This window comes from Trichoplusia ni, chromosome 9 (assembly GCF_003590095.1).
Source record: "Trichoplusia ni isolate ovarian cell line Hi5 chromosome 9, tn1, whole genome shotgun sequence".
NCBI classification, from domain to species: Eukaryota; Metazoa; Arthropoda; class Insecta; order Lepidoptera; family Noctuidae; genus Trichoplusia; species Trichoplusia ni.
Genome location: NC_039486.1, coordinates 7,124,088 through 7,412,445, shown reverse-complemented (window position 1 = coordinate 7,412,445; position 288,358 = coordinate 7,124,088). Strand labels below are relative to the sequence as shown.

Genomic DNA, 288,358 nt, shown 5'->3' with positions numbered 1-288,358 from the left:
TATTTGATACGTTGGAGTTGCCAGCTAGTAGCCATAGATGATTCAGAAAATAAACAATCATGAATATTCTACAGTGTTTGCCTTCTATTCTAGTTGGCTCGGGAGTGCGAACAGAAAACATGCATAAAATATTGTAATAAAACACGAAGATACCGAGTGTTATTCTCTAAGAAGTTTGGTCTTGTACACCTTTGTTTGTCTATAGAGTATTATAACTTTTTTCAACCAACTCTCTTTATGGAAAAAATACGCACGTTATCAATGCTTAAGAGGTAATATTATAGATCGCCTGTGACTCTACGCTAAATGTGACGTTACGATGTTTTTCATGAAAGTCAACGTCAATGTGTCGAAGAAATGTTACATGAATAAAGCAAGATAGGTACGTCTTAACACTATAGTTTACAACAGTCTAAGAGTATTACAATATAACACAGTCTTAACAGACAGGCAAAAGGCTATAGCAATTAACAGGCTAGTATATAGTAAAAAAAATAATGGACCTACATCTGGTACCATCCACAAAAACCGCTGTTGGCAATGTCGACATTGCACAAAAATTGCTACGTGATGACACCAGTTTTGTAACGATGGCAACGTTGACGCTACACAATACGATAATACAGTATAATGAGAAAACACACGACTACTAAAATTATGTGAGACTTGAAGCGATTCCTAGAAAAAACAATTAGAGGAAAGAAAAAAATTGTAGAAATTAAATAACACAAATGCCCGCCAATAAATATCCTATCCTGGGTTGAACCCAGTTCGCATATAAGGAAGGATTGATAGTATAATTAAATGATCGCCACACTTTCTCGCTACTGATTGGATCCATATTCCAATATTTGGATTCCACACTTTTCCCTAGTTGTGTCTGTTCGAGGTAATGCTGTTCGTAATCATATAACACACTCAAAGAGAAGCTAATATAAAAGATAAAAAGCGGGTATTAACAATCAATAATAGTAGGAAAATAATAATATATTAATAGAAAAAGGCACTGTAAAGTTATGAGCAAGATACGTATCACAAGTGACCCAATTATTTCCTATAAAGCTTAAATCAATGACGTATGTTACGGTCACTCAGCTTTGTAAATATAGAATCCAATGAATATTTTAAAAGAGTCATCAACCACATTTGAGTATTCATCATTCCATAAAGTACAAAAAATGTTTTTGTGTACAATAGTTATTTTAAAACATTGACGAAACCGAACAACCTGGTTGTTAATCTCTGTTGTTGAACGAGCGCGTGCAATATTATCTAACGAAGTGACCACACATATCGTTGATTTCGGCGCAAACCAAAACACATGCCAAACTAATTTATGAGTGTGCAAGAACATTCATCGGTTTGGTTCGGGCGGCAGCGCGGCAGTCCGCCGATTTACCAAATTGCTTTGGGAACGGATTGGTACTCGATGGAATTAACCATTAATTCAATTATCAATCACGCGCCCAACAAAAGCGCCGTGTTTGATTTAATTTCTCTTCAGAGGTTACCTCCCCGTCACGAGGACTCGCCGTAAACCGGCCAACAGAAAGTGTAGATTAATTTCTGCAAATTACACTTTGAAGTGGGTACTTACCTAAAAACTTCGTACTTTTATTTGAGACGACATTTCAACAGCTTCGCGTTCTTAATCAAGAGGAGAAAAGAAACTAACATTATATGTATACATTCGTTGAGTCGTTTATGGTAGAAAACCGCATTTAGCTTGCTCGCTTTATTCCAAGGCTGGATGTTGAAAACTACTTTCCTATTTTTCGTTCTGTTCTGATTAAGTTTGTTGCGGATTGTTCAGTACTTCCTAGTTTCCTCTGTGTGTCCTGGTTTCGTGTATCTTATGTAACTCCTTCACTAACTACGTACGAGTACATTTTATTTAACGCTGAACGACAAATTAAGCAACAATAGCTCTACATTTTCGTTTCCGTCCAAGTATAAGGTTGTATACAAGCTTAATACACAAATAAATTTCGTTTTGTCAAAACTTATTTCGAGTTATAATAGACCAGCCTCGGGGCCGATTATATTTTCGAGGAACAGTGCCATCTTATTTTTATTTAGATTAGATAACTGTTAAGTCATTTAACTCATTCAGTATTATATCCTTATTTTTTGCAAAGCACTTATTTTGTGCGTCAAATAAATCAAACCCATCGATAAAAGCTTCGGTGGCAGATTTAAATTGATTTTTATATGTTTTCATTGGTTTATTTTTATTTACAGTTCTATAAAAAAAACAATTTTAATATACTCACTATTGTTTACTTAAATTTCGCAGAGCTATCGCGCCACTAGCGGGATGAGCACTTTTAATTATACCAGAACGCGTCAATAACGTGGAATAAAATCAATTTTTTTGGCGTCGGCATCGTCATGAGTGTGAGCAGCGCCGCAGCGCCGCCGGTCAGTTCCTCTACAATATACATTTTTTTATTACGTATTCCAATGTTCACACCGATATTAATCGATCACGATTCAATCAAAATTTATTGTCAAGCCACTCGGTCGCAACAGTTGTCGTAACTAATAACATCAACTGCGAAATATTGCGATTAATTAGTACAGTATGAAACGGGTTTTTGGGCAGTTTATCAAAATCTAACGGTTTCTGAAGAGTTGGGCTTACAGATAGGTTAATTACTGTTTGAGGAATACTTCTACGCAAGATCAAATAGGCCAAATTAGAAAGCGAGTTTGATTGTACTTCTTCCAACATTCCAAAAGGTCAACAAGAACCTGAAAAAAAGTATCACAATTAAAGAAAATTGGAAATCTTTCGTACATTTCTCAGCATTTTTAAGTCTCACCTTTGACTTTTACTAAATGCCACTTCATCTGTGTGAGCTTATTATAGCGTGCATTCTAATAGTGCAGTTTACATAAACTGCCAATAAATTAATTATATTATTACAAATAGATATAAAGACCATAACATTAAAACAATAAGTTATTCGAGCAGAAAAACATGTTGCATAAAAAATAATTGCACAATCCATCATTAATCGACACCGCAAAATGTTCATTTTAATAAAACTACTCAGTAACATCTCATGTTATTTTTCCATTTGCTGAATAAACGCTCTCGATACCAATAAAGTAAATTTAGAAATCATATTGAGTATTATTAGTTAAAGTTAAACAATTTAACTCGTGTAACTTCAATATTAAGTTTTCTGATTTATAGTCTTAAGTTGTTGACTTTGTATTAATAAAAATCGGTGGAACTGTAACAAAATTCGTTGTATGAAATTATCTGTGGATAATTTGTTTTTACATAAAAAATACCGAATATAAGAACCGCCGTGTTTTTGAAAATGAACAAAAAAGTTTATTTGAATCTATTCTTACATGTATTAAAATATCATACAAACAAACCAAACGGAATAACTAAGTCTAACAAACGAGACACTCGAACGTAAAAACCACTAAGACGGCGAAAGCTAACAAACGATAAAGTAACAAACGTTACACGACAAAATATGATAGCAATGAATATACAAAGAGCAAACCTTGGAAGCAGTGCACAATTGAAATATTCAGGGAACAATCAAGATCGCTCTGCCTGAGTTCCCATTGTTGCGAGGCCCGAAACATCATTATTGTCAGCGAAAGTCTCCGCTTTTACGAGAAGAAAGCGCTAAGCCATTGACGGTAGGTAAATAACGTTGTCGTTCTACAAAATTTTACTTATTTCAATACTATTGTTTCTCTTATCAAACTTCCGAACTACCTATCTTATAGTATTTGAAATGTTAATAGACAAGAAACTTTGGATACTTGTCGACTCGCGAAATTAATTGTTGCGGATTGGTGGTTTCTCGGCTGTAGTTAATTCTAATTCAATGTTTCTTTAACTTTGTGAGATGGAAGTGACTAGTTAATTTCAATACCGTAAACATTTTGTTCTCGTTATTAGACGGGACGCTTTGTATCTGGAAGCGCTTTCATTGAATAAATAGGAATTTGTAAGAAATTTCTATGAAGCAAGTAGTAAACAATTCATTTCCCTGGATGTTTCAAGACGGCGAGTTCAAGCTCAATCCACGTCCATAACTTTATGGACTTCAAGAAGACTGTTCGTGTATAAAATAATTAGAAATGAAGTCTGACCTCTTTTAAAGAATAATTAAACATTTTTATTAACCTTTTATTTTCATTATTATGAGAACTCTTCGCAGTCGAGAACAATAGGAAGTTAGTGGGAAAAACGCTCTTTTATTTTATACGGTCCCTGGTTCATGAAATAAAACAAATGAAGTAATAATAACAGCAACGTTCCATGAACACGAATAGAAGACAATAACAATACTCAGAGACAGAAATCCATTATATAGCTAAACGCTTAAACGTCCAGCATATCCAATAATTAATTTCACCAAAACACCAAAAACCAATCAATAAATCTTCAATCCGCAGTTATACCACAATTTCCACCACTAAATTGTCGCCAATTAACAAAAATGTCGGCTAAACTTTAAAAGAAATAAAGGACGAGATAAAATAAACCCTATTATAATAAAAAGGCATTCGAAAAGGAAGTGACCATCCCCAAGAGCGTCATTCAACCACACCTACGATAAAAGCCTACAAAAGGCACTCTCGCAACACAATCATCCCGAACGCAGCCCAAGATACAAGAAAAAAAACTATTTTATATTCTCCGACTTATTTGTGGTCGTGTACCTTTAGCGGACGATTTATTCAACTATATTATGCCTACATACACTTATTTATAAATCTATCACCATTGATATTTTAAAATGTATCGAACTAAAATAATCACGACGCTAAATTTAAGGATTTAATTTAATCATTTTCACGGAAAATTGGTTAGTGCTTTAGTGTCTGTTAAATTATAAGTTATTTATTAGACAAACCGTTCAAATAAAGTTAGACGAACTTATACTAACAGGAAAGTTAAAGGTTTTTTACTTAACGATTGTTTCTAAGCGCGCTCATTATGAACGTCTCAGTAACTTTTTGTGTGTTTACCACTGAAACCTTATATATAAAATTATCGTGTTACAATGTAAGTAATCATACTCCTCCGAAACGGATTGAAAGATTTATAAAATTTTATATACATATTCAAAGGGTGTGATTATCGGCTACTATATTTTTTCATACCCCTAAGTGATAAGGGTCCATCTCAATATTTTTTTATTCGTATATAATATTTTTTCTACGCCAAAAAATATTTCCTAGAAATAATTTATATCGCTAAACAACGTTTTGCGGGGCCTCTAGTAATATATAAAATAGACGGCGGAAATAATAATAATTGAAACCCATAGTGTAGTAATGTAATCTTATATCATGCTGAGTTACATAAAAAGAAAACTTAGCCTGTTAACCTTAAGTGATTTTATGTGTAGATCTTGGGCGAAGTTAGGAGATAATATCTCGGATCGGTCGGAAGCACCGGCGCCTTAGCACAGAGCGACACAGATTAAATTATAACACCTCTACAGAATTGTACTAAAATAAAGCTTATATTATTCAACACCGTTTTTTTAATTTAGTATCCTTTAATCAATCTAGCTAATTGGACTGTAAACCAATGTTGGGACTACTACTATCAAAAAATAATTTCGCATAATTTACGTCTGGAAGCAACAAAAAACTGCCTGAATTTGTAGTACTAAAGAAACAAGCTAAACCAAAGAAAGACAACATGAAAAACATTAGATCACGCTTAAAATACCAGATATTATCTGACAGTCAAAATAATCTGCCCTATTTATGTTAATAAGAATTTCGCTGTAATACAATACTTTGCCTTAAAAATCTTGATTCGAAATTCTCACCTCCATTGAACCCGTTTAGAGTTCGGTTCTAATAAAAACTGAATCGAACGGAAATGAAATAACGTTAACCGGTTTTTCTCCGGTGGGTTGGAAGGTGCGCTTGAAACTTTTTTACCTTTTTTGTCGACATGACACTGGCTCTCCATAGAAAATATTTTAAGTCGATTTCATTCTTGTATCGACATTCAATGGTATATAATATTGTTTCTTGTAAATCGTTTGTTCAAAAAGTTATTCCTCTCGATATTGTGAATGAACAAGTTAACTCGAACCGGTTTGTCCGGATACGATGGCTATAAAATGTAACCTTGTCTGCATGAAGGAAATTAGCCATCTGTTTGCAAAATTCAACAAAAGTAGCAGTTCAAATAAAATACTGAGTTTCATGAAATGGTGAGGCAATTAAAAATTATAGGGTTCATTGCATACTAAGGTAAATCGTGTTTTATAGGTATGATAATTTTGCTGCATATATATAATAAAAAACCTTACGACACTCCGAAAAGTGAAATGCTTTGTTCAATTAGGGCTCCATTAGCATGGCCATGGTAAAATTCTATTGCAAGTTTACCACGAACACCGCCCACGCCATCCTGTCTAGCTAGCGAAGAGTACTTTATCAGACAAACATATACTATTACCGTTTTTTCAGCATATGAATGAAATGGAGGCATCGGCATAAATATTCATGCAAATGTAGCAGCTAAGGGGATTGACGGCGACATCCTTCTAAGGGCTAATAACAACAGAGTATCATCAATCCGTTTGGCCGGACGCGAGGGCGGCGTTGATTCCGGCAATATTCTCTCGCGGTATAATGAGGCTCATGTTCAGCATTTGACGTTTGCGAACTGATATGAATATAAATAGGACTCGCCGCCACTTCAAATGCCACCGTGACACTAAACAGACACTTTCATAGGCGGCGGTGACATATCATTGATTCATTGCGTTAGTGTTAGAGTTAATAAGGTGGAACCAATTCAAACAAAAAAAATCATTTTTCAATCGCCTGGTTTATTTTTTTCCCATTTTACTGCTAAATCTCTTATTCTTTTTCAACATAAAATTTACACATTCATAATCGTACATTGATTAACATTCATCTTGAGTTACAATAATAGTAATATTTGATTTATATTACTTTCTGGGGGAGTTCAATATCTTTGGATAGGTTGTGTATATCTTACACAGAATAGTTATTATTAATATTCATTTAACATCTTACTTGAGTTTCAACAATCAAGATATATTTATATTCAGTATTTTAATTATTTGGCGATCATAGACGATACCATTCCATATCACGTTATAATTTACACTTACATTCTTCAACTAATCAGTCGTGGACCCTTCGCATCTGGATCCAATGTAACTTTCCATTAATTATCTAAATAAATTATATGATACAAAAAATATTACACTAACAACCTGTTTAAGTATAAATTACACATACCTTACGTATTAGATGATTTCTAGCTTAGGATACAAATTTACAATTCTGACATGTCATCTAGATATGCAAACAATGCGTTCTTTTATCAGATTAAACATCAGTAGCACAGCCATCCTGAAAGTGATCGTCGGCCGAGGGCCTGGTGATGGTGAGCACCCGCTTGAGCGCGGCCACGGGCGGGAGCACCGGCGGCGCCCGCTGCCATACTCGCAGCGTGCGCGCGCCGCCCACCGGCAGCCCGTAGTCCGGCGGGTACGGCGCGGCCGCCGCTGGCGCGGGGCTCGGCGCCGCCACCGCGTGCGACCGCGGGAACGTGCGGCTCATGTAGCCCAGCTCCTCCTGCGACCCATCCACGCTGCAGTTTTCTATTATTGGCGTTCGGTCATTGTAGTACGTAGGGATTGCAGTACTGACCGCTCTTGCCAAATTACTGGCTTGATTCATTTTCATTTGATCCCAAAGACCAGATGGGTATAAGGATTCTGATGTCTCCCGAGCATACTCGCCACTTCCTGGACGTGCGGCGCTATCTGGCCTCGTATCATTTATAAGATCTGGGTCTATATTCCCAGAAACTGTAGGGGACACTACAATGGGCCCCCCAGCAGTCACGACGCTTCCTCTTCCTTCATAATGATTTGTAGTATACGGTATGTCGTTAGATCTTGGGGGTTTTAGGACAGGATTGCATTTTGGATCATTGTAATTCGGTGAATCTTGTCTATTAGCCAAAACAGCGACATGAGGTCTATCCGTCGACGTAGGATGTACTTCATTTCCTGACACGACTCTGTCTATCGTGTTTGGTGTTTTGCTCTCACAGGCTGGTGTTGGCCGAAAGCGTACAAACGTAATCAGGAGAGCTAGTGAAATTACGACTACAACCAAGAATAAGGCTGCTCCTAAACTCGCAATCTGCGCGCTTCCTAAAGAGGCCATTCCTGCTGCGAGTTGTGTCACGTGCACCGTGAAATTGGCTTCAGCATTCCCGCCTTTATTTTCAGCGACACAATAAAACTCACTAGAATCAGATTCCTGTGTGTTAGTGAGTATTAGCGATGACTTTTTTTTCGAATCCCCTTCTTCGAAGATATAAATTTTTTGATGTGAATTGAAGTGTGTTCCATTTTGAAGCAATCTTCCGTTCCAATACCAGTGGATGGTTGCGCTTGGCATGGCCTCAGTCCGACAGGTAATGGTGGCATTTGCACCCACAGCTGCTTCGACATGCCGACTGGCTGGTAGTATCTCGGGCTTGCAAGCAAACTCTTCAATAGGTAGCTCAGAAAATGGTCTATTAGCAAGGCGTGTGGGTGCATAACAGCTGGGAGTGGAAAGCAATTTATGTTTTGCCAACCACAACTTGAGGTCTCGCAGTCGGCAGTCACAAGTCCAAGGGTTGTCGGACAAGTCAATAGCTCTCAGTTTATCAATTTTCTCTAATGAACTTAATGGAATATCGCGTAACTTATTATGGTTTAGCTTCAAAGATTCAAGTGAGCGCAAAGTTCTAAACGCATCAGGCGCTATTTCTCTAATGTCGCATTTAGATAAATCCAGTTTGACAACGCTGCCCAAATTATTGAGAGCGTCTGAATGTACTTTCAACACAGGGTTTTGAGACAGCGTAAGATCCCTAAGGAACGGCACATCCTTGAAGCTATCTGAAGGAATCTCTGTGAGTAAGTTATATGACAGATCTAATTCTACTAAATTAGTTAAGCCTTTAAAAGCTCTATCATGTATTTGGCCAATATTACAATTGCGTAAATAAACTCTTTGTAGGTTGAGCAGCCCTGTTTTGGCAAAAGCTTCTTGCGGAAGAATTTGAAGATTGTTCCCCGACAGATCCAATACTTGCGTAGCAGGATCTACTGGTTCGGGCACTGTGATAAGAGCTCTGTCCACACACTCAACAGTCTGCTTGCCTCCTTTCCACTTACACGCACACACCGCAGGGCACGAGCCTGGGGGTGCGATACCGGCTAAAATTGTTTCCCACACCATCACGCTCATTGTCACTATAAACCACCTCATTTTGTTTTTAAATCCAATTATTTTCAGTCACTGTAACATTTCCTTCACTAAACTCCACTCTTTGACACTTGTGTCAAAATAAACATATAGTTAATATTTATTATAATAACATCTAATGATGAGTCGCGTTTGCACGTCGGTATCGTATCACATCACTACTCGAGAAAGTTGGCGAACGGTACATGACGGCACGGTATGCTCGCGCGACGACTCTATATCAACTGAGAGGGAGGGATCGTCTGATCGTCTCGGTAAAAGAGCCCAACGCATGCGCGTTGAAGGCGCCCCGCGCCCCGCTCTGCGGCTCTCCTCGACCACCGAGTGGAGTAGTCCTACTCGACGCGAACTGTTCAAAGTATTCCAAAAGTATAATTTTCTACCTGGCTGTGACCGCGGCCGATCATCCCACTCACTAGCTCGTCACGTTCATTCATAAATACCTGAGTCACTAGCGGCAGCGGGGCGCGCGGCTCATTGCCGATGCCGGCCCGAGATGCAACAAACAATACCGGGCTCGCTCAACTGCGCCACGCAAACCGCTCCGATTGTTATACAATACGCATCCTTTTGTTAAGACCACGTCGGGTTGGGCATCAGGTAGACGACTATTATAAATAGCAGTTAGAAGGGATGGCAGGTATACAACAACATTAACACAGGATGTGTCGTACAATGAACGCGACAGTTTCATTCACTATTTCGTTGAACGAGCTTAAGTCTCGTTTCACTAATTTTGTGGCGATATTACCAGAAAAAAAAACTTTTTGTACCATTGGAACCTTGCATTACATTTTGTAGATGAACTACAATACTCATGTACCCATATATTTCCATTATGATTATTTAAGATTATCAGCTCCTAAATAATAAAGACTAAGAAAACTTATTTATGCGAAATACTACAGAGTTTAGACCGGAAATACGAGAATAAACCTTTATAATCCGCTTGACTCGCCACAAAACGAATGAACTAAGCCTTTCTGCGAGTAGACTTAAAATGCTCCGAATTCTATTTTTCTGTAAATTCCCATTCTAACGCTAAATGCAAATAAAAAATAATTTTACACACTCTTTGCATCAATCTTTGTCTATGAGATTAATTTTCCAGCGTATTGATATACCAACATCGAAAACTCACAGCGGCAATTAAAAGGCTTGTTAATTTATTTTACCTGCGACACTAACGGACGCCGCGGCTGCCAAAAAGGGTCTATTCAACTTTTTTTTATATTTCTCCTCACCTCACTTCATAAAAAAAACGGTAAGAAGATGACTCGTAAACATATGAATGAATTTTGCAAGTAGAGTCAATTTCGAATATTTATTTTTGCTCCTAATAGTTTCGACATCACGTTAGCGACTGAAGATTTTGCTGCCGTCTAGGACTTATGAGAGCAATTAAGCTTAATCTCAAGTATTTTTTCTATACTTTAACTTCTTTGTAATAATGTAACTTCTTCCAGGGGTTTAATTCACAATAAACCATTACCGCTATCTCTATTCACTTTCAAGTTTACGAAATAAAATGTTATGATTTGAGTGATTTTGCAGTAAAAGCTCAATGCACATAGTAACGTATGCTGTAAAACTTACATATTCCTCGAAGCTATTGAAGAAGCAAACGTAATACAGTACGGAGTGCTCTCCTCTATTTTAACAATCAATAAACCAAGCGATGGAACTGCTAAAATAAAACTTACAGCAAGTAATGCGGCTCTGAACCATTATCTATAAGTGGAGTGTAAAGCTGCTATAAGTAAGAGCAACTGCTCACATGTTAGGGGTAGGTATGCACGACGAACGATCAAAGGAAGCTAATAAAATGAAATTAGTGAGTTGGCACGCGGCTGGCACGCTTCGCCATGTGCGCGGGCGCGGCGTCACCGGCGGCGCCGGCGTCAGCTGTGCCCGCACCTGGCGCGCCCCGCAGCATGCAGTACCACACGTGCCCCGCCGCGCCCCTGCTAAGGCTTCTCACAGCTTTTTAATAAAATTACAAAAGCCACTTAAGGTGTAATGGGCCTTCAATATCTATTCATACAATGTAATATAGCCGTCCTTAATTAACATCGAAGACATTTCCACGACGTAGAGACAAGAAATATGGCTGTTTCCATTATTACTTAAGAAGGTTCCGTTACATTTTGTGAATTAAATTTTAAAATATTTGAACTTGCACTAAGGTGTCATTAATTCGTTTCAAGTGCTTAAATACCAGCTAAATGTTAAAAAGCATATTACCATATAAGTAGCGCTTATCGCTCTTATTAGTGACTTCCACATTACTTGACTTGAGTCATTAGTTTTAATGTATCCATATCATCCGGTTCATTATCTGGTCTGGTGACTGGTTATGTGAATGTTGTAGGAGATAAAAAATGTGGCATTGTCTTCAGTGAAGTCAAACAATAGATGAACCTTATACATATACATTGGAATGGTACTGACGTAATTTGTATGATGCAATTAATGTAAACCTTTTTTACTGATTATTCTCTTACCAAACAAAGAATTACTACTTATTTTATTATTACCGTTTAAGATCTTCTTCTGAATATTGTTATTGTAATAAATATTTCATACGATTGAATAAATATTTATGACATAAAGTACAGTATTGTGCTAATGTACACGAAGATAGCTGGTTCAATCAATGCAGGTCTCGGTAACAATGCACCGACCGACTGAAAAATATAACATATGGCCATTCATCTTGAACTGTAACATAAACAGTCTCCGAACGATGTCAAACAATCTCAACTGAAGAATGAATCAGAAAATCATAATAAAGGTTCCGTTAACACTATAAACAAAAAATATTGAATGATCCCATATTGAATGTATATTTTATAAGCAATATCTTCCTAAAAACTGGAGCCGTTACGTAGCGCGTGTCTCAAAAAAAGTTCCCATTCAACAAACAGAAACCACTTGAAACAATAATTTCACATTCAACAGTCGGATGATCTCAAAACAGTTTCGAAAGTTATTATCATAATATCTGTATAGAAAGTAAACGGAAGCTGGGAATTATGTTAACGTTAATTTCTGTTATTAATCATTCCCCCTTAAAGTAGGTGCGTCCGAACACTTGCAGTCCTGTTTGGTTACTATCACGAAAGTATTTTCGTTCCGATAAAAGAAGGTCGTCAAATCCAAGATTCATTGCAAAAGTTATTTATAGCAAGTTTCCAAAACACATCAGTTCGGGCTTAGAGCGGTCTTCTGCGATTTTTACATATTTTACGAAAGCTATTTAATAACAGACTTGCCAACACCTGTAGTAGCGTGGTAAAAAGGCGTAGTGAATACAAATTGAGCTATCCAGATTTTTGTTGGGAACTCATTTGTATATTATTACAGAAGTCAGACGCTTTCGTTTTGAATAATGTAGAATACATTCATGTATATGCAGAGTATGTAACAGTCATATTATATTTTGTTAGCCACTAAAGCTCCTCTTATTAGCCAATAAGTCAGGATTACGTGGGTACGTAGTAAATAGTTTGAAATATGAAAATCATCGTTATGAGTAGGTTAAAATTTCAAATCCATGAAACTATACTATCTGAATTCAAGTTTGTTGTGACTCAGGTCCAAGAAAAACGAATACAAGAAAATTTGTCTAAGTATGGTGGGCGATGGAATTACGTCACCAGCTCAGTTTAACAGCAAACACCAACTTTTAACTGTTGGTCATATCTCTTTGTTTCACAAGTAAGGACCTTTGTGACCAAATTACGTTTTATTACTTAGTCACCTTTGTACACATTACCTGGTATGACTAAGTTAACATTCCCTATAAGGTAACGTATTATATGACCTAAAAGTATAACAAATGCAAGCTGTCCCAGCAAACGTTGTTTCGCCAAAAATCTAGTTCTAGAGAATAAAAAAGAAGAAAACTTTACATACATGTTGTCCTATTCATAAACCCACCCGAAATGCTCACAAAATTTCATGAGAACCGGTCAAGCCGTTTCGGAGGAGTTCAATTTCGTATACCGTGACACGAGAATTTTATACACTAGATAAATTCCTAAAACAAAATTTCAATTTATTGACTTTAAAAGAAATTTTGATAAAGTTCTATTATTCTAAAAGAGTTCTTAATCTCAATGTAGTATCCTAAGTTGATCCTTAATAAATAACAATCGGATTGGAGCTCACCATAAGATTTAAAACGGGTCTCGTCGAAAACAAAATGAACGTTCAATAGTACATCTGTGTCTACCCCTGTGGGAAATAAACGCGTGATGGTATATGCTAAGTTCAAAATGCGTATTCCCCTTACCGTATTTAATCGAAGAAAATGGGGCATCGGGTCCTATCAAATCCGCGCTCTTTTGTTCCATCGTAAAATGCCACGGAAACCCTATTTAGTTTTATTTACTGCCTACTTTACAAATAAATCTTAAAGAATTTGTAAAATGCAAATAAAAGTATTTTTAACACTGCTTTGTCAACTATAACAGTTATAATTACAAAAATACATAACTGCTTAGGACATTTTGTGTTCAAATTATGAATTTTCTTCAGAATTGAAATTTTTAAATAACAAGATAATTTTAATAGTCAATGTATATATTTTACGTTTTCAAATACATCAGTCAGTCAATGTAATTCAGTACACTGAAATTACGAAATACAAAGAAGCTGATAGCATTGTTTTTACAAAAGATTAGTTCAACGATTACAATCTAGTTTAGGGTCCAGTTGAATGTATTGTTTACAAAGGCAACAATTCAGTCCGTTCCTATTCGCAAGAACTCTCCCCATTAGGGCATGTGTGCTTGTTCAACTAGTGATTTACTACGGTGGGTCGGACTTCAACTAAGGATTTTAACTTGAAGTTCGAGAGACGATTTAACCTCCGATATTTGGTGGCTTAGGTACTCGTAGTTAGTAGGAAAGGCACTCTGAATTGCTAAATGGCTTCAGCTCGGATTGCTCTCTCGAATACTTGGAAATCAAAGGAGAAAGAGCAACTAAGAAAGGTATTAATGCCCTCATTTTAATACTGTCCAGTATAAATTATTTATATCCTCAGGCATCATTCGGTTAATAACTTGCTTAATTGTCTAGAGTTCTAGAAAAACTCTCATAAAAGACTCGTTTTGTCGGATATTGAAATGAGTTGTCGCTAATGCAAAATTAAAGTAATTAACTGAAATAGCTTTAGTATCTTATTTAAAAGGAACTCTACAGTAATTACCCATTAAACAGGTTATATAAACAAGCACCTTAATTGCCTTTAAATTATAAAAATATATTATTTCTAGTGTCACATGTTAACGTCCTAATACGTTTTATGACCAATATTCCTTCATAAGAAACAAAAATTCTTGCTTTATAAATTCTAATGAAATCGCTACTTCCACTACCATTTCTTACAAACATTCCATAGGTCAAGAAAATCCAATTAAAAAAGCAATTAGAAGTATTCTATCATAATATGAAATACTTGCTGTGCATCCCTGTGAGAAATTCCATAATAATGATAGTCGTTACTTGCTGACCTGAAAACTACAATTCCATACCATCTTTAACATCTTACAACAATGAATCTGGGGGCAGGGCAGTGCCCCCGCCAAGACGGTAAGTCTTTTCTAAATTATAATTATTCCTAAAGAATACCGGGAGATGGATTCATGTGGAGAACTTCTAAAATAGATACGAGGTTGTTAAGTAAGTACGTATCTATTCTTATATCATTGTTACTTTTGTAAGCAATTATTTTAATAATGTATGCGGCTACGAAAATAGACAATGAAAATTATACAGATGCTAGTTAACATTCCTTAACCATCTACAGATTTAAATTAAGAAATAATTAATACATAAAGCACTTAAGTACGAAGTATACACTAACATATTAAAACTAAAAACGGCTGAGAAAAACGCGGTAATTAAAAATAATTAAAATCTAAACTGGTTTCGGATTTGCTTTAACTCGTCTACCTAAATACCTAATTGCATTTAAAATGTCGCCCGGACTTACATCTGTAGGTTTACGAAAACTGAAGCTTCTTAATGAACACAATGTTGGTAATAATGAACAGTTAAACGAGCGTCCTAATTTAATGATTATGAGCTAGTTCCGGTGGTTAATGGCCGTCGAAACACTTGACTGTGCGAATGTTACTAAGGCGGCCTCTAGTACAATATCAGTTCTAATGTTTTATTGTGCAACATTGTGATTGAATGTGTAAATATTGTGCAATACATGGTATTACGCAATTTTATATGGTTACCAATTGTGACTGTCCCGTCAAAACAATAGGAGATACTATAAAGTATTCGCATACTGATCCAACACCACGCAATAAAAATATGAAGAGTCCATCAAATTCAGAGCATTTTTCAATATCATTGGTATTGCACAATTCGTAAAACAGCGTTTTATATAGGGCTGTCTAAAAGCCGCCTAACACCACTAACCTATAATTTCGGTCTTTGAAGGATAAAATATTTAACACAGTACTGGCAGATACTCTTTTAAATTAGTCAATTCGCAAGTGTGACTCATATGTGCCCACGAAACGGTATCGTTTGGCTGGCTTAAAATAACGAAACGCGTTCTCAGGACAATTAAATTTGTCACAAATGTTACATAGCTTTTAGTGTCTATAGATACAAAAAATATTTTAACTGCCCAAAGACAGGAGTATAATACATATTGCCACCGTTATGTTATGTGAGTTTCTATCATCATTTTTGAATGAGTATACCAATTTTATGTCATTAAAATAAACACTGTGAGTGACACTTTTGTTTTGATGGGGCGGAGAATCCTCGTGAACACCCACACATCCCCCGGGGGAGGAAATGGGTACTGTCAGACTCTTACTGACTAATCCTACACCGTACTACGTCATCCGCGTTTTGGTGTCGGTTCGTGGCAATACTTTTCAATTCCTCGTACACATTAAGTGACACTTTGGATATTAGCCAAAAAAAAACGAATGTCAAAAGGTTTCAGACAAATGCTTTATAGGTAGTCTAGCTACTGCCTATACTTCGGTAAGACATAGTTCCATATAATTAAGACTCATTTGATTAATTAAGGTATTAATTACTAATACCTATTATTAATCATTAGTTCCTACCTAGTAATTTACAAAGCGCAAGCAAACCTACGTTTACTGAAGCAATGATTTGGTGTAATTACTTAAACATGCTAAATGTTAAATTTTAATTTATATACTTAACTGTCAACAATCCGAAGGGCACTGCACCATTATTTAAAAAAATACGCTCAGCCTTCTTAATTCATTTATTTTATTATATTTTTTATACTACTTGTTGCTACCTTCTAGCTACCACGGTATATAAGATACAGCCTGGCAGAACTGGCAGACGAACAGACAGCAGAGTTTTTGATTTGATCTAAAATTAATATTTTTACATCACAGTCCTAAACAAGAATATATAATTTTATAGATAAGCCTGACTGCAGCTGTAAGCTGTACCCGGAATAAAATATGTTTCCCGAAGACGACCTAATTATTATTACAAAATTCATCGAAAAGTAATCCATAACTCCTTTCAATGAAGTACCTAAAAAAACTATTATTTTCATTCCTATGACCGAGTTCATCGAATCATTTAATTATAGTTCGAAACGTTTAGCTCACCCAATCATATTATTTTCCCAGAATTCGTGTAACATTGACTATACTACCCACGTACTACTTTTAAAACAGATTAGTGTGAGCTCGGTGTAGCATATGTTTCAGTGGTACAAGTACATATCTATTTTCCCTGAAGGGCTGCCAGAATTACCAGGTAGCAGGTATTTTACATTAAGTTCATTATAATAGTGATGATACGTTTTCAATCAAATGAAAATGAATGTTTTTTGAAAAGCACGATTACCTTACTTACCATTGTAAGTGCCGATGCAATTTAAATGTAAACACCAATCTAATTTTGATTCAAAATCAGTCCATTCGCATGCCGCACAGCCTTAATTATAATACTACATACGTAAATATTGAACCACCGGAGGGCCCGCCAGGATTTGTTTTATCGATAATTACAATAAAGCTATGTACAAGTTCTAATGGTCCTATTTCATTCCAGTAATGACGTACCGGAATTCATTTCATTGTTTTTAACGACACGGACGAGAGCAAATAACGCTAGATAGAGCATCCCGAGCCCATTAAGGCTCAATAACTGCCGTTCAACGCACAACATTCTAAATTTCAACATCGGCGCATGCTGAGGATAATCTGAATAAGAAGGCAATTTTAGAGCACCCTATTTCAGATCTGGGGGCAACTGGCACGATAAGGCCGGTAATGGCGGCACTCGGTAAATTAAAAAGCATGGTCTAACTTTGGCCTCGCCTGTCAAGGAATTGTGCCGGATATTTGCATTTTACTCTACAAGACTTGCTATTATAGACGGACGGATTACTAACAATAGTGGCCGCATAACGTTATACGATGCGGAAACCGCTAAGTGTTTGTTAAGATATGCTCGCTGAGCTATGCTAATGAGTGTGTGAATTACTTTATGCCCCATCTGGGACGCGGGACAGGTTGCGTACAAATGCGTGGATCTACATGAATACGCCTCACGCCTGTTCTCATACTCGAACCAAGAAAAAGCGATCCTAATGCAAAACTTTAAGACAATATGTATGGATTAGATCAACCATTAAGCAATTTCTAGGATATCACACGTGTAAAATGCCCAACGAATTATTTCACTTGAGGAACCTTTTCAAGATAAAACAACCTACCTGAGCTACCTAGAAACTTTTAGTCGGACCTTTTTCAGGGTCTGTGCGTGCGTAACGCAATCTCGGAGGTATTTTTAATTTGTAGCTATGTGTGCCGACTGTATTATTGTTACGTAACAACATCAACGTGACGGTGACGCCTCACTGACAATATTTGTTTGGGGACATCAATTTTTTTGACTTCATTTTAGTCTACGTTTGGAAAAATGTTTGATAGCATGATGATAGCGCGTAATGAACAAAAATAACAATCGACTACCTTTTTTATCATTACATCAGCCCGTAAACGTCAACTGCTAAACATGGCCCTCCCCAATAGACCGCTTTACATTTGTCCTTTCATACAATTGTATAGCAAAAGTATACGACATACTGAGAAATAAAATGTTATTACACAAGCTAAAAAGCACCGCATATAATAAGGTGTTCTATATTTTTCTTAATGGACCACACGTTGGCGTTTCGCTCAACTCATAAGGTGTAAAAGAAATAAACAAAGAAAAAGAAAAGCAATATGCGTAAAACAACTCAAAGTCTAAGTCGAAAATATTTATATTTTACTCCGTCGTAAAACAGTCAGAAACAGTCACGACCTATTAAGCTTTTTATTCCAATATTCAATACTGTTCCGCTTCGGAATCATTATTAGCTCCCGAGCGATTCCTTAGTGTAAATAAAAGAGACTTTATTACTCTATGCCGTCTATGCTATTAAAGACGAAGCTTTATGAGTACGCTTGTTGGCTTTCGCTTAGTTCCGCTCCTGATGTAATACCTACAGCAGGCTCTATTGACCTTGACGTATGCATGTACTTCTATGCCGCATATTACATCCCTTATGATATACATTTGACAATCTACAAATGCTAGCGGTACATAGGGATAAAGTGTCATCTTTACGTTGTAAAAAGAAATAAAAATATTTATTTCTTTTCATTTTGTTTGACGTTATCTCGACTCGGGAGAGACAAGTTTATCGTTGGTACTTAATAATTTTATTTTATGATACCTACATGGACGCGTTGGAAAATACTTTGGAAGACAACCGCGTTTTGTGAGTTGTTCTTAAACATATTGGTTTAAATCTCGTCATAGTTAATGACTGTATTTAATATTATGTAGAGCACTACATGTAAAAGGTTTCCCACATGACGTCATACGTGCAAAAACTTTTGGATACGAAAAAAACCTTGTTGATCCGACATATATTTTGTTAATACCTTTCGTGAAGCAAATTCATAATATTTTTATAACGGTTTATACACATGTAATCGACCCCAGAGATGCATCAGCTCATGACTAAGGACTCCGGTTGGGTCCAAAACTACTCCGGTACACCTATCCCGATAAATACGCGTGAATATATGCTTTATGAAATAAATCAGTAGCTAAGATATATTCGTTCCCAGTCGGAATCTAACTTCTACACACGTATTGTCAAGACTAAACAAATCATAAGAAAATAATCGGCGAATCTATGAATAATTGTGGAGTCAATATTTTATCCTAGTACTTACCTCAACGCATTTATCCTGTTGAGTTACTAGGATGTATAATATTTTCAGCCTAAAACACATACTGCTACGATGATGGGTAAACTCTAAAACGTCACGTAAATGAATATCAATCATCGCTATTTGTGCGGTTAAATAAAATTTTCCTAAAGCTAAATTTGTTCATAAAAAGGGACTTAGAGACAAAAGAGGCTCAAAAATAAAAAATAGCGCTCTGTTGAGTTGTTGCGATAATTGAACGAGATGCCTGTCTCTGACAGATTTGACAACCGTTTTACGCCTTATTTTTATTTCCCTTTTTCCCCGTTTTCGATTCCAATGACGGTTGGAGTAACTCCTTGTTTTAATTTTACCGAGCATCCCGACCGAGTATCCGTTTTATCTGACCTTAGTCAGCGTTTACTACCACATAAATATAATATGGATAGGAAAAAGGTAAACAATGCGTTTCTCGGCAATCTTGGACCTTTGGGGAATCGTATAGTGTGTAACTTATACGAATCCTTGCCCACATATTGACGTTTAAAATATTGTGTTATGAAAAGGGTATTTCAGAAGTAATGTTGCACACGCTACGAGAAAGCTTAAACAAAAATCTGTTGGTATACAAAGAAACGGAACGATAACTGTATTACGTCTCATTAAATTGTAGAGAACCCAACATACAGTTACGTTTATATAGGTTAGCCAATATACAAAGATATCATTTATTGTAGCTCTCTCTATTACCTTCTCTATGGGCCTCCGCAGTTTGCCGACCATTGTTATCAAGCACCCAGCTCCAATCTCTCACCCCAATTACCCAGCTCCTTTTGTACCCAATTCACCCATTCCTATCCCATTAACTTGGGTCATCCCCTCACCTTTTTCTATCTGATTATGCTAGAGTATTATGTACATTTTATTTTTGCGCTTACTGGATTCTCATTTAAATATCAATCCGGTCTGTTACACATCTGTTAGTTATTACTTCATTATTCTAGTTTTTCATTTTTAGTCTAAAATTAAACACTGGAACACGCTACAGTTGGTATTAACACGAGTACTGCTTGTTAATTGTTATGCACTATGCCCTTTTAAGTGAGTTTAAAGCCACTTGAAATAAGGTTTAAATTAAATTGAATCATCCCCTTTGAAATGCCGTTTCAAATTGCATTTTTCTGTAAAATGTTTTCGACACCAGCTCCCACAATACTACTTAACATTACTGAAACGTAAAAAGCTCGATTTGCCGCTTTGACTAAGTTATCAGGCTACAGCGGAGTGTAAACAAAATAATGTGATGTATTTATGAAATGTTGAGGTGAAGGTGAAGCTCGATAGCGGCATTTCTATGCTTTGCCAGTCACCAAATACGTCACGACTGTTTGCCATTCTCATTGTGAACAAAAGCGCCGCGCACAGTCGCACACCAGCCGGGGGGACAAAACCAACATCCTTCACATCACGTCACGTATTTATAATCCCATATTCGCTTCCTGCTTTTTGTTCAATGTTATTCTAAGGAATTTAAAATTTGCAAAGGAGTCGTTTCGACGAGCAGTGTATAATTCAAAATTACCTGCTTGCTTTTTGAGGATTCTTCATAATACAACACAATTATATAATTTACATTGCTAACTAGGTGGTGTGTGGGCCTATTGCAATGTTTACATTATGTGGAAGTTAGCAGTTATGATTACTTAGGTAATGTACCTACTCGTAATTAATTAGTCCTTTCTGAGCGTAGTTAAATGGATACCTACTAGCAATTATTTGTAAATGTTTTACTGTTTCTAAGCAAATATATTTACCTGAATAAATAACTAAAGTATAATTTAAAACAGCATTTGGCTCGCATCCGAAACCAAAATTTGTTGATTGCGACACCCGCAAACGTTGTGCTCTACGTAACCCGCTAGACACATGCTTACAATGTACATATTTAACAAATACTTCACGCGTGGCCAGCGTCGGATAGTTCACAAATTTAACGTAAGTGAACTTCCAGGCGGGCCGCAACTGTCCCGAGCCCCGTCTCCCAGCTCACCGCCAGCAAAACAATGTGCCGCCGCCTGCCGCCGCGCGCCGCCGGGAAATGTCTAGCATTCCTTCCCTGTAATGTAACAGCCTTTTTATATGAAGTTATAAAAACTTCATATCATATTCCAACACTGCTTTCATAGACGTCAAGGTATCTGCATGCGCTGAGCGTTACTGCATATTATGCGCCCTTTATACGTTTAAATCGAAATTGAGCAGGTGGATACGATAACTCTTAGCGCACAAATGGCGAATAATAGCTTTGCTTTGTAAAAAAAGTAGTTTTTACTCGATCGGTCCAGGGATATAATCAAAAGGCAAAAAAATATACATCGCCTGAAGATAAATCTTAAGGCTCGTTATGATCTTATAAAATGCTTTTAATTGTTTTGTTTAAAACGACGTAATGCGAAAGAAAAAGCTCTTCTCAGCAGGAGCACAGGTTATGAGCAAGGAAATAAATTTCGTTGTGTACTCGCAGTGATTTACCTAATCCTAAAAATATTAGTTTATCGAATAAATTGTTCAATCAGATTAGTAAAACAATAGCAGCCGAGTACTTAGGGATAAGACTGCGTAAAATCAACTTCGCAAACTCTTGTTTCAGCAATAAGTCAATCAAATTAAATCATAATTTGTATTCGTTACGAGTCAGCAAGTTTACACGGGGCCGGGAGCGGGCCACTAGCTCTCTCGCAAATTGCCTTGCGGCACAAGTTTCAGAGCGTAAATGATACCTCTATATGATAGCAGAGGAGTCCTTAGTCAGGTGCTTTCAGTGTTCAAAATGCAGTTACGTTTCGATAGTCGCAGCATTTAACTGGGGAGTTCCCTACAAATTGGCTTAGTCGCGGAAAAACTGTTCGCTTTTTATTTATCTGGATGAGCGCTTTTATTCGTTATAATGACATACTTTAATTAAGAGGTTTGACGTCACCGAAGATTTATATTATCGCTTAAATATTGGTAGGTACTGATATATTTATGAGACTGAGATGCTGTAGAAATAAATTAGTGATTTAAATGGATTTGAACCACATGCGAGGTTGCAAGTTTCAACTTAATGGCATGTACAAAAGTGATTTGTTCAAAGTCGTATACAATTTCTTATTTAAAGAAATTAAAGGAAATCATGGTTACGAAATTTCAATTGGAATATGTATCTCTCTACGAAAACCCGCTAGAGAACGAGCAATGATCAATGCTCATACGTTCTTCATATGAAAAGGAGCCTTGTCCCATAGTCGGACATTTATAAGCTGATACGTTATGAAATACCCTTTGTTTTGATAAAAGTCCTGTACGGACTTGTTTGTGATAAGTAAAGAGACCATCAGATAATTGTGAAGCATTTCACGTTACACAACTTTAAGGACTCAGTAACTGATAGTGGCAATCAGTTTAGTTACACATCTCTATCTAAACCAAACAAGAACACTTCCGCTATATCGCTAGTGAATGTAGTTTCTTATACGTTCTAGCACATCGTGTTTACGAATACTATGAGTCAGTGATATCGCCACAAAAGCTCGTTTGCATAACGATAAACCAAGGCGACAAAGGAACAAGGTTGAATCGACAGGTTAATACAAGTCTCGCATTAAGGCTGTGTGGGTGACGTCGTGTGACTCACACATGCGGAGGGCGTACAGACAGTATGTGTTGCACACAATGAGGCCCCATACAACACGGTGAGACACAATTGTGTTCTCGTTCGTAAAGCGTACGACTGAGCTTGCCTTCGCCGAATCTAAGAACACCTTCAGTAATTGGTTAACATGATTTGACTTGAAATACTCATAATTGGTATTCAAAAGATTATAAAATAAAAAGGTTTTTATGAAAGGTAATTAACTATAGGTATTATTATTAAATAACAGGTGAATAGGCGCAGGATCTATATTATCTTAATGTAGAGTCAATGTTTTCAGGAACTTCATTCATTGAATATTGGATGAAGCTTACAAAGCTTGTCCAGATGAAGACCAAATACCCTATGTGGCAATATATAGTTTCGAGGAATAGGACGAAGACTAGTCTCTATGGATATCAAAGCTCTTTGATATATTTCTTAGAACTTAGTCATTTGGTGTGCAGTTGCTTGCAATATGTGAAACATATAGCATTCAGCATGGATTGATGTACAATGCTAAGAAGAGCGAGTACATGGTTTTCAAGGCCCCCGGTAAATGTACATTGAATGTGCCCGCAATAAAGCTAAATGGCATTGAACTAAAGCGGGTAGAAAAGTTTAAATATCTTGGACATTACGTTACAGAGGACCTTGAGGACCAGGTTGACATAGAACGGGAACGTAGGGCATTGGCGGTTAGAAGTAATATGCTGGCCCGCAGGTTTGTGCGTTGTAGTAAACAAGTTAAAGTCACTCTATTTAAAGCCTACTGTCAGACTTTCTACACGTGCAGCCTGTGGTTCAGATATACGCAGAGGACGCTCAATGCCTTACGTGTCCAATATAACAACGGGTTTAGGATGTTGTTGGGGTTGCCCCGTTTTTGCAGTGCCTCCGGTATGTTTGCGGAAGCCAGGGTAGACGGCTTCCACGCGGTAATACGCAAGCGGCTCGTATCACTTGGCATGCTCTGCTGGACAGAAGACTGAGTCCAATCCAGTGACGGGTAGGAGCTATGCTAAATATGATGCAATAGTACAATTATTACAATAGTTCTATGAAATTCTCATTGCACTTTATATAAACTATTATAATAAAATAGAACCTACGTAGTAGGTACATATATTATATTATACTATGTTATTTTATTTATTAGGGACAAAAAAACAGTTAGATGTTTGAATTAGATTTATATATGTTAACCTATATATTATGATTTACTAAATAACATAATGAAACAGACTAAACTATGTACTTATAATGAATCTATGAATTTACAAATGTATTCATAATAACACATGTAAGTATACAGGCAATACATCCACGTATCACAGAAGTCATTTTAATTAAACAAACCCTAATCAAGACCAAGCTTTCAAGTCTACTTACCGAGAATTAAAATACCTAATTAATTACAAGGTCAGATATTCCTAATTAATTTTGTTAAAATTAAACCTTTTAAGTTGTTTTGAACTGTGCAGACCTAATTACTTTATTCTCATTTACACTTACAGTTAATTGGCCCTCGGTTACCGCTACACGCAAGCCAGGTGAGCTGACCACGGTTTAATAAACTTGGCTAAATTCCTTGTTTACATGTTTTGTTTAAGATTCAAGCGGGGGTACGGGAGGGCAGGGCGGTAACTCGCTCACCGATTAAAATTCCAATCTATCCCCGCACTAGAACGATAGCATTTTTTACTCTGGAATACCTTACCTCTTTTTATTTTAAACTCGACTAACTCTATTCAGCTATTACGTTAGTAAGCTTCAGAAAATCAATTACCTTTAGAAAACTTTATGAGTAAACACAATCAACTTAAGAATTAAGTAAGTGTATTCTAAAACACTTAACAAAAAACATTTGATATCCTCCAAAGTCTAAAATAAAATCGAGTTCGACTTAATGATACAAATAAAGTAAGTGCACAGCTGACGGGTTACGGTGCGGGTTACCTGTCGAATGAATATGCTAAATAAATAAACTACTTGTGTGAGCCCGGACCGTGAGATCATTCCATTGATAAATACTGGCCGCAGAGTCCGAGTTAAAAGGGAAATTGTGTTGGAATGTCTGTTGCGGTTAGGGCTGCTTGCTGCCCGTCCTCTATTCCCCCGCCGACTACTCGGGAACGGCATGCTTTTACGAAATGTATTAAATACGAGCGCAGAGGGTTTCTTTTATAACAGTAATTATTATCTTAACAGAGCGGCCGTTATCAAGCTTATTGTAGCGGCCGCGCACTTCGGATTCAAGCCACGTGTTACTATCGACCAATGTTCCGCAGTTTGACGGGCAACGTGCCGCGGGATGAAATGCTCAACCTAAACAATGTTACCAGGGAAAAATGTTTCTTGTGACCCACATACCGTACACTTACATATCTTAGCTGGCCTTGTATTGTGGACTCCGCTTATCTAAGAGTGGGTTATTAGATGAACTGGCTACACGATTATGTGTATATTGACCTTCTTTTGTTGGGTAGTGACAGTTTAATAACGAAATTCATATACGGGTAAAAAAAGTTCGATAAATCATTCAATTAAAAAGCAGGACATGATAAGAATTACAAAATCTAACAATGAAATACTAATACAATACCAGCTCCTTTAAATTATGGAATACACAATTACACATATAGTTTCCCGGTTTGTGTGACAGCCCTAGTCGGCGGTGTGAATGTGAACTCCCACTCCCTGCCGCGTGTCGTCGCTACACTCGCTACACTACCAGACTACCTCCATAATAATGCCAGACTCACCAATGGACCCATTAGGTGACAATAAACATTGAAGAAGTGTTACTCACTCTACATGAAACTCAAAACTGGTTCCTCTTACTCGGCCATCGCTTTGTGTGTGGCTTCAAGTTATTGAGCCTTTCTATTGTTATACGCATATAGTTATTTGTCACAGTCATATAGATAACAATTTTATTAGATTAGACAGCATTATATCCAAAATCATAAATACTGGAACCGGTCAAATATTAAACCATAACATTTATGACTCTCAAAACACCACACCCACTTACTATTCCAACTCAAGATTGTTTGGTTTTAAGAGTCAGTGTAAGTTCATTCAAACAAAGTTCATTAAGGAAAAAACCTGTGTTTAGTTACCCAAGTCATATGCATGCCGCATTACAAATAAAAATCATGCATCCGGCATGACTTGTCGTCCCAGAGTAACGGAAATAACTTATCAGATACGGTGCCGCGCTCAGTCTTGGCTGCATTTATATTCACCGCCGCCGCTGCTGCCTGCTGCAATAAAAAATACTTAGGTACAGGCGTACGTAAAGCCATGGGCCCATGGCACAGCTGATTCGCTCGACCGTACCAAAGACGTTGTACAAGCTATGAGGCTTTCTGTCGTCCGTGCAACATACAATGACGACCGACCCGGATTATTCTTTAAGCTAGGAACAGGTAATATTGATAGTGTTGTGGTTGAAGCCTTCACAAAGCTATCGATATACGATTCGCTTGAACAACTTTATTCAATTTGGGATTGAACGTGTTTGTCGAAAGAAATGGTGTTCTGAGATTCAGGTTAGATTTTATATTATATGGATTTTGATCTTTGGAAAAACATAAGACGTAAGTTTGTGTAGTTAGTTGGATATTTTTTAGATTAGTCTGGTAGTAACAGTCAAAAAGTTTTTATAATGTTTGAAAAGTTCATGGGATCACACTCTTCAATTTATCTGGCTAGGTTTAATTATTTCAAAAGTGTGTTTCAAAGTAAAGCAGTTTTAAATGCACATCGAAATATACTAACAGATAGCCATAGATCACTATCATTATTACAAACAGACACATAAAAGTTCGCATAAACACAATCTAAGATGTTCGCCGTAATATTTATGCACGAAACCCGAGATACAATTATACATGCGAACCAAGGAACTAAACATCCGAGATTCCAAGTAATCGACAAACATCGTTGAAATCCCTAGCGAGACGGCAATATCGCTGCGATGCTATGTGATTGGCGCGCGGCGTGGGCGGCTGCATAATGAACCGTCGGAGCTGGTGGGTGGGGCGGGGTAGCGCGGGGAGGGGGCGCCGGCGTGCCGCGTCTCGTCCCGTTTGACGCTAGATTGGAATCCGCACAAGCCAGCGCCTTCTGCCGTCAAATCCGTCAACATCTCTATCCCGGTTAGCCGATCCCTGATCTGTTATACGAACTCGTTCAGTAAGGCACGCTAATCAAATGACCTAATTTAGAAGAAATGCGGAATTTAATTACAGGATAAGTTGAGTTCAATAAAGTTGCTCGTCGGCAGGAAATGAGGCGAAGATAAAAGTTGGAAACAATCTATTCCCAAGCATTCTACAAATCATACTTATAACAATTTCGAGTGTGAAAAGTTTTCATTGATTTGTATAGTGTCGATTCAAATAACTCAAGGTTGATTTTTCTTTAATAATTGTACTCTTTACTTGCATTTACATAAAATCATTAAACAAATTACATACTTACTTGGTAACTTACCAATAAAAACTCTCTTTAGACCACATGTAACGAAAGTTGCAATTTATTTTTCCATGGCAGTAATAGTTCATACAATAAATTTGACAACTCGACTGTACAAGAAATGTTTACGAGCGAAAAAAACTTTTCAGAGAGCAAATCTCTGAAAAGCAGTAGTACGAATGACCGGTCAAAGCGTCCCGAAGCGAGCTACTTTTCCCCTCGATTGCGGCAACCGCTTCCGGTAGCCTTCCGGTAAAATTCCACACTCGCTTCGAATTTTCTTCGAGTTACTTCTCTTTTTAATTCGAAGGCTGATTGCGAGGTTTAAGGATTCAACCGCTAAGCTCTTTAAAATGTATTACCAGTAGCTCTTAATTAAATCAGCAACATTTCTTCAAACATATCAGCAGCAGTAAAAAAAAAAGAGGTAAAAAAGGCATGTAGCTAAAAAAGTCCTCAAACATTCGCTACTTAAAGCACCAAATTATAATGAAGGTATTTGAGCTCATATTTTTAATTAGCCAACCGCTATAAAATTAGCGGAATAATTTTAAAGGAGCTGAAGTACAACATTACTGTAAAGCCACCATAATACGTATTCTGGTTACCTACATACCGTACCTGGTGTATACCTCTTTTAATTTGGTGGTCGAAAGAGGTTTGCCAACATTGCAGCTTGGGGAATCTCCCAGTACATTAGGTATTCTGTAAACCTACCCACCGAGAGACAGGCGTGAATTTACTATACAAGTTGCCCTCGTACGCGTTTACGTAGTTAATGTGTTTATACGTTCTCATGGGGAGAAGCTAAACAGGAACAAAGTTGAATATCGATTTTCATAATTATAATTTCTAAAACAACATTTGAGATGTCCAAAATAAATTTTTGGTTCACCGTTTACGATGTTTTTGAAAGGCGAATTCATCATTAGAATGAATCCATTACATATTTCATCATTTGACAATCTACAACTTGATTTTTTCTTGAACTTGAAAATACTTTCTTATGACAATTTGTTCTAGAATACTAAAAACTACATTTAATTCTCATTTCGTAAGCAATCGTGACAATGTGCAGCATAGTAAGGAAACTAGTCTAGCCTAGTCGAGTCGTCATTCATATTCCTTGAATTGTAGAGCGACATGCTGTCTAAGCGAGCTGCACGCTCACCAAGACGACGCGACGTAACTCATGCCACAGTGTCACCGCTACACCACGAACTATGCAACTGAACGAAACTCTTGACAGCCATATAGAGCCAATTCTACTTAAATTTTGCGTTAAAGAAAATCTCATTTGAACTTTAAGCGAACGCAACAATCGTTAAAATCAACGCAGTTGACGAAGAAACAGTCCGTTGATGACCTCTCAAAAAAGCTACACAGACCGCAAATACTGAGTAAGGGTTTCATGAAACAGTCACATCAGCCATACTGTAATTCAATTTCTGCTGTCCTTGACGCATTAAACACACGTTTAAGCTTTACAAAAAGTTAATATGCAATATTGACACTGTGTAAGGGTACCGACGGGATTGCAATATCAGCACGATGCTTCGCTCGCTCCGGACAAACAAACCGTGTTCCCTTATTCATATAGATATATTTTTCTCGTCACAAAACTTAATAAAATAAGATTTGAATGAAAAATTCAGAGAGCATTATAGTATAAATAATTTATGACTGGGCGTAAAATGTTCAACAGAATTTGTAAATAAGGAGGAAAGTCATGTGAAAAAAGAAACGCTTTTGTGTTTAAGCTTATAAACTAATTTCCAATTATAAGAGCAGATTCATATAAAATATTTATCTACAATAGTAACCCTGCCTAAACCTCTGTAGATTACATTGCCGCCATGGCTCTACCGCCGAATCTGGAAAATCCGTATAAGGAAAAATGGATAAAACGGCAAAAGTCCTCCATTGACAAAGGCCGATTTCATCAGCATTAAGAATCTCGATATAATTAAAGATAAGTCAATTTTCCATAATTTCTACACTCGATTTAACAAAAGACAGAAACACGTAAAAAGTAAAATGGACACGACTTTTAAAGGAAAATATAACAAAAAAGTGTGAAGCTCAGCGAGAAAAGATTTACACAGCAATTATGTTCATTTTGCTTAATGAAAAGGAAAATATTTTTGTAGAGTCAACGTTTTACATTAAATTTAATCACAAATAATTCTCATTTCAATGACGGTTTTTTTAATAAAAATACTCGTGAAAGTAATCCTAAAACAATGCTTGACTTAAAAGTAAATGCCACTTCATGTTATATTAAAGGAAAATTTTTGAAAATTACTTACGAAAGTGTATTGGTATAATCATGGTTCTGAATTGGTTTATAATATTCACTCGCATCCTCTATACCACCAATTACATTACACCATAAAATTACTTAATATGCAAACGAAAACACATAGCGCCCCACTTTAACCCATTTATGAAATAAATGGCATTTATAATGTAAATTTATAAGTGGAGCGAACATAATGCTACATCATTATATTTTCTCCAGCCATTGAAATAAAAAATGTGGTCGCGTCGCGTGTCTTCTAAAACTTTTTCTGCGTTATAATGTGATGCACAGTTGTTCGTATGCAACAAAAGTGGATCAAATATTACGCTGGCTGGACACAAAGTGGATTCGTAATGAAAGTCGTGACAATTTCTTTGTCAGCCGTAGAGGTTAAAAGCCTTAAGAAAAATCTCAGTGATGAATGTATATGTATTACGATCACACAACATTTCACGTGGGAACCAAGCCAAAACTGACGACACTGCACTCCGTTAGACTTTTTCTTCCGCCTTAGCTAATGTATGCTCAATTTAGACTTGCTGCGTTTACCGTGTATACAATAATGTATCTGTTAAACTTACGTTGCTACATATTCTAACATATGTTAGACAAGTCACAACTGTTGTTAGCCCTAGGTTGCTGCTCAGGTAATCGGAAATAAAGTACTTTATAAGTTTTGCCTGGTTTCCACCAATTCTTACCGACGCAACATCAATATATATTATAACTAGCTGTTGCCCGCGACTTCGTCCACGTGATCGATTGTATCTTCGCTCCTATTAGTCGCAGCGTGATGTTATATAGCCTATAGCCTTCCTTGATAAATGGTCTATACAACACAAAAAGAATTTTTCAATTCGAACCAGTAGTTCCTGAGATTAGCGCGTTCAAACAAACAAACAAACAAACTCTTCAGCTTTATATATTAGTATAGATTATCAACGAACAATGGCTGCTTACGTCACACTTTATAGTAAATGGAACTAAATGTATAGTGAAAGTGTTGTAAAGTACTTAATTATATGTAAACCAACTAACCTCAAACCATATATTGATAAAAACGAAAATATATTTTCATTTCTGCTTTGCCACAAAAGTATTTACACAATGAACGACATAATTCTTTTAAAAAAGCGTTAAGCATTCACAAGTCCTTACACCTACTCTCTAAGTAAACTAGTTCACAAAATTTGTTTTCGTTAAAAATATATTCAGTTATAACGACGATGTAGTTAGGAAGACTTTCATAAAAATTAGGTCAAAGTTGATACCTACTCAGGGCCGGTTGCTTTTAATCCTTTAAAAACCTCTAGGAACTGTAAGCGTTGCCGTCTCTGCGGGCCGTAATAACACTAACTCTTATAAACTGGGATTATACCATTCTCCGTAACACGACTTAAATTCAAATATGCACTTGCTTAAAAATGCTGCATATTTTGAGAACATTCCAAGCATGGCCCTCATACTGTTATTGTACGTATCACAGTACGTTTGCGAAAAAATATTGCCACGAGCTCGCGTGTAACGAAATATGATTCTTGATAAGACCTACCTTGATAAAAGTTACGTCAGTTGTTGTTTCAAAGTATCGACCACTCCGTGTATTGGAGGAATCTTATTGTTCCAAAGTATTTCTTAACTGATGAAATATTTACAAAATACTTTAATCTGAGTGATTTACATAGCTCAACTTACGACGCTATTCTCTAAAAACAATGAGAAAACATGAAAATTTTGTCGCCCTTCGTATTTCTGAAATTGCTTTTCTTATTGGAAGCTTATGTCTTGAGCCCAGTACAGTTGCGAATTTAAAGTTCGGTCTTACTTTTTAGGCGAAAATCCAGTTTTACTTTGTTATTAAATATCTTTAACTAGTATTTGGAATTCTAAAATGTAATTTGTAAATTCTTGCCCCTTAAATGTGTATTATAAATAAACATAGGTATGTACAAGCTAAATAATATTTACGGTCTACCAACTAACACATAAAGGTTGTAATCTAATTTTAGCGTTAGAGGTTTTGAGTTAAGGAATAAAAATATGAATTATGGTGAGACGTGTAAGGAATTAAGTATACAGCAGTGAATATATGAGTTAGCACGAACGCTCGGCATTATTCCTAACGTTGCGTCCTTGTATACTTCAACAAAAATGCTTGGAATGCAATATTAAACAGATAGTAAAGTCGGGAACACGAATTTGCATAAACATGCAATTAGAGCTAGGAAAGGGCCGTCCTCGCTGTGATAATATTGAAGAAGAAACTCCGGTCATTCATAACATTAACATATACATTAGTCATACATTTACGCAAAGCTTGACATGTATTTCTGCAGGCTTGAATTGCTAATCAACCCGTTACTAATGAGTTATGCGTACGCTTTATTAATAAGAATATATTCAGATATGATCGCGGCAGAATATATAAGTTTCTACTTTAACAAATTGACTTCCGAACAAGCGCTTCCTTCCTTTTAACTCTTAGAACACTGTTGTGAATTTTACTCCTTTTTCGCTAGAAATTATGTCTGTAAAAGCAACAAAAAGAAGTAAAAGAAGTAACTTATTCATAACAGTAAATTAACAACGACGTGTTCTCTTCAAGTGCACGGGGACTACATATCTTATCACATTCATTGCGTATTTGTACATAACTAGATCGATTCCAATACATTTTTTTCTTTTTTACAGGTCGTTTCATCCAACGAATAATAGACGTGCCAGTATTTTATGATAGAGCAGTTTATTGGCAACATCAACAGAACTTTTAGCTTTATTTATATCGGTAGTAATATAATTGAATAACTACAAATCACATATCAGCGGTCTATGTTTGACAGCTGCGATTTATTACGCCACCACAGAGAACCGAGTTTACTCTACAAGTGTTCAATATTCTGATGTCTAAATATTGTGTGTAAGTTCGCGGCTTTGAACTGAAAATGAAAATAAGAGTCAACCTATTTAAGCTTGCCTTTATTATACGTTCATTATAATTACGTAATATCAAGATAATCATGTTACACATACCAAATATAATTCGTATATTAAAATATTCTCGGGCCGATAAAGTTCAAGGGCTCATTGGGTTAGCAACCGCTAAGCACCTCTTTGTACGTATTTCCCTTTACCTATACCAAAATTTGAAGGCAAAGGCATGTTTACGAATACACACGTATAATTGTACTTGTGTAACGATCACGTACGTACCTAACTCTGGGGAAATATTCAGTGGAAGAGTGTGACTTTCGAATTCATGTAATTACGTGGATGAGGGAAATTGATCTTTGAAAACTTATCGTGACCGCTCAGGTTAGATAGGCAATCGCTTAATGTAAAATACCGTGTTCAGTTGTCCGGGGAGACTGAAAGTTAATCGAAACATAGTTTTGGAACGGACGAAGCTGAAGGAGACCGTTAGTTAAACTGAACTAAAAGTACAAAGTACAGTGCACAGACTTCTGAAATAAATAAAATATCCAGAGTAGAGACAGTTTTTCCTACTCAGCTTACTTTTGACGGCTAACTAATTACTTTTTAAACTTCAAAACTAACTTGCATATTCTTTTTATCAACTTCGTGAGATTAAACAGATGCAGTGTGGATCTCATGTTAGCATAGTGTGGGTCGATTCCACTTCCAACGATTTGCTAAGAGTGGGCGGCAGAGATTGCATGCTTAAACCTGGGAATCGGGCTCCTGGGCACATTCTGACCCACCGCCATATCGCTGAATACACATTGACTAACACAGATACCTACTTATGCTTCCTAGCTATATAAAGTTTCTACAACAAGGTAATATAAATATTTAAAAATGTTTGGAATAATTAAGTTTTAAACTATTTTGATTACAAGCAAAAGGTTAAAGGTGAAAACTAAACGAAAGTTTTTACTTCTCATATAATTGAGTACCAGTTTAATTACCTCTAAATGTTACTTGTGGTAAATGTGTAAACGTACATATATATACTTACATCTATAGAATCTAATGCTAAAGGTAAAAACTATGTATGGTAATGTGTAGATATACTTCCAAATACGCTGAGAATTTATAAATTGATTTTAGGAACAAAAGAACATCAGACTTAAAACTCTTCTTAAGTGAAAATCAAACATTAAACACATCATAATTTAATAAATAAAAATTCTATTCACAGAAACTTCAGAAAAGTAGGTAAAGACATCTGAATACTAAGCTTTTCTAGAGTGTAACACTTTTAAAATCGAAACTACGGAATATCGAGCGTTAGTACGACCCCAAGCCAACCCGAGGGACTTATTTGCAACAATCCGTGTTTCACAAATAATATTACTGGAATTACTTCGGCGTGTATTAACTTTAGATTTACGCAGATTGAAATGTCTCACAATAGAACTGTTTTCTTTAATATAACTTACTTCTCGTGTAAAGGGTGTTTTAAGTTGTAGCCAGTGGTTGTGTGTATTGAATTATTTCATTTTGAAATACTAATAATGTATTTTTATAATTTTTAAGTGTGCTTATATATTTACCTACTATGACACAATATAATAAAGTTATCTTTTTAAAGACAAGTCACAGTATTTCTGAATTGCATGAAAGTAGGAAGCTGCTTAATGCATTGTTTGTTTGAAACATGTTAATTACACACTATACCCACTAGACTTAAATCGCAATATAAAATATACTTTTTAAACGCTCCCAATAATAATAAATACTTATTGAAAAAGTTCTCGTTACGACAAATACTTTCTCACCTTTACTCTTAAGACAATGTAAACAAAGTAATTCGAACCTTACTCTGGCCATACTTTAATAATAGTTTAGTAAAAGATACGCAGAAGCTCGCACGTCCGGATAACTTTTGCGATAGAAACTCGCTTAACGCGAAAGGATAAAAGCCAGTTCAGTTTTATCCGGTTCATATCTTTCATAATTCATGTAACCACATGAAACTGCCACCGACATAATCCGTGTATCGAACATGTGACGGTTCCGAAGCGGCCAGCCACTCATCCACGACGGTAAGAGACGATCAGCCGCCACAAAATAGACCAATAGACTCCATTCCGGTAATGTAAAAGGGCAATGAACGTAACAATATCGTAAAAGCGATGTAGTCAGGTCACAAACGGTGGGGACACGTGAACGCAAGAATTTTCGTCATAATTCCGAGGAGTTAACGGGCTCCCGGGAATCACTTTCATTTTCACTTAGAGCCACCGACTGCTCCATAACCATTAAATCCTCTTGTTTACTACTGCTCTTCGTCGGTTCAAAGGCACTGCCCCTCTCCCCGCTTATCTAACTTATTCACAGAGCAAACTAAACAGTAAACAGAAACGAACCCATTTTAGTACAGTCATCCTCAGACAAGATACAATTTTAAATCGCCGCCTGCTCGAATTTTAAGCTCGGTATAAATTAAATATTCAAATTCAAAAGTACGAGACTCAAATTCCTTTTGTTATCGTTCCTCGTGCGCCTGTTTATTTATATTCGGAGATGAAAAAAAAATGCAGCATTTATTAAGTTTGTGTGATAAGCCCTCTCCTTACTGCCGGACTTAAGCATTAATTGTATAACAGACAATGCAACCTAGAAATTCTTGTTCCAATGAAGTAAACCCTGGAATCTTGGTCACCACGTGCAGTGGTGTATGTGTAAAGGAAATTTCATATAAAACTTAATTTTGTTTAAATTTTAACTCACCTATTAAATATAAATCCGTAAAACGTAACGAGTAGTAGTAACGTTTTGTAGTTAAATATAAATAAAACTAGACTGAGAAACTTTTTCCCATTTCGAACCTCATAGAAAAGTTTTATTAAAAACTGAAAATGTTCATTCTATTTTTAAACTTTCCTTTTAGTTTACTAGGCGCTTCAAAGACCCATCATTGTTTGCTTACTAATTTACACTATCAATCAATTTTATGCCCCAAAAACCGCATTCATTCATTTTCGAACGTCGATTTATTCATTTTCGAAGACCGATGTCGATTACGTGTTTATTATGCTGTAATATCGATACCACTCTCTCATAGATTCGCCGTTTCATCCAGCATATTTTGCTAAACCACAGAACGTAAAGTTTTCCGTATTTCGTAATGTACTAAAGTGTAGAAGTACACACAAACTGCAAGACATCCAGTCTGGATTGGCCTCGTGCATATCTTATACTAAAGATTTGATCTTTCATTTCAGATTTCAGACCGTAAAGCTCTACACAAGCCAGGAAAATGTTACTGCTGCTAAAAGTGCATTCGGACTTATTTTCCATAACTCTTTGCAAGCATCAAACGAAATAATTCTAAAGAGAATCCTAACTCTTTTTTACAAAATACGACATACGATCGTATCTAATTATGATTACCACAAAGATTAGAACAAGGAAAACGAGTAAAGCTATCAATATTTTTGAAACGTTCCAATCATTTAATCCCTTAACATCGCTAATTGGTCCCAATCGCGTCGTTTACTGTCCTAAAACACGTCAATAATACTGTCTCATCAAAAGTGTTAGTTTCCTGAAGGGGAAGATAAATAAGTACCTTGTCGACTGGACACTTCCCCAGAGGTTTGAACTTTAGAGGGTTAAGTTAGTTAACTCATTAAAAACTGGTTAACTGCGAGGTCGTGGATGAAAGTGCTGTTCCGCGCTAGCCGTACGATACTACGGATTATTTTACTGGACATAAATAGTATCCAGTGTTCCGTAATAGAATCTAATAGTTTACAGTTATCCGCGGAAACTTATTCACAATAACAATATTTGAATCCAATGGGCTATTGTTGCAACCAGATCTCCGGCTGGTATTAGAAAAACAATGTGTTGCGTTACGAAGAAAGCAGAACCTAACACAATGTCGCTTTGTCTAGGTCATCGACCATAATACTATGGTAAGTTATACGACAACAGTAATGACATCAAACATGTCATCGACGTACCCAGTTGTTGGCTGTAGTATTTATTATCGTTTGTGTATAAAATAAATCAAGTCATGTTTTTTATGTAGCGGAAACTATTGAAACACACATTTCTAGCAACCATCAATCACTACGAAGCCATTATTAATGGTGCAATGTCATGTTGTATCAACATAATTTCCTTTATTCATTCAGGGGTATTTTTAAAACGTGGCTGGAGCACTAATTAAGTATTTAGATTGTGAAAGTTGAGCGCGCAAATTGTTTGAAGTAGTTTGTGTTTTTATTGCACACGTTTAGGCAAAGTTTGTCGTTCAGTGGGATACTATAAACTACATTATTCACAGTAATTTGGTCTGCTGTGACACGAATACACATAAAACGGTATTCTTATCTCATCCCAAATATCGGGCACGTAGTAAAGTCATAATTCCACGATGTAGTACCGCATGGGCAGGGCGCTCGCCCTTTGCAGCGGCGAGAGTGGTGATTCACTGTTACGATTACCCGCATGTACCGGAAACTCTGGGCCGTTTTTTCTTTAGGAAACAATGTAACAGCTCCACCTGAGAACCGAAACGAAAGAAAACAAAAAAGCCCATTACGCACAACGTACCTGTAGGTGCGCGATTACAACTCCCCTTATGAGGAAAACGTGGATTGATATTACAGAAAATATTTATGTAACATAGTTTTCTTTAGCAGCTGGCCTACCAGGTATACAGTTACCGTATGAGAATCAATAGATTTTTTCATTGTTGCTTTTGATTTATGTAATAAATATTTCCTCGTGGATTTAGGACTAAACGAAACCAACTAATCTTGACTTTTCTTCTATTTTTTGGTTTGTACCAATACATACGTTATTTTATTTCTATGTCGGCAGATTTTTGTTTAAGGATACAGTTTAACTTGAAAACAACCCAGTTCATAGACAAGCGGGATTCTTTCACGTTAAACTGTACGTGTACAACATCATAAATGCGGACAACATCACATACATTGTTCTGAACCCAAAGTAAGTTGCTGAAGCACTTGTGTTATGGAATTCAGATACAACGAAGGTACCACATGCACAGCATGTAGTGTAAAGCACTTGAAAGCGCCAAAACCTTAAAAATGCTAATTGCCTTTCAGGTATACGTCACCTAAAAGGAAATTGTTGACATTTTTACCAAAATAAAAACAACTTTCTGCTAAATGTTCAATACTTAGTTTAGGTATCTGTATAAAGAAAAGACACACATCTACCAAGCAGTAAGAGGCATAAACAGGTTGGTTTGATTATTGGCAGACTAATAACAATCTTAAAAAGTTAGAAAACTAAGTCATTATGATAGACAAGTTTAGCATAAAGCGGGCTGCGATCTCGATTACGTAGTTTCCTCTAAAACGTTTATAACGACGTACATAGTTTGTCGTCAAAGTTCGATCGAGACGGGGAGTGAGCATCACCTTTGGAGCTTTGACGGCCCTCTTGATAATCTCACCTTCATCGCAATGTCGATGCATACCAATGGAAAATCGCAATCTCACTATATTGAGTACTCAAAGATGTGTTGAACTTTTCAACGCTCTACGGATTCAATACCTTTCGATATTGCATTAAGCTCTTTGACAATGTTAAACTGTGAATTGAATTACTTGCTCGGAGTTTCTATTTGTGAGCGAAAAAATAAAATAGGAAACTGTCTCGAATCAAACAGAGGTAAACTGATTAGATTCGTTCGAATTAGTGTGTCGCAGGCTTTCTATTTACTTCCACAATATAGACGGGTTTTTTTATGAATGAAAGTAGAGTTGGGTATGGTCACGTAAGTAGATCAAGTAGTATTTATATCGAAATTGCTCTGAATAAAAACGATGTCTCAAAAGTTTTCAGAATTACGTAGCATACATAAGTACCTACGTTTTGCTGTAGTAAGTATCTATAAGAAGTGTAAAACGTTGTCTGAGACTTAAAGTGTCCATAAATTAGAGTGTTCTCGGTACGCGGGCCTCAGTTTTCTGTCACGATATAAATAATTGGAGACCGATGAAATTTATTACGGAGACAAATTTTGACAAATCTTTTTCGTAGCCCCGAGAATAAAAAGGTAATTCGAATACTAACGTTTTATTTTTTCCGATACCTTCTATGTTATGACCGGGGTTTATAACCGCGACATCGGTGTAATGGACCAAAATACGATTATTGAGCGTGACGATTAGTGTTTTTTTCTGTTAAATATTTTTGGTCATTGCGTCCTGTCATTAAGGAAAATCGCTTTTGGTATCGGTAATAATATTTTGGAACAAAACACATGGACTGACCTTAAGATTTAAGATAGACACTCACTTACGAAGGTTTTTTTTTTTTTTTTTGCTTTAAAAATAATAAAATCATTACAAAAATATGTATATTGACATAAAAGTTTTAAAGAGATTACTTTTTATAAACCAATAGTATTTTGCAAGACATTTAAAGTTTCTCATTTCTCAGATTTTCAAAATATCTTACATTTTCAACTCAAGACATTTGAGACTAATGATTAAGAAGAACTATGGTTAACATATTAGTAATTAATAATATGATTTAAAATAGGTAGAATCGTTTTGGTAATTATACGACTATGACGACTTCATAATTTCATATAATTAAATTTGTAACATGAAAAGAATACTTCGTTTAATAGTCTCCTTTTTGTCGGTTTAGATAACTAGAGTTATTTTTCAATCCCAATTAATTTGCATATAAAAGCAGTTATTAATTGATGTTTATAAATCGGATAAGGTCAAAACATCGCATCGGCACAAAACAAGCAAAGCATCTATATTCAAAGACTGATTGCGGTATTCGAGCCCTTAATGAAAACCGGCACGTATTTTGTTTATTTTGTCATTCTATTAATTAGGGACCTTGTTTACTGTTTCAATACGACAAGTCTTAAATAAGCTGCGCACGGATGAACTTTTATCAGTTCAATTTATTTATGCCTCCGTGTAGAAAGTAAATTGCTTTGCTAACAAATTTTCTACGTACACGCACAAAAGTTTAATTTTTGAGATGTCAATTTATCTGTACTAAAATGGAATCACTTATCTTAAACAGAAATTGCCGAAGCAAATTAATTTTGGTGAAACGCTTGTTCCATGTAATATGAAAAATGTGAAAGACTGCTGAAAGAAATAATTTACTTGGGAGTATCAATTAAATCGAGTACCTCAACGGTGAAGAACGAAGCAATTGCCATGGCATTGCTCGGTAACGATTTTTTTTTATTTTACCAAAATTTTCTTTTCTTTCTACATGCTCTTCAAAATTTCTACAGCCAATTCGAATTTTCAATAAATCATGAATGCACAAACACCGCGTCACGAAAAATATTGGTGGTCTAACAAAATGTGTCCAGAGAAACTGCGACAATTCTTCAAATATTATAAATGTGAAGTTAGAGGCAAATATCTTGTGTCCGAGTTCATAATTCGGATATTCGTATGAAAACGTGACGTGAAGTATAAAATTATCTATTCGAGCATCATTCTTATTATATATCCACTACTTATTTAGTATGGAAAAATAAAAGAGAACTTCATACACACTCGTGAAACATACGTGTCACAAATCTAATGGTACAATTGTCTTTATATCTAACGCTTAATTGCTTTTATGAAAGACGCAATGTTTTTCGATGTATAAATTAGAGAATAGTTCAAGAGAAGGGCTCTAGCCAATGATTGATAATAAGAGTTTTATCTTGACACAAATAAATCATTTTAGGCTCAATTAATGTCGCAGCGGGTTCCATTAATGTGATTGGCGTTTTCCTTCTGATTGATAACGCGCCAAAATATGACGTCAGTGCTACTTTGCGTGGTAATACCAACATACTTAACGATACTTTATTTGAACCAAATTGTGCAAAAAATGGCAAAGACGTTTCGCTCGTTACATTATTTAGCTTCAAGGAGGTTTCAGTGCTCCCAGTATTCCTATAAAAATTCAGGCTTTCACAACCAGTAATGTCAGCCATAGAAAAAAATTGAGTCTGGACTCTGGGCGCAGCAGTTGCGGTTTGGCCTTTCCAACTACTAAATCTTGGGGAAGGCGATTTAGTATCACATTGTAACTGAGTGTTATTAGTGCCCAGATAAAAGCTTTTTCCTCTCATTATTTTTAAGTTCCCTATTACGAGGTAGCTGTTTAATAATATATTTTTATTTAAGACATCGGATCCTTATCCCTTTATAGCTTATTTTTTGCACAAACAGTTCTTCTTCCAATGAACAAGTCGTTACTATGACGACTGAAAAGGGACAAATCAGTGTTTCCAAAGCTAACACAACTTTCATTTCACGCTGGGGTGTTTGGGGAAATGATTAATGAGTGTAATTGCATTCATTAGTCAAATTACACTCATAACTTCACACTAGTATTCCTTGCGGAATGTTTAACCATTCAACGCACCAGTAACCAGCAAAACAGAGCTAGCTACGGTATGAGTGAAACAATAACTGAACATAGCAAACAAACATACGCTACAATATATGTATATTATTTTCGTTTAAAGAGGATTCATTTCTGGGAAAGTTATTTATGTTATATACCATTCATAGGTCAAAGGGAAAATGGTGCAAGAGTTACGCAACCAAACATCCTCGTACGACACAAATGTGAACACACTAATGATGAAAATGAATCACTGCCCTAGTTACTCAGTAGCGGGTACTAAATGTACTCTAAGGTATCACTTTTTAGCAAGAGGAGAAATGTCTTGACAGAATCGGATGTGAACCAAAATTGTAGGATAACGTCTTCGTTGTCAGATTGATGCATGAGTTCGTGTTTTTCTTTGTGCTCACACCATCAATCTTACAGATCTATTAACGTCGTCTTTAGCGCTCCTTCTAATTATCCGAGCAAGCTCTCTAAAACCCCCGGAGCTTATATGGAGTAAGAATACAGAGCGTCATATTAAATTGTTTTCTTAATTACTCTGGTAGCAACACCAAGAATTACGAAATAATAAGTTTTACATTTAAAAAGGAAAATTAAAACAAGACCACGTATTAACTACTTACCAACCTAATGCAAGTCCATAAGATTCATTGTTTAGATAATACTTTTTATAGAGTCACAATTGACGTTTGTTTCGTGTGATATTTTTCATTATTTATTTATTTAATATTGGATCTCCAACAAAGAATACACAAAACCACATTTGCAAATAAAAAATAGTGTACATTTGAGTTGTGCTCAAATCATATTTTAGACATCTAGGTGAACAATCTTAACTTATAATTATAAAAATATTAGATATTAATGTGAGTATCAATAAAAACAATGAACTATACCTAATTTGAGGTTAAACATTACAATAAAAACTAAAACAACAAAAACTGAAACCAATTCGAAATGATTCAAAATTGTTATGAATGAATGAGGAATTCTTACGCGAAGTTTATTTAAAATATCACAGTCGCGTTATTTTTCCGTCTGGCTCAAGATAATACTGTCTATAAGTGAGCATTTTGGTAGATGATAAAATATATCGTGTGTTATGTGAGTTACGTTTGTCATAACCGTTTTTCTCTCCAAGCGCATAACATTCAGGAGAGATTTATATACATTTTGTATCGGTGTTTACGCAGCATTATATATTCTCTCTGTTTGTACGGGAGCTGTAATGTAACATTGGTAGGATAAGAAGAATCCATTCCGTGAAACCCTAAAATCTTCGTTGCAATTGCGGGGGTTTGTCGCGCAAACAGGCAATAAATGCTGGCAGAATAAGCCAAAGCTGGGATCGTTGTGGTACCGACCGTCGATATTGTTGTGTGGGCTTTAAACAATGTGTTTTTTCTTTAAATACAAACATTCATTTGAATGTATATTATACATTTTACATCTTGTTAATGGTCTTAGAAAGTGTAAAAGAAAAAGCCTCACGCCGTTTCGGGGAATTATCTTCAAGAGCTTTTCCGTAATTTGAAAATGTAAGACAATTACAGATTCAGGGAGATGTGAATAGCATTAAGTTACAAATACTCAGCCCACGTACTCGTAAAGTACAGAAAGTAAACATTACGTTGTCCTTTGAGTTTCCTCAAGAATGAGTGGCATCTTTGTATACAATGCTATCATCAATGAGCTTTATTGAAATTCCAAGCGGAAATATTAAAAAGATACTACAGAAGTTGTATAAGACACTTTTTTCATTGATCAATATGTGCTACAATAACAGTAGGTATACAATACATCACTACTAACTATGTTCTTTAAGATATTTATACCTTTTTCCTCATTGGGATTCTCGAGGCTCAAATAAATTAAATTAAACAATTCAGTGTTCTTATCTGCGAGAGAAATAGTGCCTGTAATATTCCAACTTAATGTCACTCTTAAGATTATATCACAGCTTAAACCCCTTTGTGCTGGCTACTTTAGCAACCGCGTAACTTTAATCACTACAATTAGGTTGCAAAACAAATCTGAGACCAACTCGACTTGGCGGGAACGGAGCAGCCGAAATGAGTTTAAGAAAAAGGAAGTCGTTAATAAAATATAATTAATATCCTCGTCCCCTAAGCATTTTCCGGCCTATTGTTGGTAATTGTGGCTTAGTGAACTAGTCGAGGCGTTGCAAGAACAAGAAACCTTCTTCGTAAAAGCTGTTTATAAGCATATTCCAAGTAATATCTAAACATTCCGGTATTATTTTAAATCATTTTTAATTAACCCCATTTCTGAGGAAAGTCGAATCTTCTCTAAAAGACAAAAATAACCCTTCATAAAAGTTCAGCATTTTATTATTATTTTAATGTGTTTAATACTATTGAAACATTTTTTGTAAGCATAACTTTTAACAATGGACAAAAAGCTCATAAACGTTCAATGAAAAGTATTAACAATTGGCCGTCTGCCAATATTTGCGAGGAAATTCATTTGTTTCCATCGAAGTATGCTCGTTTTGAACATAACAGGGTAATCGAGCTTCTAAAGAGAACCATTTAGTTTCCGAAGCTAATCGAGCATCTACAATTTATTATGCTAAATTCTATTTTGAAAACCAAGGACGCAGATAACACTAAATCATCTCCGCTGTAGAGAAGTTCGCAACATTTGAAATAAAAAGCGGATCTACATAAATGCGCCAGATATTTCATTTCGAAATTATGTGTTTGTAACTGCTCTTTTACTACTTTGAATAATAGATAACATTTGAGAAAAACTCACTTATAAGGCTTTCTCAGAAGTGGTCTTTGGGCAAAATTAAAAAAGAACCAATTTAATCGAATGTAAGTATTTATTGCAATTTAGTGCAAATTCTGATCGTTAGTACCGCATTAGTAAACAACGCTTCGTCTTTACTAGCCAAAAAACAACGTAGGTACATAAAGGAAAGTGCGAACAAAAAGCAAAAAAAGTAAAGGGATTATAAAAGAGCCTTTCTAATTATAATTCGCCTTTAGGGAAAAATTCGTAGTATCTACTAAAGGAATTTCCCATCGCCTGATTCAAAGTAGCTTTACAGTGGCGCGGTCCAACAGCACATAATTCATGCCGCTCAGTGAAATATAATGCGGATGTTCTCATAATGTACGACGCGCAACTTAATCCGGCCGCGACTTTTTCCGCCACAGATATTTATACAAATGGCCGCCAGCGTAATGATCTCACTAGAATGCTCGTTGCGGACCGTTTTCGCCACTTTACTCTGTACTTAGTCTAGTAATAGTAGAGTTTTTATAACACCACAAGTAAACTGTGACCTATTTGTCTTTGAGAAATAAGGAAGCAAGAATGTAGAAGGAAGATACTGCCATCCTTCTATTTATAAACGTATTTTTAATTGGTGAATCTAAAATTAAGCATATCATTAGACTTGGTTTATTTGTACAAAAACAGAATGAAAATAGTTTGCGGTCATGCTCGTTATAAATTAGAGTAATGCAATGCAATTCGATTAATATAATCAAACCAATATCCGAGATTACCATGTTTGCTACACAACTGCAATCATACAATCATATGCATAGAATGAATAAACAGGACATCCACACCGTTACACTGATCTGCTATTATATTGTGTTATGTTTTTGTTAATTTGATCCCACTTTTTAAACTAAAATAGTGTGGAACTATTCACGTGGGTAGGAACCAGACATATTTTTAGTACATTACACTAAACGTGAAGAACACAAGATTTATTTAACTCTTTTCTCAAGTACATGAAATTAGTACTTTTAGAAAATCTCAAACACTTAAAACTTACACGCTCCGCAACTTTTAATAATAAATAATTGGCTGGATTTTTATCACACATGACTAAGAACACTCACACTGAACCCACCTTTGATATAAAACAAATTAAATTGAAATACAAACAAAGACAGACGGATACGACAAACTTATAACAACCCTCTTTTTGCGTTTGGGAATAAAACGCAAAACGATTATGTATTAAATAATAGTTGGTAGAAGTAAATGGCCAAATATTTGGTTTTAGTACATCATCAAACTAAATTTTTATAATTTATGTATTTCAATTAAGGAAGTCCTATGTAAATGTTGTAAGGATTACACCCTTGTTGGTCTTTCGCCCCATACTTTTTAATTTATTTTACTCTTAAATTACTTATATAAATTCTGTTTGTGTTTAAATTGAAGCCGTTGTATCCCACTGTTTATTTCAAATTTATATAATAACGTTTGTATAAGTATTTTTAATAACATATTAGATACTTAGATATTAGTTACAGTTTTTTGATGCAGGGTTTCTAAGCACTATGTTGAAGGGTATGACGTATTTGTATAAAATGTAACTAGCATCTCTATCATGATATATTCAACAATCGTCTACAAGAAAAAGGAGAATTCATGTCTTACGCTATCTTCATTCCTTCCAAATGGAATGTAGAGACACATCAAAGCCCGTCAGAATACCCAAGTGTCGTTCCTAAGTAAGTAAGTCAATAAACATCTTATAAAAAATTCTTTCCTATAAAACATTTGACCCATTTCGTCTATTGAAACTTTGTCCACCGCGAAATACCTTCATGTATGTTAAATAATAAAAGGCTGGGGTCTCCGGATACGGCGGCCTCGGTAACTCATACACAGTTCCGGCGTAAAAACGACACCGCCGGACAGCGCGGGCGACGATAGCACAGTTATATGTGTGTACGCTGCTTTATTTACAACTACTCCGTTTCCGAGGTTTCACTCTAAGCCCGTGCTATAAGCTATCAAGACAAGGAAACTTAAATATCTGACTTAGTTTAGTCAGGTCTAAGAGCGTTTCTTTTTAAGGATTTACGATTCTCAGTTCAACGGAAAATTAGACTATAATGTAGTAGAAAAAAAGAACTTTTACATAAAACTATGAAAACGACTATTTCTGTAAGTTGCTACTCAGTTTTGTGTCGAATTAAAATCGCGTAATAATCTCGAAACGACCACAAAAACACCATGTGCCACATTAATCTGTGCATATAACCTAGTTTACCATAAGCGATGATCCCGCTAGTACAGTGGCCACATAAGATTCCGTAGAGCCGCTCATTATACAGATGGCTGCTCATCACTAATAACACTCTGACATTACTAAACCCTTTATTACAATAACATAAGGCTGATTTTCCCTAATCAGTTATTACAAAACCTCTGTATCCGATTGTACCAGTCGTCGAGGACGCGCACTTACTTTCAGATGTTTAAAGCTTTTCGTTTCATACTCGAGTCGATTTTACTACAGCCTACATTAATACGAGTGATAACGAGTGTTTTTCAACTTGTACAAAACCGTATGTTGCCAAGCTCTTGGTATATCTGCAAAAAGAAGCTCAGGAAAGTATTTTTAGTGCTAGTTTTTTGTTGCAGTTTACCACTACATACAGTGTATAAAAGAAAACATTTCTACGTTATTTCATTATAACCAGCTAACATTACTTGACACAAAAGCTCACTTCTATTCAACGTGCTATTCAAAGCTCTGACATAACAGGTCACGAGAAAAAACAACAATTTCGGTTTACTGTTGCATAATGCGCATAAAACAAAATGTAGGTAGAGTGGCAGTTTCTGTTGGTGTCAGCAGAACACGTGCGGGTCATCACACGGTCGGCGGCGCTCATTGCAGGAGCACGCCCCGACACGACATGCGTGACCCCGCATCAACATTTTCTCAAGTGCGCCTGAAAATCTCGAGAAATAGTCGTAAGTATACACGGCTGGGCAATCACTTACAAGGTTATATCGCCGAACACTCGTGCATGCGGTACAAACTGGTCCCCTGAAGCAACCCTCGCTAAACGTGGAATAGCATGCATTTCGTTTGTACAAATATATCTTAAAAACAAACATTTATTTTTTCGTTTGATTTGAGAAATATCTCGTCACTATTTGATAGAATCGTTTAAAATAACTGACTTTTATCTAAGCTTATCAATGCGGGTACTTTGTGCGTAGTTAAATACGTGATTTAAATATTTTTATTTTAATACGTTCCTTCTTGAAAACCAAAAATAAAACTTCCAATTACATTTTCACCCGGGGTATTAACACACCTCCTGCTTCTAATAAAAACATGTGTTAAGAACCACTCGAAGCATAAATTCTGCTTAATTATGATGACACCTAGAGCCCGTGTCTCCCTACCAAGTTGAATAGGGTAGATCATGTAATCTAAATGTATAAAGGTGGTGTAGACGGTTCGTGGAGTACCAACAGCACCTTCATAACTAACCTATCAGTTTAAGTGTGTTTTCGGCTTAAAATTACAATGCTCGCTGTATTATATACATTTTGAAAATGATAGTAAGTAAGAAGGTAAAGCTTCTACAGTATGGGTATATGATATTTAATAGAATAATTGGCTCTTTGAGCGTGTGATGATAAATATTTTTTCTATTGAAATGACAACAACCTCTAACTAGTTACACAATGTTAGCGTACACTGCTAAAGAATACGGAATTAAATATTTGCTTACAAAAATTAAAACTATTTAATTAGCTCATGTCACACCCATTAAATGTTTACAATATTACATAATTTCGATTTTTCCATCTAGTTTCAAGCAGTTTATTTACTACTTCAGAATTTCAATGAATTTTTCCCAAGAGGCCATAAAAACGTAAAAGAGTAAAAACACTCGTTCTTGAGCACTGCAGCGTACACTGTAAATTACAGCACGTTAAGAACGTACGTAACACTATTGAATGTTCTAAACTAGAAAACTTAAACCCGCTACGTAATATATTTATCCTCGCATATCGTGCAGTGACGCGACGACGTCTGCGTCGGCGGCAATCTCTCAGCAATAATGTGTACCTACTACGATTGTTGATTAAGGTTTATAGTTACGTATAGGCACAGCACACTCATATGTCAAAACACGACGTGAGACGAATTTATTACGAGAATTAAACGGTGAAATTCTCCACACAGATCCGTTGGAATTTAATGTTTTCAAAGCAACAAGAGCGTACTAACAAGCTGCGGAAGCTGGTAGATTCGTGACGTTTTCAACGAATTATTTTAATTAATTTGAGGCAAGGTGAGGGTGGTTCCGCCTCCGCTGCGACTCCCGAGCCTCCCCGCAGTCGAATCGTCCACGTCGCGTCCCGCACAGCATCCTCTACAAAAACTAATTCAACTTGTGCACCATGTGGCCCGGCGTGCCTACCAATTACCACTTTGTAACCTCACTGTTCGCTCGGTACTGGAAAAACATTCATGACGACTGAGTAAGTTAAGTGAGCCAGCAAATTATACAGGTATATTTAACGAATATGAGCTCAAGCAGTATTAAATGAGGGATAGTAATTGTAGGGCTGATTTGAAACGAAAACAATAAACACAGGCTTCCTAAATCGAGGGTTATTTACGGCTCAGAGGTAATACCTGGCAGTCACGATACTTAAAAGTAGGCAAGTGCATCTATATGTATAATGTAAGGAGTAGAATTAAGCGGTTTTGAAATCTATTGAACGATTAAAATTCTCCGCATAAAATCGACTTTTGCTGAATGTTTTCTCTATTTATATTATCCATGGACAAAAAAAAACTGATTGTCAAAAACTATTTTACACCCAATTTCAGTTGGCGTTGCTTTACATACAATGTTTTTCAAACTACGCACGGAATTCCTGACTAACGCCCAGTTAGCCAGGTATACTCAATACCAATGGAGTTTTTTTTTTTTAACTATAGTGTAACAGTGAATAGTTACAGAATTTACACTTTTATTTTGAGAAAAAATAAAAATTTTACGAATTAAAAAGACAGTTATAAACGGCAACTAAGGAATCACATCGTAAGTCGATGCGTCGCTGTACTGTTAATTACAAGGAATTGCAATGTTCACCCGTCTGGAAAGCCATTAGTCCTTTGCAGAAGTCATTGAAGATCTTACTTTAGAAGAAGACTATTAGGGTAAGGATTTATAAATCTTTTATTAAGTACCTATATAGTAAAAGACATGAAAAATACCTATTTTATTAGGTGTTTTATTAAAATTTACAAAAAATACAGATCAGTTCATTAATGAAAATAAAACCAATAGAGGTAGAAACAGTAAACCAAATTTTTGTGTATTTTGTAATTTCATTAGCCTGTACATGTTACACAGACGACCTTAAAATTACAGCTTTCTCAGAAATATAAAATCCTAATACATAATTTCTGGGTGCCGAATAGTAATTTAATAACCTCCGGGGATCCGCAACGAATTGTAGAAGAATAGGTACCTACGGCATAAGTTAATTACACTAATGAACAAGGGAAGGTACGCTCAAAAAATCCACCCCAAGATCACTCCAAAGTCTTTAGTACGATGTTCTTCGCGCGGTTCATTAGCGCCTTGACTTACCGGCGGGCTTACATGTCTACTACAGCCCGACTAGACAAGTACTTTTTCTAGATTCTTTAACCACTATAGCAGACGCTCAAATGTATTCAAATGACATTTCGTTCAAAGTCACGAGACTTCCCCTGTTATCATCATACATTTCATCGTTCTCTGTCAGTGCTTGTAAAATTGCCACTTAGCTGGAGAGCCTGTTCTACTTTTACGACTCAAACTCTTTAGGCATACGAGACTTTAAAACTGGATTGTAATTAAGCTTCACGACCTTTTTAATTATTCTTAAACATGAACCTGCTTAACAGAACCTACGATTCTTAAGATGAGGTGTTTTCTTTTACGTTTATTTGCAACTTTTAAAGTTTGCATTCGTTCATTTGACCTATTTTTGTATCAGTAGCATAGACCTGTTATGACTTAACATTTTTGCTATAGACGTGATGAATGTGTATGTTATGTTTAGTGTCATTTACAAATATTTTAACAAAGCTATAAAAGGTATTCTCTACCAATAAAAAATATATAGTTTTGATATTCCGTGTTTCAGGAGGCATGTAAAAATATATATCATGCGACACTAAGTCGCCAAGGCCGAAATCCTGAGTCAGAGTATCAGGAAATGGTTGTTAATAGTGTATGCTTCAAATGTAATCATTGTAAAATACTATAAATACACATTTTGAAATCGTCAATTGTGTAGAGTGTCTCACCCAATCCAACTTCTCCCGAGTTCAGCCTGTAGAACCTATTAAACACATTTGGGTTACTCTTGGGCCCAGAATAGACAGACTCTTTGGCATTCCGTCTATTTCAGGCGCGTTTGTGACGATGCATCGGAGCTTCCCGACATTGTAGGTACATTAATATATTTCACTTAGCCAATTGCGAAAGCTAGACAAAATGTTATTAAATATTTACGTTTAGAAGCTCAATCAATATTTTACGTTATCATATTTCATGCATAGCACATGCATCACATTTACTTTATACCTACCTACAAATGCAAAATTTTACATTTCAAATTAGCTTCCACTTTTCGTTGATTAATCAACGTGCCAATGTTTCACTGCACTTTATTTTAATAAATTTCCCAATGTAACAGACATTGGGAAATTTATTAATACGCATATTTTCAGACAGGTTTATCTGAAATTTCCGCAGCAAATAGAGTTAATGTTTAATGAAAGAACGCGGCATGTAACTCGAGACTGGCGAACAGAGTAGCTCCTTCATTAGTGGACCGATGCGGGGCGGCGGGGTCCCGAGTATAGACCACATTTTTTGTCCCGCTACCAGAGAATTTCCTTATAAATTATCACCGTGGATACCGTAATTTAGTACAATGCTGGAAAAAGGCTTCACGATCTCTCTTAGCATCGTTTTATATTCTTTCTACGTTATATAATTAAAATTAGAAATTATTCTTTTGACGTTTTGGTACCGGTGCGGTATATTTAACGATTTCGAAAATAAGCTTATTATTAGCTGAGCAATTATTGAATTATTGAAGGTTTTTGATATTTTTGTCATTCATACCTTGTTATAGGTACACAAACCCAATAAAGTTGGAAAGTTTTCAAACCTTACGTAAAATGAATGTGATCCTTAATGGAATTGAATACTTAACACTTACCGGAAAACCTCTATGGCTTCACCATAGACGAACAATGTGGTATCATTTCCTGTTATTCCCCTAATCTATGGTATGTATAGAGTTTATACAAAGGAGATCACATGGTTTATGATCATTTAAGTCTAAAAAGTCCGTTCGGCAGACGAAAAGTGTAGACATATTAAAAAGACATGAGTACTTATTACTTAATTATAGCAATTACCTACATTAACTGCACTCAGACGGCTACAGTTCTAGGGTGAACTGAAATTAGGTTATATTCAAGTCAAGGCCCGTGAAAGTGCTTTTCTAAAGGCATTACTTATACTAAGTTTAGTCAAAGACAGATAAATAATTTTAAAGTAGTGCGAACTTTGAGTTTGCATATTACTTGTTATTTACATTTAGAGCTATGCAGTATTTGCTTTAATAAGGTTATTCCAAAAAAATATTGTGGGCGTTTTTTCGATGGATGTGAGAAATTCGTTTCTTAATATGCTACACAAAGAGTGGCTAACTAAAGCATCCTAACAACCAGCGCGTTCAAATGTAAAAATGCAAAGACGGTATAAAAAATAAGTGGATAACTACTTACAAAATTGTAAATTGTTATAGTAATATAAGAGCGCTCTTTATCCGCGGCCGTTTGTCCCGGCAAAGGGTCGAGTACTCGCACCGTGTAATCCGTCCGTCATACCATGCAAATTGAATCACGTCTCTCATCTGCTCACATAAGTGTCTTTCTCTGGGAAAACCTCGTGTACACCAACGTAAAAGAGTATTCACCTAAATATTTACGAAATTGTGGTTATTCTTACAACAAATGGTGTATATCTGTTTAAGTCATCAAGTGAATTACAAACGGTATGTTAGAAGACATGTTTTTCTTTTTTTTATTCAAATGTAATGTAGATTTTCTTTCTAATTTTACTAACATAAAAAACGAGTTAAATAAATAATGGTTTTCATCTCAAATGAAAAAAAAACATGCTTTTAAATCAATAAATATTATAAGTCTCAGTATATAAAAATAGCTCACCTACGCTTCAAATATAATAATTCGATTAGGCGATTCGACTTTTTAGATAAATATAAAATAAGTCAAATGTATTTTTTTAACATAACTTTTACATTTTTCAATCAACTTAACATATTTTCACTGTCATTTTAAGAGTAAGTTTATCCGTTAAAAAAGAGAGCAAAAACTTAACATTGATTGGGTAGAAATAGTTTTACGAGAAACTGTATTTTGTTTGGAAATACAATTTAATGGTCATTTTCTTTAAAACTATTTTAACACATCTCTCTAGAAGCATAATAGTAACACTGCTACATTTGCTACATAAGGTCGAAGTAAAAACTGTACTGCTAATTTATTTGCTCCACCCATCACATTCACACTGATGCAGCTAACAAATAGGATAACATTATTTAACTGCAGTGCAGTTAGAAACACTGCGCGCTTAGCACTAAACACTAGTAAATACATATATTCGGAACTTTTTAAATATATAGTACTTTTTAAGACTATACACCAGTATAAAAAAAGAAGAAATAAAACAACGAAAGTCTCAACCTTACACTGTTAAGGTTATTAACTTTATTCATATGGGAGGCATAAATAATTACTTCCTAACTGAAATCCAATTATCCTCCTTGTTAAATAATAGAATTTCCCGGCGTATTTTTTACATTTCGCCCTTTTAGCCTGACTAATGAGGTCGAACCCTGATATTAATAACAATGTCTTGTATTTAATTTACGCGTTGTACCTAAATGCTAACATATATATTCGTCAAATCGAAACAAGAGATTACAGTAAACACGAAACGAGGCCAGATACTTACTACAGGAACTATGTAGCTGTCGTGTCGTCGCCGGTGCAAAGACGCCTAACACCAACTCGTACCTGCAAGACGGCCGGACGGCGGAGTTTCATCAAGCATCAATAGTTGGCGGAACAAAGACGGATAAGTTGGAGGCGAATGGCGGACTCGATCCGCGCTCGTATCGGAAACTGAACGAGATCTCGCTTTGTTCGTAAACAATGTGCAACGGACAAGGCTTCCCATAAAACTTTGAAACTCAAAAATGGACTCCGACGGGGCTGCGCGAACTTTACCAACAATCTTAAATTTATTAGTTATACCTATAACCTTATTAACTAAAGTTTTGAGTGGATTTTCACGTTCGCTGCCAGCACCAAGGATTGAGATCAACAATAACAGTGGATGGTAGAACGTTTAATTATGAGAAGAAAATGTAGGTACACTTAGTCGTGTAGGTTTTTTTAACTATTCGGAATACTGTAACGTAGTATCTTGATGTTTTATGATTTTAAAGATCCATCTTTCGCTAAGTCCTAACATTGACAAACAGCAAATTCTTTAACTAAAATCTTCATTAAGACAAAAATCTGTTATCTTGAACAAAGTTTCCGTTCCAAAACCTAAATGGAAGAACATCAATAATACAATGTCAGAACGACACATAGTTCTAACGATAAAATAAACGGAGACCAAAACAAATTCTAACTTTCTTGGGTCCTAGAGTCATAATCGTGCCAAAAGTTTTTCCGCCATCCATGTGTGTCACTGCAGGGCAAACAGAGAGGGGAGGCTGTAAGGGAATCTGTGTAGATGTGTGTGTGTGTAATAGAAGGAAGAGAAAGGCAGTTACCTTGTATCTTTGAGTTTGGTGTTAGTGCGGGCTACGCTGCCATCCATGACTTTTGTGATCACGTCAGAATATCTATAAAGGTACATATATGAGTTGTGGATAAGTATATTAGAAGAAATGAATGAAACTTGTTATCAAGCTGTGTTAAATTGTGTAGTAAAAATTGATTGTGAGATTTAAAGGACGGCGAAAAACAATGTTAAGGTCCAATATAACGCTAAAATAAGCCCGAATTTCATTCTTAAGATCAAATTAAACCAAAAATAGAACAGGAAAACAAAGGACAAAAACTAACACTGAACATCGAGAGTCGAGCGAGCTATAAAAGCAATACAAAAGTTCTTAGGCAAATAAAATCAAGAAGTGAGAACAAATGGTCGCGGTTAAGTGAAATTAACGGCGCGAAATCGGCTTAAGAAGCGACAGAGCCCTGGCCAGGCTATCAATTTCCCAGCCCCACTAATATTCGATTCCACTGTAGACTCATGTGTCCTACTGGCTTCACGTACTGCTGGTGTTACCGGCTCTTGTAATTCACTTACCTATCAGCTAATTTACAGAAGCTACTGTGAAAAATTCTTGTCGTCAGTTCCTAATTCTTTTTTTATAGTAAATCTCGTGAGAATGATTCATTAATAAATGATACAACGGTTTACTGACACTCGGTAATCATGAGCAGACGCGACGGAGTCGCAAGTCGAGCAGTTCGTCTGTTCGGACTCCAGTTGGGTCCGAAATTAGTCGGACAATCCCGATAAATACGCGTAAGTAAACCCTTACATCATTTTATAATGAATTATCTTCAAGTCTACGACATGACTCATTACACTTAAACTCCCAAGTCAAGACTTCTGTTCTTGGGCAATAGTGTACAATCTTTAATTTACTATTTTTAGGCCTAAATGACCTACACAGGGTAGGTCACACAGGGTAGGTCATTTAGTCATTTACAAAAATTTAAGCCACTAGGCTTACCTCTACGCTTACCAGATAAAAATATGAAGTTCCTAATAGCAATACGACAGTTGACGTCTCTTTGTCTTATCAATTCAAAACATTTGAACGAATCGTTAGCATTAATCGGAAAAATATAATTAGGCGACACGTTTAGATGGAAGTCAAGTTGTCTCCATCTTCTCGATGTGTGGTTGCGATTGTGACATCTGGCGGACCTTCTTACAAACACGAAATGTCTTCTTAAACTTTAATACACTAACTGAAATTAAAAGACGTAACTTACCCACTTATCTACGACCTTTGCCCTGGTGACTTTTAATGATTCTGTAGGTGTGATCTCTATAAAAGTTGTCTGTGATAAAACATAATTTATTTAATGTAACCTTTACCAAACTGAAATAGTTGCAAAAACGTAATATAGCTGCCATAAAATCTTCGGATATACCTTCCTGCCCTAAAAGATACCCAAAACGATATCGACAGAAGTAAAACTTGAACTTTTCTTATCTTTTTATCTATTTTCATGAGTGTGGATTTATGTCTAGTGAAAATACTTACACTTACAAACCGGATTAAGTCAACCTCATTGAATAAAAACTTTTGCTGAGTTTGTAAACGCAGGCGCTTCCTCGTTTAATTTAGTTCAGTAACGTTGGAATAAAATCAGTGCGTCTTAGTAGGTACCTTCTCTAACTCTCGATTAAAGCTTTTATCGGAGGACTGATTAAGTGTCGAGACCAGGATGGATTTATTGTAAAAGTTGGCCGTTCGCTGAGGTTAGTGATTCAAGCCCGCACACTTTAGTCGAATAATTGTCTACGTGATCGGAATGGAGGCTTCCTGCCGCCTTTAATAAGATCAGATAAAGAGCTCACGCTGCTGCAGGTGTGTGCGCAGATCTATTCAACTGTGGCTCAATATCCCTCCGAGCTTATTATACTTAAACACGAATTCTCCTCGGTGAAATTATATTACTCGGCGACACTGACGATGCCGTTCGCTCGGACGCCTGGACGCGCTTCGACATTGACTACTAAAAGAAATCAAATCAACGAATTTACTGACACCTTCATCATCAATTCCATAACATCTTAGGTTGGGTTTCGGTGTTAGTCTATGTCTTTCATTAATATTCAAATAAAAGATAGATCAATTTTCAGAACTAGATCTGACGCAATTTAGACTTTCCAGCTTATGCTAATTCTGTTACGTTCGGGATCTTCGTTAGTTTAAGCACTAATCTGGAACCGAACGCATGCGACTGTCAGAAGGAAGCTTCGAATTAGTAGGATGAGGCATTTAATTCCCAAGCTCAATAAAAGATTCCTTAAAACAAAACTATTTAATTAATGTTACCTGTCGCCTATCGCACTTACCCGGAAAATTATTTGCCAACCCCTATCTCCGTTGTGATGTCGAACAAGACAACTTAGTAATTATGTCAAGATAATAGGCAGGAGCTCCCTGTACGCGCTTATATTAATTCCTAGCAATCCTAGCCTATAATGAAATATATAGTAGTACGGGCAACCAGAATATATAACTAAAAATGTATCTGTGAAAATAATATTATAATGTTAGAAAAATTATCTGCTTTATCGTAATTATCATTCCAACCTCATTTATGAACTTCCAAAAACTATTTTCTTCAAGCTAAAAATAGAAATTGATGCCTAATATAGATATATAGATATTACTTATAGTACCTAATAGATATAAATAACCATTTGATTCCAATAGAAAAGCTAAAAGTCAATAGAAAAAAGATCGTCTATAAATAAATCTGGTTTAGTTGAAAGTGAAAAATATACAAACATTTGTGCCATCGATTTGTTGGTATACTTACCCTTGTTGGGTGTAAGTATCAATAGGTCTTAAATAAATAATCAGAAACAAGGGCGGAAGGGCCTAAGTACGGGACATTAACAAGGGTCCAGTCCAATTTTCGTCCTGTCCACGTTGATATATTGAGGGCCGATGTGAAGCCGCTGCCCAACGCGCCACCCGACGACACAACTCATTTACTTTTTTCACCAGATACCGAACACAATAATTTCATTTCGATACCAAAGTCAAACTACGTATTTCATTATCGAGGTTTTTTCTTATTTGTCTTGTTATCCGCAGAATTAAATCGGAATGATACTTACTTACGTTGGAACCCATCTATGTATAAACCTAGATACAACTTACATCTAACAACTTGTAAACATAAAATAACTGTAAACACAGAATCTACGAAAGAAAACCTTCGTCAAAAGTTATTATCGTTCAGTTTCTACAAATACACTGTTTCGCAAAATAAACCTGAAAGAGAACTAGCAAAACTGTGATTTCATAAAGCATTTACAAGTCTGTCAGCTACAGCCATTGCAGAGTCTATGACTGTTCTACCTAAACATTTCGACGACTAAGAAACTGCCATAAGTGCTGGCAAAAGAAAAAGCAAAGCGACGAACGCAAATTTTCAGTCTCAGCCAACAAGTTACGAACGTTGCCGGTGCTTTAAAAATTCAGTGGATATGTACCCCGTCCGCCACGCTTGCATTTTTCGAGAGTACTAAAGTCTGCTTCGTTTATATTAAAGACCTCTATCTATTCGTTTTATCCACCCCGAATATGCTTTCACTCTCGCTGGCTTTTTATTCCGTAAAAGAAGCTTCAAGCCGCTACGTTGCTCGCTTTACAAGAACATGTTACTTACAAGCCCCGCTGAGCTCGTCTTAGTTATGAGAAGAAATTAAACTACCGACTAATTTACAACACCAAGATAAAATTCAATTAATAATTAATAATTATCAAATAACATAGGCATCTATCCCAGACATCCGATTACGGTGTCATCTGCCGGCCACAAACAGTACTTACCTACTACATAAACCGCTAAATTATCTACAAAGCAAATTTTTTGTTTTCTACTTTTTAGCGTTTCATACCGAACGATTAAGTGTCCAAGACATTATAAGTGCTGCTTCGTGTATGTGCATGTGCAGAAAGAACTCGATGAAAGGTCGGTGACGAAACTATTTGTTGAACAATGCCTAACGTTTTATTGTATAAAAAACTAGCTGATGCCCGCGACTTCGTCCGCGTGGTTAGAAGATATAAGTTATGATATATATCTGCCCTGTTTTTTCCATATTTTCCATTGTACCTTCGCTCCTATTAGTCGCAGCGTGATGGTTTATAGCCTAAATTTTAGGATATAAGGTGAAGGTGTTCTAAAATTCAGGAAGGTTTTAAAACCTTCCTCAATTAGTGGTCTATTCAACACAAAAATAATTATTCAATTTGAACCAGTAGTTCCAGAGATTAGCGCGTTCAAACAAACAAACAAACTCTTCAGCTTTATATATAAGTATAGATTACAAAGTAGTAACTAAAAGAACGATTCTTTGTGGATACAATTAACCACGACTTAAAATATCTGGGTATCAGTTTTCCGATAAATAGATTGATTACAATATTTTTCTGACAAATCTTACGACCCGGCACCTATCCTATTACCAGATATCGGCTTGACGTTGATTTCTGGGATCCCCCTTACTGCCCTTTAGACAGGGTTAATGGTAACTCAACGACTTTCCGCCAGCGTACAGCGCCAGGACTGCACGTAGAGGTTCAAATACAACTTTTATTTCAATTTCACCCCTTTATGAGTAGGTATGTATATGTATGCAAACTCCCACTCAGGCATCATTAAACCTCTATTAAAATAATTTTACTTCTTCTATCTACATTTTTGAAACTCACTCAAGTAGGTAGTAGTTATTTAATAATACACTTTTTTTTAATATCTATAAAATAAATACTGGATACATATATTCTGATTTATTGATCTGATTAATTTTCTTTCAGCAACTGATAAGATCCCTTTTCATCATCGTACAGAATTGCCGGATTGTTTTCATATTTTTGCATCAAGTATTGTTTGGTATCGAAATTATCCATGATAATTTTTAACTTCCTTAATTACATTTTAGCAAGTAAAAAAAAATAATTATGTTCAGTATATAACTGAAACTACTATAGTAAACAAAGAGGACAGCAAAATAATGATTTCATCATAAGCGCGCAAAGTGGTGGCGTTCGAATTGCTCGAATTTAATCAATGGTTTTTATTTCACTTTATAAAATAACTTGACTAAATTTTCAAGCCTGTTTATATATATTTCTATTTTAAAAATAAAAAATGATCTTAAATGAAAATTAATTTAAGACCTAGAAACCCAAAGATGTTATATAGTAGAGTATATTATAATGTCTTTTTAGAAACCATGAAACCATGCATGTTCCCTTTTGTCCATGGTTTGCTCTACAGCTACAGATTAAATTATTTTACTTACTTGGAGTGATCTGCTCTATGGGCGCTCGTTGTGTTGATCTGGTTGATCACAAACACACAAACAACGCTCGATTGGATGTTACTATCGTGTATTTTCGTTCGTAAGTTGTAAAAGAACATAATATTGTTAAGTATTTTCGATGACAGGATATTTTTCATAATTTTGTTAAGATGGAAAATAATCCAGGCTTTCCAGTGCTACGATCCGTCAAGGTATTGAAACCTGAGTTCCAAGATTTGAAGAAGATTCCAATAACGTCAGACACTGTAAGTTAAATCATATTTGTTTATATAAAAGACTACCTATAATCAATTCATTGTTACCTTTTGTTAAATTTATATATTTCAGTTTTCGCTTGGTCGTGGTTTAAAGAACTCTGTAGTTATTCCATTCATATCAATATCCAGAAGCCATTGTATTTTTCAAAAAGTCAACGATAAAGAGTGGGCTGTTCAAGATAATAGCACATTTGGTATTCAAATCAATGGACAAACACTGGGCAAGGGGCAGGAGAGAAAACTGGGCAATGGAGACCTTATTACCTTAGAGCAGACAGGAGAATTTATCTATACTTTTTTGTATGAACCTGAAGACTTCGAACTACCACGTAAACGACAAAAGATGGAGAGAGATGAAATACTTGATGATGTCAAAATGAAGTTTAGAGAGTCTCAAAACTCTCAAAGAAAATATGTTGAGGAGAAGCTACAAAATGCTAAACAGATACACACTAAATCTGTAGTACTGAAACACCAACTACAAACAGACATGAACAGAAAAATAAATCACCTTCAAAGCGAGTTTGCATTACAAATAGAAAATCTCAAGGGAGAGAAGTTGGAAGTCGAGCGACAGAAATTAATTCTTGAAGAAGAGAGAGATTTACAATTAGCAAGTGTTAAACAAGAAATGGAACAACAGATTTGTGAACTGATGGTATGAATTGATTGATTGTCTATATTTAATTTTTATCACTTGTTGGGTCAGTGGGCTGCTACACTGTTGCAGAGTCTAATGTAGTGAAGACACAGACCTATATCCCATGTTTCATTTGAACTCTTACTTTATTTCAGGACCAAATTCAAAAACAAAAAACAACTGAGGATGAGCTTATTAAAGAGAACAACTTGCTTTTGAAGAAACTTGACAAAGAAAGGGAAGAGTTCTTAGAGGAGCTTAATCGTGAAAACACTTCTAAACAAGGCATGTTAGATAAGTTGGAAGAAAAACTACGGGAGCAAGAGGAAGCCCGAGTGAAAGAGAAGGAAGAGTTTTTAGCTTTGGTGAAACAGCAAACTGATGCTATTAGATTGCTCAAAGAACAGGTAAATACATTATATCACAACTCTGTTGATATTGTCCTAGTAAATGTGAACAATAAGGTAGTTGGACAAGCTTTGATGCGCCAGTGTGCTGAAAATGTTTTTAAATTTTACAGGAATTAAAAGACTTGGAAGAAAAAAAGAGAATAAGAGAACAAGAAATGCTAGAAGAATTGAATGCCACCAAAAAGAATCTTGAAAATAAAATTCATCAAACTGAACAGGAGAAACAGAAGGCAGAACAATTGTTACAAGAGCAAATGGAACACATGAAAATGATAAGCAATCAAGATAAAAACAAAATGGAGGAATTGGTAAAATTATTCAGTCTCTGTAAACAACTTACTGTTTAACAATTAGTGCATTTCATCAATTCTTATCATCCAACATGCAAAAATCAAAATTGCTTGGTATAGCAGCTTTAACAAAATATAAATAGCAAGTGTCCCAAGTGATATGAGTATTCCAACAGTACTCAATATATACAGGTGTCCCAGATGTCGAATTTCAAGTTTTTAAATGTCTCTTATCGCTGAAATGAGTAATATGGATTTTTTTTTCCTTGATCTGTTTTCACTTGGCCTTTCATCCGGTCTCAGATTATTGTTGAGTTTTGGGACACTCTGTATAAAGAAATTAATTTACTTATTCAGAAATAATAGTTCAAAAAAAAGTTCACATTAACAATTCCATGCACATGTATGCATAGAATTGTGTATGCTGGTAAACAAAATCCTATTTTCAAAATGTTATGTTACTCATCTGTGTTGGGTGTCTAAGCCAACAATAGAACTTACATATATTTTAAAGTAGATATCAATAATGTACAGTCCGGTACGGTGTTCGGATTTACATTTGATTAAATAACATATGAAATTTCCAGATGAAGGAAAGAGAAGAGATCCAAAATAAATTGAATGAAGCACAATCCAATGCTGAGAAGTCCCTTGTGGAACTGCAGGTAGATATTTTAATACAAAAAGCTACATTTTGCCCAAAAGTATTCTATTATTGTGTAATTGCTTTTCCCATGATTTCATGTATCAATAAGATATGCTTTAAACTGTAAAGAAATCGTTATATATTTGCAGTGTTTAATTTTTGGGCATAACAATCTAAATATGTATTTTTATTTTTAAATTGTATGTTACTTTTGATCAATAGATACGAGTAAGAGACAGAGAAACTGAGTTAGCAACACTAGCTGCAGAAAGGATTCATAAACAAGCGGAACATTCAAGTGCAGTCATCAGTACTTTACAACAACAACTTGAAACGGTAACTGAATATTATAAAACATCTTTGTAGAAGTGCAAGTAATAAGTCCCTAGAGTTTTAAATAGTCCAAAACCAACTCCAGTGTTCTCGAATAAGATATCGGTGATCTTAATCTAGATATTCACATAGTGGCTTTGACACACCTTTTAAAGCTATTACTCAATAAGAAAATTGTTAAAAAAAATTGCAGGTTCAAAATCGACTACATAAAGTTGAGTCAGAGAAGAACACAATTTTGGAGAATCTGTGTGCACCCGAGCAGGCTGGCGAGGGATCTTCAAAAGAAATGGTTATAACACAAGTGGGAGACCTCATGGAAAGTGAACTGCAGTGTGTCATATGTGCAGAACTGTTTATCACAGCCACCACACTCGGGTGCTCACACACATTTTGCAAGTATTGCATCACTAAGTGGAAGAGAAAGAAGAGGGATTGCCCAATATGCAGGCAAGACTTAAGCACTTTTTTGCATACAAATAAATATCCTAATGAATAAAGAGAACCCTGGGCTGAAAGCCTACTGTACCTTAGCCAGGCTACATTAGGATTGTCTACCACTTGACTAAGGTTCAGCTAATTTAAAGACTTTTGAGAAAAATGTAAGGAGTTTCTTGCCGGTTCTTCTCCATAAGAATGACACTTTGGAACCATGCAACTAGAATCAGTTATGTAACATGTTAAAAGTGCCTAGAAAATGGCCTATTTGAAATAAAAACTTTTGATTTTCAGTCTGTAAATTCTATAAGGATTTACATATTCTTTTAATACCTCATTTCTCCATTCCAGAGCACCAATTAGTTCACAATGCAGAAGTTTAGTACTAGACTCGTTTATCGAGAAGATGGTACAAAATCTAAGTGAGGCTACGAAAATAAGAAGAAAAGAAATATTACAGAGTAGACAAGGTATGTGGTGCTAGTTTCTCTTTCTTTGAAGGTTTGTTACTACGATGATTTCAACCAACATAAGATTTAATCATTCATTAAGGATGTGTAAGCAATTCGGTTTCAACACGCGTCATACAATTGCATAACTTCGTTATTCAAAGTACAATAGTCCGAGTCTGATTTGATTGGTACATTTACTAATTGTTTTTAGTTTTGTTTCCTTTGGGTTAATGTTCATTTAAGTAAGTCGTAATTACTTTGAATAGTTTATTTCAGTTATAGGTTCTTGGTCCTTTTTTGTATGAACCCTCATGGGGAACCCTCATGGACTGGAAGGGGTAGTGTCCGACTTTGACTGACTAAACCTAACCGCCGGGTGACGTCACCCGCGTTTAATACCGACACGTGGTGCTCATAATTTTTGTAGTAAAATTGAATTAATGTCTAGCCTGTGCAAATTTTCACAGTTTACAACTATTATTTTTTTAAACAATAATATTCTTCATATGAATTGCAAACACTAAACACAGATTCTGAAGGTAATCAAAGCTTTGAAGCAAATTAAAATAATACTATTCAACATTGTTCCAAGAGTCCTTAGCCAAATAACGTTTTTGTTTGCTTTAATTCAAGTCTTGTATTTTAATATAAAAGTAAAAATACTGATAAATAAACGAATGTCTAATTTGTAGAAAACATAATGTAAATTACTGAAAATACTACATATTGAGCCATATACTGAGTTAATTTCAAAGTAATTAACTCAGTTCTTAAGAATGAGAAAATTATTAGTTCAATAATGACTTGATCTCGGGACCTATAGCCATGTTTTATATTATAAGCTATATTGCAAATGTAGAGATATGCTGCTCTACGCAATAATAATATTACTTTGGTGGTAAACCCTCAGGCAGTCAAGCCTGTTTCTTATATAACTTACTTACAAAAAGTAGCGAGTGTAAACATACTCGCTACATAAATAATGACAGCTACAACGGGCTATTCAATATTCCTTTATTATTTTCTATTATTTAGAATACATATAAAGTAAGTGGTACTGATTAACTCTCACCTTGTCCTATAGTACAGCATGTCCTGCTTTCCTAGCTGAGTTTTTAATTTAGTTCGTATTAGTCGCAATCGAAATTTATTTCGCGAAATCACTCTAATAGTTTGATGAGGCTGTGTTGGTTGCAGAACTCGTGGCTGAACTGGCCCAGAAGACCAACGCTCGTGCCAACTGGTATGCTAATCTATAACATCAATAATAATTAGCTGTAAATATTAATTAAAATGGAGATACTCGCCGGTTTTTCTCCATACGGCTTTTAAGAACGCGCAACTGGAAGCATTTATTTATTTCGAATGTGCCAGAGTAATGCCTAGTTAAAATAAGTAATAAGTAAATATAACATATCAACATGTAACCGAATTAAAATTAATTTAAGTTTCTCTCATGCATCTGCATGAAAGGTGAGGGTTAACAACACACATACAACTAAGTGGCTTGTAACAGGGTTTAGTAGTAGCACTAGCAGCAATGAGGCACTTGTATCACGAGGCTAATTTCTCCATTCTTTCCAGCCGAAGAATCAGCGCCATCAGTAGGTCCGCCTTGCACCAAGCGGCGCAGGAACAGGGGTTCGCGACATTGTAAGTTTAATTTTTATTATTTACGCCGCGCGCCGTCCCGGTTTACTAACAATTGATTATAATAATGCAGACAAAAACACGAAAATTAAGTACTTAAGTGAATTGCCTCCGAAAGAAACCTTACAGCGTACATTTAAAATCATGTCACTTAAAAAGTAATGTTGTGACAAAAGGATGTTGCCTGAATTGACCATCTTGTTTGCCGACAGCAACTCTGGTAAAAGCAGTAAACATTTGCCTTTGCCAGACTCAACTAACTGAATAATTCTATTTGCAGCGAGGAATATTTCGCATACCAATACGGCGGCGACTTCCCCGGCTTTGATAGTGGATTTGACGTGGTTACCGACGCAGAACTCGACGATATCATCGCCGGCGGTATGTATTTACTTTAACTTTCTTCAAAGCTTAGTTAAATGGTTATGCGAACGTCTTGTGGCACCTCCCTATCACTTTCCACAATATTGCGTTTGTGTTTGCTTCCTCCTTTATGACGACAATTAAATCTCATGTGAAATTAATAAATAAAGCAAAGTAGTTACAAAGATATATATGCATAGTGATTAAGCATCGTTTAATATTAATTTAGGAGAGGGATATAATATTGGTGGTGGAAGAAGACGAGACCTCCCGGTCCCGGGACTGCCAGACTCTTACTACGGAGGCTACGGGCGCTGCTTCCGCTGCGGCGCGCGCGGACACTGGGCCCCCGGCTGCCCCGCACTGTAGCTCCTAGCGCTAACAACCGCCAAATCAAATCACCCTTGAACACTAAACCTATTTACCGGCTTTAAAACATAGATCTACGTACATATGATTATCAGAAGATAAACAGCTTCGAGTATGTCAACAAGATCCGGATAATTTATTGATTTGCAATTTGTTTTACATATATTGTATTATTTTATTAGAATTTGTCAATTTTGTTTAACCCTACGAGGTCAACGTGTAGAAGAGAGAAAATGCTAATTGAATTATACTACAAACACTATGTAATTAGTATGCACGTCTGTTGCACTTAAGTTACTTACGTAGCATTTAAATTTGTTAATCAGTCAAGCTGGTAACAAGATTGCGCTTTTGGAGGAAAAATATGTCATGTCTATTATTCTGTGTTTTATACTGCATTGTACGTATCAATATTTATTAGTTTCAACCAAAGAGGCTGCCCTAGACTAAAGCTAACCGATATTGACATAGTGAATCTGATTTACATGAGATATATTATGCCAAATCACGCCATTTAAATTTAAATATGAATGTAAAAAAGTAGCCATCATAATGTAAAACTATAAATAAAAAAAATCTAGTAATGATAATTACAATTTTAAGAATTATTTTAAATTGATGGAACATGACTTTACCAAAACTATTGCTAATTATATTTTTATTGAATGTAATTTTACTCTAAAATTGTATCAACAATAACTATTTTCATTTACAGGCTGATTCTACCTCGTAGTACGATGCTGTTGAAAACCGCCTCTTCTCGTTATCGTGTGACGAATTTGAATTTCCAACAGGTGGCTTAAAGGAAATATTGAGCATTAGATACTTGCTCTAAATCATTTGTGATATAAGTAACGGAGTTACAGAATATTGCTGTTGTGTTGTTCTGTTAGTTTGTTGTTCAAAGTTACTTTAGCGGTGCAGCCTACGACTTTTATTAAATGTATAATTTATCATCATCATTGGCCTAGCCTTTTCCCAACTATATTGGGGTCGGCTTCCAGTCTAACCGGATTCATTTTAGTACCAGTGTTTTACAAGGAGCGACTGCCTATCTGGCCTCCTCAATCCACTTACCTAGGCAACACCCTTGGTTAGACTGGTTGCTAGACTTTCAAGCTTCTGATCCAAGTACCTGTAACGACTGTCAAAGATGTAGAAATAACAGCCAGGACCGGGACCCACAATTTAACCTTTTTTTTTTTTTTTTTGTTTAGGCGGGGGAAAAACCCACAATTTAACCTGCCTTCCGACACAAGAAAAAATAAATGTATAATTTATGTTAAATAATAATATCTATTGAGTAGAGATACATGAAGCATATTTGGAATAATTAGAATATTTACTTTTTTCTCCATTCTTTATGCTCCAATCAGATTATCTGTAATTCTCAAGAAATAAAAAACGTACCTATTCAGATTTCGATTATAGGTACGTTCCGCAGTTATGCCTCCATACACCCATTGTTGCATATTTTCCGTCATCTTAAATGTATTTTCTGGCAACATTTCACGTAGTAGTTATAATTTTTAAGGTGAAAATTACGATCATTGCGAAATGAAAATTAATGTCAACATAATGTAATGCTTTAAAATGATGATTAAATCGAACTATTGTATTGTCTGGTTTTTTTTGTTTCTTTCTTATGATGAGATTTCAACAATTAGTACCTACGAAAACAAAGCAAGATCATAGGTCTCTATGATCAAGATGATTGCACGGATAACCGAGTGGTTGAGGTCACCACGCCAAACCCACTGAGCAGTACGTTTCGCGGGTTCGATCCCTGCGTAGGACAAGCAATAGTGGGTCCCACAATTGCTTGTCCTGAGGGTGTGGGTATCTTTGTGCACGTGATTTGTATGTTTGTAAAACCCCCCGCGACACAAGGAATTAATTCCTTACTGCGGGAGTCGTTAAAAAAACCTAGTCTTACGCCATCTCATTGCCGTTTAGTAATTTGAGATTAGTCGGATATTATATTTTTTTAACTGAGTCTTAGGGAATTCCCGACCGTAACTATTCACTTTCTTGGCACCATTATCATACACTGGACTCCAAATCCGCCATTTACAATAATAGCCGATGAATAAATCAATAGGATTAAAATTACAATTCATTAATCGGCCATTTCCAGCTTAAGCCAAGTTTGGTCTTGATATATGTACGAGAAAGTATCCACAAAACGTACTTCCTTAAAAAACCACCAGAAAATATATTAATACAATCGAAATCACTGATCAAAACAATTTTTATCATTTTGTTGCTGTGAACTAAATTCTCTAAAACTTTTTGCCGTAGTCTTAAATAAAAAAGTAATTCAAAGCTAAGTTTGTTTAAAGAAAGTTTTAAATAACCCCCCATTACCCTCCCCATAACCCGTTTCCCTGTTAAAGTAGCATATCGTTTTTTGGGCTCTATAATATCTGTGTACGCATTAAATTTCCCCGGTTTAGTAGTTTTGGCGTGAAAGCGAGGCAGACTCACAGCTTTCGCATTTATAATCTCAATTAATAATAAGTTACCATTTTTTTCTCATAGCTTTTTTCTTTCCACATGTATCCGAAAAATAATATTAAAAGAAAAGAGTTTGAAACAACGAATTTATTTATAATTAAAACTAGATTACAATGTGTAATAATTATGCAAAAATAACGAAATTCAATTGTGCTAAAAGTATAACGAATTTGTAAGAGAAAAAGTTAAAAACGCCAGCAAAGCAAACATACAAATTCAATACTGGTATTGATTATATAGCTGCATATATACCTAATTATGCGCGATCGTAATAAAGTTGTATCTATGTCAAAATTGAAAAGACAATGAAATATAAATAAGTAGAATTAGAATTTAGGTCAGCATTGTAAGTAAAAATCTTTCATATGATTTACCTATGTAGAATTTACTTCCTTCAAGATAGTATGCATTATTATCAGAGCATGATAACTCTACTGTCAACATACGTGTTCATTCTAGATCACGTAGCAAGCCCTCCAAGTTTGTTTTACTCTAATAACAATTAAATCAGAATGTACAATTCATTCATAATGACATTTTAACTGCGAATCTCACGGTATATCCTTGTTGATAGATTATTACTTACAAGAGTTGTATTATCAGATATTATCCTAATACAATAAAATTATACGTTGATATTAACAATAATAAAGAAGACACAGAAACTAAGAAATCGAGAAAAGTATCATGCAAATATCACACAATAATACACTATCAAATGTTATTTAAATAAATAGGTACTTATTAAATTCTCTATTTGAAATGTCTTTTTAATTTATATATTTATTTCTTATTTATTTAGTCAACTAAATTTTGTACATCCTAGTGTCAGAGTGGTATAACATCAGACTATAATTTGTAGGTAATTATTTACATGGTCTACGCCAATAACTTTTAGTTCGTTTCACAATTGTTTAGAAAGTAATAATTGTTTGGATGCTCGCAGTTAACTAGACCAAGGTTATATAGATTTAAATTGACAAAATCCGAGGACAAACATATAACTGATATAACAGAAGCAACTAGACTAGTAACTCTTAACAAAAAGATAAAACATATTGCGGTCTCTGTCTCACTATATAATCCTGGCGTCACATCAGGCTCACACTCACAAGGATTTATTGAATCGAGTTGGCAATCTGGAACTCAACGCTAGCTCTTATTCGTATAATGGCACGAGTTGTACCTACGCTTGCCCGGCAGCTAACGAGGCTAGTAGTATCATTATACTACCGAAATTTAGTAACGCAAGAGATTCGGCCTTGTAATGTCAAGACCGAATCTCATGTTTCATTGTCCACATCCTTGGTCTTAGCTTGACATACATATATACAAGTGATACACAGGTAAAGACACGAATTACCCAAAAAATTTTGTTTATTTATTTTCACATTAAGGTCACCTACCAATTTAGTGATTAAGTGGTCAAACATGAATATCGAAGCATGACATTGGTATTTTCTCATAGTCCAACATAGTCTGTTTAATCACTAATGACACAACTAAGAATATAATATGTATTACAATATTGAATAAATGTCAAAAGCTTTCGGCTTATACATACACATTTAGGTTGCCAATTATTTAGGTATACAATAACTTTGATATCTGAACTTTATTTATTTTATTTGCACAAGTACATAAATAATTACTAGAAAATCATGCCTTTCACTTGTGAAATGCATGGCTACCTCAAAAAATCATGAGATTGTTAACATGTTTCCCTGTGTTAATGGACGGGGACATACAGGATTTAAATCCCACTTAGGAGATGTTACGATCTAGAAGGGTTCATGTGATTTTTATTTTGTTGCCAGACATGAAAACAGCTCATGCATTCTTTTTTTTATATCTTAGCAATGAACTTGGGTTATATAAGGATTATGGGGGCATTGTTCTCATTGAATAAAACCTATAAAACTCAAAATATATGTCTGTGTCTCTGTCTGAGGTAGACTTTACCTAAAATATATTACAAAATAAATATCTTAATCATTCTTTTTATCACCAGGTTGTTCTGATTCCGTAATGGCTGGTGTTCCACCATTCTTGACTTGTCTTTGTTGTTCCTCCATCTCTCCAGAAAAGCCAAATTCATTGACACGCTTGTGGTCAACCTTGTAAATCCAGCGCTGGTATAAGAAGATGAAGAACACTATGTCTGTAACAAGTTAAGGTAATTATTATTATGCTGGCCTGTCAGAAGCAAAATTAAAATTAATGTAAAGTGTAAATATTACATGTTAAATTAGTACAGTAAACACTCACCATCTCTGAAGCAGCCCAAACGGTACATAGTTGGCATTTTAATAACAAATGCAAAGATATCATCTATGAAAGTATTAAGGAACTTGTAAGTCATCATCCTCCATGGAAGATGTGCTACAGATTTCAATTTGTAGTTGATGAACAATTGTGGAGTCATCATGATAAATCCAAAGGTTAATAAATAACCATACATCATGTTCAAAACAAAGGAATACCATCCCTTGTGTTCCTGGTAGAGTAATGAATACACTCCATACCCTATCAGAAGAGGGAAACAAGCCCAGCTGAGGTAGCGGAAAGCTAACATGTCATACTGCTTGGTACTTGACTCAACATAGGATCCCTTGTCTGTGAAAGTAAGTTTTGGTATTCCCAAGATTCTTTCCTCTCTATTTATCTTAACATCCATCACTTTGTTTATCTTCCATATTTCTATCAGCAATCCAATAAAGCATGAAATTCTAACCATGACATTAGTTTCATTGTCAAGAACGTAAAGCAACACCACGGTTGACTGGAAAACATTGAAAAACACAGATCTCACAGAGAGACCTTCTAGAGATTGCCTGTTGTTCCAGAATTGAATGTCATTTTTGAAAGCCAGCAATTCAAATATTGAGTGTAACACTGAAACACTGATAGTGAGGGCTAGCAAGTAGGGAGATGTATCCAGAAGTAACTCCTTGACTGTGTCCTGTTCCTCATCCTGCTCTTCAGCTCCTAGTGCCGAGAACATGCTCAACTTGTCTCTCATTGCCTGTGCTGTGTAGAGCTGCCACTTAAACAGACTTAGTGGTTGAAATGTCAGTTCAAGTTTCAGGGAATCAGATGTCTTATTGATTGGTACATAGTCACGCATCATATTCCAATAATCATTTAAGAATACTGCAGGTTTGTACTGTTTGCCATCCGCTAAGAAGAAAATAAACTCATCTAATGGAGGTGGTACACTGCCTTGCATCCAATTTGTTTGGTCAGTTACCAAATTAATAGTCAAGTTGGGATGCCAATGTGATACTATTTCTTCTTTAAGTGTTTCAGCTTTTATAATCTCTTCAGCTGATTTCTCAGTTTGTCCAGTTAATAAATTGTGTGTTTTCATATATTTTAATTTTTTGTATTTATTAAGCATCTTTTTACCATATGTCACATAAGGACCACCATAATTTTGTTTGTTATTAGGATCAGGTGATTTTCCATTTTGTACTATAAATACATGCAAATAAATTGAACCATTGTTCTTTAATGAGTCAGATGGTGTAATACTAGTGGAATGTGTAAATGTCCCATCATTTTGAGGTCCTCCAAGCCAGTCGCCATAAATAAGTCCAGTTTGCTTCCAAATTAAATCAGAGTCATCCAAATTGGAGTAAAACTCTTTTTCTGATACATAGCAATACATATCCAAGACTGTTCCATTAGCAAACATATTAATAGCAGGAACACGAGGTGCTCCGGTAGGATTACTTATATCTGTCTTGGGAGCAGCAGGTTGGCGGAACATTGAAGTGATAAAGTAAACCACTAATGCCCTTATAATCAACGATTTTGTTATGGCAAAGAATGATTCCATTTTTGATGGTTGCATTCTACGACGTTCCTCATCAATCTGGGCATTGATCTAAAAAGAAGTACTATTAGAATAAATGAAAGAATAGTTATTTTATTTGACCTGGTTTAGGAACCAGGTTATTTTTAAAAATGAGGTAATTTTTTTCGAACCATTTGACCGGAACGATTCTGCCGCTTTTTAAAATAAAACCACATTTATTTTTCTACTTACATCGACCGCATCATCAGAAGACCCAGTTGCCTCAACAATACTATTTTCGACGGAGGCATTATCTGTAGGGTTAGTAGAATTGTTACCGTCGCTATCTGCCATATTTAAAGTGGAGAGTATTGCTGCGTTATTGCTTCAAATTTTCAACAACACTTAACATTTGCAAGGTTCTAATTCGTATTCCATAAAACGAAATTAATTTTATAGAACCACTGTCAACCAATAAGCCTATCATCTATCATTGACAAGATGAAGGTATAAATTATTTTTTATTGTTTTCTCATGGATTACAATTTGACTAGTAGCCTTTTAAGCCACAAAACGGCTGATGCAATCCAATGATTGTATTAGTTTAATTTTTTAAGCATTTTGCGACTTCTCTTGCAGCGTATTATGAATTAAAGAAGTATTTATGAAGGACATGAAGCAGGATGTAATAACGCCGAAACACGAATTTAATAAGATTAGGGGCTACTGTCCAACGATTTTTCAACGTACGCCTCGAATTGGGTAGATTAAGAAAAGCCTAAGTTAATCAAACCTTTAGGAGGGCCTCAAAATATGTAAGGCTCTATTTTAAATCGGGTACATAACATTTACTGCTACGATCATGAGGTGACTTGTGTTAATTTATACAATTATGAGTTGTAGGATTCTGGCACAATTCCAACAAGATTTTTATTCGAAAATCTATCTCAAACCAGCAGACGGAGAATTTTACTTTTGGATAGGTATAGGAAAACACACCAGTTAACAATTATCAACTTTATTAAATGCCTATGTTTTGAAAGTGATTAAGGGTTGTACAATTTGGACCCTGTAGGAACTACTGGAGTACGTACTAAAAAGTCATTATTGCACGATTTATTTCAAGTTTTAACGCTCTACATAATTACAAATATTTAAAAAAGTCAATATAATGCTAAAGAAACAATATTTGCTTATAAAGATATCTATCATCATCATATTATTTTTCCTGAGAAGCAACATCAAATTAATACCTTCTTAAAATTAGTTAATAGTTTCATGAAGTTTTCTTCGATTGTATCTATTTAATAAAAACTACGTGTATAAGTAATGTTTTCGTGGTGATAAATTGCTGGATTCACATCTTATTTTTTATTCTTGTAAAAAATGTCGTGGACGGTATTTTTAAACGCGTATGATTAGAAAGGTTTGCAACATAAAAAGCAAGATACTAAACTGCTTTCGATAGAATTATCTCTGCCACGCAGTACTATATTACATTTACTCTTACCAAAAAATACCGCGTTACAAACGCAGTCGAAATAGAAACGCTTCATTTTGTACTTGGTTAACAAAGTCAATCAACGTTTTAAATTTCAATAGCAATTTTTCAAATTTTTGGTGGTTCTAGAAAGTAAAACAATTATATCATATTTAATGGTTTATTTAAAACACAAAATTGAAAGACTGACAGTTAATCGGACCCAAAATGCATTCGGAAACCTTACCTTGTATGTTTAGATTCCCAAACCATTACGAAATTAGTTTCGACAACATTAAACAAAACATAAAAATATTACTAACAGCAAGTCACTTTATAAAGTTCTCCTAGAATCTACTCAGTAATACTCAGATTCTGCAGTGCAAATGTTGAAATTCCGACACTGGTTTCCATCACAGAGATTTCATTACCTACATTTTGAAGATTACTTAAAAACATAGAAATATCCTAATTCCTCACTAGCAATGTAAATGGATGCATGATTTCCTGCCTATAATTATAAAAGGCCCACGTCAACCTTGTACTTGCAAAAAATATCTTCATAGAAAAGGTGGTTTTCCTTTTCACTTGCATTCATCACCTCGCATTGTTCCACGCGGTCCTCTGTACAAACTGTCATAATAAGATATTTTTTACGTGCACATGATTTAGACCAGTATAAATGGCAACAGTCCACAAAATATAGCTAGCTTAACAAACTTGTATAGTTCACATTTAGGATTCAAATATGTATTATGAAAACTAGCAAAACAACTATCGGAATAAAAAATGTTGATATTTTATAAATGAAAAAGTTTTGGATAACCAAGATTTCGTCGCGAAGGTAAAACTTAAAAATTAAGTACCTATTTAACCTATAAGTGTTACATTACGACAAGTTTGTGTTTGTCGTAGCCAAGACAGAAACTTGACTTCTAAAGAAATTCTACTAAATTAATTACGCTTAAAAAGACTTTAATGAAAACTGTGAGAGTATTTAGAAAGACAGTGAAATTATAACAAAAAATATATTATACAATTTCACGATTGTATAACTCTAGTTGTCTAGCATTGATTGAAACCATTGTGATGAGAATCTAATAACCCTCAACATTCAAATACAAATATAGACTTTATCCATACTAAATTGTGAACTGCCACCATTTCTAAGCTTTTTTACTACAATTAATCTTGCATTTCCTCAGGCAACTCGTGAGGGTTGAGAATGCCTGGCACCGATAACTGAACTCTTCGTTTTTCATCTTGTGCTTGACGAAGGGCAAGTAAACGTTCCTCCAAATATAAATCACTGTCATCTTCACCTGTGTACTCCTGGAAACAAAACAGGATCATACATTACTTATCTTCTTTTCAAAGCATGGTTTTGCATGGTTTTTCTTAGCAGGACGTTATTCATCAATCATATGTTGAGTAAATGTGGTAGAGTTTTATGTATGAATTTGTAGTCACAAGTCTTCAAGTTAAAATAAATTAAATATATTGTCTGCCAATCAAATAAATTAGCAGGCTTGAACATTAATATATATAAGATAATAGTTTAAAGTTTTATGTAACTTAATAACACTTACCCTTATTTGAACTAAGAAGTCTCTTAGGTGATCCTTGAATGCAGGTATAGCTTGATTCAAATTGAATAATCCTTGAACAGTTATTTTTATTTGATTGTCAGTCAAATGAGGGAACGCTCGCTTTAGTAGATTAGCTACATATTCCTGAAATAATAAATAAATAAAAATATATTTGCAAGTAAAATAAAAATTAGATCAAATTGCTATAATTGTGTCAAATATTTACATTATCGATAATTTAATTACATTCACAATGTATCGTAATTACCTGGATGTAGAGAACATTATCTGGTGTGGGCCCAAGTGGCACAGTTACTCTGCCAGACTCCACCAAAGAGAATATATGTGCTAATATAGTAGCATGCATAGTGAGGCCGGCGCCATGAGACGTGTCAGTGACCACACTGAATATATGCTCCAATATATCACACAGATAAGTCTGGTAGAAGCTCTGAGCCGCCTGTGGGTGCAACTCTACATTGTGTAGCAATTTGTATAGAATCTGAAGACCAGTGTCTGCAACATTCCTCATTGTATGCTTAAATGCCCAGATAATGGAATCCAGTACCAATTTAAATTGTGCTGGAGGTATACTTAGGAATGCTTTAAAACAATGTGTATTTACTGCTTGTAATAACAAGAAAAATTCAGTCCTGTGTTCAGGATACTCTTCAAAGTCTTTGTTTATCATTTCTAGGGTACATTCAAAAACTGCATCGAATATCTTGGGTACCTCTGAGGTTATGTGACCACCAAGTTTATAAACAATAGCAGCCATACATGATAAAACTTCAGGCTCTCGTGCATCTGGTACTGCTGTTCTTTGATAGTCCAAGAGAACTGCATCTAAAAGTGGTGGAATGAAATTTTCCAGAACCATACTATTATCTGTAGAGCGCGAAACCCAATTGGCGATCAACTTAAGGGTCTCCTTCTTTATAATTCGCATATTTTTTATTAAAGGTTGCTTAGTTACGACTACGCCATTCAAGGCTATAGCTTGGCTAATGTTTTCTGACATAACTTTGTAAACATTGAGCATGTCCAAATATATTCTACCCAGCTGTACAACATATGGATGTCCAAGGGCACGGCAAGCTCGAACATTAGTTTTAAGAATACTCACAAGCTGTTTAACAGCTTCTGGGTCCTTAAGAATATCCACGTTGTGCGAGGCTTGAGATATAATATCGTCCCAGACCTGGTTGGGCAGTAGCATGTACTTTTCAATGAGCTGTTCTTGAGCTACTTGATCCACTTGTGCATTTATCATATATCCTACAGCTTCATAGAAAGTATGCACTTGAAGTGTTTGTAAATCACAGATAATAGAACTGATTGTGCTTAAGATTTCCTCAATAAATGGACAAGCCTCGCCAACTTGAGTGGTGACAAAATGACGCCGGCACTTGATAGCAATCTTTATAAATGTGTCACATGCCATATCCTGGACACCGTCGTGAGTCTCATGCATGAATTCAAAAAGTTTATTCACAACAGTTTTCAAAAACTTCCAATGTGCTCTTAGAAATCTGGGGTATTGGCCCACCACATACATTATATTACTAGCAATAATGGCTTTGTTATCTTTGCCCTTTTTCTGTTCACACAGGCCCAACAGCTCTTTTATTACAACAACAAGAAATCTCTTTTCATCTTCTTCCATTGTTGCTCCAGAAATTGAGCCAATAGCCCAACATAATGTATTTAGATTTTTCCATGACCATTCCGTACCATTAACTTGATTCTGCAGTTTTTCCGTCATAATGCGCTCAGTGTCTTGATAGTCTAGATGTGTCAAATACACTAATGTTTCTCTCATATTCTTATATAAATTAATAGAATCAGTGTCCTTCATAAACTCTCGCACAACTTCACCATTTTCATTCTCCACCACTAATACTTCTTCTGGTTTGGCCATTCTGGAGATCATAATGTAGCGAACACTGCTTAGGACATCAGAATACAATGCTTTCCTGCCTACACTTTTCCCTAAACTGTACATGTTGGATGTATGTGAGCATGGTGCAATCTTGTACAAATCAGCAGCCAATGCATTCCAAAACTCCAAGCAAATCTTAAAAATCTCAACTTCCTCTACTTCTGATATCAAAACAAGATACCTGAGAGCATTCATCAAAGTGTTGGTAAGTCCCCGTCTCTCAATAAGTTGCCCATGTTCTTTAAGGTAAGTGCAGAGAAAAAGAGCAAGATTTTGTATAAACACTTGTTCTTGGTCTCGACCAGCAGCATACGCTTCACGTATGTTGGTAGTGAGAGGCAGCATAGCTTCTAATTGCTCCATAGTCTGCACCAGTAAAGCAACAAACTGCTCCTCATAGTTGCTAACAGTCACACCAGCAATCTCTGTCAGGCAACTTAATGTAACATTACGGAACATTGGTACATTCAAAAACTTAAACACAAGTGTGCTTATCAATTTCATTTCAAATATATATCCAAGAGGAATCCAGTTTAAAAATCTTAACAAAGTATGAAGAGTGGCATCAACCAATGGTGCATTTTGTGAATTTTCAAGAACAAATTGACAAAGTTGGAAAATTTGACTGAACTCTGAACACATGGTGTCTTTTAAGTGTTTAGCTTTTGTTTGAGTGAGTTGCCCAGTACTAAATACAAACACTTCCTCACTAAGCAGCTTTAAAATAACCATGTTGTTTTGACAGAGACATTCATTTGTCTTAGATGCACCCACAATATCACTAATAAAACTCTCCCAGTTATGAGGCCATTCTCGTTTCAATACTTGAATCAAGATCATGTTCAGCTTTTTCAAATACACTTTGTTGTTATCCATTGTCACTGGATCTGATGAGTTTTTAATAATAAGACCAACAATATATTTCTTTATACCTTCGCATTGGGTTCTTGGCAGTATTTTCCATCTTGTTTGTATCACTTGTTCTAATATTTGTAAGGCATAGTATTTTGTTTCTTGATTTTGGGAATACTCCAATATTGTGTCAACACGAGTCCAAGCATCAGGATGTTCCTTGAGTGCTGTCAGTATCTCCTGTGCTGTTCGTTGTTGTTCTCCAACAGTAGAGTATAGACATCCAACAATATTATCAAGCAGAGTTATGTCTAATTTTTGGTTGAAATCCAAAAGTTTAGAAGCTTGTTGCTCTAAAGTTGCCATTCTGTTTGTTTCAACTTATTGAAAATTTGTTCCCTTTATTGAAAATCAAAACTCTGACAATTTTTTCACATTCATTCCTCACCATACGTATCACTGAAAAGAGATAATTCTTGAATTAAGGACTCTACTAGCTATAACCTCTTCATGATGCATAGAAAAAAACCAAGTTGTAAGAGTAATTAACAATACGAACTGTGACACAAACCGCTTGTTATGATGACAAAGAGTGCGAGAATTATTGGAATTATGATAATTACAACTGCCTTTATAATGTAAAAGAAAATATAGAGCACACACCCCGCATAGATACTAAGGATGTTTGGTAAGAATCGTAAGTGTAATTAAGTAACAAACACGATGGCTACATATTTCTTGGAGAAACATTCAAAGGTCGGTAAAGTTGATGATCAAATTAATGACTTACCCGAGAAAATAATTTGCGGCGCAATCAGTCTAACGCACTACCATACATACTAATCCGTTGTTTTCGTGAAGCTTGAAAAAGCTTACACGCATGTTGTCTATGCCAATTTTTTTTATATTCCAGAATAAATATTTCATAACAGGTTTAACCCAAAATAAAAAGAAGAATTAAAAATCCAAGAATTATATATTTGTAAACATCTTTTAGTGTTAAATGTTACAAATGTTTAAAATTAAATAAATTGAATAGAACTGTGTACATAGTAAATAACAATTTACAACACTCTCATGGCGTAAGAATTTGCGTGAGAACGAACGTTCCAAGCAGTTCAAATAAGAATAGGAAATAGAAATGCGAGTTTTTACAGACGGTAACACCGCATTACAAATACATTCATTTATTATCTTTTTTATGTGATTATTTCACAAGTATCAAAAGGATATCTGACAAAACAGTATTGTAATAAGTACGTATGTAAGAGATTAAACAAACAAAAAATACCGTAAGAATTATGATGGCAGTTAAGTATGTTAATATGGGGAAAGGGCACTCCTGTGCTTAAATTACACGATTTATATACAGACAAGAAAAAGGTGCCGGCTGTTGTCAAACCCAGACACCCAGTCCTATTTGAATACCAAGCTCTGTGTGGAAATAAGAACTGTCGGTCCGATTTCGTTTTTCAGAAAGGGTTTTCCTTAAAAAGTTGGCTAATCACCAGTTTCATGCACCAGATGCGGAAATATGGCTAATTACTTAGCTATGATAAATTATCACTTCAAAATATTTTTTTTAAAACGACGTCTTATTTTATTCTAACTATTGTTTTAGCAAGTAAGAAAAAATAATATATTCAACTGCAGCTAAAGTCAAAATCACCTATTTTTTGCGCCTTCTCAGCTTCGGTAACAAGTGATATTTTCATTTCTCACTTACCGCTACCATAGATATACTGTACTAGTAAAATAATATTATGGATGGCGTGCTATCTTAAATATCTGTGGTACAGGATGTAAGTCGTAGGTCTGTCTTCGGTAGAAAGGCAATGGATGCCATAAGTCAACAAAAATGATAAAATGAGTGATACTTAATAGATTAGGTTGATGAATAGAATTAACATTAAGTTTTTAAGTTGGCATCCAAAGGATACTAACCTACCCCTTCCTGCAGCCCAGCTAAATCTAGTGTGTCGTGACAAAATCAAAATAAAAAGATGCCTAACTTTTTTAAATTTCGCTATTATATTTCATCAATCACCTCAGCCTATCGCGGTCTCGTGCTGAATATAGTCCCCCCAAGTTGCGACACAACACCCAGTCCTTCGTCATCTTCCATTTTGAGGTCATATTTCTTGTATATATAGGTATAGATGGGTATTACAGTGCCATAAAGGCATGTACTATCACGATCAATATACACGGATAGTACTTACCTACTAACAAACAAACTCGCTTAACCTTCATTCTCACAGAATATTTATTTGACAAATAGAGGTCAGTTAAAATGTGATAAAAAGCGTTGATCTTCATTCGAATTATATATTATTTCAAGGTAACTAACAAAAAGGCTGTTTACATTATAAATAAACAACTTCGCCGTACTGCTCTGCTACGCAACTACGTCGAGAAAAATATAGTTTTGTATTTGTTTGTAGTCGTGGTTTAATTTAAAGTGCGTTTTTAGACAAAAAGCATCACCAAGCCCGTTTTCCTAGATCCCGTTTCCTACTCATTTTATAGGTGGGTAGTTCAAATTTGCAAACGGTACGTTACGATATCGGCAATCAATTATTGATTTGGCACATAAACCTACACCTACAACACGTCACTGACTTCATTCACGCCCTATAGAATACTTTATGATGCCACCCCGACCAACCAACCAAATCAGAACTCTAAAACGGTCGGGTTTCAGTGAGGGGTCAATTGGGTCAACGCAAGAACCTTTTTACGACGAGTAAAAAATATGCTGTCTGTATTGTCAGTACTAGCTTTAAATTTAGATTTAAATACATTTCAATTCGACCCAAATTGAGGCTAATACAATTTTCATACATATATACATAAAGACTCATGCTAGCTGTTTTGATAGTTGTTTGCACATATCCACATCGTGTATATTTTTATCAAATGGTGCAATGAATTTCTAATTTTTGTGTTAGCAAAATGTTTAGGAGAATATTTATGGTGTCATTTTCCAGTAATTCGTAATCGGCCATTGTATCTAGCGGAATCAGGGCCCAGATCCGAATGTTGTGAAGCAACTGTGTAGTGTGTACTAAATTAGTCCTTACAAACACAGGTTTTTTTTTCTCTTTAGTCAGATAGTAGGTGGGTGAAAATATTTTTTTAGTAAGAACTTAACCTACACACAGAATAAGGATTTAATTTTGTTTGCATTTTTACCTATACACTTAAGAGATAAAGAACTACCTTTGATTAGTAATCATCATCATCATCATCCACACCCTTTATCCTCCCACTGAGGGGCATAGGTCTCCACTTTCTCGTGCCAATTTCTACGGTCCTGTCATAGAAATCTAAATAATAAGGGTCGAGTCTGGATGAGGCTAGCACAGGACCCATAGGATAGAAATCTAAATAAGAGACCTTTATTATGTCATCGACCCATCTTGCTTGCTCCCGGGCGACGACGGTTGATTAGTAATAAATGGACAAAACTCTCTTTAGGACAAAATACTGTAACTTTTCAAGAACCGTTAAATCGGTATCTAAAAAATGTATGTCCTTCTTCCTCCTTTGTTTTAAGGACATTGCAAAAAGAGATAAAGTAAATAGATACCCAGGTAATAACATATAGTTTATAGAAGCATTACGCTACGTTAGGACGGAATTTATTGACCGTTTTATCAACTTGTGCATATTTAGTAACGCTTAATTAAGTACTGGACGACATGCTTCTATAGTTGTTCAAGAAATTAAGCTGTGCTTTTAAAATAATTAGGTGACTGTTTATTAAAAATATTATTTACAGATACGATGACATAAAAACATCTACAAAAAAATGGTTAATACGTATTGACTTTGATTATCAGATGCCAATGTAGGCACTGTCAGGGTATGTTATCATACTTCCGAGTATTTTTTGATGATATCACGACAGTGACTAATAAGCTACTATATAATGAGGTCAAAAACTAGCTCGATTACCTGCTCCATCTTTATTGTAAAATGTAAAAAAAGGGGTTTTTCCACTTAGTACATGTGGTTCTTTCTTGCATAATCTCATAGTAAGATTGTATTTAAACTGACTTACTATATGTGAAACGGTCTAACTAGTTCTAATATCTATCCACTATTAGTCAAGATATATTATAGACCTAATAATAAATTACTCTTTTTCACGTTAGTGCGTAATTTACTTACATTTTAAAAATAGCAGTTATGACAAAATGCATTTATCAATTCATATTCTTTTGCTTTGCTCATTAACGGGCGCAATGGTCAGTGTACGTCTTCCGTATGAAGGTAAATTAATATGATAATAAATACATAATTATCGTAAGTGCGTGAATTCATCCATAAGTGAATGACAAAACCTTAATGGTGAGATTAGCGTCATTGGTAGAATTGTTTGCCACTCACTTATTTGTTAATAAATTACTAATGTCTCTTGTCAGCTTTCTCGTTAGGCATTCAGCTAGCGTTAACCGGAGGTATCTTCGGGGTTTTGGTTTCGATTACTGGCCTGGGAGATGGGTGGGATAGAAAGAGTGTTTGAGTTATTGTTTCTCAACTTCCGAGCCGACTATAAAAGTAGTATTGTTATAATAGTAACGAGACGTATCACTTCACAGTGTAAGCCGAAGACCCCTCCATCCCACACACGGGAGTGGTTTTGATACGTTGGCTGTCTTAGGCCGAAGATACTCGGGCTTAGGAATGTGTAGGAAGTGATTAGCTTTTCAATCCAGAAAAAAAAATTAAACTTTAAATACTAGAAATTGTGTAATCACCAAAAACGCGAACGCCTTATATGTATTTTTCGCCGGATGCTATAAGAATATTTTTTTAGTTTTTACACGTAGTTACGTGGATTTTAACAAAGGATGCGACTACTAAGCAAAGTAAAAATAAAAACGCCAAATTTTGCTGCACAGGTCCTGCCTACTTGCCCTATAGGAAAACCTCGACTGATCCCACAAATACAACAGCCGAAGTAGTGGTAGATCCCAAGGCACAGCGGTGGAAGCGACTGTTAAATTAATAATATTCGTTTCTTATATCTACAGGTTACTACTTTCATGATAATTTAAATTATATTCTCAAATATGGTGAGGGTTATGGAACAAAATGGATATATTTCCCGGATGACGACGGAGTCTTGCATTACATAAATATGACGACCCCCGTTGAAGGTCTTTTGAGCAGAAATGTTTTAGATAATATTGAATATAGGCTGTATATTTGGTGGGTATTTATAGCTTACTGGTGATCTTTTCAAATAGTTTTTTTCGAAAGCTTTGTGAAGTGATGACACTTGAAAATAAGGGCTCACTTATTATTTTCAAGCGACTACATTTAAGGAATCTTGACTACTTAGACTTGGTTTCTTATATATAAAGCTCTTGTTTTTATAAACTTGTAGCTGTGGAAGCGCCACTATGTACTTACGCAGCGTGAGGCAGAATACCCTTCCACAACTGCAATAAACTTACGAAGTGTTATTAGGCAAACTGGACTATAATTATCGCTTTGTTTAAATATTTTCCTTTTATTTCAGGAATAATTCTGGGAGTTACATAATGTTGAATGAATTAGCAGAACCAACTGATAAGGGCAATCAAAAACTCACATCACGGATACTGCTATCTAATTTGCCATTAAAAGTAATTACTCATGGTTGGAGGTCATCTGCAGACACTGCAGGAGTAATGAGTGTAAAGAATGCATATGTGGAAGCCAAAAAGTCGATAGTCATAACGATCGATTGGAGCATTACCGCAGAATCATTGTTGTACCCTTGGGTAGCGAATGAGACTAAGGCTATAGGTGCGAGGATAGCGACATTTTTAGATAACTTAAATTATAGGTATAATATTTCGGGAAAACAAATTCACCTCGTTGGTCACAGCCTTGGAGCACACGTTATGGGCAATGCAGCATCTAAAACTAAAACAAGGATAGCTCGCATAACAGGTGACTATTTTTGCATTAAATATTATAGCGTTTATGTATCACAGTATTTTCTATGCCCGTCCATATGTCCAATGAACTTTATTGTAGATACTTAAAGAAACATCTTAGTAGGTACACATGCCTACTGAAGAATGAATTGATTAATTCACCTATGCAGCATGTAAATTTATTAAGTTAATATTTATTTTTATGTCTTCTGGAAATGTACGTTATGTACTTACCTTAGAAAATATTGTGAAGATTCTGCGGCCACCAGCTTTTTTTTCGAATTCGAATACTTATTTAAAAAACGCTGAGTTATTTTACAGGGCTCGATCCAGCACGGCCATATTTTGAATACCCACCTCAAGAAAATTCTGGTAAATTAGATTTGACTGACGCAGAATTTGTTGATGTCATTCACACTTGCGCAGGATTACTTGGTTTTCAGGAAGCAATAGGAACAGCTGACTTTTACCCTAACAACGGTATTGCGCCGCAGCCAGGATGCGATAATATAATGAAATTTTTTGGTACGTGTCATGTAATATATGAATAGATACTAATATAGCTTTTAGTCTTGAATGTTCTAAGAGTTCTATGACTATATAATAGCTTATGGGCGGTGCTGAACTGTGTTAGAGAAAATGGTTGCAAGTTTATTTATTTTTTTCTTTTACAGAAGCATGCAGCCATAGCCGGTCGTTTTTTTATTTTAGTGAATCTATAAAATACCCAAAGTCATTTCCTGCCTACCAATGCCAAAGCTGGACAGAATTTATAGAAAATCGCTGCGGTCAATATGGTTACATGGGCGAAAGCGTTTATAAAAACACGACAGGAAAATATTTCTTGAAAACAAATGCTTTTGCACCTTTTGGCAAGCAATCCATTGTGTAAACGCGTTAGAAAAGTATATAAAAACGAATGCACATACATCATTATTAATCAGCTAATGTAAAGGAATAGATCGGTAGTAATCAACAATCAAATATGAGTTTATATTACAAGTACAAAACCGAATTGCACACAATGTACCTATTTAAGATTGGTAATGATATCGTTTCCTGCTTCCCTAACCTACCTTGTTGGATAAAAAGTTTAGACGAATTTGATACACGTTTTGGCTATATCGTACATAAATATTTAGGTATATGTTTACAAATACTTAAGTTTCATAAAAATGAATGGTTTAATAAGTTTTTAGTCCGATACCTTTGCCTAATAAAAGTAAATAGGAAATATCTTTTGAATAATCCTCATTCTTCAGTAAGTTTATAGAATCTTCACTCTTCATAGCGGTAAGAGGGATTTTAAACAAATTTAATAGGGCTACAAAATAAAAAAAACCTGAAGAAAACAAGATTCGACTATCATCTTAAGGAAACCACCGGATAGCGTTAAAAACCACTACGTGGGGGTGATAGCCAGGAATTGCATTCCATTCCGTATAAGTTAATGAACGAAATTTTAAATGCCAGTCAACATCAAATTTGATGTCATTTTGACGTGCGTGTTAAGGTTATAATGTTTTATGTTTATCCCGCTAATTCATAAAAAAAAATAAGAAAAAACTGTTGTGTCGTTCAGCATAAAAATAATTAATATTAACACTTAGTTTCATCCAGCTTTTGACTTGCTGGTTATTATACTAATGTGTGTTTGTTGTTATTTGTGTAAAACTAAACTAGAATTGTTACAGAAACTTGGGATGCACATAATATTATAATAAATATTGACCACGAAGTTCTGGTAAACCAAGTTCGGAGAGTATCAGAAATATGAATAAGAAAAGAAATGTAAGTTTCATAAAACCTGAAGATCCCGAATTTCTCAAAGTATTTAAAAGGCAAGCTGGATATGATGATAAAAACCACAAATTCGACGAACTTGCAAATGCAGAGGGTGATTTTGTAGATGATGAGGACAGTGAGCAACCCCAAGTAGTTGTCCTCAAAGAAGGTGACTTAACAGCAGAAGAAGCTGAAGTGGAAAAGAAAAAAATAGAAAAACTTGAGTCTGAAACAAAAGCTGATCTGAGTCAACGAATAGTGTTTAAGCCTAAAGAAAAACTATCTGCAGAACCTGGCGCCAATAAAAGAAAAAAAGAAACAGCCAATAAACAAAAAGTTTCAAAAGAAAAAAAGACCCGACAACTTTTGTCATTTGATGATAATGATGAAGATATTGATAGTAATTAAAGTTATCAATCCAAAAAATTTAATATAATTAATGGCAATAAAAGCCTTGACAAAATTTAAGACCATAAGGAGTAACATAATGTTATCTGTTAAGACTAGCCATAAAGTTTACAAGTGCAAAATGATGTAAAAATGATTATTATGAAGTTGTAATATGCAAAACTAATGTGCATACTATTTAATTATGCAAAATAAATGGATTTAAATAATGACTGAGTTTTACTAATCGATTTCACTTGGTTGTTACTATGAAAATTAAAGTTTATTTATTTTTTGTAGTTTTTCTAACCTAGATCAGTGTTCAAGGGTGACTTGAGACATTTTGATGCAGAGTACTTAAGAATAAAAGACTTGGTATGTTTGAACTGCTTATATTGTAGTAATATGTTTGATATAAAGTTAACTTAATTATTCACTTTCTTTTAAATTATGGTTAATTAGATCCTGTGAACACTATCTTGTGTCATCACAGCTTTGTCTCTTCTTGATTTTAGTTTTAGAGCCATTTGATGTAATCACAGGCTCATTTTTGTAGTACACTTGAGACACTTCATTTTCATTCTGATATTCAAGTAGCTTATGAAGTAAAAACCTTCGTTCATCTTTTACAATAAAAATACTTTCTTGAACTTTTGCCACCTCATCACATAAGGCTGCATTCTCCTGAAATAGAAATGTTATATTCTTTATTTCCAAACATATTCTCAAATAAGTTTAGTTCAGTTGTTGTTTAGAAAAACCAATTTAATTTAAAAAAAAAAACCATGGAAAGGGAACATCCAACTAATTTTGTCTATCTAAAAAAACATAACTTTTTAATTATAACAACTCTATTAGGTATAATTTTTTAATGTAAACGTGTTGCAAAAATGTGAGCAAGTTATTTATTGACTTCCAAGCCGCTCTTTTATTTTCGCAACGTTTCGCTTTTATTCTAAACCATAAGCTTCAGCTTTGTTTGGGGACCACTGTTGATGAATGTAATAATAATTGTAACTGTGAAACAATAAATTATTCTTATTCTTAAACAGTACTAAGCTACTTTTAGGCACCTGATATATTTAGACCATAATTTTAGATAAAATTGTGTTCAAATCAAAAACTTACTAAAATTAAACTTTTTATTCGCATTTTCATGTACTTATACTTCTTCCTATAACGTTTATTTTGTTGTTCGCTTGGAATATTATTCATTATTTTGTTTATTGTAACATAAACACGATTGTATTACTTTGTATAACGCTGAAATCGCGACTGTAACGCAGAATTATTTTGTTCAAAAATAACACTGACAAAGTGACGTGACACTGACAAGTGACAACAAAAAATCATAGAGATATATTATACATGGAGTGAGCATATTCTACTATATAAATAATTTATCTATAATATGTATGTATTTAGAAATTATAAGTAAGTTTGTCAGTTGTCTGGTTACCATAACACAAGCTCTGCTTAGCTTGGGATCAGATGACCGTGTGTGAGTTGTCCCAGGATATATTATTATTATATTATATTAATAATTATACAAATATCTAACATATCGACGCGCACATGACAAAAAGCGTTTTGTCTCTTTTTAAGTAACCAAGAGTTGCATATGTAAAGAGAGATATATAAATGTCTGACTTGGTCCAAATTCGGAAACACACCTGTCAAATACCACAGTCATGTCAAAGAGTGTCGGGGGTCGACATATTAATCGACAAAAATCAGCTCATCTTGACTATTCACAAGTAAGTTACAAATTTTCACAAATTCAGTCGCATTTAGTAGAATGTATTGCTAAAAGATAACATTTCTGAAGATTGTTGAAACCTGTGTCATGTTTATGTGACTTACATCGTTATAATTTCACGTTTTAGTTCATTTCTTTGTATTGTTTACAAACAATAGTAGCTGTCAAGTATGACTAGTGATGTGCGATGTCCAAGTACCGTAAGTATCGATGGTAATGATGTAGCTTGTAAAATTCCTGCAAACGAAATTTTAAAGAAGAAATAGAAGGAATATACTGGTAATATACTGGTTTTGCAAATATAAACCCTTGACACTTCCCACAGGCTGTTGCTTGTATAAGTCATAATTAATGCCTTTGTAGACGTAAAGTAATGGTACCATGGAAAAAGAATGGTGATAAAGGGTCTTATGGAAACTATTATAATTAATTAGGTTTGTTAAGAAATTAATAAATGTCTATTTAAATATAAATTATTTTATTTTACTTAATTGAAAAGTATGTACATAAGAATTAAACATAAACTATCCCATTGGGCTATATGCAGTGAATGTAATATTATGAGTGAGTAAGTGACTGAAATTAAACGATTTAAAATGCAACTTTCTTTAAAATCTAATACTTACAAAGATTAACGTATTTATTTTGATAAGGATTGACATAGTGTTAAGCCTTATCAGAACAAAAAAACCAACGAAAGAGTTTTTTTGTTTCTTTTTTTTGGTGGCAGACTGTAACTGTGGTTAATGTGAAGTGATAACTTAAATCATACCTGAAGCAGTTCTCGCAGTTTATGATTTGATAAGGATTATCAGAAAAATGTGTATATTTAGGTATACATGTAAACTGTCATTTAATAATGAGTAGTATGAGGTTTTTAAATCCTAATGTTAATGTTCTAAATTCAAATTAAGTCTTCATAGGTTTCGTATTTTGTATAATTAGTAATTTTTACTCTGTTTGGAATATGAAGGAAATGGGTAAAACAACACGCGTAAATAAAAAAAAAATGTAAGAAACGTTTATTTAAAACTTGTATTCCCTCCGCGAGCTCTTATTAAAAATAAAAAAAATAAAATAATCTTTATTTCGGACAAGTTTCATCCATAGTGGGTTAGTAAGTAAATCTTATATCTATGTTAGTAACCTTAATGTTTAGTGACAAGCTCGTTGTTCGAGATGCATCTACGAACAATATCACACAACAGTGGCGAGTCGTACCTGCCTGCTATAGTCTTCAGAATGGAGTTGGAGCTGGCCCGCACCCTGCAGAGCAACGAAGCAGATTTCTGTCTGATGATGGCATGGAAGCCATCAACTTGTGCTTGGGTGAACATACCAGATGCACTGCAGAAACGGGGCAGCCCCATCAACATTCTGAATCCATTATTATATTGGATCCGCAGGGCGCTAATAGTCCGCTGAGTATAATTGGTCCATAGGCTGCACGTGTAGAATACCTGACAATAAGCTTTAAAAAACGTTATCTTAACTTGCTCGCTACACCTTGCAAACCTTCGTGCCAACATGTTACACCAGACTGCCAGCGCCCTACGTTCCCGCTCGATATCCACCTGGTCCCTAAGGTCGTCGGTTACATAATGCCCCAGATACTTGAACTGATAAACCCGCTTTAGTTCATTCCCGTTAAGTTTGATTGCAGGTACGGATTCTGGGCATTTACCACCGTCGGCCTTAAAGATCAAAAACTCGCTTTTTCTAACATTATACAATAGGCCATGTGCCTGAGCGTAAGACTCGCAACACTCAAGTAGCTCCCTGAGAGCCCTGACCGTTGGGCTCAGCAACACCATATCGTCAGCGTAACTGATGTTATTGATACTAACGTCATCAATGCGACAGCCGACTTTCTTGCTGCTGAGCTCAACGATCAGATCGTTCATATAAAGGTTAAATAGCTTTGGTGACGTAATTCCTCCTTGTCTTACACCACATTCTAGACCATACGGCACAGAAAGTTTATCGGCCCATCTCACGTAATTAACCTGGTTGTAATACCAATATTGAAGGATACGCAGCAGTTCAGCTGGCACTTTCCTCTCCCGAAGCTTGTCCCACATAACATCATACGAAACCAGATCAAAAGCACGGGAGAGATCCAAAAAACAAGCATAAACGGGTGTTTGACGTTTTGTATAATATTGCACTGTATGTTTGAGTCCCAGAATCGCAGTTTCGGTGGACAAGTCATTACGAAATCCAAACTGTGCATCATGTAATTGCAATAAACTATCTAAACGCGCGTCCAGCTGGCTATCGAGAACCTTTGCGATGATAGTAGCCAGGGAGATGGGTCGATAGTTAAACTTGTCAGCTACATCACCAGTTTTATTTTTAATAATAGGCACAACAATTGTACGCATGAGATCATGAGGGAGGTACGAGTGACACATACACAAAGAGTAAAACATAGCTAGGACTCTGGCTATGTGAGGACCAGCATGTTGCAAGTGCTCAATGCTCAGCCCGTCGTGACCCGGGGACTTTCCTCTAGTCATTTTTCGAATTGTATTGGACACTTGCTTCGCGGTAAAACGAACCAGATCCGCGTCACGACATCCACCCTCATCGAGCACTCGCAGCGGTGAGCCCAGCGGTGACTCAACTTTAAAGTGGTCTACAAACATGCCAGCAATGCCCTCCGGCTGATCAGCACCCCCAACACTCACAGGAAGGCCAGGCCTAACGTCAAGTTTTTTCGTCTCCTTCCAGAACTTTTTGAAATTATTAGCTTTACGATGAGAAGCTATAATATCAAGTTTTATTTGTTCTTGGTTATTCTGGCACCACCTTAGCTTGCTTTTAAATATTTTTCGCGTACAACACATGTCATTATAAATGTCACCCGACATTGGTTTATTATGCCATAACCACAGCTGGTATTTAAGCCTGGCCCTCGCGTGGGCGTCTCGTACGTGCTTATTCCACCCGACCACACGTCTAGCATGCTTCTTTTATGTTACTTTATGTTACTTCAGTCTTAGGTTTAATTTTGTTCAATATACAGTCTACGAACAAGGGAAAGTGATCAGACCAAAACACATCGTGCACTACACCTATATCAGCTACCGTTGACCAGGCTGATTGTGTGACGACACAATGATCCAGCCATCGCACACAACTATGCGCATCACTAATAAAGGTATAGCATTCCGACCTTAAACCTAGCTTCTCAATATCCGCACAAATCCACTTTTGCTCGGTACAAAAATCTAAAAGTTCTGAGCAAAATAACTCACCCGGGTGTGCGTTGAAATCACCGAGCATGTAAACAGATTCAATGTTACTACTTTCAATAATCGCACTTATTTCACTAAGGCAGTCAGTGAATTCCGCCAGATTATCACTCGAGTTAGTCGGCATGTATACACTGAACACAATTAGCGATTTATCTCCGAGCGACACTTTGATAGCCGCCAAACGCGCACTAACACAGCTGATCACCGATACTGAGTCAAAAACACGCTTACGCCACAGGATCGCAACGCCACCGTACGGACGTCCTCTAAGAACGTCGGCTGATGTATCTACTGCGGACTTTCCTGTGTATTCGAAATCTTCATGTATTTGGCCAAGTAAGGGTATCTCATGGGGGAGTAGCCATGTTTCCTGGAGGGCCACTAAGTCGGCTGACTGACACAAAAGTTTAACTGCATCGACAGACCGTTTCACCGACTTGCAATTAAAACTTACAAATTTACTTGTTTCATAATTACTGTCATCCATATTGTTACGATGTTTGTTTTAATATACCATGCTTACTGCTTCCATATTATTACTGCTTCCATACGGTTCTTCATCGATCGGATGAGAGTCACGATCACATGTTGTGGTATATTATCCCATTCCTCTTGGATTGCATTTTGCAGCTGGCTAAGTGTTTCTGGGGCTGGATCTCTTGCTCGAATTCGTCTCTTTAATTCATCCCATACATGTTCAATGGGATTCATGTCCGGGCTTCTTGCTGGCCATACCATAATGGAGATACCGCTACCGATACGCGCTCTTCGATGGTCTGCAGTTAATTTCGGCCCATTCGCTGGCTTATGCAGTGCCAATCCGCGTTCCTTCAACTTTCTTCTTATTGTAGAGTCACTTACAGCTACTCTCGTACAACGCGAAGCTGCTGCTGCAGTTGAAAAGCGTTAAGGCGTCGATTTCGTAAAGAAGTTGTTACAATAAATCGATCATCTCGCTCAGAAGTGACCCGATTCCTGCCAGATCCTGAACGGCGCGTGAACGAACCAGTCTCCCGATAGCGTTTGTAGACTCTATGAACAGATGATAAGCTTAGATGCAATCTTGCAGCCACAATACGCTGACTAAGTCCAGAATCCAGCAATGCCACCACTTGGGCGGCTTCTGCAGGAAAATATCCATTTGTTTTAGAAAAAAAAAGTTTTTTCAGACGTCCCAAAGTCACAGTAAATGAAATAAGAAACAAAAAGTTTAAAGACTAATTAAGCGCTAATTTTTAGTTTTTAAACGAGGAACGTACTCCAGCTCTAAATACACATTTGTCTCAAAAAAGTGATTAATTTCATTTATAGGATAAACAAATGAAATTTTAATTTCGAATTCTGATTTTTTTCTTCTTACTGTAATGACCAAACTGCCAGCTACACAATAATGTTTTTTTTTTTCATAGAATTAATTCTTTTTTGTAAAAAATTAGGACAAAAACAATAAAAACGAAAGTGTTTCGATTTTTTGATGAGAAGTGTATATATATATATCGATATTGAGAACGTTTCTGGCGGTTACAACCCTATGAAAGTCAGCCATCTTTAGTGCCCGATTTATTGTAGGCTTATTGTAGGTATGCACGTTAATTCCGTAGGTATGGCAAGTCCATAATATGTTGTGTTTCTAAGTCAATGCCATATGTCCATGGTCAATGCAAAAAATTGAGTTCAATTTGTTTATGACGCAGAACCACAGATCAAACAATCAAATGAGAAACGTTTAGGAACTATTAAATTTAATCTGTTTTACATTGAAAACAAGAAAGCACATTTCGAAAGATTATTTTAAGTATTTTTAGGAGGGAACTGGACGATAAAGCAACAGAAGTCCGTTACGGCACCATGCCGTTAGGTTTCTGTACCATCCGGTTTTTTAACATTCTAGATTTCGTGAATAGGTGGTGTATAAACATATTTTTTTATTACTTTTATCTCTTTATACACACAAAGTTCGATGCATAATAAGATATTATAATTTATTTTATCAGTAGGCACAGCTAGTGACAATTTTTCTTGAAAGATTAATTTGTAGCTGTATAATTTTGCAATCCATCCTTGTATTCCTGCCATTCCTGGGTACTAATAGAGGTGATATTTATAAGTTATAACTTCACACTCCTCTGCGAAGTAGGCACCTGTCCTTTGCCAGCGTGGTGTGCCAAAGGAAACGTCTGAACACGCGAGGCGGGGAGCCTTGCTTGCCAGCCGGCACGGACGTCGCTTCGGACCTCGGAGCCACGTAATGATTCCCGGCCACCATAGGCGCTGGCTTTCAGTAGGTGAGTGATGGGTAGCTCATCGTCTGACCAGGACCATGTCCGTGCCGGAAGGCTCGTTCGTCTTCCACGTGAAAACAGAAAATAGATTTCCTGACAAAAAAATCTGAGAAAAATCCGGCTTTTGCACTTTTTTGGAAGCCATAGAATACTAAGTACCAACTATAAATATTAGGTACCAAATCGATTTTTCAGAACTGATTTTTTTATGTTTGTTGGGTCCTTATACCTCAATGAGCAAATATATATATTTTAATTCCATTAGTTCCCCCTGAAATAATGTCACAAGATCGAGTATGACTCGTATGAAATATGTCTGGGCCTCAATTCTGCGGCCATTAAATTGCGGCCCTGAAAAATAATAGGAAGGTACAAGGTTGTAGTTGGATTCATAAAAAGGTATACAGATTCAAAACCTTATCGTATTTTATTTATTGTTAAAAAACATTTTACTTGCCTATATATAATTATATTAAAGGCAATGACAACAATTAACAGGAAAAAAATATGTTACCCTTGTTATTCATGGTGTAAACAAACACTTATTACAACGCCATCGGTGGGTATGCAAAGTTGGAGTGTATTGAACATGTATAGATTTGAATAATCAGTTAATGGAAGAAACATTTCCGTGCATCATTTACATTTATTACATTTCCAAGAGTTTAATAGAATGTGAATCGCTTCAGCGCGTATCGAAATGTTCTTTAATTTTAATGAGTTACAGTCAGTGTAGGTTTGCTTTATCAACTTTACAACAGGAAATATGATTGTGAAGGGGTAAACTCTTGTCTATACATAGCGGCGAAATAAGGCCTATAACAAAAAAAAAATATTACTTTCGGTAAAGGTGCGAACCCACAGCGGCGCTAGAACTAAGTACGCGCGTGTTAAATCGCTTTGGGGAAAACATAATTAATATCTTATTTCTACTATACCTATATTCCATCAATAAGGATCAGTCATGATTAAGAAAATAAATAATTTATATTTGGCCAAATAATGAATATTCAGCAACTTCAGTGTATTGGATCCAGAAACGCACTTGAGAATAAAGTGACTTGCTGTGACGATGCCCGTCGTGTGCGTCATCCTTTCCTTTTTTGATGTACTGAGTTAACCTACACTCAATGTTTGTTTCATGTCAATCGTTGGGGATTCATCCGTATTTCATAATTATACTATAAATCACAAAAAAAAAGCCTCACAAATGATGACACAACAACCACTTAATGAAAATCGAATAAACTTAGTGACTCATCCTCGTCAAGGTTATAACGACATGTGAGCGCGAGCTTAGCGACGCCACGGTGGGTTTGCGCCATTAAACAAATAATACATTAGCAACATATGCAGTTCCTCTTATTTCATAATTATGACAATCAATAATCTAAAAATAAACAATATTTGCGTGGCACATTTATATAAACAAGAAGAGTTTACAACCGATTGTTCATAGCTGACTAGGTTCTACTGTTTTTTTGTTCAATGAGTCAAATACCTATATTTAGTTTAATTGTAAGTACACACCTACATAGTCGTAGGTACTCTAATTTATTTATGATCTTTAAGTAGTAGTAAAACCCAATACAAATAGTAGATACTAATATTTAAATATTATCTATTCTAATTAAGCTTACTGTGTTTCAACATTCCCTTTTTATGATTTTCGATCAAATAGGCAACTTAACCTTTTTCACCGTAAAGTTACAAATTTTGTGTCAACAAGGAATGTCTGTTTCTGGGAACACACCATCGCGTCTAGAATGTGTATTAAAAAAGTGCCATCCTTATATAATAATCATTTTATATTAAATATGCATAATTGCCAATTTTAAAAATATCTCACATTAATATTTGTACCATGACAATTTTAACAATAATAAAAGTAAAACGTGTAAATATTTACCTCTACATTTTTCGTCACGCAGTGACGATCCTACCTAGTATGACAAAAGACTGTTTAAATACTTTACAAACATCTTATTGTAAATACTTTAAGAGAATTTAAATTATTGATAAGTACTTAGATACCTATTCACTTACATTACCTAGTCATTCATAATAATAATAAAAAAATGATTTTATGCAAGTTTGTTTTACCAGACTGTAGAAAAGCCAAAAGGTTTATCTTTAAAAAAGTTTGCGACTTGGGAAACGATGAAAGTTCTGAAATACTTTCTACAATTATTTTTTAATTCAAAATTATTTTAAATCTTATAAAATTATCACGTTGATCAGTTCAAGGCCTCAATTCCGCTATTTACAATTGGTGATGAATGAATGAAAATAAGTTTAAAATGACACTATTCGTATTCTTGAAAGCTTTTCGCCAACACAATAATTAGAAAGAGTACCTAAGAATAGTGACAAATTTAATCCAAATTCCATTCATTCGTCGGCCATTGTTAATAGCGGAATTAGGACCTAAATGATACTAAAATTTAAATAGTGTTAAATACAACAATAAATAAATAATGTAAAACCAGATCTTGGGACACAGTAATCTGTATCTTGAATTCTATTTTCTATTATTATTAATCTTCAAGACATTTTCCGTGTCATTACAAAAAATATTATTTGTCAAGCGTCCGGTGAGTATTTTATAACTTCAGAAGAGGGCTCCTAAGAGTCTATAATCCCAACAAACTGCTAAGATAGAAAACTTGCCTCACTAAGGGAAAATGACATAAAAAGCAGCACTAACAAACGGCTTGCATTGTGATATGCTGTCAAATTACGTCATCAATATGGCGACTAGGGCCCCAATTCTGCTTTTTACAATGGCTGGTGAATAAACGGTAATTGGATTTAATTTGAAACTATTCCTATACTCTCATACATTTTGCCAACACAATAATTAGATTTTCATGAATATCATTCATGATGGAAATTCATGAAAATCTAATTATTCTTATTGATTCAATTCTTAGTTGAAATTGTGTTAGAAAATTGCTTATACCAATACGAATAGTGCAATCTTATCCAATTTCCATTCATTCCGGCCATTGTAAATAGCAGAATTGGGGCCTTAGAAGTGGCGGGGATCACGACCCTTTTTGGTAGCTACATAAATATAAATAAATATATGCGGACAATGCTATAGTTGGTAGTATTATTTTTAGTGATGATTGTACACTTTCTATATTAAAGAAACTATCAGTAGACCTAGTCATAGCTCAAAATATTATATAAACAACTTAATAAGGATACTTAATCACACTAGTTTCCTTATTCACAACATTATATTATTTACTATGGTGCGCGTCAATGTTCATAGCGCATAAAACAATTAAAGTACTAAAAGGCACAATACTACGCCGGCTGGAGATGAGGAATGTAGACCATTAAGATCCAACGGGTCATCAGGTTTAGAAAGATATAGTAGCAACAGGTTTATTTCGTTCACAAACAAAAAATATTTTTTCCAGATCTTAATTATATTTCAGAAACGAGGGAAGCATAAAGTCTGATTGATGTCGTGCTTCATATTGCACATGTTCAGAAAAGATATGCAGTACCTGTGCAATGCAGCGGAGGATGCAATGACAAGGATGCACTATGAGAAAAAAACCTGCCGATTTTCTGGCGCGGGAAGCGAGTGAGTTTGTTAGGGAATAGTAGGAGTCAATCAGGTACATTATATTGACATAAATAAATGCATTGAAAGTCTGAGTATTTAAATTAATCAAGGCACGAAAAATCTAGAGTATATTTCCTAAAAAGAGCGCGATAAACATCCACAGCGAATACAAAATACTAATATAATAAGACACGACACTATGTCGGTGGGGCTGTGGGGCACGTGGGAGAAGACATAAGTAAGTACGCCTAGCGTTCATACACTTATAAAATACCTCACAGAAAACATTATTATTGCAAGTATATCTTTTTATATAAAAACCCTAGATTTAGATTCCCAAACAAGAGAAAAATTACCACCTGTTTATGCAGCTACACGTCGCCAGTCATAGCACGGATATGACTCTAACAATTATTTTTCATCATTTTTGCAGACGGCATTTATTTCTCTTACGACGTGAGACTTAGATATTTTAATAGATATGGTTATTTTGAGAGAATGTTTTTTAAAACATTAAACGTACATCATGGGTTTTTATATATCAATGCAAGAATACTATTTAAACCGATTTCTTACAATAAGCTAATATAATGTTAACTATGATTTTTATCGGTTTCCTTATACTGTATATAATATTAAAGTGGACTCTAAAAATACATGATATTACTCATACGTAACATACCAACATTAACAATCTAATAGGAAACCATAAACTACATAAAATACTTTGTATACATCACCAACATTGGTACTTACTAGTCTGCTAAAGAAGCGTAATCGGTTTCAAATTAATTCTAATAATCTAACGTTCGCGACGAGCTCGTTTGGCGCGCGCCGTTGGAAGCGAAGGGTTAGTAGTGTCATCGAAATCTCTTTTTTTTGCAGGTGCCTGTGGGCGTTGTAGCTGGCTCTGTGCAGTCAGCTGTAGCTGAAGAGCGTGAGTATTCAATCTTTCGGCAAGGAGAAGCGGTCGAAGTGCTGCCATCTTGTGGCTGTATAGTGTGACACGAGGCCGACTGTTTACGGCGGCAGTCAACTGTTCACGTACACTTAACTCTGCATTTTCAGAGTTGTTATTCCATTTATCATTTTCACCTCCTTCAGAGTTTTCGGCATTTTCCGATGGTTCGGAATGCTCATCAGAATCAGTTTTACATATAATATGCACCTGCGCCCTAACTTCTGCATCAAATTTAGATATTGTACTTACTAGAGGTTTAGCCCAACCAATGTGAAGTATTGGAGTTTGACTACCTTCTTCCCATTTGCAGATTCCATCGTAAAATCTAGAATAAAGAAAAATATTTATCATTCCTATAATATCAAATAAATGCCTAAAGGTAAAAGATTAAAAGATATGAAATACACACCTTAACAAAGATGCAAAACACTCAGGATCCTTTAGAATAGATCTGGCAGAATGTCCTGAACTTTCTGCTTTCATTAGCTGTGGTATCAATTCATTTGCTATTTCAGAAAACTCTTTATATATTTCCTCATCATCTCGTGAGTAATTATAGCTGAAAAAGGAAACGAATTTATTCCTTTAATTAACATAGTATTCCAAATAGAATTGCTTCATCAACATACTTATTTACTGTTAAATATTGGACTGTCCTGGAGTTGAAGGGATGACCTGGATTCATTCTTACCGAACTGATCCCTCGCGGCTCATGAGAGACACAAGTGGAAGAAGAGTGGGGAGGCCTTTGCCCAACAGTGGGACATTCCATGCTAGTAATAATAATAATAAATATTATAACATGAAAAGGTACTAACTGTCGAATAACATCTCCTGCACAGGCCCAAGCATGAAAGGCTTCTTTATACATTTTATGACGATGATAGAAACCTCCTTGAAAGGTGTATGGATAAACATGCCGATCTTCATAATGTATTCTGGAGGATCGTATTGCCTGAGCATAGAGAGAGGCTGAGTCTGGCCTTACCGACCCATCTGCTCTTAAAAGACCATTGTCAGCAGGTACAGGCAGTTTCCCCTCAGCATCTGCTGAACAATTTGCTATTCTCATATATTCATCCAGATCTCCAAGATTGCCCAGTGCCATTGGATATGCTTCTAAGTGCCCTTTAATTAAAAATTATTGAGATTATTGTATGAAGAAATGTCTCACTAGTTTTTGTAGACTACTTTGATATGAATTTAGATGTTATGTATATTTACCATTGTCATAGAGTAACCACAGGAGTCTATGCTGCATTTGTGCTATTTCATGAACATCTGTTGTTGGGGTTAATGTTGGGTTGATAGATGACACTAGAGCAGCAAGTTCCATTATCCTTGTGCATATTACAGGCTTGCCAGCCACATACAGCCAGGATTGAGCCGATATACCATCTCCAACTGATCTACCACGCTTGTCTTCATTTCCTTTCCCATGCCAGGTAACCTTAAAAAATATATGAAAAAATTGTGTTTGAAAAAAAAATGTGGTCAAAAAATAACAGTCTTATGTTTATTGATCTTATAAAAAGGCATCATATATTTGGAAAAAAGTAAAGTATTTTAATTACTGTTACAAAAAAACATTATTGTAGCTCTTTAGTGACTACAATAATGTTTTGTATGAATTATTATTAATTATGTATTGTCTGCCACTTGACCTTGCTCCAAAGGCCAAATAAATGTAATTGATTATTCATGAATAGTATTTCAACATAAATCTTAGAGTTTAACTTAAAATGGTCTAAAAGTAAGGACAACATCAAAATTATAAATTGACATGGAATAACTATATCAACTCAAATTATATTAATTAATTTTTTTAAATGCAATTTTTGAATCAAATAAATTCATTGAATTACTCACTTCTGCTGTCTCTGTTCCATCTTTACCAAATACTACCCAAGCATGATCTTCAGATAAGGCTAAATGAACATCCTGTTTACCAAGAACCTGGCAGCCTGCTGTAACTGCAAAGGCTACACCAAAACAATCAAGTTTATTTCCTGTTAAAAAGCTGTATATAGACTGCAAATGTGCTCGGTCCTTATAGTAACTTCGAGTTAACGAGTTCCAAACCACATCAGCCACTCGTTTCACCAAATCCCTTGTCGCATAAACTCCGTTCAACAGTTTAACATCGACGCCGCTACGCATCAGTGACACAAACCGTTCATGTAAGGACTTAACTTCTTCGTATTCAACAGATGGAAACTTAATCTTAACAAATTTATTAGCGACTAAATTCACTTCCTTGTCACTGTTCTTTATATTTGTAAGGTTATTTTCTACAGCTCCAACAATAATAGAAAACAAAGCTAAATCTGCTTCCTTTTCACTGCGTAGTTGTTCTTCAAACAAATCACATACTTTTTGTATACTATCTATGGGAAAGTAATGTTTATACTCCGTTAGGGTCATCATTCTTAATGCAATACTTTACATATTTTTTAAATAAACTATAAAACTTTTCTTTATTATATTCCGCTTTTGCCGGCTTGTAATGTGTAATTATTTTTATGTTGTTGTATGTGTTTTTTTTTAATTTATCAAATTGATACTTGTTCTTTTTAGCAAAATAAAGGATTTCGATGGCTTGATTTAAAATACTTGGCAATATTTCCTTTTATATTTGTATTTCATTTTTCGACCGTCCTATAATATAATATTCCTAATCTTAAGGTAATAAAATAAAATAATGTACTCATCCGTAGCCATATAAAAAAATTACGTCTTTATGTTATCATGAACTGTCAAACTTTTGTGATGCGAACCCAAAGTGCAAACCAACCAAATTCAACCAAGCTGGTGTAATAAAAATTGTGACGTGTGTATTCTGATGATGATCGATTTGTCAATGAAATCTCAAATAATCAAATAATATGTTTGTTGAATATGCTTGCGTGAACTAATGGGTGTTGTTATGTTGTAGATTATGATACATTTGTCATGAATAATTTGGAAATTGATCAAAGTATTGAATATGTGAAGAATATAGTCGATAATATTCGATGCATTTCATGGTCAGTGGTAATTAATATTAAAAATAATCAACGAATGAAAACAAATTTACGCATTTCCTACTTTACTGTCAAAACGTAATTTGTTTTCTTTAAAAATAAAGACATTATATTATTTTCTAATCGTTTCCATTGATGAGAAGTTCACAGTAAACATAAACACGAAATAATATTAGTGAAATCTCCTTTACAGTGATAAATTGGATGGTTCGCGAACAAGATATTCCTGTGGTCATGCAGCTTGTAGCAATTGCTTGGTATTCGCTGAAGAGTGTCGGATATGTCTGAGTCCAGCGCAAAGTCCTTGCTCCCAACCTCAGCTGGACAATGTATTAACCCAGAGAGTTCAAAATGCAACAGCACTACTTAATGCTTACCAGGATTTGTTTAATGTTGATGGTAAACAATAATTCACATTTCTCAGATATTGACGCATTTATATTATCAACACAAGTTAAATTAATTTACACTTTTTCAGTCTTCCAAAGGAAACGATTGTCAGAACAACTCCGAATAGAAAAAGAGCTTTTCCCTAAATGTATTCAAGCACCATTGAAGTATGAAAACAAACGAAAGAGTTCAGGCTATTCGAGGTTCAACAAGGAGAATAGAAGTTCTACATTTTTCCCCGGAGAGGAAACATCACCATATAGAGAAAACATAATGGAAAGCTCAGTTAGTTATGTACAAAAGTGGCTTAATAAAAATGAAAAAGACTTTTCTAGAAAACCATTTAAAGATTTAAGTGTAAATGTACAGCTGAACAACCTTGCTGGAATTCAAACATCAAGAAGTACAATTCAGAAGAAAAAGGAGGATCAAATACCTGTGCTTACGAAAAGTAGGAAAAGATCACATTTTAAAACTACAACTAAGAACATACCTATTCCTGATAAAAGCAGATGTTCTTCTGGCAAATTTAATAGAAGCTCTAAAAGAGTAAAAAAAGAGTTACAACTGCCAAAACAAAGCCTCCAGCATGTTTGTGAAAATGATGAAAGTGGCATATTTATGGATGAACCAATTGAAATAGATGACTCACAAGAAACTATTATTGATAAGGATAGAAAAGCATGGCTTGCTGTAATAGAAGCTCATAAAAATGAATCTACCTCAAACACAACTTTAGAATTAAGCAATGTTGAAATTACAAATACTACAAAGCAAATACCGTTAGTTTCCAGTATTAAGTGTACTACAAATGAAAACCAAATCACAAAGATACCTTTTTACAAAAAAGGTTATATAAAAGAAACTTGCAAATATTGTACTGGTCTACCTTATGAAGCTGCCAGCCAGTCTAAAGAAGTTGAAATAACCATAGATAGTCATAGTTTTACAACTACTATTAAAGTTCTAAAAGACATTGGTAACAAATCAAATTTTTGTGCAACAAATTCAGTTTCAGTCCAAACAGATTTATGTGAAGGAACAAATGATATTGGTGTGAAAGAACCGAGTGTAACAACCAAGGTTTCTGATGATGCTCGAAGTGAAGATTTATTTGCTGAAGAAGTTAAAAATAACTTTGTTGAGCACAAAAATCATATATCTCATAATTGTGTGATCATTGAAGAATCAGACAGTGACACAGATATTGAATTAAGTGGACCTGTACCAGTTAAAGTTGATGTTCATAGATCTTGTGAAATATCGTAAGTTTAGTCTATTTCTGTAGTATTTTTATTGTTTTTTCTTATTCCATTTTAATGCGGTATGCTATAAGAGATATTCTATTTGTTTTCAGTGAATATGGTATTCTTAGTGAAGTGGAAAATATACGAAAACACGATACGAGACCTAGGCGCGGTCCCCGTGGTCTTACGCCGACCAGCACTGATTCATCAGAAAAAGAAAATTTTAATCCAAACAGAGTAAAAAGACAACATTCCAAGAAGAAAAAATATTCAAAGTGACTGCACTTCTTCACAAAACAAACTTTAATTAAACTTACTAAGTTTAAGGAACTAGAAAGTTAATAAATAATAATAAAAATATGTCTAAGTTGAACAAACAAAATGGAAGTTACTATCTTTTTTGTTTTTAGTAATTAAGTAAACTTATGTATTTGTTATTTCTTAAGGATTATTATATGTGCCTTAATTTTGTTTAGTAATAATGATATTAAATTATATTTTTTTATATTTGATTTTCTTTTATCGAGGTAGACGAAGATCTGAACGAAAAAGTGATTCCATTGAATTTTAAACTAGTATTTTTTTAGTGTTACCTAGGTACTTATGTGAATAAATGTTCTGGTGACATCATAAGTGTAAAGAATTTTCTTTAAATCAAAGTGCAAGAACGAACAGAAAAATAAAACAATTAAATGGGAGGTATCACTGTATTGTCGGAAATTGTACTATAGTCAGGTGGAGGTCACTACCAGGACCAGCCGCCACCGCCGCCGGACTTCCAGCCGCCACCACCGCCGCCGCTGGACCAGCCACCACCGCCGCCGCCGGATTTCCAGCCGCCGCCACCACCACCGGACGACCAGCCGCCACCACCGCCGCCGGACTTCCAACCGCCGCCGCCGCCGGACTTCCATCCACTACCACCGCTAGACCAGCCGCTGCTTCCACCGCCGAGGCTCCAGCCGCTTCCACCGCCGTAGCCGCCGCCGCCTCCGTAACCACCGCCGCCTGCAATAGCGATACACAATCTATTAAAACCGCTCCAGAAACAATATTGATAGCTCAATTCCCATTGAGAAACTAACATGGCACATGTGATAGGGTCCTTTACATAGCATGCCTTTTTTGCCTTGATGGCAATATAACTGCCAACGTTTCGTACGCGTGTATGCTACCATTAAATAAAGTAGTTAGATATTAAACGTACAGTACAGTAAGTACAGTAGTGCGTGATTAAATTTAAATTGCCGAATGATATATAACTGACATGTAAATTGAAAGACGACAAGATAATAAGGGTATTTGCAATGCTCTGAGTCCAATGCCATTCAATAGATCAGAAACCTTAACCTGCGGAGTGCGGATAAACACTCAGATCTTCTACACTAAATGATTTAAGGATTTCGCAACAACAGATTGTTAGTATTATTCACGGGTTTAGCATATAAAATAACGACGCGTGTTCGCTGTTCAGACTAAATGCAGTATTGCGAAATATTGTAATGTCGGCCGCTAAGCGAATGGCTGACCCTAAGGATGGGTTGATAATGTTTCGACCTCTATGTGTTTGACATCATACTACTGTGATGCCTGCTGTTTTTTGCATTTAGCTTTAACTATCTTACACTTAACAATATCTATACATTTTGGACTGACTAGGCCGAATTAAGCTATGGGTGCCATAGCTCGCTTATTTAACCTATTTAATGTCTTATAGATGCAGTAAGTAAGTAGCTAATCGATGTATCCAAGTTTATTTAACAAGTCTAGACTAGACATGACATCTAGGTTCAACGACATAACGTGCCGGCTCTATTACGAGGTCAGTAAAACGTGGGTTCATTCGTGCACTGTTGTATTGCATAAGAAAATAGTAAAAGGCTTCACACAGCGTGATGTCTGGTGTTTAATTTTATGAGCTTTAACAATATAGTGAAAACACTTACCATGGCCGCCGCCGCCCCCGGAGGATATGATCTTGATGATCTTAATCTCTGTTGATACGAAAAATAGATTGTAAATACCTAAGAGTAAATAGACAGAATAATTACCTAAGTATCAATCTGGAATTAAATAAAATAAGGGCCAAATAACTAGTGTTGTCAATAGCCAAACTATTGTAAAATTTAAGAGGTGTTCGCAAAAATAAATATGAACAGCTGCAACTATTGCAAAATTTTCGGGAATTGAAATGATCATCAAGCCGCTACATAAGGTAGAGCTTGGTGCAATTCAAGAGCCTACTGATGACCAATATTAATAGTTTTTACATTAGATAAGTACAATTAATATTGGTAAAAGTCATGAACTCACGTCCTCCGCTGCCGCCGCCGCCGGACCAGCCGCCACCGCCTCCGCCGCTGGACCAGCCACCACCGCCTCCTCCCAGCTTCCAACCACCGCCGCCGCCGCCGCCGTAGCCGCCACCGCTGCCGCCGGACCAGCCACCGCCGCCGCCGGACTTCCAGCCGCCACCACCACCGCCGGACGACCAGCCGCCACCACCGCCGCCGCCGCCACCGGACCAACCGCTACTAATGTAACCGGCCTTAGCGGCGACCGCTAATGCCAACAGGCAAACGAAAATCTGAAAAAAGGAACATCACATTCAACACCAGAAGGTACAATTACAGCTTCATCCCGATTTGACAAAATTTTGACCTTTTTTTTTCTATTTGGCACTGTTTATAAGCTCTTAGTAAGCTTTTAGCTAGAGATTTTTTTAGCAAGTTGAGGACGACGCCTATAACACGCGTAAGCATTTTGTTTGTTATTTACTTATGTAATTTGTTGCAAAGCTCAATCGTGACTAATTATAACACTACAATCTTCGATCTTATATTTCTATAGTGAACCGTTACACAAAGAAGTAATGCAATCGTTCTAAAAATAATGATGAGAAAAAACTGTAAGTGCCGGCCGGAGGATATCACATTTTGAAAGGGGATCATCCATATTGCGAAATGATTAGATTGCTACCTATGTCTTAATCACGCTCGATAAATATATGAGTTCGATTTTCGTTAAAATATTGATTTGCTTATCTCAAAGAAATAGAGAGAAGGATCGATAAGGATCCAATTTTATAAAAATAATTTGCGATTTGCTGATTTACTATTGGATTTGATGTCTTAAAAATTATATTTTTATTGGATGCTGAATACCGTTCGTCCAAAACTTTGCTCAACATGTAATAATTAAAATTGTTAAATGTATATTACCTTCATGGCGAAGCTGAGAGCAAACTGCTTGCTGAGGGGTCGTTGTTATCGCATTATATATGTGGTGGAGCATCTCCCACTCGCGGTGTTCCGCTCGCGGCCGAGAGCCATGAAGTGGCCATATTTTAAATTGTCATTGCGATACTCATAAGCCTTGATGTAAAACGCTCGAATTGTAGCAGTCGTGGCCGAGTGGCATCTGACTCGAAATTGGATTCCGTGTAGGAGCGCAGGTTCGAATCTTACCGGCTGCGGATCTTTTTGTTATATTTGCAACTGCAAGGAGTATTTATTGATAAATAAGGTCTTAACGCTCGAATTATTAAAATGAGACATGACCAAACAAATCTGTTGTGGCAGTAGGTATATGTTGTTATTAAGCACTTTACTTATTCCTGACATTTACGAATATATTTTACGGGGACTTTTTTTATCTCCGCTAAAGATTTCCTAATCAAACATAACTTGGAGGGATGTAGTAAAACAGTGTTGACTGTATACATTTTTGGCGTTAATTACTATAATCGTGAAGCTGATAATAAATCGCAGAAGACGGATTTAGCATCCTTAGGGTAAGGAGTGGCGAAAAGGCAAAACCTGTCGATGCAACTATGTCATGCACAATGATTAGGTACTCGTCTTGCTATATTCAAGAAGTACTCACTTACACGACGTTGTACGATAGAAATAAGTAGGATATCTAAAATAGACAATAATAATATTGTAATAACAATGTATATACAATATCTTTCTTTTTCTTTTCGATTTTTGAACGATTTGTTTTTCAATAGCCTTAGAACCCTCAGAGTCGCGAGTCCTCTTAAGCTTCCACTTGACCGTTTTAATTATTAAGTACCTAACTGATTTCAAAGTACTTATTTGTTATTTAACATTATATCTTAAAATGACCTACAGCTCAAATAGAATATGGTCATCATTGAGCCATTGACCATTGATTGCTTATTACCGTTGATGGTAAACCTTGGCCTTTAGCTTTACTTGGATATAACTTACGATAACATCCAGATACACTTATTTGATTGTTGTTTTGCCTTTGGCAGACATTTATATTGAATTGTAGGTACCTTTGATGAAAGAACAGTGTTCTGAAAAGGTAGAGGAAGAGGATACCAAATATGATATGGAATAATAGATTTGGAATCCTTAATTATTATACAACATTCATCCAATATTTTTAACCACCGACTTAAAAAGAGGGGTGTTATAAGTTTGACCTATCTGTTTGTCTGTGCCATCATAGCTCCCGAACGGATTGAGCGATTTCGATTTAGTGTGTTTAATATTGAAGACGTTTTATGTGCGCGTGTTACATTTTTTATATAGGTATATCAGTGGGGTCGTTTATAAAGTAGGGAAGTTTATAAGTGGGGAAGAATAACCAAATGTCTGCAAATATATCTTCTAGAGTGGGGACTCAAATGAAAGAGTAGGTACTAAAATAGGATGGTGTTGTCTTAATCATGGTTTGGCAAACTTCTTAGCCCCGTTTGATGATAAAATTTGGGGGAAAGCCGATTGTCAAGTAAGAGTATCTATTACTGCCTCACAATTACGTTACAATCACGTTGGTTACTGTCGTATCTTGTTGACTCAGCAGTATAAAAGGACCAAATCGCAATGCTATTCTGTCATCCGTCCACTTGAAACTAAAACGTTTCTACTACTATGAAGTAATGATGAGCGGGTTTGCCTTACACTAGACTTGATTCCAGCTGGTTACTGAGAAACTGAGTGTCCACGCGCAATTTAATGTCATCTTTATCTCGTAATATCCACACAATGATAAACACTGTATTCATGAATATTGCGAAGACGAAACATAGCAATTTGCACTCAACTGCGTGTGATGGAGCAATTGCACAAAGCTACATTAGCAACCACGACACCACATCCACAAAGATGGTGTGATAAATGCAGATTAACATTTTAAAACTATTTGTTTCAAGGTTAATAAAATTTAAGTGAGGTACTTGTTGAATAAGTTAAAGTGACGTTGCAAGCCGGAATTGAAGTAGAGTCCTGAAGACAATTATTAGTTGTAGTTTATGTATCAGTCGCACCTAGACATGAAAGTTGACTGTCACATTTCGAAATTTGTGTATTATGCAGGCATAAAAGCATACGTTATCGAACTTCAATTTAGTCAGTTATTGCACTACAATTTCATTCCCGTCCCGTCCGAAAGCGATCAATCTCGAAATAATGGACATGAGCAATGGAAGTGTAATACAGATAGATATTGCGCAAACTTATACAGCGGCTGCACTAATTTACAATGTATATTCATATATTTATTGGTTTCTTGGTTCGTAGCTAAGAACATCAGCTATTATTGCCTTAGATTAATAGTTAATATTGCCTATGATAGAGTTGTGTTTATTTTATGAGTATTACCTAATTGTTAGGAATAGTTGGTATCCAACATGGCGATTTGTTGATGTATGAATCAGGTTAACAAAACTTCGTATCTGCGGAAGGCCGATTTGTGAATCTCAACCACACAGAGCGCCACACGCACTAACGCATGCAAGAAAAATATTCGAATCGTATGTTTACGTAGAGTAGGTTTAAATATAGGAATATAAAGATAGCCATACCATAAGGCAATCATTGAATTTATCTTTTTTCAGCTCTCACAGATTACGACCATGAAAAAGTAGAATCATGGATCTAAATGTCAAAGTTCTTACGTGACGGTGAAGCCAATGTTCTGGTTATTAATCACTTTTAGACCATGAACATAAATCATTGTACGTCAATTAAACAACTCACTTCACTGAAGTAACTGCCTAATTTAATAGTAAATGTACGTCGAGGAAGGACGCATTCGGAAATGGATTGTATCGCAAGCAAAGTTTAACGTTCATTGAGATCGAGATGCGTTAGAGATTATTACGGTGAGAAGGCCGCAGAGTCGTGTAAACATTAATTTTATTATGTACATAAGGTTCTCAACAATGTGTGGCAACCTAAATGTGCCTTGTAGGTCGATTTCGTAAGCTTCGGCTTTATTGAATTTGCTTCGTTTTGTATAATTGTAATTCCATTCAGTGATTAGCATGCTGACGGCTGACGTGAGATTATCTATAAGGCATATAGCAGTAATTGCATGATGACTTCAACTTCGAATTACCAACACAAACAAACGGTTCTAGCTTGGAATTGCAGATAAATTAATAAATACCCTTACATGCAGATAAAATTAATTAATTCTCAAAGAAAAGAAAACTTCTTTAAAAGCAAATACACGACTCTACAAATTGTGTTTACTTACCACTATTGAAAGGGGAAATTATTTAATTGGTTTGTTAAATTATAGAATTAGTCAAAAAATGCAATTAATTAATTAACTACTGCCTGACAGTTTTTAAATTAATTAATTGTCCTTCCGTCCAGAGTTCTCACATGACTTATATAACATAGACACATAATAGAGTGTCAACGGCCACAATTCATTAGTCGTTACTGAATCGAAGTAACGTATGGCGAGAGTATGCCAATTCCGCGTAGATCGTGCGCAGTCATAATCATAACCCACGGAACAAATACTATCTTTATTGACATATTGTCAGACAACAGGTTTTGCTAAAATGTCCATTTGTGGTAAACACATAAATATTGTACAGAAGCGCAATGACAGGCCGCAGTTATAATTAATATCGATGTATTTTACACATACTCAGTATTTTAATTAATGTTTATATTACTATACCTACTAGTGACGAAATTTTTAAAACACACACAATTCACTTTATCAAGAACCAACTGTAATTTGTAAAATCATGAATAAGTTTGCATTTTTTTAGTTAAAATTAATGTGATCTGCACTTAGAGGTCATGTTTTAGCATATCTTTATGATATTAGAAAATAAACGTTTCGTTATACAAATACGATACTTACTGAAAATTTAAGTTTTTATTGAATAATTTACCTTATAGATAATAAAATCTTATACGCTGAGCAAATAAATAGTCTCTACTTTTATTAAATTAAACTCGAGATCATCCTACTACTATTATAAAGGCGAAAGTTTGTAAGTATGGATGTATGGATGTTTGTTACTCTTTCACGTAAACACTACTGAATGGATTTGAATGAAACTTTACCACAATATAGCTTATACATCAGAATAACACATAGGCTACAATTTTTGAGGTTTCTAATGCGAGGTCGTAAAAAAACACATTTTTTGCGCTTACATTGCAAACGCTGACTGAATCCTACAACATAGATAGAAGGCAGATATAAATTATAACTTATATCTTCTAACCACGCGGACGAAGTCGCGGGCAACAGCTAGTTTTAAATAAATCTAGCTATTACCTACATTATTAGTAAATAACTCAATAAAATAATTGCTAATATCCTAATAGTAGGTTATAGTATCTTTATGTAGCGTAAGTGGGTAATAAATACGTTTGTGAATGTATCAAAAAAGGTCATTATAATTACGTGCAAAATGAAAAATGAATCGGTAACATCCATATGTCTCGAAGATACATCCGAGTAAAAGGTGCTTACGTAATGAGGTAAATAAAATAATGGAGTGTGGTCGCGATTTCGACGGATGAAGAGACGGGTCCATATTACTTCAACCAAGACGATATTACCTTCCGATGTTGTTCAATTACAACATCACATGACTTGTCATCATTATTCAGGCAATAAAAACCAATCAAGTGCAAGATGAACTCGCAACACGAAGCTGTGAAGGGTTCAGTACAAAGTGCCTACAAAAAAAAAATTGCTTGGGTGACAAATAAATTTGAGAATGGTACCTGTTCCCATAAAATTATTCTTAACCCCAAAAATATATTATAATACACCATCTGTTTTTGCAGTTCATGAAATAAAGCATGGTGACAGACGAACTGACTGTTTTTGCCCATTGGGTACGAAACTCTAAAAATGATGAAGCCATCATTTTTAATTAAAATATCTTATAGTTTATGTTGATTCTCTGCTATTGAAGAACGTGATCAATTTTAGTAAGGACATTTGAGAATACATAAAACTTACGTATAAACAAACTCAAATGTTTCATCCATCATTTAATAACCTTAAGGAATAATTTAAATGACATGTGGGAAAGCATTTTCGTTTTCGCCACGACAATAGCGATTGGAATAGCATTCCTACGTTTAAGCCAGTGGGACTCACACAACCCACAATACTCCTTTACCTTTCCCAGTTTGACTTGACGATTACTTCCACCAAATATAACTCAGGTATAAGCTGTATTTTATGATGCTAAAAAGGTGCATTTTTATGTGACCATGATTCTCTAAGTGCTTCCTTTTCTGGACTTTTAACACATTGAAGATCGTGACTAATTATTGTTAAAGGTCAAGAACACACCTTTCGGAAGTATGGGAAGGTGGGGTAAGACGGGGTAGCGAGGTAAGATGGGGACCCTCCAAAAATATATAATACAGTATTAATTGAAAAGTTATTTTGACGCCATCTAGTCGTATTTATCAGTACTTGTTAGAGTCGCAAAAAGTTTGTTCGAAGGAGCGCACGATTCTTCATGGTAAGTACGTTTTTAAAATTTGAAGTGGTTTTATCTAATTATTGAAGCATATAAAGTGCATGACTGTTATAATGTATGATAAACATAATGTGTGACATATTTTTTTTGTTAATTTGTATTTATTTTACTATTGTAAACTCATTAATTCATGCCGGTTTCTTTTGATTTATAACCTCTAAAAATTCAATACAACTTTTAAGTCCAGTTTGGGAAAGATGGGACACTTATGTGGGGCAAGACGGGGTAGGTACCCGATCTTATCCGCTGAGTTGTTATTCAGTTTGTATTGAGATTGCATTCAACATTAACTATTTTTTTATAGTACAGTTCCAAAAACAGTAATGTTGTCATTTCCTGATGCTTAAATGGCTACACCGCCGTAAATCATTTAGCAAACTCTCCACCTCCACCAACTGCTTCAACCTCATGTCTCAAGCAGGCAACAGTAAATGATTATATAGATAATGATGCATTCCATCTGGTTAGCCCGAAAAAGTTAATGCCTTATTCGCGATTCGCCGAAAAAAGACCAAGACAAGTTCGAAGAAGGGGAAAAGCAGCTATTATTACTGCTTTTCTATATAAAAAAGAATGAGAGGAAAACTAAAATAGGTAGAAACTAAAACCACATGTAACAAACAAAAAGTAAATGACAAAAATAACAATAAAGAGAACTTGAAAAACCGAAAAAGCGAAAAGGCACAGAAGAAGAAGATACAGAATGTCTATACTGTCGCGGCTTGTATTCCGATTATCATACTTGTATCACTTATCGTACTTGAGGCAAGTGAGCGCATTGTGTCTGTGCAGGAGTGGAAGACAGCGATGACGAAGCTGAACATATCTGCCCGGTTTGTGAAGATGACGGCGCTTAAATAGTCTATACCCCATCTTACCCCAGGGGTATACCCCATCTTACCCTATAGGTGGGGTAAGATGGGGTGATTCAGTTATTTTTTAAAAGTTTATATTTTTATGAGAAGAACTTATTTTTTTTTGTTTTGACTGATTGTTATTAAAAGAAGACAGACTGATTATTTAATTAATAAAAGTTCCTACGTTGTGCAATTAAAAAAGATGGGTTTTATTTATGAAATACCTTAAGGTCCCCGTCTTACCCCACCTTCCCCTACCTTAAATCATCCTGATAGTTCTCGCACCGCTTATTTACTTCGCACCTGTGAGCTGTGGGAGGAATCTTTAAGGAGGTCTATTCTACCTATAATATCTATGCAGAAACTCTTTAAACAAAGTATCAAGTTAAGAGAGTCTTGCTAAATACTGCTTTACAACTAGTGCAGAAAGATGACCATTTGATAATATTTCCTTCGTACAGCGCGGCGTAGGCACAATTAGCATAGCATTTTCGTCTACCATTAGCATAGGTGCCATTGTTCAATGAGAATAAGCCGGCGAACGAAACAATCATGGAGGTATCTCGACAAATATGAAGAAATCTCATTTGACACAAGGTTAAAGTGCAAAATTAAGTGTTGTGCCTCCCGCGTTGCACGGCCGGTACGCGTCCTGAATACGTACCTTTAATGTGACTAAATAGCAGATTGTTTAGAAGACACAGGCCACTGTACCTGCTCAGGTCACGGATAAGTTTCATAGCAAATTATAATCAGGTAATTTATAATGATCAATTGTAAGGCTACTGTTGCAATACACCGTAATGATATCCATTTTAATTTCTTACAACATAGGATATTGTTATTTGAATGGGATTTTTGATGGGATGATTAGGGCTATTTTTATTACGTACTTATTGTAATGGTTTACTTGCTATTCGATTTCAGCACAATATATTGAAGCTTTTCCATACTGATTAAGTTTTTGATAAGAATGTTATGTAGGTACAACTTGTTAGTACCTACCTATCTATCGATACAGTGTTAAAACTAATTATGTGTAAATAATGTTAGAATTTGCCATTTCATTGCCTGTAAAAATGGAAAGGCCCATTTAGGATACTCTATTGGCAATAGTTGTAGATCTTATCTAGTTAGTCATCGCAAACTTTACAAAACGTTTAACAGGGCTTTAATCTACGTTCATGATCTGATACTTAAATCGAGTCTTAGTTGCTTTATTGACTACGAAATCTGTCACACGCCCAGTGTTGCAAACAAGGCAGCCGATCATTTTACAGAGCAGGGAAAGGATCGTCTACCAGCAGAGTGATTACTTAGATACCGACGATATTGTGTTGCATTGCACAAACAAATTTAAGAGGTCCTCCTTTCATAATAAGAGAGGTTGAGTAAAGCCCATTTAAGGAATTGTGTAGTAGGTACATTATAATTTACGCTCCACTTAAATACGACAGACGTGTAGCAATATTAAATACATTAAGTGTATTTTTGCGCTTCAGTCAGCTTTTAACCTTTTGACGTTCACCACATCATGCGGTTTAGGGGCCCCGCGATTATTAGTAAAACCAGGCTTAAGACTTTTAAATGATGCTTATTTTTAAATCACACCTAAATTCATTTGGTCTGGCACCAAAAAAATAGTGCGAGACGTTAAATTAAATTATTTTATACGGTAAGCTCATGGATAAATAGGTACTGTTGTGTTGAATGGATCTTTAGTAGTTTCTACCTCTTGAAAAGTTAAGTTGGTTGATGACAGATTCGGACATGGTTTGCTTACATAATGGATCATACAACCTTCTTTTATTTATGCCAATCGAAGACATAAGTTAGTATTCCACGAATTTAAATAAGTTTAAATGCCCAAATATAACTGTACATTATGGGGCACTTAGCAGCATTTTAGGTCAGATTGATTAAGGTCAATAAATTATTATATTATCTACATAATATGAATTATTCTGCAAATGTGTCCCTTTTTTCCGGATGAGCAATCAGCAACTGACTCCTCCCGCTTTAGGTTGACCGGAGGTGATCGACTTTTACCGAAAAATGCCCACCCATGTTCCTCCTTTTGTTCTTCATATACCGGGGTTGCGGTAAACCTTTCGGACAATCTTCCTGGTTGTTCAACGAAAACCCATTCACTCACCGTCCGCAGTCCACAGGCCCGCGCCTACGGTAGCTTTTAACCGTTGTTTAAACCAATACTTACTTTAAAAATATAACTTCCCTTTGCTCTCCACTCCAGCTTTATTCTTTTCGCACGGATCGGTATATTTTAGTATTTTGCCGTATCATGCTGCATCGCATCGCTCCGCAGTATTCAATATTTGTTTCTACAAATTATAAGATAAAAACCAAATTTATAGAATACACAAGCCGAACCGCGTTCCTTTCAACGAACACTTTTTGACGATGAGCAAATATTCGGTACTGCTATTGTAGAAGAGTGGCGATCTCGAAAATATATGTTAGATGCATTGATGTATAAGGAAAGGAAAACAAAATGTTTGGCCAGAGAGTCATTCAGGCCGATGTATTGTAATTAATCTATTGTGTCTGCCACAAATTGTTTGGTAATTTACATAAGGCCATTAAACTTACATATATCAAGATCTTTCTTAAAGTTTGCAGTAATGTGATTGTTTGCAACAGCTCTCGGCACTCTGCAAGAATAAGTATTATGCAGTTGCATCGTTTAAAATTGTAGAGCATATCCCTACTTCTTTTTCAGGTAGGTACCTTACCAGTGCACGTGACCTAAACTCTAACATTGACCAATGATCCTATCTACAAATGGATTCATGTGGCTACTAGAGAGTCTAGAGATGACTGACTGCATGGATAGCCAAGTGGTTGAGGTCACCACGCCAAATCCACGAAACGCGACGAGTCGCGGGTTCGAACACCGCGTCGGACAAGTATTTGTGCATTTGAATGTTTGTATATTATCCTTAAGGAGGAAGTTTAAAAAAAAAATGAAATCTATTATCATATTTTCTACAGATTATGTCAAACCGAGGTACGAAATCCATAAAATATAAATAATTAAAATATTCTCGAACATCAAAATGCAGATAAGTATTCTCGTTTCGCGAGTACAATAAATTATAAATTCGTTGCGAATTTTCTCACTGTTTTACTTCATTGTAATACCTACTTTAAAAACTCACAATTGTTGTCAAGAGTGCACTAGATAGCGAGATTGCATATAAGACACTTTATGCAATACACGCAACTGAGTAAGTACTATGTACCTACCGAGAAGTGAGTATTGTAAAGCTGTATCCACATCTTATGAATGCGAAGACCACGTGACGCCTGTGACTGACCACTTTTTATCCAGTCGGCTGCTTGAGCATGGTGTGTACCTATTTAATTCGCCGTTCCTGCAATCGTAATGCTCCCTTAGCATATAAGCTAAATGTTATTTTCTTGCGGTCAACATATGAGCTCTTTACCGACCAATATCTGTTTCTTCGATTGCCGAATCCAGTCCAAACCTTTGCAGCAAAGAATACGTGTTATTCAACATACTCGCTATGCGATTTCCAGATTTGTACACATCCTAATACTAGCATTTAAAATGGATTGTCTGTAGCAGATAGAAGTGATGGTACGCATTTATAAGTATATGTTTCAGTAAAGTATTCATTAGTAACTGTAAATGCATACGCAAGAAGTATAGGAATTCAGGAAACCATTCGTTTGGAATCGAACCCGCATCAGTTTGTCATCATCTTACCACTTCGCCGTAAGTACGTAATACAGACAAACAAAGGTTCTGAATATTGTTTAATGTAAATATATATGTCTACAGATAGTGGGGATGATGAGGCGGTACGTATGGATGTGATCATAACGGACGAAGGTTGGAAACTCTTGGATTAATTTACCATGTATCCGTTATATTGGGTTATGTAGGTAGGTAAGTACTTTAATGAAAAATACGCAATCGATCACGTCGATCACAGCGAGTAACATACCTTCTAGTCGTCCAATTGCGCAAATCCTACTGGACTTTAACATTACAACATCTTCTTCTAATTTTATATCAAAAGTACTAGATTGGACGTAGCACCTGAATACCTGGCAAGTAACGAACGTATATGTAAACGTTCCTTACCTTTTAAAACGGGTAAGAAACTCGTAGTCTTGTAGACAGTTATGACGCTAGTAGGTACTAGTAGTATTAGTTAGCGCTAGTATTTGTATTAATTAAATGAATAAAGATAATGAATTATAAATGAAGATTCCCTTAAACTAGACTGCATATACACGTTTCTAACTTTCTACGAACCAAATAATAAAAAAAAATGTCAGCAAGAATCTCGATTAAAAGATAATTGTTTCAAGTTATTATCTTTAGCATTGAATAAGTCCGACATACAATAGAGGAATGCAGAGTCAATAACACATTCTGGCGTCAGTGTCTCACACATTAATTAAGCATCACGATTTTTTAAAATTATTTGGCCCGTTTGGCGCATAATCCACACTTAATAAACACCCTTTTACACGTCAAAAATCATATTTTAAAAAGTGCAAGGTCAATGTAACTTTTCAATGGACTATTGTGTTTCTATGACACAGTGGAACTGTGGCAATAGTTAGAGAAGCTGTTTGGCACCGAAATAGCAAGTTCACATTCATGGCAATGCTTGTCTTCGACAAGGTGAAATGTAACTAAAGAGGGTCCAAGGGCAAAAGTAAATTGCCAAAATAATATTCCGTCGCCCATTGTGGTATTGTTCACACTTAATTGTTGTTATATAAATGGGTCTCAGTTAATGATCTTAAAGTAAGTTCTTTGCGGCTGTTTTCGCATTGTTATTATACTTCGTATATACTACTTTCAATTAATATTATTAATATAAAGTTTTTATGAATGGATGTATGAATGTTTGTACCTCTTTCATGAAAAAAGAACTGAATGGATGTAGACGTAAGCTTAGATGTAAACTTGGTACACAGTGGTACACAGATAACCAGGATTATCCCAGGATACTTTTTCCCGATTCTTTGTTAATATGGGTTAATTTTCGATTTGTTTCGGGTAACAGCTAGTAGATACATACTAAATAAATATAAGGTAAGATAAGAAATGAGCTTAAATCACGAACATCATAAATTTATTCTAAAACGGCAACTAGAATACACTACGTCACATACAATGAGGACAAGACATTATCTCTTCTTCTTTCTTTCAGCGCGACTGCCGCCCATGTCTTGCAGCTGCTGTTTCAGTTCGAGCAGCTGGTTGTCGGGCACGTATCGAATCTCTTCGTGCTCGATCGCGTGCTCGTGCACTCGCAGCGTGCAGCCCTCGGGCAGAACGGCGCGTGCTACGCGAAGGAGCGTGCCTAGGGCCCACGCTGGTACATCTGATACCTGTTATCATAATGTATTTTATACTTAAATTCTATAGAACGAGTGGAATAGAAAGAATGTTGGATGAGGATGCTTCGCGTGACGTATTAGAAAATGCATGGAGTTGACAGGACCCTTGTTTGGTTCATGATAAATTGCTCTGCGTTGCCATCTACCGACCAAATGCAGAAGACGTTGCTGGAGGTTCAGTTAGTGAGTAAGAGTCTGGTAGTACCCCTTCCTTACCCAAGGAATTTGATCGGTATCCATGAGGTTTCTCCCACCTTACCATTAAAAAGAACGTCGTCAGTTTTGTAAAGGATTTCTTACATTTGGGACAAGTCCTCATTTTATATCATGGAGCCACAGCTAGTTCTGTTCGAATTTAAAAAAATAAAAGGAATGATATCATACCTGAACATTCCTTTCATAAACATTCAGCTGATATTCTGCATCAATTGCTGTTCCATTGGGCTTGTACCTTTGGACTTTTAACTGCTGTGCTGGTGTTGCCCAGCTTAAAAAATTAAGTAAAACATTTTATGAATACAATATTTACATCTAAATAGAAGGTTACATATATTTTATCTTTAATTTTGCTTCTTTGTCAATTGTTTTATTATGACAATATTTTTTTTTTATATTTAGAGGGTTGCATATTTAAAGGTTTAACTTTTACATTTATTTGATTTATACAGCATTATGAAGTATTACAACTTACAACTACCTATAATGTGTTAATTTATAATGTTCATAAACTAACAAGGTGTAAACACTTATATAAATAAAATTTCAAACAGAACTACAATAATGTTAATTGTGAGTTTTATGTTTAAAGATCAATAAGTTTAACTGGAAAACTAATTGTATTATATTTATAATATTAGTTAGCAACATATTTATTTAAAAATATGAAAAAGTATTGCTCATTCTTAGACCTCTTAAAACTAAGTTAAAAAGAAGAACAAATTAACCAAATTGGTTTGTTCTGATATTGGTATGTTTTATTATAATTTGTTAATATTATATTTTACATGACATTATTTTTTTTAATCCATTAAGAATAATGACTTACTTATAAAAACATACTACTTAAAGCAAGTAGTCTTCATAAAAGAGGTATACATATTAAATTACCTTATTTTAGATGCTTAAACTCACATAATACAGACCTCTCATCAACTTGTATGCCCATAACCTCTGCATATTTATGTATTTGGCTCTGACAGGCTTCCAATAGAGCAAAGTCATAGCCTTTCAACTGTAGGTTAAGACAATCATATACAGGCTCATCTGGCTCCATGCTCTGAAACATTTAGTAGTTTATTTATTACAACATATGAGGTTATATAAAAATAATTAAGAACAAAAGAAAAAACTTACAATTAAATAATCAGGCTCATATAAATCGCCTTTAAAACGCTTATGTTGAGTTAAAGATGCAGGTATGTTTGTTTTGTTTAACAGATGAGGATTTAAACATCGCCGGGATAATTTCAACTGTAAAAAGTAATAAATCACGTTACAAATAAGCTCACTTATAGTAACTGCAAAGGACATTTTGATTAATACAATAATTTACACTTACAATGTTTACTGCTTTTGTACAAAACATATTTTGGCTTTTCTTAGATTGCTATCGATGAAAGTTAACCTAAGATATAGTTCTATTATTATCAAAAGCAGTGACTTATCATAGTAATACAACGACTACAATCAGGTATGATACCAAATGCTAGAAATTAATTTCTAGATTATACTTTAAGCTACAACAACGTAATGAACAAAAGTAATAAGTAATTATTAGTTGCAGTTGCGAAATTACGACTCCTGATTCTGACGAACATATGATATTGACATAACATTTTTGACAAGTTGTTGTTGTTCATCAGGTCAAAACACGGGCAGAGGTTTTAGAAAATCAGCCATGGGTTAAAAGTTGTTACATATTTAGCAAATTATATGCATAGACCTACTATATTTTATATTTAATTCTGGTTTCAACTTTTGTAAATTTTAAATTGAAACATGTCTAATTTGCCACTAGTGGTTTTCCTACACTAGGTGATCTATTTCATTGAAATATTATATAAAATTAAAAATGATTCAAAACTTAGAAATATAAATTAAACACGACTAAAAAAACTAAAATTAAAAAGTGAGATAAAGAAACTGGCTGTAATAAAAATCCACATGACATGATTCATTTGGAGCAATAAAAAAATATTAATGTCAAAAACTTGTCTATGTTTTGCTTGCTTTGCCTTCGTGCGTGAGGACATCAATGAAATGGAAAGAACGGTAAAGAAAATTAAAAATTAGGTGTTCATTATTAACGACATTTCAGTAGTGAGTAACTTAATGGTGAATCGTTTATGGTTTTGTATCTCTTGAAGCAATTTCACAGAAGAAATGGCGTCATCAGGCAGTATTCCTAAATGGCAACTGGCGATTCTTCTTGGCGCACCTCTCGCCATCGGTTTAGGTTACCTTTATCTTAGAAACAGATTGGAAGATCCAGAAAAGAAAAAAGTGTCTGAGTTAAAAGCGAAAACTACTATTTCATTAGATAATGAAGAAAATAACACCAAAGTTTCTGAAAGCGCTATCGACCGCGCTATGAAACTGAAAGGTGCCGGAAACCGGGCTTTCCATGCAGGAGAATACGAAAAAGCAAAAGCACTTTACAACGAAGCGATTGAGGCCTGCCCTCCTGATCGCCCAATCGACCTTGCCACTTTCTACCAGAACCGTTCAGCATGTTACGAAAAACGCGAAATGTGGGAACAGGTCAAAGAAGATTGTACGTTTGCCCTTAAACTTAATGAAAAGTATGTTAAAGCTTTTTTGAGACGCTCTCGCGCAGCTGAGAAAAGCGGTGATTTGGTTATGGCTCTTGAAGATGTGACTTATGCTTGTATACTCGAAAGCTTCCAAGACCAAAGTTCTCTTATGAATGCTGATCGCATCCTTAAAGCACTAGGCAGGCAACACGCACGTGAAGCTCTAGCAAAACGTGTCCCCATTATGCCATCCAAGCATTTCATAAAGACATATTTCTCAGCCTTCTCTGAAGATCCAATTACCAAAATAATTCTTGATGACAAGATCACTGGTGGGTTTGCTAAAGCTAAGCGAGCTCTGGATACAGAGGACTATGAGTCTATTGTTGATGCATGCACAGAAGAACTAAATGATCCTAATGGAAAGTACAAAAATCAAGCTCTTTTGTTGCGGGCAACATTCTATCTGTTATTAGGCATGCATGAGGAGGCGCAATCTGATCTTGCCAGGGTCATTGAGAGTGATGCTCCTACTAAAGTAAAGGTAAATGCTTTAATTAAGCGTGCTTCATTATCTACACAGCTGGAGAACACAGAATGTTGCTTGAAGGACTTTGCCCAGGCTGCTCAGTTGGATCCTAATAACTCTGATATCTATCATCACCGAGGCCAGGTCTATCTGCTTCTTGAGCGCATGGATGAGGCTACAGCTGACTTTGCTAAGGCTGTTGAATTAAACCCGGACTTTTCAATTGCATACATTCAGAAATGTTATGCTGATTATAGACATGCACAGATCAACAAAAATGTTGGGGCTCTATCACAAGTGCGAGCAGATTTTGAGCGTGCATTGGAGCGATTCCCACGATGTGCTGAGGCGTACATTCTGTATGCACAAGTGTTGTCAGACCTACAGGAGTGGGGTCGTGCAGAAGCTTTGTTTGATGCTGCACTTGCAGTAGATGCCAACAACCCTACACTTTATGTCCATAAGAGTCTGGTACAACTACAGAAGAATACAGACTTTGACAAAGCTGTAAAATTAATCAACAAAGCTATTGAAATAGATGACAAATGTGAATTTGCATATGAGACCTTGGGTACAATTGAAGTACAAAGGTAAGATGTCACAAAATATTATCAATTGTTACCATGATGGTTATGTAATTAAAAAATATAACTTTTGTTTTATGATTCATCTCTCTAAAACAGAATAGTCAGTGTTTTAGATTGACATAATTCAACTGGTGTATTATCCATGGTTATCTGAGTTGCTTTATCAAGTATGTCAGTAAATATTTAATGAGATAACCAGTATGTATTTATCAAATGCTACCTTGTAAAAATGATTGTTTAGTTGTTATGTAAGTCAATGGCTTTATTTATTTGATTTTTGTGTTTTTGTTCTTTTCTAATGGATACTATTTTGTACTTTCAGGGGCAACTTGAGGCGATCTTTAGAACTTTTTGAGAAGGCTATTTCACTAGCCAAAACTGAGCTGGACATGATTCACTTGTTCTCTCTTAAGGATGCTACGGCAGCACAATTGAAGGTGTCTGAACGTTGGGGACTAGACTGGACTGTAAGCTAGGCTATTGCCACACTACTTGCCACATACTCAACGGGAATAAAACCTGGCCGTCCAAGTATGCCAGAGAGCTCAGTAGTATATTGTTCGTAAATTATTCTCTGTGTATGTATCCATATATCCTTTATATTTCTCAATCTTTTGTTGTCTTTAAAGCTTTAAAACTGCTTGGAAAACTATAATTTCAATGTGTCATATCATTTTAATTACCAATTTATTAGATGATTATTAAAAATTTGTGCCAGATGGTATTCTCGTTGTGGACTACAGGTACCAAGCCGCCGCCGACTCCTACGCATCATTAAGCTATCTTAATGGTGCTACTATTTTTAGTAAGTTGCTTCTTACATAGAGCATTTTCCCCAATATGAAGTAACTCTTTGGTGCACTGTGTACATACAAAATGTCAGTTCATATCACGAAGTTCTCAAACTTGTTAAACATTTATATTTAAACAGGTTATCTTTGTTCCCCTAGGTTGTAAAATGTTGCACGAAACTTAAATAAATATGAAAAATATATTGTAAATATTTATAAAATTCCATTGTGAGCAGCATTGACAATGTGGCCATACTTCGATTTGTTGGCATACATTATGAAGTGAATGAAATTATAACTTTATTCTGGATGTCGTAAAAATTTATGTAAGATTTATGCCTGCTTCATATTGAAGTGGAAAACTAATTGTTTCTCGAGAAAACTTCTAGTTTAAACATTTATTTATGTTTGCATTTAAAATGAACAAAATGTGTGTAACTAAATTGTTATATAACTCCATTGGATTATTATACTAGGAAAATTTATAACATAGCTAACATTGACATGCCTATCTGTTCTTAGTGGCACACATTTAAAATGTTGAATGTAGTTGTCAAGACTGAGCGAGTTCGTGTGGGTCGAGTTTGATTTTTCAATATGTTTGTTAACTTATTGACTTTTTATTGTGATATATTTTGTTTTATTGTTTTTTAATTCGCATTTATATCCACTTAGGTATTTGAATTATATATTGAGTTTTAAATTTATATCATAAAACATTTATAAAACATCGAATATCACTCAAATGTCGCTCAGTCCTACGAAATGTGAAACAAGAATTATAAAATACCGCATTATTCAACTTGGTAAAAAATATACTACTTGGTACTTATGTTATGCGCATATAAGACTCATGCACGCATAAAAGTAGGGTGGCTGAATAATTAATTTAATTAATGTTAAAAAAAGCGGAAAATATAGAAAAAAGCTTAATTGATAGCTTGTCTTGCGTAATATTGTGTTTTGTTTATTTGGGTCCAAAGAGAGTTTATGTGAAAGGATGCGCTAAAACACAAAAAAATGTTGTTACATTTACATATTGTGGTTATAATGTAGTCGTGGGAATGCGCCTCGAGTTTGTGCGGCGGTAAATACGTGCGTGCTGGGTGCGTTCAATACATTTACTCACAAGTGGAGAGTAACTCATAAAATCTGTATGGACGTATTGTTTTACCATGTTACACTATATTTTATTACTGTTACCTATTTAATACTTTGTGTATTATTAAACTGACAAGTATGGACTTAATAGTCTGAATAAAGCTGAACATCTCCGGACGAAATGCTCTAATTATAAAAAGATGTTTTGGATGCACCCTAAATTATCAGTTAGATTGTGAACTTAGATTTGTAGCTCGCTGAGATGGTTCTACAAGAGTTGTTACCTCACCGATAGTGGATAGTTATCAATTTATGAAAACTACAAAATACATTATTGAAACAAATCTAATTTGTTTTACTTGTATTACCTTTATCTGTATAATAAGACATAGTATCACTAATTTAACCTATCGCATCATAAGATGGATAAAATCATCGCGTATGCATTCTATTAACTCTTTTAAAAATCTTCCTGAACCCCATCAAATGACGATCACCAGTATTGTTACCTGCTGTAAAACCGGGATACATATCACCTCTTGCTTCACTAAAATATCTGCTAAATAGATCACCGTCGTGACTGGCTGCTATGAACTTTCTGTCAGGAGTGTTATAATATGAAATCTTTTTAAATAATTTTTGTAACATGCAAGTGTGTACCTACCTAATTTCCATTTACACCGGGGCTGTATTTTAGGAAAAAATAATCGCCCATAAACATTCATACTTGGAAAATTTACCTTTTTAAAAACACCCTAACTGTTGCCCGCGGTTTTTCGATTTTTAGCGGGCGGGCCCGCTAAAAATCGAAAATGATCCCACGGGAACATAAAATCGGATAAAAACTGTCCTATGTTTAATCCTGGTTATAAACTATCTGTGTATCAAGTTTCGTCAAAATCCGTTAAGTGGTTTTTGCGTGAAAGAGGAACAAACCTTCATACAATAACAAACATTCGCGTTTATAATAGTAGGATTAAAGTGTACACACGTTTGGCTTTAAATCTAGTTGGTTATAAATCCAGTGTCAATAACTTATTCGTAATGTTTTTACTCCTTATTTTATACTTTTTGTGTGTTTATAAAACAAGCGCCTTACTGTGCTATAATGGTACGTTTACATGCAGGCGCTACGGTGAAGACCCGCTACAGTTTAGAAGTTTGTTCACACCAAGCCGTTCATCTGCGGCTAAAACACGGTGTTTATTTACAACACAATGTAATTTACGTGCAGGTTAAGTATTTTTATAATAACCTCTATAAAATACTTTTTGTCTCTCCACCAATGTAATAAAAAAATGTTTTAGTACGCGAGATAGTCGTAGTCAGAAACAGTGCTCTTACGACTTAAAATTTGATACTTTATTTTTAATGCCCATAAATAAACTCGCTGGATGATTCGCCGTATTAGGTACCTATGCGGTTCTCTTGTGTGTTATTGTATGGTGATGTTGATACGTTTTTAGTACTTACTTACCGACGCATTTAATTTTTGAACGACAATCTAAAACACCTTGTTAGAACAACAACAACAAAATGGAATTATATTTATAATGTTCATAGTATATTGTCTCTACCTTATCTGTTAAAAGTACTACCTATTTATTTCATCAAAAACACGTTATTGTTCTTCGGGTCCCGTACCCAAAGGATAAAACTCTGTTGTTTCCGCTCCATCATTAAGCTTTAGATAATTGAAATTTCACAGGTGATGATGTATTTTTATTGCCGCTATAGGTAACAACAAATGAGAGTGCACAACCGATTAGTGTTTCTTTAGCCTATTTTTACGGAACCCTCAATGTTGTGTATCCGACTCCCACTTCATCGGATTTGTCTTATATTTTTATGTGTTGTTATTCAGTCTCAGTTGACACCAAGGCCTAAATGATGACTAGTTTAAAGCATGCCTTCTATTACATAGAAGTACAGAATCATTACTATATATCACGCACTAAAAACTCTTTCTCTATCCGTGACACTGTCTGTCATTACTACTGTAATCCATCATGACACACTTCTCGTTTTCTTACGAATCTAGATCTATATAAGTGCTTATTCTTAAAACTACTACACAATTATATCAATAACTATAAGCTGTACAGATTTTGAATATGCACACACATGTTCTTAAAAAATATATGGCTCTTGTTGTTTTGGTTTACCACAAATGAGGCACTGCTGTGTTATAATTGTTCATCGACTCAGCGAGATTGGTCTCGTTGCGGAGGGGACTTCGTACAAACGAATCTTTCATTTAATAGTACAAGAAATTTTCTCGTTAATTGCACGGGAGGTATCTATAATGCACCATGTTAACTTCAATAATACCTAAATGTGTGTGTATTATAAATTATGTATTAACTGTCGACAGAAAATGCTATGTGCTTTGTAAGATCGTGGAGTGCGCGCGCCCGCCATGCCTGGATTGTGCAGAGGGGATGCTACTTACCCACAGTGGATGACCATCTGCCTAGGTCTATGTTGATACCTACCAGAGCAATGACTTGTAAACACGAAAGGTATGTTCCATTTATTACCTACACATCAATGTTTCTATTACGTAATAGGTGTTTTCATATAAACAAAAAAATAATTAAGAAAATTTAGGATAAACACTCGTTAAAAATAAATTGTAATTGTCATCGCTTGACCGACCGCGTGTCGCGGTGCAGGATCAGTCCCCGTACGGGATAAATCTAAAGAGGTCTACGATTTGTATATTCCTACTTATTAGGTATCAATTGCTTCTGGTAGTTTTTCAAATTATAAACTTATTTCGAAAAAGACCACTTAAGACCACGTAGGTACCAGAACAGAGTAGTCATGACACTCACTCACTATTCCAGACATCCCGAAGCCGAGTACAAGGTGTGCCTGTGTCAAGCGGACTGGTGCAACTCGGCTCCCAGCACAATCCCTTCGATGACACAAAGCTTTGTTAAGTGGTCTACATACATAATTGGGAGCTTAATCCTATTTTGAACAACTACATAAGTTATGAGAATTTCTATTAAAAGTATGTATTGATAACTTGTAGAACTATCTTTTACGCTGTTTTACTTATCTGCCGTTGACCCTACATCATAGATGGCTCCTTATAGGCTACACTGGATCGCAATAAATGTGACTTTATGGGTTTATAAGCAGCTTTCACTTTATCTAAGGTGTCTCTGTCTATTTCTACGAAAAGGATGGTAAGAAATGTGTGTGTTAGTGGGCCGCGTCCGCTGGTCGCACGTGTCTTTTTTGTAGACGTGCATCAATCTAAACCTACATAATTAGAAAAATGGGAAAATATTTGAGCTGTAAACAATACTTACACGGTTTTTTTCATAATGTCATTAGATCTTTAACAAATGTGATCTTATGTTTAAAACGTATCTATTAAGTAACATTCAATAAACCACCGTAAATAAAACTTCTGTTGATGTATAAAAATATAATATAATGTAAATTCATTCTTAATACTAAAATAAATACGTTCACTACGTTATATTAACTAACATACAAAATAGTCTCGTTATTCCAATTGTTTACACCGTCTCTAAATAACTGCTATACGCTCATAAAATTTTCATTGGGTCACAAGAAAGTTGACAGCTTTTTGTACTTAACTCACATATCGTCAGTTTAATTGAATCAATAATTAAGGAACGTACTTTTTCGTAGGGGAATAAATTGTACCAATCTTATCTAGGTACCGTGACTGAGAATATCTAACCTTTTATTTGAGCACTCGATCGTTTGTGTCCCATAGTTATTCACGAGTTATGTAGTAAGTTATTAAACGGGATCTCGCTTTGAGGTGCAAAATTATATTTCAGAGGAAGCTGATCCATCGGTGGGGTCGATCAACAGATTAATTTAATGTCAAATTATTCAATTACCTATCTTCTGCACCAGAATCTTGATTGCTTTTTTGGTATTTTGCTATGTAATTTATACTAATAGGTCTCAGAACTCCGCCTAGTATCCAGTCATCTTTCTTCTTCGAGCTCGCTGTCGTCATCATCTTCCAGTTCATCTACTGCGTTTGCTGCGTCACTCGTTACCGCTTGGGCAATCAATCCAGTGATACTGGTCTCATTTTTTCTTCCCTCCAAAAAGTTGTACACGTATTCTTCTATAGTCTCTTCATCAAACGGCAATAAATCTTCGAGCTCAATTTGTCGTTTAGTTCTAATTTGTAACGCAGATTTCTTTGCCGATGAATAATTGTTCTCATCGTTATCCACAATTCCCTTTCTATATATTTCTATTGGCACCTCACTACCGTCACTAACATCGTATTTTATTCCAACATCTGTTTCTTGTATTTCAATTGATCCATGACCACTATCAATCAGTGTTTTTAAACTTTTTGCTTGATTTTTTCGACTAGCATCCGTTAAATCCAATTTCTTAGATTTTTTGTTTAAGGGGTGAAGATGTTTAACTTCGTTGGTTTCCAAATGTTTGTTGATTTCATTATTGATCGTCTCTTTGCTGTCAGGAACTTTAGGTTTAGATCCATAAGTTTTAACCTTTGAATGCCCTTGTATTATAAGATACATTGGAACAGTCGGGGCTTCAGTGGTTGGCTTGAGACTTTCGGAATATTCTTCTACGGTAGTTGGTATCGGTGTAGTAAAACGCATATGCAAATACGGTCCGTGTGTGTATAAGGCCGGATTTTTGTTTAATCCTTGTGAATTAACGTGGAACTGTTGCTTTTGTGATGTTGTTGAGCTTTCAGCTTGCTTTAGTGGTGGGGGTGGCTGCATAGTTTGCATTGTTTCAATTTGAATATCTTCCGGCTTTTGTTCATCGAACACATGGACATTCTCAGACGCGTGAGCGTACAAATTATCTTCAGGTCGCTCTGGGCCATTCACCATTGGCATCGACATCATCGGTCCGAGCATGTCAAACAGACTTGTTTGAAATTTAGTTACTGTAGTAGGTATCGGTGTTGGTTGGAATACTGGAGTGGTCCTCCTTTCAGTCGTTGTCTCCTGGGGTGTTTCGGTTGTGACTTCAACAGTTTCAGTAGTTCTCTCTGTGGGCCATGTTACTTTAGTAAATACTTGAGTAGGTGGGCTCACGGTAGTTGGTGGTAACACAGTGGGAACAAACGTTGGTACCAAAAGTGGGTTAACTTGGATCTTTGGTGGCGGCGGTGCTTCTGATAGCATGGGTTTATAAAATGAATAGGGATGACGTAAATCTGAATGATCATTCAGAATTAAATTATGTGTGTCATTTACTGCATCAGTATCGTCTACCGGAGTAGTTGGCCCCCAGCCAGCGTAATCACTGCTTACAGCATTTTCTATCACGGATTTGTTTTGATTGGCGTCACTTATCCAATTTTGGATAGTCGTCGAAGACTGGTAAATTAAATTCGATTCTTGTAGTGCATATAAAGACGTAGGATCTTCAGGTGCAACTGTTGAATCTTTTACCTTCGATAAGCTAACGGGTTTTATTTGTGGTGGCACTTTATTCGCATTTGGAGGGTTTTCTTCTGGTAGAATAAACAGCTGAGGTTGGTGACCTGGAGGCGGTGGCGGTGGTGGGACTAATATTGTCATTGGATAGTGTTCACTCAGTTTATACGTGAAGTCTTCGTACTTGTTTAGTAAGGGTCGATGAACGTGTCGTCTTGGTGGTAAGGGCGGCAAGGGAGGCTGTCGAGAGGTAACACTTGGTTTTCGGGAAGAGACTCCAAGCATGAGAACTTCAGACTTTCTTTCTGGAAAATGTTCCCTTTCGAGTCTAGAGTCATCAGCCCAATAGTGAACTCTTTCGAGAACCGGAGGTTCGTAATCATATGTCGGATCATTCCGCAGCGGGTCTCCGCGACCTGTTAAAGGCTTCCATTGTTCAAAATCCATTCGCGGTGAAAATATTGATGTTAAGCTGCTTTGGTTTTCATCTTCAGTTTTATCTGAAATTGTCATCAAAACATTACTAGAATGAATGGCTTTTTTTCTGCTCTTGGTGTGTTATATGTAGGTATGTGGTTAAACATCTATTAATTAGCTTGAAATTAATTTAATGTATCTGGAATATGTTTTCTGTAATTCTGTAATGTTACGTTACCTAAACTTAACATTACGGATTTACAGACAATAGGTGGTTATAATTACGGTTATAAGATGACAATTCACACTTACACGTAGTGTTCGCATTATGATTAATGGGCGAACCATCCGCAGCTACCATGTCTGCAGAGAAAGAGCGAGGCGATGCGGCTGTCACGAGGAACAGCAACAACCACACATGTGACTGTATCTGTAAATAAATTAAGTATTATTAATTGTTATTGTTATGAGGTATTGTTATTACATAGAGGAAGAATAAAAAATACATCAAAGAGGATTTATCAATCGTATCGGTAGTAATAGGTTTCAAAAAGTTTAAAATCTATCAGTCTTTTTCTTTTTCAATTTTAATAAATTACACCAATATAATTTGTTCATCCAAATATTGCACATGCGATAATATTTGATCTCTACGACTCATTTAAGTTTTTGGTTTACAAATGCAACTGCTAAAAGCGTGAATTTCATCCAATTAGAGTGGAGGCGTAGTTTTTTTTGGGAGGTTTCGGTCACGACGGTATCTCGTTAAAATGCCGACTGCCCTGGCAGGAAGAAAGACGAGCTAATTTAATATTTTAACCATCCTCTTTATTATATATACGAAATGTCTGACCTCAATCGCTTTTTATGGAAAAACTGGGCAAATTCAAGCCGTTTCCTTGTTCATAAGCAGTGTTCCAAATTTACTTATTGCGTTGTTTAAATCACATATCATTCGAGTATTAAATTCATCCAATTAGTTCGTTATTTTATTTTAAAGTCTTTACGGACATGGTATGCGCTTCTTCTTGTTAATAACCGGCATAGGTTGTAACATTGACAATTTCTTTTATTGCTGTTTACATACCGGCGCATACGATCTTTACTGTTTTTTACTCGTGGATATTAAATTAACTGCTTTAACGTATGCTAAGTAAGTACTTCTTGTAGATTCGTAAGACGTCTAATATGTCTTCAAAGACTAAACTATGACTTTTAAAGAGAAGCTCGTCTCTTAAAAAGTCATTATAGTAGAGTCACGTAAGTGCACACTAGTTTTCTAAGTCTTCCTAAGCTCAATTAGTAAATAGGTACTTAGTAAGTATCACATACCATTTCCTCAATTCACTTGCAAATATTTTACGAAAGCGACTTCGCTTGACGAAAAAAATAGCCTTCTAAGTTGGTTGTAAACAATACTGCTTGAATTTAATCGACCTTTATTGGAAAATCAATGGGATATAAGACCTACTGCGATGCCTCCACCTGTACCAGGATACAATGGACAGCAGCAGTGAAAGCGGCGCGTGCGGCGAATCACTAACACTCGCAGTACTTGACGGGAATCATATTAAGGTGTTTTGCATTTAATTTATACTATTTTAAATTTCCTTTCACTCTCTTATAACGCTTTTCAACTGGTGTCAATTGGTGTTTCATTTAAATTAATTGTCGGTCCTCTGACGCACATATCACAAAATGACGTTAAAGCTTTCGAAGAAATACACAATTTAAGGCTCCCAAGTTGTAACTTTTAGTATATACTTAGTTGGTCTGTATACTGTTTATACTCTTGATATTTACTCTGAACGGTCTGTCATAAAAGTTAAGATGATCGTGGCACTGATGACAGTAATTATTTGTTGGCTAGGTTAGTTAATGCTGTCCCGCACATCCGATCGGCACGTTCAGCAAACATTTGTTCGACTCCAAACGCGGTACAACTTTCCTTTTCTAGTTTTATAAGCATTGTGGTTAACCGAGTCCTCTAGTTTTACTAACTGAATGAAATTATATACAAACCAAAGATCTGCTCAGGTTGCCTAGTGAAAACATTGACCACATCTTTATTGATTGGTCACAAACATCATACAGTTGAAAGAGAAGATTTTCGTTACAAAACAAATTCTTACTATTTTTAACAAAAATACAAGCTGATTGTTTCTTAAACATGACACCTTCTCCAAAGACGGGGGCGGGATGTCTGAACGCTATGAACTGAACACCTTCGCACGTTTTATGATAACTAAGTACCTATCCTAGATTTTCGTTTATAGTCAAGTTATTTTTAGTTTTTATTAAGTCCGACTTGGTGTTAGTTCGACCTACTACGAAATCCGAAGTCCAGAAGGGGTAAAATATCGTGTTCACTTTTTAAACAGTCGGATGGAAAGATGCTGCCACGTTGCTTTAAATATTATGATGCATAATGACACTTTTTACTTAAATACTGTTAACACCTAGCTAAGGCGATGTATTTATATAAACTATGCAGGGATATATTCATGTTATATCAACCCTTTCATCTTATATTACTTCTTGCAGTTGTGGAAGTGAGACGATGTATGCACATGTGTATACATATTCACCCCGTCTATTTGTCACAACTGAAAGACGTTGTGATAGAGCCCTAGAACTATTGGCACTGGTAATTAAATTCGAGTCCAAGCCTTCTATCAGGCCTTTCGGTCAAAAAATGTTGCGATTTTATGCAAACCAAGTGTACATAACATAATAATAATTTTATAAACTGCTTTCGCAGTCTGTTACTGCCTTTTTGATACATGTTATTTGAATAGATAACTTTATATTTTATCCTATGTAATTAAGTAATAGATGTTTTACTGATAGTGTTTTCTATAAAGGCAACTATGTCGGAAACACGCCAACAAATATTATGCAGACGAGTTAGCACAGCTACCCACTTAATTTTAATAGGTATGTAGGTACCAAGAATTACCTACGTACGCCTCTACAATGGACGTGACATAAAACTGCCTTCGAACCTGTCTCCGACACAGATTCCGTTAGCGGTGCCAGCATGCTGCATACGGATACCAATATAACCACATGCATTATTTACTTGTACATCTGCCTACTATTATATTACCCAGTTGCAAGTATTCATTGATTTCTCGAAGTATTGCTTACACTTACATATAGATAGCAAGAGTCTATTTATTTAAAAGCTTGCTTGTAAGACCACTGTTTATAAATCCTATGTCTTAAAGTACGTCAACCAAAGAGAAACAAGTGTTCCTAAATTATAAAATCGTGTTATTTGTTTTCAAACACTTTAAATTAGGTCAACTAAATATGAAATCTTTTTTAGTATCAATCAGAGTTTTCGAAGCTTAATTATATTTTACATACACGTATACAATTCAAGAGAGTCACATTATATAATTACGTTTAAGTGATTAAATATGCAAATCATTTTCCAAGACGGTGATTTGGTGAAGCTAAAATGATATAGCGTATAAATCGTAATAAGTAGATCGATATTGATGAATGAGCTATCGATTTGACTTACTATTAGCGACGACTCACTTTGTGTTATATAGCGCAGTAGTTCGGCATTTCACTGATTTATATTTATGAGTGAGTCTACTTTTTTCGGCCAATCGTGTTTGGGTGTAGCTCGATGAGCGTTTAACAATCATTTTATAATCGTTTCATTTTGAATGTTAGTAATATATAGGTATTCTTAGCTTTTGTAGATGACGCTTTTATAGTACGGAAAGAACGATAAGACAGTATTTATGTTCGGATCCTTTGCCAGCAACGCGCATTTTGCGTACCTATTGGCATTGTAATAAAAAAAAAAAAAGTAAAAAAATAAATGATAAAATTTTCAAATGGGCAAAAAAGAATTGCCCATTTGAAAATTGTATCATTTTTTTTCTGATGCTGTTTGTTTAAAAACATCAAAACGTGGATCAAAAACGAATCTCCAAAAATCAATTACTCGGTCAGAACCTATTACGACTGTTGCTCGTGGTAAAAGAGAAGCCGCCAGCGCCGCCACCGCCATCAGCAGTCATTAGCATGTGGCAGAATCGCGTGCGTGTTCACTATAATCAGTATCACTCGTATACCACACAATTTGTTCGGCTTTTATTTTATAGTTATCTAATATTACGTATTATTACACATAGTGCGTGAAACATACCAAAGAAGTGCAGTTTCACTGACCGCACGTTCATTATCTTATCTGCGGATTCTCAAACGAAGATACCTATATTTTAAGCGGGCTTTTAGGCATAAATCATTATTCATGTTCTTCCAAAAACTCGTATATATTTGTTAGTGAAAGTTTTTTAAACATTTATTTATAAAAGTTGACGTTGATTCACGAGAGGAGCCGGGAGCGCGGGAGTGCGGGGGCGTGGGAACGTCGCGCGCAGACCGAGTGGCGCCACGGGCGGTTTGACGCCAACGCGAGCACGCCGCAGCCCGCCGCCGCCGCCCTCCACCACGCTTTTATTTACGCTATTTATTATTTAGGACGCACTTTTTAAATGTCAGATATCTATCAAAGTTCTCGAGCGGGCCTCGTTTAAAAGGGCAAGCTTTCAGGTATTTTATTAAACTTGGTTGGTATACTGAATGCATTTAGTTGCAGATGTAGGCTGTATCTATGACTTATTTTAAGCTGAACAGGTTACATCTAAGTGTAAATGTCAAATAAAGAAATGGCACCGGCTAACATAAGACGGATATAATGTTGATAAGTCAACAGATTGTTGAAGCCTGCCGAGGCTCGATCTCATGCGTGTGGGTGCAGAAGGAAAGAGATATACATAACACTTTCACACGCTTTATGTGTCGATGACCCGTCGCGCCGCTTGTCGGCTTTTAGAAGAAGACTTGCCCAATGACCCACGCACCGCCCGCCCGAGGCTGCCGCCCGCGTCAACTTACTAGTTTCAAGAAGTTATGTGACTCTTATGACGTAAGTGTAAGGTTCAAATTACAATAGTTTATTATAGTCAAGTTTATGATGGAACAAATAAATACGATTTCCCTGAATTTAATATTGTCGACGGTCATGGAAGCCTTGTTGTACGTTGAACGTAAGGATGCAAATGTACAGCAATATTTTAATGCGTTTAGAAACGATTATGGTTTTTTTACGGTAAATATGAAGAGGCAATAAAAGTAGAGTTTATTGCAACCTGTTTCATCTCGTCTACGTTAGTTTGATTTATTGTTTTAACACCGTAAAGAAGTAATATATTTTGGGAACATTAAAATAATTTGCAGGCTATCATTGTATTCCGAAATTATATTTAAGGTCACTAATGTAATCTAAAGTACACCTAGGTAATTAATCATGCAAAAAAGTTACAAAAAAGATATCAAATAGTAAATAAGTATTGGGTCGTTAAATCATCAAATTTAAAATCTTTATTAAAACGAGTATATAAAATAAAATAATAGGGGTTGAATATAAGCCATTTAGTTATCACGAGAATAGAAAAAAAGGTGCACGCGTTTATGTCTTTTGTATGAAAATAAATTAAGGTCGCCAAAGTAGAGCTACCTACGGGTTCCGAGTAATTTGTATGGAAGATATTATTTGTGTTATGTTACTGATTTGTTACATAGTTACACACACACACCTTTAAAATGTTTATTCTGAATGAAAACATACACTGAAATAATGGATAAGTTAAAGACAGTCGAAAATGTTACTATAAAGGATGCGAAGATCTTACGAAGCATTCGTTTATATAAAATTATATTTTTCCTCCTGATTACAGATATTAATATCTTTGGTAAAACGATACTTAAGTAATACAATAAGATTTCTAAGATTCTACATAATTCCTATTCCTGTTATGTAGTTCTATGACTTCTTAATAAAGCCTGAATTTACACAGAACAGCTAGCCTTCTAACTGCAATAAAAAAATAAAACAATACCTCTGAAAAATATTAAAAAACACAAAACAAAAAGTAATTTTAAATATAAGTCTAAAAACTTACCCAAAACATATTGAACGTTCGATCTCAGTAAAGTGCAGCACTATTATACACGGTATTCACTTGTCCGCGTCGCACGCGTTTCCCGCACGACGTCTGCGCCGCGTCTGCGTCCGCGCACCCATTCATAGCGCACCGGGCGGCGCGACGCACGCGCAGCGACGCACTTCAACTATGGGGTCGTATTAGGTACTCTGAAATACTCGTAATAATTAGAGATCAGGGTATGATCTCTCGAACTTCAGGCGCAGTTGAGCGTAAGCGTACCTTCATTGATTCAAGTAGGTTGTATAGTTGGGTTACAGGTGTCAACGTTTCCATGCGGAAATGTTTAGGATATACCTTTTCTAGCTTTAGGCCCATAAATAAACGAAAAAATGGATTCAAATTATAGTTTCTTTGTCAGTGTTCAATCAGAAAATCGCAATGTATTTTGATTATTATACTTATACCTACCGATAGTAATTTCACGACATTATCATACAAGGAGCCATTAGAAATCTAAAACTTGTTTCACATAAAGTTACGGAAGGATTACATATGTAATATCTAGGTTCAATGTAATAAAATTATACATATCCAAGACTAGGAAACTATTACAACAACATTCAGGAACAAAAAGTTAGTAATAACGTACCTACTCAGTCCGTGTCTTTGCCGACAGAATTTATATTACAAGTTGGTTGCTCTGTTAAGTCTTGTTCTTGTCAGTGAGATAATCTAAACCTCATTATAAGAATATTAACTGCATATATAATAACTAGCTGTTGCCCGCGACTTCGTCCCCGTTGGTAGAAGATATAAGTTATGATTTATACCTGCTCTGTTTTTTTTTTCACATTTTCCATTGTATCTTCGCTCCTATTAGTCGCAGCGTGATGGTTTATATCCTAAAGCCTTCCTCGATGAATGGTCTATTCAACACAAAAATATTTTTTCAATTTGGACCAGTAGTTCCTGAGATTAGCGCGTTCAAACAAACAAACTCTTCAGCTTTATATATTAGTATAAGTATATAAGTATATAGATATATAGATTAGTATAGATTCTGATATTGTAGCTTTAAGATTATATTTAAGTGCCCTGTAGTTAAAGCCTAACAGCCATGATTTTCTCTTTTAGAAACAATAGACAACAGATTTGGTACAAGACTGTTATCAATTTTGATTATTTTAATAAACTAAGCACATATTATATACCCACGTAGATTTAAATATCATTAGCAATGTATACACAGAAAGCGCTTAATTATGAAATAACAGATCCATAGAAGGAGCCGTTAATTTAATTTGCATCGATTGACCTCCTTGGATAAAATTTTCAATTTCACGAATAATCCGACAAAGTTTTCTGTTTGTTATTTTTGGCACAGTTGGTTAAGCCGCATTGTATGCTAATGTCGTTAAAGAATGGGGTGACATGGAGACTGCGAGTTAACCATTATACTGTGACAATACAACGGAGCTGCCTTGAGGTGACCCGGCGCGATGCCGCGAGACCGTTGTCACTACTCGGCGCACTGCCCACCAGACATAAGTTGGTAATAGATAGGTAAACATGTACAATGACACTACAGATTTACCTGCATGCCATGTTTATCATTGTAACCGTCAAAATTTATTTTTTAAAGATGTTACCCATCCTTATTATGTATATTGTCCTTGAAACAAGGCGTTGCGTTGCTGTTGCTTTACACAAAACATGTGAAACCTAACTATCTTATCTAGAGTATTTCAGAGTATTGAGTAAAGTTAACTCAATTTTGATTACTATTTATTTGTAAATATGAATTCTTTGACCCAAACGTGTTGCTATTTTCTTCGCATATTTTGCGATTTCAGGAGTTTATTATTCCGTTAAAATTAAAGTTGTGGGTACACTTACTGAGAGGTTATTATTATTATTATTTATTTATTTATCAATTATTACAGGTACATGTTAGGTATACTTATGACATAGTATAGTATCTCACAAAAGGCTGTCATAAAATTTGACTGATGATGGACTCATTCAAGGTATTCCTTAGGTCCCTAGCTCCATCTTCTTTAGGGGTCCGCTAATAGTTAGATGATTATTGCAATGGTTACGAGTACCCGTGGAAATTGCATGATGAAAAATTCCACCACCTATATTTTTTTGTTGTGTACGTTATGCCCGGTTTACATTATTCCAGTCCACTGATCTAACGAGATTCCAGTCCAATACTGGACTGGATCTGTTACGTTTACATTATTCCAGTTATTTAGAAGCCGTTGAAGTGTGAACACTACAGTGACAATGATTTCCAGAAGAGATCAGTTTTGAAAATGTTTGAAACGTGCTCAATCACCTTTGCTACAAGAAGTTATTAATGAGGTTGATAAGGAACTAAAAAAAAGGAACGGATTTGGGTGAGAAATTGGATGAGCGAAAGAGATCAAAAAGGAGGGTCAGTAATGCTTTTGCAACAACTGAAAGTAGAACATCCCAATGAATATAGACTGCCACTGAGAATGACAGCAGAAAACTTTTTTCTTCGCAAAAAAAGGTCCGCAAAAACAACCAACACGTGTGTACTTCGTCAGCACTGGAATGGCACTAGATTGGCCGTCTACATTATTCCAGTTGCATTGGACTGAAAAGTAGACCTCAAATCCAGTTACTGGACTGGAATGCTTACTGGATTCAGTTCATTCCAGTGCCGGTTTACATTTTTCCAGTAAGCAATCCAGTACTGGACTGGAATAATGTAGACCGGGCATTAAGGTAACCAGAGCACTAATGGTTTTGCCATTTGGGCAGATCAATCGCGGCAAAAGCTTGACTGAAATCGAATTCTGGTGTATAAGGCAAAGTTGAGTTAAACTGCATTGATTGGATTTAAAAAACCCGGTTAAGTGCGTGTCCCTTGCAAGTCGTCTCGCGACACGGAGGGTTACGTACAAATTGTATAAAGAAATACCTACAATTATAAAGAATACTACACACCAAATTGATCGATAACGGACTTGATGTTTATTTTAATTATTTATTATAGTAGCGGCAACAGATATAAATCTGTAAAAAATCTGCTGTCTTCCTATCCCGGCTTATGCGATACAAGGCCGCGAGGCAAACGGACGGACAGACGGCGGTACCTCAGTAGCAGTGGTCCGGTTTTGCTCTTAGATTATGGAACCCTAAAAAAGAAGAATTGTCCAGAAGGGGAACAGTAAAGACAGGCAGACTTATTATCGAGGTTATACCTATTGATTGGTGTATCTTTTTATTAATAGCTTTCTATCAAGATTTTTCGAAAAAAATCCTTCATAGATATTTAACCTTCAATAAAAATACTATATGTGGAGTAACATAACAAAAACGACTAGATGTGTAGTGGGTACGGTATGTGAAATTTGCAGTTCACTTCTCAGTATGCATGCCACGCGTCTGCTACCTTAGAAAGAGCCCACAACAACAAATACGTTAGCAGCAGTGAAACGCAAACAGTGTTCGAAACGACCAATTAAATACATCTATAGATATAGAAAATATGTTGCGTTGGTAAATATGTCCTGTTGTGTAACAACTCCAAGTTTAATCTGCATGTTACAGCAGAAGTTACGTTAGGCTGTGCGGTAACACGATGAATATGTACCGTCACGTTAATAGGATAAGAAGACGTTTAATTAACTAAAGAAATACAACACGAAATAATGAAAAGTATTAATATTTCAGATCAATGGAATAGATAAAACAATTATACGATAAATGCGAATAAATAAGTCCCCTGTGCGTATTGCTGCGTTACAGGAGGGCATTTAATAAATTATAAGGTTGCTGAAAAACCCCTGCTAAAATATTATTGGAAGAATTTTGGTTAACTCATAGTTTAAATGACTAAATTTAAAATGAGAAGAATAAGGGCATGAATTAAAACAAAAATGCTCTGTATTAAAAAATATATAAAGAAAAAACCAGTTCTTTGGCAATATTGTGTATAAATTCATTAAATTACTAGTAAATAAAAATACTTTTTCTAACTAATAACATGTTTATTAGAAATATGCTCCATAAATACATCTAAAGGATCTTCATTAATATTGGTGTCAGAATTCTTTTTTCCATACATTTGGACCAATTTCATGTGTTCCTCTAGATTTTCTATCTCATTGGATTCTGAGTCAAAGTATCGGTCCTCGGCATCTTGTGATACTTGCTGTAGGTCATCATATTGCTCATCATTGTCTATGCTATGGTAATCAACATCATTGTCCCTGCCCTCTATAAAACAACTGTACATCTCTTGTAAAAATTCTTCTCTTAACAAGTTTCTTTCAGTTGCAGAAATCATACTCTGTTTTCTAGGCTCTGGCATGTAACTGGGTCTTGTGTCTGGTTTATCAAAGTCACCCCACTGCTTTTTTTGTCTAAATTCCTCACTATCGTTGCTTTCTGAATCATCTTTGGTGACTGTTTGAATTGTTCCCTCTTGCTCCTCTAGTAACTGCTCATTCTTCATTTCTCTCATTTCGTTTCGGTCAACAGTTTCTAATATCATACTCAGGAAGGTGAGGTTATCATTGTCAACACCATCACGGTCTTTAATCTCTTGATCAGTCAGATACTGGCCAACAAGCTGTTCATAAAGTAGGGGATTTCGATACATCATTTGTTTTTCACTGAAGTAATCTGTCTCATTCTGAAGTTTCCGTAATGCATTATACCGCCTATTTCTCACTCTTTTACGTCTACTTGTTTCTGAATGGTAAGATATTAATTCTTTGATACACTCCCGAAAACTACTATCAGCAGTAGATTGTAAATTTTCAAAATATCCAATGTGCTGTGGAGCAAGATATTTGCCGAACTGCAATAAAAACTCCGTCGGGGAACGTTTGTATAGATCGCAAGCCATTTTTATCGTTTCACTTGTTCGAACTTCTGATTCATTAACGTGCGCATTTTTAAAAGATATTTTAGCGCACCTAACTAAATAATCGATGATATCATGAATCGGATCAATTTCAATTTCTTCTTCATCCAAAGTTGTCGAGTTATCTAAGTCATTTGAATCCATTTGTGGGAATATTTCTAAAACTACGTATTATAATATAACCAACTGTTGTGAAACACTAGTTGTACACCAATTTGTATAATTTTTCAATGACGACATATAAATGTTTCAAATAATGAAAGGTAAATTTCACAATTATAAATTCCATTCACAAGCCACAAGGAAATATAATATTACAATTTTTTGTTTATCGTCTCTGACATGGCTCTGCTCTGATACTGACGTTTCAATCAACACATACACATACTTCAAGTTGAGCTGAAGATAATTAATAATATATTACCTATGTATTAAAATAAGATATTAACATTTGGCCATATTTGAATATCTGACTGTATCAATAAATAATTAAACTATTTAATAATTTTCTCCACAATTCTATATAGATGGTCGTCGTCTTTCGCATTTGCTCTATGGTTATTTTGACATCAAACTGTCATCTCACTGCTCACATTTGATCATAATCATAGTCATAGAGTAATTAGAGTATTTCTTTGAAGTTAAGTCAACCGGTCGTGAAATAATAAATATCTAAATAAATAGAGAGACCTACATTACTCTTAGCTAATTAAACTTAACGTGTATTTTATTAAACTAGTGACATAAAAGGACATTATTGTACGTAGAATAAAGGAATATCCAAGGAAATGTGTAAAATACTCGACAACAATGAACAAAGTGTTTCAATAACACATTTTGATTATTGATAAAAGCTAGATAATCAAACAATTTAAAATGTTGTGGCGTTGGGAAGACATGTGCGGGCCCCAAGGCTTGAGACCGTGGAATGACGTTACGAAAGACTTCGGACAGTGCTTCCAGGAGCTATTTTTTCATATTCCTGTATATTTTCTAATTGCAATTATATCTGGATACTATGTTGGATACAGAAAGGATTGGGTGGTCCGTGAAAAGACACAGGAACGAGCAATAGTCTTCCGCAGTTTCGTAGTATTAGCATTAGTGTTCATTCCAATAATTGAGTTGTATGTTTTGATTACTAAGCCTGGTTTTGTTTTGTATCCTGTGGATTACTTCTCGGCCGGCGCGGCTTGCCTGGCTTGGTTGTTCCATTTCGGATATGTGTTAGCACTCAAACACAGGCTGGGCCAGAGCTCCCGTGGCCCTACTTCTCAGCTTATGATGTGGAGTTTTACTGTTGTCGTGAATTTAATTACACTGAGAAGCAATATTATGACGGGTTCAACTTTAGGATTTAACATTGCTACATTGTGTTGCCATGCTCTGTATTTCGTCAGTCTACTTCCATCAAGTAATTCTAGGCCTACATTCTATTCACCATGTCTTGTTGGCTCCCAGCACTCACATGTAAGTGTCACACTCTAATTCTTTTGTTGTCATACTATGATTCATCAATATGTAGGTATTGGTATATGTATATTTTACTATTTGCTATCAACAGAGTGAGTACACACCATTGCTTCCACACATGGATGAAGGAATACTAGGGACAGCAATGCAAGGAAATAGCTGGTTATCAAAGTTATTGTTTTCATGGGTGGATCCTCTCCTCCAAAAAGGTAATATGTGGTTATGAATAAATCATGTGTTTGGGTATGTAAGTATATAAATAAACAAGGTTATAATCAATATAGTCATATGTTTGTGTACTAATGATGTATTCAACATTGTATCTATATACCATGATAACTCCTTAAAACAGACAAGATAAGTAAATACCTGACTAGTTAAATAGACAAATCAAGATAATGATATCATACCTAAAATTAAATATATATAATTAAAGGATAGGGAAGACATTGAAAATAGAAAAAAAGTAGTTTTTTTCTAGTCTCTTCATTAACTTATATATTCCAGGATTGGAGAACAAATTGCATGACCCGGAAGAGCTGTTTGATGTACCAGCAAAGTATTGTTGTTCATATGTGGGAGCAAAAATGGACAGATCTCTTATTGGCAATGTAGATAATTTTCAACAATATGAAGATGTACCTCATGAACCATTCATAGGATCAGGTGAGCTTGCCTTCCTCAATTTAAATTAAAAATCCTTACTAATATTATAAATGTGAAAGTAACTCTGTCTGTTACACTTTCACGTCTAAACCACTGAACTGATTTTAATGACATTTGGTACAGAGATAGAGTTGACCTTCAGAATCAACATAGGATAGTGTTATCCCGGACTTTTGAAGAGTTCTCTTGGAAACGCGGGCGAAAAGCAAGTAGTAAATAAATAAGCTGTCAAACAAGCAGTGTTACATGAGGATTAAAAAAAACTTAGATATTTAAAATTTACACGCCAACTTCCTCAGTAACTTGGATTCGCCTACCTATATTGATAAACAGGGTTAATGAACCTATGACAGACGACCGCAACTAAATCTTTTGCCATTTTTCAGGCTATGGAGCAACAGGCGAAACAGCAACACAACCACCTGTGAGCACCCCAGTTACACCGACTTTGCGTGTCCTAGTGCGATCCCCGCGGCGACAGAATGTCTCCTTGCTAAGAGCTCTACACTCATGCTTTGGCCTACAATTTTACAGTATTGGTATTCTTAAGCTAGTGTCTGACATGGCTGGATTTGCTGGCCCAATATTACTAAATTATCTTATTAAATTTGTTGAAGATGAGAGCATTGATCAACATTTAGGGTAAGTCTACATCATAATTTTCCGTCATAAGTGAATAAGACCTTTGTTTACTCAGTGTAAATTTACTTGTTGCAGTTATGTGTATGCTGGCAGTCTTTTGGCGGCTACATTGATGTCTGCCTTATTTAACACGCATTTCAACTGGTTAATGTCAATAGTGGGTCTAAAAATGCGTGGCGCGATAGTTGCTACAATACTCAGAAAGACTCTCAGCGTGACATCCACAGAACTTACTAATAAATTCTCGATAGGTGAAATCACGAATTTTATGTCGACTGACACGGATAGAATTGTGAACTCCTGTCCAAGTTTTCATGCGCTTTGGAGCATCCCATTACAAGTAAGAATATAATGAATTGAATTGTAATATATTAAAGAAAGTGATAACTCATATACGCACAGCTATATGTGTGCATGGTATTGATTACAGTTGTTGACTATGAAAGCTTAAGTTTGTGTGTTAGTGGTGTAAAAGGGGCAGCCCCTTTATACATTTTATTATTATACATAAGTCGTTAAATATATATATCTAATATATAAAATTCCCGTGTCACGATGTTAGTTAACGTACTCCTCCGAAACGGTTCGACCGATTCTTACGAAATTTTGTATACATATTGGGTAGGACTGAGAATAGAACAACATCTATTTTCCATACCCCTAAGTGATAAGGGTTGCCCACACTAAATTTATTTTTTTATTTTTTGGACGAAATTGTTTGTTTTTATTTTTTTTATAATCTTGCATTAAAAATACATACAACTAGAAAAAAAACATCGGCAAAACAACGTTTGCTGGGTCAGCTAGTATATATATATATACTACCCAACAAATTGAGTTGAATAACTAAGCCTGCCTAAATACATATTTTTTCACTTTCAGTTATTCATAACACTCTTTCTTCTCTACCAACAAGTGGGCTTATCATTTTTAGCTGGTGTAACATTCTCTGTGATATTAATACCAATAAACAAAGTGATTGCCAACAAGATTGGTCAGCTAAGTACTGAGCTGATGAAGCACAAAGATTCTCGTATCAGTTTAATTAGTGACCTGCTGAAAGGAATAAGGGCTGTAAAGGTTCATGTTTGGGAGTCATACTTTATTGATAGAGTGTCAGGTTAGTGCAGTTTTGTAATATACACAAGTAAAAGAATAGATATTTAAATATAATTTCTTATTAAAATAGTTTACAATGGGTTACAAAGTGTAGTGGTTTGACTGCGGTTGAGTCGCATATATAACTTAATACTTAATGTGTAGTAATATATTTTTATAAAATTTTAACAGTAATATTTTATGTATTTTGCCTTAACAGAAGTACGAAAGGAAGAGTTACGTTACTTACGCGGTCGTAAGTATCTGGACGCGATCTGCGTTGTGTTATGGGCGACAACGCCAGTATTCGTAGCGGCGTTGACGTTCGGCACTCATGCGCTCAGAGGGATACAGCTCGATGCACCAACTGTATGTACAGCCTTTAAAATCGTACCCCTTATATTGTATTTAACCATAGTGGAACTTCGCATATTTTGTTTATAAATCATTGAACAAAATAAGTATCCAAACTTGCCTTAAGTAGTTGCATTGAATATAGCCACGTAGATTGTAGACACTTAAACAATTATTTTCAGGTTTTTACAACAGTAGCACTTATTAATATGCTGATAGCGCCGCTAAACGCTTTTCCATGGGTACTAAATGGCCTAACAGAAGCTTGGGTATCCATAAAACGTATTCAAAAGCTGTTAGATGTAAGTGTATATACATATATGAAATTTAAGTAAAACTTAATTGGAAGGTAAAAAAAATATAAAACCAAACTTAAGCTTCCAGATATGGACGCAGAACTTTATTACGACCGCGTCAACAAAAATCATGATGAAGATAAAATAATCATATTTAAGAATGCGACCTTTGCCTGGGCCAAGCCTTTAAAAAAGAAAAAGCCGCCAAAGAAGTCTAAGAAAAACAAGGGCAAGTCTAAAAAGAGGTTGTCAAGAGGTAGCATACAAAGGCGCGATTCAACTTCGTCATCAGAACAGTTGGTTCGAGATGAGCCTTTTATGTTAAAAGATATTAACTTAGAAATCGGTAAAGAAGAGTTGATAGGTATTACCGGTGTCGTTGGAAGTGGAAAATCCTCATTATTGCATGCGATCATTGGAGATATGATGAAGAAAAACGGTGACTTACAGATACCAGAGAATCTCAGCAGTGAGTATGATTATACAATACCGTATTTAACAGAACCTAATCCACTCTAAATTACTTATTTCAAATACCTAATTGTTTGAATTTTTACAGGTTTCGGTTATGTATCTCAAAAACCGTGGCTGGTACGAGGCACAATTCGAGACAATATTCTTTTTGGTAAACCATACGATGAAGCGAAGTTCCGTACCATTGTGGACGCTTGTGCACTTACTGGTAACTCTCACGGTCTTACTTTCTACTTTTGAAGTTTCGCTGTACAAAATTGATATTGAACTCTATTTACAATTTCTTTTGCAGAGGATTTGAACGTGCTCGGATGGAACGCTTACGCGGGCGAAGGCGGGTGTACGCTAAGCGGAGGCCAAAGAGCTCGGATAGCACTAGCTCGTGCTGTGTACCAAGATAAACAAGGTATTTATTGTTAAAGGTTGTTCTCAACGATTACAATTACCAGTTTTTGCCTCTCCTGTATGCCATTTATGATTGCGAAACCTTTATGTCTAGGCTAAGAACAGATTGAAAGCCACTTGAAAAATGAACTCTTCCTGTAAACCTGTTAATGCTTTAAATCCTTGAAAGCCAGGTCACCACACGAAATTTCAATTCACAGTTTGTTAGTGACATTTTAGACTTGAAACTTTCAACGGCATCATGTTACTGGCCTTACATACAAATCCGCTCGTAGATTCGGGGAATTCTGTAAGATACTGCTGTTTTATCGGCCTGATTTATCTCCCTATAACGTCATTAATTTTCCATCTAAAAACCAGGGGTAAAATCACTTTTCGAATTGACAGTGTACTTGCTGGACGACGTGCTAGCGGGCGTGGACAGTTCGGTAGCGCAGCACATAATGCAGCGCTGTATCCTGGGCCTGCTGCGGCACACCACGCGCGTGCTGGTCGCGCACTCGCCCAGACACCTGGCGCGCGCCAACAGGACCGTGCTATTGAGCGAGGGACGGATTATCAGGCAGGGTATGCAGTAGCTCATATCTTCCATGTACGTGTTTATGTTGGTAGAAACAAAAATGGAATCCAAAAGTAGAACTAAATTTAAAATTAACTATAACTTACATCTTGTACGTGAGAACAATAGGGTCCAGCGCAAAAAAAAAATCCGTCCTCAAGTCCTCTGTCTAAAATACGCCAACATTTTTCAATAGTTATCATAATATCAGAAATGTAATAACCTAGGTCCTCCTGAAGCGGTATTGAATGACATCGAAGATTTCATGCCAAGTGACACGGAGTCTTTAGGTGAAGAACCCCCGCGCCCGCAAGATCCAGAACTTGAGGATAAGGATAATGTTAGCAGGAACAGCCTGGATGACGAGGTATGAGTCATACATATTGTAAAAATTAAAAAGTTCACGACACTCGAAAGTAGACTCTAAAACTACTAGTTAAAAGTCCATAAATATTTGCACCGTTGTCGTCCTCTGCCTTTGTTCAAAAAATGTTTCAAATGATTTTAAGGCAATTCTTACAAAGTGTTATTTTTTCAGGAATCTATGACTCAAGGATCTGTTGGTTGGAGAGTATTGGGCCTGTACTTACGAGCAGTCGGAGTATTCTTATCCATAGCCATATTCCTTTCACTAGTTCTAATGCAACTCTCACAGAACTTCACATTCCTCTGGCTCACGTATTGGGTTAAGAACAAACCGAAAAACTCCACTTCATTACACGAGATCGACTTAACAGAACATGTTACAGAAAAGACTTCTGTGCTAGATCACGGTGTACTAGCTATTGACAATATAATACACAAAATAATTAACACTACGATACTGTTATTGAAAAATAGTAACACAAATGAAACGTATCACAAAATGGAGAATTTGGGCAATCAGCAGTACACGTTACTTGGAGTCACTGGGAATAATACGCCTGTGTACACAGATAACTTCTATTTAGAGGTGTACTTTGGGTTGGCGGGATTAAACTTAGTGTTCACGATAATGAGAGCATTTTTATTTGCGTACGGTGGAGTGAAAGCCGCGTCCTCGATACATAAACTTCTACTGAGGGTTATAATTGAGGTGCGTACTTTTTATTTACGACTCTCAGCTATGCCCGGTTGGTATAAATACCGTTTTTGTGCATGGAAATAAACCATTTTAAGGAAGTCTATTTTTCTACAAATATTGGCTAGTAAATTATATTATCATTGTCATAGCTGTTTCTAGAATATAATCGATCTTTTTCGTTACACTTTGTAAAAAGTTTAAAATGTTTATAAAAATAACATTAATTATATTCCAGGCTAAAGTGAAGTTTTTCGATGTAACACCGGTGGGCCGCATTGTGAACAGATTCTCATCAGATACATACACGATCGATGATTCCTTGCCTTTCATATTAAACATATTTTTGGCGCAAATATTTTCGTTGGTTGGTAAGTTCTTAAATTTTTTACATATCATCTAATCAACGTTCGGTATCGTGGTATGATTAATAAACCGCTTGTCAGAAAAGCAACACATTTTTAAAAAGAGAGTTTTCCTTTCGATTCCGCTCTAATGGAATATTATTTCGGTTCTCAACAAAGAGCAAAACGGTTTCTATTTTTAAATATCGGTTTATTTTTCCTTATTACTATTATCTCACTTCAGTTTCATTTTCAGTTGCCCAACTTGAAACATAACAGATAATTACAAAGAACAAATTTCTTCCATAAGTGAATTAAATTTATATTAATAATTGCATGCAATTACATATTATAACATTATATATTATGCATTTTAAATTAACCAGGTTTATCCCAGCGATAATATTGCAAGGGAATTTCTACTCCGAACTAGCGGTAGGTGAAGGACCTGTCTAAGAACTACGACTATCTCGGGTATTTCGAACACTAACCTAACAACAAAGAAAACCTCAAAATAAATTGTTTTCTGTGGTACTGAGTAAAAGATACAAATGAGGCAAACCAGACGCAAGAACTTTTCTTGATATAGTTAAAAAAAACTTAAATTATTTGTATGACTATGTAGCTGGAAGTATGAATATTAATAAGATATATTTTTTTTCGTTTCTCGCAGGAGCTGTGGCAGTAACTCTATATGGCCTGCCCTGGCTCGGGATTGGTGCTGTGCCTCTAGTATTTATTTACTACCGTCTCCAGCGGCGGTATCGTGTCACATCGCGGCAGCTAAAACGACTGCAAAGCGTGACGCTATCGCCCGTATATACACACTTTAATGACACTCTTGATGGTAAGTTACTCCATTTTATATATAGACATATATATGATCGTAATAACCGTGGACCTTAAATCGATAACAGAAATATAATTTGTAAAATTTTCAACTCTAGCTATCATGGTTTATTTGCAGTTCATTGTTTTCCGCTTTTATTATTTTTAAACTAGCTTTAAAATGATCCCGAGGGAACATAAAATCGGGATAAAAACTATAGGTAATCCTGGTTATAAACTATCTGTGTACCAAGTCTCTTTTAAGTCCATTCAGTGGTTTTTTCGTGAAACAGGACATCGTGACAGTTTTCGTGATAAAGTTAGAATAATGATGTGCAAAATTACCACTTCGCACCAAAAGTTCGCCTTACTCAAATGCCTCTCTCGCTAGCCATCGATAGACGCTTAAATCAAAAGTGCTGTTTGCTGCGGTGTGTAACGATGCGAGATCAAACGCAATATTCGGGGATCTTTAGAACCTGTACGCATTGCATGTTCGGTAATGAGAGTATGGTGTTGTAGGTCTGGACACGGTGCGCGCGCTGGGCGCGGGCGGCGCGTGGGCGGGGCGCGGCGCGGAGCTGGTGGAGGCGTGGCAGCGCGCCGCGCTGAGCGCCGCCGCGGCCGCGCAGTGGCTGGCGCTGCGCCTGCAGGCCGCCGCCGCCGCCGCCGTGGCCGCCGCCGCGCTGCTGGCCGTGCTGCAGCGCACGCTGCACGCCGCGGACCCCGGTACGGATTCTATTATTACTTGCCATACATATACCCGCCATTCAACAAGTTTTGACTGGCCTGATGGTAGTGGCTAATGTCCCTGACTGCTATACTAGAGGTCGTGGGTTCGATTCCCACCCAGGACAGAAGTTTGTGTGACGAGCACGATCATTTGTTTCGTAGAAGTATATTATATACATAGGTATGTTTATAAGTCGTCTAGTACTCATAATACAAGCTTTTCTTAATTTGAGACATGATGGCGTTGTGTAAAGTTGTGGAGTATTATTATATTAGTTATTACTACAACAGAACACGCACGATGAAATTAGAAGGCGATGAATGTGACTCACTCACACTTTTCAGACATTTATTTTAATACCTAATGTCGTATACAGGTCTCATCGGTCTCGCTATATCTTATGCCCTGTCAATGACATCAATGTTGAGCAACGTGCTGAACTCCTTTACGGAAACGGAACGGGAAATGATTGCTGTCGAGCGCTGTCGAGAATATCTCAAGGTTTGTATAATCTTAGTTAGAAAATGTCAATAAAGTACGACACCAAACTGTTAAGGTTTCCGTAATATAATATTACTTATTTAATATAAGTTGAAAACGAACATAAACATGTTCTTTTGTGAGAAGAAAAATAAAATATAATTATCAATGTGTTTTTCATAGGTAGAGGGCGAAAATATCTACGGCGATGCTCCTCCTTACGGCTGGCCTTCACAGGGCGTCATTGAGTTTGATAAAGTCTCCCTTAAATTTAGGTAAGTGACCCGGTTAACTTATCTCGAATTTTCATACATCTTCATAGATAAGCCAATTAGCCACAAAAATATCTTTGCACATTAATCCCTACATTTTGGTCGTAATATGAAAAAAACGACAAATAATACTCATATCTTTGTCTAGTGATCGCGAAAGTGCGGTTATGGCACTAGAAGACGTATCATTCTCCACTCACCCCGGCGAAAAGTTAGGCGTGGTGGGTCGCACGGGTGCTGGCAAAAGTTCCCTTCTGACCGCGCTGCTACGCCTTGCACCGCTTACGGGTGGACGAGTGCTTATTGATGGTGTCGATATCTCTACGCTTCATCTGCATTCTCTCAGGTAATGAAAGACACCTCCTGTTGACAGTCAGCAACAAAAGACAATCAACAACAGCAACTCATTCATTTTTATTGTGTAAAATTATTTTGAAAAGTAACAATATTTGAACGATAGAACATTGTTTGTATCTATGATTATCATTAAAAGCACGACCTGTTACGTTAGTGAAAATTATATACATTTTACTTCTATTATTGTAGAACGCGGGTAGGCGTGATACCGCAGGATCCGTTTATATTCACGGGTAGTATACGTGAGAACTTGGACCCACTCCGTCAGTACCTGGACATAGACGTGTGGCGTGCTATCGACGCGTGCGGGCTGCGGGGCCTGGTGGCCGACCGCGGGGGACTCAACGCTAGCGCCGACATCACGCAGATGTCGCGCGGACATGCGCAGCTGCTGTGCGTCGTGCGGGCCTTGTTGCATAGACCAAAGGTATGTAGCTTGGAAGTTAGAGTAAACTTTTTGCTATTTAAGAGGAAGCTTTTTTGACAGCCACGACGTTTATTCCATAATATATTTAAATAAAATAAAGGAATAGAAATTAATAGATCTAAACACCCACGTTTTAAATTATCACTATCAAAATCACTTCATTCGTTTTTATAGTAAAGTTTTAAATTGCATTGTCATCGGTTCTGAAGCTACCCTGAAACTTCTGCTAGATTATCGGGAAGTGCGTCAAAATAGAGTTACAAAAATCCAACCGGAACGACAAACAAACAAGAAAGTGGGTGTATAAAAACGTGGGAAAAGCATGCGTATAAAAATATGATATTTTTATCATATTCATTAACCAAAAAAATATATATTAATCTTTTGACTTTTCTCAATTCAGATCCTGCTTGTAGACGAAGCAACAGCGAACTTAGACCAGGAAGCGGAACGCTTAATCTTAGACGCGATTCGGTGTTCTTTCGGCGGGTCCACGGTAGTGTACGTAGCGCACAGGCTGGTGGGCGTGCTCGAGTGCGCGCGCGTACTCACCATGGCCGGCGGACACGTGCAAGAGCTTATAGCACCCGATGACGCTCTGGCTGATCAGAATACACACCTATATCACCTTATGTACGGATCATAAAATCATAAAACTTTCTAGAATTGTAAAAAATAGTAACCTTTTCAATTGCTAAGAAAGTGTTTCCTTGGAGTTAAGCTTATGTCATTCCATTCAATTCTAGCACGAATAATTGGTCTCGCTACAATCTTTATGAGGCATTTATACAAGTCTAAATTATAGCAGTGCTTTATGCTTCTGTAACATCGAAATAATGAAAAAAAATGCTAGTTTAAAAAGAAATTCACTAGATTAGAAAAATAACATTACATAACACTACACGTACTCTTCACAGTTTTGTTAGATCAGCTGACTTGATATTCGGTATTGTACCATTTCTGTTTTTATTATATTATGGTACACTAGTGAAACTTAAGATTATTCTAGAAGGTGAGATGTTAACCTCATGTGATTATTACGCCTTTTAATATTTGATAGGAAATAATTATTTTAACTTGTTTTATGCTAGAGATTTATATTTGTGTTTGTGATAAGTATTTAATTCTGTACTGTTACATGACGACGTATCGCAATATGATTATATACTTACGGCAACCAGACGCGATAAACCGTACTTCGTTTGTGATACGATAATAAGATAAATATTTGCGTCAAACCGCATAGGAAACAACATGTGACAAAGACTTCATCCAAAAAAAATGATTGTATCAATATAAGAAGTGATATTCAATTGCCAATTAGTTATTTGGGATTTATGTTAATTATTATTAGGTAGTACAAGACTGAGATAAGTCTAGTCGCTAATCGTTTTCATCGAAGTAAAAATGTAACTCAATATTGTGAAATGTTTCCAAAGACATAAGTAAATTTGAAAATCATATTTAAATAATCGTGTAGTACTAGAGCAATTATTAAAAATTCGTAAATCACTATCATTAGTTCATTTCTTTGCTTCAAATATTGTGTGAATTATTTATTAGAATGTGGAAATAACTTTCTACTTTTGCTGAACTCATTTACATAAGTCTTCAGTCATTAGCTGTTTCTGAGGATCTCTCTTTTCTTAAGAAGGGTATGCTTTTTCCGAAGTTATGAATAAAAAAAAGTTATCAAAGCTCAGTGGTCTCTTAAACTCCCCATCACCCTGAATTTCGCATTTTACCCCAAGATTTACCTTGCACTGATCAAATAAATTGTAAAATCATGACTCTCTGACAAAATGCCGCTGAGTTTCGATCTCTAAATTAGTCATCACTCATGAAATAAATTTCCTAACATGTCAATCAGCATCGTATTATCTAATGTTAAGGTTTTAGGCATAGTATGTTACTTATGAGAGTATTTTTATAATATTTAGTAATATATAAATGTTTGGTTAGGATTATTTTAAAAGGAACAGCGACTTATTCCATTATTCGTATCAATTGTAAGTTTTGTTTTAGGTGTTCTATAATTATTTGGGTATGTTTCCACGCCAGTTAATAGTAAAATTATTTTGTTACGAAATCTAAATTACATTGAGAATAACTATTTTGTGATAAATCCGAATGAGTTCTTGTGATGTATTCTTGCGTATTTATATTCAAGTATACGTAGTTTTCGCATTCGTAATAAAGTCTCTACAAAGCCAATTTTAATTAAAGGTGTTAGATTCGTTTTGGGCTAAATTCATATGAATAAAAGATCTTGGTACAAAGGCTAGTCTGTTCCAATGAGTATCTATCAACATATCGACATTCTCTTTACTGTTATAGATGCGAAAGTTACGTAGATTTAGAGAGAAATCGATGTTACTCGTAATTATTGTAAGATTTAAGATACTATTTTTTTTTCAATATTAAAATATATTTTATAGATTATATGTTGTATCAATAATACTTACAAAATCGATGTGACGAGGCCAAGTGACCAGCATACCTTGGTGACATTTAGTTACATGAGAGAATGCGTGTTGATTTAGTGCGGACTTCGCATCTTAATTCTAATAATGCGGCGTATTGTTGGTGTATATACTTTTTAACCCCCGACGCAAAGAGGAGTGTCATTAGTTCGATTTGTCCGTCTATGTCATCATAGCTCCCAAACGGATTGCGATTTCAATTAGGTAAGTTTGTTTTGCATCAAAGGTTAATGTAGGTAATGTGCGCGTGACTTAAATATGATTGATCAAAATCGGTAGACCCACATCAAAGTCGTGGGTTGAAACTTCACTGAGGGTTTTTTGCCTAGCCATGTATTCTCAGTATACTTGACTGTTGCCCGCGACTTTGTCCGCGTGGCTATGTTATCAATAGACATAGATATTATACTTAATACGTTTATTCCTTAACGTTCTGCCGAGTTATATAAAAACAGTTATAATCTGACCCAAGATATTCCCTGAAATTTAATGAATGAGTGCAACTTTTTTCAAAATTAACTTAAATTAATATTTTATAACGCCGCACGCGCCTGATGTACATATTTTGGTAAGGGTAAGTACCATTTTATATAAAAAAAAAACATTTGAAAAAAGTAGTTTTCTTTAACAAAATTTATTTCCATTAGTATGCGGTCGCGGGCATTTTTTGAACTTAGGCAACCTTATCCGTTGATGCAGCGCACACACGACAGTGATAATTTCTCCTCGTTTTTAAGTTTTCCCATTGTTGCTCTGCTGACAGAGTAGTCAGAGTTATCTTATTATAAATTTTCATCATAGTTTTTTAATGTGTTTGCTATTTTGCAACGCTCTAACCGTAGCGGGTATAATAATGGGGAATATGCATGATTTTTTTTTTATTTTTTATATGTTTCTACTAGTTATTACATTACCAAACATACAAATATCACGTCCAAAATATAAACTATTATGCAAAAAATTAAATATTAAAATCGCGATCAATTTAAACGCGGCCATTTTGGCGCGCTTGCTCGTGACGTCACCATTACACGAGTTCGATGTCAACAGCAAAGTGATTGGTTTACAAAATTACCAAAAAATAAATAAAGTGAGTGAATATCGACTTAATTACCATGGATACGATACAATAACAATTATTCCTCCAAAAAGAAACCATACAAATAGCTTGTTGACAGCAGACGTCTCGTGTAAAACTGACGTCACGTTTTGTTCCACCAATAGTGTTGCGTTTCGAAAATTTGCGCGGTAATTTCAAAACAGCCACTTTTTGATGATTAAATTTCATTATTAAATTAAAATAAATTCTAAAAATAATTGTATAGTGTGTTTTCAGTAGCAATAAATATTACAAAAAAAAATATTTTGTCCATATTTAAGTCACGTGCATATTCCCCATTAAAGATCTTAAACTTTTCTGCGCTATCGACTATTTTTACATTTACTCGACTAAAATGCGTTTAATTTGTCAGTGTCAACATCAGAGTTCTGAACGTTTCCGTGGTCCGTCAGTTGTCACTGTCTTGTCAGTGTCAGTGATGTATTTGGAAAATAATAATTTGAGGTTGTTTTTATTCTCGTATTTATATTGAGATTTATCTGTTTATTTTATTTAATATGCCTTCAGATTTAACATGGTTAACAAAGTTTATGTTATATGCGTGCCATAATCCTGTTGATCACTAAGTAATAAAGGACATCAAAATGGATAACGTAACTGAAAAATTGTTGCAATGTTTTGGACATCGAAAGTTCAAAAGTGAACTTCAAGAGAGTGCGATCAGGGCTATTGCTAGGGGTAAGGCGGTATATTTGGTGAAAGTCATTGTGCTCTATTATTATCCAAGTTTACAAAACTCCATATACATATTTCGCATCATGAGACAGAAGAGAAATTAATTGTTTATACCTAAATAAACAGTTTCAAACACTGTGCATCATATTTTAAGAGATAAAACCTGTGGGACTACTTGAAATGTTGTTAATAAAATGTATATGTCTGAAATATTCATACTTTTATGAAAACAGCTTTCATCAACAGCTGTTGTGTACTAAATAAACACTTTCTTAACATCAACATAATCTAAAGCTACATAAGATAAAAAAGTGCATTACATATTATTGTCGAAATAATCAAGCTATGAAGATAATATAATGTTTTGTATTGCTTCTCAAAAATAGATCTATTATTCCATTCACTTCATAGATATACATCAGAATTTTGTATAACACAGCAATTTAAGCATTTAAGTTAGGTTTTATTAAGAAGATTATACTTAAATTGTGAATTTTAAATGAGAAAAAAAAAAGAAATTCCACCAGCTTAGTTCAAGAGGAAGACTAAATTAAATCTGAAACAAACAAACTTACATAATATGTATTAACTTCATCATTGTTTACAGGTGTTCATGATGTTTACGTATCAATGCCTACAGGCTCTGGCAAGTCTTTGTGCTTCCAATTGCCAGCAATGCTGCAAGATAACAAAGTAGCAATAGTTTTCTCACCACTATTAGCTCTCATAAAAGATCAAATTGATCACCTCTCTAAAATTAAAATAGCTGCAGAATCAATAAACTCTAAGATGACATCCAAAGAAAGAGAGAGAGTTCTAAATGATCTCAGAAGCATGAAACCTAATACTAGGTTTTTATATGTCACCCCGGAACAGGCTGCTACTGGTACATTTAAATCTTTAATGGAACATCTAGTCAAATACAAAAAGGTTTCATATGTGGTTGTGGATGAAGCCCACTGTGTCAGTGAGTGGGGCCATGACTTTCGACCAGACTATTTGAAGCTGGGTGATCTCAGAGATAAATACAAAAGTGTACCATGGGTTGCTTTAACAGCCACTGCTAGTGCTGATGTGGCAAAAGACATATTGTCAAATCTCAAACTATTGATGCCAGTGGCACAGTATAAAACTCCTAGTTTTAGAAGAAATCTATTTTATGATGTAATTTATCAAAACTGTATAGATGATGAAGTAGGTCACTTACTGGAATTCTTAAAGAAAAGCTTAAAAGATGATGAAAATGTGAAACTTGTAAGTACTATATGTCTATTTCAGAATATTATTTACCTTTATTTATGTCCACATTGAATAATGTTAATATTTCAGAAGGATAAAAATGCTGTTATTGTTTATTGTCGGACCCGAGAACAAACTGAAGATTTAGCTCATATGTTAAGTAAACGAGGTCTTGTGTCCTTAGCTTATCATGGAGGTATGATTGGCAAGAAAAAATATTTTTCATATTTATATTTTACTGTCTTCTATTATAAAACATTAACTCTTTTCTTTGTTATTTCTAAATGTAAACTCTTTGCAAATATTTATTTTTGTAATAAATTGTTTTTATTAAGGTTTAAAGACAGCAGAGCGCGTGTCTGTGCAAGAGAAGTGGTCTCGCGGCGAATGTCCATGCGTGTGTGCGACTGTATCGTTTGGGATGGGCGTGGACAAAGCTACCGTCCGCGCCGTCGCACACTGGGGCATCGCACAAAATGTCGCAGCCTACTATCAAGTTAGATATTCACCTTACCTTTAACCATAATAACCCAACGAGCATTTACGAAGTTTATTATCTGATAACTTTTATTATGTATCCTCACAAATTCAGACAGAATTATCTATTTATTTAGAGGATTAATATTTAGTCATATTTTTTTTTTTCAACAGGAATCAGGCAGAGCAGGTCGAGATGGAAAACCTGCGTTTTGTCGTATTTACTATTGCCGTAGCGAACGTAATACAGTAGACTTCTTGCTCAAATCGGAAGTGGGGCGTGCTAAAACACCCGAGCAAAAGAATCGGTGTAAAATCGCCTATAAAAGCTTTGAAATCATGGTCAAGTACTGTGAAGATATCAAGTAAGTGAACATAATAAAAATGACACAAAAAGATCTGAATTTAGCTATAAAACGGCTTCAATTGGTTGGAGAAATTGAAAACCACATGAGCATTACAAAAGAAATAACTCTTAGTTTTCATATCATTACACTTACAAATGTATTATTAACAATAACGATAATTAAAGAAAATAAAAAAAAAAACGTATTTCTTCTATGGAGGTGTCGCCACAAGGTATTTGCTGAATACTTCGGTGAGGAGGTCCCTAAGTGCGGCGGCCGTTGTGACGTGTGCGCGGACGAGCGTAACGTGCGACGAGCATTGGACCAGCACCAACGCCGCGCTGCGTCTGCGCAGCTTAGATCTGGCGGGCTTGTTGTCAACCAGGACTCGTCCGACCTGTACGGCGAAGGCAGACAGGGGCAGAAGAGGTAAGTTGCATAGATGTTTACAGTGATATTAATCTATGATTTGGCTAGAACACACACAAATGATTATCTGTAAGTAAAAAATTACTCAATTCTTCTTCAAGCGCACGAATAATATGAACTCTATTTAAACTTTTGTATGTGTGTATGCCAATTGCGCATTTAATGCATTGATTTTAGAAGCCTAAAATAATGCTTAAGGCCAGCTAAAAGGATCAGACTAGAAATATTTTTATACTTACTTGTAATAATTATAGGGAAGCTGAATCATATTATGGTACCGGCGGAGGTGGAGGGGATAGCGGCGACTCGGATGGCGAGAGCAATCGCCGCCGCATCGCTCAGGAGACGAAATCTCTCATAATGCAGGAGTTTGCTAATAGAAAGAAACGTGCCGACGACAAAAAAGGAAATAACGACGCTGAATCTGCTAAATATTCTAAATGTAGAGCGGCAGAGAGCACTGGGAATAAAGTAAGACGTGTACATACAACAAATCCGTGTATGTGCAGTGTACAACACAGTTTTGGTTTAGATAAAGATTATTAAAATAACTAAACCACTTAAATATGACATTAATATGTGTTTGTATAAAAGTTACACCAAGATTGTTTACCTTTTTGTACCTGAGTTAAACATCAAACTGATAATAAGATTGTTTTAGGTAAATGGACTAACAGTTGCAAGCCGCGACGGTTACCTCACCTTACTAACCGATGCACTGAACAACAACTATCAGAACACGAAGGATACCGATACTATTGACAAGACATTCTCCAGGTACGATATAGAACAGTGTGCCGTAGATTTGGAGTACGAAGCGTTTTCAAGCAGCACAGTCATTAGTTTGTATAGGCGAGCGATGTCCAAATTGGTAAGTAGTACATTTTACAACATAAAATTATGTGTTCAGAACAATGTTTTATGACGACCTTTTTGTTTAGATCTCTTCAGTGAAGGCGTCAAGTGATCAGATGTATCCTCAACTAAAAGTATTTCAGCCCAGAAAACGCAACACTCTTAATGAGTTTGTGAAAGATTTCGAACAAAGTAGAGCTCAAAACTGTAATGGTTTTATTACAGCATCACAATTAGGTAAGTCTGTGATAGAATATACAATTATACAGCTTCTTAAGTTGTCCTAACATCATCCCTAATTCCTTGTATTTTTCTAAGACATGGAGAGAAAAAATGAAGTCAAACAAACAGAGTTATCTAAAGCTGACAAAGATACAAAAAGAAAAGCAAATTCATTCAGAAGAGACCCCTTAACACAGACAAACCTCAAAAACTTCTTCAAAAAGTCATCAGAAGTGTCAAATAGTAATACCGACGTAAGCGATGATGAAACAGGTCTTGTTATAGATGAAAATGACGAAGAGAGCAAAGCTGAAAGTAATTTTAACAGTAATGATACTACATTAAAAGTAAAAGAACTTGAAGACGAAGCAATTAATGGTGATACTCAAAGTACAGGTGATCTCACGGAATCTGTTCAACTTGAAGAATACAAATCAAAAAATTCTAAATCTAAGACTTTAGTTATAAATATCACATTAAAGGGTATCCCAAGTAAAGATAAAGACAGTCATAGAAAGCAAGAAACACCAGATAAAAATAAAGACTCAAGTAAAGAGAAGAAGCACAATAAGGATGTCAAATCAAGTAAAGAAAAATCTACATCCAAGAGGAAAATAAAGGCTCTTTTTGGAGAATCAGACAGTGACAGTGAAATTCAGGTGTCTAAAAAAACAAAAGTAACCAACAATGCAAGTGACCACAAGAAGAAACAAGACAGACAAAATAATAGTAAAGAAGGTGACGATTTAAATGTTAAAAAACGAGAAACTCCTATAAAACCATCAACCCTATATGGTAATGTATCAGATAGTGAATCTGAAAATGAATTAGTAATTGATGATCAATGTGAAGAAGTGGCTGTAAATAGAAGCGCAGAAGATACTTTAATACTCAGTGACATGAAAGATGAGCAAGCAAGTCAAGATACATTAAACTCATTTGAGTCTAAAGTTGATTCAGAAACATCAGTAGACAATAATTCTAACAGGTTATTTGACCCACTTCAGGGTGAAGCTGATGATTCTAATTTAAACAAAGCACGCCAGTTAAGTCTAGAAGCAGATGCAGTTATGCAAAAGCTTATGATGTTTAAAGACGTACCCCCTGAACCTGCAGTTGAAATTCTGCCAGATGTTGAATCTCTAATACCAGTTACCAATAAGTCTCCTCCATCACCAATAAAAAGTAAGCTTAAAGATAATAAGGATAAGTTAAAAACTGTGGCCAAACACAAACTTAGTTTAAGTAAGAAAGTGAAAGAAGAAAAAGAAAAGAAAGAGGCAAGCACAAAAAAGGAGGAACATAAAAAACCACACAACAACGAAAGTAAACATAAAAGTAAAAGATACTCAAAGAAGAGTGACGGTACAACAGCTAATAAAGCTGAGAAAGTAGATCTTGCCAGTTTAGTGGTTAAATTGCTCATGCCATACTATAAAAAGAAGAAAATCAGTAGTCGCGATCTGTTCAAAACTACTGCCAGACATATCGTTCATCAGCTACTGGCTATACAAGTTACGGGTAAGTGACATGTTAACATGCATTTGTTGCTTGAATGCTCTTTAAGGAATTTAAAAAACTTGCATCTTTTGTATCTATCTATCTATTAAATTATTTTGGGCTATCGGGGGCAAGAAGAAAGTTCGGATTGCAACTCTCAGTTTAAATTATGGTTTTACTGGCATTGTAATAGAAAGGAGTTACCAACGAAAATGTTTGTAACAAAAAAAACTGAAAAACGTGTTCTTTTTTGTTGCAGAGGAAGCAGCTATTGACGTTTTGTTGAAGAAAACTTTCGATAAAGAAATGAAAATAGAAAGCGAGAGTGATTTAGTAGTTAAACTGAATTTGGGCAATATTGTATAAATATTTATAATTTATTAAGTTTGAATGCCTTATTATTGATTAATATTATTGTTATTATTGTACACATGCATAATTAAACTGAGAGGAAAGTTTCACATGGCTATTTATTGAAAAATAATTTAAGTATTTTGCATATTTACCGTTACGATCAACCATTGTTTGATTCATTAACTGTAACAAAAGTTACATCTCAATAAAAATCCCCAAATTTATTTCTTACTTTGCTGTTATTAAACTTAAAGTATTTATTACGTAATATAAATAGATAAGTCCTTCTTTTCTCCTGTTACTCTAATAAAATCAGAAACTACTGAACCGGTTTTCATACGGTTGTCATGAATCTTGAGGGATATTTTTCTTCTGTTAAGTCGTCAAAGCTGAGCTGCACATACGAGATTCTAATATAAATATAATATATAATTAAATACAAGCAAGGATGTATTAATAATAGAGACCGATTCAATATATTCGAATTTAATTCTAAATGTTTCGTTTTACATGCTTGATATGAAACTTGCTATAGATTATCATTTCTAATACTAAACTAAGCGAATGCTATGTTTTATATAACTTTTTCAAAATTTATGAAGTATAATCTGTTATTAACAGTATTTTTTATATATTAATATAAGATTTAACAAAATAAAATTGTACATCGAAATGCTAGACAGATTACACATTTATTAAATGGTAGATTATATTCACTAACAATACTATTACAGAATATTCGACAGTATACGCTCAAAGGACGTGTTCGCGTCTTACAAATTATTCGAGAATCGAATCAGTGGCGTGCTACCCTTATTATTAAAGGCTTATTGTATAGCCTGTCATATTGTATCCAGCAGGTTTAAGAAATAATTGCAAACCTGTGCTTTAAGATATATAAGTATATGCAATGAAAAGACATGCATATAATATCATGATTCATGATTATTTAGAAATATTACATATTTTTTCCAATATATTATATTAGATCTATTCATATTTCCCTATAACTATCCCTGCTTTCTGTGCATTGATGCACTAATCACTCCAGGATGTAAGTCTCGGTATTGATTACATATAAAGTAGATTTTATGATTACTCATTACACCATTTATGTAACCTACTTTTAAACCTTATTTCTTATACTTAACTTACTGCAATACCCAATGGTAATACTTATAATTTTCCTTAAGCTATAGCCTTTTAATTTTCTCTCACATGATTTGATTAATCAAGCCGTGTGGTACTATTGCACATTTCTCTTTGGCTAATCTGGATATCGTGTATTTTCATTTCATCCTAGATTTTTAATATCTTGCCTACATATAAAGTCGGAAGTCTTGTTCTTGCAAGAACTGGGCGTTGCCCGATATCCACATAGTACATGACAATGAGATTCGGCAACTGTTACACCTACCAACCTAGCTTCAGCTGCCTGTCTGATAAGCTGTTCTAGCGTAAAGACACATAAATATGTACCGGCTAAAAGTAATTAAAATTAACCTTAAATATTTATAATGCCGTGAATTCTGTAGCTCAATTATTAGTGGCGAAACTTGACATATTGATATTGATAAGTCATGCGACAACAGGAATGCACAGCGAATACAAAATGTCAGAAACTAGATATAATTGATATGTACCAAACAACCAACGTAGTTATTATCTTGAGTTGTGTATTAGCCAACAAATCAGCTGAGCACAAGTGTTAGTCGCCTCATATCACCAAGTATTTGAACAACAGGACGGGAGATGTAGAGAAAAGAAAATTTATATGCTGGGCTACCCAACACTAGACACACACACATCCTAAAATTCAAAATTATCCGCGGTTTAGTGAACCGGTCAGTAAAGTAGTGAGTACTACAGCGTGTTTATATCCTTAGCGCGCGCTTGCGGGGCGTGGCGCTGTGCGCGGGGCGCGGGCGGCGGCGCGGCCCGTGCGGGGTCTCGGGGTCCGGCGGCGCCGATGACGTCACCAGGTTGCGTACGTTACCGAACGTTGGTTCCAAACCAATATTCCTCTGGTAGTCGCGGACCCGCTTTATCAGTTCTTCGTCGTTTTCGATAGACTCTTCAATCTAGAATGAAAAATAAAAAGTTTGATATGCTCGTTATTATCTTTTGGTTTAAACTTGAATGTTACAGATCAACAGGCCCCCGATTCTGCAATTTACAATGGCCGATAAATTAATGTAAATTCGATTAAAATGACACTTCGTTTTCTGCTATGAAGGGAATTCCAGATTTTGTAAGGTGCGGAACACTCACGGTCAATACAATGAATTTCCAAATGGCGAAATGCTTAGGAAAATACGTATAGTGTCAAATTGAATCCTATTGCCATAAAAAATTTGAGCCCTGCCGAAGCAAGGACGATACTAAAGTAGGGGGTGTTCAAAAAGACTTATTCCTTACTTTTTTTAATAAAAGTGGATAAAACATTAACAATAATAAAAACAATACGTAAAGTAATAGAAAATAAAATTTTCATCATAGATTTTTATTCATCCCGAACGTATAAAGTATTACGCGGGACAAACGGGCCGGGACAAAAATAGTCCGCCGGCATTGCTAGTCATCACATAAAAACTAAATTATTACGATTTGACGAAAATATCGATAACTTCGCAGATACCTGTATAAACTTAAAATATGTATACTCATTTGGAGTTCTAAGCTACGCATCGGATATGCGCAAGTTTTGCTAACGGATACTTAACTAATACTCAACTTGTTCATACGAAATAATTTTAAAACTTACCTCTTGCTGATATTCAACGAGGAGTTCGTTAGCGAGCCGCACAATATAAATGCCGGTTTGACCGCCGCGGTCATTCATACGTGAATACAGTTTCAACACTGCTGGCACTAAGATCTCTGCTACAGTGCGCTTCATTTTCTGTAAAAAAGGTTTTATTCTTACAAAAATGAAAACCAAAATAAAAAAGACAACCTTGTTATATGGGTTCCCAATAATGAAGCTGCAGCATATATTATGATGACTTGAGTCATGAATCATTTCGTAAATTAAAAAAAAAAGAGAATTGGAAAATTATGTGAGCTCATTATATCATATTTATATAAATAGAACACCTACCGCAACGCGAGTGTTGTCCACCTTTGAGGTCAGTTAAAAATAAAAAAAATACAAATTAGCCAAGATGAACTTTAGCGAAATATGAATAAGGGAATCCAGACAGTTCATCGAGATAAGAACATAAGATAATAAACTCTATAGTAACCTCCTTTACATTTTGATAATAGTTTATTGATAAAACTGTAGAACAGTAATCACTGGTCATTCGATCCAAAGTATTCCCAAGGACGTTCCGACTTTTCTAACGTTGTTTACCTCTTAGAAATGAGTACAGCTTCCGTGCTTTGGAAGGCACGTAAATTGTGGCCTGATATTATGTTGGCTGGGAGAATTTTAGGCTATGAGAATATATGGAGAATTGCACTAGTGTTTGCAACATACTTGTGCATGATAATATGTCCTGCGCGATTGGTTGATAGAGGTCTAGAAACACTAGCGGATTGTGATTAGACATTAGTATATTATCAATAGGGTGATTGAAATAAAAAGCTACTAAAAGTTTAAGCGTCTAAGAAAGTTTCGGGCCTTTCGGGTATGTGAAGTAGTGAAGGAGTCACAGTAGAATTATAAGTTGTACTTACATGAGAGACGATGTTATTTTTCACACGTTCTTGTAGCTCTTCGATATCAGCACCGTCAGCATTGGGTTGGGGTTTTTCTGGAAAAGAGTTACTAATTAGGAATTATCAAATAATCAGCATGCCATATCTATTTTTAACGAGGCTGCTATTATTGAAGCGAGATGGCACACTTTAATTCGAGTAGCAGCGTCTCACCTCCACAAAGACATTGGTCTAACTCGAGCGCTTAATTTTGAGCGTGCTGGTATCACGCCTTTTAATACATGTATTCTAAACGACTTTTTTCTTTAAAAAAAAAACGACTCCCGTAGCAAGGAATTTAATCCTTGTGTCCGGGGGTTTCACACATATACGAATCACATGCACAAAGACACCCAGACTTACAACAAGCATTCGTCGATCACACAAAGCTTGTCCTACTCGGGTATTGAACCCGCGACATGACGCGCACTGTGGGTTTGGCGTGGTGACCTCAACCACACGGCTAGCCGTGCATGGCTATGGTGCCATATAAAAAAAGCTAGTTTCGTTGTGTTACAAAAACATTTACTTGGCAGTTTCATCCTTGGTCCAATGAGCATTGTGATAGTATCCAGTAAAGCGGAATCCATGGATGTTGGCAGCTCTTCGTAGCCCTCGTCATTCATTTCGGCCGCCTGTTCTATGATATCGCGGGCCAGCCGACATTGAAGGTTCAACTTCTGTACTAAAGACATCCTTTGTAGCATCACGTCGTAGATCTGTTGGCGGGCGTCGTGTTCTATTTTATAGTCTGGGGGATTTAAAGTTTTGGTCAGTGTTTTTATTTTCTTTAATAATAAGAATAAAAAGATTTTTGATTTCTAAAAATAAATTACATTTACTTGTTTTGAGGATTAAAAATCAGATTATGTCAATATGGTTTGTTATTAATTGCATTTCCTTTTGGACCCCAATGGTCCACTCGGGCTCTCTCTATTAATCAATGTTTAATCTTACACAGACCAGTACGGATTTTTTTTTGGAAACAACTGAGACTTTACAAATCAAGCATGTTGTGGGCTAAGTTATTATTTATTGGGAATTATAATTTCTTTATTGCTCACTACATAATTACAGGAATTGACTTTTATACAAAAAAAAAATGTATAGTAAAGAGTCCACGATAAGTAGTGTTACCTGGATGTTCGGTGTTATAATGTACAACACAGTCAACAAAGTGGTGATATATGGCATCTGTGGTGAGACAGCTGGTGACGTAGTACTCAGCCGGCTCGCGCACGTCGTGATCTGCGTCGGCCAGTAGCGCGCAGTACCTATACAATACAGAGTTATAAACGTACAGATTTATGAACCTTTATTAGTAGTTAAAAGGGAGAAAAGAGTAGAATTGAACGAAATTAACTTGTCTAATAAATAATCGTATATAATCATATATACGATAATTTATTAATTGTATATAATCACTCAGAACTTAGGTCTATTTTGCTAAAGATTACTGAAGCAGAATTGTTTTTATCATTTGTTAATCTATTGACTTAAATGTGATTCGTTCTCTTGTATGTTACAAACTTTATCTAATCAAGTTGATTTTTTAAAGTTAACAAATTTCACATTGATGGTAACATAGAGTACGTCGACAGACCTGTAGTATAGCGGGGTGCGTAGTCGAAGAAATCCGCCGAGTAAAAGCCGTGTCATTGTGCGTGCGGCTGTTATGCGCAGTAGCGACGGTGTGTTCGTTGAGAGGCAGCGGCACACCGATTCTAGCAGAGGGTCCACTATGCACGTGTATCTAAAGCATACATAGTTATTGGTGAGAAGGAATCTGTCGTACTAAATGTAGAAAAATGTTACTTAGAGGCCCAGGTAGGCCGGGGTCAAACATATTTTGCAGGGGATTTTGTTTCAGTACCAAGTGGGGAGGTCCCCGAAATTTAAACGTCGGCTTCCAATGCGTGAAAGGAAGCCGTCGGCATCTATTGGTCGACGGTGTCCCACGGTCGGTACGTAATGAATTGCTGAGCATTGACAGCGAGAGACATTAAAGGAGGCTGGTGTCCAAGAGGATGAAAAAGGAAAGATAGGACCCGCTTTCAATCGAGAAACAAACCAGTTTTGAGTTGGCTTTCTATTTGAGTAAGTGAGCGAAATCCTCGTGGAGCTCTGATACGGGGAGTGTAGAGCGTGCGTACCGTGTGCAGATGTCGGCGAGCGCGAGCACGGCGTTGACGCGCGCGGGCAGCGCGGCGGCGGCGCGCCCCAGCAGCGCGCCCAGCGCCGGCGCCACGCGCGCCGCCGCCGCGCGCGAGCGCAGGCACAGCCGCCCCGCGCCCGCCACCGCGCTGCCCAGCTTCTGCTCGTCCCACCCTGGGAGGGGTACCATGTCTATGTATTTGCATTCACTAATATTTTAAGCAATATTCCAATACAACCGACGAGCCAAAACCCTTCCAAAACCCATCTTTTTACTTATCGCGGCATTTAGCTAAAATAATTGTTATTGTAAAAATTATCAAATGCCATCTCCGTCTAAGCTTGCTGTTTTTTTTCTTTACAGCCCCAATAAAAAAAATAAGTGACCTCGTGTTTAATTTATAAACGCAACGGAACATTTAATTCAGTTCCGTTCGACTTGCAACTCCGCAGCCGGATCAGATCTTGATTAATTTCGCGTAACTAAACTGTTCTATCGTTTTACTATAAATCATCATCACGAAAATTAACACCAAAATGTGAATGTTTGCAACATTTGCAAGTTAAATACTTGCAAATGTTGCAAATTATTAAGAATAACTATTTAAACACAAACAGAATTTGACCAGATTTAATAACATGGTGTGTGAATTTGAAATCTCGACCTTAACGATTATTAGTTTATTTTCATCAATGTACTATCAGTATATAACTATGTAAACAAAGAGAACAAAAAACAAAGACGAGCTATTTACCAGCGGGTGGTTCAGCTAGCATTGTAAGGAACATGTCGAGCAGTGCGTTCGAAGGCGGCATGGGGGCCAACAGGGACAGGTCGGCGGCGCGGATCGCTTCCTCCAAGTCCAACGTAGTCACTGCACGACGTTCCGCTGTACACAACAACAGATTGTTAGGATAAATTACAGTAAACAGGACTTGGACATGCGGCATGTAAGAAAAGAAAATCATAATAAATTTGACTTGTCATATTCCTTTGCAGAAGTCCGAGGACCGGATGTTGTGGCGTTTTGAAGCCCTTGGGGCGGGGCCTTAGTAGTATGAATTCGTACGTAAATTTTAGTTATATAGGAATGAAAAAAGCTAAGGGAATCTTATAAAAGGTACTTACACAATTGCATCAGTTCTGCAGCCCAGAGAACGTTACTGGAGTCTAATTGCGTTGCTAGCGACGCGCACATTATTCGACATCCTATATAACAGAAAAATAAGACATTTGTTGTAAAGTATTTAACTAATTAAATGCAGTACCACATTTTGGGAATTCCTCATTTAGTAGCTAAAACGGTATAAAACTGTTTTGGAAGTATTGATAATAGAAAACTATACGCGAATGTAATAAGGTGCGAAAATGTCGAAGTAAGGCTAGTAATATTTGTAAATAAGTCGACTATAAACAGCAGCTATTATAAAAAAAATACCGTCGTTCTTTGCATTTGCGAGCCGGCGTACGAGATGATTCCGTAGCGTGGAGCGCTCCAGCGGCAGCAGGTATGGCGACCACACGGAGATCACCTCCAGGATTAAAGGCATCAGGCGAGCTTCACGGCCCTTAAAACAATAGTAGGGGGTTAGTGCCCCCATGGGGGAAAAACCGTACTGATCAATAAAGGTTTAACTAACGCTCCCGTATGTCCTTCGATAAATGAACTTATGAATACCGCTCTGTGCCTTATGCACGTTTTAGCTTTTTGGTCACGAATAGCATGCATTAAACATGAGACAATCGTAGAAATTGATGACTCGGTATAAAAAATAAAAATAATTTGTCTTTCAGAAGGACAATAAAAAATATTAGTCACGTATTTTTGTATTTATCTGAGCAGTGAAATATTACAAAGATAAATTGCTTTGAAGTTTAGTAAAGGGGGCTTGTGATGACTTCGTTTAATTTGTACACAGAGGAAACTTCACGCGTAAGTTCTATTTACTGTAATTTGACCAATGTACATAAATGTTCGCGGGACAAGACAAAAAATACGTATCCAATATTATTCATTAAAATACATGACGGATCATAAATAGTAAAATATCATAGTTCTGAAATTGAAATGAGACAAATCTGGCTTCAACTAATGTTAGATTAAAAGTTTCAACCACACAAAGTACTCGACTTGGTCCACAGGCATTATAGTACAATATGTTTGCTAAAATTTGGAAACTTCAAATAACTTTCATAAAAAATGTAAGATCGCCAAAAAAGATAAATTACCTCTTCATTCTCAGCCAGTCCATAATAATAGTCGAGTACGAAAGCTATATTTGAGTACTCGATGTACCGAGCTACGCAAGACAGTAAAACCAGACACTGGAGGTCTCGTTGGTCGTCCAAAGTTCCCAAATGCGTGCTCAGCGTATCCACTGTACGGTAACTGAAAGTTAAATGTACATTATATGGAAGAAAATTTAATGAGAATTAGTGGTGTTCAATAATGGGTAATTACAGGCAAAAAAAAAATGTTGTTGTTATGTCAACAATCATTTGTAATCCACAAATATATTTAGATGTTATTGTGAGTGAAATTTAAGTCTGCAAATGCCAAAGTTAAAGTCCTTCTAACAGGAGTTATTTGTCAGTTCAAAATAATTAATTTATCATGGAGACCGATACCATGCCATTTTATTATCTAATTTGAATAGTAATTATGAGCCAAGACATGGCAACATCGATTGAATATCATGCATAAATAAACAAGCAGACTGAAGGAATCTGTTTGAATGACAAAGTTTTTGAACACATGCTAGAAAGACAACTCAGCTTGGAATAAGAAAATATACAATGTATATTGAATAAAATCTTACTTGAAGCCATTATTAACATTTTTGATTAATGTGCAGGCCTTCTGCAGGTGCCGCCTCATGTTGTTCCGAGCTACGCCCGCGAGGATAGTCCAAGGCAGTGGATCTTCCTTTCCAGGGCCATCGAATTTCTTTAAGCGATCCATTATCAGGTGCTGCATGATCAACGCAACTTGATGTTGGACCTGTATCAAGAAGATCATTCATATACAATGAACTACAAATATAAGGGCACATAACATTAGCCAAATGCTGAACATTAGAATATGCACTGTAACCATGGTATACATAGTTGCCCAGTCTATTTGCTCTTTGCGTGTTGCTCCGCTATATATAACATCTGCTTAGACCCTAACTTAGGGCAACGCTATGTATGGCACCTTACTAGCCCGCGAATATGCAGCGATCTGAGTAGCAGGAAGAGCATAAACCCCATATTTTGACTAGTTTCAGTATTGAACTCTTCATATATTTTGATTATATTTTTCTGAAAGGGATATATATATATATCCTGGGACAACTCACACACGGTTATCTGATCCCAAGCTAAGCAGAGCTTGTGTTATGGTAACCAGACAACTGATAAACTTACTTAAATATTTCTAAATACATACATATTATAGATAAATTACACCCAGACACCAGAACAAATGATCATGCTCATCACACAACATTTGTCCTGGGCGGGAATCGAACCCACGACCTCCGGTATAGCAGTCATTGTCACTAACCACTAGACCAACAGGCCCGTCTCAAGGTCAAGGTATCAAGGGATACCTTGTTCACCCTTATGAAATATTACCTTGGTTTCAGGATCGGAAAGTTGAGGCATGCAGGCCTTCAGAAACATGTCGACCACAATGTCGCTTGATTTTGCCACTACAAGGTCGTTCATAGCTGTAATAGCAGCTGTTCGGACTATAATGCTTGCGTCCCGACACAGCTTTGCCAAGAGCTAAAAATGAGAAAAGAATAACATAAGGTGACATGTCAGTTTTCAACAACATCGGCGGGCATACCGTCACACCTTAAAGTAAGACTGTTGCAGTTGTGGAAGCGCCATAGCGCCCACCACGGCGCAGAGCTTTGCTTTTCCAAAAGTACAATAATTTTAATTTCCTTGTTGTCCATTGAAGACGACTCGTGTGCACAAGCAATTTATATTTCTGTTCATTTATATAGCATGTATTGTAATAGTCGTTGCCGCAAATGTTGTTAAGGTGGACTTGGCGTATAAAACCACTTCTCTCGGATAAAACTCTGATATGGATGTGGTCTCAATATAAGGCGAGGAGGTCGACGCTCTTTACCCAACACGAGAAAGTGACCTACCGACCACTACTGGGCGGCATTGTCAAACCCCGGCACAAAAACACAGATGACGTGGCGGTGGTTCATGTTTAGTCGGTAAAACTCTGACACATTTCCTTCCCCGAGGGAGTGGGTGTCCATGAGGATTGCCCCGCCTCAACAAAAAAATAGGTATAGTTACGGTGAGGTCGGTGCAGCAGGGCGGCGGCGAGGCGGGGTGCGCCAGCAGTCGCTGCAGATAGCCGGCGCCGGCTCGCCGCACGGCCGCGCGCTCGTCGCCCACGCCGCGCGCGCCCGCCACCAGCAGCGCCGACACCGGGCCCGGCCCGCGCAACTCCTGCACGCACGATTCATGCCCAATCACTAAGCAGCTTACTCCTCTACGCCATAAAGCGCGCTCTACACTTGCTCGCGATTCTTGACGTGAATTCACGCCGTGGAACCGGCAACGAACGAGGAACGGCGCGAAGCGTGAACCTAAACGCGCGAATCCTTCTACACACGCGTTTCGCGGCCTTTCGCGCCGCGAGTGTAGAGAGCGCTTAACAGCTATAGTATATAGGTATACTGCGCTGTAAGCCGATTTTTTTCTGATTTTATTTTTTACGACACGCCGTTAGGACGGGGAGGATACAATTGACATCAAGAACGCGATCCTTTTAGCAGTATTTTTTTTTTGTCACACGTTTGTTAACTTTACAGTAATAAATTTCGTAAGGAGAATTCATAATTAAAGTGCGGTCGTGTCAGTTTATGATTTAGGTCGCAGGTTTTAAAAAATTTGCTGCCGTACCCGGAATAAATAAGCGTGAGAAAACCAATACATGAAATTATTATTTTACTTGGATGGATGGATAGTATACATATAGGTAAGTTAGCATAATTAAAAACATTGACGATATCATGTGAGCGTACCTTTACAGCTTTGATCATGTGTGGGCTGTGGTTTTCAAGACACTCCGTAAGTATAGCCAGTGCCCGCGTACGTATTGTGCCCGACACGTCCTCTGCGCGGTCGTACATGGCGCGCAGTATCTGAGCGTGTGGGACTGTATGGCGACGCTGACGCAGTAGATCTACTATCTCCTCTTCTCTCCCTAGTTCAATCTAGACAAATAAAAAATTTTCGAAACTTCGTTATGGACTTCCTACGTTGAATCGAAATATGTTAACTGATCAATTGGTGGTATGACCTTCTTGATCGAAATAAAACATTAAATAGTGGCATAATTTTAAGTGAAAATTCCTCGTTTGTTATACTTTTATTTGAATAAAAAAAGGGGTGCGAGTTGAACTCGCGTGAAGAGGGTTCCGTACGATGCTACCTATCATGCTTTTTGAGTTGAAAAATATGTTCTCCCACCCATTCCACCTGCAAATGTAAGTTGGTACGCACAATATTGAGAGATTTACCATGTTATTTTAATATTATGGACTTTTTATAGGTTTTCCTATAATCTATAAGGAGAAAACTAATTTTTGTATTTTTTTCAAACTTTTAGGTTCAGTAGTTTCGGAGATAAGGGGGGGGAATGGTCAATTTTCGTCTATTTTCTTGAATAACTTGGAAACTATTTATTTTTTTATTTTTTATATTTTTTTTTACAAAAAAATACATTTAAGATCTTCTCAAGACCTTTCATTTGATATGCCACACGATGCAGCTTTCAGATTTTTTTTTTAATTTTCCCCTTCCCCCCCAAAAATGACTTCTGTGTTTGGGTCACAGGAATTGATATGTGTACCAAATTTCAACTTAATCGGTCTAATAGATTCGGAGATAATTGACTGTAAGCGACGGACGGACAGACACACGAGTGATCCTATAAGGGTTCCGTTTTTGTATTCAGACGTACGGAACCCTAAAAAAAACAATTATGTGGAAATTCTAATATGTTTTGTAACTAATATGTATACTGAATTTATACATCATAGTTCACATGAAACTAAGTTAAGTGTTTTAGTGCCTGCCACTTTTAGTACTTCTCAATCTTACAAAGTAGTATATTTGCTCACCTCAGCCGGGATTTGACTATCTTGACTACTATCATCGTCCATGGTCACTGTGTAAGGTCGTTCCAGTACAAGGTGAGAGCTGGGAGGCGGTTGAATATAAGGTCTCAAACTGGTTTCTGGTTGTGGCCCCGTTTCGGGTTGCTGGCTAGTGCCTGCTTGTGGTTGAAAGTCAGGCTGCCTGCTAGTGCCTGGTTGAGGCACAATATCAGGTTGCCGGCTGGTACCTGGTTGTGGTTCAAAGTCAAAGGCAAAGCTGGTGCTTGTTTGTGGTTCGAGGTTAGGCTGCCGGCTGGTGCTTGGTTGTGGCAGCAAATCTGGTTGCCGGCTGGTGCCTGGTTGTGGTTCAAAGTCAAGCGCCCAGCTGGTGCTTGGTTCTGGTTCGAGGTTAGGCTGCCGGCTGGTGCTTGGTTGTGGAACAAAGTTTTGTTGCCGGCTGGTGCCTGGTTGTGGTTCAAAGTCAAGCGCCCAGCTGGTGCTTGGTTGTGGTTCGAGGTTAGGCTGCCGGCTGGTGCTTGGTTGTGGAACAAAGTTTTGTTGCCGGCTGGTGCCTGGTTGTGGTTCAAAGTCAGGCGCCCAGCTCGTGCTTGGTTGTGGTTCGAGGTCAGGCTGCCGGCTGGTGCTTGGTTGTGGAACAAAGTTTTGTTGCCGGCTGGTGCCTGGTTGTGGTTCAAAGTCAGGCGCCCAGCTCGTGCTTGGTTGTGGTTCGAGGTCAGGCTGCCGGCTGGTGCTTGGTTGTGGAACAAAGTTTTGTTGCCGGCTGGTGCCTGGTTGTGGTTCAAAGTCAGGTGCCCAGCTCGTGCTTGGTTGTGGTTCGAGGTCAGGCTGCCGGCTGGTGCTTGGTTGTGGAACAAAGTTTTGTTGCCGGCTGGTGCCTGGTTGTGGTTCAAAGTCAGGCGCCCAGCTGGTGCTTGGTTGTGGTTCGAGGTCAGGCTGCCGGCTGGTGCTTGGTTGTGGTTGAAAATCTGTTTGCAGGCTGGTGCCTGGTTGTGGTTCATGATTAGGCTGTCGGCTGGTGCCTGGTTGTGGTTGGAAGTCAGGCTGCTGGCTGGTGCCTGGTTGTGGTTGAAAGTCAGGCTGCTGACTGGTGCCTGGTTGTGGTTGAAGATCAGTCTGGCTGCTAGTGCCTGCTTGTGGTTCAGCGCGCTCATCATTTACTTCATCTAAAGGAAAAGGGGCCAAGTATAATATAAGCAAGATTTTATTCTTATTTATGAAGGCTCTTACAAAAATTAGTTCAAGAAAAAATAAATTGTTAAAATGCATTTCATTGTAAATTAAAAAGTGATCATTGTATTGATTTTTATTGTGTGATACTGTATTTAAACCGATTTTCACGTCTTAAGAAACCAAGAAATAATTATAAAAAGCTTGTAATTACTTTCAGCTTCTCCATTATCCGGCTCCTGGGGTGCGTTTTGCAATAATTTACACAGCAATTCCTAGAAAAAGACGTGGATTAGTAACATGGTTATCACGTAAACAATAAAATAAATCTGACACAAAAGAGCTGATATGTTGTGTAAGACAGTAAATTAGGTATAACCATCAAGTGTAACTTTGGCATGTAATCCAAACAATGCATTTATGGGTCAAAAACCTAATACTGCAGCATTACTAGTTGATTTAAAAAGGTGTGATACATACGATGGCAATATGACGATGTAGTATTTTAGCACTGGCCGACAGGTGTATTAGCCAGTTAACAAACTTGCCATAAGCCTTGGAGGGTAGAAGACTCATCAGACCAACCACAAGTGATACACGGCTTTGCCGAATTTCAGCACGTTCCTAATAACAAAGAGAAAACCTTGATGAATAAAAGTTTTTGAGAATTAGGTCAATAAGTGTGCCAAGTTCTAAGATACTAATATAATAACCTAAGTTACTCACCAAATGATCTATGCTGAAACAAAGATGCTCCAAAAGAATTAAATAACTCTCCAATGCCGCCTTTCCAAACTTGCTGACTAGCACGCCAGAATAAGTCACATATGATGCCTGCACAACACTCTAAAAATACAATAATACATTAAATGTACACACTTCGTTTCTAATATCAGTACTTAAAATTATAAATTTTAATGTTTTGTTTTTACTTACTTGCCGATGATCTGTAGATGTAACGATAAGCTTCGGCAGAAGACATTTGAAAAGAAATTGGATAGCTCTTGCGTTAGGCCGACCATAGGGATCGCATATTAGAATATCTATTATTGTATAAACAACACCCGTTATGTACCCTAAGTCGATTTTATCTGAAAACATAAGCATGTACTCAATTATGGTTAGTTTTATTTTTCATGTGCACTATATTTATAGTGTGGTTTAAAAGTTGCATACATTATTTCATGTGTTCCTAGTTTTTCCTGAGTGTCATAATTTTCTACTATCTCATAACTATTTTTCTAACCTGAATATATTCAGGAAATTATCTTAAGAGTTCAATTGTCCTTTTTAGGTTTCCGTTTCCAATGGCCAAAATTGTGTATTTGACTAAATCTAATAATAATAATCTGATTAGCCCGTCAGACAGATTTCCGAAAATATTGAATACGATTTTCATTTTATCACATAAATATAATAGATAGGAATAAAGCTTACATACCGACATTCAACCTGTTGGCAACCCCTCCACCAGTGACTTCAACCAAACTAGATAAAATATCCTCGAAATTCAAATCATTTGGTGTAAGCTTTAGGATTTGCACTGTAGTTCGCAGGTCAACAACAAAAAAGCGTAATTCTTTAATCACTGCGTTAACTTCTCTAGTTAGTTCTCTGGCATTGAAAAAACTTTCCTGCTCACTCATTACTCTCGGAAGGCCAAGACATGCCAGAGAGTTAGCAAATAGTTGTGAGTGGTAAATGTGGTATCCTTTGTACCCAGGAATTGACAACAATTTATAGTAAACGCGTGACGCCAGCAGCGCATAAGTCATAAGATCAGAGTTTTGAACATTTTTACATCCATAATTGATGTAATATGCTAACAAAGCTACTAATTTTTTGTATGGAATTAACTGTGACAATGTTATCCAAGACCTCTCTTCGTCAGTTTCCACTCCTGGTCTTAGCCAACGATCAATAGACTTTATTGTGGCTAAGAAATTCTCTTGCAAGTCAAAATTTTCAAGATTGTTTTCAAATTCTGTTGGTAAATCACCAAACTCAAGAAAATCTGCTTCATAGATAGCTTCAGCCCACCCAGCGTCAATTAAGTGTATTTGTAAATTACATATTTCTTCAACAACCGAAGCCATTATTATAACTTTATTCACACAGTCTGTTTTTATATATCTTCAATATTATTGATCTATGTCATTTTCTGCCAGTTTCGTGTAATGATCGCACACAATTTAGATATTGCACTGGCTGCTTACAAACCAAATTCTGCAAATTTCTACTGAAACAAAACCAAATTAAAAATTAGTTAATTAACTCTAATACTTACATACATACACATTAGAATGCCGTACATGTTAATGTGCACATTCACTAGGTAAGCGGGTTTCCTGATGCTATCCATTAAAGTGTGAAATTTAAATAAAAAACCTTATATTTGTAGTTTACCTAATTGGTTTGCGGAGTAACAAATAGTACACATTTAAATTGCAGAAGACAGTGACTGAAAGGATATAGCTAACTTATAAAAATAAGAAACATGAACATAAATTCAGCAATCTAGCTGAAGAAAGGCATGGATTTGGTGTGGTTATATTTGCAACATCCAAAAGTAAACATGAAAAGTAAGAAAAGTATATAACTGGACAAAGAGTATAAGCAAGTAAATGGTCACTCAGGAGGAGTATGACTCAAATTTTAAGACAACAATAAAAATATAAATCCATTTACTTTCCCTCCTTGACTATTTTGTCATCCTTCTTATCTTAAGTCAGACCAATCTACTGGAACACTTTTAACAACACCAATCCGCATAAAATTAAAATAACCGAAAATTGCCCTGTCCCTCATGACAGGGCAATTTTCCTAGACGAGAAGACGAGGCTTTTTCATATTTCGATGTGTCTAGAAAACCTCAGCTTCATTTCGATTTTGAAGGCGTTGCGGTTCTACTTCCTCGAAGGATGACAAGGAAACGGATAAACCGTGTGTGTGTACCAAAATGTCTTGATCTTGAATGATACGATCTGATTGGGAGGGTTTAGGGTTAGTTTGTAAAGGTAGGGTAAACGGTATGTTTGAGAGTTTTCAGAGTCTGTGGGCGGCCCCGACACCGATCATCCACTAACATGGGTGCCTAATGTTCGCGCCATAAAAACAATATAGGCGTACCTTTTATGAGTAACTATGACAAAAAACTAACTAGATGCTCCCAAACACTACCTAAACAATGAAAATACTCAAAAAAAAGGATTTTTCTATCCAAAAATCTTACCCAAATCCATTCCCCATACGACAGCCACAAATCACACCATAAAGGCATAAAAGACTCAGAGTTCAAATGTATATTTTAAAATGTAAATATAACACTATAATGCATCTAGAGCCGCTAACACCGAATTGACAGTGACACTTCACATCTACAGCGTGACATTTGACCGAGGAAGAAATCGATGATTTACGGAGAGGACCACGGTTTTTGTGATCACCCGTTGGCGCCAGTGTCGATGTAGGTTCACTACAGATGTCAAAATCAATGCTTTTATATTTATAAATCAAATACTTACGCAATCTATAAAATAAAATAATGTATAAGAAACAGAAACAATTATGAACCCTGTCGGGTAGAGCAAATAAATAATTGGATAATGGGAGGGAGGAAGAGCGCTTTTTTATTTTTATGGATACATGAAAATTAAATATGGATTGGATGATTCCAATTTAAAGGCAAGAATAATTTGTTTAATTTTTGTCGACTAGTTTAAATAATACTAAAATATAAACGATAACTACATTAATATTGTGTCTGTTGACTCTGTATTGGTATTTATTGTTAATAACTTTTTTGAAGGGTAAATCGGGAGAATAATTATTTTACTTCTGAGTTATGATAAGGTAGGCTCTAAAGTTAAACGGTCAAATAGCAACAGTTCAAAGAACATCGCTTCATATGCTATTATGGAACACTACTTAGAGCTTTCCTCAATGAAGGGGCTTTTTCAAATTGAAATAATTTCTGAAATCGGAACAGTAGTTTAGCGCGTTCAAACAAACAGTCGAACTCTTCGGTATTATGATATTAGTGTTATTTGAATGTCTATGTAATATAATTTCAGTAAAAGGTAACGTTTTTTAAATAGAGTACAGTTTTTTAATAACTAATTTGTGTTCCAATAAATGATTTTGATTTGATTCTAACGTTAGGTGGTTACAATTGTTTGAATTGAACTTAGAGCTACACTGATGAATTTAAAAAGTTATTAAAAAACTACCTATTAGATAATATAATTACATAAATACCTATATATATTATACAAACCTAATTACTTAGATTATATTGTACCTACTAGCATTTTTGCGTTACTATATGAGACTCACACTCAACCGGAGTCCACAGTCAAACTGTTCAAAACAGTTTTGTGGACCAATGTACTAACATAAGTTTTATATTTCCTGTATTTAATAGTTACAAATAAATAAATAAATGAACAGATGCGGGTATTTGCCAAAAAAACATGACTCACTTTTTCACTGACAATCCGTGTCAAGTGTCAGAAAAGAAAACATAACCTGTCTTCTCTCTAATGTCTTTCTTTACTAAATTAGTATCCAGTTCGATATAAGAAACAAAGAATTATATGTAACAATAAGTATAATTTGACATCAACTACCAAAAATGACAACGCGCAGACCAGTATCTTGGTTTTTAACTGATAAGGGCCGACAGTTTTCTTTTGCTTTAATAACAGGCACCGGTCTAGCATGTACACTGGCAAAATTTGGACCACATACATTCTTTTTAGAAAAGTACAAAGAGTATGTGCATTATTACAAGTGAGTAACATAGTAACATTGTAAATGTTAATTTATGGCAGTCATCAATTTGCCTCAAATACTTATTACTTTAATACTTAATTATTATGTAAATTGTAGTGAGGGGCAACCAGCACAATTATCCCAGGAACTTCGTGATAGATACTCCAAATGTCTTGATATCCTTAAGCTGCCAGATATTCAAAGAAAATTAATTGCTCCATTCAGTGTTTTTGGATATGACTTGTTTCATGCGGGTAAGTAGACCTTAGTTAATTAAGATCGAATTTCAGAAATAATAATGAGAGTAAAGCACTAATACTGAATACAATCTTAAATATTTTAACTGTACTATTAAATAAAACTTTACTTTCAGGTAGTATTAATTCAAAATTTGGGGTAGCTGTTGGTATACCTGTTAATTTTACCTACAAATCCTTGGAAGATTTGGAGAAAGATAATATCATGGCAAGTATTATTTTATGAATATTTGATAAAAAACAATATTCATATGTAATTTTATACAATGAATTATGTATATTTATAGGTAAATCAAAAACCAGTTGACTGGACATCAGAAACAGGAAAAAAATTGGCTGATGCTCTAATACTTCCAGAGAAAGTACAGGAGTTTGCAATTTGTAGAGAAATAATGATGACACAAAACAACAAAGTTATTTATGAATCAGCATATCCATTTGCATGCTTATTTTTTGCTTACAATGCTTCCTTATACCTCAACAAGAGATTGAACTTATATATGGCACCACCTCTTGCTAGAGGGGTCTTGTACTCAATAATTGGCATGTTTTCAACTGGTGTCTATTTTCTCATGAAAGATATGACTGAAGTTCATTATGAATCCGACACTGATAAGCGATTGTGTGAGTTAGGTCCTGAATATGTTGAGTATGGAAAAATATTTTATGAAAAAATATTACAGAGAAACCAAGCTCTCAGAGAATTAATGGGGAGTGAAGGGGAAAAGAAGTATAGTAAACTAGGGAACGAAAATTTTGGAATCAGGCAACCCCGAATTGCGTTAATTCATAGGAAACAGTTCTTTGAAAATAAATTGAAAGAATTACAAGGTTTAACTGATCCTGAAATCGCAGAATAAGTCGCTGAGTTGTAAATGTATTTATAATTTGTTTTAGTGTTAAATGTCCAAAATAGTAAATAGTATATAATAAATGTTAAATGTTTTAAGACTGTTTTATTTACGTATGTATAACCTCACTGTTCGTATTATTTCACAATAGATAAATCAATAAATAGATTTAAAAATCTCTCATTTGTGATTTCAGTCATCATACCCTGAAATGTTTTTGATCTTTTTTATTTCCCTTTTATCAACCTCTATTCACTACAGCTATTTGTCATGAAAAATCGATTTTGGCAATAATTTATTATGGCAATATTTCGTCGAGTTGCTACTGTCAGGCAAAAGGTCAAAACTGTCACTATTCTTTCCCTTTGACTAGTTTGACTGGATAACAGAGAGTATTTCGCCAATTTGTCAATGAGCGAGTTGTGTTAGCTCTTTATTTCATTGATTTATTAAAACAGAATAGTGACAAAATTGTGATCATTGCGTTGTGTTTTATTATTTTTATATATTTTTGAATGTCTTAAAACTCTGAAATTGGCTTCATTTATTAATGTTACGTTCCTAAGTTCATAGGAAAAAGTATTGGGAGTTTACTTGAGTTCTGAAAATATAACTGCGTATAAATGAAATTGTGATCTCTTTTGAGAAATATCTCTAAACAAAATGTGCGGAGGATTCACTTGTTCTAAGAATGCGCTAATCGCGCTAAATATCCTATACGTGGTAAGTTAAATATCGAGTGAATAGTTTTTGAATATGATGTGTAACATACGGTTACATACTTGATATTTTTATGTCTTAATTAATTTATTTATTATGGCATTATATATTATTATTATGGCATCCCATATTTAAGCTAATGTAATTGTGTTCATTTTCTTAGGTAGTGGCCAGTATCCTGATATCTGTGGCGGTTTATGGACGGGCGTCTTCTCTGGTCACCAACCTTCCGATAGTGGGAGGTATCCTAGCATGTGGGGTATTCCTTATATTGATTTCGTTGCTAGGATTGGTTGGGGCTGTGAAACATCACCAGGTTATGCTCTTCTTTGTATCCTTTTAAAAAAGCAAACATTAATCATGGTATTCAGGTAATAAATCGTACTGATTTCCTTGTAAATTAAAATGATAGTCTACATTTACACAAGCTTCACAGAGCAAAGATTTTAGATAAATATCTTATCTATTTAACTTGTGAGAATGTCAAGATGTAATACTTTTTGTAGGCTAAGTTAGAAAGTACTTTGAAATGTTCTGCACATCAAGGTTTTTTAATATGCATTGTTACACAATGTAATTGTTATAGTTAAAGCTCTTTTGTTCTATAATGTATTAAATGATTTATGATACAAAACATTTTAAATGTCAAGTGACATAAAAAAAAGTAATAAACATAACAGGCTAGGGACACTTTGATTTAAAGAAACTTCTGGAAAGCTAAATTTACTAAAATATTTTTGATTCGGGTTGTTTTAATAAAAGAAGTTAATACAAATGCAACTTATGATTTATGTTAAAATGCAACAAATTGTTCTTAAAATGGCAATTAACTTCATTTATAGTAAACTTTATGAATCCTTAACTCTAATACAGTACATGGTGATTTTGTTCCTACTCTTCTTAGTTCAGTTCTCTGTGGCATGTGCCTGTCTCACAGTTAATTCTGACCAGCAGGAAATGTTGGCTCGCCAGGTGAGTCACATATTTATATTATTTTAATAACCTGTTATAATAATAACTTATAGTTAGTATAAATAACAGTGAGAATATTTGTATGTTATAAGTCTATTGTGGTCTATGTGAATGGAACCTTATTTTCTTTGTTTCATTAAAATATGTAAAATATATTATCTATTTGGTTAAATCTCCACAGTTCAATGTATTTGTTTTGTTATATGGAAAATGATTATCTTATCATTGTAGCTTAGTTAAATGTAAATAGTTTATCAGTACATTATGTCTGTGCAAATAAGCCTCATACATTATCTACAGTTTCCACATACATATTTAAAATAAAATAGGATCATGACAAAAGCCTTGTGGAATATTACTTCATTTTGATACAATTAAATGATTGAAAAGCTTCAATGCCGTCACATAAATTAATTATCAATCGGATGGTGTACACACAATAAGTTGATTGAATGATATTAACAAAAAAACATACATACATACTAACAGGTGAAACTGAGAACCTTTTCTTTTTGAAGTCAGTTAAAAATATAATTATTTTCCAGGTAGATAACAGCATTTAATAAACATTATGTCTATTACAATTTCTTTACCCCAAAAGTACCTACATAAGTTTTATAAAAATGAACCATGATTTAAATAATTAAAAAAAAACATCAAACAGGACCCTTGGTGATAATCTTCAATATTTTCTTTTGCTTACCTAGGGATGGAACAAAGTCAACATGGATGTTAAGGAAAGAGTTCAGGAAAGATTCCAGTGCTGTGGCTTCCAAAGCAGAGCACCAGAAAATGGCACAGCTGAGCATCCATCATGCCAGATTGTTGATGTAAGCCCTAATAATTGTAATATTATAACAAGGTAGACATTGTGACATCACATGGGGAAATTTCAAGATCTTCACCAATTTTGATGAGTCAACCGATAGTGTCAATTAATTAGTGTCATATTCTTTATATAAACTCAAAAAATACTGTGAAACATAGTGGCTGTGCTCCTGTGACTGATCTTAACAGAAGTAAAATATGATAGATACTAATAATATAAAATTAGCACTTGTCTTTGTCATCTACCCTGCCATATGTAATGCACTACCTTATTTATTCATTCTTTTTTTTTTGTAATTTGCAAATCATAGACCCTCTCTATTTGTTATCCAATCAGAAGGGGCCGCATTTGTAAAGTGACTACTTTATATTCCAGAAAATTTGCTGTCAGAATGTGTTTAACCCAGTTGGATGTCAATGCGAGCCGTGTATGGGGAAACTGAAGGAGACCATTGACTATGCATTCAAACTGTGTGGTGGCATTGGACTGTTTTTCAGCTTCACTGAGGTAATATATTAAATGTAATTTACATATTTAAATATCATTTTTCGCTCGATCAATAAAACTATCTACGTAGATTATGATTTTGATATACCAGCTACGTTATCAGAATAACATACGGACAGTTTTCTAATATGCGGTGACACGCTCAAACATAATGCTTTAATCTTATCAAGACGTATTTGTGAATGAACTTATCGTGTACATACGTAAATATCATTTTTGTTTCGTGTAACACTAACGAAAAGAAAAACCATTTAAATTAATATGAAGGATTTTTGTGCATGTAATAGATCATACAATTTGTAACACAACTATTTAACTTATAATTTAATTAAGGTTTTGGGATAATTTCTACAATTGAACCAGAAATCACATTAACACGAGACACATACTTTTTAGTATTTTTTCTGTACCTTTTATTGCATGTAGATCAGATACTCACCATCAGGAGCAGCATGTGTTCAATTATTCTTAATCTGATCACATCTTTGTAACATTTGTATTCTACATTTAAGGGTTTCAGATTTCCACATAAGAAGCAGCTAATTATTTGTCACTAACATGACGTGGTGATGAAGTTCTACATAATAATACCATTTCTTTCTTCTTGCATTTGTGACTAACAATCGGACAATTAATTTGCAGTTTCTGGGTGTGTGGTTGACAGTAAGATACCGTAATCAAAAGGATCCGCGAGCTAACCCCAGTGCATTTCTGTGAATGATCTGACGATGTGGATTTTAATCACTTGAGGTGGATTGGTGTTTTGCTTTGGATTGCATGCCATGTATAATGTTATCCATGTGCGCATGCCGCTTTTCATGTTTATGTTTTCATTAGGTTAGCGCTTTTAAAAATCTACCCTAACTCGTTAGCCCTTTGACATGAATAAACCTTACGTTATAAGTCATTAGTCGTTAGGTCATTATTGCAGACCATATTCTTGTCTTAACACTTAACACATGTTAGGTTACCTACAAATCAAAAGCCTACTTAATTACATGCACCGTAGTTAGTAAGTTGTTGCAGTAGTCGACTAGCAATGCTAGGCAGGTACTAGGCATAGATTAACATATTTAGAGAAGTTCGTTCAAGTTCAACATTCGGAAGCCGAAACATTTTTAGCTACCGCTTCCCAGATGCCTTGTTGACCTTTAAAGGTTATCGGGGCATCTGGCAAGCTTGGTTAACTCGCCATCTGTTACACAGACAGACAGCTTTCACTTTCGCCGACAATCCCACAAAAAATATAATTATAATAAACAGGTTGCTTTATAAGTAAAATGTTTTGACGCAGTTGATTTAAAAACGAGTTCAAGTTCTCGTTTTGTCTAATGAATCATCAATATTGGATTATACATAAATTATTTAGATAAAAAATATTTTACCAAATGAATGGTGTGTTACTAATGTTATTATATAGGCTCCCAGTTGTAATGTTGTAATGTCAGAGCATGCAATGCATGATCGTGTCAGTCTTTCAATAACCCTAGATGTTTATTACACCAAATTCCTAAATTATTTATTAACACGGAATGTGTGTACCCCTTCTACCAATTATATTTACAATAATAAAACTGTTACCGGTTATTTGTTCGTCGTAAATGTATTGCCTATTTTAAACCCTCATCTGATGGAAAACTTAAACGGTTTATTGAATTTTGAATTGCATAACATTGCTAAAGTTCAAGGCCTGTTCATATAAAAATCAATGGATTGTTAAATTTGATGAGTATTTCTTTCATATTTTGCTTATTGGTTGTATCTGAGTAGTCCTTCGAACAAAAGCGAGAATAATAGACTCTTGAACAGTTTTAACAATATTATATATTCTATTGTTTTTTAGAGCACACGTTTTATATTTATTTGCGCGCTTACATAATAAATTAGCATGTTTAGCACAAGCATGTTCTGTTTATGCAATGTTGACTTACATACTGGCTATTTACAATACAGTTTCTAACAATTATTTTTCTATATTACAGTTATTTGCAGTTTGGCTCGCCCGACGGTACCGCAACCAGCCCGACCCCAACTACAAGGAACCCCACGCTATATTCCCCCGGAAGAACTACCTTTACTAACCTAATGTAGAACTAATATTCCCGCAGACTGATTTTATTGACTTTACCTATACTTTATCCTGGTGCGATACTCGATCCCTTGTGTACATTTCCAACTACAAACTGACTACAGAGTAAGTTTTAAACACCCGTGAAAATCTATTCTACATAGCACCCGCAACAACTTCTGGTAATGTTAAGCCAAATTCAAATGCCATCTTTTATTCATGTTAACTAAATTTTAATTATAGATGTGAAGGGTGTTTAGAATATCAATGTTGCCCGACTGTGTAAAAGACATCTTCCAAAATTAGTTTACTTCCTTAAAACTGAAATTTTACGGCGAATTATATGTGTAGTGATTGATATGATGTGCAAATAACTGTTATAGAACTTCTTCGACAGTAGATATTCCTGAAAAAGATGTGGTTGAATGTTTGTAATTTTCGTATAACTGTTACTGTAGTTAGTTTTAGTATAATAATCTATGTGTTTTGAAATTATGGTTCTGTACCAATTCTGTACTAAGATATGTTTCATATAGTCGCAGTATATAACTTGTGTATTTTGTTAGGTAGCCCTGTGTGTGTGTTGCGACTTGGTCTGCTAATGTTATTACTCAGTAAACACGTTGTTCATTCATTATATTCAGCCCAACAAAATCTTTATTCTTATAAAATTACTAGTGACTTAACGTCATTCGTTTGGTGAATTTATATTACGTCTGAGGGCAGTAAGTTTCATATCAATTGGATGAATTCTAAATACTACAAATAAATTTTAATAATACTATTAGTAATAAATACGGCTTAATATTTTCACGAGTACGATTTATGAATTGGAGAGATGAAATATATAGTTTTAGAAAGACTTCAATTTTGGATGCTAATTATAACAGTTGTTCACAATCAATGAGGCTTAGGAACATTGTCATTGTGAGGTCGTGGGTGATCTCATTGTTTTGCATTTGTTTCTCTTAAAACAATGCCATGCTGGTATATAGCTCTAGTAGTAAAACTTAAGTTATAGGTACATTTCGTCTACTAGTCAGTAGTCTAATAATTTAGCATAATCTTGCTTTCAATTTATACCAATTAACGTGTGAAGCTGAAATTGGGCTTTTACGAACTGAATATGATAATAGATAGTTTTTAAGTGCTATCGTGAATTTCGAAGCCAGAACTGTACGCCCTGTTTTAATTCCAACTTCAATAAGTTTTGTGACCTGCTTTTGTTTAAACTCAATTAAGCTTTAATTAGATATTTTTTTATCATTAATTTTATTGAATATCACCAGTTCAGTTCCCAGTCTGATTTATTTTTTATATCAATTTCGACGGAAATATTTTGATAGATCATTTTATTTGATTTTTTATATTAAGTAGAATAATTGTTCGCTACCTTGTAACAATATCTTTGAATTGTTTACTATTCAAGAATTATACTTACTTATAGGTACATTACGTACTTATATAATTTTACCACATTGAATTTCCTCTTGTGTATTGTCAGTGTAATAATATTTATCAAATTATTCAGAATTAAAGTGTGCAAGCATGAGTTTGTATTTTATTTGTGTACATTTAATTCAATGACGCGTCTCTCCCTGCCTACTGTTGTTTATATTTACATAATTTAACTAATAGTTAGATAGTTTAACTTGTGTCTGGAGCTCAATGTAATTGCAAAAAACATTTGGCTCAGATCAGAGCAAAGCTAAAAGATATAGGTGTATACTAAGCTAGAGACAAACTACCGCATTTACGCAACGTTTGCAACGCGAACTTAGCACCAATCTAATCGCAGGGAACATGTGTAAGACTCGGTTTTTATCTCAAAGACTCATTAAGAAATTACACTATTCAAGTCACCGTCACAAGCACAAGTACATCCAGATTCACAAGCATTCATGGATCACACCAATGCCTGCCCTAAGCGACCATCATATGAGCCCGCGACGACTAAAACCACAACTACATTTTAATACGTTGACTATGAGGGAGATTTTCACTCTATATGTTCCCAATTTATATCACACAGCTCTATGAAATATGGAACGATAATTTAAATTAAGTTGTATTTTGCGTCTATGACCATATTTTTTTGCCCTTTGTTGATTTTGAAATGAAACTACTTTTACGGATTTTATCGCGGTTTTAATTTTAGATTTTTGTTCCCGATATAATCCGTAAAAGTAGTTTCATTTCAATGTCTAACATTCGCGTAAACCTAAGAAACCACTTTGTTGATTTATTTAATGCTGCTTAGAAATTTTTAAAGGCTAGGATGATGATGAATGCTAATTCTAGTATGGGCTTCATTTGCAGAGTAATGCTAAAAAAATATTGTTTATTTGTTGTATAAAGTTGTATGCTTCATCCTAAGCTAATAAAGCTTTTTAAATTAAATATATGTAAGCAAGCAACACGTGAGTTCTATACAATAGGATTTTTTGTTCACAAACGTGCACAATGATCAATACTCATACCTACTCCATTTCACTGGCTCAGTTTGAAAGTTAATAGTTATAAATCTCTCATAACATACATAAATAACATGTCACGTCGTTTGTCAACGATGGACAATATAATCTACTTTACCGATTTCCATCAAATTTGCACGTGTGCAGCTTACTCGAACTTGTAAGATGGGATAGTTACATCTCCATTTAAAGTTAAAATATTATTTCATATTTTTTTAGTTATTTAAAACCTACATTTTTACTTACCACGCGCCACAATACCTTTAATGCTTAAAATACCCGTCTGCTACAAATGAAAACCTCCAATTCTGACGTTTAAGTAAATACTTAAGCTGCGAATTATGCTAATTAAATGTTGTTGTTGCTCATGCTTATTATGTAGATATGCCTAATGAAACTGCAATAGATACCATAATGATGATAGAGAATACTTTACGCAGAAGACTTCGGCAGCTAATACTTTACCCACATACGAAGTAATTAGAATTCTATTAAATTTTCTGTGGTTATAAAAATGTAGTATTTTTTGTACCAACCTAAAACTAACTCAAAGTATCTATGTGATAATCAGAACGTAAGTAAAGTAACAAAGTAGGTATTTACTTATCTTGCTATATTTTATGTTTATTTCAAAAAATAATTTACAACGTAGGTACCTATTTAAATAATGCCTTTGTTACTAAGAAGCAACATAGTAGGTAGTTAAACTTGTAACGAAAAAAATTACAATAATATTTTGAAGATTCGTGTAACCAACCAATATTACCTACATTGATTATTTTGTAGGTACTCAAGTAATTTCGTACATACAAGCAGTTATCTACGCAGTAAATTCGACATGACTAAGTATTATCCAATAATTTGATCATTTAACTCAGTTTATTTATTTTGATACACGAACTTGATAGCTAATGTGGTTACAGCTTCGTCTCTTCAATTTCTTATCGTATTTGACGAACACAAAGGTTGTAAATTGAATGCGTAACACAATTTTCAACGTCGCGTTGTTTAGGATGCAGAAAGAAGGGTTCGCCGTATCAATGTCTACGCGCAAAGCTGGCGCGCAGGCCCTTTTCACCGCCCGCCCGCACTCGCCGCCACTGGGCGGAAAACCTTCGGTAGCTGATAGCAGACAGTCGCGCACCGCCCGTTTCCACCGCTACACATCGATCGCCTCTAACACTGATTGTGTAGCATAACGTGCTCATTGTTACAGTGCTGTGCCTGAGATATTATAAAAATACAACATGTCCTTCGACAAAGATGAACTACGTGATGAGTAAGTACCGTAGTCGAGATTATTCTGTGCATGTTTCATGCTTTGCAATGACTGTCACTGGCCACAACTTAAAGTAGGTGAATCGATGAGTACATACTGTTCATCATTAAACTGATGTTTCCTTCATATCTACTGTTAACGTTAAATGTAAAGACTTTTAATGAGCACGAGGTTTAGAATGACGTCAATTCTTATTGCAATTAAGCGTAGAATAGTAAAAGATAAATAGAATTACTTGAAAGAGAAAGTTTGTGTAACTTTTAAACGTGGTATTCGTTATTTTTCACAAAGAAAATAGATTAATGTTGGTGTCATAAAACAAAAAAGGGTCTATAGATACCGTTTATGATCTTTTAGAGATTGTTGCTTCGATAAGTGCCTTAAAAGATATCTGACACAATTTTGATGAATAAATGGGTCGACCTATTCTACGTGTTACGTCTCGAATTTTGCTTGTAGTAAAGAGTTGTTTATGTAGCTATAAACAAACAATAAAAACCTGATGAAGTGTATTGTGTTGGCCTTGCTTTCTATGATTATTTCAGTAGAAATTATCTGTTGATTTTCTGTACATGTAAAGTCTAATAAAAGACAGATTGCTTCTTCATAATCTAGTAATCAAACAAATAATGTTATTTTAGATAATAGACAACAAATCATAACGCTTCTCAACCACGTAACATTGATTCATGCATACGTCTATATTTGTAAACTATTTTTTTATAACTTCTTTTTCTTTTCGTTATTTTGGCATCCAAGCAATTTCATGTAAGTATTAATTTTCTAATAAGTATAAAACTTGGCTATTCTTACCCGCTATTTTAGTGCTAATTTGTGTACTTACATTATGTTCAATTGACTATGTACTTATACCTCTCGTTAGCTATGATGTTCGCTAACTATAAGGCTCTATAGTGATAGTCTGACGATTGTCAGCTGCCAGAAGACAAGATATCGATGTCTTATTAGCTGCTACGTAGTAAGCTACAACGGACTCTAGGCATTTACTATTGAAGATAGTGGTGGTGTCGTATTTACTGCATTTTACGTAGAGTAACGTAGCAGGTGTAATTTACAATTTTTGAGATCAAGAGGGGGCTCTACGTCAAATTCATCAAACTGTATGTTGATAGTAAAGTAGAAATCGAATAGTTATATGGATCTCCTAATTGTGCACATGTATTTTGCGCCTAATATAGTTTTTAAATGCGTCTTATGTTTGAGTTAATACAAAATATTGCTTCATTCTTTATGCGTGATAAATAATGAAACAATATTTTTTATTTACTCTTCTTATCAAATATTTTAAATATTAGCTGTTAAAATATGATCATTTATTTTCTGTTCCCCAATTTAACTCAAATTTATCCGAGAAGAGTCCTGGTAGACCGAAGCGTTCCCTAAACCTCAAGGCCCCAATTCAGCTATTTATAATTCGACGATGAATCAATGAAAATTGTATTAAAATGACATTATTCGTATTTTCCTAAGCTAAATCCCTCTCCCACTGCCATCAAAATAAACAATTAACATGTAGAGATTGTATTGTAGAGCAAGAATTAAGCTAATACTCCACATAATTACCGATACCACGTATTGGTAGTATTATATATAGTTACAAAGGGTCAATCCGAGATCTAACTGCACCAAGCAACACGGAGGCTTAACCTCACTGATTGAATGCTCTGTGCGGTAACGATAAGCCTCTTACGTTAGTAATACTTTCTCGTATTATTCTATAATACCAGCGTAACCTATAATCAACCTATATATCCAATTACCCGAGTGCAACTCTACACTCTAGGAGCACAATATAACTTGGTATAAAGTTGTCATCAGATATAATTCGCTCTATAGCATGACTTCCGTGAACCATTTATTGAACGCGTTCAACACAATTCCTTTACTAGGCAGAAATAAAGCCGCGGTAGATGTGACATAAAATATGATTCATTATACATTGAAGCATTGCTTTGTGAGCACACGTAGTTACATTAGGACTGTATTCAATGTAACGCTTGTTTGGGGCAAAGGTTTTAGATCACGCAATTCTGAATCGTAAAGTAACGTAATAAAAGTTTTTGTGGATTTGCAGACCGCTTTATGAGAACCGTCCAGTACACTATTCGCCTTTGGAAAGTTAATCAAACAATACGCTGCATTCGCTCAGTGCCACTCGCGTTATACTCTGGCGGAATATAATTTATTAAAAAGGTTATTTACCAAATTGTGTTGTGTTAATAACAGGAAAGTGTTCAATAAGGTAAGTCGATTAATTTATTATTAGAAACTATTTTGTAAGATTTATTTTATCTTTATTTAATAATAAGAATTAAACCAACCAAATCACAATTATTTCAGTAAGTCGAAAAAAAAATTTAATACTTTTGCGTCATCCATATTTTGTCAATTTTATACAACAATTTAGTAGAGTTTAAAAAATGATTTAAGTAACCGATTTTTAGATGAAAAATTATTAGTTAATATCTACTACCTTGTACATTTACAAGCCCTAAACATTCCAAAGTTAATTCCTTTGCCTGATTATAGGTACAGTTTACGCAACTTCGACTAGTTAGCAACCTTGATAAATGTTTGCAAACAGATTGTATCAGCGTTGTTTATTACTGTACCTCTAAAAAATACATCTCGCGATAACCTTTGATATAACGTAACACCATCTATTATGTTGATGTTGTTTTATGAACTGAAACGTGATGACATTGACTGACTTAACATGTTTTCGTAATAAGGCACTAAAAAGTACCGATAATCTACTCTCGATTCGGATTGCTTTTGTTTTAGTTACTTATATTAAAATACGTTAACAGTTTTTTTTAAATAACATGATACCTACACCCTTTGTTTTTTATTAAGGTTGATAGATCTATAACAACAACGCCATGCCTTGCAACTGTGAGGCTGAATTGACGACCGAATCGCCAAAACATCAAAACGGATGCGAGATGAATTCTCGACGTGCTTCAGGTCACCAGACGAACAATCATCATCGGCACCAGAACGGCGACTCTGAAGAAGCAGTCGATATAGAGACTGTTAGGTTGATATTCTTTTTCTTTAAAATCTGATGATTACTTAATGAAGACTCTGCGTCTTGTAGAGTACGGCTCGTTCACCAGCTGCAATAATCTTACTTTTAGGGTCATTCGTGGGCCTCAGGTTTTCTGAAAAATGTATAATATGAAATACAGCCATGTAAGTTTAACCAGTTTAACATAGCTTGGGCAAGGCGATGCTGAAGACGGAGAACAGAAACGAATGAAAATAAAAGTGTTAACAATTTTAATTAAACTTCTTTTTCTTATTTTTATGTAAATGGAAGCCTATTTAAGCATTAAGTAAGCCGCGATTCCTCGAGGGATTCCTAAGCTAACAATTTTATAAAACTACGAATTCAAATAAACGAGAAAATAGCTCGGAAGTTTAATTTTTGTGTCCGATTTAAACTAGGTCGGTTGCGGTCGGGACTTCATTTCGTAATCGTATACGAGTTAGTTGTATTGTACTTTAAAAGCAAATAAAGAAATGTTTATTCGGGGTGAATATTTTAGTCAGGTAGATTTGTATAGCAGGTAAGTAAAGTGTGTGACAAAAACAGAAAATGCCGTGACTGACGTATGAATTAAATGGGTTTCGTAATAAAACGAACGAGTATTGTGTAAATATGATATTGAATGTGCATATTTTATAATAGACCTCTTATTCTCGACCTTTTCTCAACAGGTACCCCGATGGCACGGTACGCCTACGGAACCCTAACATCGAGTTAATGGACCAAGACATTTTATATCACTTGGCACTTGGCAGTGGATCCCACGATCTTGTTGAGATGTTCGGTGATGTGAAGGTAAACCTATTATACTACTTTTACATCCATTTCTTTTCATAAAATCTTTACCTTACTTCTTTTACAAAAGTATGACTAAAAGGTGCGAGAAGTAATGGTTGGAATCTGTCGTTCCTCAACCACGGAGATTGAATTTTGAAGGCTTGTCTTCTTAATGAAATATTGCAGTTTTATTTAAATTGATTTGACATTTGCAACCATGCTACGAAGTTAATTGCTGACCATTCACTTGAAGAAAAATGTCATTGAACATGACTTAAACGATAGTTCAAAAGCGCAATTAAACCTTTGTAAAACGCTACTCCGAATTTTCCAATCTACCGAAACTAATTTAGACAAATTATGCTGGAAATTATTAGTTCAGTTTTTTTAAACCCTGAAAAGTTCTCATGGACATTCTCTACAGTGATCTGTGATATAAGCAAAGGATGATGCACTCCGCCTGGTACATCATCCTTCGCTAATATCACAGATCACTAAAACTACACGCCAATTACCGAGAACAATGATCACTCTACCTTGGCAAACTTTTTTGTATGTCCTCATGAATTCATGTGCCTTTAATAGTGCTCTCGTTTTTTTGCCAGTTCGTTTGCCTGGGAGGTACACCGAAGAGGATGGAGCAGTTCGCGTACACGATCATGGCGGAGATCGGCCACAAGCTGCCATGCGGTACGACGCTGCACGATATTAGCCAGTTCTCCTACAGATACTCAATGTACAAAGTGGGACCGGTCCTCTGTATAAGTGTAAGTATTTTCGACATAAAATTTTCTATTCAGATATACTTGACATACATATATAACTATAAATTGCTTGTTTATAAAGTGAGATAATAAAAGAGAAATTGAAACAAAACTGATATCAAATTTGTAATTTATGCCACTCAGAAACTAACCTAACTTAATCAAAAACTAATTGAATATTGTTGTGAGTCTAAGCTTAATTAGTAGTTAATGAGTTTACCTAACCTTCACAACCTGCTTAGTTACTGGCAAGCGTGATTAGTAAACAGAGTTATGATCTTAGATTGAGTTACTATAGAGCAGTTGTTAATCACGTGCGTAATGCCTCGTGACCTGACTCTTACGATATAAGTGAAAGATAGGGGTGCTTCCTCTATTAGTCCTACTAATATATAAAATGGCGAAAGTTTGTATGTATGAATGTATGCATGTTTGTTACTCTTTCATGCAAAAAGCAGTGAACGAATTTGAAAATAATTGGTACATAGATAGTTTACATAGATTAACACATAGGTATTAAGAAGAAGTTTTGATCCCGATTTTATGTTCTCGTGGAATCATTTTCGATTTGTATCCAGATCTCAAGTGATATTTTTTTCTATACTTTCATATTTGGTATCTGCCTACTGATTAAAAAAACGTAGACGGCGTTTTTTTGAATCGGTTGCCACATTTGCATCGGTGCGTGCACTCAGGCCAGCAGTATTTATTTCAGTTGCAAGTAGCGTTGCCAGGCGCCCGGATAAAGCCGGACATAGTTAGGCTTTTTGATTGCATGTCCGGCTAAAATAAACGGTGTCCGTCTTGTCCGGCTTTTGTAAGGCTTTTTACGATAAGTAAAATGAAGTTTGAAGTTTTTTTTAGTTAAAAATGTCTTATTTGTTCATAAATGTTTAATTATCTAGAATTTAATTTTATTGTGCAACTCAAAGAGAAAAAGTTTTTATTTTAATAATCAAAGGGGCTTGATTTTACATAAAAAAAAATATTGTACCTAAATCCTCAATAATATAGGGTGTCCGGCTTTTTTTACCAAATGTCCGGCCAAACTGGCTGGTCTGTCCGGCTATTGGGTTTGGCGACCTGGCAACGCTAGTTGCAAGGCAAGGGTTTCGTAACAAGCTAATATGTAGAAATCCCACGAGTATCATCGCCTTTGCAATTGATTTGTGGCACGTAACTACATATACTAATATAAGTGAAAAACTATGCTACATTAATACTTTTACATAGTACTAATCGTAAATGACTAAAACGAATTTAAATATTTACATCCAATTGATTAAATAATGTCATCACATCAATTGCAAACTATTTCTCGTATAAACAAACGGTCCTTATCATGCAGTGAAAATAATGTGACAGCAACCTTGGACGTTAATGGGTTGTGTCAATTGCAGCAATTTTCAATTGAGACAAATTACTGGCATGGCTTGAAGCCCTTGCACGTGTACGGAATGCATCGGTGATTGGATCCATTGAAGAAGGCGGAGTTATCTGGATTGATCTAGATTACAGTCGTGATAAACATGGAGTTAAACGCCTCTTAGGGATTACTTTTTCTTGCTTTGTAGCCTACATCTGTTAAACGTTTGAGCACTATAAGAGTCACTGGTGATTGACAAACTATTTTTTTTTCTTAGCTGCAATCGCAGAAATTTACCGATCACAGGTTAAGCTATGCTTGACATGGTCGGGCCGTGGGTGGGTGACCATGTATGTCGTAAAGAGTTCTTCCGTGTTTCGGAAAACACATTAAAAAAAACAATATGAGAAGTTGCTACAAATCGATAGTACTAATAATAACGAGGTGTTTCGGACAAAAAATTAAGTAACGTCAATCAAAGAACATTTTTCATGCATCACACAAAAATATGAATGGATATTGTTACCCAAATATTTACTTGGGATAATAATGATGTTATCGAAGTTCATTCAAAGTTTTATCTGCTTGCGTGCACAGTTTGTGATCGATCACGTGCGTGACATATTACTTTTATCTAACAGAGAAATATAATAAAGAATTTGACAGAATTAAGTTAGGAGGCTGTGTAAGGGCTGTAGGATTTGACCCTTAAATTGTGCTTGATGCCTTTAGGTCTTTAATGGATTGACGATGCTCAATACTTTATTGATTCCATAATGTAGTTACAGGTGGTAATTTTAAGTACAATGATCAATTATGGACCCCGTAGGGCACAGCATTATGGTAGGAGAGAGGAATAGCTCTGTTTTATTATGTTTGATGTTTGATTGAGGAATGTTATATGACTTGGGATACTGATAAGTTATTTACTAAAAATATTGATTTAAAGAGTTGGTATAGTATGATTAGTTGTGACATGGAGATCAAATATACGATCAACTGGTAGAAGTCCTATGAGAAAAGTGTTCAGAACCTGTATGAAAAGATAGTGCTCTTGATTTTCAATCATTATATCAAACTTGTAGAAACTGTGTGGCTCTTCTTTGTTGGAATGGTTTTTAATTTATGAAAAATGAAAAAAAAAACAATAGTAAAATCATATACAGAAATCGTCTGCATCGAAATCATTTTTAACTAATTATTTTTCTTTTCTGCAGCACGGCATGGGCATACCCTCCGTAGGGATCTTGTTGCATGAGGTCATAAAGCTCATGTACCACGCCAAGGTGAGGGACCCCGTATTCTTCAGGATCGGCACTTGCGGTGGCATCGGCTTCGAAGGCGGCAACGTCATCATCTCGGAAGAGGCTGTTGATGGTAACTTAAGGAACATTTACGAACTGGTAAGTATATGAGCCAAAATAAGAGCATTTAGTGTAAAATATTACAAGTAAACTTTCTCTTGATAGTTACAGTTAGACACATTACTAGTAAGCCGTTATTGTTTTAAGAACTGCATGAGTGAAATAAAATGCATTACGGTTTTCACTTTGGGCATACATATACCGTGGCATGACAGGAAAACTTGTTTATAATTTATTGTAACAGATTGACGGGCTTCCCCTAAACTGCAACATACGTCATAATACTAGGCTTTTACCTCTGTTTATTTATAAACAAAGCTTGGTATACATGTTAATCGACACGTAGACCAATGTACCATAAAGGAGTAACACCTTCCTCCTTCTTCCTGCCGTTTGATTGCAAGGATGGCCGAGAGGTTGAGGTCACCACGCCAAAAACACTGTGAGCGATGTGTCGCGGGTTCGATCCTCGCATTAGGACAAGCGTTTTTTTATCCACGATAATTGTGTGTCGCAAAATCCCTGCGACTCAACGATTCAATAAGAAAATACTACTTTTAGAGAAGCTGTAGCTAACTGAGAATTAAACCAAGACTTAATCATTACAGACAGTATTGGGTAAGAACATTCAAAGACCTGCGAAATTGGACAAGAGGCTGGTGAGGGAGCTGAAGGCTCTGGCGGACCCTGAGGATCCCTATGACACGGTGACCGGCAAGACCATGTGCACGTACGACTTTTACGAGGGTAGGTTACTTACTTTAGGTACTTTAGAATTTATACTGTTACTTATATAAGAGATTTTATAAATTGATAGTTGCAGTTTGAAAAAAAAATAGCTTATTCGGAGATCCTTCTAAAAATTTTGAATGTTGAGATTCTCAGACTTCAAAGTCAGATGAAATAAGTGCATGCGTATACCTTCTTGGTTAATCCAATCGTTTACGTTACATAGACAATGTTAACTGACAGAAAGTACTTGTTTTTGCTGCAAGCAAGCATACACTCGCAGGTCAAAAAATAAATTTAACCCGTAAGCGAACCGAACAAACTTCAAGATAGAATATAATAATCCATCGCATTGTCTTGACAATCTTTATCTAAATAGTATGAAGCTTATCAATGTGTTAGTAGTAAGCAGCTAATAAATAAAATAAACAGCTCTTATTAAGGTCAGATGTCAAAACGTAGTATCTATGATAGTAGTAAAGTAGAACACTTCATTCCAGAAATTGCTCCAAATCTTTATCCGACCCTAGCAAATAGATAAAGATTGTTTTTTTTTTACAAGTATTAGTTTTGAGTGACCTGTAAAAGTTTACGAACAACAAAGATTTAAACAGAATAAATAATTAAAACTCATTTTAACTGGACTCTAACTCTGTATCTACCTTCTTTAAAACTGCGGGAGTGGCAAAATCAGATCAATATCAAGATAAGCTAGACCAATAAAGAATATTAATAACCTAATTAGTTGTAAAAAGGTCGGTAACAAAGTGGTATTGTCCATATTAGGTCAGGGTCGTTTGGACGGCGCGTTCTGCGACTTCACGGAGGCTGACAAGATGGAATACTTGGAGAGCATTCACAAAGCAGGCGTCGTTAACATTGAGATGGAGTCGCTCGCGTTCGCCGCGCTGACGCATCACGCCGGGATCAAAGCCGCCGTTGTTTGTGTCACATTGCTTGACAGGCTGAAGGGCGATCAGGCATGTATTTTGAAGGGAGAACTTTCTTAATTTCATTAAGTTACACGGTAGTAGAGAACAGAAATAGGTCAAAACCAGGTTGAATTAAAAAAAAAATACGACATGCCAGTATTTTTTTGTGACATTTTTTTTTTATTTGGCTATGTAGTATGTACAGTTTGTTTCCAAAGCATATTAACATTTAAGTATTGTGTTACCCAACTTCTGTTGCTGACCGTACCAAGCAAAGTCATTATTATTGAATTAAAAAAAAAACTTTTGTCAATTGCAGATGTTGGCTCCGAAGGAAGTCTCTGACGAATGGCAGCAGCGTCCTACGAAACTTGTGTGCCGTTATATTAAAAGGTATGTTTTTAATAGAACGCAATGTACAAACATGGTAATATTAAGTCCAAATTTTGGGAAACAAATGGTAAAATTTAATATTTATTGCGTGAATAATAATAAGTCTGTTTTTTTAGACAGACTTTCAGTATTCAGGACGTTGTTTTGATAGGAGTCGTTTCAGCAAAGAGCCTATAGAATAGCAGTAAAGAATTTCCATAGAAACTCTGTAAAACATTTGCTTAAGTTGTGTGTGTGTTAAGTAAAGGAGTACCAAGACGCAAAAAAATAGTATTGCATAATATCTTCTAATTCCAGATACCTTCAGATGAAGGGCCGCTTGTCGCTGGACGGGCACGGATCGATCGCAGTGAAGAGCCCTCGCCGGTTCAAGCTGGTACAACAGGAGTCGGAGAACTACGACTAAATGCGTCACGATTCTCGTTGCTATGGTTACCTTCCGAGGCGACAGATCCTGGCTTGCACTGGTTACGGGCCATCTGTGCAGATCGCTCAAATGTTTTAGCTCCTATTTTAGCTAACCTTCAACGGAATGTGTTCATTTCAAATCTTCAACTACTTATATATTTTTTTGAGTACTTTTGAAAGTAACAATCTCGCATAAAAGGATCAATGCGATGCTTCAGAAAATTCCTGTTTTTGTTTTTCGATAGAAAATTTATTCTAATCTAATATCAACTATATTGTACTCTTATACCTATATATCATACCTAGGTTAATTGTTCTGCACCAATATAAGATGTAATGAAAATCGCTACAAATAAAAACTAGAAAAAGAAGAGCTGTAGCGTTATTTGTGGCAAGTTATTGTAAACTACGAATATCGTTATGTGAATGTTTGAGATTCATATGCAAGCGTGATTTCACTCAGATAGTGCAATTTACTATTATTTTTGCAATTCCTTACAATGTATTACAACTATATCAAACTAACACAAGTGTTCACAAATTAGCAACAAAATTTAACCATTGTCAAAGTATAATTTTGTTTTAGTATCTCTATCACATATCAACTCTATAATATTTTGATACTTTGCTATTTTCTTACCTTTCTATCTTATACAAACACTTTACAACGATGATGAACGATTTGGTTTTCGTGTGGTATGAGAAGTTGCACGGCTAGAGCAGCTTAGGACGTTGCACTGAAGCTAGGTCTATAACCTAGCGTAAGTGTTGGTCTGGTTTATTGTTGCACAGATTGTATTAGCTACAATTGTGATAATATTTGGCCGTAGTTGTTAATGTAAGGACCACGACGAACACACCGGTTATCTGTTGGCGGCGTTTGCGTGTCACATTTTCCACGTTGCCAGTCAGAGGTTGTTGCATTCGTAATTATTCGTGACAGTGGCATAAGCGGGCAGTCGGCATTCATAACTCATTAGTTAGATATACCTACAATAAGTAAGTTGTATACGAACCGCGGAAGTGAATGTAAACAACATGTAAGGGGCTTGATGCGAACTAGAAATAAATCAAGTTCAGGTTCTTTGTGTTTCGTATCGCTACCTGTGACATGATAGTCAAATGTTAAAGGTGCGGCTTGTACGCCTAGAGAAGGGACACCATTTTCTTTTGCCTAGTGAAACATCGCCAACAGATATCAGTGTGTTTGTTCCATTGATTTAATGTGCTTCCACAACGGTTATTGTTAATAATTTATGCACGAAGCATTGTCAGCACATAGCTTCTATGTGTTACAAATATTATAAGTATAAGACATTCAAATTGTCTACGTTGATGTAGTTTTCATATAAGATTATAATAAGAATGTTAACCGTAAAAAGTTTAAAGCTAATGAAAATTTTGAGAATTAACGTTATTCATTACTAACGAAAAATGACCAAATGCAATTTCAGCTCGCTAATTTACTTTGAGAATGTAACACATGATTACTTGTTGTAAGTAATTATTACATGTTTATTGTTAATCGTATTAATTATAATGCCAATGCTACGATATATTTAGCGATATCGTTTAGTGTGTAAGCATAATTATTATGATAGTCTACGATATAGTGTTCTACATATTTGGTATCACAATTAATATTTAGAAGTAGTTAAGTAGTTGAATTGTTTCAGCTTTTTGTTCAAGCTCTCTCTTCGATGTTATCATATAACAATTGCATATCTATAAAATCATCTAAATAATTCATAACTTCCACAATTTCTATCATCATTAATTCATCGAAATAAAGTTAAAGTTAATACTTTGATGCCTATTCTGCTTTTCTATAAGGTATTTACATCAGAAACTTCGCAAGTTGATAATATTTATTCTAATAAATTAATCTAAAGGTTTGCATACTATATAAATATGTATTCCCAATGAACTAGGCTTAAATATTTTAAACGTATACACGTAGAGTTTGGCTTTGTTGTTTAATAACAATTATTATGGATAAGCACTGTTGTTAGATGTTAATGTTTTGGCCACAATACGAAGTGTTGATAGTTGCATATCCCCTCTGTTATGTCTTGTGACCGTGGACCGTTAGAAGAGCCACGTGTTGAATCCTCATGTCGTAACTTATACATAGGTACTATATTTTTATAAAAGTATATCTGAATACCCAATTCCTTGATAAGAGTGTAATAAAATCTCAAGAATACAATGTAAATTTTACAAAAGTTGGCTTCGGCGTTGGAAGTTGTCTCAATTTGTTTATGTACCTATATTATTTTTGGAATTGTCAATATACTCGTACATAAATACTTATATATCTATTACGTAAAATACGACATTTAAGAAATTCATAACACCTATAGTGTCAAAAATGCTTATAAACATGCTTATGACAAAAATGTTCAATAACAATTCTTCTGATTAAAACTTAACTACTTATTTGAAAGAAAAAGATGCATTTCGCGTTATATAAAACATTCAAAACGTATGTGTATTTAACCCCTAGTAATTTTACTCTCTATCACTAATTTAACTGGTATTATCCTAAGATATTATTGTTGTTTTAAGAATCTCTTTAAATAAATCATAACGCATTATGGAATTCGATACCTCACATTACTTTATTGTAAGTAGAAATATTATATTATAAATACATGTTAATATTTATCATATCAATGTATTATTGAACTATTTTATTAAACGCCTAGGTGAATATCAAATTCATGTTAACTGTTTCTGAATATTTATCGCGGATCGTGTAAACTTTGTAGCTTCAGTGTTTTACTGTACAAATATCGATAAATAAACACCAAAATGACAGACGATTACATATAATCTCGTGTTATAACGAAATGACATCCAAATTGATGGGTATTGGGTTTAATACAACTTTATTCTCTGAAACATTTATTTACTTAAATGCAAAACATAAATTAAATTGATAGCAAGAGTATGTTAACATGACGTTGGATACTTCCTCTACCCTTATTAAAAATCGTTTCAATTATAACTAAAATGTCAATGTTCCAATAACAAGGCATCGAGAATAAATTACAAGTATTTATTGTACATCCAATTACCTGCTTAATGAGACGTAGGTCACGTACGCTAGTGTGATTCCCAACACGCATTATGAAGTTAATTTATGATGTCTCATTGCGGAAAACGAACTCTTTTAGCATACCTTCTTTTTAATTGGAAGGTAAAAGAAGTGGATACGAACATTTAGACATTATTTTAAATTAAGAAATCGTCCGATCATTGGACAATTACAAAAGGAAGGTACTAAACTGTAATACATGGATTTGCATTATATTTAATCATTCAGTCTTTATAATACATAGAACTGTTAAAATGTACTTTGATTGTTGGTTATTCATACAGTTATGATACATTTATGTAAGTAGTTAATTAAATGAGCAAGTAAGTTACGTGTGAATTTATTTCTGTAAAGACCAGAAGTGAGTATTAGACCTATTTGAGCTGTAGGAACTTCATAAGCGCGTCGTGTATGAGCCGCGGGCTGGCGTCGCTGTCGGCTGTGTAGCGCACGCCCCGCAGCGCGCCGTCCTCATTCCGCACCACGCCGTACTCGCCGACTATAAACCCATCCGACGTCCTTTCCTCTACCCTGTATTTCTTAAACTGACGCCCCTCTACTACATATCCTACCTTACAATTATCTTGCTTACATTTCTCTGTACTCGTCTCTTGAGTCTGCACACCGTGGCTCCGACCATCAGTTAGCACGCTCACTTTTTCGTCTACTTCGTAATTTTTCTCCGGCTGGTGTTCCCTTTGAGTTGGGGATCCCATTTGGATTCCATTTGTTGCAGTCGTTATGGGAGTAGTATTCACAACTGTGCTGCTGATCGGTCGTTGAGACTGTCTTTGCCAGGGTGAATAGTTCGGTGGCATGCTCGGCGGAGGAACATTTTGATTAAGGTGCAAAGACGCAGGTTCACTGTAAAATTTGGATGGTTCACTATAAATCTTAGCAGGTTCGCTGTACACTTTTGCCGGCTCGCTATATATTTTGGCTGGCTCACTGTAAATCTTCGCTGGTTCACTGTAAAATTTAGCGGGCTCGCTGTATATTTGAGCAGGTTGACTATAAATTTTTGGTGGATCGTAAAAACCGGGTTGGTTGGGTACTACTTGACTGGAGGTTATAAACGAGTTACTAGGTTCATTATCATTAGTCGCCTTAGAAGTATCGTGTACTATATTAAAGCTAACTGTTGTCAATCTAGCGTTATTTCTTCCTCCGTTGATCGGTCGGTTTCCTAAACCTTGATTAGGATTTGTCAAAGGATGATCCGATGGTATAGTTGCTGTCGGTGGAATATCGTCGATGTTTTCGTTATATTTTGTGAATTCGACAGACTTTATAGAAGACTCGGCTACAGAGTCGTCAGTTTGGTAATTATTATTATTGGTATCAAACGTTGCAATGCTTGTTAAGCGTTCAATATCTCTTGATTCTTTTTTATCTGGTTGGTGTTCAAGAACTGGCAACGTTGAATTACTTGCCATCTTGTGATCGTCAGCATTTCTTGCATTGCCGTTGAATGTTTCGCTTGTAACATTAATATGATAATTTGGAGTATATACAGATGGCCGATTTATAGCGGCATTCTGATAAGTTCTACTTATTTTATGTTCCTGGAAACGGTTCGCATCAGCTGTCGAAGCCACTTTTCTTGCAAGTGGTACGTCATGTTCGTATTCGTCTATTTTTGTTGAAGCGTCCGACTGAAAGTGTTCGTCCTCGTTGTCGATATGATCGCTTTCCACAAATTGCGACGGATGGAGTACATCTGCGCTGTGTTCTTTTGTTTCTTTCTTAGCATTCAATTGTTTAATATATTCTATATTGGCACCTATGAGATTTGGTGGTACATCAGTTACAACCGACGGTACAATTTCTTCGCGTTTCAAAGTAATAGTTGTCGTTGATGACTCCGAAGGAGGTGGTTTTGATGGAGCATTCATGAGGTCATAATCTGTCATGTGACCAGACTGCCTGTAGGTAGGTTTTCCTCTCCCACGGCCGACGGCCACTGATGACGTTATTCTCACAGATATCACTTTTTCATCTGAAGAATCAGGTAAGTTTTTATAAGCATTGTCCATTGGTTCTTGACCGGTGTCGCTGATGCCCATATCGTATCCATTTGGCAATGGAAACGATGTCGTGAATGTTTGTAGGATCTGAAAAAATACAAATTCACTTTTATTGAAATGATAAGTCGGTGAATATTCTTACCTGAACAGAAAACTAACTTTACTTTTTACTTATAGTCATGAAAAAATATGTCGAATTCTATGTAGCAGATTCTTCGAGGGTCGTCATACATAAGCTTACATTTCAGACATTCATACGATCTTGATCCTGAGTGGAAAGTGTAATAACGGTCAAGGTTTGGGACACACCTGTGCCTCGCCTGTTTAATTGACAAGGAGGTCATTTATTACGTAAGATACAATTTCTTTCACTCGTCGAAAAATATATCACCACAGCGTGTGTAGATTTAAGAATAAAATTTATATGTTGATATATTTTAACAATTGTGGGTGTTCAGCTTGGTTTCTAAACATTGTAAATAGTTTTTGTCTGAAGTTGATTTGAAAATGTCTTCTAGTCAAAAGTCAGTAGGTACAGTAGGTGGAATCCTTTTGCCCAGCATTGAGCAAGGAGGCATTGCAGGTATCCTTCCTATCAAATGCTTCATTTAGATAACACTTGGAATGTATTATGCCATGAAAGCACGAACCGTATCACGTGTACATATTCCGCTCTACAAACTGCATCTAGGAATGTGGGTTGGAAAAATGTTGTATACATCAAGGTAAATGTATTGATCAGTTGATATAATCATTACGAATAAATTATGTATGAGACACGACTTGCCGTCATAATGATTCTATCTATGGCTGGGTAATAGGAAAAGTAACGACTCACTGAATACATTTTACTTATGTATAAACATTACCATTCCTTTTACAGAAAGGATTATAGAATATAATACTCAACACTTGATAAAACCTATTTCGTTTCCAAGAATTTTATTCCAAGTTCAATTTGAATCCACAGTAGCTATTCAAAGGCTCTTTTGCATACTTTTTCCACTTTTGGTGTTGGAATTACCCTGTTACAGAGTAGCTTGACAGTGTAAAGAACATTTCTTTCATATAGGAATGTTTTTACTGACTCATGATACTTCCTGACTGGGAGACACTGCATTGTCTCACAATTAGTCAGTCACGGAACTGGTTAACTCAAGTGACATCGAAAATGGGTTGGATGAAAAGGGTAGTAGTAAGGTAAGTGGAAGCATTGTAGTAGTATTAAAAAGCATTTCAATCGTCGCGAGAGAAATGTCAAGTATTCAGCACCCTGTTAAATATAAATTATGTATGTAAATATTCTGATTTATTGGAGATTATCAACAATTTTGTACCATAAACGTTGGCGTTGAGCAGCGGCGTATACGTTCGGATGCATTATTTATTCTGAATTGTTTTCATCATATTAAAACCAGATCCACATATTTCGTAGGTCACAGACGCAGGTAACTTTTTACATTGTCATGTGTTATGTTTCCGTGTCCATACGTCAGTGCTAAAATAGTTTTATTATAATACGTTTGGACAAGCTGCAAAAGGTTTCAGCTGTGAATTAAAGTGAATGGAACATATATTTTTATGAAACTTTCTGGGTATTGGGTATGACCGAAATTGCTTGTATTTTTTAATCCTTTTCTAATATTAGCATACGATATTGCAGGGGCTAGCTTTAGTGCAAAAAAGAACATGGGATATTTTTATACTGTAAAACACATTAATCACAAAATAAAGATTTTTTATTCAATAAGGGTTTATTCACGCGTATTTATCAGTATCGCTCGACTGTTTTGCGACCCAACCGGAATTCAATCCTTAATTAAAAGGTGATTCCCTTCGATCAGCCTCAGCCTCAGTCGTAAACCACTACCGACTCTTTACTCTATTAAAATTAAATCATATCTAATCATCTTTCAGGTCAATACACATTATGTTGCGCATATTATAATATAAAGGAAATTGCAAACGATCGTTGCTTTCAATAACAAGGTCCAGTACAGTCGTGAGCTAAAATGGTTAGACAGATAATTTATTTTTTATTTTAAGATGTTTTTTTTATTATTTTTTTACTTTTTTTATTTTTTTATTTCTAGAGAAACCTGATAGTGGTATCAGCTGTCGTTTGGTATACCAAACGTGGAGTAATACCACTACCGTGACGTATTGTTGGCTACTTTACGTTCATTCACCTTCTTTGATATGCGTAAAGACTTTTTACGCCGCACATTATTTAAATGCTTAAAAAGACATAGGTATAAAAGAAAACCTCTATATAAACTAAATATAGTTAGTTAGTTAAACAGTTTTTTAAGTATTTTACCTTCATTGTAATATTTAATACCTCTTTATATTTACAAGACTCTACAATTTTCTTGTATTGAAATTTACAAATAATTTCAACATTTTATTAATTAGACTATTATATCAAAACCTGCGTCTAACAGTGTGGGTCTGTTAGCTATAAAGGCACAGAATATAGAATAGTCCTAAGTAGCTAAAGGTAGTTTTATAATGATGTGTATGTATGTTTGCTACCTGTTTACATATGTTTAAACCACCAGACTAATTATGATAAAAAATGGTATAGGGTAAGCTAACCTTGTATTTAATCATTTTCTCAATATAACCAACGCCCATGGCTGGCGAACTCGCAAGAAAGGGTTTGATTTTAACTAATCAACCGTATTTTAGTCGGCTGGCTAAAATCGGAGGGGTTTAGCTACATTAAATAACTAGAATCAACGTCATTGCCTAGTTTACTGTAAATCCTTAAAACTTATTCAGCAAAATTAATCCCAACTAGGTTGTTGTACAGTATTTATGTATTTCTTATTATAGAATTCTTGTAGGTACAGCAGTAGCGCGTTAAACACGCGGAATTTAAAACGTATCAATAATATACATTCACATTACTGTCGTCTGGTCCCAAGTTTAATATGTCAACGGATATGTAAGTAGCCGGTGGCCTAGTAGTTTACTGACCGGATTCGAATGCACAAGGTTGTGGTTTCAATCCCAAACAAGACTGTTCTTAGTTTTAATTTTATTTAATTAGTCTTTCTCTTTTAATTAGACAGCCTACATTATGAGGAAGAAAATTAGTGTCTGTAAGGAATGTAAGTTTTTTGCGTTGTAGTATAATTCTTGATAGCAATCCTATATCAAACTCAAGCACTGATTTTCCGTAGGTACAAGCTTCGGTGTTCTTTTTAAGAATTAATAGTTAAAAATGGTAAAAAAGCAAGTCAATACATTATTTTTACTCTATTTGAAATGTATGCATAATGAGATTACATAAAATCGGATTTACTTGCAGCCAATCAATGACCATACTAAGTAAACAGATAAAACAAAAACTTATTTTATTTTGATGATGGCTACGATGATGGCGTCGAATTGTATATTGATATCACTATCGACCTTTTAAATTTACTTGTTACAATTAAGACTCAATTAATTATTCAGTTCCTGTTCTAGACACTGATATAAATTAATTATTCTGTGCTACTTAGTACGTGTTAATAATTATTTAATGGTTTATATTTCTAGTGGTGTCCAGAGCGGAAATTATAACGTTAAACAAGAGTGGCGTGGTCATTGGCGGCCGAGAGGAAGGCGAAGGCGACGGGCGCTGTCAGTGACCGCGCCGCGGCCTTGCCATCACGCCACTGCCCATGCGGGCTACAGCCAACCCAAATCCTACACCACAAGTTACCAACTAAACTAATAAACAGTACCCTTATTACCAAGCACTAAAGCTTAAATTCCAAGATTAGATAAAGGACCACATGCAAAAAGAGTTACGACTGATACGAGACTTAGCTTAGTTTCAACGTATCTTTCTTTAAGTTAGACTGCAACTCGACTAGTTTGCGCAGTCTTGCTTTGTTTGATCTTATTAATCCGCCAGCATATCGTGGTATTTATACTGCATGGGTTGTTAATTCTTGTGGGCGTTTCTCGCTACGCCACCTTCATTAGATCTGCAACCTTCGTTTCTATTTGCATATATTTCAATACTTACACCTATTGATGATCCAGTTTTCTAAACAACCAATCGATGAATAAGACAATTTTATTATCCTTCTTCAACGAAAACAACATTTTTTTGTCCGTAATCCAATCGCAAGTCGATAATTTAATGAAACAAAAAACTAAACTTGATTCGATTGGAATCCAGCAGCAAAAAGGTTGTCAAACACAAGTGTGAAATGTGAATAAGATACATGTTCCTAAATGTGACAAGTTTATTGAGTACGGGTCGACGATTTTATATTTTTTGTGTATACTTGATATTAATGACATTTTGTTGGACTAGGAGAGCAAGTTTCTGCAGGTAAAAAGTTCAAGAATATCTACAGGCTTTGATGTCTTTATCCTATAATTTTATTTACTTGTCGCACAAGTAGGTAACTCAGGTACATTCTTGAGTAGATAGATATTTGGCAAGTGTGGGTGGAGCGGCAACAGCCGGCCCGCGCGGAAGCAAACAAAAATCCGCTATGAAGAAACACTGTGGCCTTACATTAAATCTAAAAGTGAATTAAAATGAATGTGACCTTTAGAAAAATTGCTCTGCTTAGTACATATTAATTAAGTAATCGATTTTTATACTTGATAAGGAAAATATTCGAATAACGACATCAGACAAACGTCTTTAGTATGGGAACGTAGATAATTTACAACATTTTGTAAGTAGTTCATGTTCACTTAGTAATGACTAAATCTTGAATTGAACCTTCAACATTGTCCTTTAATCTTGTAACCACTTGTAAGTGATAACTTTGGAAATGTTGAATGACATGCCTTTGTATAAGACTGACTTACAAGTTTGTGTGACGCATTTAGGAAATACCAAAGAGGGGCGTGGAATATCCTGGTTTTTGTGACAGATTGTAGCTGGGTTAATGGACACTGGAATAGCTGAACTTTTCTGTTACTTTGAAGAATAATGTATGTAGTTTTCTGGGGTCAGATTTAATATTTCTGAGATATGTATGTATGGACTAGATTCACGTGACTGGCCAGTCAGTGGTCATTTACATTAGATCGCCCACAGTTCACAAGTAAACAATGCGTTCAATATGACTATTCAAGTTTCTCATATTCCTACAAAAAATACATAATTGACTCAACTAAAAGATAATCTAGGGTCCTTATAAAGTAAGCAGTAGGTACTTTTATTAATTGACCGGTTCACTGGACTGTGTATAATGTACAATAAGACCCATACTGCAAGCTTAATATTGCAGTTCTTTAAAACGACTCCCTCTCTCTAAGAAATTAAATTCTTGTACCACGGGTGTTTCACAAACATTTAAGTAAATTGCGCAAAGACACCCTTACACTTATGACAACATAGAAATCTGAATAATAAGGTAATTATTTAGATTTCTATATATGACAATCATTCGTAGATCACACAAGAGATTTTACTACGCGGGGATCGAACCCGCGAAACGTCGCGCAGTCGCTTTAACATGGTGACCTCAACCACTATGTCTGACTAATTTTCCAGATAGTACAAAGTTCGTATAAGATATAGAATACGGTATAGTACAGTAAGTAAGACAGGTAGTGATCTGAGCAGGTATGCAGCATAAAGCTCGTAGTAAATGAGGCATGCGCAGTGGGCGCCACACACGCGCATGCGCCGTGACAGTGAAATACATGAAGGCCGCGATCTCGTACAAAAACTAAACAGATTACCTACTCATATGTGATAGCGCCATCATTAATCCAGTTTAGTTATTTATTGAAGTCGAAACGTTTTTGTCGGTTCGCTGTTTGTCTTTAATGATTTCTTTCGAAATCATTTCTGTAGTTTCGATTTAAACGTTGAAATCAAGTAGAGAATATTACAATGCTGCTTTTGCCTACACATTCCGCAGACGCAGTTCCTATCCCAGTATATATTAGGATTTTTTCGAAAAGTAGACTTGTTAATCGATTAAATTTGAAGATCAGACTACATAAATGGTCACGGCAATTTCGCAGCATATTGATTTCCTAAAGCAATCAAATTTAAATTCCGAAACAATGATGGTTTAAGTCCTTGAAGGTTCACTAACTAGATAACAAAATATATAACCTAGACTTAAGTCTAACAAAAGCATAGGTGGACTGGAGTGCAGATGTTATTATTAACGAATAAAGTATTGAGTCAGATTTATTGAAAAACCTTTGTCTTTGATATAAAAGAAACAGGATGTGTCATAATTACCATTATTTTTTGTGTTATTTAGATTCGAACACATATACTTGTGTCTATCTTTTTAGCATTTGTTTCAGAAAACTAAAAGTAAGTATATTGCTTAGTTACTGTTATGTAAATCTATTAAGATAGTACCTATTTACTCAATTAGTTACTCTGAACAAGCTGGGAAAATTTTACCCCAAACGGTCCAAATATTTTAAAGGAAAATACTACAATTGCAGCTTTCTTTTAATGTCGGGAAATAAAAGCAAAGCGTTTTTTAAACTTACATTCATATCGGACAAAGAATGGTATACATCTTAAACAATTACTTGAACTGTACCAATACAGAAGAAATACCTACTTAAAATATAAAGACAGCTGAACAATACATCCGTGATACAGCGAAGTTTATCAAAATATTATTAAAAAACGCCTCAAGCATATTGAAAGCATGTACAGTCCACACAATGCCTTTATGTCCACTCAATAGATTATATTATTTGTGTATCATAAATGTAACGTGCATTGTAAAGGTGACGGCGAGGTGACGCAGGTGCGACAGTTGTTACAAACGAACAAATTAGCTCGTAATATTCGCGTATTGTCCGGCCGCAGTAGGCGACCTTCGGGTGCACTTTTATCTAAAGGTACGCCCTTAATCGTTACCGAGCTAGTCTGAGCTAACTAGTGCATGTTTCCTTCTCGCTTTTTTAAATAAGTTTTATAGAAGAACTTGGAAATGAAGTTATATGGAAAATGTTACCGTGCATCAATCGAATGTAGGTATACAACTAGCTGTCCCAGCAAATTATTTTATTTTGCCATGCGCGTTCCAGGGAATAAAAATGGGGATATTAAAAATAGATGTTGTCCAATTCTCAGACCTACCCAATATGCAGTATGCACACAACATTTTATAAGAATCGGTGGAGTCGTTTCGGAGGAGTTCAATAACGTAGGACATCGTGACACGAAATTTGTATGTTTTAGAGGAAGAACTAGGAAAAAAGGTTGTGCTTGTGGACAATATCAATTTGTATAAGCATGGAATTTCGGACGACAAAAATTCGAAATACCTGATTTCTGATAATGTATTTGTTTTACGTGGAGTAGTGATAATTCGTTTAGTGATTAATCCCTACTAATATTATAAATGCGAAAGTAAATCTGTCTGTCTGCTACGCTTTCACGTCTAAACCACTGAACTGATATTAATGAAATTAAAAAAAAATAACTTATCGTAGTATCGAGTTATTCCTGTCCCTAGGTGATGAGCAAGAACCAGTTTATATTCTGATAAACCGTAAATGTAGCGTATAATTTGTGAATCTTTGGACAAACAACGGAATCAACATTTAACTGTACAACTTTACGAAAGCAATAATTTTCGTGTATGGCGACAGCATAAATACATTGAAAGCATAATTTCTGTTATTATTGGTTCTGAAGTGGTGTAAAGTAAAATGTGGAATAAAACTTAAACGAGTTTTAATACGGACGTCGTTCAGAAAATATTGTCTTGTCGTAACTTTGTGGTCTTTATGAAGATTAAATGGACGATTTAACAAGAATCGGTAAATAATAAATGTTACCACCGCCAATGTTAAAGCTTATATCCTAAATGCTTTTAAATTCTTTTTTGTTAATTTTTGATTCTACTTCCCCTAATGTTCTTTGTATGTGACAAGGGCATGGAAGGAGGCTGAGCCAAATTAATGTTTCAAACTTTTGCAAATAACAGCTTGATAAAATTACATACGGGTTGCAAGTTGCAACACCTGGCGTCAATTAATATTGTTCCAAATTCTCAGTAATAATGGACATTGAAAATGACGTCATAATCTTTCACTGAATTAAATGGTACTAAGGTAATGTAATGACCGCTAATCCGCTTACGAATGCGATTTGATAATGTGTAACTTTGTATTACTTAACGGTGATGCTTAGTTTACACGACTGTTATAGTAATTATCAGCCAATATTTACTAAGTAGATGTCTCAATAATATCTTCTATTCACAATTACAACTCCCAGTTTCAATTTTTAATTTCACCTCCGCGGTTTTCCCAGATAAACTTCTTCTTCCAAAAATATATGGGATAAAATAGATTTTTGACTTTTTAAAAAAGGTTAAAATCGCGTCTGTTTTGGATTTGGAACTTTTGGCTGTAATGTGAAACTGTAGATCTAACTTCATCCATATCGGAAGTGTAATTACCTATGTCTTCTTCGTATCAGGAAGTCTACACTAACAATGTAACTGTCATGGTACTGAAACTTTTTAATAAGTTAGCACTACCCCTAGACATTGTTCAATCAGGGTAATTGCTTTCATAATCGGCTGAATGATTGATAGATTGGCTTGTCAGGCCGACAGTCAAAATCATCTGTTTCCCAGTTAAATACCGCCATCCTGAGCTGTATCCTCACATCGATTGTTTTCAATTCCATTTAAAATTATAATGTGATTCCAACTGGACTTTATTGCTTCGTTAACTATCGATATAAATGATGATCTTATCATAAAGGTGTTAATGATATAATAGTGAAATAGTAGACGTTTTATATTTGAGCCTAGACCACAGTGCCTTGTTCTGTCATTAAATAATTTATGGCCAACTACTAAAATGCAATTATCAGTCGCTATTATGACTTATACACGGTCTCTGCTATATTTATTTGTAAAGAGGCACGAACACGACGTATCTAGCGTTCAGCCTTTGGGTATTGGTCAAAAGTCTGTCCATTTAGCTGAATGCCATTCTAACCATCGGTAATGTCAATACAAAACGAACAAATGTATGAAAATGACAGTTTCGATAAGTCACGTGACTTGATCCGTCATTTCCATACATTCGAGCGTTATCTATCTACGCTAACGATTGTCGGCTGGTCTCTATTTTTTGTCCTACAACATCCTTTCCAAGAAATCCCACCTGTCCAATGATAAGCAATAAACTCATAGTGTATTTGTCTGGAAAGAGATTTATTTAGTAATTCTTTGTCTTTATTATCCATATACGGATCGTGGAGTGGACGGAGGCGAGCAAACCAGTTCTGATTTACCAGATCGTGCGGTATTTTAAACTCGAATGCAAATAAATTGACCCATGATAAAGAACTTGAGAGCACAAAGAAAAGATGGTGCATACCGATCTGCGGGGATTGTATTTTACTATTCAGACTTGGATTTTATATTACAGATATTATTTAGCTGCCTCATAAGACTTGGTTTTAACAATTGCTTGCTATTAATCTTAAATTTTAATTTAGTATCTGTATGAACAATTTATTTACCTGAAAAACTGATAGGCTATCGTGAAAAATCGCTGAAGTTATGCGAAACCTTGATGTTCTTAATTACAGTTGTAAAGCGATCGTGTGTTAAATTACACCTAATTAGTATTGGGGGGTAATTATCTTGTTAAATCAATATTCTACAATGAAGGTAGGATTTTTGAGTACCTTACTCATATTATATAACCTGCTTTAAATCCAATATCATAAAAGTAAAAAATAAATTACTATCTTTAGTAAATCGCAGGAAGTGTAAAACGATGACACTTGAATCTGATTATTAATATTGATGTTATCGAAAATAAAGCGGAGAGCGGCAAGACAATATTACTGCCATAAAATAATATACGTGCACGCCTACCCGATGCCATTTTATAAAAAGACCAGGAAGTGGTCTAGACCCGCTTCGCCCTCAACCGTAATGAAATTAGTGAGCGCCTCGATCCAGTTTGCTTAAAGATCACTCTGACATTTATCACACATCACATATGTTCACTTATAACTTGGGAAGGGGACTTGTATTGTACATTTGTACCTGTTGCTATGAGACTTCTCCTTATTAATAAGGAGTGAGTAGTGAGCACTAGCCGAAGCAAAAATATAACAACTTCGACACATAGGTACCACTTTAATAACTCCTTGAGTCTTGGAATGGTTTGCATTCTGTGAGAAATACCTTGCATGCACAGACAGATGTAACTCCCATCTAATTGTATAATGACAGTATTCATTTAATTAGAAAAGAACTTTAGCTTTGCGAACGAAAAAATAGATATCTGAATTCTAATTAGCAGAGGTAGGTATGTGAATGTATTTAAATTGTATAAATCAACCTTGCTACAATGACATGCAATTAAAAGGCTAATAAAATGTCCGTAATGTAGATTTCTACTTCATTACATTATTAATGTAACTTACACTTTATTTTGTTATGTTTATTTCAATTAGAAAGGATTAAAAAGGATAACTTTAGTGACAATTTTTTACTGAAAGAAGTTTTCGTGACAATCATAGCAGAAAAGTTGATATACTTACTTTAATTTTGATTCAATTATAGCCCCTAATACGAAATAATGTTCCTAAAGATTCTGCTTTTGTTAGGGTACACCAAAAGATTTTACCTAGGTGTCAGGCAGGAACTACTCAGGATATGGAGCATACAAGTGTACGCTTTCGATACATCATTGTTTAGTTGTATATAACGAAAATATAATGAAATTAAAGTTATTGAGCAATTACCACGAAACTAGATACACTTGTTGTAAAACTAGTTTAATACGCTAAAACATTGATTTGTACCGTATAAAGCTTTAGTCGTTGCAACACGAACTGTTGTAAACAATAGCCGCAATACAACTACAAAATAGAACTGAGATGTCCTTAAAACTCTTAAGCAATCTAATATTAAAATATACTGTACCAGAAGAAAAATCCATAATAAGTTGTAACTCATTTCGTAGCAGGACAACGCCGCACCTTAACTAACACGCTAGTTAGTTCTACTGTATCGATAATGACATGTCCACTTTGACAGGAATTAGTAACAAAAACATGGTACTGACAAAATGCTGGGAATGCAGTTATACTGAACACATCGGATGGTAGTGGTGTAGGGCGGCCCTCGGTCTCTATGTAACACTAAGCGAACTCCTCAGATTCGCTATTCGGCACGAAAAAGCGATTCGCTTCTACTACACGAGTGCCCTGCGCGCGCGCCGCGATCAACTACCACTCAACAGTACTGGTGACCTTAACAATTAAGAATTTATTTTATTAATGCACTTTCTTATGACGTGTTACGCCGACGGCACGATAATATAAATCGCCTCGCCTACCTCTATGATGAGACAAAGACCGTTTTATTATAGTAACATTTTATTGAAATTAACAATGTAATATAATTTTATTGTAGGTTTAATGTACAGTGATCAACTCTTTTTCTTTGTTAAAGAATGTAGAGAGATAAGGTTTAAAATAATGTATAATGGATGTTTTCTTCTCAATGGCCGTAGTAAGGGTCGTGTATGTGCTGCGCCGGGGCATACTGGGCCTCGGCGTACTGCGGCCCGTACTGCTGAGGGTACGATGGAGCCTGCAAATATAAATGTCATACATAAATAAGTATGAATATGTCTTTCTAAGACAGTGAACCGTTGCCCTGACAATGACGGTCATGTGTGAGGGATCGTCACAAAAAAGTATGGACTTGGAAGCAGGTTCTGGAGAAGAGTAGTAGAATACTGCAAGGAGCTACAATGATCAGCTATAAACTAAGGTTAAATGGCTACTTTTCTTGTCCTGTATGACGTATGATCTATTTAAAAGTCTGCCCACGCCCGTACCGCACCCTTATGATTGACGGGTTCTTAAACACACAGTTACAATTTACATATATTTGCCAAAATCGTTTCTAAGAACATCTCATATTAAAAGCACGGAAGGGAAACTTGTCTGCCAATATTTGGAAGTGATTTAATTGCTTGCTTATTATTGATTTTATGGTTTTGTATTGTATGTTAATGATTCATAGTTCTCACAAAACATTGTTGCTTGAATGCACGAAATATTGTTCAATGCTATCGATTAAAAATCTAGACAAATATGAACTATATTTTTACGTAGGTACATCATTGCCAAGTGCCCTATGTATACATATACTTATATACATACGTATATATTTTACCACGGAGTCTAAAACCGTTGGGTATCGAAGACTTGCACCATCTCATGTAGCTATATTCGAACAAAAGACATCGAGATACGTAAGGCTCTTGCAGCAAGACGGTGCAAGACTCAGCTCTAAAGATAACGACGCGAGGATCATACAAAACTATGTTCATATTTGTACCATATCTCACCTGATAATTATAAGCAGGCTTTTTCTTCTCATAACTGCCATGCTGATGGGTCTTCAAAGCGAGACTACTGGCCAGCAACTCTTTTACTTTTAATTTAGTCATGAGGAAGTTTGCGAGTAAGGCTTTGTTGAAGGCCTTTAGTTCCTTTAGCTTGGCCTTGATGGCCCAGAGACCGTCTTTGAGCAAGTCCAGCTTGCCTAGGGGGAGGTCATCGTCTTCCTCGTACTGGTACTGCTGCTGGTACTCCTCATGCTCGTAGCCAGGAGACTCGTACGCTGCTCGGAATAAATGTTGGTCTTCTTCGTCGAGGTCGGCGAAACGTGGCACATGTCGGGAAAGCACTGAGGGTGAACGAAGTTATTATATTAATTAATTAATATATTTATTATAGGACTAATCACTTAGTTGTTCCTTATGTCTTTTGGTGTAGAATTACGATTAATCTAAAATAGCACATGAGATTGATACTTTTTTAGAAATTTGTCTTTTTCTAACAATAAACCAATTCATAATTCTAACCAGTCTATTTATCCAACTGTTAAGAAACCTCTTCTCTTAAACATGAAAAGAAAAAGTAACTAAGGTTATACAACGAGTTTTAGGATATTTAGTATAATTTAGATCATTTGTAAGAAAGCAAAGAAAATTACTTACCACAACTCACGAAAAGAGATAAATAAATAATTTTGATAAACATTTTAAATTATAAATATATTTACGATAATTACACTATTAAAAAGTCTGCCCTAATGACTTGCCTATTTAGATTTGCAGGGGTAGTACGTCATTCCGTTTGGAAATTTTCGACTACCCTCACATTCATAGTGATACAAATTTAAAATAAATTACTCCTATCGGTATTTTTTTAACGGCAATACTAATTAGTAATAAATTTAAATAAAGTAAGTTATTATGTTTAAATCATAAGTTGTTGCATAAAATATGTAAATAGATTGCAAAGAACTTAGGTAAGTATTTGCATTAATTTTGCAAAAAAATATTTTACTTACATAATTTTGGTTGATTTCAGTTAAAATTATATTACAGGCAAGTTTTTTTGGTATCTAGCTCTGTTGCCTTTTTTTAACAGATCCGCGCAGTTAGCTTGGGTAAAAAAAGTCTGACACTCCCCCGAGGGAATGGGTGTCCATAAGGATTCCCCCGCCTTAACCAGTGCCGGCGTTAGGGGGGGGGGGGGGGCGTGATGGGGCGATGGCCCAGGGCGACAAATTTTGGGGGGCGCCAAGGTCTGAAGTTGGAGTCTCTTGCCTCTCATGGCGCAAACCCCCAGAACTGTGTTCTACGCTAGAGGTGGAATACTTCCACCGCCAAACGTAAAGCTAAAGGAAAGATGAAATTCTTAATATAATTTTACTTGGGATCAGCAAAAAACTAACACTTGATATTGCTTCCCTCAAGTGGGCGCCTCAATATTTTAGCCCGGGGTGTCAGTAGCCCTTACGCCGGCACTGGCCTTAACAAAAAAAGGCTTGTTTTGCTCTATCTGAGTGTCTTGTCTATTCATTGATATTTATCAAATCCTTTTATTGTCAACCTTTTTTTATTCTCCTAAAGTGGTTGCAAAGCTTATTATTAGGCTCAATCACATCAAAAATTGGTTTTTAGCATATTTTGCTAAAAAATCTTGATCGTTATTAAGACATTACAAACAGAACATAGGTATATTTTATCTGTCTATAATACATCACGTCAAGGTCGTATGTTTGATTTATGTTTACTCTTACGAACTTAATTGTAGCTGTTAGTTTTATTATCATTGAACATAAATAGTTACCTACAGGACGTGCGTTCATACATAAATCATACAAAAACCAACAAGTCAACTAATGAGTGGTTATGTTAATAAGTTCAAACTGACATTATCGATCACATGTCAAAAATAGGATAAATAGAGCAATTATGTACATACACAGTGATTATATACGTACGTAATGTTTACCGGTATTAGAAGATATATTTTTGAAATTGTCTGAAAAATTACCTGCGCATATGTTAATGTGATGTGGGTCTAAGATTACTTGATGAATACTTAGATGAGATTCTATAATTAGGCGTCTACGCTATTTTATTCGAAAGAGATTCTAGTGCGTTTGGAGATGTCAGTAGGTCCATACATCAAGCATTGATATTAAGACTAAGACTCATTCGATTTTTAACTTTGCGTGTTAAAAATGTCACGAAATTACAGAATTTTCTTTATCATCTAAACTTCCGTCGATATTTTGTTAGCACCTCTTCAAGTCATTTCTGTCCCACTACAGTGCAAAAGCTTTTTACTATCTTTTCATCTCTGTCATGGCTACACCTACCCTTCCATTCCGGTTGCTAACTTATCTTTATACTTTTTTTTACAGTTACTTACCTGTAGCTACTAGGACCACCTTCGCCCGTTTTGTTTTATTTGTGATGTACAATCAGCTACAACGGCGTTATGCCTGTCATTACATACCAGACAAAGAAAAGCCCATTGACATCGGGGCCACGATTTGAGAATGCCAGCGGAATCGGTGCAGGGAATAAATAAAACCGGTCAAGTTCAAGACAACCTCGTGCGTCGAAGGCTTGTAAGATCTAGTTTGCAATGGCGAAACTGGACTATAATAGCTGGAGGTACAATAATAAGTAATTATAGTATCCGTCAATTCTATAGTCTTTAGTATGTTGTTAATTCTCCATTTGTTGCCTTAGTAGAATATCGAGGAAAAACCATACGGTATACTTTACTATTTCTGTTACAATTTTGCTCTATTTGCTGGCTCTAAGTTCCCAAGATAGTCAATTGCTACCCTGGAAAAACCGAGAATAAGTACGCGGTGGTATTTTGTTGACTATCATTAAAACTCTGTCTTGTAACGATATGTATGGGTTTATTACTAAATGATGTAACGGTTTACTCACGCATATTTATCGGGGTAGCCTGACTAGTTTCGGACCCAACCGGAGTCCTTAATCATGAGCAGACGCGGCGGGATCGCGAGTCGAACTCGACTCGCAATCCCGCCGCGTCTCAGGATATTTATTATAAAAATGTATGGGTTTGTCCAAAAGATCACCCATACCAAAAATTTATCAGTGAATATGACTAAGATTAGAAGGCGGAGGTTAAGCATAGGTACCGATTGGCTTTTCAAGCCCTGAATTAGTTAACACAAGTTAGAATTAAAAAAATATTGCCTTTGTGACCACAAGTCACTAGACCTCTTTTAATCTGAAGCTTTTCTCCACATAGTTATTGCTGTAGTTACCCACCTTGCTCTTAATATTTTTTCGACTCTTTGTCGAGTTTACAATAACTTGGTGTCAAATTAGAATTAATCTTAGAACTATCTAGAAGCTTTTTTAAAGTTTATCTAGAAGCTTAAATTTGCCCTTAATACCTACCTAGAAAACTTATTTTAATTGAAACGAACTTTGCTAGTTTCAGGGCAATTTTAATCAATTATGTCAATCAAAGCGATTTAATTAAACCAGTGTCTCTGTGTGGTAATTATTAAATAATTGCATTAGTTTGTCCGTCACAAGTAAATTTTATCACTTCAGTATCCGGACTTAAAAATGATTGATGGCTATATAAAATGTAATTGCAAATTAAAATAGTGTGGGACGTAAAATCTATAATAACAATTTCGGCTTACTGGTGTATCATTTTATTTCTTATAATATCTTGCTTAGATAATACATTTATAACAAGTAAGTACTTATTTTCTAGAAATTGCACTGTAGAAAAATATTGTATTATAAATTAATTAATGAGATTAATAATACAGGTACATCGCGGTGTTTTGATAAGAAACTTGATCTAAATTAATGAAACTTAGACGTCTACTGCCATATTCCCAAACGAAACTTAAATAAAAGTCACCCTTAAGTGGCATGCTGTCTTTGTCATTGCCAAGTGGAATGTGGAGACAAATATTCTTTTAAGACCAGGGCCCCAATTCTGCTATTTACAATGGCCGATGAATGAATGGAAATTGGCTTAAAATGACATGTTCTACAAAATAATTGGAAATTCAGTACCAATTATTGTATTGACAAAATGCTTAAGAAAATCAGAATAATTTCAAACTTAATCCAACTACCATTCATTTATCGGCCGTTTTAAATAGCAGAATCCTGTAGTAGTGACACTTAAAGTTAATTTGTTAATACGGTTGTTAATCTTGTTGCTAGGCTGTGGTGTTTAATCGTTTAGGTATGTAATTTTGAAAGCTCTCGTTTCGATACAACCTTGGATTAAAATATGACCCTGGAGCTGAGAGAAATTATGGATAATTATTTATTAACGACGTAATTTTATGTATCAAACTAATAGGCATAGGTGTATTATGTATTCGTAGCACATGTAAATTAAAACGTAACGGCCGCATTCAAAGTACACAGAGTTAGATAAAACAAATTTAAAAATGTCATTTAGCAAAGTGTTGTTATGCGCCGACTATTGCTTCAGAGAGTATTTTTAATTCCAAGTTTTTTATTAGTTTATTCCATATCACAGTTTAGTCAGTGCGAATAAAAAAAAATACAGAGTAAGGCACTCACTTAAAAGTAAAATCACAACAGTTTAATAAAAAGGAACTTAATATTTATATCTTTTTGACAAAGAAATGGAAGACAAACTGAACAACATCAAAATTGATCATAATATTAGAGTATTTGTGACCACCTATGTCATTATAACATTCCTAAGATAATGAACTACTTCCTTGTCTAACATACAATTACATAGTAGCTTAATGTAAAACATTAATCTTAAAAAATAACATTAATGAGTAGGTATGTCGGCAGTTTTCTGAATAACAAATATTATGGCTTTTTTTTCTCCGCGATTAAATTGTTTAGACGCATTAAGTTAATTACAGATCGAAATATGGAAAATGTTAATTCCTTAATTAAAGCAGAATTTCCTTACAAGGATTATGACTAGACTTTGCACTTTAAATAATTAATTTTGAATTACGCTGTTTGTTTCGATGATTGCCTGATAAATGAACTTATTGTAAAGTTGAATTATAAAACTATATTTGATCACTTTGTTTACCACTAATGTTTGTAGACCTTTCCATAATCTTCTATTGAAAATAGAGGAGAATGTTATGAGAAGTCGCCACTTACTCGCTTTTACCTGCAAAATGTGCTGTATTGTAAAGTTTTTAACTCTTTTAATAATAAATTGGATTACTTGAAATACTGAACTAGCCCTACACTACCCCAACATCGGGAGGACTTTGATTTATCATATCTATAAATAGATATGACATACTCATAGCGTTTTCTGTCCCAAACTTATCCTGTCACATTTCGATCGTAACACCCAGATTTTTTTTTTCTAGGTACATTCACTCCCGCCCTTTTAAAATAAACGAACTGGCGTAAATCAGACTTTTAAACACAAAATTCATGTCGCTAACATTTTGTTACAATTAAAAACGATCATAAATTTGTGTGTTGCCAGTAAAATAAAATAGAACTTAGGTAAGGGTGTAGTGTTGTTGGGGTTAGAAGCGAGCGCGGCGCCTCGACTGTCACAAGCCGGTGCGCTTGTACAGGTCGTCGTCGAGATCATACGCCGGGTCGGCGTACCCGGAGTCGTCGTAGCGCAGCGACCTGCAACCACACCTGTACCATCATCCATAGCCATCTTAGCTGGCTGAAAATACTTTTCATTATCATAATAAATATAGGTAAACGCCCCATAACTGGGCAAAGACCTTGTCTTCCCATTTTGAGCGTCGATCTGCAAGCCAGCCGGCTGCGGGTTAACGATTCCTAATTTCAACATTCAATATTCAGAATCCAGATTACGTAAAATGGGTTTCTGGGTTCTTTGACGTTTGTTAGTAGTTTGTAGTAGTCTTCGACTACAGTTGTATTTATATACCACTTTGGCTTTGAAGATGTTAGATAGTTGCCGAGATTTCATGCTTCATGTCGCATTACCATTAGAAAATCTGCACATTTTGTTTTAAACCATAATGACCGGTATAAATTCCAGAATGTTTGAATATACCTGTCTGGAGTCCTGGTCCTGCACCTGGAAGGCGGCGGGGAGCGGGACGAGGCTCGCAGCAGCGCGGGGTCGTCGTACCGGCGCGACACCACCGTGAAGTCGTGGTGCGCGTCGATCAGCTTCTGCAGACGCGACACCATCTCGAAGTCCGACACTGAAGCTGGCACCAGGATACCTAATAACTTGGCTATCGAATTCCTGGAACACATTTTATAGTGTTTATCATTAAGCATAAAAGAAAAATAATCTTCATTCGATTTTATGTTTTGGTTGAAGACAAGTAAATAAATAAACGCACGTGTTTCATTATTTTTGATAGCAATATGGGAAAAATTAAAGCATGAGTTTGTCATCATAAAACAATGAGCCCAGATAGAAGATTCAATTCTCATTACATTTGTAAAAATCACTGGATAAAAGAGTATGGGGGAAGGACTAGAAAAAAAGAGGTTTTGGTTAAATTATTTAAATTGTGACAAAAAGTGTTAAGTGTCTATCGGACGACGGAGGTTCCCATGAAGTGGGATAGAAACGGTTTTAGGGAAAACAATACCTGAAGCTCGTCAGTTGTGCTTCCCTGCGCTGGCACTCGGCGAGCGCCTCCTTAGTGCGCGCGAGGTCGTCGCGCAGGATGGTGATCTGGTGGCCGCAGCTGGAGCGCTCCTGTTCGACGGTCTCGCCTGTAGCTCGCACCTGTTCCTTCAACACGTTGACCTTACGATTATATCGGACCCGGACCAATTCTGCCTCTTCTAACTTCTTCTGTAACTCTTCCACTTTTCTTGCGCGTTCGAGTGATGTGATCTGAGAGATTGTGATTCTATGTATCAATATTTTATACTTTTATTACGACCGTACCTAAGTGCGATTTACAAAATATCTTGTGTTTTCAGTCTGTTTTATATATACATATGTCATATATTAAAAGCCTTGTCAGACAAAATATGGTTAGGAGTAATTGATGAGCAGTAATTAGGTAAACATACTAATCTTCTTTACCTTATCTACATTCTATTATTAACTGTCACCAATATATGGGTACAATGCAAGGGATAAAGCGTGATGATGCAAATAAATGAATATATTGTGTAAAGTTCAACTACAACGAATGAGATCATGATTCTAGTAAACAAATCGCTTTAACCTTGTGGGCAAATCAGGTATTCCAGTAATTTGTTGCTTATGTCTTTATGTAAAGTTTGCGTCTCTTATGTAGGTACCTTTACACCATTATATCTGTGCTTTACACTTACCTTAGACTATTGAAATATGTTTTAAGTATTGTAAGGGATGTCTATGTAAGTAGTGGCTAAGCTTATTCTATCTATGTCTCCGCTGATACAGTATAGCAGTGATTTGAAGTTTGAGTTAATTGTGACCTAACGTGCCTAATTTTAATGTACAATTAAACATACATATCATTTTGATATCAAGCGAGAAGAATAGCTTCATTTCATGGTCCCATGGAAGGACCGGCTAATTCATTAGACTAACTTTGAAAGGTACTTTGAATGCAAAACCCAAAAGCCGTGTGTGTGACACCCTTAAGTGCCAGTCTGTCTTAGTCACTTTCCAGAGGTATGTAAAGATAAATAGACACTTTAAAAGTGTCGAACGTAAAATACGAACGTCACTTAACTAAGTTAAAATGATATGTAACAGTTTTTTCTGCAAAGAGTACAAATATCATCAATTTTACGAGTCACATTTATATTAAGCTCCTTACGCTTACCTTTTCTAACTGGCCTCAAGAAACTAAGAATAATTCTTACATACGACTATTGGGTACCTTAACTTATAGGAATATTTCGACGCTTATTTAATGATGATGGTTTCTTACCTTATAGTCGGCAGCATCAGCTAGTTGCGCGTTGAGGTCGCGTAGCTGTGCTCGTGCATCGCTCAGCTGGACTTGCAGTTTGTCGCACTGCCGCGCCAGCTTCTTGCCGCGGGACACCGCCTCATCACGCTCGGCCTGCAGCACGGCGCGGACGCGGCAGCTCTCATCCTAACACGCTAATTAACTGAGTTCCCACACAAACTTTTATGACTGAAGTATGAAGTTCAAGTTCAAATATTTTAATTTCACCCTCTACATCTGCTGTCAAGGAACCCTTTCATGGCATCCTTCGCTTTATAAAGTACCTGACTTAAAAGTATTAAAGTTTGCATTAACTGGCGGACACTGACAATTGATTGATTGATCCACTATGTTACTTAATCTCTTTGATTGTGTGAGAATTGAATCCAAACTCACCTGCACACTTAGTTTCCGACGTAATAAATCGAGATGCAAGTCCTTCCTCTGTAACTGTTCCCTCAAAATTCTTATTCGTCTTTGTAATTGATACACAACGGCAGTCTGAAATTATAACAATCAACTGTATTATGCTTTACAAAAGGAAGGAACCGAAAATCGTAAAATATCGACACAAGTACATCAATAACATAAAATGTCGTGCAATGCTATGATATGTACCCGTGCCTTGTCTGTTCGTTACGACACAACATCGCGTGTGCAGCAGACAAACATAAGTATTCAAATTAGTTACGAGTTCCCGCTGACATTGTGGAAAGTACTAAATAAACGTGAACTTTGTTGATAAATGTGTTTCAAATAAAACTTTCAGCGAACGTACAAAGTAGTGAACTATATTAATTGAACTAGGTATGTTTTCGTTGTTCCATTATGTATAGAATGTCTAGTCATCTACTCAAGGAAGTGCTTAGCTTGAACATTTTAAGCAAGCACAATAATTTTGGTGATACTGCAAAAGTCGATAAGTCCCAATGCCAAAAATGTTACTGAACATTTGGTGTTTATAAATAAAATTCATGCTTAAAAAGGTGATCCTTATTAGTATTGATCCTAAATAGTTTACTATTGACAACTGCGTTGTCTTCACGACATAATTAACAAAAGTACTCAATAGATGACGTGAAACAGTTGTAGATAAAATGAAATGTAGTGCGAATGAACTGTGACGATGATAGGTACCTACAATCATAAGGCTGCGTTACTTTAAGGGACATAAAGGGATGTGCTTTTAAGAACAATTATAAAAGCTTCATTGATCAATAATTATAGAGGAGAGAAGCAAAATAAAGCACTTTAAAAGTTTCGTAAAAGCACATCCCTTTAAAGAACGCAGTCTTAGAAAAGACAGAATTCATGTATTACTGGTCTAACTAACTATATTCTAATACGCTTCCTAGACCTACGTGTGTAGGCAATATCATTCCAATTGGTAAAGTATAATTCTTACTTCTTTAAGATAAGGTAAATCATGGAAAGATCTTTCTCTGCGCAGTCTCGGCAGCGTACCATAGTATCCGTAATATAGCATCTACACAAAACACACACAGTTAAACAGGGACAGTAAACCGATGACAAACGTTTTGTACAAGTTGCTACATTTGCTGTATGCGTATATACATATTATACATCCAGTTGTAAGTACCAAAGGTGAAGGCAAATTACTATTGTACCCACCTACTCACACTGTAAAAACTGATACGGTGGCATACCTTAGTCGTACCTATTATAATAGAGTTGTAAACATACACAATAAATATTTTTAACGGCTGGCTGGGCATTTTGGAGTATAAATCCCCTAACATTCAATAAATACTTAGACAGTTGCAATACAACAGCCCAAATTGCATCGGGGATTCTCCAACTTACTTGAATTAGAAGCGGAAAAGTTGGAATAATTGAAATAAGTAAAAATGACATAAAATAAAATAAAACATACAACCGATTTCAAATAAATATCTTCCTGAGCCAAACTTGATGAAAAGTTTATGGGTCCAAACGACAGCTTTTTCAAAAACAAAACAACAACAAAATCGGCTCATCCAGGAAAAAAATACAGACGAATTTAGAACCTCGTCCTTTTGGAAGTCGGTTGAAAAAACAAAGAGGTTATTAGAACATTTCTAGCGATCTTAGCTTTACCGACTGACCTTGTCAACAATTTTATCGCTCTCAAGCCTCGACAGTTGCTCGGCACGATGTATAATTGATTCAGTGTGCAATTCTATTCCGATGTCTTGGGTTAACTCATCCATATTGAGTGTTCTGCTAAGACGTTCAAGGAATGCAACAAACTGTAACAAAATATATTGCTTTGTAGACGAGATTTATTTCCGTGAGGAAAAATCACCTTTTCAACTTAGCATTGACTTAACACATTTTGAGAAAAATCCTTTTTTGGTAATAAAAACGTTTTCATCGTCATTCATCAAAGGAAATATTTCTACTTACATTAGCTTTGTCTTTTCTCAAGTTATCCCTAGATAGTTCTATGGTATTAAGTTCAGACTCCAGTTTGTGCACTTTCGCTTCAAGCATGTTTCTTTCATCTTCTAGAATACGGACGCGGGTGGTGGCCTGGTCATGTAAATGTGCTGTTCTTCCCAACTGCTGGGATTCCATGCCCAATTTATCACGCAGTGCGTCAATTTGCTGCAAAGATCAGGAACATGCACATACAGGTTACTATTCAATATTCTGTGATACAGAGTAGATACTTATTTACACAAAACTACATTCAAAGTCCCAATCAGCCTAATACCTACTCACCACAGTCTTATCCTTGTTGTCACTCAATATCTCACGTATTCTATCTTTTATAGTTGTCTCGTGTGCTTCCACAAACCTTGTCGGTAAACTGAGTAAAATGGCTATTGACTCCATAGTGTTGCGGAATTCCGCGTGAAGTCTTTGATATTTCTCATCCCGATGCCGCAAATCCTCTGTGGAATTGAATAACGACGTCATTATATATATTTTTTTGACAAATGCATTTGGGTTTTCGCAGTATGAATTATCAAGTGTAGGTATTACCTTTTAATTGTATTATTATAGACTCATTCTGGTTGACGTTATCGGTAACAACGTTCAAGTTTTTGGAGCAATGTGATAATTTTTCTCTAGCTTCATGTAACTCACGTTCGATCACTCTGTTTTGAACACACAAGGACTCTTTTTCTTGTTTTAACCTCTCGATATCCAGGAGTTGAGCGGAAAGCTGGCGTTGTAGTATATCTTTGTCAGTATTAGACCTCTCTAAGGCGTCTCTGCAACTCCTTAAATCTTGTTCGACCGTTGACAAGTTTTCAGTCGTATTTAAGCATTTGTTTTTTAATCTGGTGATTTCTTGGACAAGTTCAGCCGCCTTTATGATGAGGCTTTCAGGGGAATGAGTATGTGCAGTGTCACAGAAATCCGATTCCAAGGCGGCAGACATTCGACGAATCAGATCATGGAATTGACAGCGGGCGTTTTCTTTCTGTTGTTCCTCACTATGACATTCTAATTCTAGAGAACGTAATTTCTTCTCCAAATCTTTAATCTTTTCTTCACAGTATCGGTTATCTCTCTGCAGCGTTTGAACCGTAATTTCACTTCTACCTTGGGAAGTTTGAAGGTTCCTTTGTATTTCTTCAAGGTCTTGGATCTTCTTCCTGAGCGATGAAATAATTGCATTTTGTCGAGCATTTTGTTCCCGAAGGTGGTCTATTTCTACTTGCTGTTCTAAGATTCTTTGATCTCGAGCCAACATTAGGTTTTTTAAATCACTGTTCTGTAAGAATGAAACACTTTGATGGAATAACTGAACAAAGCACACGTTCTTTTAATTAGATAATTAAAAGTTATTTTGATCGAAGCTTACTTCAGATATCAACTTGTCCCGTTTGTATTGGAGACCAGCCAGATCACTCCTAAGACTGGTGATAATGTCGTTACCAGCATCTGCTTCCATCTGAACGAATTGAATTTAAATTAGCTTTTTAAAAAAACACCTTTTTATTCTGAAAATAATTTGATCTTAAAATTTTATAAAATCACTTCATATAGAATCTAGACTTACAAAACTCCATATTGGAAATATTACTTCTTGCACTCAGTAAGTACACTCGGCTTATAAAGTCTGTTATTCTTCACGAGCAGAGAGCGACTACTGAAGTTAGGTAAGTACTTCTTACCGAGAATGTAGCGTGATATGGCTCGAGGTTCAGTCTAACCGACCGACAGTCACGATATCTTTTTCACCGACCTATATACATGCATATTTTTTGATCATTTACATAAACGGTGGGGACTTTACCCTAAATCATGATTTTATAGACATGATAATTGGATGAATTGTAATTTAGTTGCGATGTCATCCACGGGATCTATTGAGGCAAGGAGCCGCGTTAAACACGGAAGTTTTCCTGAAAGGGAAGCTCGTAATCTATGACTTGGCTGTCGGCTATACGTCGGCACAGTTATGTTTATATTATACGAGAAACCCGTGCGAGGTACGAGACAATGCACGCTAGCACTCCTTTCAGTGAACATTTTTTCAAATACTTGGAATACGGCAATATCGATCTTTTTGTAACTGTTTTAAACGGTAAAGCTACAAGCTGTTAAAAATGCGATGCAATGCTGGTTTCAATAATGTGATTTGATGTATTACGAATATGTTATAACGTTGTTACCTTTATTACCGTTGGGATTCCCTTACGCTTTTATACTCGAGGTTGTACGTTCTATTTTAACGCAATTGTCCTTGCCTTGTCTAGATTCCAAATAATGAAATCTGGAGTCGCCAATCCGCCATTGAATCTTGAGTAAGTGTGGCGATCGTAGCTCAAACCTTCCACATATCAGAAGTTGGGAACTGGTACTATAGTATTATACCTAATTGCGTTATGAGCACTTGGTCCCATTCTCAGTTGGTCCTATTCACAGCTCGTCCCAAAGTAGGGTTTTAGTAAGAACCGAGTTTGTGGGTTGTTATACTTGTAATGGAAGAGGAAGGTATGGATAAAATGTCATCAAAGAGTGTACTTAATAAACCATCCGGATTTGATAGTTTCTTTGATATAAAAAAATATTACCTAAGTAGATAAACGACTCATTTCATTGCTAATTTATATTTGATTCGCTTGATTGATTTTACATTTGTTTAGTTGAAAAATTTTGTTCATTATAAAAGTACCTTAACAAATAAAGTAGGTAGGTATGTCGATCAGATGCAAGTTGCTGACCTATGTAGTAAGGATTGTTACTTTGTAACGCATAACCATGCAATAAATCCAAAACGAAAGGATGGTGTACCTACAGAATACTACATCATCAAAAAGATAACAAACAAACTGAGAACCTTCTTTTTTTCAAGTCGCTTAAAATTGATTAGCAGGTTCCTACACGGCGGTTCAGGTTGTATACATTTCCTCCCCCTAGGGAGTGGGTACCTATGAAGATTCCCTCCATACCAAATAAAAAAGGTACCTACCTACTCATTTTTTTGGATCCAGTCAATAAGAGGTCCAAATATATCGTATCAAAATGTGCAAACTAGTTTTAAATTAAAATCGCATAAACCAGAGTCAGCACTCAGTATCCAGACTATCCAGTCCAGTCCTACAAATGTATTTGGCACGAGGTGACCGGCGGCGTTTCCGTTAATCACAGGCACAGCCCTCCAGTAAAATCTCACGAAAACTAGAAAATGCCGAATTCTGTTCCGGGCCGAGTGAGGTGCAAGATTTATTTAAGGTCTGAGGACTGACGGACATCGCTTATATTAAAGGCGTCGATCATAAGTGGTTTATATAGGAAAGCACACGATGTATACCCAGTCTATTCAAGTCAGATTACCGCATTTGTCATTAATGTAGAGCGAGCGAACGTTATCTGCAGTAGCAGGTATGATTGTGCTTTGGATCGACAGTAGATTCTTTGGGATCGATCTTTCAACAAGTACTTATAACTGTTATCGGTTTACATTGACAAATGCGCATATATGCTTAAACTATATTTTATTATCCAAAAAAACCTTTTTTATTAAAAAAATCTATATATATATCTATATAATCTAGGTATATATTCTCAGGAGTCTCAGACTAAGGAGGGATCTCGCTCTGGATCAGCACCGCTTGATGATCTGCTCGCACTAGTACGTGTAGCAAACTATTACCTAATATTTTCTAGTGAGCTGGCGAGCCCCATCCCGTTTGCGTTATTCAATTAGGCTGCAAGGGTCAATTTACACTAACGCAGAGTCGCAGCTTTAATCTGAAATATTTCACATTGAATTCACCCGAATATACGCAACACATGCCTTCCGAGACAAACGGAAGACGCAAGGATTCTCGCACTCGACAGAAATTTGCGTCAGACTGCAACAAACGCTGATTGTTGGAATGCATCAAGGTTTCGGATATTATGGTGGTAAATTTGCTAGTTTTTGGTAAGACGGATAACCTCTTCGAAAATATTGAGTGCGTGACCGACGAGTTTCGTATTAAGTTCCTTTATAAATCATTTGCTCAAAAAATATATTTGGGTAAGTCTAATCGAATGTTCTTTCATATTTTTTTTACCAATCGGACACTTTATTGTTTATTGAATCGAAAGACGTATTTAGCATCAATGATGTCTGTTCCCAACAGATTTCTAGAAGAATCATTCAATACAGCTTATATTGTTTTCGCGACACTAAGGTAATAATTAATAACAAAGCAAACGTTGTATAGGTTTCTTAATAACTGAGGATGATACAGGTACTTTACCTCGGTTGGACTTTTGCTGCACAGAGCTTCATACACTTTCCAGTTTTCGACGTCTTCCCTTTCCTTTTCTTCATCCATGATGTACTAATGGTTTAATAACACTCCACGTGCGAGTTGTAGTAGTGACCTGTCTGCGATATTCTATACAATGAATGCAGCAGCGTTGCTACGGACTTCGCGAGTGTAAACATAGAAATCGATTAGCCTGAAGGCTGGGTTGTAGGCTTCGCTCGAGGGGATTGTTACCATGAATGAGGTTAAAAGTAGGTACCTTCAAAAAAATGCAGATATTAAAATGTAATAAGAAAATAAGGGGATAAAGAAAAACAAAAAAATTATAGAAAAAATGTACTTAGTATAAAAAAGTTTAACATTTCGATGTTACAGAATGTTTTTGAGATTCTTAGTAAAAATCATACATAAATCGTCAAAAACGCTGTCAAGATGGAAGACTGATAGTTTCAACTACCACTTAAAAAAACACTGTAATTTTGAATATATTTTTTGACATTTTGTTTAACAAATCTCACTTAAGTATCATGTTAAGCACAAACTAACAACAATTTTACATATCCAACACTTTAATCGGTGGTGTGTGACTAGCACATTGTACTAATAATAATCAACATACATATTAGAAACAGGCAATTAATTTTAGTGAGGTAATCTTGTTTTTGGAAAGCTTCTCCACAAACAACAGCTGTCTTAACTAAATCTAACTCTATAGTAGACTATGGAAACAAGGTAATTAAATACCTGAACGCTCAGCATTATTTTGTGTTAAGCAAATCATTCACACAAGACTTCACAAGAGACATAATTTTGTAAGTAATATAGTAAGTCGATATTGCTTTTTCGGCAAACCATTAACAAGCACGTCTTTTTTAATGCTGGCCGTTCAAGTACCTCATACACATGTAGTCTTAAAAAAAAACAATAGAAAAAAAACTTAAAATAAGACATTTGTAATGTCGATTTTTAGGGCTTACAAAGAACAAATACTTTGACTTAGCTAATAAACATTGTATATAAAAATGGTATTTAAATAAAGTTTAATTTAGCAATATGAAGTCAAAGTATTCAATGATTCTGTCAATGTAACCCTGGAGCCGAGATACACTTACCATACTAAGAAAATGGATAATCACAAAAAAATGACCTAATTGGTCTCGTTATAAACTAAAAATACTTAAAGGAAATACAAAGTGTCACTGAGTGTGTAATGAGGCGAGTTATGAAGACTGTTAGCAGCCAGGAATGCAAGTTTGTGGGCATACTGGCACACGGCCGGTACACGGATATGAGACGAGCAGTTGAAGTACAAATGGGTGAGTTTGTAGGTCAACCATTGGAGCTGAAACGAAAACGAAATAATTGTAATAAAATCATTATTTAGAGAGCTCCATATCTATGATTAATGAAAAATTAATTACCCGATCTGGATGCATTCCAGTAGTATCTTCAATAACATTATAGGAAGTTGGCGATATTGTTCCATCACGTACATTTTGAGATACCAAATAGAAGTCATATCTGTTATAGGAAATTAAAGTTTTAACCAGCATTCTTTGTAAAGATATAAAATAAAAATATATGTATATATTATGATTATATTATATTTACCGCTCGGGTTGAGTAACGACATCATCGATTACAGTACCGGGTCGCGGATTTTCACCAGTGCGCCCGCGGTCTAAGAAAATACGCGTATTTATACGTTTTGAGACGATTATAAACGCCAGCCTATACTCGGCATCGCCATAGATCTCATTAAGTTTCTTCTTGATCTCAGTCACCTAAAAAAGAGAATGAGCATGAATTAAAATTTGCGCTCGGTTTTTTTAAATATTTCCTACTAACTTTCCTAAGAACTCATTAGTCGTTAACTTACCTCATGACTATGTACGTATGGGATTTGACCGTCACCAACACCATCACGGTATATAAATATGCGTCCTGGTAGAGCTCCTACGAAAACAAAGCATATACATAAAATTAATATCTTTATTTGATATACAACATTGGATTATTCGCATTGCCCATAACACATACATTTTATATAAACTATAATTAGAAATACAGCTTATACAGCATATTATAGTAACCAACCGTTAATCTCCCTATATTTGCGTAATGCAGCAGCCATGTTGAAACCCATGTGAGCGCTGAGCTCTTCTCCAGACGTATGCGAGTTGATAGCTGAGTAGTAGCGCGTCAAGTGCCTGTCTAGAGTCGCAACGAATGCACCAAAACTCTTCTCCTTAGAGCGTGTGTCATGGCACACGTCATAACCAATTACGATAATACTCTGCAATGGAATATCCACTCGCCATGGTGCTCCTCCTAACTGCAAAGTTAAAAATATGTTTTACACAAAACAGGAAAGACAACGTGTTCCAATATATAAAGCATTGCTCATCCAAAAAGATTCTCTTGCTCAAAACAAAAAAAAAAAAACTTACTTTGCAGTTAATTTGTATGGCTACTTTAGTAGCAATTGACATAGCAGACTTGCTAGTCATATTGCGTGCACACACAACTTGAGTAGGCACAGCTCTGTCAACAGTGCACTTTTTCTTGATGGCCTCATAACTGTTGGTGAAGGTCAATGTAAGTAATGCATATAATTTAAAAAAAGCTATACAAACAGTGTACATCTGGTCAACTCAATTGGTTGTAAACAGAAATAATTACCGGTCTGGGAAGTTCCTTGCCAGGACACACATAATCAATGCTGGGTTCTTCCTAGCAATTGCATTTTCACAAGCATTAGCATACTCCATAGGGCCGTCATTTCGTATGGGCACTATAATAAAAAATGTGATTTGTAATTAATAAATAATAGTCTAAGAGCCCGTGAACCCCAGACCTTCGTTATTTTATAAAAGCTGAAAGATTGTCAGCGCATACTCCCAACCCAGGTAAGAACGATGGACCATTATGAAGTTTGGGTTATAGTGGCTTAGGCAGGTAAACGGTACTAAAGGTGTGTAAAATACCGATCTAAATTCGTCAAATAATAAAGTGCGATTTTTTGATATTATCTTCAGAATATTATTAAAAATCACGTTATTCATTGCCAGACACTTAACATCGTGGCAACCCCTTGCCAGACACCCTTAATGTTCATGAAATTATAGTTTAACTTACGTTATAGTATAAAAGCTGATTTTTATATATAATACTTGGGTAATAAGTAGATGATGTTTCCTCATTAGCCAGACATTTTTTATAGTTCCAACCCCTTGCCAGACAAGCATGTAGGGTAGCTGTAGGAGCGAGCGCGAGGCAGTATGTATATAAGTGGGTGCGAGTGAGATGCGTTTGTATTGTTTAGTATTTAATACATGCTTACATCAACTAAAACAATAATATGTGCTATCTTCAATTATTATTAATTAAATATTCGTTATAAATGATAAGAATAACATTAATTATATCATTACTTACGTTAAAGTGTAATAGCTGATTTTTATATATAATATTTGGGTAATAATTAGATGATATTTCCTTATTAGCCAGACATTTTTTATAGTTCTAACCCCTTGCCAGACAAACATTGTATGTCTTAAGAAGAGATTTGTGATTAGAATGACTCATGCAAATAAACTTTTTGGCGCAGATTTATTTAACTAATAATCTATGTAAATTTTAAAAACATCTTAAGGAAAGACATTCGATGCTACAATTACCTTAAATTGTTAAAAAATTTAATTTATTTTATCAAAAACAGGTTTAAAAAAAAAGCCAAAAAATAAAATATTTTTCAAAAATTTAATTAAAAATAGGTTAATGATGCTACAAGTATTAACGTTGATGTATTAACGTCTTTAAATGTTTCTTTTTCTTGCTCTCTTTCAACAATCTTTTGAGAATTTTTTGGTTCTGAGGTAAAATATTTTTTCATTAGCCCTGTGAATGATTTGTAACATTCCCTGTGATAGCCACCCTCTGTGTATTCACGTGGAAAAATGATGTCATTGTACTTAAGGTTATGTTTTTTTCGCAATTTTAAAATTAATTCACATTTTTTCAATGTCTCGTCAGAAAATAATGTTATTTTGAGACTACTTTTGTTGCAAATAACACAAATTAATGTATCACCCATGACTTATTTTTAATACAAAATCACTTTTATTTAAAAAGTCACATAAACAAATTGTAAACTTATAATCTACGTATCATACTATAAAATATTATTTATCACTACTTTTTTTTGCAAATAACACAAATTAATGTATCACCTATGATTTGTTTTTATAATACAAAATCACTTTAATTTAAAAAGTCACATAAACAAATTGTAAACATATAATCTACGTATCATGCTATATTATATTATTTTAGCTGATGTAAACATGTACTGAGTACTAAACAATACATGCGTAGTAGAAATAACAACTGCGCAGTGAGGGATCGCGGTAGACTTAACTCGCCATCTCACTCGCACTCACTCATATACATACTGCCTCGCACTCGCTCCTACAGCTACCCTACATGCTTGTCTGGCAAGGGGTTGGAACTATAAAAAATGTCTGGCTAATGAGGAAACATCATCTACTTATTACCCAAGTATTATATATAAAAATCAGCTTTTATACTATAACGTAAGTTAAACTATAATTTCATGAACATTAAGGGTGTCTGGCAAGGGGTTGCCACGATGTTAAGTGTCTGGCAATGAATAACGTGATTTTTAATAATATTCTGAAGATAATATCAAAAAATCGCACTTTATTATTTGACGAATTTAGATCGGTATTTTACACACCTTTAGTACCGTTTACCTGCCTAAGCCACTATAACCCAAACTTCATAATGGTCCATCGTTCTTACCTGGGTTGGGAGTATGCGCTGACAAACTTTCAGCTTTTATAAAATAACGAAGGTCTGGGGTTCACGGGCTCTTGCTCTATACGGAACGTGCACGACACCAGCGCCACCATGTAAACGCAACAAAAGGGGAGTATGTCAAACAGTGAATGACAAGTGCATAATGTTTATTGTTCTAAAATAAATAAAGTAAATATATAGAAAGACAATAAATAGTGTTTTTATAGATATATGTTAAAAACAATTAAGGAGAACATGGATGTGATTATAAAAACTGGTTTTGAGAGTGTAAAACATGAAATAAGTTTCCAGCCCCAAACTATGCTGAAGGGAAAAAAATGGTTTTAGCTGAACACTTAAGGAATGTCGAAGAACTAAGAACTAATGGCAATAGTTATTTAATACGAGCAAACATCATTCGTCAAACATCGGTGACCGTAACACCCTATAACACAAGTTTAAACGTAAGTACTTTTCTAACCTAAAAACATTCACACATTTTAGTATTCTACGGTAGTTAAAGTATATATCTATTAACGATTTTATTTATTTATTACAGATAAATAGTTCTAAATAGTTCAAGAATAATGACCCATTTTCAAAACAGCGTTTGACAAGTTTCACTAACCCCTTTTGTTACACAATTCTGCCACACCGTGCGCTGCCATCGTTTACTATATCCCTTCCATACACTACGCTCGTACTCAATAAGTTATTAGTGCTAATCTATAAGGTTAAAAAATATCATAATACATCACTTACAGATTTCTGGTCTGGGTATGCGGAAACTGACAGCTCCACCAGTTTTAATGATCAGATCAACGAAGCTTTCAGCATCACGACGTTGCCTTTCTGGTGTAATCACTACCCATGATGGTAATTGCGCAATATCCAACAATGGTTTAGAGCTGTTTGAACAAAGTATCACATATAAAAGATATTCAATTAATTGGTCCTAAATTTTAATAAATTTTTGGAATACCCAGGACTTTGATGAAACCTAGTTGAGGACTAAGGTGTATATTAAATTTTGTTCTTACCGCATGTCTCTAGTCCAGCCTTCAGTGGTATCTCCAGCAGGATAACGCAAGTTATTGCCCTGTACAATATTCTCGACAGGTAGCTGACGTCCTTTGAATCTCACTAACTCATTGGACAGAGTAAGGGCCCAGTCACCCATTTCCTGTAATAATATTACATCAGTTATATAGCTAGATATTACTAATAACTCAAAGAAAACTAGATACCACGATTTGATAGAAAGGTTTCAAAAAAGTTTCAAAGTTGTGGAATTTAAATAAAAGCAGTTAACTAAAAAATGTAATAATAACCTTTACTACTTCTGGACATTTGTTTAATCTTTGGTTAAAGCTCAATAGCTTTTGGATACGAATATCAGGTCCGATTTTGGTGTGGACATCCAGAGCCTTCATGAGTTTGAAGTTAGCGCGCATCTCGTCGGTGAGGCCGGTCTGGCGACACAGCTCGGGCACCAGGAACACGAGCTCGGGCATGCCGGCGCGGACGTCGCGCGCCTTCGAGCGGGAGATCAGCAGCGGCTGCCCCGCGTCCTGGATGCGGATGTTGTATTTCTGCAAAATGGTTACAATCAAGTAAACTCAATATAATTTAGTAAGTAGATTGTGGTATGAATTCACTGAATGACTATTCTTATGTGGTAGAAGTATAAAATTAAATAAAATCTGAGCCTTCCACCAAATTCAAAGAGCACAAAATATTGATTAGGTGACAAAAAAACCAAGATAGATGATTACCTTATAATAATAGTCAATGTAAGACACATTTTCATCGCGCATTTTGAAAGTAGAACGTGGCGAAGCATCCCACGACACATCGTCAACCCTGTAGGTTTTTTTATTGTAGTCAGTCATAACAATTTTACCTGAAATGAAGATTTGTGTTAGTAATGCAGTTAAAACTTTGTATTAAGAGTAGTAACAAGTCAATTATTTCTTCTTTTAAACTTCATTTCTAACATTTTTTTTTTAAATATCATTATGTTTTGGAAATAAAAATAAATACCCACCTACAACATCTTCTAAGAACAGTCTCTTGTAATGACTGCCTTTAGTTGCAGCATATTCACTCAACATTTGCAATACTGTATCTAAGCGGAGAACCTGATAAAAGAAGTAAACAATATATCAATATTAATTGCTAGTTCTGTTCAGGGAAGACAATTTTAAAGACCATTTTAGAAGATTTTACTGAATTGTATAATCATACATATGTACATATAGTAGATAAAATAAATTTGATATCTAAAGAAGGTTACTTTCAAAGGTACATATTAGTACACTGAACTTACTTTGTGAGTGATTTCAGTAACCATCAACAAGCGGTCCTCATACTGGTTGATTGTTGTTTTGTATCCAGGCCAGATTTGTAGTCTGTATTCCGGTATGTCAACCTATAAATATGACAGATTTTAGAGATAGTACAGTATTATTTTATAAAATGTAATATCTGTGTTGAGATTACTAACCTTGGCCGCCGGGTCAAAGAAGTCCCTGCCCATCAGTTGGAGGTTCAGCAAGTTGAAGCACTTCCTTATTATTATGTTAAAAACTTGAATATAGTGATAGTCGCCAGGACTCACAGCACAAGTTAACTGTGAAGAAAAGAGGTTAATTCAGAATTTTTCTAACAATGTGTGTTACATCTATACTAATATATAAAGATGAAGAGTTTGTTTGTTTGAACACGCTAATCTCATTACTGATTCAAATTAAAAAAAATCTTTTTGTGTTCAATGTACCATTCATCGAGGAAGGTTTTAGGCTATATAACAACACGCTGCAACTAATAGGAGCGAAGATACAATGGAAAATGTGGAAAAAATAACCATCTTCGAGGGGTTCCATTCAAAAATTCCTAGCTTATATATGTTCTAACCACGCGGACGAAGTCGCAGGCAACAGCTAGTTTTTGATAAATGCTTTTTAATGTTTAGAAGAGTATTATTTTTGCTTATGATCTTTTTATCCAGGTGTGGGACTTCGTAGGTAGGTATAACTATTAGGATATTCATATGATTTTTTGTATGCATGATGTTTTGGTGTAGTTAATATATTATAGGTTACCAACTGTTTTTTCTTTCATTTCAGCATCACGAAATCCTATTTTAACAAACAAAATTAAATAATTATAATTTGTCAAATACTTTACAAATCACCTACCTTGATCATAATTCTCATTCTTTCATTATCCGTCTTGCGGTCAGAATATAGTTCCAGAGGGTCTGGATGTAATCTCTTCACAGTATACAAAACTGTGCCATCAAAAAGATATCTACAAAGGTGCATATTAATTAATTAAAAAATAATTTAGCAATTTATGTCTTAAAACATAGCAGTAACAAATAATTTATATACAATTATATTTTATTCCAGAAAGGCAGCATGTGATTTAATATTTACTAGCTGCCCTGCATATTGGCATCTTTCTTAAATTAGGTACTATACAAGTAGTCCACACCTTCATTTTCACTAACAGTATTAGCATGTACTATAACAACTATTTTCCTTATATTAGTATAGGATGTGCAAGGGTGCAGGCCAAAATTAGAAGTAATTCAATAGATTCGTGGCTATGATTTACCTCCTACCAAACTAAAAAAAACTCAAGCATTTGTGGCCCCTTCTTTTTTTTAATTTGAAGCCACAAAATCATTGCGTCATGATGTCATGTTTATAAATTTTATGTTCCAAAGAAACACATGTAGTGTCCTGGAGTCTTATTTAAGTGAGGAAGCAAAAAAAGTAAAGTGCATAAAAATTTAACATTAATTTTGTACATGTATTCACTAGGTTATTTCTAAGTCTATGTACCCTAAATGTTGCTATCTCGCACTGTTTTGTTAATATTTTATTTAATTAGGACACAAGTAAGTGGTCTAAATCTTTGTTATCAATTTCATGAGGATAGATAATGTTCTAGAGTATGTGCAGTTGACTCAAACTGTTCAGGGCTCAATATTACTATCGTATTCATATTATAAGGTAAACCATAAGACCACATAAGATTCAGATTACATTTAAAAGGCATTCAGCAGATAGGTAGGGTAGTAGAAGAACTATTTACGAAATTTCTTACCCTCCCAGTGTATTGGCGTGAATACGCAACAAGCCTTTGCGAACCGCGGTGCTATCTTCTTCGGGAGTAATATCTACATGATACTGGTATAAGCACCACTGTGGTGTAGTCTGCACAGTGAAGTAGTTGGCTTTCAAATCAATTACTGTACCCGATGAACCTATGAGAAAATTAAGATTTTATAATAAAAACTTCCAACACTAAATTAGATGGATATACAGATTTGTTCTATTTACGTGTAGTAAATAGTTTATAATGTAGATAATAAACAACAAAGCAGTACCTTTCTTAGACTGGATAGTAGTAGGACGAGTCCTAAGAACGGTTATTTGTTCAGGCAGCACTCGGCCGCCACCACGACGTGATCCACGACCAATCACTGACGAACCTGGATCGCCACTAGCACCGGCTTGGGCTTGTCCTGATCGAAACGGTTGTTTCATGAGTTAAATCGGAATAAAGCGGAAATAATTGAATTCATTGTTACAATTAAGATCACTAACCAATTTGCATTGCCTGCATCCTCTGTTGAACATCAACATCCCCAGGATGATCTTGATGGGTGGTAGGCGTGGTACGGTGAGAAGCTCTACCGGCTTGCACAGTTGGCGTTGGCACCCCAGCTCTGACCGGAGGGGCAACAGTGGGTGGTGCCCATGCCGAAGGTGGCTGAGGACGGGGCCCCACAGGACCTTGTTGTTGTTGTGGTGGGCCTTGGGGTCGTTCCCCAGGCCTACGCGCCGGAGCTGCAGCATTATCGCCCCCTCTACCTGCTAGCCCTCGGGCTCGTCCACGTCCGCGTTCGGACATCTAAATGATAAATTTAATAAGCTTAAAAATGTTTTCAATAACCCAAACATATGGACTAGGTTAACTATTCATAATGGATGCTCATATAACTTTTTTGTTACTAATTTTACATGCTGTTAGAAAAGATAAACAATCTTATTGTGTCACTTCACTAAAAAAAAACCAAAACAAATATATCAGATGTTCATTTATTTATTTTAAGATCACAAGAGAAATGTTAAAATTGAAATGTGGCTTTGAACAGACTAATGTTTATTAGTGTCTGGTTTTAACAGTAAAAAAACAACTAGTGTGCGCAGTATGATGATTTTTTAAAACACAAATGAACACAACTATACAATAATAAGATAAACTGGTGTTTCATGCAATGAAATAAGGAAGCTTTATTTCACATTTCTAGAAATGCACTTTAGTAGAGTAAATGTAATATGAATAGTCCAGTGATCATTGTTTAGCGTACCATTAAAATGATTGATTTCTTAGGGTTCCTAGCCCAAAAATGGTACCCATTTACTAAGGCATTACTGTCTGACAAAAAGCTATATTTCCAAAACTTGCTGCAATTTCTTTATTATACTGGACCTTTTTATAGTAATTATAGTGAGCCTGATTCAGTATTAAATGAGGTACTGTCATTACATTTCCATTTTGTGTTTCTCAACACTGGACAAAACAATGGAAAACTGTTTGTTTGTTTATTCTATTTAAGTATCTGTGTCTCATGAAACTCCAGAACACTAACCACATTTTTGTTCATTATCAGTCCCAATAACAAGTAAAGAATTTTGAGTTGATAGAGTATCAGTATAATATGACAGGCTGTTCACAACATAGACATGTTGCAACTTGTATGTATTACATTAAGAAACGCTTCATTTCTTATCTAAATTATGTTTTCAATTTCGTAACGGAAATTGAGAGACTTTGTATGGAATACGAATGAATATTTAAAAAAAAAGGTGTATTCCACGAAAACGGGACTGAGACAACCGCGAGGGTTTTTCAAGGTCAATCTTGTTTAAGGCCATCCAGCTTTGAGTAATTTAGATCACTTTCACATATTATTAGTATGTGCTGTATGTAAAAACCGAGTATTTAGTCGCGTATTGTAATAACTAGACTACGTAGGTACTAAAAAATTTGCACACTATACGAAATTTGATACATCAACCGCTAGAAGGAATTCTTCGAAACACAAGACTTAACAAAAAAAATGGAGGTAGAATTTTATTATATATGAAGCAAAACAATAAGATAGGTAAACCAAGAATGTATCTTATATACGTCGTATTTCAATATCAAATCTCTTTTGAGATAATTAAGGATAATATTATGTGAGTTTTAGATAGGTATATACTATAAAACAATATTTATACTTATACAAAAATGAACACGATTGAGATACCTAGGTACCTGTTTCTTTCCTTAATTCTGAATAAAACAAATATAGAAATCAAGATGCTGTATCAAGCTCACCGTTATAATTAATATGTTATCATCATATTCAAGTAGGTATCTGTTTTTTTCTTCAGTGGGTCAGTTTATACGCCAAAATATTAAGAATGAAAAATGGCGACCCTGTGAGGACCTGAGAATACCAATCTGAGTTATTATAATAACAACGAAAAGTAACTTACCTTAGTTACTTAATCTAGGAAATTGTAAGGTTACCGGCTTAGAATAAGCAAAACAAAACTTAATTATTATCACAAGTCAAACAGCGAAATCTACGTGCGTTGTACGCACGCGCAAACAGAAAAAAGAGAAGTCCTAGAGCTGTGTTACCCTATTGCTATAGCCGAATGTTACATGTCGATAATTTGTTGATTTTGTTGTGAGTAAATATCGATAAAAAAATAACAGAATAATGTTGCAATGTTATAAATCGAAATGTGAAAATATTCACTTTTTCTGGAACGCGTATGCCATTTATTACTAATTAGGCTATTTACCTTTTTAACTACTTGAATAATCTCCCTGATCTTTTGTGTTCGATCAGAAATAAATTGTAATGAAAAATAATCATTTTACGCAATAAACTTTCTGGTTGTTAATGCCCATTGATTTTTGATTTTAACTTGGCAACATCGAATGAGTGTTCGGTTCATATATTTAAATTGGTTTGTGTAGGTAAATAGCTTTAATTATTTTAGTGTTTTTGAACAATAATTATAAATTTTATTAAATTTATTTATTTTTATTTGAATTTGTGTTAAGGGTTTACATTTTTTGTTTTCAAACATCATCAAACGTAACATGATTTACGCTTTGGATTTACGGGATTATTGACTTGTCGTACGTATCGTGTGTTAATTTTATTTGTTTTTAATGAATTATGTTGGGAGTAAAGGATTTATTTTCTTAAATCTTAATTTTCTTTTTAAATTAAGCAATTTTTGCCGTCTAATCTGCGATATAGAACATAGTCATACTGAAGTGATAATAATGTAAAGTAAACGCTTTCATTTAACCTAGATATTTAAATTCAATAATCTAGTTTAATCACGACATATTTTTTTCATAAATTGTGCTATCTTGAGCAGTCTCTGTCTGTTCTTTCATAGAGCAGGGTAAGATATTTGAGATTAAAGTTATCAATAAAAAGGATCAGGTTCTTCCTTTCAAGCTATCCCGAGAATTGAAACCTACCTATTATGAAAATTATGCACAATCAGCACAATGCAAGAACATAAACAATCGTACAAACAAACAAAAAAAAATGTCTTTGAGTACAATTTAATTTCACCTATGTGGGTAAAGATAAACATTACATTCTATAGTATCTCAAGTTGTAGAGATGAAGTTAAAGGTATTACAGGTTCTTTTAAAATAGCGGTATAAAAGACCGGGGACGACATGAAAAACGACACTAATGTAGTTTTGATGTTATCGAAAGGACTGTAAAAGGTCCAGTGTATTTTCTATAGAAATTAATGGTGGTGTGTGACCGCATGACGAATCGCCCCATTTGGCTTCGTGTAGGTACCTACCATGTAGAGGGTTATCGGCCGGCATCTCGCTCAATATGCACTAGTGCCTACTTTATGTACTGCGACCTCTTTTGTAAACAGTAAAACGTATATCAAATACATAGTGAAGTTTAAACGTGTCATCTTAATTACAATTATAGCTGCATTATTGGCTGCATTGAAATTTTTTTTACGAATTATTGTTATTTCCAATAGCTGCAAATTACCTAGCTACAATAAAAAGTAAAAAACTTGAAAAAAAAATGGCTTCTATAGATTTTTTACTTTACAATTAAAGTTCTCAACAAAAAGACAATTCAAACGAATTCAACCGAATGAATCTCGATGATATTGTGTTTAGCGGAGCTCTTATCGTCCAGCTACAGCATCAGATCAGCTCCATGTCCTATCATAATCTCGCACTGAATATACCAACATGATACTGTCAAAATTTCAGCTCAATCGGAAACCGGGCAGTGTATTAAATTCAACTTGCAAGATTATATAACAGAACGTCAGATAGGTAGAAAACGGGACATTTCAAAAAATAGATTGCATTATAATAATCAAGCATTTTTGTCAATCTGTTGTTCATTTTATAAGTTTGTGCTTTACTTGTAGTAATTAAAGCCTTTAGAGCATCATCATCTCAGCCTATAGCTGTCCACTGCTGGACATAGGCCTCTCCATACGCGCTCCAGCGCGACAGGTTGACTTTAGAGCATAAAAACGTTTTTTTTGTTGTATTGGGTAAGAAACATTATTACGTAAAACAATAGTCCAATATTGCCAAGACGAGAGATACTTGAAATTCAAGTGTTGTTTGCTTACGCCTAATGGCGGAGGGCGATATTGCACTGACCCATCAACCAAATCGACAGGCTTGTAAGTAGCTAGGAGGTAATCAAGTATTATTGAGTAGTTAAATGCTTACTATAGTTACTATTCCTAAAAATATTATCCGCAATGCAATATACAAATATTATAAGGGATTTATTTTATTTGCATCCATATATCACGACTAGCTCATGCCAGCGGCTTTAATCGAAAACGGTTCAAAATTATCCTGTGTTAATCCAGGCTATAATTAACTTTTGTACCAAGAGAGTTCTGTGGATTTTGCGTGGAAGAGTAACAGGCATACTTAGGTATCTTCAAACCTTCGCCTATATAATACATCTAGCTGTTGTCCGCGACTACATCCGTGAGGTTATGAATATAATTGTAAAGTCCTTTAAAGTTGAATGGTGTCTAACAGCAAAGGCAAGTGCAGAAAAAAAATCATTTTTTTGACTTTTACGAATATACAAGACTGAAATAAGCCAAATCGGTTCAGCCGTTCTCGAGTTTTAGCGAGACTAACGAACAGCAATTCATTTTTATATAATAAAAGAAGAAAATCAACAAGATTTATCCGATGTCTGTAAAAAAATCACTGTGGCTTTAAAAAGACGGATAATATTTAATACAATGCGGTAAATGTTTTGTTACCCGATAACGGGATGAATATTTGTAACTCGGAACTGAATTTAAAACGACACGCTTTAAAATTGAGCGTTTTTTTACTCCGGCATTTTTATTAGCACTCGTTTTCCTTTTTGTAACGGGAGCCGGCTCTCTCCCTCTTTAGTGAAAATTTATTTAAATTCTTAAAAGAATATTCCCTTTTCTTTGTATTGTTACGGTTCTTGAGTCGCGGATGTATTAAGTGAGTTGGCTAGTTTGTTTGTAAGTAAAGTACAAGAATTGTCTTTGATCAGATTTTTAAGTTTACTTTGCAAACCATGCAATAAACAAAAGAAGATATTGACGGAGGTTTTTTATTTTACTGTTGGGTTGTATATGAAAAATAGGATTAGCATTTAATGTGAAAAGTACCGCTTGCAGAATATATAATAAAAAGATTGCCATCTCCTCATCAGTAGTTTTCAATCTGTTCTATACAATAAGGACGCAGAGCGAATCACCGCGTAATATTAATTAAAATCTATTCCCTCCGTTGCTTCCCCTTAATTAAGTGCTAGTAGAGTTTTGTATGTACCCTTCCCTGGGGACGCGGGTGACACCGAGCCGCATAAAACATTCATACCCTAAAACCGGTTAATAGCCACAGTTTAGAACAATGTACTCACCATGCTCTCACTCTGTAACGTTTATGTTGGATCATTTGATATGCAGAGATAGAATACATTAGTATAGGAGTTTCGATTAGTGTTATGTTACTACTAAATGCTTAGTAATTTCGTGTTTTTTGCAATATGTATTATCATTCAAGCCCTTTATTTCTATCGCATAGCACATATTCCATCTCTTAGTATAATAAGCCTACATGAACGCTTAAATTTGTAAATTCAGAAATGAAGAATAGCTGAAAGACTGAACTGCGATTGGAAACATTTTCGAACTGAAGGTGGAAACCCGAGCGTAATATTGAAAACATTATAAACCCGCTAATCCAAATCCACGACATCATTGCAAACAATATGTCTGCAAATTAATCAAAGTTTGAAATTATTTAAATATTGATTTAACTCCAGTAAGTAGCGGGGCGGGAGGCCGGCCGTCCAAATATTTGTCGACGGCAAACAGCAATATCGTTGCGCCTCCCGGCTACTCTCGCTTCCGTATTGCAAATGTTCCCTCAATATGATAATGATGGATACGCGTTACGAATGCTGATGTGTGTTAAGTTCGGCTTAGCGGGGGATTACATTCAAATTGCAGATGTTTCAATATCCCTATCTGATATCACTATTTAAGTATATTATTGAGAGTCTACAATGCTGTAGGCTAGCACTAGTAGGTAGGCTATTCCGTATCTAGAATAAATAATATCATCTCTAAACGGTACAAGGCATGAGTATTTCATATTTTGAAACTCGCTCAAGCCGGCATTCCTCGACTCCTTTTATTTCCTTAATAAACATGACAAAATAAAAGTCACGTAAACAAGAAACATATGAAACAATTATTTGTGAGTCACATCGCGCCACCAACATCAATGTTTTGCTAAAATCATAATTGATTTGCTTAGAACCCAGTAATAATGATGGTAACATTATCCTATTGTCACGCGCTCCCTAATGATTCGTCACTTTTAATGAGAGTTTTCGAAGTTCCGATGTATTAAATTTAAACTTTGCTTTTAAAACAAATATAATGATGATCAGTGTTGCTATATCTTAATTTTTACAAACAAAAGAAGAGGACAGCAACTTATCAATACTTTTTTGTTAAAAACTAATTACTTATTAAGTTATTCTTCTACGGAATATGTACAATGATGGATACCGTCATCCAAGAAGTGGTGTAGAGGAATACGAAGTAGATGTTTCAGTTTCATAATCACTATTTAACGATTCGATTTTAAATACAGCAAAAAAAAACATTGATCTAACGCATAAATAGCAAAAAAATGCTCGAAAATATCGAAATTAAGATGCATCGTATGCAGACTATCCCACTTTCGTCGTGCTGTAATATAATCGATAATGTGAGATGCACTTTTCACACAGCTGTAATAAACTAGGAGAGGGGGGCGGGGGTGGACAGAAAACCGGGGCTCATCTCTAAGCTCGGTATCGACTCATCAAACTTCCGCAGAGCCAGCAACTTGGACTGGGCGCCTAATGAAGACTTATGAGTCTAGTCGGCGTTTCCCACTCGATAATTGTCATCTTAGTCATAAGGAAAGCCCCCCGTTATTTGATGCGACGTTGTAAGCTGACGTTGACGCATTTTGATGACGAGAAATTTCTGATTGCCCAATCTTTTACATAACTCTTTTTTGTTGTATAAGAAGACTGATTTGATTTGAATCTGATAGAGTACAAATTATAAACTTTTTTTTATCAGTAAGCATTAAATTCATGACCATGTTAGAAAAACAAATCAAGGTTTATGGGTATACTCAAGCATAGTTAAATAGATAGTAATCGACGCTTCTAACAACTTAATAAAAACATACATCAATCCAAGAAAATTATCCAAGCATATTGCGTCGGCCATCATCCAACGTTTATCCTGCAGCAATAATAATTATTACGTCACAAAATAATTACGAGTGCTACGCGTCAACAGCTGTCCACAGTATGGGAAAGTAATAACGTGGATGCAACCGAGGTGTCTTTTCGGTCCAAACCCCTCGGGAAATCACGGTAATCCGCGGCGTCGACGCGACGACGACTAAATCTCTGTCGAACGTAGTGCGGGGAAGATGCCCACAACACTAGTGTCCCACTAAATATTTATTTTATGATCGTCGTTATTATCGTCTTGTTAAATTAATTTACCATTTATTTATTCTTCGAAATATTGTTTTTAATAATGTTTTTGTTACAGAATGTTTTTGTTACATCTTAAAAAAATATTTAAGAAGTCGGCGAGGGTTGAATTAAAAAGTTTACGTATTAAAAAGTAGAAGCAACTTCAGTTTTTAATCATCAATTTTACAGCCTTTTAAATTCTAAATTTTTTTTTTTTATAATTTATAAAATACACAGAAAAAAAACGATTTTATCCTCATCTCTAGCTAAACCGCAGCTGATACGAGAGATCACAGTGAATGGGCTGTGATGAATCATGCTCGTTCACATGGAAAGATGTCGCACACGTTAGGCCCCGATACACAAACCACTATAAAGGGGATTTAAACCTGCTCAGTCTCTACAGCACCCCTCTTACACCTAATATCTATTGGACAAAAATGATAAAGCATAATATGTTATCATCATACTTGGAGAGCCTCAGAAAAAAGTGTCTCTGTTCTTAGAAAAATAAGTGGGTCTTAGAACAAGAAAGTGGTATCTACTACTGCTGCTGTTATCTTGTGATTAACATAGCTACAACTCATCATCATCATCAGCCTATCGCAGTCCACTGCTGGACATAGCTACAACAATTTAACTAAAATAGAGTAGGTACAAAATGAAAGATACATAATTAAACAACTTTGTTGAAGTTGTTATGATATTGGTCGATTATTTTAGTTTACATGTTTAAACTTTTATTCTTGAGCTGGGAATCAGCGTCTACCAGTAAGTTAAAAACAAAATAATATCTATAAAAAATCATTAGAATAATAAATCTATGCATATGTAATTAAAAACTGAAGTTCTAATATCATAATTATAGATATACTTATTAAGTGGTACAGAAATCCATCAATTTTGTACTTGTTAATGTACAAATAAAAATAATAAAGGAACCTCTTAATAATATCATAAGTATGACATAAATCTTTAGCGTCCAGCAAGCAATTTGTTCTGTTCAACGTATCGTAATAAATAAAATACGGTCGAATGAACATATTAATGTTTGTGATGAAAATAAAAACATCGATGTCCACCCTTCGAAGGCGTCGACAATGCATCACGAGGCGACATCCGGCGGAACTGACGTAACGAGGCCGTTGTTCCGCACCCCGCTAGGTTGGTACCCCCGTAGTACCCCGCAAGTATTTTTCCGAACCCCACCGAGATTATTTTCGGATAGCATTCACTCGATCTGAATGCTGCCGCCATAGTGATGAATACCGGTTCATATTAATGATTTGTCCGCGGGCTGCCGACTTTGAGAATAAGCACCCATTCACCGCTCGTTATGAGTCTTTATACTCTTAATAAGCTGAGCTACAGTAAAATTGTTTTGGAAATATAACATAATATTGCATGAAGGGTATCATTTCAATTAAGTTATTTTTTAAATTTTTCGATCAAAACATAGTGTTCAAATCAAATAATAACACTTTTAATTATTTTTTGAAGCTTTACTTATTTTTTTAATAATGGCTATAATAGTAGAGACCGAAAAATACTAGTCTTTGCAGAGTCTCTCATGAGCAGACATGACTGTGTAATAACTCGAACGAAAGGTTGGACTCTACATGGCCTATGTATGTATAAAGAATTCGATATATCTTTAAAAAAATAAATTTTTCTTAGCTTTGAAAATTGAGTAACAAAACCGTTCTGTGAACCGTTGTTACCTATAGCTAAAATATTTATTATGAACAAGTGTATAAACAAATTCTAATACGTTTACAAATCAATTTCAACCCTAAAAATCGAAAATGAAACATCATCTAACAGTTCCGAACAATACAGACAAATCCCTCTTAGGTATTAACGTCACAAGTAGATACTAACGAGGCAACGCTAGTCATATTATCATCACTCAGACCGTACCAATTAGACCAGCTTAGATGTAAGAGGCTTTGCAGAAACTGTGGGCAGACAACGTGGGTTGGTATCACTACCTCGTTATAACTGGCATCAAAGATGAAATGTTTTGTAACGTGCACTCACAAAGAAAACTGTGTAGCAACTTTCCAGGCTTCATTTTTCGTGTTCGTCATTTTTTTCTTATTTTCTTTTTGCAGAACGTTCGCTGTGTCTGTTATGCTGTGTATAAAACCGACTGACTATAAAACGAAGACGTATTCAAACTCCATGTACGTAAACTATTATACTTATGTTTAGTTTTTATCATGCTTTATTTCATTCTAATTTCATGACGTTTAATAACTTGAATGTTTTCCGGAAATTAATTTCATAATAGAAGTAAAACAAAAAAATTATGTAACAAGTGGGAAAATATGAGAAAATTTGTAATCTGTATTAAATAAATCATAAGATAGAAAAATAAAAAATAAAACATAAAAAGGAATTTCTAAACCCAATAATACTTAGCAATCTGTTACCAAACAGCGAAGTTGCAAATTAAGTTACATCCAAACAAATTAATATTATGCAGCGCAGCATGATGTAAAAGGGTTATGGTGAACCCTGATTTTAATCAAATCAAAACGAATTGTCCACTGTGCAGTTTGATTAATACAAAGGTTTTCTATTTGACGATGCTCTTTTTAATAAACAGATAAGATAAAAAATCTGTACAAAGTTTACCTCAGCTTCGATTTAGATTGCGATAATTAAACGAGAGACTTTGATGATGGTGTTTTGTTTATTGAAATATTTTTTTCTTCCTATTTTGTATCTTTTTTTTTGGAGTGCAAATAATTCTTATTAAGCCATTTTTTTAAAGAAATCCCAGTAAAACAATGCCTAGATACAGGATGATAATAATTATGTTGATGGCGTGACAATCCAGAGTCGCCGTGCGCCGCTAATGGCAGAAACCCATTAGTCGAATAATTGTGGAGCTATCAGTTATAACTGATCTTTTACTTAAAAATACTATTACAACGCTTAACACGTTATGTATGTATATCACGTCATTATTATTTATTTTTATATTGATTTCAAGTAAACTATTTTTTTTTGGAAATGTATAATATTTGTAAACATAATTTTATAATCATAAGAAAATGCTTAGGTAGCTAAGTTTTTTTCCATTAATAGATAAATCTATACCTACATTGTGACATAATTGTTCCTTTTTTGTCCGTTAAAGGAGAATGGGCATTATTGTATGAGCTGTGTCCCAACCCTTGTAACAAATTGCGACTAGTATGAACATGTTCAATTAAGCTTTTTTATAATCAAATATGCTAAGTTTTTAAAAATAAGCTCTCAAAAATACTGGGCTTCAAGAGAACAAAAGTTTTTTGTTCTAAATAATGCTTTAATCTTACTTTATTAAACTTTGCATGGCAAGGCTAATATGAAAACATCATCTACCTATTAAATTACCCAAACATTTATATAAAAATCAGCTTTTATACTATCACGTAAGTTAAATAAAAATGTCATTAGCATTAAAGGTGTCTGGCCATGGATTGCCACAATGCTAAGTGTCTGGCAATGAATAGCGTGATTTTTAATAATATCCTGAAAGTATTAACGAAAAATGGCACTTTATAACTTGAAGTAGTTAGACCGATACTTTTGGCACGTTTATCTGCCCAAGCCACCAAGACCCAAACTCCGTAATCGACAATTGTTCTTACCTATGCTGGGTGCAACCATTTCAGACAAAGTTTCAGGTTTTATAAAATAACGTAGGTCTGGGGTCCACGGGCTCTTAATCTATTAAAGTAGGTGCACAGTCGCCCGAGTGGGTTTCCACTTGATTTTAAAAATAGTTTCAGCCTGTTCGTCAATGAAATACGAATTGATGAAGTTTTATTTAATATTTTACTAAATAAATGAAACCACTCGTCGTTCTTGTGCAGGTAATCTGTTATCCCTGCACAAGATACAGAGTTACGCCCATACAAAAAACATAACACTAATTGAGATCTTTCGTATGATGTAGGTAGGAAAATGTTACAACACTTGGGACGAAACCGCCCATTCTTTTTTGGAAAAGTACTCTATACTATTAAATTAGTATAATAATAATAATATCATGGGACAACTCACACACGGTTATCTGATCCCAAGCTAAGCAGACCTTGTGTTATGGTAACCAGACAACTGATAAACTAACTTATATATTTCTAAATACATACATATTATAGATAAATTAGTATATTTTCAATGCTTTAAATCAATTGGTGGTTATTGAGCACAACTTCTGGCCCTATATCATATTAAAAAGAGTTACATTGGGTTAATTAATAGTATAACCTACCAATGATGTATGATCGCACTTACTACTAAGTCTCACGATAGTAAATAAAGTTCCTCATTTAGTTTTCTCGGCGGTAACTCTGTTTTTACGGCGTCAATCCCCTTATCTCAGTTTCCAGTTCGGTAAAGGTCGCGCCAAATCATTTACGGATTACTCCGATTGTCGTTTGTTTAGTTAAGATCGTTGCAGCCCTGCTATAGGATGGGGTGTGAACAGGTTGGTCAATTATTATTCCGGATATGAACAATAAATTATGTAAAAATATATATGACTAAAAACACTGTAGTTAACTAAAAAAAGTCATTACTCTTTTGTGTTGTTGCGGTTTGTAATGAAAATAATGAATATTATTTTATTTACTAAAAAAATGACGATAAAGAAGTTTCACGTCAAAAAAGAAAACACTACGCCAACTCTTCTTTTGTTAGAGTCGGGGGCGTATCGTAGAATTTCCACTGAACAACAAATATTTATCCTGAACTTCATAGATTTCCTGTTTAACAGTGAAATCACCATCAGTGTGAGGAGCGGGGATGAGTGGCGGCGGGGGGTATCGCGTGGCGGAGTGGGGGGAGAGGGATGTAAACACAAAGCTTCAGGAACGCCGGCAGTCACGTGGCGCGCCCGCCGGGGGCGCATCACTCTTGAGGGTGGAAAAACGACGGTAAAAACACCAACACCATAACACTGCGAAAAAAAACAAACGCGAAACTTACACCTAGCGAAAAACACCTAATTCCAGTAATTTCCCCGAAAGAGTGATGCCCCCCGGTCTGATCTAAAAGTTCTACGTACATATAAATAGTACATATCTATAAACATTTAAAAACTAATGTTGAAGTATTGAATTAGAGTCTTTGTATATAATACAACAACCACTCTAAAGAATATCAATACAGAACATATCAAATTAATCTTAACATATCTTGTAACATAATATATCTTAACCCTAGTATAAAAACATATTTATTGGAAAAACTCGTATGTGTAATTTAAATAAGTAGATGTTAATTAAAGTGTATTTATTGGAACTTCTTGTCTAAGGTAAGAAAACTTTTACAACCTTCTTTGCATGCCAACTTTATTTTAGCATTATTTCTTTTTTTTTAACTAACCAATTGCCACAAACTACATAATATTAAATATATTAAAAATAATATTATTCACAGATTAAATATTGCTAAGTTGAATTAAACGGTTAATTTATTACCAAAAGTTATGAGATGTAACAGCCAACTTTAGTAACTGTCCAATAAGTTTGAATGTCATAAAAGTAACTCAGTTATTTATTCATAATACATTTAAGAAGGTCAGTAAGCGGCTGACTTAAGGTTTGGAGTTATAGAAAGTATACGCTACGCATTCCTAATAAGCATAACTAGTTAAGTGTTATTAAATTGTTGGAACCAAAGTTTCGACAATAGCTTCACTTTTATGAGACATCAAATCATATTATATTAGTTTTTAGCTGTTACCAGGTAGCCGGTCACATTTTCTGTTGAATCTAGCTAAAGGTTAATTTGAGGACCTGATGGGGTTGTTGTGAAATAATGTTAGTGATGTCCGTTAGAACTACTTACTATATAAAGTTTTTTAATTAAGTCCGAAAATGCAAGAGTTTAACTTTCTCCTAGAAATTCATTCTGAATCCTTACCTATACAACCTTAGCAACAGCTGCCAAATATTTATACGTGCGGCCTCACACTTTATTTTCGGTTACGTTAAATGCTTTCTTGGTGGAACTTGTTTGTTGTCATATTTAAATATAATAGAGTCTTTAATATTTTTTTACTATAACTAGACTTATTTGGTCCAATAAAAATTAAATAAATTGGGAAAAAGGCTAAGACAATGATGGAAATTACCCTTTATGTTGTACTGAAAATAACGACAGGTAATAATATAATATTCCATTTTTTTTCTGGTGTATCCCTGTGTTATAAGATTACAATTACTATAATTTTTATCGCGAATCATAACTAAAATGTTTTACAATTAATTAGATTATCTTGATTTTAATCCCACTTTCCTGTAAGTATTTATAATTTTATTTAGCTTAGATGATATATGTCTTTTAGGGTTTTCAAAATTGTATTATTTACTTAAATCCTTTATTAAGTACATACACATTTTGATCATTTTTCATAAAAAGGCAATATCGTTAAGTTTTCGCTCATAAATATAATTTGGCTATATTTTTATAATATAACTGTAGAGTTTTACAACCTATTACTACTGTAAATATCTCTGATTGTAAGTTAAATTATATAAAAATAATCTCCTTTACATGTGCAAGAACTTTTTTATGAGGTGAAAATGTGTTCCAATTAAATCATGATGCAATCGATTTTAATATAAAACTAAAACAAACAACATAACGCCATATTCTACTCTAAAATGTTGTGACAAAATGAAAGCTGACATAATCTTACATCAGATACTATAATGTTGTTTGTGCAACATTTTATTTGGATCATGATATTAATCAGTATGGAAAGCTTTCGCGTCCCCTCTAAACGAATCTAATCTAAAAGCGAACCCGCCCCTGAAAACGTTTCAACTATTATACGTCAGGAATTGTTTGCGTCGACAAAACGCTAATAGAGTTATTAAATTTAGCGATAATTTATTCAATTTCGGGTGGGATTGAGGAAGACAATGGCTGGCGGGGGCGGAGCTTGGATAGGCGCCGCCCGCTCCACCTCACCTGAAAACTCATTAACATACCTACATAGCTATTTAAAACAATGGTTGCTATGTATCATCGGTCGATATTATCGGAAAAGGGGGAATGAGATGCAACACTGTAGCCCGTTACCTCTCTCTCTGATACCTAGGCCAGCGGCAATGTTTGCTATCAGCTCGTATTTATTTTGTCTGAAATGATATGCAGTGTTCGTATTCGTTTTTCAAAATGAAACGTTATTTTATAAGTACGTTTCATTGCGATGAAATATATTGAACTTTTTTTCCGTAATTACTTTTACTACAGGATTGTTTTAAATAGTGATATTTTCACTAAAATTTCTGAAACAAGACGAAGGGCAGTACATACAAACACATGCAAATACAAATCTTCCAACTTTGTGTAATCTAACTAAATATCAAATTATATGCACTTCTTACTGAGTAGTAAAAAAATCATAGAACGTTAGGTCTTCATCCTTTATATCAATAATATTATGAGATCACTTCAGATATTCGCTGATTCGTAGTCTTAAGAGTTATGGCTTATAAATACATAATAAAAAATATTAATTCCATTGCCAGTGAGAAGGTACTCAAAGAAAAGTTGCGAAGAGAGACATAACATATTTTTTGCATAAACGTGCCTAATGTGTCTTATGCAATATATTAGTTTTAATAAGCTCGTATTACCTAATGAATCATTAAATTTTAACGTCGACAATGACCTTAGAATACAATAACTTGCAATGCAATGGACTTAATAAAACTGTTTTTTACTATGTTTTATGTGCGATCATTCTCAAGACTACTATTTTGCAAATATGTTTAGTGATCTATAATCAAACATATTTAACCTAAATCTAAAAACTGTACAAACCATATTTATAGACAATACACTTGTTCTCACTAAAATTCAATAATTCAACAAGTCGGTATATTCTATCAGTAAGTTCTCAATAAATATCGGAGGGTTTAGGGGTATTTTATTGCTTTGTGAGCGAAAACTGGTTGAGTCGCGTCCCCAAGGAGCGATCGGTTGGCAAACATCGCGATCCGACGCTGGAGGACACGGATTGCGGCTCGTATCGCTCTACACTGTTCAAATTCTATTCTAAATAAAATTTACATAAACGTTTTCTTTTCTTGACTAAGCTTGAGGCCGTATTTTGAAAATGAGGTGTTTATTGGTTTATAAGTAGGCGTAAATGAGTCATTATTTGAATGTTGCTGATTTAGTGCATAGTCAATTACCATTTAAGACAGATATAAAACCAACACATATAATCTTTTCCTTAATAAGAAATAACGAGTTTGAGGATTGTATAGTTTAGTAGAATGATCACTTCTTAAAATGTCACATAAAACTCACTTGAAATTTACAAAAAGATGATAAAAATTCACTTCTTAATCGGCAACTTCTAAAATTATATTTATTCACATTTGTATGTAAAACTAAACGATTTGAAAGAGTCCTGTCGATTTGTAATTTAGACATGCCTCAAAATGATTTTGCCGTTTAATCGCATCAGTTAGCATCTCTTGACATTTATTAGCTCTCCTAATGAAGTAGTAAAATTGAATCGGCACGAGTTTGAGGAATTTAATAAAGTGTCCTGAGTTTTTCTTGGTTGACTTCACAATTTTCTATATTAAATCGTGGAGCGACGGCGGCGTGGGAGCGGTTGCCATGATACCTTAGAGGAGTTAATAAGTCATAAATAGCGAGTTAGAGGGGGACGAAGCGATGGAAAATGTGTGGGTGAGAATGAGAGGGGTGACCCCCCAGGTAGTGGTGGTGATGGGCAATCGTCTGGAAAAAGGTGCGTTTGGAGGAGCTATGAGGTGTCACAAAATTGCGATTTTCGACAATATAGTTGTCTGCTATCAGCCGAGTGTAACACTGTACATAATGTAATCGGTTTGAAGTAAATTTAGCAGAATAAATGTCGTGGACGAAAATAAAAGAAACATTTTGTTCTACTTTTCGCAAGAGACTATTAACTTGATCAACATTACCTAGACTCAGGACTTAATTAATCTTATGCTATATTCATATTATGCTAATATGCAAAATGATTTTCTACCATTTTATGAAAAGTAAATTTGTAAATACATACCTTTGGTACGCTCTATTTGATGACAAATAGCAACACAATTTTAAACCAACCTATTTCAAAGCCCCTCGACAACCGGGACAGGTTGAAAGTCGCATTGTTTCTCTGTAGGGTCATCGAATGCACTACGGAGCGGAGTAAAGCGTTAAGCGAGCCCGTAAGAGCTGAGTGCGCTATATCGAGTGGCCGATCACTGCCAAGAGCCCAAGTGCCGCCGCGACCCATAATACTTCCCGATAAAATCACGTACGACACTTTTTAACAAGTACTATGCAGTGATAAAAGACTGATTTTGAAAATTGAACATGATTTTTATATTGTGTTGTTTTTATTGATTTAATCGATTGGTTATAAATATAATTCGGTATTGTGATTGTACACTGCTACAATTTTGTGTCATTAGTTACATATGTGGGTAGAACAGGGTTTTTGAAAGGTGTATCTAAATAGTGAAATGAATGGTAGGTTATTAGGTACTCAACTTTTCAACATTACTCAACATTATTCATTTTTTAAATTAATAAGAAAATCACAAATAGATAGATTCACTGAAGATTCTCTTAATCGTCAACTTTAGGAAAAACTAGACTTGATTTTCAAATTTCATCAAATGGTTTCATTACATGAGAGCTAGGTGACCTACAGTTATGATAGAGTAATTACAGAGGGTAAAATCATTTGTTGAACAGCTGATGCTGGCCTGCTAAACCCTCTTCTACTACATACTCATCTCTAAAAAATCCGATATAATGAAATAGTTTGATTAGATTCATCATAAACGTTGATTAGATTCATCATAACCTTTTGAAATTATGCATGTGACTTAGACTTGACTGTTGATGTAATCAGTTTATTTTTAATTTTGTATTGCAATGCAATAATTTACTATTTTCGTTTTAGACTACTCCAGATATTTGTACACTAGAAACAGTAGAAAACTACGGACCTCCTTTCATGGAACACCAATTGTAACAATACTCTTCCAAGTGAATAATATTCTATTCATACTCAATTAGTTTTAACCGAAGTCTTTTCCAGTAATAATCAAGTTACTCGCTCAGCGATTTTTAAACTATTTAAAATAGATTGCGTTCCCGTGGTTCCACCCTAATCTGAAGTTTCACGGTATAAAAATGTACATTAATCGTGTGCTGAGAGGGTGGTCTCGCTTCGTAAGCCAAATTTATAATATCGCTAAACTTGCTTTGCAGATTTTAGCATTTTGTCAAGATTTTTTGCTGAGGATAATTAATTCCGAAACTGTGGTCCTTTTTTTTCAACTGCTTTATAGTACAACTCTACCGTTGTTGTACCGTTTTTTTTCTTTAAAGTGTTAGTATTAAATGGGTGATGTGACGCAGTGATGTTAAATAAGGTGTTTTTTTAACAGAAAATTTAAGTTTCAAAATCAAAATAAGTAGAAGCTAAGAACTAGAGAGCTAGATCATAAAATAAATTAGCATGAAATGTTGTTGTAAACACTGCGTAACTTATGTTTTTTATCTTTAGTTTTTAACTCTCCATTGTTTTAATGAGCTTTCCAAAATTATTTTCTAATATAAATTAAAACCCCAATAAAACTTCATGAAGGGTTAATTCGTTATCCATTCAATGGAGATTTAAAAAATACGTTTCATTTTAAAGGTTTAAAGGAGCTTCTATAAAAAAGTTAAAACGGTCTGATGAGCAGATATTCTGATTCAAACGCGTTATCCAGTGAGCGTAGCAATATGAATCATGGCTCGGAGCTACGAATGTCGTAATGGATGGCTAGTTCCACTGACGGCATACATTTGTGAATTTATTGTCAATGAGTAATGGCCGTCCCGTGCTGTGCCTCGTGAATAAAATACTTTTTAATGGATTTGGTAGTTACAGTTTGGGTAGTACAAATGAGAATTGATAGAGTTTTACGGACAGTATGTTTCAGGTTTTTTTAGAAAACATTTTTTGCATTTGGCTATTTCATACTTGTATCGTGTGGGGTCTATCTTCGCAAACATTCAAGTCACAGTATAAATACACCCAATTGAAATGTATTAATCAGATAATTTAAGGTAACCCCGGGTATGAGACTGATCAGTCTCAGGCGTAATCTGAATGATTGAATTTTGTTTCCTTGAAGTTAATTTTTAATTTTTTCAACATACTGAAATCTGATTCTTTTCATTATAAGTAGATTTTGTTTCTTTTTTATATTCTTTGGCCTACTCTACATATTAAACATATGGTTTTCTGAGCATATGCCTTTTACATTACACTCCAAGATATTCATCTAATAAGTTAGTTTTTTTGCCAACTCTTTACCAATTTTGATTATCTCTTAGACATGAATGAGAGCGCGTCTATACCGCATCCATTCCGTTATGGCTCATCATATCTGAGACCCATAGCTTTGGGTTCGGTGGACCGGGGAAACTTCATTTGCGAGTTCCTCTGTCCGTGAAATGAAGTCTGCTCGATATTGCGATCATGTTATATTGGTACCGGATACGAACGAAACGCTTATAACAACGCTTTCTTCCTCTAAGTAGCATTTGATTGCGTTTTTATGAGGGGCATTGTTTGGTATTCCCTTTTTTGTAATGTATATGCAATACTAGGTGATCCTTCTTTTGGTCAGGCCGACTTGTTAATTGAATTCATTGAAGCTGCAGCCCATACTCATAAAATAATGTCCAGTCATTAAGGAGTTCAGTGACATATATTTTTTATTATTATTATTTATTTATCTTTAAACAAATAGGTAGGTAACTTATTAACTAAGCCCCACAAAAATATGATGCGTATGATTTTGTACTTGCGCTTAGTACGCAAGATATGTGTATAATCTTGATTTAGTAGAAAAAAGGGAGCGAACTGTCGTGTAACTTGATGTTTTTGTAAACAATAATGTCTCTAAAACTTTAGCTGTTTGTGTTTACAAAGAAATGTATTTAAATCGATAATAACTCGAAAATTCAATAGTAAAATCAAATTTCATTTGAAATTTCTTTATTCTTTAAGTGGCACTTTAATGGAAATTCTAGATAAAGAATTTTGAACAATTTTTAGCTCTCAATTAAACTAATACAGAGTCCAATTTAACAATAGTTCAATATTTTCTTAACTTGAAAAGATTAAACATTGTGGGATAGACGTGTTATATATGATTATGCCTTATATTTTTCTTTGACGCAATTCACATCAAGGTTTTATTATTATTTTAGAGTTTGCATCAAAATTCATTGATTTGTGTTTATTTAGTAATGTAGGATGCTAGCTAGGTAGAGTAGGTAGGATGATTCCTTCACAAGTTTATGAATTAATTAAAAGCTATTTACGTTACTCACGCGAAACATGATTAATTTAAAACAACTACATGAATAACGGATAAAATAACAACGTAATAATAATTTAACACTTGAATATCAATGTGACGATCTGTAACCACTCATAAGCGTCAAAACAAAACCGTCTACAGTATTTTTTGATTCTAATATGAATTAATCAATAAAAATGTTAGTCTAGAAGGGGAGCGACGAACTATTGCAAGAGTTTTATAAAAGCCGTTCAAAAGTTGTTCAGGTTTAAGAACCAAAATTTAAATATTAGAACCGAGTCTCCGATGTCTGTCCTTCAGTCATCAAGTCACCAGGATGTCTTTCAAGAAGCGATGTTGCAATATTGCATGTATACTTATGCGATATTTTGAAGATGATGTTAATGTGTTATTGCCGCTATAGCAACAAATTATGCAAGAATGGTCATATACTCGATGGGAGACCATTTACTTTGAAACCGTTTTTCTCTACCCTATTTCTGCTGAGCTTGTTGAGAGTCTGACTCGCATTTAACTTTCTTTCCAGTAGATCTCTTGTGAGCCTGAGTAATAAAATTCGGATGTTAGTCTGTTGCTTTGTCAGTACATATCATAAACTACATCTGTTTTAAACTATTTTTAAATTTATTAGTAAGCAGGAAGTACATAGGTGTATTTGAGGATAATACGTTTTATTATACGTGTAATAAAGCATTGAAAAGGTAAAGAATAAGGTAATATACATTGTAGCAACTTATCATGTAAGGTTCTTTATAGTATCCATAAGCTATGTAGCAATAACTAACGAATATTATACCGACCTAGATTTAGGTACTATAGTCGTATAGCCGTAACCGGCAGTATTGATTTTCATGAAAAGTAACTTTATATGAATACACCAAACTATGTGTACTGTAGCTGTTTTCACTGAATAAAGTCCATGTCTGTTTGAGTAAAGAGTACTTGTTAGGCACGGCTGCATCAGTATAACATTTCAGTGTTTGAAGTCAAAGTACATATTTTGGGACCTCCTGAAAATTTTCAGAAATCTGACAAACTCCGCCCCTTTACAGAACCGGCTGCGATTGGTCGGATTTCATCTACGTCCGTGCACGTAGCAGCCAATGGCGGTAGGGGCTACGCGCAGCCGTAGCGGCAAAGCATAGAGGCGCGCGGGGAGCTACACGATCGACAGACGCTACAGCGGAGCAGCTACGCCAGGGAACTGAAAAATGTAAGTACTAATTATTATATTTGTCAGGCATTAGTTTAACTGTGAAATCTTTGGTATAGTAACCTAAAACTATCAGTATTACTATATTTTTGTAAAGTGGTGTTAAAAGTATCATATACATCTACATACAAAGTATGTATGTATAGGCAGGTCCGTACATGCTGGTCGATTATGTAACATTAGGGCTACATAGTTAGAAAGATTATTGATTTTTCCTTTTGAGTTAGATTCAATTTCGTGATTCTGTGATCGCAAAACTCTACACAAAGTTCCATAATCAGTGAATAGTTTTGAAAGGCCTAGAACTTATAATTTCTTTTTTTTTGTATTTTGAGGTGGTTCCTTTAATATAATTTTATTTGTAGGTGTTAGTGAAAGGTGTCATTTGATGTGGGACGTGGGACCGGCGTCATGCAGGGGCTCAATGCCGCGAAGGAGAAGGCCTCGGGGCTCTTCGCCAACAAACCCCTTCTGTTCAAGTAAGTCCTAGTCTAATTAGAAAATTTTCATTCTAGGTACTAGGTATTTACGGCTTTTAAGCATCGTTTTTTCAAAGATTCCATTTCGTTAATCGGAAAACGGATGCGCCGTTACCTTATGTGGATAAGTAAGACTTACAGTGAACTTCCTAAGAAACAACTATCGTTCAGTTTCGTATCGTAGCATAACTTGTACATGACCTTTAAAGAGCAGGGCATGAAAAACCACGATTGCGTGGTTTGGATGTAATGCATGAAAGATAGTTAGGTAATTTAAGAGGTAGTTGTGTCTTTTTTGCTCTTCTTATATCCTAATAGTAACAGAATTGGGAATTCAAAGTACTCTTGAAAGTTTTCGCGTTTATGGCAGTGCTGAGGAACATTAAGGCTTAGATCTAGACACACGTCATTGCTAAGAAGTTTTATAATATCACATTAAGCTATTCTATCAGTGTTGTTGCAAATAACCCCATGTAATAACTTATGAAGATAATTTAGCGACTAATTAAAAATAATGTCATAAAAATATCACTACGGAGAATATTGGTATCTAATACAAAAAAAAAACTATTAAGCGCTTAGTAATTAAACAAATGAATATCATCTATTGTTAGTGCGCTAAAAGTAAAGAATATAACGTATATTCTAACTGTGAGTAACAACATAACCATGGCTTTGCAATTGGAGAAAAGAGCAAGCGACGGAAATGGAACATGATCAGAAAGGCCTACTTTTTCCATGGAAACGTCATTAATCGGAATTGAAGGCAAATACCTTAGAGACCAGTATTCTAAAGTTTTTAACACTACAGAGCAAATTACAATTTGAACGTGACCAATAACTCAATCGTTCAGAATACTATTCCTTTGTAGCGTAGATATTGTCGCAAAACTATGTCAGAAACAGATTTGATCAAATTATATTTTTTATAACTGATTACCATTTTCTCTCTGGCGAATGGATATGTTAACCAGTAACTTAATTCTTATGCGATTTGCGTAATCTGATATAAAGGTCCGAAAAGAAGGAGGTTTTCGTTACTCTAATTTGGTTAAGAAACTGACTCAATCGTGATAAAAAATCAAGTTCGACTTTTATAAGAAGCTGGCTTTAACTAACCTTTAAGTAACGGCTACCTTTTAATCCGTTTTCTGATTTATAATAAATAAATAATTAAATGAAAATACGTCTCCAATTTTAGGCATCACTCTACATTGATGCACAAGAAGGAACGCAATTCCTTCTCTTGAAAATTATCTCTTCATGTAGCCATTCCGAAGAAATATTTAAAAGTATGTTTAATAATCTTAGTTTATCCACTATTAAGACATTTGCATATACACTAGACATAACTTAAACCTTAACTGTATAATTATTTCTAAAACACGAAGCGATCTTCCATTCTCTTACACATAACAAATATCAAGAAAACATCGTATAAACAATAGACGGTTGAGCAACGCGCGGGGAATCGAACCAATTTAGTTGGAAGCCGCGAGTCGATCGCCGATAATATTGACAGCCGGATAATACTTGTTGCAATCGAAATAAAATATAAGGGAGGAGAAATCTCGGACGGTTCTCTAACGAGCATTTGTGATGTAGGGCCGACATACACTTCCATTACATCAAAAAGTTCAAAATAAATATGCTTTAATTTTTGAAGAGTCCAAGAAAACCTCATAATTAGAGAAGTATGGTCAGAAGTGTGATGGCATGAAGGATATGATGGAAATGCCTTCGTATGTTATAGAGATTAGTGGTATAAAACGCTGCATCTTCAATGGAGTCTACTTTCCTAACGCTAAAACTGTAAAAAAACAAAAGCAGTATTTTCCATTATTGAGTACCTACTTGATCGATCTATAATATACCTCAAAATATTTTTTTAGGAAATAGCATTTTTTTTTAATTTTTCCCTCCTTTCTGTTATTTACATCAAGCCGCTTGAAAAGTACAACTCTGAGAATTGAACATTGATCATTATGCTATAAAAAGTGCCACAAAATTAGCAAGTTAGAAATATGCTTCATCATCAATTTATACCCCTAAGATGAGGGTAACTGTCCTCCCAACTGAAATATCTTAATGTTGATAAATACACGTCTCTTTCCCTCCTTAGTCTTCATTTATTTTGGAACTGATTTCTTTCTCTTTATAAAATGATACTAGGTCTTTTAAGGGTACTAAAAAAGCGTTTTATACTGTTTAGAGGAGAAAAAATAAAAAAATAATTAATAATTCACCCAATATTTTTTTTGGAGTCATAACATTTAATTAATAAATGTCGGTTATCTTAATGGAAATAAGAACAATCCCTTCTAACAGATCATAATACTAAATGGTCCGGATTCGATAAATAATGCGATTACTGCGTTAGCTGGTGGCAGCCCTAGAGGTACAGTCGAGTGCTCAGCGCTGATAACAAACAGACATCATCCGGATTTGTGTCGTCATGCGAACACTCCCGCTCCAAATGCACGAGCGGTACATTCGCGCACATAAGTATATTGTTACGGCGATTTGTTCGCAAATCTTACCGTGCCTCGTTTTATGATCGTAATACCCTTTGCAGAATTTGGTTTTGTTGCTATTCGAACGTGAAGACAAAATATAAATCGGGGAATGTTTTTCTCTTATAAATTGATTTTCAATTTTTTAAGTCCACCAGAAACACAGGATATTCAATTAGAAAATAAAATTTATGTTTCATACTTTTTCCAAACTCTGAATTTCTTTCTGAAGTTATTTTATATTTCATGTTTAAAAGGATAATTCTTAAAAGCGCTAATTCAAATTTACAAACGAAAATAAAAATCCTTATAGAAAATTGAATAAAATTCAGGCTACAAAAAATATGTCGTAGGCGATGGCAAAAATGGGTACTAAGATTTAATCGAGATAGATCGGCCAAAGGCATTTATAATGACCACTAGGTTTTAAAATGATAAAGCAACATACATCTGCGTCTCTCGAATTATCCCTACGGTAAGCTTATAAATTGCATAGCGACGAGCAACCAAAGTAGAAGGGTAGCCGGTTCATTATTTAGTCCGTTTAAATCACTAAGTCCTTAAAAGACATTAGCAGGCTTTGTAGCGTTATCGCAGTACACAAAAGAGATTTGGAGCCAACTGACAAGGGGAGGTACCCGTCACTTTATACAATAATATTAAGCCGTAGTCTGCTTGATCTGAAGTACCATTTAATGGGAGATTATATTTTAATTGGGAGTCTGTACATTAAAAAATGAAGGAACGCGCTATAACAGGTGTAGTGGAAAGGTATGAAATAGCAGTGTAATTGTAGGGGTAAAAGCCGCAAAACGAAAAAAGTAAATGAGTATATGTCGTGGGCCGGTATTTCAGTACTATCGGTATTTATTGCCCAATATATTTGCAATAACCTGTCACCATTAAATGGTCCAGAAGGGTAGCCGCAATTTATTTTGCACACATTTGGCTATGAAAATGTCTAGACAACTAAATACGTGTTGAGCACTTACGCTAATTGTTTCCGCCATTTGAATATTGCTCACGACAATTACTCGATTGGACGCCAGAGGCCGCTGCTGCGCGGACCCCTAAATTAATTGCTCTCGCTCTTGTTTTATTTTGATGAGGACAAAACTGACTGCTGAAATGGCTAAAATATGAGAGGGGACGCTATAGAAGTGACTTCAAAATCGATTATTTCTGATACAATGTCTTTTTACGATTTTGCTTTGATAAACGTTGGATCATAGGGTGTTAGACTGTTTTTGTAAAAAGGTACTATAAGCAATTTACAATATTTTCGTAAATATGTATGCATCTTTAAGTATTTGTACTATTTCTGGATACAACCTGCAAAATATTTGAATTTTATGAAATACAACCTGTCTGTATGGGATGGCTGGGAAAATGGCTAAAGCGTTAAAGATAAAGTCATCTGTAGCCGAGTTAGTGAATTTCCTGTGTAGCGTAAAATCAATGAGGAGACAGGCAGGTAACAAACTATATTTCCTCAATCTGTGCCTTCATCCGGTCGGTGTTATCGATATCCGGGGAGAATCCGTTTATCGAAGGAATACTATTCACATTAATGACTGTCATAGAGTTTTTATTATATCAAAGCAGTGATGTTCACTGATTACGATTACTTCATAAAAAAGGTAAATACTATTTATGTACATATATGTGTACCCTGGTGTACATTGTGTAATGAGTGTATATAGGCGAAATATAACCTACAAGCTGTTGCAACCGCTTTAAATGAAAATATATTAATTATGGGAACAAAATCGGGATAATAACTATGTTATAATATATGTTTAACTAGCTTATAAGCTGTTTGTTTCATTAGTTTCGTGTTAATCTATTAGGTGGTTATTGCGTGACAGAGCGTTTATAATATTAGTAGGATAGTAGGCTTAGATTGATAGAGAATTATTGTCTTCTTCGACTCTACGTCACCTATATTGTAGATGTATCTTTGCCTAAGTAACAGGAGCACGGGTTAAACGTTCTCAGGGTATACGACTTTGGTGTATTAGGCCCATGAATAGGTGACCGTCTCAATTTAATGAGTTGATAATTTGTTTCCAGAGGTATATTGAATTTTGGACCCCGGCCTTCATTTATGTATCTCTGACAGTAGTCAACGTCGTCAGAAGACAGAAAATCGGACAAACGGTCTGAATGAGAAGTACGCTTGCCCTGGTATAGTTGAAGAGTTAAGTCACTTCTTTTAAATCATACGAAGCTACATCCCTTTAGACAGGAAGTTTACCAGAGCATCCAAAATACATATAACGAAAGCCTCAAAATGTAGAGTTCCGTATTTCTATGATTCATTTGGTTTCAGTTGGGAAAACTCTAAGCTAAATTCATTTTTTACAAAAACAAGAAATTTCAGGGTTTCGTATTTAGGGAAATTCGCATGAAGGCAAAAATTTTTTTTTCTTGATTTTCTTCTTCATACAAATATCCTCAAAATTCAAACCGCAAATGTAGACCTTACAATGCATGTTCCTTCTGACAGTAACATAAGTAACGAGACAAGCATTGTTATTCAACAATAGGATTGAAATATGATTCAGATGTTCATGTAAACAGTCCGTAGTCTGTTCACCATAAAGTTTGACGTCAAAGTGTTATATTACTTAACTAATTGGCGAAGCTCGCCTCAGGGTTTGCGGATGAAATTTTAATAAGCTTTGCTAGTCTTGATGTGGGTGGACATAGCCAATTACCAATACATAAATTATAATGTTTTAAAATTTCTTTACAACGAAATAGGAAAAGATTTTTGATGATCAATGCTCATAAAATTATATATCCTATATCCTTCATGCTAAGACACAGTGCGGATGTAATTTCTTATGTAGGTGGTATATCAAGGACAAAATTAAAATACGTTTAATATTGTAAAAGTAGCATTTTTGCTCGACATACAAGAACAAAGATATTAAATATCCGAGCAAATATAATGGAAACAGATTGTAATGCAATAATCTCTAGTTACGACAGATGAAGAAGGATCTTACGACTTGCCGACGTAGAGTCGGCGTCGTAGTAGACTGGGTATTAACACTGCCCCATTTTTTTTGGAAACCAAGTAGCACTATTTTTGACGACCTAACCTTATCTCCATTAACCTCAAAATATTTGGCTTCGTATCTCGTCCTCGATTTCGTCCGTGAACTAAACCGGGCTAATCGTGTCGTCATCCCCGGAGATCGATAGTCCCGGTGCCGTCTTGTCTGTCCGGCGGGACGGCGCGGCGCCTCCGCCGGCGGCACGGCGCGGCGCCAAGGGGACGAATCTCCGCAAATAAATCTATCTTATAAACCACTGATATTTATTATTTATTTTTGTTGCCGTGTATTATTGATTTGGTCGTGATTAGCTGATTTGATTGGGGGTAATTTGGTGATTTTTGATTGAGGAATTTCGGTAAGGGAATGGTAGCCTCATTAAGATGCCTTAAGATACGTTCTTAAGTCAAATCAACTGAATGATGTTACACAAAATAATCTTAACGTAAACATGTAACTAATACTAAGATAACTAATTAGAATAAAGATAAAATGGACAGAATGTGTATTGAAAGTTTTTATTGAACTGTGTATTAGAAAGAAAATCTTTTAGAATTTTTCATTTTTTTTTTATAACATGAATATAACTTAACTTCAATATTTAATTAGACGTTTCAAAACTGGAAGGCAAATTTAAAAATTAAAATTTAAAAAGTATCAAGGGTTAACAAATTATGAGCAACCCTTAAAAAAAATATTACAAACTCAATCATCTATTGAAGTAAACGATAATTACAAAGTCCAACTAACTCTCGATATTCTGTTGAATTAAAAACCCCCCTCGGTTTGACTTATACTCATTAAGGGAACTAAATTGTCGTAATGAGAATCCTCTGTGAAAGGACACAGATTTAATTTGCTGCGTGGACGCTACCGCATCTACACAGCTACCGGCATTAATCCCACTTCAAAGGGCATGCTGAAATTACAGAACGTATACGTATAGAGGTATTATATTCAAATGAACGTCAGTCTTGCACAGTTGATTATTTTTGACTCTTTGTAAGCGAGCTGTATCAATGTTAATGAATAGAGGTATTGGTTGTGTGTGTGGGATGCTAATTAGTCCGTCGGAATATTCTGCAATATTGATACAGAGACGAACAGAATTAAACTAGTTGTTGTTTTTTAAAATGCATGCAGTTTTCAGTATTTAATATCTTTATAAAAAAGAGATCTTATCCTCTTAATCCAGTTACATGGCAACATGTTAGTCAGACTGGTTGTCAGACTTTGTAGCTTCTGACTTCCCGTAAAAACGAAAAACAGCAGAAGGCATTCCGGTAACAAATATTATTAAATGTTTAGCATGTGATGTTTTATGCCTTTCTTATTCTATATGGGACCCACAATTAAACATGACTTCCGTAATACGGAGAAACTCGTTATGACATAGATGGGCACCCATCCATGTACTGACCGTAGCAATTGTAGATGAACCTGTGATCGATAAACTTGTGCAGTAGTAACCTAAATAGTAAATTTTCTATTTTGGATGAGACGTCTTCTTGAAAAAGAAATCTTGTTCACTCCCTTCTGCTACATATTTTTAGAGAGCTGATTATAGCTTAATATTTTTGTAGTGTGTTTTCTCACTTTTTGTTTTCTTTTTTTTCAATCCTCTTCTTGGCGTGAATAGTATCGGTATTTCAAATATAAACGTGATTTCTGTCAACAAAAAAATATTTAACTTAAAACCCGTGGTCTGTTTAACACGCTTTATGTTTCTCGGTCAAATCCCCTTAATCCCAATAACTGCGTATTGCGGCAAAAATCTCTGTGTTAAAACAAAGATAGACGTCTGGCGCCAGGCGTAGGGCAGACGCCGCGGCGCCGCTCGGCCCACTCTCCTGCCTTCATAAACGACAATGTAGCCAAACACCATAGACCAGACAACTGACGTCACTACACGTGCCTATTTTTACCATTCTTTTATGGTAAAATATTTGTTATTTTTTGTAGAGCTGGGTAGGTATTGTAATAACAACTATAATATGACAACTGATGGAGAGATGAAATCATCAAATGAAGATACTCTTTAAGAATTCTGTATTTTAACCTGGAAATTAAATGTTATGTTTTGGAAACAGACACATGATATATTTTTGAAATAGTCACGCTACAAGAAAGCCGCAACATACTGCGTTAGAAAAGCAATTACAATTTCTAATAATTTGCGACAGCTGATAACATTCCAATAGTATTTATACTTGTGGCTATATTAAGATTATTATCTCTCTATTCACGACACAGAGAGTTGAAGTATAAAAAGCAGAAATACTATTTCGTATTAACTAGTACCACTTCTGTCGCTAACCTTCTCTGTGTACAAGTGAGATCGACATTCGTTCGTTTTCCTCCACTAATGTACGTGGTGTGCAAATATTTGCGTTCGAAGACTTATTGATCACAGATCATGACGGCTCGCACTTGACGCGGCTTCCGTCACGCGCCGAGTGCTTGTAAGATGGTGTGCGTGCGTTTTGTACTCCCAACCCTAGTTCGGAAACAATGTTGAGTTCTATCAAAGTATATATGCTGCTTTTTTATTTTTCTTAGTAATTGCAGTAATGGGTAACAGTTATAGAGATGAACATAGTACATCGTACATAATGTTATCGTAGTAGACAATACACAAATGTGAAATTTAATAAAAATTATACAAAACTCTTACAGAACATAATCAAGGGAATATATGTATAGTATACCTACTTAATGATTTGTAAGACGTCTGAACTAAAGCAAGTTTATTTTAGTTTAAAAATAAAAAAGTTAACATCTGTGGTAATTACAGAGAAAATTCATTTCAACATTTTGGTGATTTCTAAAATTTCGTACATACCGTACTATTTTTCTGAACTATTCGTTTGTATGGCTTCTTTGTCGCAAATTGTTTAATTTCCTTTTAAAAAACCAACTACAAAGTTTTGTAAGAAAAACTTACATCACAAATATTTCACCACTTAGAAGTTTTAAATAACTTCAGTGTTTCGTTCTTGAACTTTATGAAATTAATGACCTCTAAATAACAAAAGCTTTTACTTACAAATCTTTAATAAAACGTTTAGAATGTTCTATAATATTAGTAACAAGTTAATACGCAGAGGCGTTTCAGCTCTCGATTGAATTTCCGGTCGGTAATGACGTTGCGGGCCGACGCCACCGGAAATACCGTTAATGCATGTCAATTGTTGTGCCCTTAACTTTGTTGGCTACCACTCTCGTGGCTATACTCAAAACGTTTTGAAATATTTTAAACTTAATGGCTTTTAGCTTTTGTAAAGTGCAGTTTGGGACGACGTGACTTTATTTTGCAAATTGTTTTTTGTCATATTCTCTTATAATGACATATGGTGTTGCACGTGTATTCTTTATATATTGGTACAGAGGAGAAACATGTTCTTTGTTGAACAAACATCAAAATAAATGGAGAAAAAATAGAATAAAAACATTCAAAGTAATTATAGTTAACAGTACATAATCGTTATAATTCAAAGTCTTCAGAATTAGAAATTCTATTAAAAGAATAGGTTTAACAGCTGATCGTTATACCTCGTGATATCTTGACCATTAATTAATAAAATACCTCCAGTTGCTATGGCGATTTATCCTCTCGATTCAAGTCGATTTAATGCCGCGATCTATAAAGAGGGCCGAGCTGAACAAATATTTGTATGGTCCACAGTTGTTTATTACTCCCTCGGGTGACGTTGTTACATACGAGATTGATCCATACACTGACATAAGTAAACTAGGTAGCGTTAGACGTTATTTGAAGGAGACATTTCTGAGTTTAGCAGACAATTCTAACTTTACAAAGGCATTCGACATTCCGTCACACTTAGAAGAAAAACAAGTGATGTACGCCATTCAAGACACCGCACTATTGTGAACGAGCTGACGCGCAGACTCCCTATATGTACACAACAAAGGGTTGCACTCGCAGATTGCTTAATGGACAGTGAAGGCTGAGATAGCAACGTGATAAATCACCGACGTGATTACCGAGCCATTATCTAAAATACAATCTCGGGGGCGACAACTTAGAAAGTAAAGTTGTTGATGTAATTGACTATGACGCGTCGGTGTCTCTATTATTAGATTCATCTTCCTTTCTCAACATTGTTTAACGAAATTGATTAATATTGCAAATAAGTAAAATCGATTATTGCTTGAGTTTCAAATGTACCGAATACCGACATACTTATATCAAAACACGTGAATAGTAGAAACCACAAAATTACATTTGTACTCGCGATCCACCCTCGGTAGTCGATCAACGGCAAACAAATAAGCGAATTGGTACAATCGAGTCTATTTCATGCAAGCCCCTCAAGTGACGCGCTCAAAGAGAAGCTCGAGCGATCCGCGGCGTGCGGCACGCCTTTGACGAACACAAAGTTACAAAGGCAGCTTTACGAGTACGTGTGGATATTACCAACACAATCCAGAAAAGTAATTAAAAATTAAATCGAAAATTCTTTGTCTAATTCACACAAAGAAACCAATCACACCCGAAATCTAAACCACTGTTCTGTTCTACACTGTACTACAATATTATTACTAACTCTAGTTTAAAATGGACGTATCAATCGTAAAAGCAAGGGTAAATTAATTACGACTCGGCAATACTCATCAATCTTACAATAAACATTTACATCACATCGTATTGAAATGTAGGCTTAGTATTTAAATGGATTCCCATTTGTAGTCCCGAAACATGAAAATAGCGTGGCTCTCAAACAGAGAGGGGTTGCGTAGAGTTAATAAAATGCGCAAAGCGTTCGCTGACAAGGATGTATGCAAATCAGGCGACAGACTTGTAAGCCTGTGGAAAATACTCTCTTTGACAGTGCACTAGTGAGATACTGGGACATTTATTTTTCACTATCATGAATTTGATACATAATAATGAGGAAAATTTATGGTCTTAAGAAAATCTTCCATTCTTGTAAAAAAATCTTAAACGAAGACATCTTACTTAACAGAACTTACCAGAATCTTGTTCAAAACCGTACACCGTACGTTTGATACAAAAGTCCTTCAGCCTTTTTTAGTGCATTGTATAAGAGCCGTCTCTATTATTTGTCTAGTCTGTGGCAGGCGTACTTTTAAAGTATATTGCGTATCCTCATACATACGTATGGTGAGGGTTATTGTTGTTTTTCAAAGCCGGTAACGTTTCGCCCATCTGAAAGGGGTTTCACCGCGGTTTCACCTCGCTTCCAACAGATTTGTAGCTACGCATTGTACATTTAATACACGGTGGGTACTTTTATAACGGTCGGATTTATTGAGTGTTTAGGATCCATAAAAATGTAACTGCTTCAATAACAATATTTAGTGGTTTACATAAAATCACGTAGAACAGTTTATGACAGATTGGTGATTCATTAAGAAAAAAAATGTCAATCTTTATTACATTGTTTTATACAGCACTCTATCATACATAGAATTTCAATGAGATTATTCTGTTTCAAGTCTAGACTGAAATCGAAGCAGTTTCGTATAGTATCTTAAATCACATTTCATACTAAATCCACTTTAAAAGTTTAATGATCTTCAGAATGAATAAATCAGTCTAGAAAATTCTTAATTTACTCTACTATCTCAGACACGATAGGATCAAATGGATGCAACTTAAACGGGCATTAAGAAACATTTTTGCGACCTCCCCGAGATAAGTTTCTCTTGATCCCGGCCATTGTGATAGTCATCTGTAGAAAACTCCGTGGAAAGCCCCGGACTCATTCGCCATTCATGGGGCGATTTGATTTACTTAAGATCTTTGGCTTGATACCGTCTATTAAGCGAGTGGTTTGAGAGGAAGGTCGCTTTTATAAAAGTATAATGTGATGTGTTGTCCAAGTACAGCTATATAAGATAACGTTTTTTATGCTATAAAATACTGGGATATCGAGAATTTGGCCAATAGTTTAACATACTTATAAGATGATTTTTTTATTAAAAATCGCAAAAACACTATAAGAATCCTTTATTATTAAAGATGTACTTAAGCATTACTCATCAAACGCATTCTGACTCTACGAAGGTTTTATTTGACCCCATTTAATAAAGTGATTTCATATAAAGTTCTTGGATATTGTTATGACTAATAAAACAGACTAAGGAAGCATTTGTTGAGAATTTGGCGACGTTTCATATGAATTGGGAACTCTAAAATTAAAATTTATTTACCTACACATATTATTTTTAGTAATCAAAAAGTAATCTAAATGATTTTTATACTGTTTTTTTACAAAAGAGGTGCATTAGAAGGGTGGGTTAACGCGTGGTTCCGGGCGAGCGGACAGACGATTTATAAAATGAGTTTGCGGTGCAACCAAGCCGTGATACCCCATTGGTTACGTCTCACTTCTTTATTAGTGATGCTACGATACCGGAGTTGCGTGGTATCGATAAAATGTTTTATGGTTTTTGTGACGGAAAATTATAATAGAAAAAAGGTCTTAATGGGCGATATTTTTCCAAACTAATTAAAGAGAAGATAGGTCTTTATTGTTTATAGAAATCGTCTTTAGACAGTAATCTATGAAAAATCAAGGCTGTAGAATTAAGATTAGCAAAATGTTCTGCAAAACAATGTGTAGTAACTATATGTCATTTATTACTTTCATAGATGTTTTTTATTCCTATACAAGAAGTATGAGATAAAGTATAACGTAGTAGATTCCCATTATAATAGAGCAGACCAAAAAAAAAAATGAAAAAAAAAAAACAAGAACAAGGACAACAAAGATTCCCACTTTTATGCTAAGATAATAAACATAACAATATGAATTACTATGTAAAACTTAAAATTTAATCAAAAACAAAAAGAAAATTTTATCGATAAATGAATCACAATAAAACAAAAAAGATATCAAAGCGGTACATCACTATTTCACGGGCATTTGTCGCGGGACGTCACCATTTTTCCCTCGCTGCGCCGCCATCAGTGGAAAGTTAAAAGCATTGAAAGACATATCGCGGGTTCCTTCCAAGCTTCATTGTTCTCTCGCCCTTTGTCCCGCGCCGAATGTTTTAATGTAATTGGCTTTGTGAGACGATTTTTTTACCCCACTTTCCTTGTCGTGTGTGCGTAACATACGAAAAGTTTCAGTTATATTCAGTCCACTGGACTTATTGTAACTTGGTTCATAATTAGAGTGTTTTCCTGTAATACGAAAATCGAAGAGCAATGAAACCATTTTTCAACTGTTTTATGAAACACAATTAACAATACTTAATACAGTTTGTCAGTAGAAGCAATAATATCGTTATGAAATGTAGAACAATAATCACAATTCCATTCATCGTGTTTCCAGTCGGCAGTGTATCGTAGTATCACAGAAATAATAACGCGATATGCATATTACTATAACATCCTTCCTATTCTAACTACCCCATCTCCTCTGACTCCAGTAAGTGAGTTGGATATAAATTGGGGCATTGTCTGTGAATCTGGAGCAATCGCGAGACTTTTAGAATCATTCTGCAATAGAACGAGAAATACGAAGTCCAATACCGAGTTTTTGTCCTTCTCGTTTATTGAGTTTCCTTAAGGGCAGACAGGGAGAGATAAGGATTGATTATTATTATCGTCGCGGAATTTTTGCAGAATAAGATAGCTGATCTTGAATGAATTCCCTTTTGTTTTCTCGCTCTGATGCTGTTTCGTTTCGCTCTGGCGCACAGGACTTAGCACTATATACACTCCTGTCACCAGAATACAGGATCAATCCGCAGTGTGATTCGGTACTTTTTTACAAAAAATATTACCTAATATTTTTGATGGACAGTTTTGTCGAATTGATAAAGTATTTAACATTATTATCGGTTTCTTATCGAATGGAGAACATCAATAATGTTTCGAAACTCAACTGAGAAGCTAATTACTAATTATTTTAGGTTGTATGGCGCCGCTCATTAAGTAAGATGGTAATTAATTAATGTAATTATGAACTTAATAACAATTCCGCCTAAGTCTCGCTGGGTCTCAAGGGTTACAGATTATGTAGATATTGATATAAATATAAGTCAAAAAAACTCAAAAATTCTACTATTTAGTTATTTCAGATTCTTTTCGGATGTTCGTAAATTGATTTCAGTTAAATTTTATTAATTACCAATGTTAATTATAATCTACCTTCGATTTTAGTTCATAGCTATATTTCATTGAAAATCTACGTTTTTACATTAACTCATATTGAGACAAAACATTTTCGTGTTTTAAAGCTATAAATCAATTAACAGAATCATAAATAGGCAACAGGTCAAATGTCTTTGCAGAATACCGCTGTGAGTGAGGACAGAGGGAGCGTGGCACGCATTTCTGGCTAGTTTGATACCAGCTCCCGTTCACATCACTACCGTTCCTCGGTTCGCGTTAAATATACGATAAATTACTCCTGATTAATCGTCTTCCCGATATATCGTTGGACTTTACGGAACAATGAACGTGTTTTATCACAATTCAATGTGTTCTTGACTTCTTACAACTTGACTTACGAGTGGATCAAACAGTGCTTTAAAAAAAACTTCAAGAATATTTTTTCTTGTCTACTATAAGTTTATTTGAGAGTTTAAAGAAATCCACAGGTTGTTGTTTCTATGTGTTCCAAAACGGCCGGAAACGCGCTTGAAATAAGGACTCTATAACTTAAGTGTAAGGTAGTAAGTTGTTTAAAAGATACGAGGGTGTGAATTCTGATATCACCTGTTGATCCTACTGAGAAAATCCTCAGGGAACATGTTTTGGAGGATATTGTAAGTATTACTGTAAGATGTAGAAGATTCACAGATTTACCGAAAAAAATTTTTTTACGGTTTCATATGACTATTGTTGCATTGCCTGATTCTACAGAGCTAAGATTTTTTTGTTATTATTAAGGTATTTGAAAATAGTGATATACACACAATACACATTTAAATTCATGTTGTAAGCAAATTTCCGTTCGGTTTCACAGTGAATACAGTAGACCGTAAATCGGTGTTAACACTTTGACCTTGACAGTGCCCGTATTTTAGAGCAGTAAGGTTTATTTTGGCAAATCGTCATTATGTTTAGCTTGTGACATACCCTACTCTTGAACTACAATTTTTTTACTATTTTTTTTCCTTTTAATAAAATATGTCGTAAAGTTTTTATTCATAAAGTCATCATTCATATTCAAAAGCAACAAATCTAGAATCGCTAATGTACATAGGAAAATCTTTCACGACTCCTTCATTAGAACATTATTATGTGATAACTCAAATCCGATGAGGCATTTCTTCGAAATCAGTTGTCCCTCGTCAGAGACAATAAGTCGGAGCTATATTTATGTCTTCATATGTCACGGTTCCCCTTAGAAACGGTCTCAAGAGACAGCATTACGATGTCACAGGTAGACTAATTTATTTTTACGATACAACTATAACAAAAATATATCAATATAAAACTATACACATACATAAAGTATAGGCAGATATAAATAACTCTGCTCCCTTTTTAGACAATTACTAAGCATAAAAAAGTACCGAAACGGTTACACCGAAGTGCGAGCCAATCAGTGTAAAAGCACTCACACGTATTTTCGGCATACAACAAAGCCACAATGTATAAGGCAAGAAAAGAGCTGCAGGAAAGAATAAGGAACTAAAAGACACATTGTGACCTAATAACAGGTCTATTATTGACGCGAGATCGATACAAGACTCCAGGGGCCTGCGACACGAATATTAAAATTATCTACAAGTCTTCAACGAGTGTCCCCAGTCCCTGTTCTATTAGATTTGAGGGAAAAAATCGCCCTCGGGAGCTTTATTCAATTGGCTGCTACTGTACGTTTACAGGTTGGCATAGACTGCGTTATGTCGTTTATTGTAGTAATCACGTTAATTATTTCTTGTAGTTGTAATTATAATGAATATACAATTTCTTTATGATGATTTTTGAAATTCATTTATGTTAGTACGTTGACACTTATTCAGTAGTATATTAAGGTATAATAATAATTTTAAGTTATGAGATATAAACTTTTAAGCGTGTTCTTAATAGACTGTAAAACACATGAAGAGCGAGTTCACCCCTTGCAGTAGACGCGATACCCGCGTGAAGCATAGCGCTTCCTAATCCGAGGTATTTGCGTAATTGATATTTACAACTAACCTGGATTTGGGAACGCTTTTCCCAGGATTAAATGGGGATTTGTTTGGATTTCCTTCTTTGCGAATTCACTTCAATTTATTTACTGCCTCGTACCTCGTGAGCGCCTATAACGTTTACTGTTATGCCGTTGCTGAATGTTCTTACTTTATTTTTATCCGTTTTTTATTCGTTTCTGCAAAATTCAAACACAAAATAACTGCAAAACAAGTTTCGAACAGATTTAGAAAACACAAAAATTTGAACAGTTGAAATAAAAACCCAAACAGCACGTTTACACAAAAATGAAATAAAAAACCTGCAAATGGACGGGAAAATCAAGAAACAACAGAGGCGTATCCCGGACGTGAGGTACGCGCCGCCCGGCAGATTAGGCGGCAAAGAGAGTAAGAATCTACCAGCCAAATACAACACCATTGCAAATACAACACAGCTGTCTTGTTTGCCTTCCATTTTTATGATATTTGTCGCTGCAAGTTGAGAGAAAATAAAATTTATGTTTGAAATAGAAATATGAAATGGAGCACGTTCATCAGACTGGCTTATGTCGATGCGATTTCATTACTCGCATGGCACGTATAGGCATATACCTATGTGTGTTGTATTGTATATGGTAGTTCATTACTAGAAGTTACAGCCATAGTTACTAGTTACCGCAAAAGTACTCAATCATAACAAGTACGAAGTGAAAACTTAAGATCAAAGAAATGGTTGAAACTTCTTAGCGAAGTAACTTTCCTTTATATTGTGTTCAGCGTCGCAAATCGATGAAATTATTGTTTTATTTGCTGCTATCTCTTTTCATTTGATTTCCTCGGCATCCATGAACGGCCATAAAATAAATCTGGTCATAAATAAAGGCAAGGAGCCGCTAACAAGCGTCTCGGGTTCACCAAGTGATATTTCTTAGGTTGCCTCGCCATTTTTGTCATAACTCTATTATGTTCGCGAGTGTCGAAATGCGAGATCATTCACTTGATTTATGGATAGACTTCTTTGTAATAAAGTGAACAAGTTTATTTTAAATTTTCGCTTTTACTCAACGAGTTTATAATGTATGTGATATTTGTGGAAAGCTTTTGTTCTAAATAAATAAAATAATTTAAATTAGATTTTCGGCATTATTTTATAAAAAAAAATACTTTGGGCACAAAGACAAAAAACAATGTTTTATCTTCAACAAATTAATATTGTCGTGGTTATGACAGAATAGCACTATAATATTTCGTAGCTTCGTCAGCTGAATCCGGCTCAATAAATGTATATGTGTAGTGTCCGGAGTGCGCGTAGCTGTAATAGGTCGTTACGTTACATTTATTTATTACATGTTTTATTCACTATCTCGACGCGGTTTCGGATCGTTGACAGACGGGCCTACGTACTCGGGTTCTATTTTACTCAAACAACTTTTCACTGCCACACTTGTGTATACTAAGCGTGCATGAAATGATGCTCGTAGCATTGCTACGAACTTTCGTAGCGGTAATTTTTGACCGCTACAAAAAACACATTTTGATTTGTATCATAAACCTACGCATGTACTAACATCAGTATTACTATTAATGTCACTGCTGCTTAGATACAGTAGTTAAAAGAAAAATGTTGTCTGTTTTACTTTTCCACATTCATCTATGGTATCCCAAATGCATTTGCGATCGGTGATCGCAGGGGGTGGTCGGGAAACAAATTTAACCGACAATTGTAAATCAATTAGAGAGGGTGGCTTTACGGGGTGTAATAGCTACCCCCTCCCGCGAGCGGCGACAGGGCCGGAATTGAACACAAAATACTAGAATACAGGAAATCTTTTTAAAATTACAAGCATTTGTTACAGAAATCACAGTAATAAATACAAAAGATTTATTTTTGAGATATCAATGTAGCAAAAGGTAACAATAAATCGCAATCACGAAACAAATTAATTGAAGCCATTGAAATGGCATCTAAATAAAGGATGTCATTTTGCGTTAATTAAACAAGCTCTCATATCTCGAGTCTTAATTAATTAAGAAGTCTCCGCGTACCGCCCTGGCGTCTATAGGTATTCATAGTGGGGAATGTTCAAGTGCATATTGTGATCTACGCAATAGCCCCCCGGCCCCCAGCCCATACTCTTTTGCCCCCCCGCTCTTCACGTCTGATCCAGGAGTTCTGTCTTCGAGATGTCGAGAAAACCTATACGCATGGCTAATGTTAAAAGCGAAATTTATTGTCCATCTTCTTTTGAATGCTAACAGCAAACGTGTAAATTAAGATAATTTCCTGTTAATGACAATTAATTTTTGTAATATTTTGCTCAAAAGACCATCATTGAAGTTAGCAAGTCATTTTTGCAACAAATTTTCGCTTTCTGTATTCTCTCTTCTTCCTAAATGCTTTAAACGTTAAACCTTTTTTAGTAATAAATTAGGATTTTGTCCTCACAGCGGGAACTTGGCGACAAAGTGCCAAATGACAAAGTTGGCTTAGAAGTTTCACTGTGAAATGGAACTCGGTCAGTGATTCAATTTGTAGTCCAAAATTATAATCTATTGTGGAGTCAAGGGCGTGACAAGTATAGCTAAGGTATATAAAACATTGGCATTAGTTATTCCGCTTCATTAAGCTTGCTCCTTGTCGATATAATGTGTAGCAGCACATTTGACCTATTAATAGAATCTGTATGAAATTAAATCAATATTCAAATAAGTAAATGTCTGTATCCATTAACTTTACGTAGACAAACGGGGACAAAACAGTAATTATGCCATTTAGAGTTGCGTCGCATAATTATAGGCATCGTGTATGGGGTGCATTAGCGGCACAATGAAGCGCCGCCGACACGACGCTGCCAAGGGGCTGGTAAAGGGGACAGAGTAACAAAATTGATAATAACCTATTTTTATGTAGTGTTATTAAAAATATTCCTCAGGCTATATACAACGCTAAGATAAGCTGCTCTACATCTGCTGTACTTTTTTTTGTCCTTTTACTTCTATAAATAAAAGTCATGCTTTTAAAACTTTGTCATTCGATTAGCTAATCGATTTCAAAAGATTAATCTAAAAGCTAAAATGTTTTAAAACAAATCAACGCCCAAGTTTAATCACATAATTGAGTAATCAGCTCGACACACAGATGTGTCGGCTGGCGTAACTGTTGACGTCGGCATCTCGTCCAGTCACAGTTAAACGCATTAGCGCGGGGGCTATGGTGCGAGTTGGGAACGAGTGATGGCGTATCGGCTCGTGTTGGGGCGTCGGGCAACTCCACATCGCGCCTCGTTTCCACTTGGTTATGCCTTTTATGCGACGATTCATTACCAACAACGTTAAACGGGGGACGGGAACAGATAGCAACATTTATTACTTTTGTCAGCGGAAAAATGAATTTACACGCCGATGACTTACGTACTGTCGTCGTCGCCCACAAGTCGTTATGCTGCTACATTTAATGGCTTTTGAATTTTACTGGTTTGTTGTGTGGATTTTTTAGATCCGTTTCATTGTTGGTTTGAGTCATCTTGAATTAAATTTTGGTCTGATTTATAATTTATTGCGTCATCAAACGTAAAGTCGTCATAACAATAAACAAAAGTGCAGTGTGGAAGATTATTATTATAAAGGTTGACTTAAATCTTCAAATAATTTCCATATAAAAGCATGGCTTTGAAATTATCCGTGTACCTTATATCCATGCGATAAACAGGACTTTAATACAGTTACAGCTTTTCCGATACAATCCCCGTAGCTCGAGCCGTCAAGAGTGAAGCCTATTAGTTTGCAAACAATGAGTCGCGACGCGCAACGCCAACGGCAACTAATTCAATTTGCCCACTAATGGGCCCACGGCAGGTCGCGCTAGATCGAGAGCTAACAAAAATCCACTCTCCCGATTATTTGGTAAAGCGTAAACAAGTTAGGGCTTGCAAGTATAAAACATTTTAAAATGGCGTTTCTCGTTTTAGAAATGCATTGCTTAGTTCGGAAATTGCTGAGTCACCAACATGTATACAAGTTATAATATAACAGGGTACGAAAGTATTTAAAACAATTTCTATAGAGGTATAAAAGTTGTCCGGTCTTCCTATTGACTGTGGCATAGTCTGTTAACTGCATTGCACTGTACAATGGATACCTAAGTGAAGAATCTCTGACACGACGCAAAGTTGGGAAAGTTCTGCAGTTGTCTCCGACTCTCTCATTAATTTATTGTGAAGAATTTGAATAAAATGTAAAGAAATAAATACTTGATTTTTTAAAACCGCGCAAAGATTTGCTCATTTCTTTCAGTGTTTCATTCTATAATCATTATTTTTTATGTTAAACTCGTTTTCATAATGTCGACATTTATTAGGCAACATTTGTCTTTAACGAGGAGAGTCAAAAATGTTTAAGTAAATTAAATAACCAATCATCGCAATCGCAATACGTTTGTAGATTTTAAAAAGAAAACACATCTAATTTTTAAATAATGAAACAGATTTCATTCCAAGTTAGGTGCTATTGTGATGTAAGAGGTTTATTATTGGTTTCCACCGTTCCTCGTGGCGCCGTGTGGGGTTCAGGTGCGATCTACATGTCACCCCTATTAGCCGGCAGACGCATTTTAATTTTATTTTCTCATACGAGGTGTGTCGTTTCCCATCCGCTTCAATTACAGAGAAAATAGCGCGGAATAACGGAGTAAACTAATTGAAAGTCTATAAGTCTGAATGTGATCGTGGAGCAGTGGAAAAGTTCATTAGGACGAGGATTTTGTTGCTTGTTTTACTTTATAAGAGGGTTTAATTTCTAGTCTATTTTTACTAAATCTTTTGTTGATAAAAAAATATCTTTGTCCTTTGTGAGTTTCTAACAGATAATGTACCTTTAATGTGTCATGATGATCAGTAGACCAAAACATTTATTTTGTTGTTCAATTCGTTGACCCAGATTTACAACCGTTTAATTTGTTTCAGAAATACTCAATATGAGAACTTCCACGTCGATCAGAAGGGTTACGACCAAATGTACGATGGCGAGGACTTGGAGACGCCACCGTCACCTGACAGACCCCCACCACGAGCTATAGGTAAATAACATATAGATAGATTTTGAACTTGAATGAAAGTTTTCAGAATTTTACACTCCTTGTTTTTTAGGAACTTATGAAAAAAATTAAAATAACTATTACGCATTAGAAGGGTATGAACTATTATAGACAGCCACGTTTTGTCCCAGATAAATACGTTCGCGCGGAATGTCCGTGCCTGAGTGCGCGCTACACGGTAGCGCTGCTCGCCTGCTTTGGCTTCAGCATCATGTTCGGCATGCGCTGCAACATGAGCATGGCCAAGCTGAAGATGACTGAGAAACAAGCTGTAAGTATCACAAAAATTACATTTTGCACTTTGTGTAGAGCGAGACGCGGACTAGAGATGAAGCTGTGCATTGTGTCTATTGCGAATTTAAAAACAAAGTTATTTTTTTTTGGTTTTCTGTGTCTACTATTAATGTATATGAGCATTGTTTCGTTTCTCTTTTCAAGTAGCTGAATAGAATTTAACAGATTTTCGTTTTACTTGTACCTTAGCAAAACTCAACAGACAAGGCACCATTCGAATGGACAGTGAGTGTAGAGTCCTCAATAGACTCATCTTACTTCGCCGGCTACCTCATCACCCAAGTCCCTGGTGGTTTCCTGGCCTCCATGTACCCTGCAAACAAGATCTTTGGTGTAGCTATCGTGACGTCAGCTATATTCAACATGGCGATCCCTGGAGCGATGTCCGTGGGGCCTGCCGCGGTCGTCATCTTAAAAGTTGCCCAGGGATTTGTTGAGGTAAGTTTCATAGTAATTTCGCGTTTAAACCAGCGACTAGTTAAGTGATTTTTACAACAGTTATAACTAATTTGGATCATAATTGTACTTGTTATTACAAGAAAATATTTCTTAGTGCGTGGGGATGCCGTTTTAGGGATATTTAAGTGGCGGAAATAACTATGAAGTTCAAATAAAACGACTTAGTTTATCCCAGAATCCGAACGAGCACAACAGACAGAACAAATAATGAACCAGTAGGGAAACATGTAACGAGTGAAATGACACACGTTTAAAATTTAGGACATTTGACATTCGAGACGTGACGTCGCATGATCAGGCTTATTACTAATGCTCAAATTTTGAGTCCGGGGATTGAAACGAACCTACCACTTGTCACGTTTGGAATTCATACTCCCCCAATTTGTACTTTTGGGACTGAATGCATATTTCGAGTATTAGAAACTGTTAGCAGATACTTTAAATTTGTTTTTAGGGTTACAAGGATTGGAACGGTCTTTGATGATGTGTGTTCAGAGATTTGTTTTAGTTAATGGTGTTTGTTCTGTAAACATTTTAGTTTCCTTTTGTTTTTATAAGCATCGTATTTTTAAAGTTGGACTTTTATTTTTGTATATCAAGCACATTTTTACTAATAAATATATTTGAAATTTATTAAAATTCAAGGTGTTCTAAAAGTTCTTACAATTACTTAAAGCTGCTCGAGTGTTTAATAAAAGCAAACGCTTACCGAGCTTTACATCAGAAAAAAGTTTAATTTAAAATGTTCGAAGTTGAAAAATGGGTTTTAAATTACATCAGTAGTACCTTCTATTTAGGTTTCAAAGGAGCGAATTCAATGATTGCCTACAGAACGATCGGTATCTATCGTCAATCGCTCTTGAGTATAGCCGACATCGCTTACCGAAGTACAAAGCCTCTTCAGGATTACCGGGCCCTTCGTTGCCATGGTTACGTATTTACTCGTCTCCGCATATCCCGGCTTAGTTGATTCTTCAATGCCACTGCTATCCTATTAAATCTTTAAGGTTGGGTCCATTGATATTATATAGAAATCTTTAATCCATCTTTTCTATTTGATTTGATATTGTAGCAACGGATTTCTCGTGATAAAGAAATTCTATAGAGAGACATAAATAAAATAACTTATGAGTCGAAAAAATATACGGTTATGCAATATATATGTATCCGTATTATTCAGATATAATCTGTAGAAGTGCGAACACCTATAATAATATCAATACGACACCTTTGAGGTACGAATAAATTCATCGAAAATAGATTAATAAAAAAAAATAACCTATAGTTGAATGATCAAAAGGTTGCTTGCACGATTTTTAAAATAACAGGACTCTTCCCCGTCTCCTTTTTTTTAAACCAAGGGTTAGCTGGTAAATCCACCTTTTGTTTTGTCTCATTTTGGACACAAATCTTTATTTCTATATTTATTACCCCAGGGTGTGACCTACCCCTCATGCCATGGTATCTGGCGGATGTGGGCTCCTCCCTTGGAGCGCTCGCGGCTGGCGACCCTCGCCTTCTGCGGCACCTACGCCGGCATCGTCATCGGCATGCCGCTGTCTGGTATACTCACAGATTACATCAGCTGGCAAGCTCCTTTCTACTTCTACGGAGTTTCTGGAGTCATCTGGTAAGTGAACATGAAACAGCCAGAGTTAAAAAAAAGTTAAGTACTATTTTGATTGGTGGCTTCGTCAAGTAGGGAAGTGCCTTTTATGTGTCATTATTCTTTCCAAGTCTGAGAGTTATCTGTACAAGAGATTAAAAAAAGTTTATGCAAAGTTTTGCAAAGAGAAGACTATGAAGACTGATGTAAAATTTAAAATGCTACTTAACAATTTGTTTTATGTAGGTACACCTTGTGGCTCTGGCTGGTGTTCGAAAGGCCCAGCAAGCATCCCACTATCGCCGCCAAAGAGTTGACCTACATAGAACAGTCTCTTGGGACTGCAACGCAGGCTGCGATGCCTGGATTCTGGTCTACGCCGTGGAAGGCCTTCGCTACTTCACCACCAGTAAGTTATTTTCTTGGAAATACCTTAAGTTGTGTTTTTTTGTCGACGGTGCAAAAACTGATTTTGTATTTTCGTAGGTTTACGCGATCATCGTAGCAAACTTCTGCAGAACATGGAATTTCTGTCTCCTAGTCATTTTCCAGTCATCATATTTCAACACGAGATTCAACATGCAGATCACTGAGGTAGCGTCCTTAATTTTACTTACGTCGTGCCAAACTAGTCCAAGTTTAAGTGGCCCGTCCTTATTGTATTTCGTCGTTTCAGTCTGGGTTTGTTGGCGCCATTCCACATTTAATAATGACGTCACTGGTGCCAATCGGAGGCATGATGGCAGATTACTTGCGTAAAAATAACATCATGACTACGACCAACGTGAGGAAACTTTTCAACTGCGGAGGATTTGGATTAGAAGCGTTCTTTTTCGTGCTAGTCGCTTATGCCAATAACAAGGTAAACTATTTTCAATGAATAATAATTTTGGTTTCTTTTCCGTTCATTGACTGTTCAAAACTTAGAATTGTATAAAGGTGTCTATACCAATACATATTATATACATACATTATATTAAATGTTAAACTCATATAAAGAAAATGTGAACTTAAATTATTTTTCCTTTTTTTTCTTAGTACGTCGCAACTATAGAGCTGACGCTGGGTGTCGCGTGCAGTGGCTTCGCCATCTCTGGCTACAATGTGAACCACCTGGACATCGCGCCGCGTTACGCGTCCATCCTCATGGGTCTCTCCAACGGCATCGGTACCATCGCTGGCTTCGTCGTACCCATCGTTATTGACTACATGACGCAGGAGAAGGTATGATTTAACACATCTTAGTTTAGTGGGCTCGCTCAAAATAAAAATTCTAACAATGTTTATGGGTGTGGATGTAGGATGATTTGCTTCGAGTCACTTTAGGAGAAATACTATGTTGTTTTTTATCATTGGATTTTACCGAGAAAATAGAAAACGGCGAAACAAAAATATTGAATTATATCGTCATATTTATTAGAATCTGCAGCACCCTTCCCCCATGGCTAGGTGCCGCTTTCAGGCGCGAACTAGCGAAACAAAAAGTACATTCGTCCATGGCTAATTTAAAAAAGGAAATCGAGCTTCGTGAAGTCGTACGCGGAATATACAATGAGTATGATTGTGGGTGCGCGGCGATGCGTTGAGCGGAGCCTGAGCACTTTATTATCGCCCGCCGAACACGCACGACTGATCAGCATTGTGCCGTTATACAGATATTTGTTACAGATACGCTTATCTGAAGATAATGAATATTTTGTACTCTTGAATCTTAAGTTGTTATTGTCTTGTCAGGGTAGTTTATGGCTCTATTTGAACGTTAGAATAAGAATAAATAAATCATTCAGGCACATGGCTTTTAAATGAATACTTAGTACAAGCTTTCTATAGCAGCTATAACCTTTTCATTTATTTCGTAACATTCTAAAACATTCTAACAAAATCAGTGGTAATTGTGGGCCTAGATAAGATGAAGATAGATCAGATATAAAACTTTTTTTAGCTTTTCTAGGCAAACATATTGAGGATAAACAAATAACTAATATTAAACGAATTCTTAATAGAATCAATTGGAGAAAGCCATAACGGAATGGCGGGCGGTGTTCCTGATGGGCGCGACGGTACACTTCGTGGGTATTACTATATACGCTATCTTCGCGTCCGGCGAGCTGCAGCCGTGGGCTGAAACAGCCGTCGAGGAACCACAACCCATGAAGAGTTTAGAAAATGAAACAACATTCGTGAGTAAACTCATTATTTTCTATTTTATAGGGATTTTAGATGATTTGCTATGTCTACAGTGTATTTTTCCGATGAATTCGTTTTGAGGTTATGTGTGCCATACCTGATCTCGAAAACGGTGGCAATTACGTCTCTGAACACGAAATAAATAATTGTACGAATGATCAAATAAAACAAGGCCTAATGCAAGTAAGGCCTAAAAAACTATGGCACGTAATTATGTACTATTTCTGAAGCGACGAAATTTTTTATCCAAGACGGAGCGACCATCAGCGCCACTAAAGGGTTCAGACCAACCTGGGTACGGGGCTATCGCGCCACCCCGGCCGGCCGCACCGCCCCAAGCCCACGTGCCCAACAACCCATTCGTGTCAGGCGCTCTCTACCAGGCCGAGCCCGTACAGCCACCAGCGCACGACTACTACGACGGCACACAGGAACAACCTTACAACGAGTAAAAGTAAAACAAATTCAAATATCTCTTCAAGTTGTATTTTTATTTTAAAACAGCATTTCAGCCTTCATCTATGCTTTAGCACTACATTCTGTCACTACTGATACCCTGGTACTTCAACGTTCGGAGTGAAACAGCTGGTTGCTATCGTTATAAAAATGCAACTTGAATGAAAATTAACGGAAATCTTTCTTCGTTATTGATGTGTCTAATAGATAACTAAATAAAATGGTAAACATGTTTTCTTATATCACTTCGGTTTCAACATTGACTCCACGTATCACTCGTATTTTTATAGGAATATTAATATTAACATTGTTGTCATCGTTAGCTTGTATGTTAAATCGTTTAGCGTTTAGAAGTGAATTTATCGTTTATCTAAATCAATTTCTACGCAGTGTTTCGTTTGTGGAAACTTTTATTTTACGTAAATCGAGTTCTTAATAGTGAGCTTTCGAAACCTTGAGCTTGTCATACGATACATTTAAGTTATTTGTTCTGAATACCAAACGTACCTGTTTTATTTACATTTGTACTTGTACAGGTGTATATAAATTATATTGGCATATCACAGTAGAAATATTCGACTTTATCACTGGATGGGTTAAGCTTAGTAATCAATTTGTCGTTAGTTTTGCCTCATGGAATCGTACTTACTATAAAATTATGGTTACTATAACATTTCTAGTCCTTGTTACTAAGTATCATAAAACTGTTGTAAAATGTTTATAAATATTTACGAATTAAATTAAATTGTTCAAATTTAGAATTGTATTTAATTGGACGCGTAAATGTATATGTATCATAGGAGTAGAAATTGAAATAAAATGTTAATACTAAAAAGGGAAGTAATGTAATCATTCTTGTGAATATTATTTACGTATGAAAAATACATTTAATTTTATTTATTTGTATTATTATATTTGAATTAAATTGTTTTACAATAATTCAAATATTACGCATAAGTTATTTGAATAGGTACTTATATTTTTTATTTGCTGACAATTGTAAATAATATATGTTGAATAATACGGCTTTAGTTTATAATACATTTATTAGGCTTTTAAGTTTAGGTTCTTTTAGTAAATTAATGGTTAGGTATGGTTGTTTAAAACACATTTCCCTTCCAACTGAATTACGCTTGTAGATTAAATATTTAAATTAACACTATAAGTATTTATCGTAGTCTATTGAGTTAATAGTATACTATATATTGCTCAGTTTATTTAGCTTTTAAAGCAATTTTCTCAATTTCGTTCTAATGAAAAAGTGAACAAAAATATACAAAAAAAACTTTCTTCTGTTACTTGTGTACTGTATGTGTAAACTGTCTGTGTGTACTTTGTAAATTAAAAAAAAAGAGTGAATGCAAGGTTTTGTTTGGGACTGCCTGTATAAATATAGCTTTTAAGTATATACCCACAAAATATTAATGTGATATAAATTAGTAATATTATTCCTAGATGCAGCTTGCAGGTATAATTTAGTGTAAATATTGAATACAAATATGCACGCGCTTATCTGTTACAAAATAATACTAGATTAGACTTAATTGCACCGATTCATTTTTTAGCAGAATAATTATTTGTATACTGTGTCAACATAAGTTATTATGGAATCAGAACCACATCTGATGCTCAAAAAACTTGAAATTGAGTATAAAACCTTGTAGTCATCATCATCAGTCATCGTCATCAGTCATACTTAAAAAGAACTTTGGTGTGAAAAAGTAACTAACATAAATACCAGTCTCCTCTACAAAAATCTGAAAACGTTTGAAAAATAACACCTTTAGTGTACTTTGTGTTGACACAAGTGACAAATTCAATGTCTTTGTTTCTGTAAATAATAATTATTAGATTTCACATTAGTTTAGATAAATGCACGTATTCGCTCATTAGTATTAAGAGCTGCCTCTAAGAATATACGATTGTAACAATATTTATCCTAGA

At 35.4% G+C, this 288,358-nt stretch overlaps 24 protein-coding genes and 1 long non-coding RNA gene across 39 annotated transcripts; 12 read left to right on the top strand and 13 right to left on the bottom strand.

Annotated features, from left to right (window-relative positions):
- Positions 1-6,821: 6,821 nt before the first annotated feature.
- Positions 6,822-9,678, bottom strand: LOC113497556 (immunoglobulin superfamily containing leucine-rich repeat protein). Its single transcript, XM_026877145.1, has one exon. The coding sequence runs from the start codon at positions 9,316-9,318 to the stop codon at positions 7,372-7,374; it is 1,947 nt and encodes a 648-aa protein (XP_026732946.1). The 5' UTR covers positions 9,319-9,678; the 3' UTR covers positions 6,822-7,371.
- Positions 9,679-59,379: 49,701 nt separating this feature from the next.
- On the top strand, positions 59,380-66,406 carry LOC113497420 (E3 ubiquitin-protein ligase RNF8-like). 4 transcript variants are annotated; one of them, XM_026876967.1, is made up of 12 exons: positions 59,380-59,639; positions 59,722-60,309; positions 60,447-60,698; positions 60,812-61,009; positions 61,579-61,656; positions 61,860-61,973; positions 62,164-62,420; positions 62,760-62,878; positions 64,058-64,103; positions 64,445-64,513; positions 64,791-64,891; positions 65,103-66,406. In XM_026876967.1, exons 1-12 carry the CDS (start codon positions 59,544-59,546, stop codon positions 65,240-65,242), a joined length of 2,058 nt encoding a protein of 685 aa, XP_026732768.1. In that variant the 5' UTR covers positions 59,380-59,543; the 3' UTR covers positions 65,243-66,406. The 4 variants fall into 4 exon arrangements, with proteins under 4 accessions (XP_026732768.1, XP_026732771.1, XP_026732770.1 ...); XM_026876970.1 differs by having other exon boundaries at positions 59,381-59,639; positions 65,958-66,406; XM_026876969.1 differs by lacking the exon at positions 64,058-64,103 and having other exon boundaries at positions 59,381-59,639.
- A 2,712-nt stretch (positions 66,407-69,118) lies between these two features.
- On the bottom strand, positions 69,119-72,062 carry LOC113497768 (cleft lip and palate transmembrane protein 1 homolog). The gene is made up of 3 exons (XM_026877472.1): positions 71,811-72,062; positions 70,028-71,648; positions 69,119-69,920 (listed from the first exon to the last, which is right to left on the bottom strand). Exons 1-3 carry the CDS (start codon positions 71,910-71,912, stop codon positions 69,748-69,750), a joined length of 1,896 nt encoding a protein of 631 aa, XP_026733273.1. The 5' UTR covers positions 71,913-72,062; the 3' UTR covers positions 69,119-69,747.
- Positions 72,063-73,205: 1,143 nt separating this feature from the next.
- Positions 73,206-78,344, bottom strand: LOC113497767 (exportin-1). 2 transcript variants are annotated; one of them, XM_026877470.1, is made up of 4 exons: positions 78,212-78,344; positions 74,896-77,880; positions 74,628-74,771; positions 73,206-74,370 (listed from the first exon to the last, which is right to left on the bottom strand). In XM_026877470.1, the coding sequence occupies exons 2-4, from the start codon at positions 77,785-77,787 to the stop codon at positions 74,224-74,226; spliced, it is 3,183 nt and encodes a 1,060-aa protein (XP_026733271.1). In that variant the 5' UTR covers positions 77,788-77,880; positions 78,212-78,344; the 3' UTR covers positions 73,206-74,223. The 2 variants fall into 2 exon arrangements, with proteins under 2 accessions (XP_026733271.1, XP_026733272.1); XM_026877471.1 differs by lacking the exon at positions 78,212-78,344 and having other exon boundaries at positions 74,896-77,920.
- Positions 78,345-79,204: 860 nt separating this feature from the next.
- LOC113497415 (phospholipase A1-like) lies at positions 79,205-85,759 on the top strand (the record flags this gene model as incomplete). The annotated part of the gene is made up of 5 exons (XM_026876962.1): positions 79,205-79,223; positions 82,464-82,641; positions 82,955-83,370; positions 83,679-83,882; positions 84,032-85,759. Coding segments are annotated over 5 exons (1,035 nt in total), but the record flags the coding sequence as incomplete, so codon positions are not given.
- A 7,788-nt stretch (positions 85,760-93,547) lies between these two features.
- LOC113497173 (menin) lies at positions 93,548-99,915 on the bottom strand. Of its 3 annotated transcripts, none has more exons than XR_003400874.1 (6): positions 99,244-99,915; positions 98,599-98,824; positions 98,193-98,502; positions 97,784-97,933; positions 93,769-97,699; positions 93,548-93,646 (listed from the first exon to the last, which is right to left on the bottom strand). XR_003400874.1 is itself a non-coding variant. In XM_026876585.1 (5 exons), the coding sequence occupies exons 1-5, from the start codon at positions 99,799-99,801 to the stop codon at positions 97,216-97,218; spliced, it is 1,728 nt and encodes a 575-aa protein (XP_026732386.1). In that variant the 5' UTR covers positions 99,802-99,915; the 3' UTR covers positions 93,548-97,215. The 3 variants fall into 3 exon arrangements, 1 of the variants encoding a protein (XP_026732386.1); XR_003400875.1 differs by having other exon boundaries at positions 93,876-97,699; XM_026876585.1 differs by having other exon boundaries at positions 93,548-97,699.
- Positions 99,916-100,119: 204 nt separating this feature from the next.
- LOC113497174 lies at positions 100,120-102,539 on the top strand. 2 transcript variants are annotated; one of them, XM_026876586.1, is made up of 5 exons: positions 100,120-100,204; positions 100,310-100,400; positions 100,591-100,796; positions 100,876-102,052; positions 102,145-102,539. In XM_026876586.1, exons 2-5 carry the CDS (start codon positions 100,327-100,329, stop codon positions 102,311-102,313), a joined length of 1,626 nt encoding a protein of 541 aa, XP_026732387.1. In that variant the 5' UTR covers positions 100,120-100,204; positions 100,310-100,326; the 3' UTR covers positions 102,314-102,539. The 2 variants fall into 2 exon arrangements, with proteins under 2 accessions (XP_026732387.1, XP_026732388.1); XM_026876587.1 differs by lacking the exon at positions 100,120-100,204 and having other exon boundaries at positions 100,211-100,400.
- Positions 102,540-102,779: 240 nt separating this feature from the next.
- Positions 102,780-105,368, bottom strand: LOC113497414 (glycine-rich cell wall structural protein 1-like). Its single transcript, XM_026876959.1, has 4 exons — positions 105,256-105,368; positions 104,348-104,621; positions 103,981-104,028; positions 102,780-103,042 (listed from the first exon to the last, which is right to left on the bottom strand). Exons 1-4 carry the CDS (start codon positions 105,259-105,261, stop codon positions 102,780-102,782), a joined length of 591 nt encoding a protein of 196 aa, XP_026732760.1. The 5' UTR covers positions 105,262-105,368.
- Positions 105,369-116,806: 11,438 nt separating this feature from the next.
- On the bottom strand, positions 116,807-118,913 carry LOC113497204 (39S ribosomal protein L48, mitochondrial). Its single transcript, XM_026876630.1, has 5 exons — positions 118,650-118,913; positions 118,445-118,561; positions 118,234-118,367; positions 117,476-117,578; positions 116,807-117,082 (listed from the first exon to the last, which is right to left on the bottom strand). The coding sequence occupies exons 1-5, from the start codon at positions 118,674-118,676 to the stop codon at positions 116,879-116,881; spliced, it is 585 nt and encodes a 194-aa protein (XP_026732431.1). The 5' UTR covers positions 118,677-118,913; the 3' UTR covers positions 116,807-116,878.
- A 387-nt stretch (positions 118,914-119,300) lies between these two features.
- LOC113497203 (mitochondrial import receptor subunit TOM70) lies at positions 119,301-123,196 on the top strand. The gene is made up of 2 exons (XM_026876629.1): positions 119,301-120,963; positions 121,283-123,196. Exons 1-2 carry the CDS (start codon positions 119,474-119,476, stop codon positions 121,434-121,436), a joined length of 1,644 nt encoding a protein of 547 aa, XP_026732430.1. The 5' UTR covers positions 119,301-119,473; the 3' UTR covers positions 121,437-123,196.
- Positions 123,197-123,848: 652 nt separating this feature from the next.
- On the top strand, positions 123,849-125,902 carry LOC113497571. The gene is made up of 3 exons (XM_026877159.1): positions 123,849-124,086; positions 125,227-125,374; positions 125,702-125,902. The coding sequence occupies exons 1-3, from the start codon at positions 123,897-123,899 to the stop codon at positions 125,835-125,837; spliced, it is 474 nt and encodes a 157-aa protein (XP_026732960.1). The 5' UTR covers positions 123,849-123,896; the 3' UTR covers positions 125,838-125,902.
- Positions 125,903-126,279: 377 nt separating this feature from the next.
- On the bottom strand, positions 126,280-135,487 carry LOC113497570 (zonadhesin). Its single transcript, XM_026877158.1, has 3 exons — positions 134,692-135,487; positions 129,014-129,131; positions 126,280-128,784 (listed from the first exon to the last, which is right to left on the bottom strand). The coding sequence occupies exons 1-3, from the start codon at positions 134,698-134,700 to the stop codon at positions 126,833-126,835; spliced, it is 2,079 nt and encodes a 692-aa protein (XP_026732959.1). The 5' UTR covers positions 134,701-135,487; the 3' UTR covers positions 126,280-126,832.
- Positions 135,488-138,680: 3,193 nt separating this feature from the next.
- Positions 138,681-140,034, bottom strand: LOC113497170 (coiled-coil domain-containing protein 97). The gene has a single exon (XM_026876581.1). It carries the CDS (start codon positions 139,724-139,726, stop codon positions 138,686-138,688), a length of 1,041 nt encoding a protein of 346 aa, XP_026732382.1. The 5' UTR covers positions 139,727-140,034; the 3' UTR covers positions 138,681-138,685.
- A 165-nt stretch (positions 140,035-140,199) lies between these two features.
- Positions 140,200-152,492, top strand: LOC113497169 (ABC transporter C family member 13). The gene is made up of 22 exons (XM_026876580.1): positions 140,200-141,052; positions 141,147-141,264; positions 141,563-141,721; positions 142,108-142,363; positions 142,439-142,703; positions 143,246-143,483; positions 143,682-143,830; positions 143,998-144,117; positions 144,193-144,580; positions 144,671-144,793; positions 144,878-144,991; positions 145,378-145,557; positions 145,777-145,916; positions 146,088-146,624; positions 146,848-146,980; positions 147,627-147,800; positions 148,304-148,510; positions 148,891-149,015; positions 149,178-149,269; positions 149,415-149,612; positions 149,813-150,050; positions 150,454-152,492. The coding sequence occupies exons 1-22, from the start codon at positions 140,459-140,461 to the stop codon at positions 150,694-150,696; spliced, it is 4,791 nt and encodes a 1,596-aa protein (XP_026732381.1). The 5' UTR covers positions 140,200-140,458; the 3' UTR covers positions 150,697-152,492.
- A 1,474-nt stretch (positions 152,493-153,966) lies between these two features.
- On the top strand, positions 153,967-159,858 carry LOC113497133 (ATP-dependent DNA helicase Q5-like). Its single transcript, XM_026876524.1, has 11 exons — positions 153,967-154,331; positions 154,936-155,582; positions 155,658-155,763; positions 155,903-156,063; positions 156,219-156,409; positions 156,611-156,820; positions 157,075-157,291; positions 157,482-157,691; positions 157,762-157,912; positions 157,994-159,418; positions 159,657-159,858. The coding sequence occupies exons 1-11, from the start codon at positions 154,238-154,240 to the stop codon at positions 159,761-159,763; spliced, it is 3,519 nt and encodes a 1,172-aa protein (XP_026732325.1). The 5' UTR covers positions 153,967-154,237; the 3' UTR covers positions 159,764-159,858.
- Positions 159,859-160,221: 363 nt separating this feature from the next.
- On the bottom strand, positions 160,222-176,420 carry LOC113497132. Of its 2 annotated transcripts, none has more exons than XM_026876522.1 (22): positions 176,148-176,420; positions 174,357-175,151; positions 173,852-174,006; positions 173,642-173,761; positions 173,396-173,539; positions 173,130-173,190; positions 171,752-172,911; positions 170,651-170,842; positions 169,917-170,072; positions 169,227-169,379; positions 168,428-168,609; positions 167,838-167,997; positions 167,047-167,176; positions 166,737-166,817; positions 166,363-166,497; positions 165,607-165,781; positions 165,057-165,206; positions 164,591-164,727; positions 163,983-164,204; positions 163,433-163,509; positions 162,516-162,653; positions 160,222-161,832 (listed from the first exon to the last, which is right to left on the bottom strand). In XM_026876522.1, exons 2-22 carry the CDS (start codon positions 175,009-175,011, stop codon positions 161,626-161,628), a joined length of 4,590 nt encoding a protein of 1,529 aa, XP_026732323.1. In that variant the 5' UTR covers positions 175,012-175,151; positions 176,148-176,420; the 3' UTR covers positions 160,222-161,625. The 2 variants fall into 2 exon arrangements, with proteins under 2 accessions (XP_026732323.1, XP_026732324.1); XM_026876523.1 differs by having other exon boundaries at positions 161,626-161,832; positions 174,357-175,154.
- A 979-nt stretch (positions 176,421-177,399) lies between these two features.
- Positions 177,400-178,886, top strand: LOC113497284 (transmembrane protein 177-like). Its single transcript, XM_026876768.1, has 4 exons — positions 177,400-177,706; positions 177,806-177,942; positions 178,062-178,153; positions 178,233-178,886. Exons 1-4 carry the CDS (start codon positions 177,549-177,551, stop codon positions 178,803-178,805), a joined length of 960 nt encoding a protein of 319 aa, XP_026732569.1. The 5' UTR covers positions 177,400-177,548; the 3' UTR covers positions 178,806-178,886.
- A 276-nt stretch (positions 178,887-179,162) lies between these two features.
- LOC113497285 (tetraspanin-13) lies at positions 179,163-185,444 on the top strand. 2 transcript variants are annotated; one of them, XM_026876770.1, is made up of 7 exons: positions 179,163-179,519; positions 179,680-179,847; positions 180,390-180,488; positions 181,196-181,318; positions 181,693-181,824; positions 182,467-182,574; positions 183,807-183,891. In XM_026876770.1, the coding sequence occupies exons 1-6, from the start codon at positions 179,460-179,462 to the stop codon at positions 182,539-182,541; spliced, it is 657 nt and encodes a 218-aa protein (XP_026732571.1). In that variant the 5' UTR covers positions 179,163-179,459; the 3' UTR covers positions 182,542-182,574; positions 183,807-183,891. The 2 variants fall into 2 exon arrangements, with proteins under 2 accessions (XP_026732571.1, XP_026732570.1); XM_026876769.1 differs by lacking the exon at positions 182,467-182,574 and having other exon boundaries at positions 179,168-179,519; positions 183,807-185,444.
- A 1,771-nt stretch (positions 185,445-187,215) lies between these two features.
- LOC113497365 (uridine phosphorylase 1) lies at positions 187,216-200,882 on the top strand. 2 transcript variants are annotated; one of them, XM_026876903.1, is made up of 9 exons: positions 189,608-189,908; positions 190,523-190,706; positions 191,390-191,513; positions 192,101-192,262; positions 194,843-195,028; positions 195,598-195,736; positions 196,505-196,698; positions 196,970-197,043; positions 197,341-200,882. In XM_026876903.1, the coding sequence occupies exons 2-9, from the start codon at positions 190,549-190,551 to the stop codon at positions 197,447-197,449; spliced, it is 1,146 nt and encodes a 381-aa protein (XP_026732704.1). In that variant the 5' UTR covers positions 189,608-189,908; positions 190,523-190,548; the 3' UTR covers positions 197,450-200,882. The 2 variants fall into 2 exon arrangements, with proteins under 2 accessions (XP_026732705.1, XP_026732704.1); XM_026876904.1 differs by lacking the exons at positions 189,608-189,908; positions 190,523-190,706 and adding an exon at positions 187,216-187,645.
- On the bottom strand, positions 200,326-213,876 carry LOC113497364. The gene is made up of 2 exons (XM_026876902.1): positions 213,495-213,876; positions 200,326-202,665 (listed from the first exon to the last, which is right to left on the bottom strand). Exons 1-2 carry the CDS (start codon positions 213,525-213,527, stop codon positions 200,926-200,928), a joined length of 1,773 nt encoding a protein of 590 aa, XP_026732703.1. The 5' UTR covers positions 213,528-213,876; the 3' UTR covers positions 200,326-200,925.
- A 100-nt stretch (positions 213,877-213,976) lies between these two features.
- LOC113497366 lies at positions 213,977-215,742 on the bottom strand. Its single transcript, XM_026876905.1, has 3 exons — positions 215,587-215,742; positions 214,933-215,273; positions 213,977-214,166 (listed from the first exon to the last, which is right to left on the bottom strand). The coding sequence occupies exons 1-3, from the start codon at positions 215,627-215,629 to the stop codon at positions 214,074-214,076; spliced, it is 477 nt and encodes a 158-aa protein (XP_026732706.1). The 5' UTR covers positions 215,630-215,742; the 3' UTR covers positions 213,977-214,073.
- A 412-nt stretch (positions 215,743-216,154) lies between these two features.
- LOC113497224 lies at positions 216,155-221,023 on the top strand. Its single transcript, XR_003400878.1, has 3 exons — positions 216,155-216,877; positions 217,308-217,563; positions 220,949-221,023. It is a non-coding gene; the product is annotated as an uncharacterized LOC113497224 (long non-coding RNA).
- LOC113497223 (coiled-coil domain-containing protein 170) lies at positions 219,006-229,798 on the bottom strand. 4 transcript variants are annotated; one of them, XM_026876666.1, is made up of 12 exons: positions 229,535-229,798; positions 226,642-226,731; positions 225,813-226,551; positions 225,549-225,721; positions 225,231-225,431; positions 224,930-225,073; positions 224,230-224,310; positions 223,221-223,325; positions 222,804-222,971; positions 221,517-221,767; positions 220,964-221,161; positions 219,006-220,572 (listed from the first exon to the last, which is right to left on the bottom strand). In XM_026876666.1, exons 1-12 carry the CDS (start codon positions 229,610-229,612, stop codon positions 220,479-220,481), a joined length of 2,322 nt encoding a protein of 773 aa, XP_026732467.1. In that variant the 5' UTR covers positions 229,613-229,798; the 3' UTR covers positions 219,006-220,478. The 4 variants fall into 4 exon arrangements, with proteins under 4 accessions (XP_026732467.1, XP_026732468.1, XP_026732469.1 ...); XM_026876667.1 differs by having other exon boundaries at positions 219,006-220,560; XM_026876668.1 differs by having other exon boundaries at positions 226,955-229,622.
- A 71-nt stretch (positions 229,799-229,869) lies between these two features.
- LOC113497222 (piwi-like protein Siwi) lies at positions 229,870-241,079 on the bottom strand. The gene is made up of 19 exons (XM_026876665.1): positions 240,931-241,079; positions 238,987-239,293; positions 238,767-238,904; positions 238,484-238,643; positions 237,568-237,679; positions 236,874-236,999; positions 236,697-236,798; positions 236,415-236,508; positions 236,143-236,270; positions 235,699-235,959; positions 235,408-235,550; positions 235,130-235,275; positions 232,229-232,340; positions 231,997-232,126; positions 231,644-231,881; positions 231,426-231,502; positions 231,158-231,330; positions 230,968-231,067; positions 229,870-230,888 (listed from the first exon to the last, which is right to left on the bottom strand). The coding sequence occupies exons 2-19, from the start codon at positions 239,291-239,293 to the stop codon at positions 230,724-230,726; spliced, it is 2,712 nt and encodes a 903-aa protein (XP_026732466.1). The 5' UTR covers positions 240,931-241,079; the 3' UTR covers positions 229,870-230,723.
- Positions 241,080-251,330: 10,251 nt separating this feature from the next.
- Positions 251,331-286,771, top strand: LOC113497532 (vesicular glutamate transporter 1). Of its 2 annotated transcripts, XM_026877112.1 has the most exons (13): positions 251,331-251,841; positions 259,975-260,135; positions 260,501-260,614; positions 281,282-281,394; positions 281,544-281,683; positions 281,896-282,144; positions 283,602-283,795; positions 284,018-284,180; positions 284,258-284,365; positions 284,448-284,633; positions 284,810-284,995; positions 285,775-285,951; positions 286,210-286,771. In XM_026877112.1, exons 3-13 carry the CDS (start codon positions 260,547-260,549, stop codon positions 286,408-286,410), a joined length of 1,785 nt encoding a protein of 594 aa, XP_026732913.1. In that variant the 5' UTR covers positions 251,331-251,841; positions 259,975-260,135; positions 260,501-260,546; the 3' UTR covers positions 286,411-286,771. The 2 variants fall into 2 exon arrangements, with proteins under 2 accessions (XP_026732913.1, XP_026732914.1); XM_026877113.1 differs by lacking the exon at positions 251,331-251,841 and having other exon boundaries at positions 259,543-260,135.
- Positions 286,772-288,358: the final 1,587 nt, after the last annotated feature.

What these genes read in the sequence shown, in the direction of transcription:
- LOC113497414 (XM_026876959.1), bottom strand. An exon ending in CGGCGGCGGCAGCGGAGGAC is followed by an intron (nt 104,029 to 104,347) that starts GTGAGTTCATGA and finishes TCGTATCAACAG; the next exon opens with AGATTAAGATCATCAAGATC. An exon ending in CGGGGGCGGCGGCGGCCATG is followed by an intron (nt 103,043 to 103,980) that starts GTAAGTGTTTTC and finishes TCGCTATTGCAG; the next exon opens with GCGGCGGTGGTTACGGAGGC.
- LOC113497365 (XM_026876903.1), top strand. Translation starts at nt 190,549, where the DNA reads ATGCCTTGCAACTGTGAGGCTGAATTGACGACCGAATCGCCAAAACAT. An exon ending in CACGTACGACTTTTACGAGG is followed by an intron (nt 195,737 to 196,504) that starts GTAGGTTACTTA and finishes TGTCCATATTAG; the next exon opens with GTCAGGGTCGTTTGGACGGC. An exon ending in ACAGGCTGAAGGGCGATCAG is followed by an intron (nt 196,699 to 196,969) that starts GCATGTATTTTG and finishes TGTCAATTGCAG; the next exon opens with ATGTTGGCTCCGAAGGAAGT.
- LOC113497222 (XM_026876665.1), bottom strand. Translation starts at nt 239,293, where the DNA reads ATGTCCGAACGCGGACGTGGACGAGCCCGAGGGCTAGCAGGTAGAGGG. An exon ending in CACGCCAATACACTGGGAGG is followed by an intron (nt 237,680 to 238,483) that starts GTAAGAAATTTC and finishes GCACCTTTGTAG; the next exon opens with ATATCTTTTTGATGGCACAG. An exon ending in GAATGAGAATTATGATCAAG is followed by an intron (nt 237,000 to 237,567) that starts GTAGGTGATTTG and finishes TTTTCTTCACAG; the next exon opens with TTAACTTGTGCTGTGAGTCC.
- LOC113497532 (XM_026877112.1), top strand. Translation starts at nt 260,547, where the DNA reads ATGCAGGGGCTCAATGCCGCGAAGGAGAAGGCCTCGGGGCTCTTCGCC. An exon ending in AACAAACCCCTTCTGTTCAA is followed by an intron (nt 260,615 to 281,281) that starts GTAAGTCCTAGT and finishes AATTTGTTTCAG; the next exon opens with AAATACTCAATATGAGAACT. An exon ending in GGAGTTTCTGGAGTCATCTG is followed by an intron (nt 283,796 to 284,017) that starts GTAAGTGAACAT and finishes TGTTTTATGTAG; the next exon opens with GTACACCTTGTGGCTCTGGC.
- LOC113497285 (XM_026876769.1), top strand. Translation starts at nt 179,460, where the DNA reads ATGTGCGGAGGATTCACTTGTTCTAAGAATGCGCTAATCGCGCTAAAT. An exon ending in CGCTAAATATCCTATACGTG is followed by an intron (nt 179,520 to 179,679) that starts GTAAGTTAAATA and finishes TCATTTTCTTAG; the next exon opens with GTAGTGGCCAGTATCCTGAT. An exon ending in TGTTTTTCAGCTTCACTGAG is followed by an intron (nt 181,825 to 183,806) that starts GTAATATATTAA and finishes TCTATATTACAG; the next exon opens with TTATTTGCAGTTTGGCTCGC.
- LOC113497223 (XM_026876666.1), bottom strand. Translation starts at nt 229,612, where the DNA reads ATGGATGAAGAAAAGGAAAGGGAAGACGTCGAAAACTGGAAAGTGTAT. An exon ending in TGAGAAAAGACAAAGCTAAT is followed by an intron (nt 225,074 to 225,230) that starts GTAAGTAGAAAT and finishes ATTTTGTTACAG; the next exon opens with TTTGTTGCATTCCTTGAACG. An exon ending in GTCGGAAACTAAGTGTGCAG is followed by an intron (nt 222,972 to 223,220) that starts GTGAGTTTGGAT and finishes TTAGCGTGTTAG; the next exon opens with GATGAGAGCTGCCGCGTCCG.
- LOC113497767 (XM_026877470.1), bottom strand. Translation starts at nt 77,787, where the DNA reads ATGGCAACTTTAGAGCAACAAGCTTCTAAACTTTTGGATTTCAACCAA. An exon ending in ATAATGTTCTCTACATCCAG is followed by an intron (nt 74,772 to 74,895) that starts GTAATTACGATA and finishes TTATTATTTCAG; the next exon opens with GAATATGTAGCTAATCTACT. An exon ending in ACTTCTTAGTTCAAATAAGG is followed by an intron (nt 74,371 to 74,627) that starts GTAAGTGTTATT and finishes TTTTGTTTCCAG; the next exon opens with GAGTACACAGGTGAAGATGA.
- LOC113497284 (XM_026876768.1), top strand. Translation starts at nt 177,549, where the DNA reads ATGACAACGCGCAGACCAGTATCTTGGTTTTTAACTGATAAGGGCCGA. An exon ending in GAGTATGTGCATTATTACAA is followed by an intron (nt 177,707 to 177,805) that starts GTGAGTAACATA and finishes TGTAAATTGTAG; the next exon opens with TGAGGGGCAACCAGCACAAT. An exon ending in TGGAGAAAGATAATATCATG is followed by an intron (nt 178,154 to 178,232) that starts GCAAGTATTATT and finishes GTATATTTATAG; the next exon opens with GTAAATCAAAAACCAGTTGA.
- LOC113497173 (XM_026876585.1), bottom strand. Translation starts at nt 99,801, where the DNA reads ATGATGACCCTAACGGAGTATAAACATTACTTTCCCATAGATAGTATA. An exon ending in GCAGGAGATGTTATTCGACA is followed by an intron (nt 97,934 to 98,192) that starts GTTAGTACCTTT and finishes TTCCTTTTTCAG; the next exon opens with CTATAATTACTCACGAGATG. An exon ending in TGTTTTGCATCTTTGTTAAG is followed by an intron (nt 97,700 to 97,783) that starts GTGTGTATTTCA and finishes TCTTTATTCTAG; the next exon opens with ATTTTACGATGGAATCTGCA.
- LOC113497364 (XM_026876902.1), bottom strand. Translation starts at nt 213,527, where the DNA reads ATGAGTTACAACTTATTATGGATTTTTCTTCTG. An exon ending in TATTATGGATTTTTCTTCTG is followed by an intron (nt 202,666 to 213,494) that starts GTACAGTATATT and finishes GTATTTTTTCAG; the next exon opens with ATCCTACAAACATTCACGAC.
- LOC113497169 (XM_026876580.1), top strand. Translation starts at nt 140,459, where the DNA reads ATGTTGTGGCGTTGGGAAGACATGTGCGGGCCCCAAGGCTTGAGACCG. An exon ending in CTTTATTGATAGAGTGTCAG is followed by an intron (nt 143,484 to 143,681) that starts GTTAGTGCAGTT and finishes TTGCCTTAACAG; the next exon opens with AAGTACGAAAGGAAGAGTTA. An exon ending in TACTGAGGGTTATAATTGAG is followed by an intron (nt 146,625 to 146,847) that starts GTGCGTACTTTT and finishes ATTATATTCCAG; the next exon opens with GCTAAAGTGAAGTTTTTCGA.
- LOC113497571 (XM_026877159.1), top strand. Translation starts at nt 123,897, where the DNA reads ATGTTTTTACTCCTTATTTTATACTTTTTGTGTGTTTATAAAACAAGC. An exon ending in ACAATGTAATTTACGTGCAG is followed by an intron (nt 124,087 to 125,226) that starts GTTAAGTATTTT and finishes AACTGTCGACAG; the next exon opens with AAAATGCTATGTGCTTTGTA. An exon ending in ATGACTTGTAAACACGAAAG is followed by an intron (nt 125,375 to 125,701) that starts GTATGTTCCATT and finishes TCACTATTCCAG; the next exon opens with ACATCCCGAAGCCGAGTACA.
- LOC113497204 (XM_026876630.1), bottom strand. Translation starts at nt 118,676, where the DNA reads ATGTTTTGTACAAAAGCAGTAAACATT. An exon ending in GGCATACAAGTTGATGAGAG is followed by an intron (nt 117,579 to 118,233) that starts GTCTGTATTATG and finishes TAATTTTTTAAG; the next exon opens with CTGGGCAACACCAGCACAGC. An exon ending in TTTATGAAAGGAATGTTCAG is followed by an intron (nt 117,083 to 117,475) that starts GTATGATATCAT and finishes TTATGATAACAG; the next exon opens with GTATCAGATGTACCAGCGTG.
- LOC113497570 (XM_026877158.1), bottom strand. An exon ending in TCATAATGCGAACACTACGT is followed by an intron (nt 128,785 to 129,013) that starts GTAAGTGTGAAT and finishes TGACAATTTCAG; the next exon opens with ATAAAACTGAAGATGAAAAC.
- LOC113497170 (XM_026876581.1), bottom strand. Translation starts at nt 139,726, where the DNA reads ATGGATTCAAATGACTTAGATAACTCGACAACTTTGGATGAAGAAGAA.
- LOC113497768 (XM_026877472.1), bottom strand. Translation starts at nt 71,912, where the DNA reads ATGGCAGATAGCGACGGTAACAATTCTACTAACCCTACAGATAATGCC. An exon ending in CTTCTGATGATGCGGTCGAT is followed by an intron (nt 71,649 to 71,810) that starts GTAAGTAGAAAA and finishes ACTTCTTTTTAG; the next exon opens with ATCAATGCCCAGATTGATGA. An exon ending in TTTGGGCTGCTTCAGAGATG is followed by an intron (nt 69,921 to 70,027) that starts GTGAGTGTTTAC and finishes AACTTGTTACAG; the next exon opens with ACATAGTGTTCTTCATCTTC.
- LOC113497203 (XM_026876629.1), top strand. Translation starts at nt 119,474, where the DNA reads ATGGCGTCATCAGGCAGTATTCCTAAATGGCAACTGGCGATTCTTCTT. An exon ending in GGTACAATTGAAGTACAAAG is followed by an intron (nt 120,964 to 121,282) that starts GTAAGATGTCAC and finishes TTGTACTTTCAG; the next exon opens with GGGCAACTTGAGGCGATCTT.
- LOC113497556 (XM_026877145.1), bottom strand. Translation starts at nt 9,318, where the DNA reads ATGAGGTGGTTTATAGTGACAATGAGCGTGATGGTGTGGGAAACAATT.
- LOC113497366 (XM_026876905.1), bottom strand. Translation starts at nt 215,629, where the DNA reads ATGTTTATCAAAATTATTTATTTATCTCTTTTCGTGAGTTGTG. An exon ending in ATCTCTTTTCGTGAGTTGTG is followed by an intron (nt 215,274 to 215,586) that starts GTAAGTAATTTT and finishes GTTCACCCTCAG; the next exon opens with TGCTTTCCCGACATGTGCCA. An exon ending in AGCCTGCTTATAATTATCAG is followed by an intron (nt 214,167 to 214,932) that starts GTGAGATATGGT and finishes TTATATTTGCAG; the next exon opens with GCTCCATCGTACCCTCAGCA.
- LOC113497132 (XM_026876522.1), bottom strand. Translation starts at nt 175,011, where the DNA reads ATGGCTTCGGTTGTTGAAGAAATATGTAATTTACAAATACACTTAATT. An exon ending in TGCAGAACTGATGCAATTGT is followed by an intron (nt 166,498 to 166,736) that starts GTAAGTACCTTT and finishes TGTTGTGTACAG; the next exon opens with CGGAACGTCGTGCAGTGACT. An exon ending in CTCGCCGACATCTGCACACG is followed by an intron (nt 165,207 to 165,606) that starts GTACGCACGCTC and finishes TGTATGCTTTAG; the next exon opens with ATACACGTGCATAGTGGACC.
- LOC113497133 (XM_026876524.1), top strand. Translation starts at nt 154,238, where the DNA reads ATGGATAACGTAACTGAAAAATTGTTGCAATGTTTTGGACATCGAAAG. An exon ending in CAGAGAGCACTGGGAATAAA is followed by an intron (nt 157,292 to 157,481) that starts GTAAGACGTGTA and finishes AGATTGTTTTAG; the next exon opens with GTAAATGGACTAACAGTTGC. An exon ending in GGCGAGCGATGTCCAAATTG is followed by an intron (nt 157,692 to 157,761) that starts GTAAGTAGTACA and finishes CTTTTTGTTTAG; the next exon opens with ATCTCTTCAGTGAAGGCGTC.
- LOC113497174 (XM_026876586.1), top strand. Translation starts at nt 100,327, where the DNA reads ATGAATAATTTGGAAATTGATCAAAGTATTGAATATGTGAAGAATATA. An exon ending in GGATTTGTTTAATGTTGATG is followed by an intron (nt 100,797 to 100,875) that starts GTAAACAATAAT and finishes ACACTTTTTCAG; the next exon opens with TCTTCCAAAGGAAACGATTG. An exon ending in CATAGATCTTGTGAAATATC is followed by an intron (nt 102,053 to 102,144) that starts GTAAGTTTAGTC and finishes ATTTGTTTTCAG; the next exon opens with TGAATATGGTATTCTTAGTG.
- LOC113497420 (XM_026876967.1), top strand. Translation starts at nt 59,544, where the DNA reads ATGGAAAATAATCCAGGCTTTCCAGTGCTACGATCCGTCAAGGTATTG. An exon ending in AACAGATTTGTGAACTGATG is followed by an intron (nt 60,310 to 60,446) that starts GTATGAATTGAT and finishes ACTTTATTTCAG; the next exon opens with GACCAAATTCAAAAACAAAA. An exon ending in CGACGATATCATCGCCGGCG is followed by an intron (nt 64,892 to 65,102) that starts GTATGTATTTAC and finishes ATATTAATTTAG; the next exon opens with GAGAGGGATATAATATTGGT.